Source organism: Anopheles cruzii, chromosome 3 (genome assembly GCF_943734635.1).
Source record: "Anopheles cruzii chromosome 3, idAnoCruzAS_RS32_06, whole genome shotgun sequence".
In the NCBI taxonomy this organism is placed as follows: Eukaryota; Metazoa; Arthropoda; class Insecta; order Diptera; family Culicidae; genus Anopheles; species Anopheles cruzii.
The window spans coordinates 57511774-57767578 of NC_069145.1; the positions used below are offsets into that span (position 1 = coordinate 57511774).

At 46.2% G+C, this 255805-nt stretch overlaps 26 protein-coding genes across 32 annotated transcripts in view; 14 read left to right on the forward strand and 12 right to left on the reverse strand.

Moving 5' to 3' along the window:
- LOC128273271 (histone demethylase UTY) overlaps positions 1-6186 on the reverse strand; it is an 11762-nt gene extending 5576 nt beyond the window's left edge. The window contains exons 1-4 of the mRNA XM_053011206.1: positions 6078-6186; positions 2297-2651; positions 1800-2230; positions 1507-1715 (exon numbers count right to left, since the gene is read on the reverse strand). Of these exons, the coding sequence (XP_052867166.1) occupies positions 1507-1715; positions 1800-2230; positions 2297-2651; positions 6078-6171 (1089 nt within the window). The 5' untranslated portion in view covers positions 6172-6186. The remainder of the gene's footprint in view (positions 1-1506; positions 1716-1799; positions 2231-2296; positions 2652-6077) is intronic.
- Positions 6187-81140: 74954 nt separating this feature from the next.
- Positions 81141-83819, forward strand: LOC128274871 (FUN14 domain-containing protein 1). 3 transcript variants are annotated; one of them, XM_053013202.1, is made up of 4 exons: positions 81141-81341; positions 82236-82383; positions 82466-82661; positions 83379-83819. In XM_053013202.1, the coding sequence occupies exons 2-4, from the start codon at positions 82238-82240 to the stop codon at positions 83559-83561; spliced, it is 525 nt and encodes a 174-aa protein (XP_052869162.1). In that variant the 5' UTR covers positions 81141-81341; positions 82236-82237; the 3' UTR covers positions 83562-83819. The 3 variants fall into 3 exon arrangements, with proteins under 3 accessions (XP_052869162.1, XP_052869163.1, XP_052869164.1); XM_053013203.1 differs by having other exon boundaries at positions 81152-81293; XM_053013204.1 differs by lacking the exon at positions 81141-81341 and having other exon boundaries at positions 82215-82383.
- A 230-nt stretch (positions 83820-84049) lies between these two features.
- LOC128274870 (L-xylulose reductase) lies at positions 84050-85451 on the reverse strand. Its single transcript, XM_053013201.1, has 3 exons — positions 85225-85451; positions 84898-85150; positions 84050-84829 (listed from the first exon to the last, which is right to left on the reverse strand). Exons 1-3 carry the CDS (start codon positions 85274-85276, stop codon positions 84406-84408), a joined length of 729 nt encoding a protein of 242 aa, XP_052869161.1. The 5' UTR covers positions 85277-85451; the 3' UTR covers positions 84050-84405.
- Positions 85452-85969: 518 nt separating this feature from the next.
- On the forward strand, positions 85970-87842 carry LOC128272822 (glutaryl-CoA dehydrogenase, mitochondrial). Its single transcript, XM_053010703.1, has 5 exons — positions 85970-86098; positions 86187-86204; positions 86493-87447; positions 87516-87676; positions 87743-87842. The coding sequence occupies exons 1-5, from the start codon at positions 86014-86016 to the stop codon at positions 87805-87807; spliced, it is 1284 nt and encodes a 427-aa protein (XP_052866663.1). The 5' UTR covers positions 85970-86013; the 3' UTR covers positions 87808-87842.
- A 228-nt stretch (positions 87843-88070) lies between these two features.
- Positions 88071-89128, forward strand: LOC128275621 (uncharacterized). The gene is made up of 2 exons (XM_053014183.1): positions 88071-88389; positions 88459-89128. The coding sequence occupies exons 1-2, from the start codon at positions 88215-88217 to the stop codon at positions 89124-89126; spliced, it is 843 nt and encodes a 280-aa protein (XP_052870143.1). The 5' UTR covers positions 88071-88214; the 3' UTR covers positions 89127-89128.
- A 100-nt stretch (positions 89129-89228) lies between these two features.
- On the reverse strand, positions 89229-91068 carry LOC128275622 (transcription factor A, mitochondrial). Of its 3 annotated transcripts, none has more exons than XR_008269327.1 (3): positions 90915-91068; positions 89846-90801; positions 89229-89374 (listed from the first exon to the last, which is right to left on the reverse strand). XR_008269327.1 is itself a non-coding variant. In XM_053014184.1 (2 exons), the coding sequence occupies exons 1-2, from the start codon at positions 90971-90973 to the stop codon at positions 90081-90083; spliced, it is 780 nt and encodes a 259-aa protein (XP_052870144.1). In that variant the 5' UTR covers positions 90974-91068; the 3' UTR covers positions 89429-90080. The 3 variants fall into 3 exon arrangements, 1 of the variants encoding a protein (XP_052870144.1); XR_008269328.1 differs by having other exon boundaries at positions 89240-89374; positions 89841-90801; XM_053014184.1 differs by lacking the exon at positions 89229-89374 and having other exon boundaries at positions 89429-90801.
- Positions 91069-93323: 2255 nt separating this feature from the next.
- On the forward strand, positions 93324-100468 carry LOC128274770 (zinc finger-containing ubiquitin peptidase 1-like). Its single transcript, XM_053013074.1, has 5 exons — positions 93324-93670; positions 93757-95371; positions 95450-95798; positions 95869-96080; positions 96273-100468. Exons 1-5 carry the CDS (start codon positions 93324-93326, stop codon positions 96315-96317), a joined length of 2568 nt encoding a protein of 855 aa, XP_052869034.1. The 3' UTR covers positions 96318-100468.
- On the reverse strand, positions 100095-103333 carry LOC128274772 (homogentisate 1,2-dioxygenase). The gene is made up of 4 exons (XM_053013075.1): positions 103102-103333; positions 102098-102557; positions 101454-101987; positions 100095-101390 (listed from the first exon to the last, which is right to left on the reverse strand). The coding sequence occupies exons 1-4, from the start codon at positions 103114-103116 to the stop codon at positions 101086-101088; spliced, it is 1314 nt and encodes a 437-aa protein (XP_052869035.1). The 5' UTR covers positions 103117-103333; the 3' UTR covers positions 100095-101085.
- Positions 103334-104205: 872 nt separating this feature from the next.
- LOC128271718 (glyoxylate reductase/hydroxypyruvate reductase-like) lies at positions 104206-106417 on the forward strand. 2 transcript variants are annotated; one of them, XM_053009338.1, is made up of 4 exons: positions 104206-104330; positions 105014-105118; positions 105181-105953; positions 106044-106417. In XM_053009338.1, exons 1-4 carry the CDS (start codon positions 104263-104265, stop codon positions 106163-106165), a joined length of 1068 nt encoding a protein of 355 aa, XP_052865298.1. In that variant the 5' UTR covers positions 104206-104262; the 3' UTR covers positions 106166-106417. The 2 variants fall into 2 exon arrangements, with proteins under 2 accessions (XP_052865298.1, XP_052865300.1); XM_053009340.1 differs by lacking the exon at positions 104206-104330 and having other exon boundaries at positions 104956-105118.
- Positions 106418-106484: 67 nt separating this feature from the next.
- Positions 106485-107576, reverse strand: LOC128270664 (glyoxylate reductase/hydroxypyruvate reductase-like). The gene is made up of 3 exons (XM_053008075.1): positions 107503-107576; positions 106693-107435; positions 106485-106618 (listed from the first exon to the last, which is right to left on the reverse strand). Exons 1-3 carry the CDS (start codon positions 107574-107576, stop codon positions 106485-106487), a joined length of 951 nt encoding a protein of 316 aa, XP_052864035.1.
- A 316-nt stretch (positions 107577-107892) lies between these two features.
- LOC128273731 (glyoxylate reductase/hydroxypyruvate reductase-like) lies at positions 107893-109083 on the forward strand. The gene is made up of 3 exons (XM_053011760.1): positions 107893-108042; positions 108117-108883; positions 108944-109083. The coding sequence occupies exons 1-3, from the start codon at positions 107894-107896 to the stop codon at positions 109063-109065; spliced, it is 1038 nt and encodes a 345-aa protein (XP_052867720.1). The 5' UTR covers position 107893; the 3' UTR covers positions 109066-109083.
- Positions 109084-109129: 46 nt separating this feature from the next.
- Positions 109130-109977, reverse strand: LOC128273137 (28S ribosomal protein S7, mitochondrial). Its single transcript, XM_053011057.1, has 2 exons — positions 109862-109977; positions 109130-109807 (listed from the first exon to the last, which is right to left on the reverse strand). The coding sequence occupies exons 1-2, from the start codon at positions 109894-109896 to the stop codon at positions 109162-109164; spliced, it is 681 nt and encodes a 226-aa protein (XP_052867017.1). The 5' UTR covers positions 109897-109977; the 3' UTR covers positions 109130-109161.
- Positions 109978-110250: 273 nt separating this feature from the next.
- On the reverse strand, positions 110251-111042 carry LOC128273820 (transmembrane protein 186). Its single transcript, XM_053011875.1, has 2 exons — positions 110628-111042; positions 110251-110564 (listed from the first exon to the last, which is right to left on the reverse strand). The coding sequence occupies exons 1-2, from the start codon at positions 111001-111003 to the stop codon at positions 110251-110253; spliced, it is 690 nt and encodes a 229-aa protein (XP_052867835.1). The 5' UTR covers positions 111004-111042.
- Positions 111043-111262: 220 nt separating this feature from the next.
- LOC128273249 (transducin beta-like protein 3) lies at positions 111263-113722 on the forward strand. Its single transcript, XM_053011183.1, has 2 exons — positions 111263-111291; positions 111355-113722. Exons 1-2 carry the CDS (start codon positions 111263-111265, stop codon positions 113720-113722), a joined length of 2397 nt encoding a protein of 798 aa, XP_052867143.1.
- A 6484-nt stretch (positions 113723-120206) lies between these two features.
- On the forward strand, positions 120207-128810 carry LOC128270665 (pH-sensitive chloride channel 2). Its single transcript, XM_053008076.1, has 8 exons — positions 120207-120700; positions 126560-126669; positions 126762-126847; positions 126950-127265; positions 127337-127495; positions 127609-127733; positions 127818-128189; positions 128266-128810. The coding sequence occupies exons 1-8, from the start codon at positions 120207-120209 to the stop codon at positions 128527-128529; spliced, it is 1926 nt and encodes a 641-aa protein (XP_052864036.1). The 3' UTR covers positions 128530-128810.
- A 758-nt stretch (positions 128811-129568) lies between these two features.
- LOC128272715 (fatty-acid amide hydrolase 2-A) lies at positions 129569-131740 on the forward strand. The gene is made up of 4 exons (XM_053010581.1): positions 129569-129592; positions 129750-130304; positions 130390-130514; positions 130574-131740. Exons 2-4 carry the CDS (start codon positions 129769-129771, stop codon positions 131479-131481), a joined length of 1569 nt encoding a protein of 522 aa, XP_052866541.1. The 5' UTR covers positions 129569-129592; positions 129750-129768; the 3' UTR covers positions 131482-131740.
- Positions 131741-131928: 188 nt separating this feature from the next.
- Positions 131929-133081, reverse strand: LOC128273319 (BLOC-1-related complex subunit 6). The gene is made up of 3 exons (XM_053011260.1): positions 132695-133081; positions 132115-132634; positions 131929-132056 (listed from the first exon to the last, which is right to left on the reverse strand). The coding sequence occupies exons 1-3, from the start codon at positions 132996-132998 to the stop codon at positions 132011-132013; spliced, it is 870 nt and encodes a 289-aa protein (XP_052867220.1). The 5' UTR covers positions 132999-133081; the 3' UTR covers positions 131929-132010.
- A 1722-nt stretch (positions 133082-134803) lies between these two features.
- LOC128272249 (S-adenosylmethionine decarboxylase proenzyme) lies at positions 134804-142065 on the forward strand. Of its 2 annotated transcripts, XM_053010023.1 has the most exons (7): positions 134804-135006; positions 138565-138651; positions 140426-140984; positions 141069-141161; positions 141285-141305; positions 141524-141679; positions 141760-142065. In XM_053010023.1, the coding sequence occupies exons 1-7, from the start codon at positions 134849-134851 to the stop codon at positions 141895-141897; spliced, it is 1212 nt and encodes a 403-aa protein (XP_052865983.1). In that variant the 5' UTR covers positions 134804-134848; the 3' UTR covers positions 141898-142065. The 2 variants fall into 2 exon arrangements, with proteins under 2 accessions (XP_052865983.1, XP_052865984.1); XM_053010024.1 differs by lacking the exon at positions 141285-141305.
- Positions 142066-145133: 3068 nt separating this feature from the next.
- On the reverse strand, positions 145134-146136 carry LOC128273574 (uncharacterized). Its single transcript, XM_053011569.1, has 2 exons — positions 145780-146136; positions 145134-145704 (listed from the first exon to the last, which is right to left on the reverse strand). Exons 1-2 carry the CDS (start codon positions 146134-146136, stop codon positions 145405-145407), a joined length of 657 nt encoding a protein of 218 aa, XP_052867529.1. The 3' UTR covers positions 145134-145404.
- Positions 146137-147377: 1241 nt separating this feature from the next.
- On the reverse strand, positions 147378-147908 carry LOC128270666 (uncharacterized). The gene is made up of 2 exons (XM_053008077.1): positions 147552-147908; positions 147378-147476 (listed from the first exon to the last, which is right to left on the reverse strand). The coding sequence occupies exons 1-2, from the start codon at positions 147906-147908 to the stop codon at positions 147378-147380; spliced, it is 456 nt and encodes a 151-aa protein (XP_052864037.1).
- Positions 147909-150501: 2593 nt separating this feature from the next.
- LOC128274805 (6-phosphofructo-2-kinase/fructose-2,6-bisphosphatase-like) lies at positions 150502-215292 on the forward strand. The gene is made up of 9 exons (XM_053013117.1): positions 150502-150654; positions 167671-167691; positions 212602-212790; positions 213423-213502; positions 213566-213949; positions 214011-214151; positions 214216-214543; positions 214613-214740; positions 214809-215292. The coding sequence occupies exons 1-9, from the start codon at positions 150546-150548 to the stop codon at positions 214902-214904; spliced, it is 1476 nt and encodes a 491-aa protein (XP_052869077.1). The 5' UTR covers positions 150502-150545; the 3' UTR covers positions 214905-215292.
- LOC128274806 (alpha-N-acetylgalactosaminidase) lies at positions 155765-165619 on the reverse strand. The gene is made up of 6 exons (XM_053013118.1): positions 165367-165619; positions 157689-158133; positions 157433-157594; positions 157140-157337; positions 156902-157066; positions 155765-156832 (listed from the first exon to the last, which is right to left on the reverse strand). Exons 1-6 carry the CDS (start codon positions 165600-165602, stop codon positions 156674-156676), a joined length of 1365 nt encoding a protein of 454 aa, XP_052869078.1. The 5' UTR covers positions 165603-165619; the 3' UTR covers positions 155765-156673.
- Positions 215293-217569: 2277 nt separating the features above from the next.
- LOC128272231 (glyceraldehyde-3-phosphate dehydrogenase 2) lies at positions 217570-220393 on the forward strand. The gene is made up of 2 exons (XM_053010000.1): positions 217570-217699; positions 218890-220393. The coding sequence occupies exon 2, from the start codon at positions 218932-218934 to the stop codon at positions 219928-219930; it is 999 nt and encodes a 332-aa protein (XP_052865960.1). The 5' UTR covers positions 217570-217699; positions 218890-218931; the 3' UTR covers positions 219931-220393.
- A 2045-nt stretch (positions 220394-222438) lies between these two features.
- LOC128270667 (probable RNA helicase armi) lies at positions 222439-225205 on the forward strand. Its single transcript, XM_053008078.1, has 2 exons — positions 222439-222480; positions 222572-225205. The coding sequence occupies exons 1-2, from the start codon at positions 222439-222441 to the stop codon at positions 225203-225205; spliced, it is 2676 nt and encodes an 891-aa protein (XP_052864038.1).
- Positions 225206-229121: 3916 nt separating this feature from the next.
- On the reverse strand, positions 229122-238242 carry LOC128271529 (CTP synthase). Its single transcript, XM_053009102.1, has 6 exons — positions 237994-238242; positions 237565-237735; positions 236743-237499; positions 236524-236680; positions 230719-230857; positions 229122-230655 (listed from the first exon to the last, which is right to left on the reverse strand). The coding sequence occupies exons 1-6, from the start codon at positions 238157-238159 to the stop codon at positions 230156-230158; spliced, it is 1890 nt and encodes a 629-aa protein (XP_052865062.1). The 5' UTR covers positions 238160-238242; the 3' UTR covers positions 229122-230155.
- A 1798-nt stretch (positions 238243-240040) lies between these two features.
- On the forward strand, positions 240041-242385 carry LOC128271481 (outer mitochondrial transmembrane helix translocase). The gene is made up of 3 exons (XM_053009038.1): positions 240041-240342; positions 240697-240935; positions 241020-242385. The coding sequence occupies exons 1-3, from the start codon at positions 240176-240178 to the stop codon at positions 241775-241777; spliced, it is 1164 nt and encodes a 387-aa protein (XP_052864998.1). The 5' UTR covers positions 240041-240175; the 3' UTR covers positions 241778-242385.
- Positions 242386-255805: the final 13420 nt, after the last annotated feature.

Here is a 255805-nt window from a genome sequence, read left to right on the forward strand (position 1 = left end):
ATTGTGCGCTGGCCAAAAATTTGTGCCCCCGGTTTCAAGGTCAATGGAGAGAAACTCGCGACGGCAAGTTCGTTGAACTTTGCTCCACCACCACCCCCTCGTGATTTCCCACTGTCACAAAGGGACGAAGACACACTGCGGGAGGAACTGCGCATAACCTCACTATTCGACACACACCACGCGGAAACCGCATGGCCGGCGCCGCGCGGCACTACCACGTTTCTTCAAACTCCTACCTTGGGGCTTTGCAGCACGGGTCCTGTGCGGGTGGTGTGGTGGTGCAAACGGCAGAAAGCGCTAGATTAAGCGAAAAACTAAAATCCGAAACTAAAGTAACATAATTACACTACTGAAAGTCACTCCAACAGAGAGCCGCACGGCGAACCGTCGACCGGCACGCCGTGTCTAAGTTTTGAAATTCTGAATTGATGAAAATGGTTGAGTGCGTCGCCCTTTTATATCTTTTCTGACTGGCACCGAATTTCTGAGTTTCTGTCCCTGAATCTGACTGACTTTCGAACCTGACTTTGCGCTCAGCACGCGTTTGCGATAGCTGGCTCACTTACTCTTATGCGTTTCCGATAAAGAGTGAGAGAGCCACAAAGATTGAATTACCAAGAAAGTTACTGGCACTGCAGTTTTGTCAAGCAAGTTAGAAACGGCTGCGTACTGTTGCACCGATGAACCGATAAGAACGCAGACATATTTCTTAAAATAAACCCCCTTATTATGAAACTCGAACGTTCACTCGATCGTTCATTTTGAGTTCATTTTGCTATAGCTGTCACTTTCTGTCTTCTCTCTTGCTGTATTTTGCTTTCTCCCTTACTGTGTTCACTCTAACGTTCGAGTACTCAATTAGAGAATGATAATCGGGCCTAAAAGCCTACATCCGGGCCTCTGTGCCGGAAATGCCACAGCAATAAGCCGCTGTGAGTGTGAGTTCTGAGTTCGTTTTCCAATTTCATCGAACACAAACTTCCGAAAAATTATTCATAATTATTCAACGTAATTATTTGCTCTCTTTGCGCCAAGTTCCGATGAACATGTTCACTTTTTAACTGCAAATAACATCGCCACGATTGAAGTGGCGATGAATTGGGACAGCTTCCGAACAATTCATCGAATCGTTTTTGCGTCAATGTGGACAATCTCAATTTGTTTTTGTTATTATGCAAAAACGCGATTGTGCACCATGAAGATGTGTGTTAATCGTGAAACTAAATCCGAATAAACACGCTGCCGATGCCGTCCTAAATCAAATGTTTTTGAATTCAGCCACACAATTCAAGCCAGTTCATTTGGTACAACGGAACGCAGCCAGCTGTGTCCATCGGCGCAGCCATAATGCTGTCAGTAAGCATAGAGCCGGCATAGAAAAACTGACAGCACAAGTTTTGTACGAGTATTTCTCTCACCACCCCGCTAAACGGAATAAAGTTTCCGAGAATGGTTCCTGTAACGCATTTTTCCGCATTCTACACATATTAAATGCTGTCCATTTACCTGTCCGTAGCCTTTTTGGAACTGCCGTTGCTGGGCCTGGGCCGTCTGCTGCTGTCGCGAGCTCATCTCATTGGAAATGGGCAGATTCCAGGCCTCCTCGATTGAAGGTAGCTGCCGCCGCTTGGACGTTATGCTCGGCATAGGTGCGTTACCCAGATGCTGCTGGAGAAATTTGATCCGCTGTCCGAGGCTTTGCGTTCTGCTGGCCGCTTGAAGCGACGATTCAGCGATGGAAGATGCGATCGGTGTCGGAACAGTGCCGCTGGGTGCCGCCGATGAAGTTACGCCGCCGCCGCCGCTATTGCTTTCCGATGATGTTGCCCCGGCAACCGATGAGTGGTTTGTGGTGGACGATATCGTGGAGCCCGAAGGTGTCGTCGCTCCTGAAGCCGGTGTTTGCTGGCCTGTGGCGCCTGCAGGCGTTGCTCCAGCCGTTGAAGAACTACCGCCACCTCCGGTGGTTGCTGCCGTTCCCTGGCCGGAACCAGTTTTCGTGCCGGACACGGTCGTAACCTTTTCGCACGCGGTCACGGTGCGATCCTGCTGCTGGTCCTGATTGATGGTCGCGTTGCGAAAGCAGGCGTACGCGTCGCGCGGCTGGTTGCAGCTTTCGTAGAGTATGCCCAGATTGGTCCAGGCGGCCGAGTGTGACTTATCTAACTGCACGGCACATATGTAGGCCTGCAGTGCGTCCATAGGCTGGTTCTGTTGCTGGTAGAGTACTCTGCAAAAGGAAGTGGAACCACATTAGTTCGTAGTTTGGCGCACTGGCCACTGTCACTGATCGTACCCGATGGAGCACCAGGTGTCCGCGTTGCCCTCGCTCTTCTCGACCGAGTTGCGGTAGGCAATGAAAGCGTCGTGCACCTTGTTGATGCCGGCGAAGCAGCGGCCGAGCAGGTACAGGGTTTGGCCCGAGCGCGGTTCCGCCTCGATCGACTTCTGCAGGCAGTGGATCGCGAGCCGTTCCCGCTGCACTTTGTCGCCGAGAACGTCAACGGTGTGGTACATCCATCCCAGCTGCCGGTAGATGTCGGCCTTCAGTGAAGCCGTCAGCTGCTTGTTGGCCAATAGCCGCTCGTATGCCTCCTTCGCTGGCTTGTACTTGTTCTGCACCTCATACAGATGGGCAATATGGAAGCGAACTGGACAAAGAAGAGAGTGAGAAAAAGATCGTTAGTTGTTGAACTCTCGTTACGGAACTGACTCAGAATGTGACGAGAGGGGCGAAGACGGAACACACAGCGAGTGACACAAATCGGGCCATTGGCCGTAAATTTGTTGTGCACTCGTTTTGTCCGACTGGTCATCGGCACCAGGTGAGGGATTAAGTTTCACGTGCAGACGGACGGACGGCAGACACAAGCTCAGGTCGCGCCTTCCGAATGCGACTCTGCGACGCAAATGCAGCGCTCCCAAATCCGACGAGAGGCAAAGGACAATCACCCGAAGAGAACCGGCAGATACAGAGGCGCGAGTGAAACATTAAACCTGCCGGCGTGCCCCGCGAAGGCGATGCATTTTTGTTTGATGACCAAACCGAGCAATAATTCACACTTTTACGATCCGACCGCGTATCCGCTTCTTCCTCGCAAAAGGGTGCTTTTAGCAAAAATAAAATGTATTTTTGTGCGGTCATCGAATGGCGTGTAGAGAGGAGCGTTCCTCGCCCGATGCATCGTCGTTTATTCTTCAGGCAGCGAGACTCCACAGACCGTGAAGATCAACCACCGTGAGGTCCTTCACATTGAACCATTGATGTCACTGGACTGCTTGCGCCGGGTGTGAAATCCCAAAGCGAAATCACAACTTAATGTAACTCCTTTTCCCCACATTTACCACAAAGTTAATTGTGGCACTTTATCGCCCATCGTGGCGTTCCCTTCTTGATGGCATGGGATCCTTTTTTAAGTTCTTTACGACGGACATCAGAGTGTTTATGCAAAACAAATTGTGCCCCACTATTAATAAGCATTTTCCCGTGTTTTGCCACCGAAAAAGGAGGGTGCCACCGCCACGCTGCTGCTGCTATCCGCGGCCATTTCCATCAACACAAACCATTACGCTTCACCTGAGCAGACATTTTCTCCTCAACACTGCTGCTCACCCAAAAGGACACCTAGGACAGGAGGAGTTCCGCGTTCAATCAAACATTAAATGCGAACAAAACTGTGTAAAAGGGGCCAGATCCATGAAATGCTCCTTTAATAAACTGCCGCAGTCAAGGAGCCGCACACGGGTGCGCCGCCTTCGAGAGGTGTTAGTTTGCCGCCGGCACGCATAAATGCATAATTCCAATTGTTTAAACGCACGACACCCGGGCGGTTATCGGGCGGTAAACTACATAAAATGGTGTAAAATACTGCGCCATGTTCGAAGGGTTTTCGTTATGATGGGCGCTGCTGCTAATTTGCACTCACTCAACGGCCTTAAGAACTTAGAGGGTGCTCCCCCTTTTCTTGCATTTAAGTGCATTTTAAGCACGTTGCATGTTTGCTGTGAATTAGAGTCTAACGACACCTACCCGCCCGCCGCACGAATGTCGTGTTTGTCGTGTGCTGTGTGTGATCACTTCATTAAGACTGGGGCCACGGCGGCACTAACAACCCGTGCACTGGAATGTCGATCGATCGGAACACCGTCCGGCGACGAAGGTGATCCTGCCGATGCACCGCACGAGATGAAACTGAGAGAAGCTTCGGGCAGGCAGGCAGGTAGGCACAGCAAGGATCTACAGGCCCCGTAAGCCGTGTCCCTTACGCTCGATGCACCAATCAAAGGCCCTAACAGCAGCAGGAGCAGCTGACAGGATCCAGGATCGCATCGTAGAGACCTTCCTACTGCAACCAAAAGCCGAAGGAAAGACCACAGCGCGAAGGATAGTCGCCTCGAGGATGGAATTTTCATCTTTTGTGCGGCCAAAGGTGAAGGGAGCAACAAATAATATTTAAGGTTCAGCATCGCATTCGAGAACATTCGATTTCGTGTTACGAGTTTGTGTTTGTAACGTTTTTTTTTTCGGTGTATTTGTATGATGGATGGTTGATGCAGGATTTCAATCTTTTTCAGAAGGTCCAATTCCTATAGGAGGTCCTAATAAAGTGCAGCGCGTTGGCGAGAGGGACAAAAGGCCGGCGGTCCATATTATACGGGTCAACGGAGAAGGAAGACGCGGATCAGTTCTGTGCGGGGCTATTGATGCTGGCCGGCTAAGCACTAATCTTGCCCGAGGAAAGAAACATGTCGGCTGTCAATTCCAAATTGACGGCCGTGTACCGAAGAAAGTGCACTACCCGTGTGCGGGATGCAGCGAGGTACAGGTACCGAGTTCCGCATGGGAGAGCATGATGAGAATGTGTGTCTAATTGAAAGGCAAGCAAGAAAAGCAAGTTACACGTACGGTTTTATGATTATTACCGTGGCACGAAAAACTGGCCGACGAAATATAGCTAAGAGCCGGAAAGGTAAATTGCTGCCCTACGGGGATAAGGACCCCACGGAAAGTAATGTTTTCGATGGGTTACCCCAAAGAAAGGTCGTACGGAAAAGTTTAGACAACAAAATCGACCGTGCGGTGCACCGAAGATCTCGCCCGGTAGGTTTCCTATCCCGCCCGCAGTGCAATGTTGCACCAACCGCAAGTAAGTTGTTACAGAACACCAACCCGGCGTAACGTCTGCAGCCAGGGCCTGGGACTAATATATCGGACAGCGGTGTCGTCGGCAGACCCCGCGGCGTTCATTGCGCCCTTTTGAGAGGTCAATCGCACCTGTCGTCGGAACGCCGGGCCTTTCTCTGCTGCTCAGGATCTCCGGAAGAATTCGGGGTCCAAAAAAAGGGCATCGAACATCAACAGGCCAGAGAGAGATAACGGACAGAAAGGATAATTTGTCATCGCAACACATGTTCGCGATTTACCCCGGGCACCGCGTGAAAGTGAACGTAACCCCCCTGGTCCCGACCCCGGCGGATTCCCCTGGTCGGTGGTTTCCATTTTCACCTCATTTTCGCTGCCGATTGGTGGCCAGCAACAGCAGCAGCACCAGCAGCGGTGTCCTTCTTCACGTCCGCTTTGATCGCGCTCGCCGGCGGGCTCGGCCCGAACAGCTGACGGCAGCTGACGCTGACGAAGAGACAAAATGGCGTTTTCGAGCCACAGGAATGAAGGAACAGGGCAACAGGGTCCAAAACCGAAGACGCGCACCTGGACGACGGCGACAAGGGGGACCAGGTTCTCTGTTTTCGTTTGGAGGCAGGTCATCAAAGTTACATCACCTCCCAAGTTCCACTGCCGCACTGGGTCTAATGTCGGCACATTAGAGCGAGGTTTGCGGTGTGTGTTTTCGGTAAGTGAAGTCATTACACTCGCGCGACTCAGTTCGCGGGTGGACAACAACAGGTGTGGTGAACGACGGGGTGTGCGACAGGAAGCCAAGGCGCGTGTGCTTCGCGCAGAGTATTGGAAACGCGAGGTCGCTGCCTGAAGGATACGCGCGCGAAACAGGAACGGAAGGAAACGGGGACAGACTTCCGATGGGCGGACCCAATACAATGCAGATGCAGCTACTTACTGTCCGGTTTGGCGAGGGTGCACGGCGACGAGTCGTTGAGGGCCAGCTGCAGGTGCTTTAGCGATTGCTCGTAATCCGCATTCACCTTTAGCATAAGCCCCAGGCGCAGGTGAACCTCGTTGGCACGCGTAAAGTCCGGGCAGACGTACAGCAGCTTTTGGAATGTTTTTATCGCCCTGAAAGAGAAGCATAACGGAGAAATCGATTAATAATAGGAACGCACATCGATTAACGGAATCGGCAGGGGCCCCATATGTGACAGATGCGTCGGAAAAGGGTGGATCCAGAATCGACGAAAAGATGCGCAAAGATTGGCAGACAGATTGAAGAAGCATTTATTTTGCCCACACGTGAGCTTCGTTTTATGAACAACCCAAATCGCGACAAGCGATGGAAAAGTATTAACATAACACATGGGATGGAAAGTCCCTGGCCTAAGAATTCCTTTTTTTTAATTCAAAATTGGCGCTATTCATCAACATATGGAGATCATCAAGAGGCACACAGTCATTCTAGCGCTGCTCTAATGATTTACATTCTGTCAAATACGTACCGGGATTTTGTGTTTTTAAAGAAAATGCCTTATTCGATTTTTAATTATTTTTTTGTGGCGTTATGTTGCTACAAATGTCACTCACTTATGCTGAAAATTTAGGCCATTTTAGGCCAGGAAAACAGTCACAGGGGTCCAAATCTGGGGAATACGGTATCTTTGGCATCATTAGTTTGTAGGTTTTGGCCAAAAATTCGCGCACAAGCAACGATGTTAAATTTCGTATACACGTGGTCTGTTCAAAACATTTCGCAACTTTCGGGTTTCATTTTTTGTTTTGCGTTTGTGGCGGATTGCTTCGCGCATAACTTGCAGGTAGTATTCGTTATTGACCGTTCTATCCGTTGGCATCATCTCATGATGCACCACGACCTTGCAATCGAAAAAAAATGTAAGCAAAACTGTTCACAATCGATCAAAGTAGGCTTTTCGACGTTCACATCTTCTCGGCCCACTGAGAAAAATTTGAAACACCGATAAGCAATGCTTTTGGTCTTAAAAGCTTCACCATAAGCCACAGTTAACATTTCAATGGCGTCTGAGTTCTTAATTTCGTTTTTAACATAAAATTTGATAAAGATTCTATGTCATCCATTTTTTGGAAGAGAAAAAAATCCCCAATGAGCCAAGACAAACGCACAGTAAAACAGCTGCCAAAAATTGACCGATTACTCAAAATAGCCGAAATTTTCAACATAAGTGAGTGACATGAGTAGCAACATAGCACCATAAATAAATCGAAAATCGTATAAAGCATTTTCTTTAAAATCACAAAATCCCGTTACTTATTTGACAGAATGTATTGTTGTTTCCAACGGAACGGAGTCTTTATAAAAATTGTCCATCTTTTGCTTGGCTTGAACTGTATTTGTTCGCCATCAAGAAGCAGTGTAAAATTAAAATTTGAAGAAAACTACAGCTTTGAAAATAACAAAAGAACCACTGCAATAATTCGCAAACTTATGAGAAGAGTATCATGCAATTTTAACAGCTTTCTTTTGAAGGTGCAATGCAATTCATGTGTTAGATCCGAGACTTTTCAGCCCATGTGTTGACTATATTGGACCAAAAGTGGAATAAACTTTTACGACCAAAACCCTGACGGCTCCCGACGACCATCTACTCTTATCGGTTCGGATTCTCTCGAACGGTTTATTGCACCCTGGAACACCCCCCGTGGGGAGCTTCTTGGTTTGATAACTGCTCCTAAACAACTCTTCGAAGACATGGGCGGGGATTAAAAACGATCATAATTGCTATCATCACACACCCGATGTTGGCCCGATCGTTTTATTGGCAAAGATCATTGGCCCTGCAGGGTGCCACATCGCGAGGAACGGCGGCGGCTACTGCATCAGGTGTTTCGCGGATCGCGTTTTGGACGTAATCGAAAACGGAAGTCGCGTGTCAACAGAAAAAAACGCCTCCAGGCAAACTCCTGGCGTTCGTTCCACTTCACTCAGAGGCTACTCTGAGGCCCGGGTGGTGGTGTGTCAGCTTTGTCTACGAGGATTGATTAAACTACGGAGCAGGTGTGTGCAGACAGATGCCATCTTCTGCTCTGGCGGCTGCTTCCAAGGATCTCGCGACCATCTGTCGCCAGGCGCTTCTCCCCGATGGTGGTAATAGGAGCCAGCTATCTGCAGCGAACACAGCGGGAAGCCATCAGAAGCAGCAGCAGCAGCAGGAAGGACGGGTTTCGGCTTGGGTTCTTTTTTTAAACTTAGTGTTTCGTCTCATCTTCGCCTATCAATTTAGGTGCCCTCGCCCCGCCGCGTGTTCGGTGGTTCGACAAGGATCGGAAGTTGCCCGTCGAAAGGGCACCGGGGCCAAGGGAAGCGCACGCAGAAGCACCTGCTGCACGCGCTCGGTGAGGCCAAAAAGATGCAACAATTCAGCGGAAAATTAGGGAAGAGTGCGCGCGCCTGTTTGACGCTCAACTGCAAGAAACCACGGCCTGATTCGCCTGAAAAAGTGATTAAATTTGCTGGACAACCTTTGTGTACCTCTCTCTCTTAGTGTTGTTGGTTGTGTCCGAAGGATAATTCAACAAAACAAAAGGAGTAATTAAAAACACCGGTCAACCGGTGGGAGATGCCATCCGAAGATGTGAAGAATGTGTTCTGTGTCTGCGCGGACACATTTGTGTCACAAAAAGGTGCGCCGGCTGAAACTAAATGCCTACTGGCCATTATTTATACAATAAAAAATAAAATAAATGGCGTTCGACAATCCATTACCATTGAGAAAAGAAAACACGGCCAGAAATCGGAAGCCAAAGTGCACATTAAAAGCATTCACTTTTAGGCGATTTTCTAGGAGATTCTTTTTGCCCACGAGTGTCATATTTCATTTGCCATTTTTATGTTCTTTACACAATTCGGACAGCACGCCGGGCGCAGACAATTGTCATCTGCAACGTTCAATTACACCCCGAAAGGGCTAATGGAATTAGGCGAGCGGGAAAATTCTTTTCCTGATCAATACATTTTCTTTTCTGAGGGGCTGTTGTGCTTGGGAAAATTATTCACGCAGCGTGCGCTCCCGGCCCGTTAAAGGGCGATAAAAAACAGAACGACACGACGACGGGAGCGGCTAACAAATATATTATCTACACTGTTGCCTTTTATTGACATCCGTTGCAGGCAAATCGCTAGCAATAAAGTAACTTCAAAGGATCGTCCAGAGGACGACCCACAATTGCATCGGGGGATTTAAATTTCGCAAAACATCGAATTAGTTTAGTGAAAGCGAGAAGAAAAAAAATCTGTATCGCTTTAAATGAAGGGTAAAAATGCAAAACAAACCTAATTTGATTGAATGTGTGCTTCGAGAGATAGATCGAACCCAGCCAGCCACAGTCGCAGTCGCACTGTGTGACGAAATAAATAATCGGAAGGATATCCGTCAGCCCATTGTCGTCACGTTTCGTCGTCGGCCGTGTGGACAAAGAGGCAAAGCCAAAAAAACGTCATCAACCCGAGCGTAGTGTGTACGCTCGCCGTGTCCCCGGGCAGGACGATGACCGACCGCCGGACCGAGGGCCAGGAACCGGACGGACTGCGGAAGTGATTTTATCCCGCTTCCGCCAACAAACCCCGCCGGACCCCGCACAAACGACATCCAGGAGCTCACCGAAGAAGGAAGGACTAGAAGCGCAAAAGGATGTGCCGCCACAAACACACACACAGAGAGCCAGTAATCGACGAGCCTTATCTTCCACAAACACACACGCATCCGGCGGTACCAATACCAGCGTAAATGGCGCACCCTTCGCCACCTTCAAAGGCGCATCCTTTTGGTCCCTACTGTTAGTGTGTGTGTGTTGGCGCCGTGAATGGTCCGCGTTCGCGGAAACTCCCGTTCTTGTTCCCTACCAAAACATTGGCGCTGCTCCCGGGTTCTCCGCCTGGCACACACACACAACCCGGGAAAGGACATTCACAAGTTACTCACCAACACACCCCTGACCACGGTGCGCCGGAGAGTAACTCAAACACAAACGCGCCAGCCAGTGAAGGGCTCCCATTCACATCCGGCAGGAGCAGGAAAAACAATCCCCGGCATTCCCAATCCCCCCGCCTGCGAGGCAGCATCCTTTGGCCGGTTCAGCCGAGACCACCCCACGAGGGCGGAAAATCAATAAACCAAGAAGTGGCAAACGAGCGGCCGGATCCTGGCGGCCGAGGACACAACGGCGGCCATTATTTATTACCCTTGGCGGGCGGGGAGGAACCGAAGAAGGACCATTTTATGCCAACCATGGGAACGTGGGAAAAGCACGGCCACAGGCTCTCCCGGGGTTGCGCTGCGCTGTGGTGCTTTGGGCAGGACCTCTCCCACGACCTCTCGGTGCGGTGCGCGCGTTGAATCCTTCGCCGCGCTCTCTCCGTGGTGGCGTTCCCCGGGAAAATACTGCGGCACCTCCTTCGGGAAATCGAACCGGTCGGAGGGCTACGCTTTTCACAGAAAGGCGCGCGCGACCAGAACCGGGCGCGAGCGAGAAACTCGGGATGAATTTTTCATCACCAATTCCGGAACCGCAAACGTGTGCGCGCGCGGCGCCCGTGTGTGTGGGTGTCCTCCCTTGGGGGGGGCGGGCGAAAATAAGGTGGAAAAAAGCCACAAAACTTGTTCGTTTTGTTTTTTATTTTTGTGTTGGTTGGCACGTTCATGGGGCTTATGGCACGAAAAAGCGCGACGAAGGCCACTTCCGGGGGGAGCGCACACTCTCTCTCACTTCGCGGTTCTCTTCTACTCCGAGATAAACCGACGAAAAAAATGCATACCCCGGGCCGTAAAAGCAGCGGGAGCAACGTCCTCCAATGGTGAGAAAAACAGAGTCAGAACCAAGCCCGGGGGCAAGTTTCGAAAGGATTCTCGCCCCCGGCAGCAGCCCGGCAGCAGCGGCCGCAGGAAATGTTTTCACTTTCCATGGCGCACCCAACCGGAAATGGCAAAACTCGTGACGAATGTTGCAGGGCGCCAAAAAGGGAAGAGAATGAGGCTCCACCGTAGCTCCAGCAAAAGGCGCGACCGAAAGAGGCGCGTTTACTAAATGAAAGTGAGCGTATCATTTTTATTTTCTTTCATCATAAACCATTGTTATCGCAATAGGAAAATGGTTCGCGGCAATTGACGGGGCGCGGTCACGAGAGTCACGTTACAACAAATGCAACAGGGCAACAAACATATTTGTTCTGCGCTACATACCAAGCCAATTAAAAAACTTTAGCAATGCGCACAAGTTGGCGGCAACATAAATTAAGGCACCTTTTCGTGTATCGAGTTCTGGCGCCGGAGAGGGACGTGGGTTTGTGTTATTAAAATGCACAGAATGTTGTTCGTTTGCAAATTAATTTCATACAGCTAATAGAAAAATTCATATTTGAACATTGTGTAGCGCATTTCGCATTTCTCGTTTTTCGTTCACATTTTCACACGTGAGTTGTGAAAAAGTACAGAACATACAGCGTGCCTAGCGAAACAAAGTTTAGCATCTGGACATTCGACTAATATGTTTTTGGAAGCGCTCTTTAAGGATGCTGAATTCCAAGGGTTGTAAGAGAAAAATTATGCCAATTTTATTATATTTTGATTTTATGTCATGTACACAGCCATTTGTGGTGAATTTGGTGAATTTACTCGATCCGAGTACGGAACAAATTTTATTTGAAGTTAGAAGCTCGAAGTGTTAGGGTTTTCGCCTTCTTTTGGTTCGGTATTAAAGCCACTAGAGCAGATTTAGATATTTATGGGAAACATTTAACTAGCATTTTGATCATCAAAATGGAGAATAATTGACGAGAAACGCGCGATGAAGAATTCACAACACATGAGTAATTTGTTTCTCAGCTTGTAATGAAGTGACTAAAATCTTGAAATGTTGTAAACGCCAAACGGTCATAAATATGAGTTTTAAAAACAACAGGGATCTTGCAAAAATATTCGACTAAAGCGGGCCAGTGGTCGGCTAAATGATCAAGGTATATGAAAATGAAGGTCTTGGTCATCGTGCTAAAGCTGGTAGGCGTAGGAAATCAAAACGAACACGAAGCTTTTTGGTGCAGGCAAATGTTCTGTACCTAATAATTGGAACAAAGAACAAAGAATGGTATTTTACCATTACCACTTTTCCATGCTGCAACCTCTCCCTTATGCTGGGAAAAGGTGTGCTCTGGAGTGATGAATTGTTGGTAAGACTCAAAGTTCAACTCCTCATAACTGTGATTATGAGGAATTGAACGTTTCCTTATGTAAGCGAACCAAATCAACATTAGTGACCTTTCTTGGTCGTAATTTACCAAAACTTGATGAAAGAAAAGTCAATCAAGAATTTCGAGCAGTACTGATGATGTTTAATCTATTCATCCGCAGACCGGTCAATGTTCGGGAACATGTGGATATGAGTGAACCTTAGAGTATCTGAGAAGACCTCACGTAATTTAACAGCATTAGACAAATTAATCAAACCAATATTGCCGAGCGAGGTGTTCTAAATAAGCATAGCTACGATTTTTTATCTGTATCATGATTTCTGAAAAAGCAAAAATATAATTTACATGCTTTAATCGATGTTTTTGACTGAAATTTGATTGACTCAATTATTCATCCTTGTATCTCATACAATCTTGTTGGTTTGTTCTACAATCTTTGTTTTGCTAGCCATTGTATAACGAATTTGTAGATTCAACGTTCCACGTAACGTTTGTTCTGCGACTTTTTGAACCATCCCACAAAATGTAGAATGTTCACAAACAATTTTTTTTATTCACAGCCACAGGCCAAGAAGTTGATGAAAAGGCGTCAACAATATTGACTCTCATCGAAACGTAGTATCGATCGTAATACAAAAATTATGTTAATGGAGGAATGTTGATATGTGTGTTGTAGCAAAGTCGTACTAAATAACATGGTTGACGTGGTTTCTTCGCTAAGCAGTATCGGTCAACAAATGTTGAAACGAAACACTTCACCAAAAAATTGGACAATTTAACGGAATCGAAAAGAGCATACTTAGAGGGAATAAAAGATGAACCGAGTAAAGTTGTTGCCTCCTTCGAGAGTTTTCCGAAGCCAGCCACAAACCAATTTCCAAAGGAGCCACAACCAAGCCAATCCATCGGCAGCGCGCAGCGCAGAATAATGACGTGACCCAAAAAGCGGCGGAATTAACGGGGAAAAAGGTTCTTCTTGGCCCACGGCGACTCGCTGCTGCTACTTGGGCGAGGGTTGAAGGAAAACCCTGAACGGACCACACAGCGTAGTGTAGCGGGCGGCCGGCCATAGCACGACGCCGACGAAGAATGAATTATGCTTTTCAATGCACCTACTAAGAGCCTCCAGCAGCTCACAGCTGCATCGCGGGGGCACGCGTTTGATGCACATTTCGAAAGCCGGCACTGCAGCCCCTTCGTCGAAGGCTTTGCGAACAACACCAAGACCAGCGGTGGCCACGATATTGCGGTTTTCAGGGCTTTCGATGGATGGCGATAGAGCGGGCCCAAGCCGACTTAAATGTGTGTCAAGGTGTTTGTCTATCGTCATCGAACGCCGGCCTGCCTGCCTGCCTGTCGTGTAGACCCCGCCGGACCACCATGGGCAATGCACATGCAACTACCATCGTCTCCGCGCGCTGTTGGTGCGAGGCTTTAGAGTGGCAAGGATTTATGGCACTCTGATAGCTCGCTGTTTTGATTGCCTCTTTTCAGGTGTGCTTTTTGGAGGCCAACCTTTAATTGCTTCTCAAAACTCCGAACTGCAATAATCAAGAATTCGTTTGGTTTCACTCAATATGAGCAATAGAAAATTACGAGAACGTTTCGTTTAGTCCAAAAGTCCGACATCCAGATTGTTGACGCACTTCCGACGAGGGATTTCCAACACTCACCTGTAAGAAAAAGAAATAAAAAACACATTAGCAATGTGCGACTAAAGCGAGAGAAATGTTCAATTGATAGTGTAATACTAACACAATTGATAGTTTTTATGAGGGTACCCCGTTCCGGATCTTCCCGCGGGTCTGGCTAACCGGATTTGGCAGTCCTTCGACCCGCTAATAAGGCGTTACTCCTTACCACTCGTGGCGTGCCATCTTGTCAACCCATGTTCGGCCGTTGAGGAACGAAAAATTGGAAATATGAAACCAACTTGAAACATAAATCGTCAACGGGAAAAAGAAGCCCATCGCCCCACTTCGCTGGCGGCCGGCGTAATCGCGTTTGATTCTCTATCACAAACGGGGGAAACAAAAAACCGGGCCCATCCTGAAACCCGAGCGCGCTTCCTGCGGTGCGGTGGCAACAATCCTACCGTGAGGGATCCTATCCGATAACGTCCGCTCCGATTGGCGTACGTGACGCGAAACGTGACTTGTTTTCTGTACAGCGGCATAAGAAAAAATAAATAACTAAAAACAATTTTCGTCGCATTTTTTTCATCGATCTAATTGAAAACCCCACCAAACCATCAAATAATGGCTCCTGGAGGGACTACCGATTGACGTGAAGGAGTAGTGCGCACTCGGAATGGTTTACGAAAACGGCTTTTTCGTGTTTTTCCTGCAACCGACGCGCGCGCGTGCACGTGCAGCAATGGAAACGAGCGTAAACCTCCGTTCAAACAGAAAACGCATGACATTCACGTGCGTACGACAAACATAAATAACGTGAATCAACAGCTGGCCGAACCCCGCCCGTGGTAAGTGGCACACGCGAGATCCTGTTCGCCACTCATTCGGCCGCCGTTCGGAAAACACGGCCTAAGACGATTATGTTGACGGACTAAAAGAACGAAGCCGACCGTTTTGGCCGACAAGGGTGAAGAATAAGGAAGCAAACAATAAACTAAACTGTTTTCAACTGCCCCCCCCCCGGTTAACTGTGGCCCCGTCGAAGCGGCGAATATTTTCGGACTTGACAACAAATATGTTTGCACCACTTACGCCACGACGCTGTGTGCAAGTAAATAATATGAGTTAGCTTCTTGTGTTTGATTGGCGGAAATTAAGATGCAATTATAGGGCCATCGAAGGGTTCGGCCTTAATGCATTTGCAGACTTTAATCTAATGTCGGCGAAGCACCGTCTAGAGAGCCCTTACTCCGAAGTGCTCCGAAAACTCCAAAATTTGCAATTAAAATCAAATTAACTGTTTGAACAGAACTCTTGTTCGGGTTTTTCGAGCCTCTCAGCTCAGCAGTTGAACCGCAAAAATTGGTTCTTATTTTTTAAATGATGTAGACACAACAAAACAAAGTGTTGATTGCAGTTGAGAAGTGATAAAACATTGCAACAACATATAATAAATTTTCATATTTTAAATCAGAGAGTTTTCACTTCAAGTTAATTGAATTTACTGCTTCCCACCACGGCTTCGCAAGGTTCACACTCCTTGAAATTAATTATCCTTCTCGCAATCCGCACATCGTTGGTGGCAGTTTTTGGGCGAACCATCTGAAACCGAGACGAAAGGCTGCAACAAAAAAATAATCGCGGCAAGATTCTGTCCGCACGTGCAGCATAAATTAAGCTCGGGACGGAGGCTCACCACGTCACCGACGTTCGGTTTAGTTGTCGTTTTTTTTTGCGGTTCCCTTCCAACTATCAAGCCCCCTCTCTCTTTGAGGATTATTGACGATGACGAGGAGCATAACGATGATGGTTGGTGGCATAACGCACACACACACGCGAGATGCAATGGACAGGATACGCTGTCGGATAAACAATCGTAGCCAAATAATGCGGGAGCAAAAAAAGCCATTCTTTTGCGTCCGACCGTCAGCCGATCACGTGTGGGCCAAGATTTGACTGACGATTGACGATGATGGAACGAGAAGGGCAAATACAGTGACGAACCGGGTTTGCTCTGCACGGACAGCAGGACCCGTTAGTTGGCAACAGAAAAATTGATCATAAAATTATAGACCAGCGGGGTCAGATAGCGATAGCGATCGGAAGTAACCAACATCAAAAATCAGTCTAATCGCAAGGGCTAAGAAAAATCCCTTCTTCACTGTCGATCCGGTCGTATAACATCTAAACGCGAAGTTTCCACATTTTGTTCCCTACCTTCGTTCGACGATTTGCATCATCAACCCACACAGAAATAGAATTGAATATTGACGTTTCTGCCGTCCGCGGCACACGAGACTCGAGACACGTTTACACGATCCAAATGGATGGGAAACACAGAATCGCCGCCCGCGCGGGGAACGAACCAGCATAAACCACGGCGAACACGGGGGGAAGCATAAATAATGCTCCGTTGATGGGCCGTAGAATTGACAGACAGACGGACGGACACACACACACACGAGCAGACAGTCTCCCCCGTGGCTGGACACGGGCGGCGTTTTATGGCCTCCTCCTTCCTGGTGGCAGGCAGGCAGCAGGAGCAGTAGACCCGTTACACCCCTCTCGGTACAGCGGCGCGAGAAGCTATGATTATGCAATCAATATATTATGCGGGACACATCCCGTCCCGTTCCACCACAGCCACAACAACCAGCGGACGGTGGTTCCGCCGCGGGAAGACCCATAAAAGTAAGCGAGCGAGGTGGCAGCATGATGGTGGTGGCCGGCTATAATTGCAATTGCATTTTGACCACCGGTCTTTATGCCGGGGCAAACGCTAGTTGCCGATGCACTTTCGTTGTGTCTATTATATTCTTTGTTGCACTGTATTCTTTGTTACACGGAAGCTCTTTGTTTGATCCAAGAGGGAAAGAAGTTAAATAGTGTAACATTTACGTAGCATAGACATTGAAAAACTGGAAACATTTGCATACCATTGACCAAAACTATGTTTTTTTCACAGCAAGATGCTGCAGGTTTATGGGTTTTGCAATATTCTTCAATATCGTCCAGTGACATTTAAGCAAAAATAGTTATTTTTACGACCAATCTGTTGAAGTCTTATTAATAAAATTGCGCAGCGTAAATTCCTCGGATGTTTTGAAACCACGAATTTGAAATATCAATTCCTGAAGACATGGAAACTTTCAAAACATTCATTTTAATCATCAAAACTATGGAACGGAATGGAAGCACCTTCTGATTGGGATGTGTTCCAAAGCTCGACACATCGTTGTTGACCCCAACCGGCACACAAGCGACCACCACAACGCCGTCTGTTACAAATCGACTCTGAAAGGGCGCAATTTTAATAATTTAAAATGCACCCTTTTTTCTCCGGCATCAAAACACCGACGACGACGACGACGAGGGCGATGTAAGCTGCGTGCCGGACACAATCGTCCAGAAACCACGCCGCCATGAGTGACACACGCAGGCAGAGCCAGACCATTAACCGATTCCACCATTTTTGTACGTCGCCGTGTTGCGGTTCCGTTCTGTCCATTGGGCCAAGCAAATATGAGGCAGGAATTATTAGCAAACGTAACCATTTTTCCGTCATTCTGGATAACTTTCTTTGCCCATCGTGTCAAAGTATAGAACACTGAAGAAGGACGTGCACGATTTGGCGCAATCCCTATATCGTATCCTAATTACCTTCTCTATCTAAATGACTCTTTAATTAAATAAAACAAGAATTAAGACCAATTAAACACGTCCCCATGCATAATGTAACATGGCGCGTTCTCCCCGCCGGGTTCTTATCGCAGGGGCTGTAACAGAGCTCGTAAATAATGCACTATTTCCAGCAAACCACACTCACGCGCGTGCAATTGGCAATTATGCAGCGTTTATGGAACTCTCTCCTGCCTGACCAGGGGTCTGGTCCCCACCCCGTATATGCCATCCCCGACCGACCCCATTTTCTTCCGACCGGAAAATGGCGGATTGTCAAACGTCAAACGAAATCATAATTATTTCTTCAAACTCGAAAGCGCCCGCAAGACACGATACGGCAGCCGGGGAACGCGAGGCCTTGAGGAACTGCGAGAGGCAGCAAACATTGCCGGCAACAAGATTCCAAACACCTGATAACCTTCGCTGCTGCTGCTGCAGGCCCACTTCCTCATAAGGGGTCGCGCGCCCGTCCAAGAAACCCTCCACTTGTTTGTAAGTCATTTTTGCTCAGCCCACACGAAGGACACCCGGCGGGTGTTCCATCATCCCGACGGTTTGCTCACCAGCAATCGGTCGTGGCTCGATCTGATAAGAAAGTGCAACCAGCTATTTGCCAGCGAGGTCCCCAAGCAACGTGAGGTGTAATCACCCACGGCAAACACGCATTTCTATTTGCCGGTGATGACCGGCGCCTATGTAGGTCAGTAAGTCACATCCAACGGAATGGCACGGTGGTTGAAGGCACAAAATCCCATACGCAATGGACACTTGAGGGGTCAGAGAGTATCAGAGTTAATGACCTGTTTTGTCGGTACTCCTTTTTGGCCAAGAGTTCGTTAGAGATTTTGAAGCCATTCACTGTGCCATCGCAACCCCCGCGAAGGAGCACTAAGATCTACTCCACTACTAGGTTGTTCATTAAATTCGGAGCTTCGATAACAGAGCTACGCGCCTAATTTTATTTTGTTATATTGATACACTCTTCTCATGAACGTATATGAAGTTTCATTTCAATCGGCCATTTTTGTTTACAAGCCATTTAGTATCGACTTGTCAAAGTATTTTGTACAATGGAAAAGACCAATTATCGTGCAGTGATTTAATTTTTTTTTTTGAAAGGTTTAAAAGCAAAGGAAAATTATGAACGAACAAACGAACGGAAGTGTATAAGGACTCTTCGCCTTCAATTAGTAGATTAAAAGGGAGGTTTCTGATTCAGGTTTCTGAAAAACAGACACAACACCTGAAATCTTTGAAAAAATACACGCCATCACTGAAGAGGATAGTACAAGGGAGATTTAGTACAAGGCCTACTCATCTCATTGAGCAGCCTAACCAATATTTTAACTGAAGTATTGGGTTCCTGAAAGCGATGTGTAAAATGGGTGCCGCATTCGGTAACCTTGGAGCAAAAACGCATTCGAGTGCAACTTTCTCAGTAACATTTAGAGGGTTTTCGATAGGATAAAGTGAATTTTGTGCATTGAATCATCACTGTGGATGAGATTGGGGTCTATCACTACGATCCTGAATCAAAACAAGTGGCTAAAGAGTGGTGTTAACCTGGTTCTTCGGCTCTGAAACGAGTTCGTGTCCAGAAATCGCCCAAGAAGGTGTTAGCATCAGTTTTCTGGGATGTGAATGGAATTTTGTTAGCGGATTACTTGCAAACTGATAAAACAATAAATTTCTATTGTTGTTGTAACCTTTTAGACCAACTGAAAGAGAAAATTCGTGAAAAACACAAGAGCATTTTGAAAATGGCAAAAATCCATTAATTAAAGTTCGAATTGATGGAGTATTCACCGTATTCATCAGAATTGGCCCCTAGCGACTTCCATCTGTTTACAAACCTAAACAATCTTGCGTCGAAAGCGTTTTTTATCAAATGATGACGTCATAAAGATTATATAAAGATGACGTCATAAATAGTGTATTTTGAAACCCTTCCAGTTTCTTACTTCAGGGATGAAATTTATAAATTGGAGTCTCGTTGCAACAAGTGTATTGATGTTCAGGGAGACCATACTGAATAATAAAGTGTGTTTCAAACCATAAAAATGTGTTTTCTTATCGACCCGCAAAACTTAATAAACACTCCAGTAGTACATAGGTTATTCCAAGATCCTTTTGACTTGGACCAAGCCTCGTTAGCGAAATTCCAGGAACTTTTTTCGTCCACGAAGCAGATCGATGATGATTGGTTAATGCTTCTTTAACGAACCTGCGAACGAAAGAAGAACGAAACCCAATCCGGGTCTTGGAATAACCTCCTTAATCGAGTGATCCTAGAACAGACCCGTGCGTTATCACCCGAGAGTCACGATTGGTAGTGTGCGCCGTCTTCCGGCACGAAGCCAACATCTTGTCGTTGAAGAGCCGAGGTTTGGGATGGAATCTCGCCGCGGCGGAGAAGACGACCGCCGGCAAATGTAGGTCATTCACTGAAGGGGGCCGTTGAGAAGGGTGTTTCCTTTTTTGACGTGGCTGTCAGAACTCGCAATTGTGCAACAATTGATATGACACAGCGCAGTGGCGAATGATTTGCCATGATGCCATTGCAAAAGCCCTCGTCAATTATAAGCTCTTGCTGGAATGTGAACAAAATCTTGTGGTATTTCTTTGGCCACGAGACACACTAAATTGAACGTCATCTCGTGCCTCGCACATACCGCGACACACACCGGAAGCTACAATCGGAAGCGGACCAGGAAGCAGAAGAACGCGAAGGAAGGGCTCAAACATAGTGGCGGTGTGGCGTGGCTCATCTTTCCCTTGCGCTACGCACACCAAAAAGGGTGGTGGTAGTGTCGATGGTGGTAGTGTCATCATCATCGCACGAAATCAACGGAACTACGATGATGCCTCGGAGAGCTCGTTGTGCGCGGCGGCGCAGTGGTCAGCGGCCGGTGGTGGCGGCATCATATGCTCGGCAACCGTGGGCCCTTACAACCTGCCAGTGTGCGTACATCTCACGCACACCGACGACGACGGGCCGCTGGATTGATAGGTACCTCGAACGAACTAAGGGCGCTACATTTTCCCAGCGTTGGCCTGCTTTGATCGAATGGCAAACATTTTCACACGATTTCACAGGCACCCCACCCCTTGGGCGATGTGCTAATGTGGCGAACGCCGTACCCGAGAGCTCGCCCTTCCATCTCGCCAGAGAGGTCCCGTGACACGGGACACGTGCAAAATGCGAAAGAGGGAGAACCGCGAAGAACCGTAGCACATGGCAGGCTAGAAACGGAGCATCAGCAGGCCTTGGATCCCCCCTTCTGTTAGATTAGATGAAACGTCGAGGTTCTCGCCGCGAGGCCGCGACCACGCTCACTCACACGAACACACCACAGGTGGTGGTGTGTGGGAAGGTGGTGGTAGCGGCGCAAAGTTCTAAGCAGTGAGAGCTCTCTCTCACTTTCTCACCCTCTTGCTCCTTCGCTCTGCTATCCCTCTCTCTCCTATCCGTAGCACTAACACACACAAACATGCATTGCAAACCACCCATACACACTCTCGCACCCGGGGATCCCAGCCCTTCCGCGGACCATCGTGTAGGGCCGTGGGCACGGCGGCCATTAGGAGAGCGACGAGCGCTTAGAAAACTCGCTGCTGCTGCTGCCATTGACGATTTCACCGAACGCACGTACACCATCCGTTCCGTTCCGAGGTGGTGATGGCCGCGATCGTAGTAAGCGCGGTGAGAAAGAGCAAAGGAGAGAGAGAGAGAGCGAGCGCGCGATTCACGCCCTCCACAGACGCTGAATAAGGCGGCGATGGAGGCAGAGCGAGAAAGTAGAAAGAGGAAGCGCGGGCCACACACGTGAAAGGTGAGGGGACGGAAGGTTTGTAATTCTGTTTCGTCATCGTTTTATCGAATCCCGCACCGCAGCACCATTCTCACCTTTCTAGGGACTTTTCCTCCTTTTGTCTGTGTGCATTCGCCTAGGAACCGAATATTCTTTCGCGGAGGTTTCTCAGAGATTCTTCTCGGCCTAAATACATGACTGAAAAAAGTTATTGTTTGTTTAAGGAACTTAGGAAGGATATTGTTTAAGGAACGGAAGGCGGATTAGAGATCCCGGGGCCATCAGCTCTTTCATCGGGTCTTCTCCCGGGTCCCGGTTCCTTCCTTTTTTGTGTATTTTTATACCGAAAGGCCGCAAAAACAAACATTTCCCTCGAAACTTTCCAACCACACGGACGGGCGGGACAATCCGACCTAGTGGGCAAGTGTACAAGAAGCAGCGTCCCCGTCTCCCCAACATCATCGCTCTTTGGTTGGAATGGTCACGGCGATTCGTGGACCGTGGGTCTTGAGATCGCAAAGTGAAGTGAAGTGCAACATACAAACAAACAAAGCCAACAATGCACGGCCACGCGGACCGCAGCGTCTTAGCATCCCCGAGAGGACCCCGACCCGTCAGGGTTTCTGAGATAAAACATCGCAGACACACACACACACACGCGGGCGGTCACTTCTTGACCCGCCGCCACACAGCTGAGAGATCTCTCTCCTCGCTCGCCTTCTCGTCGTCTCACATATCGAATGTCCCGCGAACTCGCTCTCGGGGCAGGGAAATGAAACGTGAGAAGAGAAAACATGACGCCCGCGTACAGTAAAATCAAATAAATTATGAGCACGCGGTTTTACGGTCTTCCTTTCGCGTTTATCTTTCGTCGGCCACCGCCACCACCAGCCAGCTACCAGCTGGTCCGACCGTCCGGGGTTCGGGTAGACGAAGGAACAAGACGAGCGTGAGGAAGAAAGTGAAGACGTTATGTGATGTTGTTGCCGTTAACTAAACACAGCAATAGGATTATGATTTTTACTAGAACTCCTCTCGGAGATGGGAGTAACAAAATAATCTACTATTCGTTCTAGTTCTCGTGCACATGGGATGAAAATTCGCAGGCCTAACGCAAAGATTGCGCTAGTCTTATTGCATTCAACGCTTTTTCAGTTACTACTAACCTTCAAAAGAAAGCTGTCAAAATTTTATGATATTAGGTTGGCTAAAAAAAACCCATTATTTTTGGGTGAAATTCAAAACTATATTTAACAGGTTTCCAATTGTCCGATTTGCGTCAAATATGCACCATTTTGTTGGAAAATTTATGATCTTTTTGAAAATATCTTTATAATGGCTCTCTTGTAGAAGGTTTAGTCGTCATTGGCGAAAAAACTCTGGCAATCTATTTTCACAATCCGTTTTTGATCTCAAGTTTTCATCACTCAGGAAATTTTGTAATGCACGAAAAAGATGTCAATCGCTTAGTGCAAGGTCCGGACTATACGTTGGATGCATTAAAACTTCCCAACCAAGCTCCAGAACTTTCGGGCAAATCACCAAAGACGCGTGTGACATTTCGTTGTCCTGATGGAACACAATTTTTCTTCAATTGGCCGATTCTGGTGGTTTCTGGTAAATTGCTATCTTCGAACAGTGCAGTAATTGAAAGTATAGATCTGAATTTAGTCTTTGGCTACACGAAAGCAACTCATAATAAACAATTCCTTTCAAGTTCCACCATATACCTAGTACAACCTTCATAGCCGTGAGTCCTGGTTCGACCACCGGTTAAGCTGCGTCACCACGGTTAGACCACGGTCATTTTCACACAGAAATTCGATCCATCATGTTTTTAGGTGTAAATAGGGTGGCGCCCAAATATCGAACTTCTTTGGGAATCCAGCTTTGCACAAATGGCTTTAAGCTGTTCGAAGATTAATCTTTAGCTCCTGGCCGATGCTCTGATTACTAACATGCCGATCAACTTTGATTATTTCTGTGATTTTATCGACATTTTCGATGACGTGTTTGCCTAGACTTCAACATTAAAAATAACTGAAACGGTTCAACGAAACCAAAATTGCACATTACTAGCGGTTAGAGTATCGGCACCACAAACACCATGCACAATTTTAGCCCTAGCTTGAAGTTTCGCCTTTTTCGGAAGTGAAGTGTCAGCTTTAAAATGAACCTAATACTTTTGATATTGTCAAAACAATGGATCAACATTTTCGTGTTTTAATTTTACAATGCTTCTTGATGGCGAAAAAATACCGTTTAAACGGTACTTGCTACTTGAACGGTAGCAATGATTTGAAAAGTGTTAGAAGGACTACGCTCCATCAAAAACAACAACAAAAACGAGGTCCGATAGAGACACCGATGATGCAGAACGCAGCAAGCGGAACGTCCAAATGAGGCGGAAACACCAGAAAACATTTTTAAAAATCCACAAAATCATTTTGAATGATTGAAAAGTGAAGTTGCAGTAGGCTGACAAAAAGGACATTATAAAAATGAACAAGAACGTGTTGATAATTCTAGGCAGGGTTTGACCAGGTTTAAACCCCGGAACCGGAACTGGAAAGCAACTGGTGGACCTTGTCCAAAGGATGAAATTGAGGCCTATTTTGAGGGAAATGATAAATCGTTCTACAAAAGTGACATTGAAATGTTACAGCGACGCTGGAATGATTGTGTGGCTCTTGATGGAGATTACGTTGATGAATAAAGCCAATTTTGTACAACAAAAAATTCTCCTTTTTAGGCCCGGAACTTTCCATGCAATGTGTTCCGTGTACTACAACCACCGAACGGTGATGCTGGCCTCTGGCCGGTACAGAGACGCTCTCCATTGTAGCTCACCGAATTAGTAACGATTGACTTGTTTTGCATACACAATTGATTCAATGTCAGCGAGCGTGGCGAGCCTTTTCCTACACCCCAAATGTTACAATTTTTGTAATCTATGGAGGTAAGATGAGGATGATTGGAAAGGGTCTGGCTCTGGCCGGGTAGGAGCGGGCGGGCGTGCGGCGCCACGCAGAGACGGGCGGTTCCGTTAATTAAATTTTCCCCTGTTAATGTGCACCGCCCCGCGCGATCCCTGCACCGAGAGTTGTAAAACACAATGCACCGGGGCCTGAGTTCCTCCTCCTGCAGGGAGACGGGGCCACCGAAATCTAATTACTCGCACGAAATCACAGACAATTGCGCACGGGTTGGGAGAATATTGTCCCGCGGGGAGTATTCGAAAGTCGATGCCAAAAATGCTGAGATGCTGAGTATTGCCTTTTACAACCAGGTTTCGAACGCCGGAACGGATCAAGACGCATCAAAGGAAAAGGAGGTAACAACAAAGAGATCCGCAGCGAGGTGCCTCCTTGCTGCGGTTCTGGAACCGGACCACCAGACGAACCAACCCGATGGCAGCCCCAAAAGAATGACGCTACAAAAACACTTCTGAGATAACGAGGCGAGAGCTGTCCCCAGATCCGATCCAGATCCCATGTTCATCTATCTCGGGCCCCGTAAGTGCATAACGCGTGTTAGAGGCAGGACGCTATGCTCTTCTTCCCGGAGGAACTTAAAATAGACGTACGACCCGAGTCCGCTAGAAGGTATATCCCCTTCTTGGTGCTATCGAACGCACATGGAGACATCATACTCCACACACCACACAGTAATTCCTATTTGAATTCCGGTCTTCGAACTGCGGCCGGATTCGTGTGTGAAGGAAGAAGTAAAAACAGAAAAAAAGGAAGGCAAAGAGAAAGGGCACACCAGGAACCGAACCAGGGTTGGAAAGAGAAAGGTTCAACGGGATACACACGTCAGACCCTAAGCACCTAACCCTGGTGCTGCGCCCGGGAACATCCGGGGCCACACCATCAATGTGAGCGCGGGGCCAATGGCCTCGGCAAGCCGCCCCGGAGTTCCCCCCCAAGGCAAGAGTTCCCTAATTTTATACACAAACACACGTACACACGGCCGCCCCCCGAAATCGTTTGGACAATTGTTCAGGTCGGGTTCCTAGAGAGGTCGTCGGGAATGCTTCGGGAGGCAAGGCGCGCATTGAGCGAAAGGAAGAAGGCCAAAACGAGACGAACCAGGTGAAGCCTTGCCACCGCCCCGTGATGGAGTGAGTGGCGTTTTTCTACCAGCTACCGAACGCACCGAGACTTATCTCCACTTCAGTCCGGGTTTCACGACGGCACTGATCGATAGCAGAAGCAGAAGAGTATCATCCAGCTCTTAACACATCTGACGCCTGGAGACTACCGTGAAAAATCAGACAGACGACGTTCCAGTGCCAATCCACGACGCGACTCTAGACACCGGAAAATGTAGTAGACTGACGGCCGACGAACCTTGTGTGGACGTACTTCCACGAAGCGAATCCCGAGTGCAGCGCAGTAATAGGAAAAAATCGATAAAACCTCGCTCCGGACACCGTAGGGACGGATGCACTTTATATCGGGGGAGCTCGGGCCACCCTACAGTCAAAGTCCGAACATCGAACGACGATAGCCGAGGACACGCGCCGGGAGTGGCAGAGAGCAAAGAGCAGCGAGGCGGCGCATTACTGTGGTTATTGCCGTTGGAGGCCACAGGGCATTCGAGGCACTCCCGGTCGACTGGACCAGACCAGGCTTAAAGTCTACACACCACAGTCGACGACCATGGTCGGCCGGGTCCACACCTATCCTCATCTCGAGGAAGACCGGCCGGTTCAACAATAACACATCGTCTCCCCCATCGAGAGAGAGAGAGATTGTCACCGAAGCCAGACATTTCATTAGCACCGTCACATCGTATCGTGCTCCACAGCCGAGGCCGGTGGGTGGCCACCCCCCGTGCGTCATGCGTATGCTTGTTACTGCCCAAGGAAGGAGGAATAACGGTGGACGAGCGCAAATGTCCGGCACACGTCGTCTGCTGCATATTAAATGTTCATCAGTTCGGTCGCCTCTACGCGCGGCTCATGGCCGCCAGTCACAGGCACGCTGCTGCTGCTAACGATGTTAAGCGATCGAACGTTTTTGGTATGCCAATTTTCCGTTGCAGAGAACCATTTTGGGACCTCAAACTGTTGCAGCCCCGCCATGGTAGGGAATGCAGCAAGTAGACTGGTGGCGCAGAAATGGGTTCGTTCGATAAAATCAAAGTCCAGCTATATGCTAAAGGAAGTGCATCGTTTATGCAAAATGCTCGACTCGATTGATAAACACGGGCCCTATTGAATATTCACTTTAATAATTAAATTCCTTTGCCGACCCGTTGGATTGATGGCTCAAAAATGGCAAACATTTTGCGGGCAGCTTATGTTTGCGGTGCCGTAACTCGAACTAGTCTAGAACTAAGTATTTGGGGGGTGTCATTGATCGAGTCTTTGAGGTGCGTGCTATCTAACTGATTTTAGATTGCAAAACCTTTAATCAATCAATCAATTTTTCGAGTGAAATGCGTTTATTTGATAAAATCCCAGAGATTTTGCAAAAAGCTCCGAAAGATGATGTGGATACTTTAATGATGGCCCAACAAGTCACATAACAGAGAATTGAACACAACAATTGAATTACTGTTCGCAAAAAAAATCTTCGTAGACATGTCCAGTCTCTTACGCCGTTCACAACAGTGTTATAATGACCCGTTAGTAGCTTTTTGTCGTACGTTTGCCATTTTTTCGTCACGCCTAGACTTTAATATAAGGCTGGCTAAAAAGTAATTCGTTATTTTTGCGTGTACTTCAATACATTATTTAAGATGTTTTCTTTAAGATTGTCCGATTTGCATCAAATGCGAACCGTTTTATTCGTAAATTTGGTGCCTTTTTAAAAATAGCTTCAGACGTCTCTTTCATAGAAGTCTTGGTCGATGTTGGCGAAAAACTCTAGCAATCTTTTTTCACAATCCTTTCTTAATCTCCGTTTTTCATCATTCAAGAAAATTTTGTAATGCACGAAAAGAGTGTCAATCGCTTGGTGTAAGGTCCGGACTATACGGAGCATGCATTAAAACTTTCCAAACAAGCTCCCGGACTTTCTGGCGAGTCACTTAAGACGTGTGTGACATTTCGTTGTCCTGATGGAACACAACACATTTTCTTTTGGCCGATTCTGGTCGTTTCTGGTCAATTGCTAGCTTCGAACGGTGCAATTATTGATAGTAGAGATCTGAATTTTGTGTTTGGCCACACGAAAGCAACTCATAATACACGATTCCTCTCAAGTCCCATCATAGTAGAACAGTAGAAACTTCCTGGCCGTTAGTTTGGCCACCGGTTGAATTGCTTCACCATGCTTAGACCACGATCGTTGTCGCACAGCATTGTCGTATGTATCTCATTTCTAATCCCCAGTACCCATCAGTTTAAGAAATGCCCGCGGAAATTCGAATGCTTCAAAAAAAATTTGAACGCACCTCATATATCCCTTAATCTGCTTAATAATTAACTGTTCAATTCAAGTACCGGTTACCAGCCTCTGTGTTTAGTGGAGGAATTTTTTTTCTAATTGATTCCTGTGAGATATCTACCAAGCAACACTGCCCAATGAATATGTTTTAACTCGACCATTTTTTAGCAACATTTATCAACGGCGCGCCATATGGTAAAAGCGCAACCAGTAGCCGTACCATCGGTAATGTTGGGCCCAGCGACCTCCGACGAGTTGCCGACGAGTTGGTCAACGGCACCAAACAAAAAAAAAGGCCGCCAAAAATCCTCAACCAACTGTGAGGCGTTTTTCGCCGTTCGAGACGGGCCTAACCCGCCATGGAAAGGGTACGTCAACACGCGAGGAGACCATAAATAGCACACAGCGGAGGAGCAATAAAAAATGGATGCGGAACACACACATCGCTGCGGCCAGGATCCTGCTACCGAGGGGCAGAAGGATATGGGGTGATTGTAAGTTTTGTTATTTAAAAATTTAAAGAACCCAAACCGCACAAGCCGCGCACAGCTTCGATGATCTCTCGGACCGGTGTACGACGGACGGACCCCTATTTCACGTCGTTATCCGTGTCCCTAGGGTGTACGGGGTTTGCGACAAATTTACGTGTGTGTGCGTTTGATGGTAACACGCGGTTTAGATCGGAACGGATTTAGCCTTCGGAGAGGGTTGTGGTTGGAACAGGTAAGGACCTCTCTCTCGTTGGGGTGCGCAGCAACAATATGCAAAAACCCGGGGCAAGAGTTGCCAGTTTCGTCGTTGCGTTGCCCTCGCAGCCTTTTTTTTGTCGCCATTTGGTGTACAATACAAAAACTACGGTTCAGGGTTTGGGTTCAAAGCGAGTGACGGTAAATTTGAGACGCTTCAAAAAGGAACCAATTCGACGGAGAGAGAAAAGATTCCTACGAACTGCTACGACTACGGCGGCATGGTGTGCCAAAAATTATTCATAACCGTTTGAATAGCGCCCCGCCATGCTCTGCGCGCCCCGCGGTCGAATCAAACGGCTGTTTGGCCCTTCTTTTGGCGGAACATTTAAACTTCGCACAGGTGGCCACCAGAAATCCGTTACGGTTTTTGTTTATCCATTGAATGTGGATCAGAGAATACAGTCTGCTTCCTAGTTGGTCGCAAAAGCGGAAATATCTACACACAAATTACGACTCCGTAAGAGGTTATTGGTGCAAGGCACCAAGAAATGGGGAAGTTTTCGTATTCCCAAAGGTAGTTCTTTCAATTCGATGAAAGTAACGGTTTTCGATAAGAATTATGATGTGCTTTCGATTGAAACGATATGTTCAATTTGCAGCCAGAGTTTGATCCAAAAAATTTGGAGTGTGATAAAGAATTTTCTAAGCCAAGGTGCAATAGCTTTCTTCTGGTAATTGATTACAAACTGTTGAAACTACAAAACATAGTTATCGCTGCCGATTTAACAATAGATTAGATAGAACAATAGAGAGAAAGTATCAATCCTAAAAAGACCACTCTTCGTTCAAGGCTTTTTAGACTTCCGTAAGCCAGGAATGATAAAGTAGAAGACCCATAGCTTTATGTTTTGAATTAGGGCATAAAATTGAGGAAGTAAATATAGAAAACATATTTAGATACTATCATGTTGGCAATGTGACTCGTCCGTAAATCATCGGTTTCTAAGCGGAAGACGTCAGTTCGAACCCTGACAGTGCATCGACTGAAGTGTGCTTAATACGACCGGGGGTCTGTGTTGTTTAAAAACCAGATTTGTGAAGAGACAATTCTTGCTTCAACTTCCTCGTGATGTTTTTCCATCACGTTTTTGCGACCATTTCGACACAAACTCCACCCAGATCCTTCCGCAAACACCGTATTCGCCTGTCTCAGCACCATGGCCATAACCATGACAGCTGGCTATTGGGTTGAGCTAAAAAGATCGCTCCAAGGACACCCTTCTACAGTTGAGATAGAAATCGAAATGAAGAACTTGATGAGGACTATTCCTATGAGAAATAGATTTAGAAGAATAAAGAAAGATTTGTTGAGAATTAGCGCAAATAAGCGAATTCTCGACATTTGGTGGCAAAAAAGAAAACACTTGATTTGGCTGCTACGCTTGTTCCAACTAGAATTGAGAACGTAAAATTGAAGAGATTGTGGTTCCTTTCAAACCGTGCCACGTCCGTTGAGACATGGCGAAAGGTTTGCCAGTCTACTCCAGAACAGCCCCCCGAAGCAATAATAGGCATTATAGAACACAACGCGGCACGCTGCTCCACCACAGGACCGGGCCGCCGAGTACTCTCTATCTAGGACACCGAACGAACCGGGACGTGATTGTGCGATGCGCTGCAATCCGCGAAATCGCTCCAGCAAAGCTACGCTCCGCCTCTCTCGCAGCACTCGCAGCCGCCGTTCACGTGAGGTGTGTGTTTTAGATGTCTCTAACACACGTCGTGCCAAGGCCCCAAGGCAAGACAGTGAAATGTATTCCATCGCCGCACTCAAGGCTCAGGGACGAGCAGGCCAGCGCATAGGGAAAGAGAAACTCCGCTTGGTGGGGCGCTCGGGGCGGTTAAAACTTGGCTACAGCATCTCAACTCAACTCTAACGGTTTCTGCCAAGTTCTAAGCACCGACGGGCCGAGGCAAGCAACCGCCAAGAACCGAGGGCCCCGCGTACTCGTCGGGCCCCGGAGGCGCGCACTCACGGTGATGTCGGTCGACACCGGAGAGCGAGAATACTGGTTCCCGGGCGAATCAGGTTTTTTTTACTGCTGCTCTCCGACTAACGAGTGTTGCAAAATACTTCGTAGGCATTCCACCCCGTCCGGCCCGGCCTAGACCGGGGACCGCGGAGGTCTAGGAGTTGCCGGGTGTTATCGTTTCAGAGGCAGGAGAAAGAGGAACCCCCACTGGGACGCCCTGTTTGCTGGAGAACTTTTCCGCTTCCTTTTCTTACTGTGTACGATGGGGACACACCCGAACCCGCTGCTCGGTGCAGATTAAGGAGATGATGTTTCCGGCGCTTACCTGCGAGTGAAAGAGAGAAAGAAAAAAGGAACAGATCTTTAGTACGCCATCAAATGCTAGAGCATATAGCTACTGGTCGCATACAGTTGGAGACCGCGCAAAGCTTACTCTAGCTAAGAAGATCATCCCTACCAGACCCGTACCAGCTCCTCTTAAAGGAGCGGAATGACCTCGAAACCAAACGGCGCGATCCGATTTATCTCAGCCCGGTCTGCCCGACCATTGAACCTGGCTGGAGTCCCGGGCCACTGGAATCCCTTGCCGTTCGGTTGGCACCTGAACCTGCTCTTCTGCAACCCAGGGGCGAAGCCAGACCACAACACGGTTCCGGCGAGCGCACAACGGTGCATCGTGCCGCCGGAACATTGAGCTTCGGGAGAGGCATGAGAGCGCTTCTTGCACCGAATCGAATTGGGCTCCGCGGACTTCCCGTGATTCCCCCCTCTGAAGTCCGAAAAAAAGAAAGGAAAAACCGGACCGCGAACCACCTCGTGGATCCGGTTTGTTCGCTTATTTTTTATTTTGATTCCGCTTCGCGCGGTTACGGTGCGCAACCCGCCGTATCACCCGCCGTGTGGCTGTCGTCGGACATAAGATTTTATGCGCTCTCCCCCAAGGTGGCTGGATCTTCTGCCAACAAACAAGGAGGAAGCGCTACAGGGCTTCTCGGAGGGACTTGGTTCCTAATCGAAGGCATCGCCCCCGAGATGCAGTGTGCTCCGTCTTGAGGACGCTGTTTTGGGCTTCATTGTGGTGTACACACTTTTGCTTTCCTTCTCCGGCCCGAAAAGGTTCCAGTAAAATGTGGCAAGTATTGGTCATAAATCTCCCTCCCAGAGTACTGAGGTTTTGAATAAAGTTGTAAATTAAAACATGAAAATCATAATAATGTTAAGCCGCAATTGGTCAGCCATCGCCATTAGTTAATGAGATTGTAAACTTTACTGTTTCGTAATCGTAAATGTGACGAATTGATTGAGGGCACATTAAAAGGCTATATTTGAGGCACAAAAAACCCACTTCGGAGCAACCTCTCGGCTCGAAGAATGCAGGACACTCTAATCGAACCCGACCGACCGCGATACTCGCGCTGTCTGCAGCGCATTCTGCGCTACAAAGTAGCTCAAAACAACAAGTTTAACATTCTATCTCGTTCCGTTTTTTCTTCTCACTTTTGGCTTCAGGAAAAACACACGGCGATGAAGCGAACGAAAAAGGAACTGCGGTTGGCAGCAGGCAAAAGTCTGCTCTGGCTCTGGCTTTGGCTGCTGCTGGCCAGAGAGGAGCTTTGAAAGCCGACGATTTATGCGCATCGTTTGCGAACTGCAGCGAACTGCATCGGGGGAGCGCGCGAGACGAACGAAGAAGCACGCAAACGATGCCGGGGCCAACACAAAAAAAACACAGCTTTGCCGACGAATTTCTGTGTGTGTGTCCCGGGGCACAGCAGTTGAGTCGAGAGCACGTAAAATCGGCTTCTTTGGCTGAATTCGCAGTCGTCGGTTGGCGAAAAAACCCGACAGCGCGCGCCACGACGACGGACGGCCCGTTTTGGTTCCCGTCTATTTTCGTCGTACGTTTGATGCACTCGGAGTTGCAAGATGTGCATCCGAGACGGGGGGCGACTGACGGAGGAAGAGGAAATGGATGCACACGCACAATCATCGGGAGGGCGAGATCGCGGGTGCAAATATTCGGCGAGCGAGTTTTATTCTGGGAAATGGCAACCAGATATATATGCGCAGCAGAGCGGCGCGCGACTTGAGAAACGACAAAAAACAAAAATAATGAAGCAAAACAACAACCGAAATGTTGTCGCTACCAAACCGCGCAGCGCAGCGCAGCGCAGCGCAGTAGCTCTCGGCGCGTACGATGATCTTTGTGTTCTGATTTGGGTGCATTTTTTTTCTGTGGTTGCACTGCACTGCAACCCCGCCGCACGTGCTGCGCATTAACCTCAATTGAGGTGTGATGGCTGCGCCGAGGAGGAGCTAGAGCTCATTTTGAGTTGTTCAAGTGGATGATGTTTTAGGGACAAAAAAAGATGATTGATTGCATGGACTTGTGAGGAAATTTAGCACATCTCACCAAGCACAGCAGGGAATCGCTCTACAGGGGTGAACAAATGTAAAGTCATGTAAAAAGTTGTTGCCTTTTTACCGACATGCTTGAGAGGAGTTTGATTGTTAACAAAGAAATATGGTCAAGTTGATGTTTTCTAATTACTAATTAAATTCAATAGAAACCCCTTCAAAACTCTCCTTTAAGATCGCATCATATGTTTCACATTAGTACTTGTTGTTGACCATCAGTCGACGCATTCGAATCATTCATGTTCGACGCTTATGTTCTCTTATTACAGGGTGGGGCATCTAGTGTTTGGAATTTAAACTAACAATTACTTGACTTTTAAAACGTCAAATTTCATTGTGCAAGTTGTAAATATTTAGTAAAAACTTTGACATTTACTTAATGGGAGGCTATACGGTTGCACAAAATTGGAAATATTTCAAACTTATTTTCAAAGTGATAGGTCTTCAACTCAAACGGTACGATATTTGAAAAGCTTATTACATTTAAGCTCATTTCCAACTCGCTAGTTATGTTAAGAAGCAGAATTGTCGTATTTGGAACTCGGAAAACCCACACGACGTGCAAGAGAAGCCAATGCACCATAAAACGAGTTACTGTTTGGTGCGGATTTTAGTCTGACGACATCATCGGCCCAATTAAGAAGGAGCCACCGTAACCTTCGACAGGGTACGCTACCAAGACCGAATTGAAGCTGAAAACTTGAACAACATTTGATGTCAACAGGACTCCAAGAAGCTGTGATGGACATTTGACCGAAATTATTTTTCATAAATAAATAACATGAATGTCAATGCACTACCCTGTGTGGATACATAGCCCTTTTTCATAACCCAGCATAAGTCACTTGGAAATATGTTGCGCTGTTCATGTTCCTGCCACGCCACCAGGACCACAGGACTTTTTTGCAAGACTGTGTCTTAGTGGTTGGTAACCTGTTTATTTTGCAAAATTTATCGTTTTTTTAAAAACTCACAAAAACGATTGTGGAAAACTATTAATTCATATTTTTTTAATTAATATAAAAGATTCATCTCATAGTCAGACATTAAAACCCTCCTTTAGCAGTAAAAAGCAGTCGTTTGTCTTATATTTATATGAAATGAATGACGTCGGGTGTTTTTTTTTCATTTTTCCGTACACAAAAAACATATGTGTACCTAAAACGTGCAAAGAAGCCTCACAAAGTGCAGTGATAAACCCCACGAGATGCCGACCAAACTTTATTGAAGCTACAAAAGGCATGTCGCTTCTGGCAAGTGCATCCTTTCCTCCTCTCCGATCACCGAGAATCAGCTGATTTCAGACGGAAAACAAAACGGAAAAATTACCACCGGGTGTGCCGGGTGGAAGGAAAGGAAGCCTCTGCAGCCCGAAAACATTCAACGCCACTGCCGCCCCGCGGGAGCCCTTGAAAGCGCAGTTCGCCCTCGCGGTTCGAGAAAAAAGGGTCTGAAAATACAAAAAAACGGTCTCGCATACGCACATGGTGTAGAGAGGTTGCTCCCGGTCGCCGGTCCTGCTGCGGTGGGAAGGGAGCGAAAACCGGTCCCCAATTCTCGATCGACAGTGCGCGTTGCAATTATTGGCCGACGACGACGACGACGCCGTGTCGCCATGCACCGCCGACGGCGCGCGGATTCAAAACAAAATGCACCGACGAATGCACTTGTGCAACGGGATACTCGCGCGTAAAACCACGTGTGCCGGTCGGCTCTCTCTATCGCTCGTTTTGCCTCTCGCTCTTTCGCACTACCCTATTTTTTTGTCGTCCCCGAGAGCTGCAACCACCGGAGGACCCAGGATTTATCCTGGTGTGTTGTATAATGATGGTCTGGCAGGCGATCGTTACATAGTGCGTCCTGTTGCACACGACACACATCCTCTTAATTGTGGCCGTGTCCGGGTTTTATTCCGCCACCCGGAAACCCGGACACAGAGACTGAAAGCTTTGGGTGTGTGTGTATGTGAGGATCAAATATTGGAAAACGAGATGCCTCCCGGACACATACCGCGTTCAATAACTTTCTTCGCTTACAGTCATCCATCCGTACTCCGTTTACTCGAAGTACATCGAGGTCACGACTGGTTTAAAGTAGGCAAACCGACATCCGCTGGTTTCCGAACGTTACAATTTATTAGCCATAAATTGATCATTATTTCGAATGATGAGCTACAGCTCGTATAGAAAGTGATGATCTCAAGAATACGAAAAAGTCCGCAGCCCAGTGTGTGATAGTTCCATCAGATGTTTTACAACCATTCAAATGAAGACACATAAAACCACACACAAAACTAATCCATTTCGAGCCCCCCAAAGCTCATAAACGTAAATCTGACACACTAAAGGTGCACACCCGGGACACAACATGAACCCACCGCCGAAAGGATGAACGACCGGTCGGGATCGGAACAGGCGAACGGAGTCGGAGAGGAGGCCGCGTGTCCCAGCCGACGTGAAAGGCGGCCGCGCAAGCTGAATTGCGTCTTGGGGTTTCTGTTTTGTCCGACGATCGTTTGCTTGTGTTGGTAGTGGCGGTGGTGTGTTGTGCTAGACGGGGCAAAAAACCGGCGGTGCCGGTGCGAATCGTCGATGATGACCAGCTCCCAGGGGCGCGGGCGCAGCGCGAAAGGTTCAATAAACTTTTCCGTCTCCATTTCAGATCCCACGTTCTTGAGACGCGGTTCGCAAGGCATCGCAGTGTCCCTCTCTTGGAACACAATCCCATCGTTCGTTTCGTTCGGTCGGGGTTCTTGCTTTGTCTTTGTCCACCCCAACCAACAACATGAGGGTCCGCGCGCCGGGCGCGCTTGATCGGAGAGCATCCCCGAAACGGGGGGCGGGATATGCAACGAAGCACGGTGGAGAGCCCGGCGATCGCCCGACGATCGCCCGGTGATCGCGCATCAGCTAAACAACTATAAACCGAATACAATGCAGCTTTATGGTTTGACCGTAAAAACCAGGGAGAAAGATCTTCTGCCCAGAAATGAAAATTATTAGCAAAAAAACAACAACAATCTGTTCACTACTTATCGAGCAAAAACTGTCGTTTAGGTGAACCAGCATAAGATTTATGTCCCGCGCTGTCCCGCAGAGAGGGCTTCATTCTGTTTTATTGCGTGACACATCAACACACATCAATATTCCGTTTTATGGCATACAGAAGCTAACAGCTGGGATAAACGGATATAAGATCTTCATTTTCGCCGCGTTTATATTTCGATGGATGGAAAAACGATGGATAAAAAACTAATCGCATAAAATGTTTGTTCGGCGGCTCAATAATGCTCGTCTGGCTCTAGCCATAAAGTCATTGTCACTATATTTATTACCTATATTACCACGTAATGCGGCCCAGCAAGTGCTCTGTGTGTCAAAAAGGACACTTTTTGTGGAGTTTGTGGACAAACAATTCTTGTTTCAACTTCCTCGTGATGCTTTTGCATCATATTTTCCTGATTACTTCTCGTGATAATTTCTGCATAAAACCGGACCCAGATCGTTCCGCAATCAGTGTATCAAGAGACGCTGCTCCGAGGACACCTTCTGCAGTCAATAGTTGAAATGGGAGTCAATACGAACAAAGGGTTGAAGATTATTCCAAAGGATTTTAAGGACGTTTCAAAAATTGAAACAAATCTCCGGCATCCAAAACAAGTACGGCCGGCAGCTCGACCTGATCTTCACGGATTCCATGGACTTCGTTCTCTGTTCGACTTCCACCTCCCCGTCTCCACCAGTCGCGCCTCTGCTGCCCCTAGTAGTTGAGGCCTTAGTACTTAAGCATCAATTGTAAAGCCGCCGGAAAACAATTTGAATTATATGAAATGTAGAGGTAGGTGTATTGCATAGAGTAGGGATTAGTTAAAAGGTAATGATATTGGGTCAAGTAAAAAGTTTCCGCCGATTTTCCGCTAAATGGCGTTGGCGTACACTTAATTCGGTAACCACTCGTCGCATCAGGTAAAAATTATGTGCGTTTGACAGGTGACACTCAGAGCTACATTTTTGTCAACAAGATTTTTGCTATCAAAAACGTAGTTTAAAAGTTACAGCGTCTACAAAATGAATGAAAATAAGGAAGAAATTCGCTATATTTACAAATATTATTTAAAAAAAGGGAAGAATGCGTCGCAAGCTGCTAAAAAAATTTATGCAGTTTATGGTGAGGATGCTGTTTAAGAAAGATCAGGTCGTGAATGGTTTGCTCGTTTCCGTAATGGAAATTTCGATGTCAAAAATGCATCTCGCTCCGGTCGACCGAATACCGAAAAAGCCGAGGAAATTATGGAAAGGATTGAGCAAGACCGGCATGTTAGCAGCTATACCATTGTTGACGAGTTAGGCATCGCTCAGAAAACAGTTTAGAACCATTTGAAAAAGGCTGGATACAAAAAGAGGCTCGATGTTTGGGTGCCACATGAATTGACGGTGAAAAATTTAATGGACCGAATTTACATCTGCGAGTCTCTGGTGAAACGTAACGAAATCGACCCATTTCTGAAACGACTGATTACTGCTGATGAAAAATGGATCACGTACGACAATAATGTGCGAAAATCATCGTGGTCGAAGAAGGGTTGACCCTTCTCAAACTTTGGCAAAGCCTGGATTGCCGCGGAGGAAGGTGATGCTGTGTGTGTGGTGGAATTATGAGGACGTGGTCCATTTTGTGGTGCTGAAATGATGGCCAGACGATTGATTCGGCTCTCTACTGTCAACAATTAACGAGATTGAGCCAAGCAATTGCAAAAAAGTATCCAGCATTGATCAACAGAAAAGGCGTTGTGTTCCAACATGACAATGCCAGGCCACACACATCTTTGATGACCAGGCAACAATTGAGATCGCTTGGCTGCGAAGTTTTAATGCATCCACCATATAGCCCTGACCTTGCACCATCAGATTACCATCTGTTCAGATCTCTGCAAAATCATCTTAATAGCCGTACGTTAGGATCAAAAGAAGACTGTCTAAAAGAGGTGTCTCAATTTTTTCATTCTAAACCAGCGAAGTTCTACGCTGATGGAATTATGGTGCTACCAGAAAAATGGCAAAAGGTTATCGATCAAAATGGCACATACTTGCTTTAATAAAGTTTCTTATAAATAAAAAAAAAATGTGTTTGAAATTTGGTTAAAAATCGGCGGAAACTTTTTATTTGACCCAATATAAATTTAAAAGAATAAAGAGAGATTTGACGAACTGTAGGCGAGTTCCCGATATTCCCACAGTAGTGAATCTGTTGATCATATTCCAACTTCCAGGTCCACTTTAACATAGTCCTTCTTTCCAGGAACCCGTCCTCATAGTTAATGCCAGATAATCTGGGGCCATTTTTTTTTTGCTCTAATCCGCTCGCTTATCGCCTACTTATAGAAAAAAAACGCAGCAAATACGTTTACCAACAAAAATCGCGCGTCACGAAGCCACATGCGGCGGTTCCCCATTTGAAATTCTCCAATTTAGCACGTGAGTCAACAAACATGACATTCACCACATTCCTGGTGCGAACGAGAAACGCGCGTTTAGTGCAGAAGCATGACAGAGAGGCGAAGAGGGGGGAAAAAACTATTCCGCGAACCGGTTCCATATGCTAGACACATTCGCGGCGAGTGACGCGAATTTCGGTAACGGTTTTGCGGAACATTTGCGCGGAGAGAGTAACGCACAAACACACGCAGGTGTTTCGCGTTCGAACAGAGAACATGGAACTACGGAACAGAACAGATTGTTGCAAGTGGCAACAGAGTGGCGTAACAACAGGACAGGGCTTTGTTTCGCATCCATTAATCGCGGCCCATCCCGTCATGACGTCACGGACATGGCGTGGCGTGGCGAGGCGGCGATGACCGAGAACTGGCACACTCACAGCACAGTCCCAGTTAAAGAGCAACCAATAAAAAGTCACATGCGCCTACTACAATGTGTGCGTGATCGTGATGCGAACCACCCCACCCGGGAGTAGCACACGTCAAACGTTCATTGAACTCGCTAACTTTTTTGGCCCTCGCCAAAAGGATTAATCACGACGTCGCTCTCTCTCACGCGCGCGCGCGAAAAATGTTCGCAAAACGCGAGGTTTCGCGAGCTGTGTAGTCGTGTGGGCCACAGCAACGTAGCGCATTAGAATGATCGCCGTCGTCGTCGTCGACGATCGGGAACACTTGTTTTTCTGGTCTAAACAAACGTTCCACCCCGTTCTCGAGCGCGCTCGTTGTTGAGTAGGTCAAGCACTGGGTGGTGGGTGAAACAAATACGACCGCACATCAACGGTAATAATACGCTGAAGCCAACGGATTCGCTTAACACCTACTAAAACTATGAAGTCGGAATGTCAGGTTTAAGACTATGAAGTCGGAATGTGTTAAAGATGGATCTGTCAATTTGATCTTCCTAATTATGCTTTTGGTTTGCATCTAATCTTTGAAGCGGACAAGACAATGTCGACTTTTGTGCCTGAAAATGACGTTTTGCAGGGATTATCAAAATCGCAGTTCTTTGAGCGCTTTCAAAAATATAAATATGGCGATTGTTACTTTGACACACAAAGAGCGTCGAAGGACTTAAAAAAACGTTCAAGGACGCTGACCTACAAGAACTTTTGGACGAGAATGATCCGCAACGGCAGCAACAATTCGCGGATCAGCTAAATGTATTCCATATTCCTAAATTTGAAGGCATTGGATTGGAAAATCAGTTGAAACAAAAAACCAAATGTAAAAATTCTACTCGCAAGATTCAAAAGGATTGCATTTTTTCATCAGATCGTGATTGGGGATGGAAAGTGGATTCATTTTGATAATGCCAAAAAGAAAAAAAAATTACGGGTCAGTCCGGGAAAACCATCAACTTTGACCACAAAACCTGATCCATTAAGCAAAAAACAATGCTGTGTGTCTGGTGGGATCAGAAAGGGGTGATGTACCACAAGCTACTAGCTACTTGGCGCCTTCCGATTATCATTCATGTTCATCGATGGAACACGCATTGGCTGAGCGGAACCTCGATTCATTTGCTTCAAAAGACGAAGAATCCACGATTTAGCCGAGAGAAGGGAGAAATGTAGAAATGTAATCTGTAAGAAATGAAAAATGTAATCTAGGGATGGCACATACTTTGAATAAAATAGAATTTTTCATTTCCATGGAATAAACATTTCATTTCTTTGGATAAATTTTGATTTCATAGTTTTAGACCTGTAGGTATATTAAAAATAATTAACACGTGATGCAAATGATGATGCATTCGGGATCAAAAACCTTGTGAAGCACGTTGCAACATGTCGTTTAGATGACGACCATCTGGCCACCGTTTATTAAACAAAACTTCGACAGCTGTGTGAAAGGCCGCTTTTGGGTGAAAGCCAAAGCCCGCAATCTGCGCCATTACACACTCCACCCCAGACGACGCTGCAGCAGCGTGCAGGATGCCAAGTACCAACCGACCGACAGGCCTCCAGTGGCCCGCGAGGCAATGGAAGAAACACAGACGGCACACATAACATATGGGTCCGGTTACGCGGTGGGCGTTTTGCTGGGTCGAAGGGATCAGCAAGGACGCATCTCAAGACGGTCACGGAGCACAGGGAGCCGTAGCTAAGGGAGTCGAGGATGCACATAAAAGTGAACCGAGCCGAGTCGTTTAATGTTTCCGCGGTTGATTGTTAATGTTTGCCCAATTTTTGACATTTGTCACGCCGGTTTCGGGTTACGACGGGTTGTTAGAGTCTCAATTAGCTGCGGACTAATAGTCGTTAAGCGTCTCCACGCACGGTTCCGATTGACCGTGAACGTAATGACAGCAACATACACACGCCTTCCAATCAGGGTTACGGGATACGGGGCGGAAATGGCCTCATCGTAAAAAGCTGTTCAGTTGTTGATTCATTAACGAATCACTGAACGCGCGAGTGTGTGACGTCGACGAGACACAGTGCTGTGAATGAACCTCTTCCGTTTACTCATCTCCTGGCATTAGAATGAACATCGTTCACCACGCGGCGACGTGGCGTGCCACAGCACGTGAAACCCCCCACCGGCCCAACGACCTGATTCTGGTTAAAAATTTATGATTCGTCATCTGCATACTCAATGAAACAGCTGATACCGCCACGAAACTAGCCACCGAGCGTGACGTACGTTGCGAGGTGGTGTCGGTGGCTTTCCAACAACCGGCCGGTTATTCCACTTAACTCTCCGTAGGAAACCGGAAATCCGGCATCATTCGGAACGCTCGAGTGAATCACGCGACGAGAGCACGTGGAATTTGGCGTGAGAATTCCGGAACGAATGTTTGTTGATGATTAAGAGCTTCCGAAACGGAGACCACGGTACGGCCTTCTTATGTGCCGCGCTTCTCCTTTGAGCTCGCTCATTACACGCGGTCGGTCGTCCCCCGACGTCGTATCTTGTCGCTTTGCCACACACCACATGTGCTCACGACGCTCGATAAGGATTTCCGTCACATTTGCTAACCAAAAACGAAAAAAAATATATAGCGACAAATCTGAAGTGCTTCCTTCGCAGATGTTCTCTCCGGAGCCGACCGTCCCCGCGGATGTTGTAAGCGCACAACGAAATGTTTATGAGCAACAGGCGAGCGAGTGCAGCAGCAGCAGCACGGCCCGCCGTTTGGCCATGCACTTCGAGAAGTGCATCAACACAGATCGGCAGGCAGGAGCGGCCCAGATGCCGCGTTCGGCGGCGGTTTGGCATCACGCCGAGCCGAGCCGCGCGTGACGAACACGTTTCCGGTGGTGACATTTGAGAGTGGCGCACTTAAGGTGCGGTGAATGTCACGGGACGCGCTTTCGAGTTGATTTAGTACGTTACGGTCCCGGAAACGGAACCGCAGAAACGCAGGAAAAAATGTGAAGTACATTAAAAATATGTTTATTTGTAACACACAATAAAAGGATAGCATCAGCAGTTAAGTAAACCGTTAAAAAATATAAGACAGAAATTACTAATCAAACAAATTGCTTAATACAAGTGATCATCAAATAAACAGAATAGTTGAACCATTCTCTCGTGCGGTGCAATAACTCCGTCTCCTCGTCATCTCCTCGAATTCCTTGTCTTTAGAGAATTCCTCCTCTTTAGAGGCGAACCAATCAGAGACTCATTTTTCAATAGTTTCATAATAAGTAAACCACTGTGCTGCTAAATCGTTACTCATGCAGCGGAACAAATACTAATCCGAAAGAGCCATTCTGGTCCTTTTTTTTGGCCAAGGTTTGCTTCAAACGAATGAATTGTTGTCGATGGGATTGTCCATCAATAATTTCATTAGGTTCGGAAAACTCATAGTGAACCACACCTTTCGTATCCTACCATATGTAGAGCCTAACCTTTGCGCAGTGAATATTTCGCTTTGGTCGCGATGAACCTGGTTCGTTAGGCTGTAACTAACCCAGGCCTTTTTGCGCTTAGGATTCTTGTAATAATTCCCCTTTTCATCACCAGTGACGATTCGGTACAAGAACTCCTTTCTTATCTGCGGTGGAAGCAGAAATTCACAAATGGTTTTCCTTCGTTCAATGTCTCTTTTTTCTATTTATGAGGAACTCAATAAGCCCTTTTCGTAATCATTCCTATGGCACTTAGGCGTTTGGACACTGTAGTGCAGTGAACTCCTAACATTTCTGCAAGTTCTTCTTGCGTCTGACATGGATCCTGATCGAGCCATGTTGCCAATTCTTCATCTTCAAACTGTTTTGGCTGTCCAGGTCGCTCTTGGTTTTGCAAGCCAAAATCTGACACATTCTCTCACCAAGAGCACATGTTCATCATACACTTCCAATAAAATTTGATGACTTTCGGTAGCAGTTTTCTTCATATTGAAGTAATGAAGTAGTACTCCCCATAAAAACACTTTACCAGGAATAAAACTCGACATTTTCAGATGCTTAAAAAAGGTGTTGTTTATACTTCAACCAAGAAACCTATTCTGCGCTAGATGCGTAATGACAGTAGCTGTTAAACACATAATTCTTTAAAAAAAAATTGTGACATTTAGTGAGTAACACCATCTACTATAAAACAGACTCATTTGCACTCCTAATAAAAATCAATAACAGTTGGTCGTTGAGTTCGTTTTTTCTCCACAAGAACAAACGCTGACAAATAGAAATCCTTCCTCGTTCATAGTTCTTCTTAACGCCCTCTGGATGATCAAATTGATTGAAAGCCTCCTAAATCAATCAGACCCCACAAACCTACGGGTCCCAATTAATCTCTCATACGCCTTCGAACAAGTTTTGGACGTATTAGAGAAGGGGGCCCAGAAACGCATCCTCAAGACGCGCAGAGCTAAGCCGTGGCCAATTAAATTCACTCGCCCGATGATGCCCCCCAAAACAGTTGACGCAGACGCGACTCGCGCGCGATTAAAGCATGGCAATTGCATCACAATCTTCAGGGTCCAGCAGCCAGCTTCTTTCAGCAGAAACAAAACCTACACAGCTCTCGGCTGACTTCGCCGCCGCTTGTTGTTTGTTAATGATGCACCCGGCAGGAAGGACTACTGAGCCCCCCCCCCCCCTTAATGCATGCGGTGCGTGGTGTTACTGCATCGCCGCAGCCCGCCAACACCAAATGCGCCAGTCACGACGGGCACGATCGCTTGCCTGACGACATCGCGCGACATCGTTCGCATCGCGCTCTGCCTAGAAATGCAGTCACACAGAGTGCATTTAAAAAAAACGTCCGGCCTACGGACGTGCCACTTAAAATAAAAGGAATCGAAACAAAGGAGGAGGTTGCCATCACCGGGCGGGCGGGCGGGGCGGGTGATGCACACAATTGCAATTGCACACTGCACAAAATAGTCACTGACTAACACACAGACCCACACGATGATGGTGGGATTTTAATGATGGCACCCAGCCGCCACCGCAACCGCCACCCCGAGCATCACGTTCTTTGTTTGCGGCGGGACGAGCGGAAAAACTATTTCTGCCCCGCGCGGACTGCATTTGATTTCGAGTTTCTTCCAACGCAAACTGCACCGTATGCAGTGCAGTGCGAAGGCTGCACATCGTTTTACGCAACTCACTGTTTTTGTGACGCAACACATAAAATGAGTGATCCCTAAAAGAACGGGCGTAAGAACTGCTCGAACTCCCCACAGTCTGCGGAGTTGCACGGCGGTGCATCGGAACCGTTAGGCCTCGCAAAACCTCCCGTTAGACATCCCGCGCGGCCAAGTTAAGTGTGCCGAAACTAACGGTGTATGCCGTTTGAAGACGGCGTGGTGGTTCTGCTCAATTCCGTCTTTTTTACTCACGATTTTAATCGAGTGCATGTGTGTGCATGATGCATGATGATGATGATGATGATAGTGCGATTCACAACGATTCTTCCCACGGACCATCCCATATACCGTTTTGAAGTAACGCTCAGACACGAACAACTTCACCAACAAAGGTTGAATATTTTTCGGTGCTTAAACATTTATTATTGGAAGGGTTGACTCTTAAAATTGTTTTAATGAAAAACAATTTTGGTCAAATGTCCACCATGGCTGGCTTGGCAGAGGCTCATTTCGTCGAAAATTTTTTAATTTTAACTTGTCTTATCTCGGCAATAGCGATTTGAATTTCGGTCTTGAGGTCATCAATAGTTAATACCGTAGATTACGGGTACATCTACATCTACAGCTACATCTATTAAGACCCCCCCTCATTTTTAGATCAAAAATTTAAGAAAAAACCTAAATTACTTTTATTTTTATTTTTTAACGACTTCATTTATAACTCATTCGTCATAGAAGTTATGAAATTCTTCAGTCTCAAAGATATCTTCTGTTTCCAAACAATGATTAACCAGTTTTCTAGCTAATTCTTCCATGTCATCATCATCTGTGTCTGAGGAATCACTTTGGGCAAAAAAAGCATCATCTTCAGAGCCATCTAATGCATTACTAATATCTGCTTTTTTAAATGATTTGATGATAACATCTTTCTTGATGGCATCCTATGAAGTTTTCACCCACTGGCAGACTTGTGAGATTGTTGGCCTCTTCAACAGGCCTGATGGAGTTAAGTTTGTATCAGATTCACTCATCCATTTGGTCCACTCCTCCTTCATATTTGCCTTAAAACGTTTATTGATACTGATATCAAGAGGTTCCAATTGACCTGTGAGACCACCTGGAATGACTGCTAACTGGGTTCTCAGTTCTTTAGCCTTTTGCTTTACTTTTTCCGTCAAATGCCCTCTAAACTGATCAAAAACCAAATAAGAATTATTCTTCAACAGGACGCCAGGTCGCCTAGACCATTGTCTATCTGCCGAATCGCTGACTACACCTATTAAGAGCCCCCTGGATTTTAGACTGAATTTTTTTTGCAAAAAAGGTGGGTCTTAATACCCGTAATCTACGGTAGTTTGTTCACGTAACATTTATCTTCCACCGCTCCCCAAAACTAATAGTCCAATGGTATCAAATCGCAGCTTATTGGATTTTAAGAATTAAGCTTTCAAATAAATGTTTAGAAATGAAAAAAGGACCCTTAATTGGACACCCTGTATCCCTGTATGTTGGCTCAACAAAAAACTATTCAAAACTACCGCAAAGTGTTTAGTTCAATTTTTTCCCCTTTTTTCGCGATCGTAAATTATACTGCAAGTCGACAAAAAATCCTCTCCAAATGATAGCATTAACCAAACCAAAATTCCATCACCATCAAGTCAGAGAGCTACGAACTGTTGTTGACTTCCTTGCAGCGACTTTCTAACATTTCTTGTTTATATCATTTCCTTTCTGTTGGCTTTATCCGAACGCCATTTCTTGCCTCGGCCCCGCTCAACTGTGCAAACCTTGAAGTAGAGGGTGCCCCTCTGGTGCATAAGACGAAGGGCGATTTTATTGCATTAGCCCGCGGCCGCAATGGCGTGCGGCGCGGCATTGCATAACAAAGTTGCGGTGCACTGTTTTTGCACTGCATTTGAGGCTGCATTATATTGTGAAAACAACAACAACGAAACAAAAACAGAACGAATATCAATAAAAAGTAAAGCGGCCGCTCTCCATTATGAAAACACCGTACGACAATCGCAGCCTGGGTCTGGGCTTGGGCTTGACGGTAGTGGCGCGGGCACCACTCAGCGGACTCGGTCGGTCTATTACAGTTTTACGACACAAACATACGAGACACACGAGGTTACGACCACGCAGATTTTTAATGCACGATGCTGTGAGTTCGCGCGCCACCATTAAGCCGAAATAGGCCAACAGCACAGCCCTCTGATGGCTTTGGTGTTGGGTTGTCTCCTTGTCTTGTTGGTTGTCCTCTGCTGCTGCTGCCTGGTGCTTTGGTAAGCCCCGGCGGAATGCATTTCGCTTCTCTAAGCCTTCAGCAGGCAAAGAAGTAACAAGGAAAGCATTAATACCATAACGTTCAAGAACAATAATACAATAAACACATAAGGAACCACACAAAGTAGCGTTGTAGCACTTTCCATCTTCCATTAAATCGGGATCAACGACGAAGACGAAGACCTTCGAGACCCGACCCGACCCGACGAGAGGCAAACATTAGAAAGCACTTCTCGCGTGCTGCTGCGGTGTCCTCCTTTTTGCGTCTTTCGATGCGATCGGCGATCGCTTGTGAGCCGTGCAATTCTCTCCAGCATCAGCAACACACACACGCAGGCATCTCGAGACAAACATTAAAACATTGCACTCGCGCCCGCGCCCGCGATTGGAGGTCAAACGCCGAAGAGACGCCGAACGATGGCTCGGTCTTCGTAGGGTCTCTGGTCCGGGGTTTTTGCGGCAGAGTGTGGTTAGTTTTTGTGGCTGTGCAGCCACAGCCAGGACCGGGACCGGGGTTCGGATAATTTTCCAGGGAAAGAAGTGGAGTTGCAAAAAGAAGCAACGAGGAGACGAATGCCAAGAGGTACCAACAAGAAGGTGGTGTTGCGGCGACGGGGTCCAAGTTTTGCTTGGCAGGCATTTCTCGACAAACCTCCCCTCTCATTGGAGCCGTCCCGATGGCTTAGGGCGTTCAGCAGAAGGAGTAGTTTAGAGACCGGTTGCGTCCCGGCAACCCGAAGATGTTCGTGTTCGTCGTTACGATCACGAAGGAGTGTATTTGGTTTCAGTTGACCTTAATGTGTTGATGGGGGGGCCGCACCAGGATTGAAGCGCTCCGAGCCTTGAAAGGGGGGTTTTAAACTGTTATACTTTAATAATAATAGATGAAGCTATCTAATTTCAAATGAACCACTCTCGTGTTGGTATGATTGGTCCATTGCAATACATGACACGGAAAATGCCAAGTGCCAATTCTATCTGATGGCCTACAAATCTTCCCTGACCTACACCAAACTGTGCTTGTCGGGACGGAGTTTGGCTGTCACGACGACGTACCACTTCGAAGTGCACAATGTTTGTCCTTCGTGGAACCGTTCTGGAGGACGTCAAACAACACAACACTTGGCGCGGCTTAACAAAGTCCGCTAAACTCGCTATACTACTGTGACTAAAAAGTGACGGGAACCAGAAGAACCAGAAAAAAAAGTAATTAAGTTGCATTTTTTGATCATTTTTGAAAACCTACTGCATTCACAGGTATTACAATGATAGCACAAGATATTAGTACTAAAAATAAGATAAAAATAATCTATAAGAGGTGAAAAATTCTAGGAAGCCGCTTATTACAATAGAAAGCAGAGAAAAGTACCTAGCCAATAAAATAGATAAATCTGTGACTAAGGCCAGTTTTTAATGAATTTACAAGGTTTACACTTTTGCGAATATCATATTTCATCATAGAATAAGTCAATATTTTATTTCAAAATTAGGCAGAATCCCGTGTATCCGCCCTTGTTTTGGAGCACTTTATGCACTCTTCTTGGCAACGAATCGACCAAATCCTGACAAGTTATTACTGGAATGGAATACCATTTCTGCTGCACTTTTTGCCACAATTCATCTTTGTTTGAAAAATATTGTCCAGCTAACTTTTGCTTCAAGGTATTCCACAAGTTTTCAATAGGGTTTAGCTCAGGAGACTGACTTGGTCAAGGCAAAAATAACACGACGGATCCGTTTAGATCGTCCAGAACGATTTGCTCGATATTAAATAACATTATTAGCCCAAGAACTGACCGGTCAGCCAGCAGTGTAGATGTATTACATTGAGTAGGGATTAGTTTAGTGCCGATATTTTTTGGCCACAGTAGTATAAACGGATCCCCGCGTTCTGTTTGATGTGTCATTGAAAATTGCAACTCCCTCCCCGTTGAAAGCCCTGACACGCCAACAAGTCATATCCGCGATGCGCCGTGCGTGCGTGCGTGGCTCATCCTCGACCTAGATTCGACTGCCAGGTGCCAGACCCCGGTCGGGGAGGGTGGTTTGATGCAATTGCATTCGACTGAACGATGCACATTATTGCAAAATTGCAAACCCACACCCAAAACGAGGCTACACAACTGACAATTGATCGACGACTATAGACTGTGTGTCTCTCTCTCTCTTTCTCACCAGTTGCCAGCTCAGCAATGCAACGCAACGTTCTGCTGGTGCAGGAGCAATGCAAAGGAATTTAAGGCGAAATTTGCTTTCTTATTTCTGTGCTCTGCTGCTGAGGTAATCAACCTAATTTTAGCGAAAGTAATACGCACGTCGATGCACCAAACATCGGCAAAAGTTTCAACAAAATGCATTTCATTTCCACACCAACAAACATCAGCAGCGAAGTGGTCTCTGTGTGTGTGGAGTGAAAGATGATCGGCTCATGAGGGAGGCCACGGTGGAAACGCATCGCACACACAATCAAATCACAATTGCGCACGCCACAAAGAGTCTCAAAGGCAGGAAATGCACAAACACACTGCTGGTGCTGGTGGGCTGGCGGATTGGGCGTTGGGCGACGGGGGTTTATAAAAGCCTCACCATTAGCCTGCCCGCGCCTCAACCGGGTCATCAAGCGCAGCAGCACAGCTCAGCGAAATGAGGACGGTAGCAGCAAGAGGCAGACCCCATGAATGGCACCTCTCTCTAATGCACCGCCGTCCCGATGGCTGCACACTGCAGGAGAATGTGCATCAAGGGGTGGAAAGGAGGCCCTCCGATCGAAGGGGGAGAGAGACGCCTTCAAGGCCTTCACCGTGGCCGACGTGTGAGGGGATTTGCACACTGTTTTATCGGGTCCCACACATCATTTGGGGCACCCAAAGCAATGATAATATGCCAATGATTATTTCAATTTCAACCCCTTCGGGTTGTTGTCGGGCGGACGTGATGAATGGATTGTTTTTGAAGTTTGAAAAATAAGTAACAGTTTCTTGTGCCGCGCAGTGCGGTCTGGGACACTATTGATCCGCAACGGTGTGTACTTCTTAATGGACAAAGCGAACGAAAAATGTTTGCTGGCGACGGAAGCGATGCGAAAAAAAAAACAATCAACACAACAAACAACTCAACATGGTACCGGCAATCGTGTGCTGATGTGTGCGGCCACATCCGACCATGTGTTGGTGTCCGCCGTTGCCGAGTGTGTAATAAATATTTGACCTACATTTGGGACCGCCTTCCTCTCGGTGCACCGACGACCGCCACACCCGACCGACCGACCAACATATTCTGTGTTCCTTGGAGCTGTCTTCGCTCCGCTGGGCCGCCGCTCGCTAATTCTTTCTCTTTTTCCTTTCCCTTTCCATCTCTCTCTCTCGTCATTAAACATTGTCATCCGGTCGCTGGGTCGGTCGTTTGAAGAAAGCACATAACTCTGGGGCGAGCAAAACGCAACCAGATCAAAGGGTTCGCGCGCGTCTTGTGTGGCTCGGTGTCAAACATCATTCACATGTACCCTTCATTAACGACGCCCCCCTTTTGACCGCCTTTCCAAGTTTGTAAACAGTTCCGAAACCAGCGAAACTAAAGCAGATTACACAGCGAGCACCCACCGCGCCCACCGTGTTGTGAAAACCACCAAAACCGGAAATACAACTTGGAGGTAAATAGGGCCGACGATGTCTTGGGGGAAGCCACATTCTTTGCATTCTGTAGTCATTCAGTTTTAGTCACTTTAAACCAACAAGTCACTCTTTTAATGAATGAAGATACTAATGAACGAAACAAAAACGAATAGCTGTTCGTGCGATAGTCCTCGATATTTAAATTTACATATTTATTTGATTTTCGCGAAGAGTTTTTGTGACCCTTTCACATTGAGAACGGAAAATCGGATGGCGTGATTTAGGGAGGAATATGTTTATTAATTCTCCCAAAGTCACAGGCAGCGCAAAGCAACAAATTAACGATATAGCGCACCCGGCCAAACCCCGATTTATTTGCACCCTACAACAACAAAATCAAAGCAAAGGGTTGCGAGGGTAAGATACGCCGGGCGGATGTTTATTGCGTGGAAACCGGCAACCTGCATCCGAAGGACATACACGAAGGACAGAGGGCGTACTTGGTTTTTCCACTATTTTCCTTGCTGCTGAAAAATAACAACAGCTGCGTAAGTGGCTAAGCCCTTGACAGTGCAAGTCTACGCGCTAAAGTTGGAGTGGTAAATCATTTTCTTAAAGCCCTCATCTTCGCAAAATCGCGACCCACGGCAAACACGGCATTTGTACGAAAAATTTCAACAGGAAAAAATCATCAAACAAACAAGGGGGAACAGTTTAGTACAGAAGAGTCTTTTAAACAAACGAGATTTTATTTTGAAAAATTATATAAAATGCAGCAACACTCACTTATTAGGACCATAGTTTAGAAGGTAAGAGCGTCCCTCCTCTTTCAAACGCATTTAAGCTCCGGGAATAAGAAATAGTCACATGGTGCCGAATTAATGATACAAATTAATTATTTGTTTAAAAATTCCTTAACTGCGACGTGCGTCTTGAAACAAAAATGTCTGGTTATCCATCGTGTTCTCAGACCATACTCGTCAATTTTTTTAGCCATAATCGATTCAGTATTTCTAAATAATATTCCGCTTTCAGCGTCTCATCTTCAGAAACAAATCCCTTGTGGATTAAACCCTTCAAAGCATAAAAAATGATCAGGATTGTCTTTATTCATAACTTTGTTGAGCATGACCTTGATGTAAAAAAAACAATAGGTCTCAGTACAAACTAAATACAAATAACTCCGCCATTTTTAAATCGATTTTGACAAGTCAGCCAGATTCTGAAACGTCAATCTATTAAATTTTAGTTACTGGGTGAAAACTGTGCGTGCTTATGCTGCTGCCGAATTTCTTCTGACTTCTTTCTGTGGGACTATTTGAAGAGTAAGGTGTATGCCTGCCAACCGAAGACCATTGAGGAACTGAAAGCTAACAACACAGCGGAAGTTGCTGCTATTACGCCCGAAATGTTGTCAAAAACAATGAAAAATGCCCAAGAAAGGAACGTTTTTTGTGTGTCTAATGGATGCGGTCATTTGATCGAAATTGTATTCTGACTAAATTGTCAATAAACGACATTCTATACCCTTAATAAATCTTGTCAAAATTGGCTGGCAAAAATGGCGGAGTTATTTAACATTTAAATAGGACCTGCCATGATGGCGCACACTGTAGATGTTTCACCAAATTTAAAACAAAATCTAATATTGGCTCTTTATTCCTTTGTTTATTTTTTTACAAACTATTTGCATTTGATTCGATGGGTTTGATCGAGGAAGAACGTACCTTTCACACTATGTTACAAACCAATGGATGGCGTTGCATTTTATATTAAAAGTAATAAAATCTCCTTTTTTAAAAGACATACTGCTCTTTCCATTCTTTCTTGCCGTCATTGTACGGCAGTCCAACCGCAGCAGCGCAAATGGAACGAAAGAGAACCAAATGGTCCATCACGAAACACAACAAACACAGCCAACAGACCAGACCAGACCGGACCAGAATTGCACCAGACACACCGCGTTCGTGTGTCCATGTGGTGGTGGTTGATGGTGGCAAACAAAGGGACAGCAGACAGTGCACGCCGTCTCATCGATCGATGCAGCGCACAGAATGCATTTTCCACGGTTGCAGCGCGATGGGGAAGAAATTCAATCAGGTGGCCCTCTGGCAGACTGGCCGGCCGGCCTGGTCAGGGTCGACACAGTGGGGTGGGGGAGTAGGTGGGGGCATAGAAAACAGAGCAGAAAGTGCGGCAGAAAATGCATTCAACGTGCAGCAACGTGTTGTTGTTGTTGTTGCTCGTAGTACTTACCTCAGCTATAAAAGTTATTTATTTTCTGTTCACTGCTTCACAAACGTTTTGTCTGGAAACTTTTCTTCCTTCCTTCTCGCTTCGATTATCTCTCTCTTTCCCTTTCGCTCTCCTTATAACATATAATTGGGCAGTGGCAGTCTACGGGTTTTGCCGGGTGTGCGCCCGGGAGTTTGAACACTTTTTGAACACCTTTCGTAGGCTACAACCTAAATGGCAGTGGTGTGCAACAGATTTTGAGATATATTCGACGATTCGACGGGGCAGTGATAGCGCAGACTATGGGCAGTGACGCTGGCAGTGAAACTTTTCCCGTTTTAGTGATTTATATCATTGCATTCTCTACTACCGCTGGGCATTTGGCTTTGGTGCACTGAGCTGAATATGGTGGATTTCTTTTTTCCTCTCACATCACAAGACCACCACCACCACACACACACCGTGGACCCGGTGGGATCCGATTTTTCACAGAGCGCGCGTCGATATTGATTCACTTGACGGGAATCGCGGAACACACACGGATTAGAGAGGGAGCGGGAAGTAGAATCTCGTTTCCCGTGCCTGGGACCACCTTAACTCACTCGTAACTCGTAACTCGTTATCTTCACACGTCACTTTTTCCTACCGGAATCGGAACCAGCGCTGGGAAACTATTTAAAGAAAGCATCGCAAGGACGAAAAAAGGAATACGGCACCATTAATACGGGACGCACGGGATGATAAAGGACCGATTTGGCACCTATCTAGAGACAGGGGGGAAAAGTGTTCATGTAAACCGGTCCACCGGGCGGCCATTGCCGGCGATAAGAAGAATGATTAAATTGTCCCGCTTGTCCGGGAACTGGCCATTTCTCGCCCCTCGTGCCCCTGATATCGATCCGTTCAACCCTCCCAAACCCGAATCGCCGTCCCTAATCGTGTGCTTCCGCGAAAGGGGGAACAACCAACCCAAGAGGAGAGTCCACGATTTCGGGTGACACATTTTCCGGGGAAAACGGGAAGGAACAAATGGCATGGCCAGGGCACACCAGTTGCAACAGGCAACCCTCCTCGTCCTTCACCGGGCGTGTGTGTGTGTCGTTTTATTTTAAAAATAATTTAATCACTTCACTTTCGGTGCTGCTGGCCTCGCGCACGTCTCGTCAAGCGGCTTTACTACGGCTTCCGTGTGGCGACGTCGGTGACAAAACAACAAAAAACAATGCGCAAAGCATAGGCACATTATTTATAAACAAACGCATACACTGCGCGCGCTGGTGTATTAATATAAATATTACTCTCACGCAACACTCTCGAGTGGGAAGAGGATTTTGCACCTACGACTCGCTTTCCTCGTGACAGTCACGTAATATCAACAAGAAGACGTTTTAGGATGGCCATTTAATTAAGATCTAACGGTTTCTAAGTAAATAAATAAACTGCTGCCGGTATGAGAATTAGGATATGCTTTGTAGCGCGAATGTTGTGCAGCATTATTTATGTATCGCTCTGTTGCGAATTTTCCCCAACACTAATGGAGACGCCTCATGAGACACAAATGGAAAACCGAACACTATTTATAGTCGCCTCGCGCTGTAAACCCAAAACAAACGCTCTCGGCTCACTCGGATGATTTGGTTTCCGTTCCCCGCATTGTTTCTGCAGCTCCCCCCTCATTCGAGCTCACCACACAGGGCCACTCACACATGCGAACACGCACATAAATGTAGGTTACGGCTGATACACACAACATCATGCAGTGTGAGGACAGGAGTAAGAAAGACAAAACGGAGCAAGCCTTGCGCGCACACTAAAGAATGCTGTTTGTTAGTGATTATATTTCTTCCATTTTTCTCTCTTTCACTATTTCCAATTTTTCCTTTCTCCCTGCACACACAGCTCCCGCTGAATTTCTCTTCTTTTTGTTCCCCAAACCAAACACACTGTTCACACTTCTGCTTGCTGGCCCTCTCTCTCTCTCTCTCTCGCTCGTGTGTGCCACTTTCAAAACACTATCGTTTGTGGAGCGTGAAAAGCGCGCAGTGAAAATGAGTGATACAGAGTCACGACGTCACGTCGGTAGCAACAAACAATACTAATGCAAAGGCGTACACACACACACACACGCACTCGATTAACGGGGACTGAGGAAAGAAAAGTTGAAGACATTTCCACCCATTTCGACGTCCGTTTGACAGCAAACACAAGAAATATTGTCCTCGAACTGTGTCGACCATTTTTCGCGTACTCTTTCATGCTCACAGCGCACGTAGGCCATCATCAGCGTGATGATGTTCGGTGGTGGGGTGCGCTGAAGGCGCGTACGTGTCGCTCTTCTCGTACCCTGCACACCGCACACCAGGTAGAGCCCTTCGAAATCTTTCGTTCCCCCCCCCAATCAAAACTACTCATCTCCCCGTGACACTCACACACGCGTGACAAACACTCTGACAGTTGGTGCGGCACGCACGCACGCACGCACGAACGACGGCTCGGAACACACCCTATCACACCCTACTCTCACACCAGGTTGCTTCGATGCGCGGAGATGTGTAAAAGCTGCTTCACCGCGTGTGAATCGATTGAAATCACTCGCCTTCTCTCTCACTTGCTCCTTCGCTTCGCCGTTCTCGTCCTCGTTCTTTTACACACGCTCCGAGAGAAGCACAACCTGAACACAACACGTCCGAGCACGTGTCGCACACGTCCGTCGCCTTCAAAAGTTGGGTATTTTTAATTTGTCCAGGCGGCTGTTTCTATTTGCTTGAATCCATCCGATTTTGAAACCTAACTTTGACACTTCAAACCTGACTCTGTTTCTGGCGTTCCTGACTTTTGAACCTTACCTTTCTTAACCGAAACTGACCATAGCGAGATTTCTCTTTTCTCTCTGGTTTTCGTTCAGAAGGGGTTCATTCGCTCCGAGTTGCATTCCACACACACACACCCTTGAACCCATCAAACACTCGGACGCTTTCTGACACCACCACTATTGCGAACCACCGTACATTGTTTCGACCCTTCGACACAGCGCAAGCGACAAGCCCACCAGCCGCGAGATGGTGTGCGTGAACGGGTGTGCGACGACGCTCCCATCCTTTATCGAAAACGGCAAGGAAACGAACCAAGCGGAAAGCATTCCGGCCTTCGGTGCGAACGAAAGAGATGCAAGAGGGTTAGACTGGTCACGTAGGCCACCACGCGAAAAAGGGGGCCGAAAAGCCGAACCCATACCACGGAGCGCTGCGCTTTTTCGTTACGGCATCGATGCACCGTGCGGACAGCTGCCCCGCGGCGCACTGCATGAACCCCCCGGAAGGTGTTCATTCTCGTTCGCCGTTCATCCGTCGACAGCTAATTCGATAATTAGGCGATTAGAATGCGTGTTCTAGGATTTTCGGGCCACTTTTCGAAGTAAACCCTAGTTCGAAGTGTGACCGAAGTGTGACCGAAGTTCGTCGATGCTAACTCAAGCAAAGGGTGGGGACTTAAGCACCCCGCGGGAATGCTTAGAAATTCTAATACGAAAACGTGCAGGATATGAGTTCTCCGGAAGAGTCACCAACACCAGCACACGCACCAGGTTCCTGCGGGATAACACACGTCGGTCGAACGGCGGATCTATGTGAAAGTTTCCGTCGGTATTGGTGGCTCCCGAAAGCTCGTCTTTTCCTGGTGGTCGCCCGTAGAAATTTGCTGCTTCTTGTTTGTTTAGGCGAAAATGGTTTCGAAAAATGCTTTTACATTAAAGTGATAATGCCTAGAAGATAATCGTTATATGCACACTCGTATTGGCAAAACATATTTCATAATAACACACGGTACAACCAGTACATGGCCAGCAGATAAATTATTTATGCAAAAGAGCTTCACATGTAATTCGTTTACGCAGTTTCGCTTACAGCCTTTTTCAATTAGACTCACTCGCTGTTCGACATTTCCAGACACCAAAAGCATCAAATCGAACGAAAGTGAAGTGAACAACCTTCAGCCTGCGTTCGATATCCTTCTCTTCGGCGCCTTCACCGCCTGGCGGAAAGTGGAAAATACCAACACAACACAGCTTTTCCCGCACGTGTCGACAATCCCCAACGGAAGAGAAGACATTTCGTGGGAGGCACGGTACAGGACAGCGGGCAAGGTAACTAGTACATAAGTTCTGTACACTTGTGTGAGGTATGACTGAGGAGCGAAGAAGCACGAACCAACGGGGCATATTTAAAGTTGAACAACAACAACGAAAACAATCGAGAATGAGCCTCTTCAGTGGGGCGAAATTGACAGAAATTCGAAATATTGACAGCAAATTGAAAGTGACAGAAATACGTTGAAATAATTATAAAATTTAGCAAATAATAGCGAAGAAAAGTAAAACCTAAGAAACACGATTTAAACGAATTTTGAATGAAATAATGACGCTGATGACGAAAATTAAGACAATAACATACTGAAGCATACAACAAGTTAAGAAACAGTTTGATACAACTGACAATCAAATGGTTGACGTACCTAAGTGTACCTCGTCTTCTTCAGAACGCAAATCTTCTTTTATTATTCCTATTTAGTGAGCCCAAAAATGCCTAATCTTTCACCCCCCCCCCAAACGCACGTCACGGAAATTCGTTATACGAGTCAAACGTAAACACGGATGCCCTTTTCCATCCATTTCCATCCGCGGTCTGCTTTCCCAAAAAGATTAATCTACATCAAAATGCCACAAATGCATCTGTCACGATTAGAACGCTGCTTAACCTTCCGTTCTCTTATCAGTGTCTACATCCCCCGGATTTCCATTCGGCCGGCTTTCGTTGACAGCCGATTGACATCAGAGCATAGCTTCTGTTATCATAGCTACGTCGAGGGCAACCAACTCTGGCGTAGCACATCAACAAACTGCCACGGGAAACACATATGCAGTGTAGGTCGGCATATGGAGGCTTTGGCGATTAGGATTTCGATGTCGAAACATCAGCGGCGTGCACACACAAACGCGTCGCGCACCAGATGGCTCGGTAAATACATGCGTCAAATAAAAAAATATATACCACAACCGTCCGTTCAATGCTCCCCACACTTATGCTGGGGTGCAACGGTTATGCATCGTACGGTGGTAGTGGAAATCAATCATCTGTTCATCATCGCCGTCAGCCGTGTGCAACGTTGCGATTGTTAATGATTGTTGGTGATCGTCACGTCTGGGATCAAGAAAGCATAACTTAGCGAAACACTCTGTGGAAGATATGCAAAGCGAAACAAATGAATTTGTACTCCAAAAGAGCACCATCCCAAAGCATTGTTGACTAACTCATTAAACATGTTCGAAAGTTGCTCGGAAGAGTAGTGACAAAGTATCTGCCACAATTCAACCATTGTTCACTGCCTGGACCATATGTTCTGCTATCCCGACCAACAAATTGAATACACGATTCGGTAGCTTACTTGGTAATCCTTACTCATTATTGTTGCTACAGCTCTCGAACGGCATACACATGTTTTTCGCGTTCGTAGAACTTGGGCCTCACAACAAAGGATAACGCACAAACCACATTGGAAACCTTTTTGCAAGAATAATAATCCCAAACACTGGTGATACACATTTTTCCAATAATAATTATTTCAATTTGCTCCAAACCACAAAAAACCCACATCACAACACCACCATTTCCTTGCTGTGGTCTCATTTGAGCAAGGAGAAACCTACAATTACGCCAGACGGCCGCGACGACCGCGCTCGGGTTCAGTTTGACCTCCAAAGGGTTGGCGAAAAGTGCGGTCTGCAAACTCCGGCAAAGAATGGAATGAATGAAAAGCATAAGAAATCGGCGTGTTTCTTAAGATTATCCCACAAACACAATGAACCCCAACCTGGCGCTGCATGTGCGTGTGTGTGTCTGTTATGTTTTTAGGCTAATTGTCTAAAAAACAGCAAATGTGGTTCACCGCCTTACGCCCGAAAAAAACAAAAAACAATATCAAAACCACCACACGCTGCATATAATCTCGAAAAAGGACTATAATCACTTGTACCGCGACGCGGTTGGCGATCGCTAAGCTAAGCACACACAAAAAAACGACACTAAGCGCATCGCGGCAAGGATGTTCTCGGCACACGCAAAAAAAACACGGAGCGAACGACAAAAAGAAGTCTGCCAAATCGAAAGACAAGGCAAGATTTATCGTTCCGATGGTGTGCCGGCCGAACTGCAGAAAACCTCCCGTCAACACCGAACAAGGTCAATGTAATTCGGCAAGGCCAAGAAAGTGGCCGAAAGGCAGCCTGCTGCTGCTGCTGCCGGCCCGCGTTCGCATCCGTCTGGGGCTGCTCCTGGTGGTGATCGTCGTCGCATATGTTTTATGCACCGCACCGCACCGAATTCCCTTCGCCGCATCCGGCGATCGCCTCGAATCTTAATGATGAATCCGCGGCCAATCGCTTTTGTTTAGATTTGGGAAGGATCTTTTTTACTGGCTTTACTTCGTTCCATTCTTCGTTTCAGTTTCTTGTTGCCTTGCAGAACCAGCCAAACTATTAAGCTTAATAACTCGGGATGTAAATGGAAACGGTGAGAGTGAGTGAGAAAGAGTGCAATACAATACACACATGGAACACTCATTAAAGTTGCATTAATGCACGTGCAATACAAGTATATGTTTGATTGTTAAGTTAAACAACTCGTCCGCGTAAATGGTAGTAGTTTAGCCCAACTTACATGGCTTTGCGCCTCAACTGGAGAACAATCTGCCATCATGAAAACGGAAACAGTACACCGATACTCACCTGGAAAGAAAACGAAAAGAACAATTTTAAATGTCAGTATGAAAGTACTCCAAAGTGAGCGGCGTTTTACACGACGTAGTAACCATTGACATTAGCAACTGAAACGTTACGATTCATATCATTTTCGGCAACACACTCGACAGCATCCAAATTCGAAAGTTCTAAGCATCCAAACTCCATATTTGTATTAAAATTGTTCGTTGAAAATAGTAATGTCTTTGAATATTTCGAACCAATCTATCCAACAAAAAATTTCAATGTTTCAAAATCCGATGGAAAAAACTGAATTAGATGACACGAAGGAAGAAGTCGGTACGTATTGAGTTCACGATTTCGTGGACTCGCCATTTGTCATAAAATAGCTTTCGCTCTCGCTACAGGAAAGAAACACAATGTTTTCGGGAAAATGTTTAAATCAAAGCCTAAGAATGAAGAGAAAGAAAGAGAAAACTCTATCCGAAAAGCGAAAGCTTCAAAGAATAAGGTAACTGAGAAGAGCGACTTCCAAATTTCCCCAAAGAGCAGCGAAGCTAGTTTAAATATTGCAACAGAAATAGAGTACGAAAAATCAGAAAAATTGATTGAAAACGTGGCGGTCATTGAAGAAAACCCCCCGAAGATGACCGATGTAAATATCCTGGAGGAAACAGAGGAAACCGACACGAAGAAACCACTTGGATTGCTGAGATCTGACCAAGATTTGAAAGAAGGCAAAATTGAAAATGTTACGGGTAAAACCCTGCAGTAAAGGGACATTTTCCAAAAACGACGGAGACCAGTAAAAACTAATAATTTTTCAGATTCTAGCGATGCAAGTCACCAACAAAACTCGGAGCCAACTTTAGAAACGGAGCAGCGTTCCGAAATGTCGGTCGCTGAATCTAAAGCTCAACCAGAAACGGATGTTAAGACCGAAATAGAGAATAAACTAAATCCTGAAATCTCACCCATGCCCTCGAAATGTGACATGAGAGACGATTTGCAAAGCGACGTTATTAAGGATGCTTCCATTGCATTCAATTGCATTGTATTGGAAGCTGCAACATTTAATGTACCAAAACGTTCGAGTAAAATCCTGTCTGAACCTCAAAGGGAAGTAAGAACCACACCGGTAGCAAACCGAAGGGCGCCACCGTCTTCGAATTCGAGTTGTAGCTCCCTGCTAAAAAGTCCATCATTGTGCCATTTGACCGAACTGGCACAACCGAGGCAAACCGTGCTGCAAAGCACTTTAACCCAACTGAAACAGCTCCCCAATAGCGATGCGCAGACAAAGCAACGCGTTCAGGAACATTTGCGCGATCTTCGAAATAGGTAACCGGAAATGCGATTCGGGAAATACGTTTTGCTAAACATTTCGCACCACTTTCAACAATTTTACAGACCGAAGCTCCCCAGCGTAAAAACATCGACCACGGTGGTAACCATTTCCAAACGCTCCGCATCCTCGAAAAAGCTAATCACTTCACGCCCATCGAAACAAACCGAAAACCTGTCGTTTAATCCGCAGCCGTTGGCAGACAAAATTTTCCGCAAGTTAGAGTCCAGCCTGGAGCCAGACGACATCACTCGCATGACAGTACCAATCCAAAATCGGTTCTATCAAGCTGCGTATGACGGTCTGGTCCGCATCTGGGGCAAACCGTACACGAAAAGTGCACTGGAACTACACCAATACCTGGCAGGCGAGCTGGGGCAGATAGCGGAACAGCACGTCGTAGATACGGCCAGAGAACTGCATAGCAATGAATTCGAGCTGGCTTGAAAGCAAAACATGGTCCGTTTTGTAAATTTTAACAAATTTTGAATGAATTAACATGTTAAATTTAAAATATAGCAAATTGTTTCTAATTTAAAATTAAAGCAATCCTAATTTTATGTTTCGCAATGTTTCAGTAGCTTTGCTCTGCAGTAACCATAAAAAAATTATACAACTATCAGGTTCCTATTTTGCAACTATTTGTTTTTTGTTAAAATTAGTTCCTATGGTTCTCAAATCTTTTGCCCATTTTAACAATTCATTTATTCTTTTATATTTTTTTATTTATATTATTTTATTAATAAATAAAACTACCTTGTATAGTAAGATTCTAAGTCAAAACGAAGAAACATCGGAACCGGTGTTTGAAAAAAATCGTCCCAAGACATGATAAGATACAACCCAAATCAATTAACCTTCGCATATCAGCTGGCCCTGCATACTGCATTGCTGGCAGTGCCCACGAGGCAGACACACATAAATTTCCGTAATTGTTTTCTCTCGGGACTTTTCCCAGGGGAAAAGGAGCCTTTCCGCCCTTTTCTGAAGCAAAATTTATCGAAGAGAAAATGTACATCTAATAATATTTATCTTCATGCTTTGCTACCATCTCTCCACCTTACACCGACAGTAGTCACACTATGGCGCACTTCTTCTATTTCGCCATTTCTGTCCAGCTCCACCCAAACCACCCAGCCACAGGCGGACCGAAAGGTGCAAGGGAGTTGCTATAAATTTCCATTCTGCCCTCAGTCAGCACAAGTAGGGCGGGTGCTACGTGACATTACCTGCACCATAAAGTCATCAGAAACCGGGGCAGAGACACCGGAAGACTGTGGATTCACCAGTAAGAGCAAAGGAAATCGTGCGATCCAAGGACTTCCCGCGCGGTAGTCAAATCTCCTTGCGTGTGTGTGTGTATCTTCCTGCGTTTCCTAAGCTGAGAGCAACGATCTCGTCGCAGTGCATCGCCGTCCATATCTTCGGCCAACGACGGATTCCCTGAAGGGATAAATTCGTGACAAAAAGCTTTCGCTGCCACTCTCGACCCTTTATGTAGTTCTTACACGCCAGCAGTGTTTAGTGTTTCTTTCGTCACATAAATAATGGGATGAAGTAAAAACGGGATCTTTTCCGGTTAAGCCAGAAAAGCGGGTTTTCCCTGGATTCCCGACGGCTATCCCGGCAGGTCGAGATAGATACATAAAGGTAACACACGACGAGGCAACTCAAGGCAAGCACACGCTTCAGAAGCGAAGTGAAAAAAGTCTCCGACCAACGACCACATAACCACCACCGCCGAAACCACGGCCACTGCGCGGGAACGGCGGATACATAGGAAAAGCGTTGGCCCTCTGAGGAAACTTCGTTTCGGGAAACTCGGCGAAAAGTCACCCCGAGTGCTTGTGAGTGTCCCAACCGGGGAAGCGCGAAGACTTGCGAGCTGCGCCAGCGCCAATAAAGTCAACGATGAAACGTCGGTGTTTATGTTGCTCCTTACGTTGTTGCTTGTCCGCCGGGCGGGGTTCTCGTCAGATTTTCGAGCAACTTTTCGCCTCACATTCCACAACCCGAGGCGGAAAACCGTGCCCGTGTAGATCGATCCCAGTTGCCGCCGTTGCCGTTCATTGCCACAGGGAAAGGACCAAACGGTGGAGTAATTTATGCATTCACTGTTTGGACAGAGCTTGCTGCTGGCGTCTTGGCCGTGGACAGACGGCGGAGCGCGGTGCGGTGCGTCAAGAGTTTCGTCAAGTTGTTAAGTCGATTCCAGATACCCGAAACGCCTTGAACGTTATGACAGCCCACGGGGAGTCCACCTGCCGGACGACGGTAGTGCTAACGGGTGAATCTAGATGTTGGAAGGAAAGGACCCTGTCGGTTTTGCATCCCTTTCACTCGCACGAACCCGTCATCCCGGAAAAAAAGAAAGTGCAACGGGTTTTTTATAAGGAGTTCATCAAATGGTAGCGTTTCATGTTTTGACATTGGAATGTAGGATGTAACCTTAAGTTCTATCTAAACTTTGGAAAGAACTTGCCTGCTTCCTATCTCTCTATCTTTCTATCCGTTGCAGTTCGGGGTACAACGACCAAACTGCAAAATATACCAATAGTAAAACCAAATAGTAAAACCATAGAAAAGACACAAAGGATTTATTGGAGGGCTAGTGTCTCCCAAAAATCATAATATTTCTCCATAATAGCAGCGGGTGCCATTTACACCCCAGGACGCAGACACCGGCAGCGGTCGCGCCATCCGCCCGCCGGCCGGGAAGATAAGTTTTCCCGGTCGTAAAATGGAGCCCACCGTCCTCAGACCGAAAAGTGGAAAGAACGAAGACCTCCAGACAACAAGGAACCGCGCGCGAACCCCCGCCGCGGGGAGGGCCGCAAGGACGTCATTTACAATGTAACGACGAACCGAGAAGCGTGTGTGTACCACCGAAGGTTGTTGACACTCACCGGGGGAGGAGGGCCGCGGCCCCACTACCGGTAGACAGACACTGCGCACAGACACCGACAGCAAAACCACGAACACATAAACATCGTCCCGTCGACGACCGGCAAGGATGCACTCGAATCCGCAGGACCACGTGGCGGGCCGGCGCTCAACCCCGGCTCCCCAGATGCGACGAAAATCTGGCTTCCGATTAGATCTCACGTCCATCGGCACCGGCATCGACGGGGGTGGGGCGGAGTGTGGAAGAAAGTTTTTACGAGGTCCTTGCACGGTGCGCCACAGACGACGATGGCGGTGGAAAGATCCTTTTGGCGTGCACCGTTCGAAACACCGGCCACCGCTCATTTGCCAGTCCCAATCGGGGACCACGCTGGCAAAGGAATTAACCACTCCCCTGGGCCACACTTCCGGAGCGAACAAGGACCACCGCCGAAAGGGGCCAATTTCCAATCATCCTTTCAACTCGCACAACGTTTCGGAGCGGAGCGAAACTATTTTGGAATAAATTTGTTTATTTTTGGTTCCTAACTTCTATACACTGATTTTGTTTTTGAATATTAGCGAAATGCTTAGCAAATATTTTAACATTTAAGGACACTTCTTAAGATAGGAATAATTCAATCAGACACATGCATGATTAGTGCACTGCATTATTCAACAATATAAAGTGCACTTTTCACCAAATCAATAGACGCACCACCTCGGAAAATCAATATTACTGAGTTTTCCCATTGGAAGGCCACGTCATTCAAGGGTTCCGTTGCTGTAGCCTCGGAAAGGACTCCAATTTCACTTTCAATCCAATTCACACTAAATCAGATTACCAGACATAGCGCTTATCTTTGTGCCTTCAGTCCCGGCCGCGGCAGACACAACAAAGAGCCTCGTCCGGGCGCATCCTTCCGGATGTGTCCGCCAATCGCTGCCGGCGGCTGCAGGTGACAGGCGCGATGGTTTGCATTCGTAATTCCACGCTCTGGCACGATAACTTCGTTTCGATTGCGACGCTATTACGGTTCCGGCAAATGGTCCGCCACACTTGAAATCCATTCCCACCATCATGTCACCGAATGCCGGTGACGTGGTCAGCGAAGAGAGCAGAATGTTGGAGATATAATTATAGCTGACCGTGGACCTCCGCCGTCGACGGGTTCCGGGGATTAAATCAGCGTTGCATTGTGGTGCATTCCGAATCATCGAATCAGATATGCCTATCGTAAGTGCCGTCGGTCATCACTAACGGGAATGGGATTGAAGCTTGGCATAATGGCCAGGAGAACCATTTGGTGGTCAAAATGTAAGTAAGGTAAATATTCGCTTTATTTCACTCACCTTGACCAAGATTTAAACCCTTTCAATACGGGGGCAAAATGGTTGCTCCGGTTCCGTTTTACAACAAATTGTAATCGTGCGAGATTCAACGGGGGTTAGGTTTTCCGGATCGATGATCCCCGGTTTAGGAAACTCACCCCCCCGCGCGTGGGCGGCCACAGGTCAACGGCCTTAAGTAAATTGTGCGACGCCTACATAAAATCCAATCAACCAAAGCGGAGGTCCTTCACAGGACCCGTCGCCGCCGCCGCCGCCGGATACGTGTATCGGTGAGTGAAAGGATTGTGGGCACAGGACCACAACTGCCGGCTGGCGTGACGTGCCTCGCATATCGGAACACGGCAGACGGAGGTGCGATAAATCCTTGCCCCCCAAAAAGGGGGCGAAACCCCGCGAATCGTCGCTCAGCAGCTGAAAACTAGCAACGCACACCGCATTTTGATTGCGACGCGACCATTTGCCGAATTTTCCACGCTACTTGGAAAGTAGTTTGTCCCGGCCCGGCCCGGCGGGGCCGCAAAAGCTATGCTGTGGGAGACATCCGTATTACACTTTCACGCAAATCGCAGAGTTAGAAAGTGGAATGTTACAATGCTCGAGCCATGGACCTCGATTATTATCGATTATTCATTAGACTTGAGCAAATATAAAAATAAGCTCTGTCCACAAGGACTTTCAAACGAAAGTTCATCAATTCACGACATCTTGGACATTAAACAATCGATCAAAAGATCCAAATATATAAGGTTGGCTAAAAAGAAATCGACGTTTTTTGGGTGAACTTTAAAACTATATTTAACAGGTTTCCAATGGTCCGATTTGCGTCAAATATGCACCATTTTGTTGGAAAATTTGTTGTCTTTTCAAAGGTAGGCTTATAATGTCTATTTTGTAAAAGGATTAGTCGTTATTGACAAAAAAACTCGAGAAATCCATTTTTATAATCCTTTTTTAATCTCAGTTTTTCATCACTCAGAAAATTTTGTAATGCGCGAAAAAGGTGTCAATCGCCTAGTGAAAGGTCCGGACTATACGGTGGATGCATTAAAACATCCCAAACAAACTCCCGGACTTTCTGGTGAGTCACTAAAGACGTGCGTGACATTTAGTTTTCCTGATGGAACACAGCACCTCTTCTGTTGGCCGATTCTGGTCGTTTCTGGTCAATTGTTATATTCAAACCGTGCAGTTGTTGGTAGTAGAGATCTGAATTTATTGTTCAGCTACAGGGAAGTGACTCATAATAAACGATTCCTTTCAAGTCCCACCATATACCCAGTAGAACCTTCCTAGTCGTTATTTCTGGTTTGGTCACAGGTTAAGCTGCTTCAACACGCTTAGACCACGACCGATTTCACACAATATTGTCGTAAGTGACCCATTTCTCATCTCCAGTACCCATCCGGTTAAGAAATGGTTCGATTTCATTCCGTTGGGCCAAAACTGTGCAGATTGCCATCATGTTTTTTGGTGTAAATACGGTGGCGCCCAAACATCGAGCTTATTTGTGAATCCAGCTTTGCGCAAATGGCTTTAAGCTGATTGATGATTGATCTTTAGCTCCTGGCCGATGCTCTGATTACTAAAATGCCGATCTACTTTGATTATTTCTGTGACTTTATCGACATTTTCGATGACGTGCCTGCCAAGGCTTTAACATAAAAAATAACGGAAACGTGTCAACGAAACCAAAATTTGACCCAGCTAGCTCTTAGAGTATCGGCACCATGAACACCATGCGAAATTTCACCGGCCTAGCTTGAATTTTCACCTTTATCGGACAAAAAGTGTAAAATATACCGAATTTTCTCTGCGTTGACCTCCATTGTTAACACCCTGTAACTCACAAACGAATGGAACAAACAAAAAACAATGAAAGCATTTTTTGAAGTGTAAAGAATCAGCTTTAAAACGAGCCTAAACTTGAAACTGTACGATCGATACTTCACGAGATATCGATCACTAAAGGCATCTATCGTGAAAAACGTCGATTTCTTTTTAGCCAACCTGATATTATGTTTGGAAATTAAACTAATCATCGTTGGAATGGAATATTCATAAAGTACTATTACGTTAATTAATGAAACCAGCATTTGGTTGTTAGTTCAAGTGACTAATCAATCCGATCCCTTGGTTAGCCACCGGCTCTAATCGATAGTGGCAGGTGGCAGGATATGAAACGTTTCACTAGCGCCATACGCCCATGTGGATCCTGTTCCGCGAATCCTGTTGCTACTTTCATGTGGTTCCCCAGTTTCGGGGCGTCCTCGAACCATTCGCAGACCTAGGCGCGCAGAGCAAACAAGCGAGAGCTTTAGGACCGAACCTGTGGATCGGGTTCCCCGAGGTCCCGAGAGGCCAGAAGAGCGTTCGGGGAAGCGGGGTTCGGAGTTTTCCGCCGGGATTTAGATCGTGGTTGATTTACTGCACCGATAATTAGTGAACAAATTGCGCCAGGCAAACGCCACATTTCGTTCACTTCATCCCCGGATAAGGCCACGGCCAGGACATTAGGACTGGAACCACATTAAACGGTAAAGCGCGATGGTGCTGCAGGTGGCGCGCGATGCACTTCATGCCATTTCTTCCCATTGCCGCCGTCACTCGACCGGAAAGGGGGCTCCTGCCTGGTTCTGCCTCCCGACAGCAAATTGGTTTTAGACGAGGTTTTAACATGATTTACCGCGGTCCCGGGGAACCACTCATCGTACCCCGGAGCGGGGTGTTTTGGGATGGTACCGCCGATTTCCGTGCCAGCTACGGATCTCGAGCAGGGATTGTGAAGTCGCGAATGGCGTGATTTATTTCGTAATTTCCATTGCGTGATCGAACGATGTTTTTCTGGGGGGGTCTAGCAAAATTGTTGGCCACAAGCTAATTTGACAGGATACTTACTGGTAAAACTCAATTAACACGTTCGGGACGTCGGGCGGGCGTCCATTTACGAAAGTGGATTTATCGGTGGGCACGAAAATTTAAATGACGTTGAAAGGATTGATGATAAGACGTTTCGAAAATGTCTGATCGTCTCTATTTCGGGTATAAATGGTGTCCTGTGTGTTGAACAGTTAATATTTGAATAAGCGAAAATAGTTCTTTCCAGGCTCTCGCTAGCCAATCAAACGGCCGGCACACGGTTTGCCAGGAAACTCCGCGGGTGGCCACACGGTGGTTCCACACGCACCGGGGTAAAGCGATCCCCGTTGGGCCACTCGGTTGGGCCCGATCGGTCGTTATTTAGCAGTCCCGAGACAGTTACAAGCCAGACTTCCGCTCGCTCCCCGGACATGTTTCGCCGGGCATTCCTGTATCGCAGCATGAAGGGAGCATGGCAACACACATAATTTATGGTCAATTCGCACACGCCAATTCGAACGGTGAGAGTTGAAACAATTCCAGCGCCCAAACGGTTGGCGCACGGGCACAGGACACCGACGACAGGCCAAGACGTCTCGGTCGAAAGGTAAACCCACCGGGAAAATTGTAACCACCGGTACACACGTGGTGGTTAACCACGCTCCGTTTGGCCCTGGCCCGACAATAGTAGGCTGCGGGCGGTTGGTACGATTTGCAATTAGAGATTGCAGAATAGCTTCGATCGGGACCAAAGGACCCGGACCGAGTGTGGAGCGAAAATTTACGTTCACCCGGGGTTGGGGCTTTAGGAAACACAATAGGCAAAACACTCCCAGCGCGGTACACTGTGAACATTTCAGTAACCACGTAATGTTATTGGGGGAACCATCGCGGGCTGCATAAAATTTGTTTCTCTAATGTTTGTGAACACGTTTGTGTTGCTATATCTAAGTAGTCTATGACGCCGCACGAGATTCGAAATGTCTGTTCGTAATGCAATGTTTTCCTTCAAGTAGAGACTTGGCTTCACTTGGCATTTGATATTGAAAACTTTAAAACAAAACAAAAAGGAAGTTGTGCAAACTAGAGGCATTTACTTTGGATCAAATATAGATCCCGTAACCACGGAAAATCATTCGACTTTTCAAACCATATACGATATCCCTTAAGGCCCGTTTACTCGTAACGATATATCTGAACGATGCCTTGTATCAGATTAATCGTAACGATATATCGTTACGTGTAGACAGCAAAAAAGTACCAATTTGCTTGTATACGACCATAGTTTCAGATCAAAAAAATTGAATGCGCCGAGCATCCATTTCGGTCCAATGGATCCAATCTCCATACATGTGTATACAAGAGTTGACGCGCGGTCTTCCCTCACTGGGCACAATGATCCATTGCTTTCTCTGTGTCGTACTTACAACAACTACTCGTCTTTTCTTGACTTTAATATGTCCCTCGATCAGTGTCGTGATGTTTTTGCTTTCATGTCTTCTTCTTGGTAAATGTTTCGTCCGTGTCATTATCGTCAATGTCTCCCACAAACCACTGGTTACCAGCTTGGTCGTTGCGTTGTGTCAGATTGATTAGCTTTAGTTCTAGTTTATGGTTAAGTTCTATTGTCAATTAGGCTAAATCGCCCGTTGACTTATACAAACAAATAAATGTGTGCGTGTGCTGACGGTGGATATACATGTGTGCCTGTGTTGATGGTGGTTTGGCATGTTGTTTTGAATGTTTTTAAAGCAAAAGTTTAACGTGAGAATAATGGCTTCGCTTTAAAAGCCATTTCCTCGACCACTGGGACTGATAAGTACTCTTGGCACGTTCTATTTTTTATTTTTAACCGAAACGCACAATGGCAAGACAGACCAATACAGTGTTACTTCCATGGCTGTCATTGCAAATCGAAACGATACATCGTGGCGTGTAGACGCTCCATCTTGGCTACGATATATCGTTACGATTAATCTGATACAAGGCATTGTTCAGATATATCGTAGCGTGTAAACGGGCCTTTAGATGGACAAATAATTGTTGAATCCATAGGATTTTTAATGAAAGAGATTATCTTTCAAAACCTAACGGCAATAGTCCCAGTTTAACGTAGACTGATGTTTAACTAGCAAAAGCAAACTAAACAGAGTTCGATCAAATACCTGACCTCCGCACGCCATCGCAGACCCAGACAGAACAGATCAACGAAGCCCCCGTTTGGAGTGGATAGATGTCGCTGTCAAGTTACAAAACCCTATCAAATTCGGTAATACGAAACATTTGGCTGCCTCGAGTCAGCATATCCACTTACCGCGGAGGTACCCTTACGCGCTGGCAACGTCCTAGACTTCGTCCTTGCGGCCACTACGCGGGTTTCAATTAGAAATTGAATTTGTCATTTGATGTGTGGGCCTAAGGCTTTCATTCGTATATTCGGATTTAAACCTCCTTTGAATCATTTCTGGAACCGTCGGCGGCTCCGTCGCGAGTGTAATGTGTGTAAAATCTACGTCTGGCTGATTTTGGTACTGTTTCCGAAAAAAGGCAACGCGACAAAAAATCGAAAACGATTCGCAGTAGGCTGCCAATCAGACTCTGTACCAGACGTGCTGCTGCGATAGCACGGCTGCCACGGTACACTTCAATGCCGCCGCACAGCCAAGTGGATTCGGCTTCCGGAATTTGCGTGCTCAGAGGGTTGAATTCCGGGCGGCCACCGGAAACCGGAACCGAACCCTATGGTCCAGAACATGGTCGCCGGCTGACGGACCGACGGGCCGACGCCGTTCGAGGTAAATGGCAAACGCTGTTTATCCATCAGTGTTGCTTGTGTACGTGAGTCTCTCGTTTGACCGATGGTGCTTTGAAAGGACAGTTTTGGAGCGCCGCGTTCTCTTTGTGACGAAAGTGAAAACATCGACCGGAATGGACCCGACGGGGATGCCCGCTATATGGCCGCCAAGAACGCACGTTCGGGAGAGATAAATGGATTTTGTAGCCATGGAGTGCAGGGGGAAGATTTACGGACATACGGCCATTTTCGGGTTGAACTGCTTACCGAGGACCAGACACAAAATGTACTTAAATAAATAACAATACTTGACAAAAAAGCAAACGCTCGGAAGTTGGAGTATTCCGTCTGTTAATCACCCAAATTGAGGCATTTGATGTTTCTTAAAAGAGCTCAATTTTAACATCAACAATTTAGCAAGAAGAATTATATTTTTTGAGTGTCCGTATTTGCCACCCGAATATTATTTACGCTACGTTTTCGCATCTGTTGCAAATTTATAAAAAACAACCACTGTAAATAGGTACTTCATTAGCAATCCCACATCTGCTACCAAGAGATACACTCCGAAAGGGTCAGATAAATAAAATTAAACGAAAACAGACATCCTGGGTTCGACGTGTGGGATAAAAATTGATGATCAAGGAACTGTAAACGATAGCGTCTGGCGCTTTAACGTACAAACATCACACGCCGACGACGGCGACGACCGAATCATGAAACCAACCATTACCGGAAAAGTCGTTGCCAAGGATTGCAAATTGACCGCTCGTTTGACGGGAAGAAATAACAAAATGTAAATTGTAATAATACATTACGGAACACTGTAACGTCAAAGTCTGGCCATTTTTACCACACACACACACACCACCCGTAACTTCGAGCTAATTGAGATCCATTCGTTCGTAGTAAACACACGTGGTGGTGCAAATAGGAGTCCTGTTTTGAAATTTATTCAAATGACTCCCCACCGGACCCGCTCGTGATCGAAAATCGAGGCTGTACAGGACCTTCTACGACCGCCCGCACGGTGATTCGCAATCTCCCGGGTTCCCGGCGAAAGGGTCCCTTAGTGAGATGCTTTGCAGAAGGTACACCGAAATTTATCTAATTCTCGATCGGTTAACCCCCGATGGTTGTCGTTGGTTTCATCTGTTACCACGGCCACTGAGACCAGACCTTCCCCAGATCAACACGGAACAGTAACGGATGAGAAGGACAAATTTCGGGTTGGAAAAGCATCAACCAAAACAAACCCACGAATTTGTAGCTTTTGAAACATTAATTTAACTAAAACTAAATTTAACAGATTTCCATTATGTTATGTATTATTAAAGATTAATTATTGAACAATTTAATTTATTTCTTTTTGAATTTTTTCGGACATTCCTTTTTAATTAACTGCCTGCACCGGCCATTGCAGCGTAACATTCTTTCAATTAGTAACGGTACGCACCAGAAAACGAGTCCATTTACTGCACATCATTCTAACGACGCTACGCTCCGGTAGCGACTATAAATCAGGATCAGGACGATTGGATTGTGCGATCACAAGCACAAAATTTATCTTTCCTTCTTCCTGCAGCCCGACTGCGGATGGAAATGCATCCACCATTAACCAGTTTAGTCACACCGTCGACGGATTCCATTTATTCCGACGCCACCATCGCCACTCGGACATGAAAAGCCATCCTCATCGCTACGATGCACGTCGAAATTTCCAGTGATTTGTTGCTTTTACAACCAACGAATACTTGCCAAAATAGCATGAAGAAACATATTTATCTGGACAGTTGTTTGCACTAGGACAATAAATTTTAAGCTATAAGCTTAGCGTATATTTGTGTCATTTGAATAAATTTGGCCAATATGACAATAGGGAAAGGAATCTCCGACAGTGTTTCTAATGATTATTTTTCTACTTTAACAAATCAATAACTGGTTTCTATATTGCTTTTTTCCACCATAATAGTATAATGCAAACGCAAATAATAATACTTTGCATTATGTTTTATAATAATTACATTTTACCGTTGGAAATAAAATTCCCTGTTGTGGGAATGTGTGGAATTTCCCTGTTGTGAGAAATAATGTAAACAAATTATCAAAAGAACGATAAGTTACAAAAAAATGAATCTCACTAACATACTGTGATCGGACCATTAAACGGTTGCAATACTGATGACCATTCGCAGCCGGTGGTATCCTCCAAACCACGGCCGTCAATTTCCAAAAAAATCGACAAATCAATTGCATCGCGAACATGCGGCGCGTTCGATGCATTCGTGGCGAGCGAAATGCATACGCATCCGGTGGGGAGGAAAATTGTGGACAAAAGCCCCGTTTGCCAGAAACCCACGAAGGCCGCTTACCGGACTGACCCCCAAACCACTATATACCCCGGAGCAGCCCGGTGACGCTGTGGTTGCAGTGATAAACGATTTGGAAAATGAAAGTAGTTTTAACAAAACGTGCCAGTGGAGGCAGTGGAAAAAGGGCGGAAAACGCCGAAACGGAAGTGATGGCGAAAGCTGGGACTGGGTAGCAAATAAAACCACCCCGTCGTCGGCTGTTGGTGCGTGACATTCACTGAGAGTGACAGCTACCTGACAGCGAGCAGAGCATGGAGCATGAAGCCAGTACCGAAGATCAATAATTACTCGACCGTTGATTGATACGTTACGTTATCCGACGAATGGCCGGCATTTGAAAAAAAGGTTTCTTTTACACAAATTTCAATTAAAATACATCAAAACAGAATACAAAGTCGAAAAATAGTACAAAGAAAGCAACAAAAAATGCGAAAAGAATGAAGAGTGTAATTTTATTTTAATTAACTCTTAACAAGCTATAATTTAAATTTAATCACAAAATAGTTTCCAGGTCGCAAAATTAACAACAAACGTAAAACTGGCAACACTAATGAGAGTAGCGTTCCGTGGGTAACTTCCCCGCCACTGAACCGAGTAACGCGCGGAATATTTGCATAATACCGAAAAACTCGGCAAAACCTTGGGCCGCTGCCGCACACCCCCCGTTTATGAAATAATGCAAAACTCTTCCGGGTTGCGTGCGATAGGCGCAACAAAACGGTTGCACGTGTTTCGTGTTAGCAAAGATAACAAGCAGCAATGAAACCCGACCCAAACCTACCCTTCCCCCCGTGGGGGGTGAAGGTTTGTTTGTTTTTTCTCCTGTTTTAACAATCATAAATTCTTCCAAATGACGCGTATAATTTTCGCCAAGCACAGGTACGAGACAGGAACGCTTTAAACACGAGGGGGGTCTGGTGATAGCATCTTTCCACAAAACAAACAAACACTTACCGCCGCATCAACAAATCATAACTTTCTGTTTACGAAAACTGCATTCTTTTGTGTTACTTTCTCCCGCGTGCGGGGTGCAGTGCATGCGTTTCTGTGGCCCTTTCGTGATTGGGCGAAATTAACAGAAGCACATGGGCAGACGTTTAATTTGCTCGTGGTGCACACGCAATGCACCGAGTGTGTCATAACATAAGCAATTGAAAAACACAATAAATTAAGAGTGGCAAAAAGGAGAAGAGTCAAAGGAATGGAACGATCGAACCAAAACCGTTGCATGCCCTATGGAAACGCATCCCTTAATCAGTCCCCGATAACATAAAACTCACGCATCTCAAGTTACTTCCCAACCTTAGTGTTCGCCTGTGGTCACGTCTACCACGAGACGGACGGGTTCGTGAACCCGTTCGTTCTTCCGATATCGTCGCGCGGCCACGCGAAACGGAGGTTAAAGGGATCAGCCGACGGAGGGCAGACGGTGTCGTGTCTGACTTCTGTGACTGCGGCGGAACACCGAACCGATTTGGTCTACGATTTCAGCGTCTGCAGCGAGTGAACTTTCAAATGAACCAGACAGTAACCCGGGAGTAACGCCATTTATCGGCGAATGAACCGAGTGAGGTTGTTGTGTGTTTTTTTTTTTTTGGGGGGGGCGAAAAAGTTCCCAAAGCATTGCGTCTGCAAGATTGCAAGCCCCAAACTTCGGTCTTCGCTGTTCACTGCCGGCCGGTGTTTCCTGCGCTACAAATACACCAGGAGCCTTCCGGCAGGCAGACAGCAGACGAACACACAGTGGCCAGTCCATTGTAAATGCGTCAGCGTTCTTTGTGGCGGCGACGACCCGAACCCAAAATCGGGAACCAGACGGCGGCCCAGACACACGACCCCATCGGAAAGCTCAACCAGCGCCCGGCGGCACGTGAGTAGCGGATCGTTAAAGGTCGTCCGGGCCGGCCGGCCGGTTGGAGCTCCCAAGTCAAAGTTACGCGGGCGCGGTCGACAGACGCCGCGCGTTGTTAGATCCAGTAAAACACGCTTGCCCCGAGGCGGCAAAGACCGGCATAGAGAAAACCGAGCTACACCCCAAACCGATGCCGGCAAACAAAACACAACCGACCCAGGCAGACGCCTGTAAAGGACGATGAAAACCAAAATTAGGACCACGTTCTGAAACTAAAACAACCCCCCAATAGGTTCGTTGTTATTTGCTGAAACTTTTATTAGTCTGTTTTGTTTATGGGACAGTGGCAGGAAGCCTTTCGATATAGTCTTGTATTTGTTCTGGAACTCTCTGGAACTATTTCACTAGTAACAAAAAATCAAAAAGCCCGATCTCTAAAAGTAACGATTTGGGTGTTGGCCGTCATTTTAAATCAGGAAACCTTGTAATCAATTATCAAAAACGGATCAACGGATGAAAAATAGGCGGTTCCAAATCAATTGGTCACCTCATTAGTCTTATTAAGAATGTTTTATGGGGTGTCATTTTTAAATTAACTCAATATTGACCCAAACTTCAACCGAGCAAGCCCGGGATAAGGCATTTGCGCGTTGGAGGAAATGCCACGGCACCCGCATCTTACATGATGCTTAGCCCTAAGTTATATTATGTCGATAGATTTAAGTTTAGATTTAATAAATACGGCTCTGCCCGTTCTTTAAGAGTAAAAAAAAAAAAAAAAAAATTGACCCAAACTTCGAGAACTAACATCTACAAACTCCCTGCCGCTCGATTGCATTCGATGGGCTAGGTTAAGCAGTAAAACAGCTTTTTTACGCTCCATCTACATGATTTATCTTATCCACCGTCGCTAATGGCTAGAGACGCAGGCGGTACAACATTCTAAACCATGCGCATTGCTCCTCATCCTTTATAGCGTCCAAATGCCGACCTTACATGAATAGCTTACCCACGCGTAGCATCAATCAAACGGCCATACGATGTTTAGCGAAGAAAGAAGCGCCCGGAAATAAAGTGTCCAAAAATAAAAACGTAATAAAAATTTCTACCTTTAACGGAATGCACATCACTCTGGTCGAAAGGGGGCAAAACAGCTCAACCTCAACCTTTTGGCCGTACACACACGTAATGCGCGACCGCAGGCCCCAGCGCTTCCGTACATCGGAAATGCATGCTTATGCTGGTAACCGCAGGGGAACATAAAACATCCAGCGGACGCGGGCGGACGAGAAGCCGCGAAGGCGATGAGCATGACTCACGACAGCACAAGACGTGCACAGGTGAGGAGGCAGAATTTATGTTGTGTAGAAAGCGAAGATGCGACGAGTATATTTTGACCACCCACCCATGTACGTGTGCGTGTGTTTGTGTGCATTGAACAAGTCATTGAACTCATTACCGAACAAGTTCATCCGCGGTTCCGGGATGATCACGGGTTTCGGGTTCCGACCGACCGTCACTGCTGGACGGAGCTGCACGATGATTCTCACGTACGCATCTCACCAAACCCCACATCGGCGCGTTCGTGACCACAACCAGGGACGTCGGACCGCGCAACGGGCAGAAGAAAAGAGAAAGATAAACCACCAGCACTACCACCGCTTTACGAAAGACCTGCTTCTCACACTGGCCGGCCGGGCAGCGGGGCTAAACGTCTTCCAACACAGGAAATAGCTCACGTGATGAGCATTCCAGCGCACCACCATCCGCCGTGACGAAGACCGGGCAAGGTGAAGATGGAAGATAGAACCGAAGTTGGAAAGGAAAGCGAACGAGCAAAACGAAAAAAACGCAAAGATATGCTATGACGAAGGCATAGAACATGTTTCGTAGCACCACGCAACCTACATACAGCCAAAGCATAGAAGGGTAACAACGCATAGGTGAAGGCAATCAACCGGTCGTTGGTTCTAGTCGTTGACTCCCCCGTGGCGGGTGAACTCGTTTCTTTTCACCGAAACCACGCGGGATACACAAAACCAACATTCTATGCAACGCACTCTCGTTCCTATGTTTGCCTACGATCGTGGTAGTCTCGTTTTCTTTTCAAAGATCACGCACCTCGTAGGCGTAAGATCGTGGTTATCAAATCGACCTTTCATTCGAACGAAAACGAAGATCATACGAGATCATTGCTTGGACAGGTTTTTATTACCTCAAACGGGGCAAATCGTGGTTGGTTCGAAAGGACCAATCTACTGATATGTTGCGATCGCTAAGAACTCGAGAAGCGTCGGAAGATCGCTGACGGAGACAGAAAGACGGAGAGACAGAGCAATTCTCTCTTCTACAACAGGAAGCAATTGGGAATTGGCTTTCCCCCAGAAGATGGTGCTTTAAACCTTTATGGTACACTAAATGAAACCTTTCGCTGCAAAAAGCCACAAGGCAAAACGGAAACCGTTCTGAACCAAGTGTTGGTCTCGAATCTTCACACATACTGAGAAATAATTTGAGTATATTTTGTATTAATTGAAGATGTGATTCTGTAAAAAGGTGAAAGAACTAAGACTTGAAATGTGTAACGCAATAAACATAACCACAGCCGTAATGGCAAAGTATTGTCCACTTAGAATCGGGAAAAGTTGTATATATTCTAGCAGCGTCTCTGGTGGTCGGATCTCAAATGTTTGATGTTTTCAGCAAACATTCGACTTTCAGTGCTGAAAGTTTCATCTTGGTACGCGGAGTTTCTAGAAAGTTATGCTAAATGGAACTCGAAAGAAGATCGTGCCAGAAAGAAAGAAAGAAGAAAAAAAATGTGGTGCCAGCAGAAGTACTGTCCAGAGGATCTGTCTATGAAAAAGGTTCTGACGAGGTAAAAAGGTAACTTGCTTATGGACGACGAAACATATATGAAAATGGATTTTGGACAGCTTCCTGGACCTAAATGTTATCTTGCCATGGCACAGAGATGACCTATCCAAGTTCAAATATGTATTCGCCAATAAATTTGCACGGAAACTAATGATCCGGCGCCTCAAAAAGCGTGTACTACCATTTATTAGGTCACACAAAGGTCCGGTTAAGTTTTGGCCTGATTTGACAAGCTGCCACTACAGCAGGGATGTAGTTCAGTAGTATCTTGACAATAAGGTGGATTTCATCGCAAAGGCTATCAACCCACCAAATTGCCATGAACACCGCCCAATCGAAAATTGTTGGGCAATAATCAAAAGGAAGTTGAAGAAGACTGGAAAGGTGATGCAGGATGCTGTAGAGATGGCGAGAAATTGGGACAAATTAGCAGCTGAGGTGGACCAGAAGATTGTGAAGAAAATGATCGCGCGCATTCCACAGAAAGTTCGCGATTTCATCCGACAACCAACAAAATAAATTTATGAAATTTGCCTGTTAAAGTACAATAAAATATCTTCATTTTGACACCTTGACATGTTTCCTAAGTCCAACCAACCTCGAGATAGAGCTAATTCAATTGTTCCCGATTCTAAAGGGACATTAGTTTAGTATCAACTTTTCATTGCAAAAAAATATTGCTCGCCAATTATTGTTCGCAAAACATATTCTCAGTGTTGTGTTGTAGTTGCTGGTATTAGAACCATATTCAAGGCTATCTTTCAACAGAATTCTATCAGTTATCTATCACACTAATGTTCGTTTTATTCATTCAACTCGTTCTCCAATCACTTCGAAAGTGTATACTTTACGAAAATGCACAGCGTCGATCGTTTTCAAATACATCGATGAACGAAAATTAAACATTAGGGAACGCATTAATAAAGAATGGTTAACACTCAATCATAATGGTATTAATGAAATATCTCTATTTAATTTAGATCTGTAGATTATTAGTCTCACTGGTGCTCCTTTGCTTCAGAAAGACCAGCCAATCCCAAGTTCGTTAAAAATCCATTGGAAACATGAAAAACAACACAACGCAATCTCATCCGGGTTGGTGTACAGGCCGTGTCATTTTGCAGAGCTTTTTGTTTTATAAACAGTTAATACAGACAGGTGGCAGTTGATACTGCATGGCAAGCTCTCTAGTCCCTTCGCTACGACTAAGGGATTGCGCCAAAGGGGGCGCCTGGTTTGTCTCCTTTTGAACATCGCGCTGGATCGCGGATCATCCGTTACTCTTAGTAGATACCTCAACGACTATCTACTTTAAGTTCAGCCAGACTGTGGCCTATGCTGGTGACACAGATGTTATAGACCGAAGGCTCTCCGATGTGGCTCAGTTCTAGTTTAAGATAGAGCAAGTTGCGGGCAATCTTGGCCTGCAGATAAACGAGAGCTCTTTCATGGTGCCACCACCATCCCCTACAAATGACACCGGAAAGCATATGTGGAGCTAATAGGTGACCGATCTAGGGTCAAAGATTGATACTAACAAAGACATAACTGATGAAATACGCGCTAGGATGCTAGCAGCCAACAGGTCTACAGTTTGAGGAAAATGTTTTGCTCACATCTCGTGTCGCGACCGTCAAAGCTGGAGTTATACAGAACCTTCATTGTCCCAGTACTCACATACGCATCTGAGACATGGACCCTTTCCAGAACTGACCAAAAACTCTCCTGTCGGACACGGAAAATGCTCAGATTGACATTTGGCCCCAAGGTAAAGTGTGGAGGGACAATGGAGAATGGCGGATGACGAACCAGCCCGCAAGGTCTTCTTAAGACATCAGAATTGACAAACGGGACGTGGTAGGCCCCCAGGGGGCATGCGAAAGCGGCCGGGATAACAGACTGGTGGACGAAGAGGCTCGATCGCGAGCGGTGAAGAGATGCCCTACTGTAGGCTAGGACCGCCCAGCGATTGTAATGAGAGATAAAGTAAATATACTGAAGGCCATCACCATGCAATTCTGTTCGTGACGGCAAACGCAGACTTTAGTTAAATTTTCTTTTCATGAAAACACTATCAGAGTGGCCCCAACTGTACTGTACTGTGTCCAACATCTGCTTAAAATAATTTCAAATAAATTACAAAAGTAAAAGCGTTTTCAATCAATTTAGAGCGGTTCTCTAAAAATCCACCGGTTGCTGCCGTAGAGTTTAACCCAGGGTTCGTTTATCCTTCCTCAAATGTTAGAACAAATGCCGGTACGTACCATCTAAATGCGTTGTAGTGAAAGTACACCAAACCCAGTCCATAGAGAAACGGCGCATCCCTCCAGTGGTCCACTTTTAAGGCAAAATATTTCTGATATGCCGATAAAGCTGCAAGGCCAATAACAAACACGATTAGCATTCATATCCCGCTGATGCTCCTGATCGTTCTCACCTTTCTCGTAATCCTCCAGCAGCAGATGGAAATGGCCTAGTTTGCAGTAGGTTTTTGGGTCAATATTTATATCCTTCTCCAGCAAACTATCTTCATTCGCCTTGCTATGATCCTCCGCACTATCCTCCACGGCGGCGCTCGGTTTACCATCATCCGTACCTTCCTTGGACCCGCCATCCGTTGCCGGTCGACTCTCGGCATCGGACATAATTTCCACCGGAAGATTCTCGTCAACCTTGACATCGACATCGCACAGCGGATTCTGTTCCTGCTTAATCTTCACCTGGCCACACTCGTCCGCAGCGACGGCCACCGAATCTTTCGCCTTTCGCCGGTCGTTCTCATCGTGGGCTTTCTGTTGGTTGTAGGCTTGGATGAGCATCCGTTCGAGGTACTTTACGGCCTGCAAACGAAAATAAAAATAGTATCATTTTCCATCCTAAACATTGCCCCTCCCGTGGGAGCGGGTGTGCGGTGACCACAGATGACAGAAGATTTCAAGGTTAAGGACGCACCTTCAGCACAAGAGCTTTCTTTTTCAGATTGTCGGGCGCCGAAAGCTTGAGAAACCCATACTGGCGGCTGAAACGAGGTGGAACAAGAACGAGTGCATTGATCAGTGGCTGGCCGATCGCATCGGATGGATCGGTATACGGTGTGGGGCCGGAGTCGAGCCGGTCCCACGCACATACCTGTCGAGAGAAGCCAGCGCCTGCAGCTCCTGGGTGGAAATACTAAACTCCCCACACTCGAGGATCATCCTGTTTACGATGCGAACGATCCGACGACGGGCGAGGAGTAAAGGCGCGCTTCACACACAAACACACGTACACACACACACACGCAAAGGAAAAACAAGATCACACAACAAAACACAGAAACGCACCGAAACAGAAACGGCCAACGAAGGCTGCCGGAACCGGATTACCACCGCGCCATTGTTCTATCCAAAACTGACGCCCGTATCTGGTGCAGACCTTACGGAGCCAAATTTTCGACGGACCGACGCGAAAAACGCGATTGTTTTACGACGATCGTACCACTAGCCCGAAATTCGTGATAACGCGTAGCGCCGAGCCTACCATGAAAATACACACACTCGCTGCTCGCGTGACAGCGGCTGCCAGACGATTTCGCCGCGTTACTCGTAACTGGCATACTGCTTCTCTCACTCGGTGCTGAGCCCTAACATATTGCAGCGACAACAATGCCTAGAACTGCAACGTACACTACTCACTATCACTGAAATGCTATCACTAATATAGTACGATCACTCGTAGAAATCACTAGAAAGCAAGTAGTAAGCAAGTAGAAATAAATATTGTTAAATGGGTATACAAACTGTTATACGGCACCCAGTCGCATTTCGCCTGCTGTCAGGCGAAAAGAAGGGTGTCAAGAATCGAGAACAGAAAAACAAATGCGAAGAAAACAGAATCTCGATCCATCAAAGCAGCGGGCGACGGAATTCGCATTGGAGCAGTTGTTCTACAGAGTTTCCCGTTCTAAATTCTGCATTACGTTTTCGAAATTACTTCACACAATCGCAAGTAAAGCGGCATCATAAAGCGTAAATCGGCAGCATCGGTGAGTTTCTCACACGGACGAAATCAAAGCTTAGGAAAGTGCTGGGAGGTAAGAGCAAAAATGCAAATAATTTACACTAACGCAAGAACGAATGCGTAAATTAGAGGAAGAATAGGAGACAGAGGCACATTTTACCGAACAAGGGGTCCAAATCTTAGCGATATCGTCCCAGAGAAGTGAGCTTTTCAGCCGTTCGTTTCCTTTCACGTTCTTGTGGTGCAAGTTCATGCCGTAAGTTTGGCCTTCGATGAGGTCATGATGGCGTCGCGATGTTCGGCTTATTCCTCCGCCATTTACTGCCACTGAATCATCAATAGAGGCTATGGACCAACAAAAACTATCCTCCGGCAAAACGAGACCGTCTGACTGTGCCTTGAACATTATGTAATGGTTTGTCAAACAGCATCCACACACACATACGCAGACACACGGTTATCCAAAAAGGAGCAAAAGTAACAATGTAAACGGTTGCATCCTACGAACCGGACCAGGACCACACAGCGTGTACGGAGGATCTGCCTATTTTTCCCTTCTTGTGCGCAGTGATGCATGATTAAAAATAGAAATCGTCTTGCCGTAAGAGAAACAAGGGGGGCAGGGAGAATTGTTTCTTTTGCACGATCCCTAAACTTTTCGCTCACTCAAGGTTGGCGCCTCGCAACGTGATGAAACAGTTTCCTATGATTGCTGAACAGCGTGATCAGCTGATCTTTCTCCACGGCGCCAAATAATTAGTGCTTGATGTTAATGGAAAAACAAACAATGATAAGCCCCGTAGTGTATCGTGAAGGTGCATTTAAACTGATAAGAAATGCGCATAGCTGTACGAGAGAAAACGAAAAACAAAATTACGCCGATTACGCCATTCACTGGAAAAGGCACTAATTTCTCAACACAAACTATAATATTATTGAAAAGGACGTTTACATCCTTTATCCGCAGGAATGAGCGACGGTAAAACGAAAAAAGAAGCAACGAATAAAGAAATTATCAACATGAGTGACGCAGCCGGTTACCTCGATCGCTTCGTTGGCGATGTGAGCAAAAAGTCAGCTACCAAACAAATCCTGATCGGTGCCGGCAGTGGATGGTAAGCAATAGAGGCGTGAGAAAAGATGTATCTGCTCTCGCGGGACAGGTTTAGTGACGGTTTGCTCTGTTTGCGTTTCCAGGGCAACTGGTTACATCACGATGAAGGTGGGCAAAATGGCAGCGATCGCAGTCGGCGGTGGTATCATCCTGCTTCAGATCGCCAACCAGCAGGGCATAATCGCGATCGACTGGAACAAGGTGCAGAAGAAGGTGGACAAAGTGAGCGACAAGGTCGAAGAAGCTGTCACCGGACAGGGACCGAGCTGGGCCGATAAGGTAAAGCAATTGGTGTCACGTACCTACTCTAACCACTGCATGGTTGGAAGCTCAATTTGTGTTCCTTCTCCTGGCGGGTGGACGAAATTCTTACAAAAAATGCCTCCACGCTCACGCTGTTTCGCACCATTTCTGGATGTTGTTTTCATTTTCACGTTTACCCTCATCTGCTTGCAGGTGCTTAAGATTGCTAAGGAAAACTCCTACATGGCCAGCGGGTTCCTAGGAGGTTTTCTGATTGGGCTCGCTTCGTAGGCAGACGATGAGTGGGGAAACGGTTCCTTGCTAAGCAGTGAACGGAGCTCGGTGACCAAAAAGCGGGGTGTCGAAGAAAACTGCTTCCTTGGTGAAGCGAAAAGAAAAATGAACCACAATCAAGGAACAATAAGTGGGGCTAATCGTAGCGAGTTTCGCCATTGGAATCGGAATTCTTAAAATATCAAACTTACGAAATATATAGTTTATAGCTGAAGCAAGTTTCCACATAATGCTTCCATTCATAATTATATTCTCTAATTTTTCTGTGCATTTCGCGGCAGTCGCTTATGTTAAGCCATAAATAAACGAGTCACCTATCGACCGGAAGGCCGATAGAAAGAATTATCAGCTTTTTGCTTTTACTTTTGTTTGATGATTCCACCCACTGGGAGACTGGACAAATTAAAAACCATTTTTCATCCATACACTAATTCGGTCTTCTCTTTCATATCTCCGCAGGCCGAACGATTCGTCGATCGGAAGTTAAATCAAGCCGAAGATGTGCTCAACAAGCGCACGAAAAAGGCCAAAAAGTGGTACACCAATTTGATCGGTGACGAAACTGGCTGCAAAGTAAACGATCTTCACATCTTCCTCTGTGCCTTTGTTGCCGGTGTGGCTATCGGCGTCGGTACCGCTTAAACCGATGTAACAACAACCAAGCTCACTGTGCTTCGATCGGCTGAAAGCTACAGGAGAGCGTAATGAATCCGAAAACATACTTCTTGCCCATCAACGGTATGGTGAGACATGAACAGCAACGGTGCCCTAAAACTAGTTTTCGTGCAAATGGCGAAAAAAGGGTGATGAGGCAAATCCTAATAGAGAGACAGCGAGAATGAAGAAATTCCATTAAGCAAATCAAACCCAATCGTCAGTTTCAAAACACGTTTCTGAGACACGTTTCTGAGACACGTTTTTCATTGGACTGAAGAAATGTAGGGCGTGATATGGTTTACTTGTGATTATTCTAATGATTCTAATGAGACCTAGGCAAATGCAAAATACCAGCTTTCTGTAGGTCACCCACTCACTTTCGTTTCAACTAATGTTCGTTTGTACTTCGTTATAGAATTTAAGAACCCATTTCCTCTCAGTAAATGTACGACAGAAGCGATTTGTAATCATTTAAGATATTATATCAGCACGCAAGCAAATGCCAAATAACGAACAACTTACAGCCAGAGAACACGCCAGTACACGAAAAAACCGCACAAACTGTAAGAAAACCTAAACAGTTTCAGTATCCAGAAACAACTACCATAAACAAACAAAAAATCCTTGCCAGTGATCCCGAATCCCGACAGACAAACGCCAAGAAAGACAAAGTTAGTTGATTCATCCTTCAGCATTATTCTCATTTAATCTTCGTGTCGCATTTGCGGTGAATTATTTATGCTTTAATGTCCATCACTCAACGCTCGAAATATAAAACCAATGTATTTAAAGAATTGAATGGAATGTCGCTGTCTTTCTTGATGGGGCTCTAGTTACCGGCCAAATATCCACCTTCCAGCGGCAGGCAGTGGCCGTTCAAGAAACTCGATCGATCGCTCAGCAGGTAAACGATCGATTCAACGACTTCGTGCACTTCCCCGAAACGTCCCAGTGGTATCTTCGCCAGCAGCGGGTCAGCCTTTGCCGGATCAGACCAATTATCGCGTCCCATGCGTGTCAGGATAACGGTTGGATTCACGCTGTTCACGCGAATCTTACGCGGCCCCAGCTCAAGCGCCAAGCTCTTCGTTAGTCCATCGATGGCCGCTTTCGACATTGTGTAGGCACAGTGCCCGTGGAACGCCTTGGAACTGGCCAGCGACGAAACGTTGACGATGCTGGCTCCAGAGTCCATTTTGGTGGCCAGCATTTGTGCCACATTGAAGGCTGCCTTTACGTTCACATTGAACGTGCTGTAAGAATTGGAAATGGTCTACACATTAGACGTGGCGGTTGATCGGAATGGTTTCGCATCACTGACCTGTCGAAATCCTGTTCCGTTAACTCGAAGAACGGTTTTATTATGGCAACACCCGCATTGTTAACCAGCCCATCGACCTTCCCGAGTCCACCAAGGACAGTGCGCGTTGCTGACCAATCGGAAAGATCCACTTGCTTGGTCTCGATCGCGGGGCAGTCCTTTTTCAGTTGCTCCAGTGGTGCCGGGGACCGGGAAACCGCAATCACCTTCGCCCCAATCTGATCCAGCGTACGGCAGAGTTCATTTCCGATGCCTGCCAATCCGATCGCAGTACGAAAAAGTGATTGGTCGGTTATTCAAATCCAAAAGCAAGACTTAAGCTCGTACCCTGTCCAGCTCCGGTCACTACAATCGTTTTGCCCTTCAAACAACACTCCATCGATCCGTCCGTAAGTGCGCCACTCGAGCAGAAACCTTAATCCTCCAACAATCTCCTTCTCCAGAGACCGGCTACGATGCACTAATCTTATCAAGCTCTCTTCAAGCAAGTCGTTCCCAAGAGATTCGTCTCCTGCGCGGCCGTATTGTTAATAACCGAATGTGTTCTGGCCATCGAAGATGAGCGATACGAACCTGTTTTAATACAATTGGTTTCAACTTATTGAGTTCAGTTTTGTTCATTCTCCCTTTTACAAAATAAAAGAAATATGAAAAAGAGAACTTAAATACATTAACAAACGGCAAATCAGGAGTGCTTATTACCACCAACAAATGGTTTATCAGCTGTTTATTTATGGTTCTACTGCTACTTGTTGGCTGGCTACGAGACACCACACATACAACTGCCGCGCATCGAATGTCAACGGGTGGCGCTCGAACAAGATAATTGGCCACCACCAGCAAAACGGTTCGTTACATGCGTTCCCCGCAATCTCCTCATGAACTATCCGGCGTAGTGGTCGCGATTCCAGCACATTTTACAGCAGCGCGAAGTGTGATGTTGCGGCGCGGTCAGTGTTTCGCGAGCCCCCAACGAAAACGAAAGCAATCGGAACGCACAGTGGGCGTAAAAATAGCAGTCCAAGGCACAACATTCTAGTTGTTCGTACGTGGAGCAGTGAAGATCTGTGTATCGTCGTGTTGCGTATTTAAATTAATAATTAAAAAAATATCACAATGGCGCTACGAATGTTTGGGTCGAGAATTGCACAACTGATCGTACCGCAAACAGGACGAGGAACCTCTGTGTCACTGTCACGAGGTACGCACGTTAGAGATGGCGAACGGGTAAAGGAAGTTTGATCTTAGGGAGCTAATTTGGCGTATTTTCTTTTTCATCATCTTTGCAGCCGCTTCCACTGATAAAGGTAAGCTATTTTGGATCCCGAACATGCTTCCAAGTTCCTGCCATATTTTCTGTCCTTGCAACGAAAGAGTGTCATTGTGACTTATTGACACGAGAGGCGGTCAAAGACGGGATTGCCGCACCCCCAACTAGAAAATGGCTCGCCATTCCACAGTGATAAGATAACGCACCGCGGCAACGGCGGCTGCGTTGCTGTGTCGTCTGTCGCGATCTTCTCACCATGGAGGTGTGTTGCTATGACGATCAATCACGAAACCGTTTCGTTTTTTAATCCATCCGTTCCGATCAGGGCCCTCGTTCAACTGGCAAGATCCACTGAATCTCGAGTCACAGCTACACGAGGATGAGATCGCGATCCGTGACTCGTTCCGGGCTTACTGCGAGGACAAGCTGGCGGCCCGCGTAATCGAAGCGAACCGACAGGAGCTGTTCCACCGTGAAATCATGACCGAACTAGGTGCGTTCGGTGTGCTCGGATGTACGATCCGTGGCTACGGTTGCGCCGGCGTTAGCAACGTTGCGTACGGTCTGCTGGCGCGCGAAGTCGAACGCATCGATTCCGGATACCGGTCGGCTTTCAGTGTCCAGAGCTCACTCTGTATGGGCGCAATCTATGATTACGGTAGTGAGGCGCAGAAGGAAAAGTATCTCCCAAGGCTGGCTCGTGGCGAGTTGATCGGGTGCTTCGGGCTGACAGAACCGAACCACGGCTCTGATATTTCATCGATGGAAACGCGCGCCGTGCACGATTCAAAAACGAAGACATACGTACTGAATGGAAGCAAAACTTGGATCACCAACTCACCGATCGCGGACGTTTGTATCGTGTGGGCCAAGACGGAAGATGGCAAGGTGCGAGGCTTTATCGTCGATCGCTCCGAAAGCAGCGCCGGACTGGCGACACCGAAAATTGAAGGCAAGTTTTCTTTACGTGCCTCCGCAACGGGAATGATTCTGATGGATGAGGTACGAGTGCCGGAAGAAAATATGCTGCCAAACGTCTCGGGTATGAGGGGACCGTTCGGATGTTTGAACAATGCGCGTTACGGTATCGCGTGGGGCGCAATGGGAGCAGCTGAGTCGTGTCTGAAAGTGGCCCGTGACTACACGCTTGAGCGGAAGCAATTCAAAAAACCATTAGCCGCAAACCAGCTGATGCAGAAGAAAATGGCCGACATGCTGACGGAAATCAACCTCGGTTTGGCCGCCTGTTTGCACGTGGGACGATTGAAGGATAAGAAAATGTATTGCTTCACAGGATGGTGAGTTCGCACCGGGTAATAAATGTTTAATGATGTTTTTTTGCCCACAGGCACACACCGGAAATGATATCGATGCTCAAGCGGAATAACGCCGGTAAGGCACTGGAAATCGCACGGGTAGCACGCGATATGCTCGGAGGAAACGGTATTGCGGATGAGTATCACATCATCCGACACGTAATGAATCTGGAAGCGGTCAACACTTACGAAGGTGCGCAAAGTCGACGAACGTAAAAATGCATCAAATACTTATCCGTCTCATTCCCAAATATTTCAGGAACGCACGATATCCACGCTCTTATCCTTGGACGTGCCATTACGGGTCTGCAATCATTTTCCTAAGGAAATCAATGTTATCAAGAGTGGTTTGGTGGTGCATTTTTATATAAATAAATTACACATTAAGTGTTTTGTTAAAAGCAAACTTACTTTGATGATCATTAATTTTGCACTTTGAATCGAAGCGCCGTTTCCAAAGGGAAAAATTTATGCTGCTTCTTCCGGAACTGTCAAATTGATCATTTTGCGCAAGTTGTCAAAAACCATCGGATGAAAGAGATGCACGATGAGAAATCAAAATATTTTCTTCTTCCTTGTCACCTCGATTGGCGGAACGTGGGGATTCATTGCAAAAGAAAGTAATTCGGTCCCGTTGATAAATGCGGTATTGCAATAAAATCATAACAGAAACTGCCAGAGAATTCCATCGAAACTTCTGGCTTTCGGACCATCAACGGGGTTAGGTAACGATGGACGCCGATCCCACCGTGGAACAGTCGCCTTCGCCTGCAGAACTACTCGCTGCCCGCCGCCGTGAAGCGCGGCGGAAGAAAATTTTGGAAAACTCCAACAATCGCTTGTCCAAAATCGTCGGACAAAACTCGTCACTAACAACGCCATCACCAGACGCAGCAAACGAGGATGGTATGGAATAAATTGGGGTCTCATCGACCGTTTCATGTGCTTCATTCGTTCACCTTTTTCGCTCCAAAGAGCCCACTTTTTTACAGCCAGAAAGCATCATTTACCCCGACCCGGAAGACGAACGTGTGGTGTACGAAGGCATTGAGCATGACCCCTTCCAAGCTGCTACCGAGCAGCCGGATTTTTCCACCATGAATGGCTTAATGAATGGCCAAAATGGTGATATTTTTCAGCTGCTTAACCGCCTCAACCAAATGCAAGCGAACGAAGGGCAGAGCATGGGTAACGCCGCGGCGGCTCCCGTGCAGCACGTTCGTTTGCGACGAATTCTCCACACCAAAGTACACCTCATGGTAGCGGCAATGATCGTCTACTTACTCTTTGCCACGGGTAGCGAACGGTTTATTGGAGGTAGCGTATTTTTGCCCCTGCTCGCCTGGGAAGTGATTGAGCTTCTGACGCTCGGCAGCTCGGATAGCAATGTCGGTGGTCCCCTACTTAGTTTAGTGCTAATGTTCGGGGGCATTCCTATGCGTACGTCACAGATGCTACAAACGGTAGCCGGTACGATCAATAAGGTGCTGAAAGACGTAACGTTTTTTGTGTTTTTCTTCGTCCTTACGCATCTGCTGTGGAGCCGGTTCGGACTGGGGCTTGAGCTGAGGTATGTGCTGGGATACGACCAGCTGGAACCAACCATGGACGACACGCTGATGCCCGGCGGTGTGCTTTCGTAGTGCCCCCCCCCCCCTAGACAACAGGGGAAAACAAATTACACAAAATTACCAATAATATTTCTAACCCTATTACGTGACTGCTACCACTGCAGACCACTCGCTTAGTTCCGTTCATTCTAAATTGGTTCTTGGTTGTATTTCAAATGAGTTGTTCTTAGTAGTTGGCGGTTTTAGTTATTACCATTTTAAGTCTTCTAAAAACTGCTCCCAATCCGGCTGCAGTAAACCACGCACGAAAAGCCAGCAAACTGTGGAAGACATATTGAACCGGGAAGTGTGGTTAACGGTAAATAATAAAAAAGAAAGTAATCAATCATGATGATAGCGATGTTTAGTATTATTAAATGATTTCGGAAATGTAGCACACACAATAAAACACGACACGTAAGTTGATTCTTAAGACACTAATACTTCGTACTTTATAGCACGATGCGGTTCTACAGCGTTTCATTAGGATGGCGCTTCGGTTTCGTGTCGATGGTAAAGTTTGTAAGAAAAACAAAGTCACAAAATGCAGCATGATCAGGATTACAAACTCCGTAAAACTACAAAACTAATTTGAAGAAAGTATGAGATGATATGAGCGAATCGTGACAGATCGAAGGGTTAGGATGAATGCATGCGAAACCAAACGGATACGGCCATCAACAGGGCCGCATCCTGCATGCGCTGCAGCCACTGTCAGAATTTAAAGATTGACTTCAGCTTGCTCACTATACCCTCCTTATGCTGGCGGTTTTGCTCTGGTTCTATTGTTGTCTTTTCGAATGGCACAGCTTTCGCTGGAACAGTTTGTGCATCCAGCGACACTGGTTCACGCGTGTCCCTATCCGGGGTGGGAAGGTATTTCGGTCGTTGTAGCTTTGGTTCACGCTCCCTGATACCGTTGGTAGAAGGTTGTTCTGCAGGCACCGTTTTATCATCTTCCTTCACCAGATGGGGACACCCGAGTTCCTATGGGCGAGCACCGGGACCGGTCGGTTGTTTCTTCGCTTTCGATGGTGCTATCAGTATATTCTTCCTGCGCACCGCATCGGTGTTGTTTGTCGAGAGCATCTTATCCTCCCAAAGTTTCATCTCCTTCTCGTAACGTACCAAATCTTCTTTGGCTTCCCGGTTGTAGCGCTCCTTTTCGGACGCCGGCAGGTTGCGCCACTTTTGACCGAGATCCTTCATGAGCTGCATTCTTTCTTCCCTCGGTAAGCCCGCTTTGGATTTGTTTTGGGCGGAAAAGCGCAAAAATCCGTTCACCGGACGCTTCGGACGACCAAGTTGCTTCACCATGCGCCTGTGAACACGTTTGGCCTTGTCCTCCGCCTTCTGTTGCCTCTCGTGTTTCAACTGCTCCTTATCCGCGTCCGTCAGCTGGCTGAGGTACTTGGCGTTTTTCTGCAGCCACACGGCAAGCTCGCGTTTGTACACTTCCTCGTGTTTTGCCTTCTCCGACACATCAAGGGCTTGCCACTTGAGGGCAGCTAGCTTGGATATGTCGGCAGGAGAGGTACCAGGGTTGGCGCTGGACAGGGCAGACCGAATACTCTGCATGTATCTTATGTAAGCATTGGCCGGACGCTTGGGTCTTTCCGGAGTCCCTTTGGATGCGGCATCACTCAGCGACGCTGTCCTGTGCAAGCCACGCGATTGCGTTGAGACTACAGCAAATGGACTCGTTTGCCTGAACGTGCAAAAGATAAAGCGAAAATCAGTACCAAGCGAACGAACGGATGTCCTCACACATAACCTTGCTTATGGGTATGCCAGTAGCAGGCGCCACTTGACTCAACTTACCCGGTAGACACCAACCAACGAGTACTGTTGAACAATTTAATCAACGAGTTGAGTTGCATTTTTACCGATCGTGTGCGTCCGTCACAAAAATACGGCGTTTGTTAGGGAATTGTTTCTGCCCGCTGAATACAAAGTGATGTTGGCTTGGCTCAGTGCGAAGCTCTGAAGTGACAGATGCGAGTTGTTTACTTCTTAACCCCGCGTTTTGCTTTCTCGCTTTACTGCGCCGTGGGTTGGCTGAAAAGTAGTTAACGGATATACCAAACGTTGGGTAGCAGAAGACAGTCTTTGAAGATAATCTCGTTTCGCCTATGCAGAATCTCGTCTATAAATGTTGATCAACTTTCTCCTAAACTATTTTCATGAAGCGAATGACCTTTAAACGTTTATCGCGCGCGCGTGTGTGTGTAGATGAGCTTTTTGACAATAGCGCGAAGGTCTTTTGTTAGTCTCTTACATAATTTGTTGACATTGCACACCATCAGCAGGACGATGAGCGCAGCAGCTGGATAGTTCCGGTGGACGGAGGGAGAACGTATTGAGGTCGCGCCGAGGCTCCATTCATGAACGTGCGAGAGAGTGCTCCACGGTTCGTCCTTGTTGTCCTGTGAGCGCGCCAAGCTACGCAACGAAGGCAAGAGAACGCTCCTGAGAACGGATGTGACCGCGCGCTCCTCGTTCGGAGCCAACAATTCCAGGTGTGTGGTTGTAAAGGCGTATGTGTCCATCCTTCTTTTTCCCTCTGTTTTAGTTCCAAAGCCCCGGTAGAAACAGGACAAAAACAAAAAGGAAAAGTTCATCAAAGGCCGGCAAGAAAGAGACACACAACTCCAAGGAGTGCGCCTCAACGAACAAAAAAAGGCCAAACTTCAAACGGATCGAAAAAGCAGGCAAATCGAAGCAAAGCTTTGCAGTAGTCTTCGTTCCGCAAGCGGCTCAGAACGTGTCTGTTCTGTTGATCGTCGCACCGACCTTCTGCCTATCGGTGTCCGTCCTGGGGGTGCCTGGCTCCAGGAGGCCTCGGCAACTAAGCCTCTAGCCTATCACATTGACGCCGTGCTCTGTCCGGTAACAACCGTGGTGCGTATCATTAATCTTCTCTGAGTCCAATGTGCACCGGAAAGATGGAACCGAAATCTGGTGCACAGAGGAAACGCTGCACCACAGTGCTCCATTCCGATCCTGAGATCCGTCTGTTTGCACAGCAAAAAGATGCAAAATCTACCCATCATTGGAATGCGGTCTGTGCAAAATTGTGACCAACAAAAGCCCACGCTCGGTGCTCGGTGAATGTGAAAACGTAACAACATCGCTGCCACGAGAGGCGGAATGCAGCGAAAGTGGCCTCTGTACGCATATCAGTTCTATAACGTGTCTATAGGTCAGCCACACCGCGCTCAAGGATAGCCGTCGCAGTATTGATCCTCGGTGTGCGGTTTACATTGATTGACAATCGTCCTTTTGTGGTTGAGAAAAGGCGGCTGTGCGGCCCCTTTCCAAAGTAGCCCCACTCAAAGGACACCATGAAGTCGTTAGTTATTCGTGCTTATGAAAATTATGAAATGCTACACGTGAGATTCGAAGGACGTTCTTGTAATCCGCATTGTAGAAAGCCGCGGAATGTGGAGCGCTGCCAAAAAGATATGTTTGAGAAAACATCTGTGTCTCCCGGTGCGCTATTGAATCACAATTAATTTTTAGACAATTAATCTTGGACCTTTGAATCGCTTGAAAATTAGCTCGGTGTGCACATGGCCAACCGTAGCATACCAGCAGCAAGTCAGAGACTGCACCAACAACCACATACATACGTTCACCGCATGCTCTCAGTTATTCGGTTCATAAATCAATAACTGTTCGCTATCGTTTCGTGGTGGCCGATGCCATTGCTCGGCCACTTTCCTGCACGATTCCTTATATTTATTAATGTTTTTTTTGTGTTTAGCTTCCTTGTCAGCTCATACAATGGTGAAGCCTTAAGGCCGCCAACTTTATCACATTTTCAGTGTTGGCTTTCGCTGCCAAGTTTGTTGTTGAAAACTGTTGGAAAGTGTTGTTCGGTTTGGAAAATGTGCATACCATTTGTTTCACGAATGAAAAATAACTTAGTGAAGAATGCATTTATATAATCAACCGGAACACGAGTGAAAGTGGTCACCGTGCACGTGGCGCATCATCACTGTCATCATCATCATGTTAGGCAACATGCGAATGGGCATGGAGAAACTCTACGTTCGTGAAATTGGAATTTATTTTTAACTGAAGGGCTCTTGAGGCACGCATCTGGCCTCTTCTGAAGGAACCTCTGGTGGAAGTTCTCAACAATCTGATTTGCTATCGAACCGCTCATTAGACCACTTTCTGTTGCCATTGGCTTTTGCTTTTTAGCTTTTCAGCGATTTGCTAACGATGGCAACGCACAATGGACGGGACGGCAAAGAAGGGCCCAATGGCAGCTCTCAAGGGCCACAGGAACGAATTCTGCCCACGGCAAACACGAACGGACACGCAACCCAGCAGCAGCAGCAGCAGCAGCAGGAGCATTCGTGTGAAATTTGCGGCATGTCTGGCTTGTCGGATGAAGCGATGCGCGAACACACACGCCAGTACCATGTGGAGGGTAGCGCCCAATGCCCGTTCTGTGGGCTGACTGGTGTACCGGCGGCCGAGTTACTGCTCCATGTCAATCAGGCGCACCTTGACTATCTGACGCCTGAGAACGAGCTGATGTCATTTATCGACGATCAGACGCCCAGGTACGCCATGATCACTAGGTCCTTCATTTGATAGGAGGCCCGCTCGGTTCTTGGCAGGATGGCGAAAATGCATTAATGGGTTAAAGCTTTTGCAGTGTCGATGGTGATTCCGATTCTATCTCCGACTGTCGCGGTCTGTCTCCGTCGATCACATCCGAACTGCTTACACCGATTTCTGGACCAGCGGGAAAAGTTTCCGGACCGGGCGGTAGTACCGTTATCAGCAACAGCAGTAGCAGTATCGTCAACGGTACCGGGACAACTGGCGATGGCGTGAGCTGCACCAACCACATCCATCAACCGGTGGCGGAGTCACTACTCCACAACGGAAACACGTCGGCATCGGCCAGCGGAAGTAAGATGCAAATGTCTTCTGCGAGCTATAGTTCGACCGCGGCCGGTAGCAGCATGAGCAGCAGCAGATCCAGTTTAATCGGTAGCAGCAGTAATCTGAATGGTAGCCACCAGATAACGAACGGTAAGGTGGCCGTAGGTAGTGGACACCAGCTGCAACACTTGCCAGAAGCACTACCTTCCGGAAGTGCTAGCGACCAGACAAATGGAGCCCTCAGCAAGGATAGTGGGGCGCTGCTGAATGGTGGAGGCGCTGGATGCACGACCCCGGCCGGTGCCGGTGCCGGCGGGCAAGGATCACCATTAAGATCGCAGCTAGGGTTGAAGCTGAAAACTCACAAACCAAACCCCGGAGGTGCCGGTGGACCGGCAACTATAATGACGGTGGCAACAACAACTAGCACCACAACCATCACCACCAAACCGGCCAGTCCACTGCAATGTTTGCTGTGTCCGTACACATCCGATAACCCAACGGTACTGGAGGAACACATCAATCGATCACACTTCGATCCACTCAGTCCCGGTGTTAATGGTGTGGGAGCGAATGGATCGGGCGGAAGTGGTGGTCCCGGTAGCCATCATGTAGACACGCTTAGCGTACTGCAGTGTCCGATCTGTAACCGGACGTTCGAGTCCGGTTCGGACTTGGAACTGCACGTTAACATCGAACATCGGGATATTCTGAGTCCGGCAAAGGCGGATGGTCGGGCGAATGGCGGTGGAGCACAAGCCGGTAGTGCCGCGACCGTGAACGGTAGCTATGGTGGTAGCACTGGCAGCCTCTGTCCCGTCTGTGGTATTTCATTCGATAACATGAAGACACAGGAGATGGAGTACCACATCGAGCGACACTTTTCAAAAAGTCCCCAGCATCCGTATCTTACCGGAGGCGAACCGATGGCAAGCTCGGGAGGAACGGGGGCGGGGGCAGCGGCGGCCGCCGCAACTGCCATTGTTGTGGATCTCGAGAAACAGGCACAGAAGCTACGCGAACAGCGCGAATTCGAAATGCTCCGAGCACAGTACGGCATGGACGATCAGGGTAACTTCCGGGAGCAGTCGGCGGCCGCCATGCAGCGGGCCGTTTACGCCGGTGAAATGAGTGTGGCCGATTACTACGAACGCCAAGTTGGATTGCGGGCGGCCGAATCGCACGGCGTTGACGACGGTTCATCCTGCACGAAGTCCGTTTCGCCGCGGGTCCTGTCGCTGTCCTCCTCGTCGCCGAACGTGATCAAAACGTACGTCTGCTCGAGCGTCGATCACTATGCCTCCAGTTACGGTGACAAGGGTTGGGGCTGTGGCTATCGAAACCTGCAGATGATGCTCTCCTCACTGTTGCAGGTATGTGACACCTTCCTCGCTGTCCAATGCTCTTGTGGGGATGGTTCTGTGTTAATTTTTGGTTTTTTTTCCACGCAGAACACCTCCTACAACGAAGCACTCTACTCGGCGTGGGGATCGCATGGGCCTGCTCGTACTGCTATGCCCAGCATTTCACGCCTACAGCGCATGGTTGAAGCAGCGTGGGCCCAAGGTTTCGACATTCAGGGCTCGGAGCAACTTGGCTGCAAGCTCTACAACACCCGCAAATGGATCGGTGCGACCGAGATCGTGACCGTGCTGTCGTGGTTGCGTATTCGCTGCGAGCTGGTCGATTTCCATCGTCCCACTTCGGTCGATGGTCGCCATCCGGAGCTGTTCAATTGGGTGTTGCGATACTTTGAGGAACCGCGCATCCACACACCACCTCTGTACCTGCAACATCAAGGTAAATACGCTACGAAAGAAATTTCGCCTTTTTGTACAATCGTTGCGGGTTTGCGGTTTTCTTGCTACAGGACACTCTCGCACCATCATCGGCATCGAGCAGCGCACTTCCGGCCTTTCACTGCTCGTGCTCGACCCAAGCCACGGACCGCGCCAGGTGGCAGCACTCGGATCGTCACAAGACACATTGCGCTTGATACGCAAGAACTCGGCCGCGATGCGTGCTCCCCAGTACCAGGTGGTCGCCGTCAAGGGCCTCATTGACACTGAGGAACAGTATCAGGTGGGTTTAGTTTGAGGTTTTGCGTTGCGTTTCGAATCACATGACAACTTGGTCACAGCTTCTCGAGATGCTGTCCACATTTTGCCCTACGGCGCTATCAATAATTAACGCGAAATGCGTGTATTACGAAATAAACTATGATTGAGTTGCTTGATTTAATTAAATTAATTTTACCAAACATATCTTCCACAGGCCAGCAAGGTGTTGAAGTCCTTACACATACCACCGGACCGTTGACGTGACAGTGATCGGTTCCTGATCGATCCAAGCTATGCTATAAACGTTTGTAAACCACAATCGCGCGGACAGCACTGGCAACAATCGATATCGATCACAACAGGAAGACGGTTAGTTTAATTTGACAAGTATGCCTATTCTCTTCTAGTCTTTGTAAAATACTACGCGAACAGGAATATGAGAGAAGCAAGTGCGCGAGAATAGATAAAGATGGAAGAATGGCTGGTTAAAATTAAGTTTAAAATTCTTCTTAACCAAAGTAAAGTGAACGTGTGAATCAAGCGAAATGCATAGCAACATCGATAAGGCTTTTGCGAAATTCCGTAACGTTAAGAATGTTAAAGTGATTTGAAAATAGTGACTAAAGAATTTCCTTCGTTTTGCGACTGTTTGTAAAGTCTTTTCTTTTTCTAGCGAATGCTGCGTGTGAATCGAACGGTGTTTTAACGAAAAATAAACAAACAAAATCGTCGTCAAGATGGATGTGGATTCCTTTCCTCGAAAGTAACGGAAACCGTTGGTTCCGTTTAATAGTTTCCAGTAAGCTTGCAAAGTGCAAAGCAAACCCCACATTCGGAAGAGCTGTGTTAATTGCCGCGTTTGCTCATGCATGCTCATTTTAACGGTGGAAAGCGAATCATGTTTAAAAGCAAAAAAAAGTGTAGTGACAACTTTCGTCTTCTCTCGTTGAAGCATTGGCCAGTTTTTATGTGTTCAAAGTAGTACTCTGCTCAAGAGTTAAGCGTAAACGTAAACACCTTTCGATACGAAATCTTACGATTAGACAAAACGATCACACGCTAGTACGTTACTTTATTATCATTCAGAAGCGTCGGGTACTTCGAATGAAATTATAAATAGTTCACCAACTTTTGGGTTCTGATCGCAAAGAGGAATGAACAATCGGAACGAATTCACGTAAAAAACACATTTCGGTAGTTAGGAAGCGCACCGAGAAACAAAAAGAAAGCAAAAACCAAGCAAGCCGACGAGTTGCACAAGAGACAATCCATTTCCTCCAAAGAGAAGAGCACAATTCTACAGAAACTAAATGGCAAACAAGCAGCATTAAAAAGCACAAATCGAAACGAGTTATAAACGAAAAAAGTTAGTACTTACTTATCCGGCAATTACAACCGCCGAGCGGTCGTGGCCTGCAGAAAGGAAAGATTGAATTTATCTTAAAACCCAAACCATACGCTCCCCCTGAAAAACAAAGACAAGTGATCCTGAAAACATTCAATTAAAGGATTGTGATATAGCAAAAAACAATGACTAAAAGAGTGCACCCGCAAGCAAAGCAAATGTGCAACATTTTACTTTCGTTTTCGCTCCCGTCGAAGATGCGTGCGACGATCGCTTAGCGGTCAGTCGTCGGAAACGACCGAAGTTGAACAGTACGATTCTAAGGGGTAAAAAAGGTACAAAGTAAACTAATTGTAGTAGAAAAATAAGCTGACGATGTACGGCTTACAGTTGCATTCATTTTGTGCACAGCTTATCGCTGTAACATTTGAAGAAACTAATTGGAAGACATTGAAGACGACAGCCCTGTCAACCTCGATACTACCTGATGAACTGACGAGTGAAACACGTTTAAAAATTGTATTTGCAAGCTTGCATCGTGCGTGAAAATGGAATGCTTGCTTGTGACCGAAACATAATCCGTAACATGCTAGTGACACGTGAATACTAGCAGAACCAGAGTTTGACTCATGTTTTAGAAAGTACTAAGTTTACCGATCGCATAGTCATTTATTGTACAAAGCATTGCTTTTCTGCGCTCGAAAATCATCGTTAAATGTTATTTTATAAACACGATTTGGTGACGAGTAGACGGACAGGTATAAATTTCCACTCTCAATTGATGCATGCTTTCTCTACCGCTCTCTCTGAAATTCTACTCTGAAAGCAATAACTTATTAAGACACTTCCCAGTGTCTTCACAGCTGATATACGCAGCTGTTACAGCTTTAAGCACAATTTGATAATACGTTATTGGATGTTTAGAGTGGAAAAGTATCATTGATATTGTACTAGTGCGTTGTTAACTTAACTTTCCGTTTTAATTGTTATCCACTATTCTACTTGTTGATTCCATTACTATTTTGGATTTTGAAACATCTGTGCGATCGATTACCGATTTCGCACTTAAGCTTTCACTATCAATCGTTCGTTATGCTCCTTGTTTAATACTTACTTACGATTCGTTTCATCGGTTTATCAACCGTTCAAGGTTATTTCCAAAACTATTCATAAGCTTACCATATTCTTATAGCTCTAAAGTACTGCATTGTACTTAGTACATAACTTACCTGATCATGATCATGTCAACGGAAACGAATTTGCACGGTGCAGTGTAATATTCCAACTAATCCGTCGGTTGTATAATCTTAACTTTTAAAATCAACTGTGCTACGATAATTTATTCTGACAAACGGGCGGCTTGTAACGTGCAGCTTGTAACAAATCGGGCACAATTACATGTCAAAAGTTAATTTCCCGCGTGTGAAGTAGAAAAAAGAGAGAGAAAAAATAAGTTAACAACTGAACAAATCGCTTTTTCCAAAAAGAGGACCAATATTTGATTTTGACTCATTGTCCTTGCAGATAAGCAGATAATTTGCCGGTGCCCCTAACCAAGGGCTGTACTATCCTGCCGCTCAGAATTATAGCTTTTCACCGTCCATAAACGTACTCCGCGTTGCGAAAAAACAACACAAAAACCCGCGTCTCGTTTTACGATTTGTTTATAAAATGCACGAGGAATTGATCAGTCGTAAGGAACGACGAACTGGGAGGTAAAAACCAGAAAGCTGCCCACAGTTGTGGATGTTGTGTGTAGTTGGAGAACGCGAAGTTATTTTTTGAAAATTGTTTCCCTGTTTTTACGAGAGAACAGCTAATTGCTTTTATCGTTCCTAAGGTGAAAGATGAGGGACATGCTCTCCGGCAGATAGTGAAGCTATCCAAACTAACACCAACCATGCTAACCCTAGAACCACCCATCTATCCCGGACCGACCTGGAGAGCACAATCGAAATGAAACGTAAATTAGAAGCTAAAATAGTAAACGACGTAACAAATCACTGAAAGTACCTCCTGTACCGTCTATCGGAATGCATACTTACAATACGTATGTGTAGAAGGTGGAGAAGCGCGCATTCGCAACCCAAGGTTCAGTGGAGTATCACATAATTAGGACACACGGCAACAGATTTTGTTTTGCTACCTAAACTTCCCAAAAAACCGAAGCGCATAAACTCAGTTTTGAATGCTCCATTTCCTAACGCCCACTCTTTAGCAGCCAATGATCAATATATATTCCATCCATCCGTCGTTGGTGAAAGTAAATTAAAATGACCATTACTATTAAAAAGCTTTAAATGCCTTCCACTCAGACTAACGCATTCATTTTTCACAGTTTGAAAACTCCATTAGTATCTAACTATAAAACAGAGGACACAATAAATCTCCTGAGTACGAAACAAAGATATTTCCACCATACATACATTTCCATTCAGATGAGATGATAAAAAAACAAATCAAATCATCCAAAAATGGACGGACAGTTTATCATTAAAATAAAATCACAGCACAGGACAAGCGAAAAATTGGCTATGCTAATTGCACAAAACATGGACAGTGAGATTTATCAAAGGTGGCTAGAAAATTCTGTTTTCGGGCATGGATAAATGTAGACTAATTTCGAACATGGAAAATGTGTTGTAAGGCTAAAAATTTGTGTCTAAGAATTGCCCCACAAAACAGGACCGAAAACATAGCGTTATCTTTAGTTTATTGCGATTTTTTCATCTCCACAATAAACAATGCCACATAAAGTCCTTTTCCATACAGACATTCTAGCATGGCGCCTACACTGTGAACGTCGTTTGACGAGCCACATACCTTCCTTGCACTCTGCTTTCACATCGCATTGCTCCGCTTTGTTTCTCTGACGGTGTAAATATGGAAATTTGTCTGTGCCTATCGCCTATGCTGGCCGAGGGTGTCGGTACAACAAACGGTGAACGCAAATGCCTAGTGGCATTAATAGTCATGAACCTTAAACCAAATCAAATATTTTTGTGCATAAAACTCTGTACGAACGGAAGGAAATGTGAGAGAGAACTACGCAATAATAACTAGCATTTTTAAAACGAAAGAAAAACAAAACCGGATGTTGGTGACTGGTCAATATCTATAACAACAACAAAAAAAGTGAAAAACACATCCCACAAGATACGAAACACCATAAAAGCAAATTGTCCAAAGTATGCGAAGGAACTAAGTTTAACGGTAAACAGCGCTGAGATACATAGCAAGAGAGGGATGTCACACTTGAAAGACAAAGAATAAAAATAAAATAATATTAAATCACTTACAAAACCTGTTTCATAAGTCAAAGAATAGACGTGTTTCTATGGGAAGGTGTTTGGCTGACCGTGCACGGTTTATTGTATCGAACAGCACAACGCAAAAAGCAAAGAATCACTTTATCATAATTATTTCATGACAAGGACCGCGAAGAGGTGGTCGCGATAGGCAAACATGTATGATTTTGAAAAAATACTTTGCTTGTGAAAGAATTTTATTCGTAAATATTGAGCAAAAGAAAACAGAAATAGATCACGAATATCTAACTGACTCAACGGAAACCCGAAACACTAAGTTCGATGTGAAAATACAGGATAATAAAACAAACTCGGAAATTAAACAACCAAAGCCTAGGCGCAAAATGCGACTAATCCGAAAGCACGTCCCGGCGTTACAGATGGAAGTGTTTCTCCAGCGCCTGCCAGCACTCGTAATAGCGAGCGTCTAGTTTCTGGCACGTCTGTTCTCCCCACCGGGTGACGGCCATGCTCAGGGACGATTCGAACATAAACGCCTGGGTGCCGTCGGCTATGCGTTCCGGTTTGAGCTCCGCGTTGGACGCACCCTCGAAGCACCGATGATCCGGACCGTGTGGTGTCATCATGGAATGCAGGGAAGCTCCGCCCGGCAGGAAGCCTCCTTCTTTAGCTTCGTAGCGCCCGAAGATTAGTCCCATGAACTCACTCATGCAATTACCTAGCGATGGTGTGGAAGTGGTTTAAAGCGGTTCGATCCACTAGATACACTCCAGATACTCACGATGGTAGTATGGTGGCCGGAAGGTACCCTCCTGGACAGACCATCTCGGAGGGAAGATAACAAAGTCGGCGATCGCTGTGCCTGGTCGATTGCTTGGGCAGGTCAACACGGTGAAAATGCTCGGATCACAGTGATCGAAGCTGACCGAGTTGATCACCATGAACCGAGCCAGATCGTACTTGTACGGCACATAGTTCCCGTGCCAGGCAACTACATCGAAGGGGGAGTGGGACTGTTTGGCCAAGAACAAGGCTCCCTGGTATTTGGACACAATACGATACCCGTCCACGGTGCGATCCTCAAAAGATGCGGTAGGTGCGAGAAAATCACGTGGATTCGCCAAGCCGTTCGCTCCGATCGGACCCAAATCGGGCAACCGGAAGTGACCGTCGTACACCTCTAGGATGTAACCACGGGACGGACCTTCCAGTGCCACGGTGAATCGTACACCCTGCGGAATGACGCAGATTTCGTTCGGTTCCACATACAAGCGACCAAACTCGGTGGTAATGTCCAGAGCGCCTTGCTGGGGAACTATGCAGAATGTGAAGAAGAACAAATTCGAAAATGACAATAGTATTTTTCTTAAATTTGAGTTGCGTTTCTACACTCGACTGTAGCAAAAAAGCCTCTTATCTGCTTACCTATGAGGAAGTCTCCATCGCTATTGTAAAATGCCGTGTCCTTCATCGAGCTGTTAGCCAGGTAGACGTGCACTGCAAGCCCATTCCGAGCGCGAACATCGCCTGCTCCACAGACCGTATGTAAACCGGATAGAAAGTCTACTTCAAGTCCCGCGGCAGGCAAATCGAACGGGTTCCAACGCATCTGGTTCGGGTTCGGGTGCTGCTCTTCCCAGGCGGTTCCGCGCAAGTACGGAGCCACACCTTCGTACCGGACGAATGGTTGATGGACCACCGATGGTCGGATACGGTACAGCCAGGAGCGCGTATTTTCTGTACGGGGCGCCGTAAAAGCACTGCCCGACAGCTGTTCGGCGTATAGTCCATAGGCGCACTTTTGCGGTGAGTTTTGACCCTCTGGCAGGGCATTTGGACATCGGGGATCTTCTGACGAGAAGTGAGACCCAAAACCGGACAAATACTGCCGAATGAAAGAAATTTAGTTGAAAATGTGCCATACGCCATCGGGCCAGAGTGCTACTTCAACCCTTCAAAACATGAATCGTTAGTTTGATCACATATTTTTCCTTCTCTCCTCCTAAATTTTGCATCACGCAGAAGCATAAACAGGAATTCGCCATTTCGTCCCATCCGTTAGTTAAACTGTCCACAACTTAAACAGGTTCTTTGCAGATTGTGTTGGCTTTAAAACTAAGTATCTGATTCCTTAAATGATTAAAAGAACTCAGCGATTAGTGGCCCTAGTTTCAGGCTTTTGGATCGCAAAATGCATCTAATCAAAAACCTTGACGACCTTTTTCGGTGTTGTCTAAAAATACTGTACACAATTCTTTCTTTTCTTCGCGTTTCCATGCCATGAGGTTCATGAATTTTTGGTGTCATTAGAACGGAACGTATTTCATGAGTTTCTTTTCATAAACTGCACAAACGACGTCTTATCTAGCACCTATTCCTCATAAACGTGATAAGGAATGTCCACTGAATCGGCCAACCCACCATAATACCTTATATTCTGGCATGTTCACACTGCTTGAAGCACAAGATGCTGACACTTTTTGGGTTAATCTACTTCAAACACAGATAACGTTCACTTTGCTGCATCCGTTTCGTTCACTTCCGGGAGACTCTTCAGACACTTGTTGCACTCGGTTTGGGCGGCGACAACCGACTGAAAGTCTGTGGGTGCGTTTCAGAACTTATTAAGTATTCAAAAATGTCTTGGCGATCTCTCGGTGTCCGCGGTATGTGATAGCCTTTAGCGTGGTCCAGCGTTAGACACAATATAAGCGGTGATCTGCGTAGTTCCAACGTGCTGCTATCCAGAAACCGATCAAACCGGATTTCTTGCGTTTCGGGTTCTCGTTCTACTGTGTTGCAATGGCGAGACATCAGGCGATCCTGGAAAGTGGTCTGCTTCATCTCGTTAGGCCGCTGTGACGTTGTTGTTGCTGCTCGGTTGCTTTGCTGTTACTAGGATCTTGTTGATGCCTTCAAGCAAGGTTCTCGTTGGCATGCCGGCCGAAACAAAATACTTGTCCCACGTTTACGGGCTGTTGCTGGCTCTTGCTTAGCACGATCAACCGATCGAGCAAACACATTCGTCGTCGCACATATCCAAACTCATTCAATACTGTGATTGATGTGGGGTTGTAAAAAAATCATGCAAGATGATACTCATGGTTGTTTTGACTTTTTTCTTTAATGTTGATGCTAATAAAATTCAACGTGATACTCGGATAAACATTCGCAGCAAAAAGTAAAAATGAAAGGTGAATTAAGTTTAGTCTGATTAGTTTAATGTATGTGTATTTGGTATTAGTTATGCTCCAAACCATCAGAAGCATGTTACAAATATGTTTACGATATTTTAGTCTTTCTTCGTTGCACAAGAACACGAGAAGAGATAAGGACCTACCCTTGACCCTTGTGTACAGAAGCAATCGTCGATCAAATGTTGTCAATCCAGTTTTTTGGCTGCTTCGGAATAAACGTTGCGAGAACCGATGAGCGTTCAGTCGGTGTTCGTAATTGCAGCTAAGCTGTTCCAAAGAGATCAGGTCATGTTAGAAAATTGTTCAGTAACTTTGTTTATTGTCTGTCTAAAATAACGTACCCAGAAGGAAACAGTCAAGTCAAAGCCACTTCTTAGTCAAAATCTAGCAACTATGTGGTGTTCGTTGATTTACACAGCTCTTTTATCTTTCTCATGGTGTGGAGTGCCTTCTTTAGCCAGGTAAGGATGTTAGAAATATTTATAAATATGGTGAAACAACAAAACTTAATAGTGGGCAGATCAACTATGATCAAATGTACAGTGATTTTTTCTAAAAACCACCCATCACAAAATAGCCATTGGGGCCGGATGCCGACGAAAAAAAAAGATGCCGTTAACCAATAGCGACAGCTGCTTTGCATTCCATTCCAGACTATCAAAATATTTGCATCTCAGTTAACCAAAAAAAGTATCTAAAATAGAGGTCAAACGTCTATTAGGTTTGAGCTGATTTTGAGTGCGTTATACTTAGCTGAAAAATCGTCACAAACTATTGTTCGTGAGTTCATCAATGTGTATTGTGCTGTAACTATTTAAAGAAAGCAATCGGCACATACTGAAAACTGAACTTAATGTCAAGCACCCGGTTTGGTAGCACCCGGTTATGATCAAATAGTTTCGCAACGAACAGTATTCGCAATTTACCTTATTCATGTTTAAGCGCTCTCGATTTGTGATGTTTCATTGTTTGAAAATGAATACAAACACTCCACTGATAACGCTTACGGCTTACGTTCATTGATGTGTGCGTACGACTCATGATTAGACTGCTCAGCTGAAACTGCCGCTCTATAGTTCCACATCGCCTCGGAAGACTAAAACGCGCAGACGCATCTTCTAAAGTCGCTTTTGCTTCATTCCAGCGCACCACATACTCCTGCTACGATGCCAAACAAAGATCCTCGTCCCGTAGTGCTGGTTACGAACAAGGAAACGCCGGAAAAGGGCGTCGACAAGTTGCGGCAAAAGTAAGCGAATCATCCGTCGCAGGCCCGCAATTGACAGATTGATAAAGTCATGTGCCTTCCAGATGTGAGGTGATCTTTCCCAGCAGTCATCCGGCGACAAGGGAAGAAATTCTCAAGCTAGCGGGCCAGGTTGACGGTATCATGTGGGTTGGCCATATGGCACTGAACGGAGAAGTGCTAGACCGTGGTGGTTCTCGCCTGAAAGCCATCTCCACCATGTCGGCCGGCATGGACTACGTGGACCTGGAGGAATTTAAAAAGCGTAAGTTCCCGCTCGGCTATACACCGATCGTGCTGAACGATGCAGTGGCCGACACGGCAATCGGACTGATGATCGCTGCCGGACGGCGCTTCCACGAAGGTCGGCTCGCTATCGAGGGATCTCAGTGGAACGGTGGTCCCCAGTGGATGTTGGGTCGAGATATTAAACGCAGTACGGTCGGAATCATCGGATTTGGTGGCATCGGTCAAGCGATTGCAAGGCGTTTACAAGGATTTGATGTCGGCCAGTTGCTGTACTCGGGACGACGGACAAAACCCGAAGCAGAAGCACTAGGGGCGAAGCTGGTTCCACAGGACGAGTTGCTGCAGGAGAGTGACTACGTCGTGCTGGCTGTTCCGTTAACGAACGCAACGTACCACATGATCAACGAAACTACCCTTAGCAAAATGAAACCCACAGCGGTACTGGTAAACGTTGCTCGTGGCGATCTAGTCGATCAGAAGGCATTGGTGAGCGCACTCAAGAAGGGTACAATATTCGCAGCCGGCCTGGACGTGATGTCTCCTGAGCCGCTTCCGGCTGACGACGAGCTGATGACACTTCCCAATGCCGGTAAGTTTATCTGTTTTGCAACAAAACAATGCACCTGACAAACCGAAAACCTATCGATCATTGCTCTATTGATTATCTTATCATTTGCAGTCATCATTCCGCATCTCGGTTCCGCGACGGTGCGAACGCGAGACGACATGGCCGAGATAGCAGCCCTGAACGTTCTGTCGGGAATTGCCGGTGCTCCGATGTTGTCACCCTATCCGTACTAAACTGAAGCGCATTAGGGAAACGAAATTCGTTACAAACAAATCAACAAATGATGACAGAGTGGGATGATGATTAAATTTTGATTATTGCGTTCGTTTTAAAGTCGTTTAAGGTACTGAAAGACAAATCGTTATACCGTGCTTTAGATTCAATGTTAAAATTTTGTTAGGAATTTTCTAAAATGTATGTGATGTTTCAGGAACAACCCTTGCATTTTGCTTATACAATGCTAAAATAAAAAACAACGAAACAAATCAGAACTTTCAAAGATCAATATTGACCGCATAACTTGTATTTAAAAGTACAGTTGCAAAAGGATCATTAAACCACAGGAGGTGACAGAAATGGCGACGGCATGAGATTGCCACGCAAACCTGCCAACACATTTTCAACCGCTCGTAAGGCCATTTCGTCTCGAGTTCTATTTGTAGCTGTTCCTAAGTGGGGCACCATTACTGTGAACAAAAAATGAAAAACAAGAAACAATTCACTCTCTTAACAACTCAGCCAAATGCAAGAACATTCTTACCACAATTCGGAAGACGGAACAATTCACTCTCCGGAGGGGCTGGTTCCGTAGTAACGGTATCTAATCCAGCAGCACGGATGGTTCCATTTTTCAGGGCGTCGATCAGCGCCATCTCGTCAACGATTGCTCCCCGTGCAATGTTGATAAACACCGCACTGGACTTCATTTTGCCAAACGCAGCACGATCGAACATCCCGACTGTTTCACAAGTTAACGGACAGCAGACGAACAAATAGTCGGAGCCCCGCAGCAGTTCATCTTTCGTAACGAACTGTGCCTTGAGTTCTTTCGCTTGTTCGCTTACGGAACGACTATGGTACAGTATCTCACCTACATCGAATCCCTTAAGTCGTTTAGCTACCAACTGACCTATTCCGCCGAATCCTACAATACCCACTGTAGCTCCTTGAATAGGAAAAGCATGAGTGCAATCGGTAGGAGGATGCCAAAATCCTGAGCTAGCCGCGATCATCAACCCAATTGCAACATCCGCTACTGCTCCGTTAGGTATGGTTGGCGTGTGACCCAGCGGAATTTTCCGTTTATTTAACTCTAGCACATCAACACAGTCTACACCATTCATCGTAAGAGAAATTGCCCGCAACTGTGTTCCACATGCATCCAGAACTTCCCGGTCTAGTTTCATCTTGTAGCTAGTCCACAGTAAGCCATCGACACCGGGACAAAGGGACAGTATCTGCGTTCTCGTTGGGAAGTCGGATTCAGGAATGATCACATCACAGCTTAGGAGACATAAATCTTAATAAATCTCTACCAGAAGGTCGATTGTTCCCGAGTTGTTGTACTCACTGTTGGCGTAATAGATCAAGTGCTATAGGTTGAACCTGGTGGTGCGTTACCAGAACCAGCGGTCTCGATCGCATGATGATTTGCTCTTATGCACTGCAAAGGACATGCTAAACAAATAAATAATCAGAACACGAAAGCGCGTGGCAAGGTACATTTTTGGCAATCTCTAGCCATGTATGATAACGACGCATAATACGCTTAACAAAAGCCACGAACACACCAATATTTGCAAAACATTAATAAATATTAATATGCAAATTAACGTTCGGAAACAAAAGTATTTATAACTAACCTCATGAATTACACGAGGTTTCCGGCGAACCATTCACAATTAAGCAGTGAACCACTCAAAAAATACGAGACGAAAACATCAAAACAAGGTACGCATATTATGCGCTCCGGGATCGTTCGATTAGTGCGAGATTTTCCAAGTATGCTGAAACCGCAGATAGATCGATACGCGTTTGGTAGCAGGCGACCAAAGCTGCTCGTCACCTGCTCCGACATCCCCGCTAAATACATCGAGCTGCTCCGTGAGAGGTATGCGTGACCTTTGCTTGACCCTAGGCACCGGGAACCTCCGAAATTGTTCTAATATCAATTTTTCTCTGCAGATGCGATGTCACGGTGTGCGACGGCACGGAGCGATCAGATATCGTTCAGTCCCTGCCGGGTGCCGAAGGAATTTTGTGGCTCACGGCGGATCGGCTAGATGCTGAAGCACTGAATGCTGCTGGTTCCCAGCTACGCGTAGTGTCGACGATGACATCCGGTATGGATTATGTGGATGCGCAGGAGTTCACCCTCCGAGGTGTTGCACTCGGACACACGCCAAAAGTAGTGAACGGACCAGTGGCGGACATCGCCGTAGGTCTAATGCTGGCCGCTGCCAGACGGTTCCATGAAGGCAGGCTAAAGATAGCGGCCGGTGAGTGGGAAATGCGACCGCAGTGGATGCTCGGGCAGGACGTGCCCGGTTCGACGATCGGTATCATCGGGTTCGGTGGAATCGGACAAACGATTCTAAAGCGCTTACAAGGATTCGATATAGCGCGGTGCTTGTACACGGGTCGAACACGAAAGGAGGAAGGTGACCGAGTCGGAGCCGAATACGTTGACCTTCCTACGTTGCTGCGGGAAAGCGATTTCGTGTTTATTACCTGTCCGCTAACGGAAGACACGACAAACATGATCAATCGTGATGCACTGGCCATGATGAAGAACTCCTGTGTGCTGATTAATGTGGCCCGTGGAGGAATCGTTGATCAATCGGCTTTGGTAGAAGCGTTACAAAGCGGCACGATATTTGCGGCTGGCTTGGACGTAATGACCCCGGAACCGTTAGATCCGAGAGATCCACTGCTCGCGCTACCTAATTGCAGTAAGAATCGACGTTTAATGCCTTGAAAACTGAGTTTAACATTCCTTTTTCTGATTTCAGTTGTTGTCCCTCATCTTGGAACTGCCACACAAAGAAGTTTGTTAGATATGTTCGCGATCAGCGCCTGCAATGTACTGTCGGTACTTGCCGGAGGAGATCTTGTTGCTGCTTTTAAGAAATAAAGCATTTTAAACGCGATTAGCAATAATTTTACGCTCTACCTCGATTTTTATTTAATCTCCTCGCGGTTAGGATCTTCATCGTACGCGATGCCCAATTTAGCTCCACCGGTAGTGGGCGTAGGCTCGATTCGCCTCACACTGTCGATGCAGCTCATGCTTCCGTTTCACCACTTTACCCTGGTTGGCGGCGGCGTCTAGCACCTCCCAGGCCATTTTCTCCGGAAAGTGTACTGTCCGTTCCTTCTCACGAACTGCCTCCAGTAGCCATTTCATAGCGAGAAAGTAGGAACGTTTCTCCGTTACTGGCACCGGCACTTGGTACCGAACACCGCCACGCTTGATCGGCGTTAGTTGTAGCAAAGGGCGGCAATTCTCCACTGCCTGATGTAGCAGCTTTCTCGGGTTTAGTTCAATTTTGGCTCGCTCCTCTTCGCTCTCGGCCAGGTGGTAACGTTCCAGCTGCAATCGCTTAATATTTTCGAATCCCTTTTCGACCAGTCCACGGGATAGCTCTTTGTTGCCCTGCTTCATTACATAATTCGTGAACTGGCTGACGAGCGGATCGTAGAATACGGACGTGTTTTGGCTACTCAGTGCCGCCTTGATCGGGACGTGGGCCAATTTCGCCAGATCGCCGGACTCCTTCAAGGCATCTATTTGTTTCTTATCAACGACGGGTTCGATGAAGTGAGGGCCATACTGCGACATGTGAGCTGCCGGCACGATTAACCGTCTCGTGTGGCTGCCGGGATAGAAACATGTGAGATAAATGCAATAAAGTGAAAACTATGCTTACCTCTGCACAAAGCTGCAAGCAAGTCTTCGTAACATTTTGGATAATATTATTAACACTTTTTATTAAAACAACATTTCAAGCGTTTTTCATTGATTCCCGACGCAAGAAACTTTCTCGTTGTTTAGTAACTAAACATGAAAACAATCAGCTGTCAAATTCTAGGTGTCACAGAAAGCATGGGAATCCCTTTGGAAATGTATCCGGAATCAGCAGCTGATTCAGGTTCCTTTTTTAAATTAATCCGATTTTACATTAAATAACTGAAACTGTTCTATATATTGTCATCCATAATTTATATTCCAATATAAGGTGATTAAATAGTACGCTAGTGTCTTAAATATCTTAAGTTGTTTGCTGTATTATACCTCGTTTAATCAATTTTCAGAAGATTATTTCGGCAGAACTTCATTACCAAACACTTTGTTAAACGTCTGTACATCGTAAATTTCTCCATATCGGTGCACCAGCTTGTAGACGTCATTGTTTTCATGATTCTTTACTGGAAAGTAAAGCTTAACAAACGATCGGGGTAGCTCGGACCGTGCAACAAGATCGTCGACCGAATAAATGCGATTCTGTCGTTTACCCTTTTGGTCCAGAAACGAGATCTTCACTTGGGTGAGCTGATCGTTGCAATACACAAATCCAACGAGATTATTAGTCAATAAGCCAAACAGTGAAAGAGTCATCGTTGTGGTGAGTCCTAAAACACAGTAAAATATCTTTCTGAATTAACGTGGACCTGAAGAAATCTATGATTCCTTACCGACAGCTCCAACGATTTCAGCCGTCGTCATCGACCAGATGTTCATGTATGCCATGCCCAGGGACAGTGGTACAGTCACGGCGGTCAGTATCATAGGGTAGAATTTCAGCCTCTTAACCGAAGCCGTGATCATTATCGACGGAAAGTGGTAGATTGTGTTCCAGTTGGTAATAGAGTTATCGTCATTCTTCGAAGCCGTAGGTTGGTCTACGTTAGCCGGTACAGATTTTGTGGAGCAATATTTCACCAGGCAACCGGCAGCAGATGGATGTTGGATGTTTCGAAGGAACGGAAAGTGTCGCTGGCGTGGGAGCGATGATATAACAGCGCCACCGGTCTTGCCGATCGACGAGAGAATCGAAAACGTTCTAAACATTTCGGCCAGCTACAACAAATAGCGGTTCACAATAAATAATAGTGTCACTAATCAATCAGGTTGTAAAATAAAGTAAAGTGCAACTAAATCTAAATCACTCTCTGAAATCTTCTGTATTTTCGATGGTATTTTTGACATTAGTCTAGAATCACTTTGTAAACAAATGAACGTCAACCGGCTTCAAATGTCAAAACAATTGAGCCGCATTACAAAACACGTGCTATTTCACGAGGCACACAGAAATCAAAGGACGTGCACCATGAATTCGAAAGTGAAACTAAAGGAAGTGTAAGTACTGTGGGTAAACAAATATCCTCCGATATGTCTAATGATTGCTTTCGCTTCGAAAAGGTATGAAGTAAAAACGCAGTACAAAGCATTCTACACTGGCGGTACAGTTGCGTGGACAACCGACGGACGGGAGTTTCTGTGCCAAAACAATGGCGCGATCAGTATTGTTTCGGTGGACAACCAGCATGAACTAGCTACTCTCGGTGAGGAGCAATCGGACAGTGACATTAACGAAGATGTGATCTTCACTTTTGCGGTTTCGGCCTCCGGAACGAACATTGTCTCTGCCCACCGTTCCGGACTGCTCAAACTATGGAATCGTGAAACACGGCAACAGCTCAAAATGTGGAAAGCCATTCATCAAGGACCGATAGCAACGCTCGTTTACAGCCCAGACGATCGATTGATTGCTAGCGGAGGTAGCGACACGACGGTTCGGGTCTGGGATCCGGCGCGCCAGCTTTGCCTCGGAACGTTGCGTGGTTGCAGTGGCGTCGTCAATTTGATCGTCTTCCATCCGGATGTGGATAGTAAAACGGTTATCGCGGCAGGGGACGACGTTAAGATACACGCATGGAACTACGAAACACGCGAAATGACGAAAACATTTACCGGACACTTTTCACGTGTTACTGGTGTATCGTTTTCGGAAGATCGGAAGTTCTTAGTGTCGTCCGGCAGAGATAAAATCTTGATCCTGTGGAACTACGAAACGGAGGAAGCCCTCAAAACGATCCCAGTATATGAGGCACTTGAAGCGGTCGTTGTATTGCCATCGGGCGTGACGTTGCCCGGTTGTAAATTGAAAGCGAACCGGGTATATGCCGCGTGTGGCGGTGAAGAAGGAGTTGTGAAGGTGTGGGAAATGACGGAAGCAAAGATTGTTTACAAGCAATCGAACAGTCTCGTGACTAAAGCTACTGAAGAGGGAGGTCTCGCGATTACGCGCCTCTTTTACAGTCAGCCTTTAGGACAGATGGCCATCGTTTCGGCGGACCACAATCTGCTCGTGCACGATTGCACTAGCTTCGACTGCGTCCGGCAGCTGTCGGGATTCAGTGACGAAATCTTGGACATCGTACTTCTGGGACAAGGTAAACGTTACCTGGCGATGGCGACCAACAGCAACGACTTTAAGCTCTACGACACTGCCACTATGAACTGCCAGCTGGTGAAGGGACACACCGATATTGTGCTATCGCTTTCGGCCAATCAAAGTCACCTTTTGTCCTCCTCGAAAGACAACTCGATCCGCTTGTGGCATTTCGACGAAGAACGCTTCACGGTCCAATGTCTTGCCGTTGGTTTGAAGCACACTAGTGCGGTTGGCTGTGCAGCAATCAGTCGCGTTTCCGGACAGTTTTGTGTAAGCATCAGCCAGGATAAATGCTTGAAGACGTGGAAAATTCCAAAGAGTTTCGAGCGCGCAGAGGGCGATGAACTTCCCCGTCTTCAGTGCACGCTGACGCAATTGGCCCACGACAAGGATATCAACAGTGTTTGCATCTCACCGAACGACCGACTTTTGGCGACCGGCTCGCAGGACAAAACAGCGAAACTGTGGGACGTCAGTGATTTGAGTGTGGTCGGTGTGCTGCGCGGTCATCGTCGTGGCATCTGGTCGGTTCGCTTTTCTCCTGTCGATCAGATACTACTGACGAACGCGGCAGATTGTACCATCAAGCTGTGGTCGTTGACCGATATGACCTGCCTGAAGACCCTCGAAGGTCATGATGGGTCTGTGTTGCGAGTTGAATTTCTCTCCGCCGGAATGCAACTCCTATCGGCTGGGGCCGATGGACTGCTCAAACTTTGGTCGATCAAATCATCTGAATGTTTGCAAACCATGGACAAACACGAGAGTCGCATCTGGGCGCTGTGCGTGACGCTGGACGAGAGTACGTTCTTTAGCGGCGGATCGGACTCACAGCTTATCAAGTGGCACGACGTGACGGAGACCAAACGGGAACAGGAAATGAACGCTCGGAAGGATGTGCTGTTGCAGGAGCAGGAATTGAACAATCTTCTGTCGGAACGGAAACTTCTGAAGGCTTTGCGACTTTCGCTCAATCTTGACCGACCGTTCGCTACGCTAAAGATTGTCAACGAAGTGATCAAATCACAGGAGACAGGCTTCGAGGGCACGGTTCGCAAGCTATCGAATGATCACAAGGAAACACTACTTCGGCATGCTGTCGAGTGGAACACGAACAGTAAAAATGTACGACCCGCTCAGTTCGCGATGCACATCCTGCTCCAGGAGGTGCTGGCCGGGCGGTTTCAAGCGGGTGAGCTGGGCAAACATCTGGAAGCGTCACTGCCGTACACGGAGCGGCACTTTAAGCGGCTGACCGAATACATGAAGGACCTCAAGTTTATTGAGTACACGTTGCGCTGCATGCAGCCTCACGCTTCTCGGACCGACTAGCTGACGATGATAATTTGATGATAAATAAAAGAGTGACAAATCTGTGCCCAAACTAATATTTTGCATTGAGTTTCTGAGTGTTCTCTGTTTGCCATTAGTGCAGTTACTACAAATATGACGATTGATTAAGCTGACATCATGCTGAGCTTAAGTAATGGGTGATGCAAGTACATGTCAAGGATTTTACATGGATTTATACTATTCAAGCATAGAATTTTTTTTTCGGTGCTTTTTCTGATTACAGCAACACGATGTCCAAGCTTTAATCTGATTCTGAATATATTTTTAAAAACATCGTTGATGAAGCATTTAAATAATAATATCCACTACCATCCAGTATCGCCAAACGCTGCGCATTCACAATTACCTGCCATGAACTGTTTTCGCAACATATTAAAGTAATTGAAATAAGTTTTATTTGCTGATCTTCGAAACCTATTAAGGGGTTCTAACGAGGGCAAACAAACTCTATTGATCGTAAAGTTACTAATTCAGTTAATTCTAGCGGAAGTGCCAACATAATTTATGTCACGATTATTAACAACTTTTCGCTTCGATAGAATCATTCAACTCAATCCAGCCAAGACAAATTGCATTGCGCAAGATCCAATGAATAATTCCATACTTTGCCGTCCACTGTTAGCTTCCGCACCAAATGTGTATTAGCATGTTTCCCATTAATCAATGGATCGGAACCATTTAATTATTACGAGAAATTATTGACCCACGGCTACCGACAACTTCGTTCAAGGACAATCATCAGGCACTGTTCGCTGTGCATTGCCTCTCGCAAGGATCCTCGAAAGCGTTCAACGCTACAACGGCAAACCCCAATGCCCTTTCGTCGTTTATCAGCCAAGCATTTATTGTCATGCAGAGTGGAAGATTGCCTTACCGTAGCATTATCGCCATCTTCAAAGCCGCTCTTAATTAGTATTCACACCCTCGTAGGCGCAGGTGGCAATTTGCCTTGCGCATCACCTCTTGGGATGCCTTAATTAAACGGCAGGCAGGAGGCGATTACAAGTGAGTCAGTTGCTGCTGTCCTGCTAACCCAGACCCTAACCTCGAATCAAACTGGCCCACGCATCTGGCCGGATTCTCTGGCTCAAGTGATAAGGAACATAGAACTGCGAAAGAAAGGAAAATATTTAAACCCTGCAGCTCCCTGCCAAACTGTTTACCGGTTCGTTTGCAGTGTTCCAATATTGGCGCCAAATAGAGGTTGACGCAATTCCGCCAATCCGCGGCGCTCTTGAGCGGTTCTTTGCGACGGCGTCGGCGGCATCCGCCCCTTACTGTGGTCTCGGTCTAGGGTAAACTAATTATCGGCAACGATGGTAAACATTTATTCATGGCAGTCTAAACCACAATATTCGGTATCACACATGCGCCCGTGACAACTCTTTTGCGACCGGCCATACTGTGCTTACTTAACGCAAGATTTAAAGACCAAATAATTTGATACAAATCCCTGTGCGGTGCGCTTATCATCGCGCGCATGCGCACGTAGAGCACGTGTTTCAGTGCGAATGTTGCTAACAACAATCACACGTCGAATTTTCGGGTCGGAAGTCTACAGACTTTCACGTCCTTCATGAGCACAGATAAAGTTGTCAACAGCAGACGTTGGTTCCTGGTTTCGGGGGGGTGGAGGTGGTCCGCTAAATAACATGTTGTGTCCATTACATTGAACGAAGTGTAATAGTAAAAAATAGGCGCGAACAATCCAGATTTTTGCAGTATTTTCCCGACGTCGTGCGTTGCACGAGCAACGGGAAAACACATTCGTGAACAACCGGAACGTTTGATGAGCAAGTCTTGCTATCTTAAAAACATAAATGCGTAAATGATGTTAACTCTGTGTTGTTGCTGTCTTTGTCGTCCGTCAACATAAAGGTGTGCGTTGAAATTGAAAACATTGAAGATACGCCTTTTACAATTGACCAAATAAAATTATATCCAAAGTTTAACAATCCTTTGGTGCGGGTATGAGACGGATACCGGACAATTTATGACACGTTCGCGGGTTGATGGTCGGATTGTTCTATAGAGCGAGCTACGAAACAATTAAATAATGGGAGATTTCTTTATATAGTAAACAATGAAAACAATGTAATTTCTCGCATATTTCACAATAAAATTTTGCAAATTTGCCTATAAAACACTATACGTATTTAATTTCAATATCTTTCATGACTTCCAGTAATTATATGCTAGCATGGAAAATATTAAAACGCCCAGTCGCCTCTAGCAGTTTTATTCTGAATTTTTTAAACGCAATAAGTTCGTTGGTTTAAATAAGGGTAGAAGAAATAAGTAGTTCTAAAAAGGTAAAAATTATCTATAATTAAAATAATGCATACGCAACAATGTGGGAATTTAGATAACGTAATTTCCAAAATCTATGCAGGAACTTTCTGCACCCAGCCCAAAAGAGAGTTGTTAATTGAATTTGATCATCACAGCCAGTCACTCGCAAAAAGGCGAATCCAGACATATTCCACCTCAATGTTACTCTCTCCGAAATTTCACATCAGCCGTTCGCGACTAACACCTATTGGTTTTAGCTCCGGAGGATGGTTGATATAACAGTGGGCAACAGTCATATCCGTATTGCAACATTTGGTCTTCAGGTTTTCAGGATCTTAAACATTCTAAAGATGTTACTCAATCAAGCACTTGTTCCCAGGAATAGTGCACGTCAATGTTCCAAACAAACAAATGTTACGTTACGTTGTTTAGTCATTCTATCAACAGATTCCATATAAAACTCCTTTTTCTTGCAATTTCCGGTAATAGGATTGCACACACTTAAAATTTACAACTGTGCGCCACGCGAAACATCCTGCTCTTGAGTTATTAAATAAATTAATGAGTCGTGTTCTGAGATGTGCTTCATTATTCGTAGACAAACATCGGAAAAAAGCCATTCTTTTGATTTGAGACCGAGTTTTGAGCGACATTTCCATTATCGTGCAGGTCGATCAGTGCTGTTTTTCACAGGAAACATGTTTGGCGAACCGTTTTCATTATCAGTCCAATTCAAATCAAAACCAATCCACTTGAAGTACTCTCTTCGTATTTATTTTACCAGTGTGTCTCCTCACATGCCACCACTATTTCTTACTACACAGGATAATATGCATTAGAGTGGCTGATTTCTTGTATTTTTTTTATTTTTTTTTGTCGTTAATCCTTTCTTGCACATTCTCATCCTCTTTCAATTGGCAGCGGTTCGCGATGATCCACCTTCGATTGATGAAGATATCTATAATACGTAATGAAGATATCTATATCGAGTACAATCGATTTTGATTACCAACTTCTTGCGATTTGTGGCGGTGGAGCGTTTTGTATCGTTTATTTGCATTAGCTTTTATCTACCATATCACGAAGTTATTACCTTCATCCTCGTGTGTGTGAATCACGCTTCTTCATGAGAATTATTTACGATATACGCAAACATACCGTAAATTATGTCGTTAGACGTTTTTTTTTTCATTTCTATTGCAAAGTGGCAGGGTCACTATTATAGTAATAAAGTTGTCAGTTGTATCTTTTTAATCTGTTAGGTTTACAGTCTTAATCTGAAAAATGTACTACAAATATTCTACCTGAGGTGTCTATTACTCTTTGAAAACCAGAAACTCAATTTTTTACTTTTGCTGTGATCCGTGTTCTCGTATTTATGAACGATGTACTTTACAAATTTAATGGCAAGGTCTACTGAAGATATTTGTTTCAATCTTAACTTACTATTAAAGGTACAAGTTCAATTGGAAAACTGTGATTGGAATTATTTGTCTGTTCAATATTATGTCAGTCGGTTTACATGGCTCTATTGTGCCATTGCTGTGACGATGCTCAGGGGTATGTGTCACGATTTAACACATGCTCCACATCATGACCCCACTGGTTATCGTTTGCCCTATTTGTACTCGATGTGAATTACACCATCATGAACTGACAATTGCTTTTGGCAATTTTGTCTACGATGTAGCGCCCCATGTCCTTCGCAGCAAACTGGATGTGCTGTTACGTTTTTTGCGATGCGCAAGGTTTTTTCATAAAACAAATGTAAAGAAACGCACCGGGAATCGTGACCGACCCGAAATCCGTCACTGTCGCTGGGAGACGGTGATAATTTGATGCAGAACAAATAAGCCATCTAGGATCACAAGAATTTGTTTTTATTTAGGAAGCCACGACATGTTTTTTCAATAAACCTTTGCTTGTTAGTAACATTTTTCTTTTTTGCCCTTCTGTGTGGTCGTCAGTTTAGTAATTCGTGATAAATAGGTTTCTGAACTCGAGCCGCCTAACGAGACATCCTTGGAAGCGGTTAGTTGGCAGTCGGCGGCATTGCAAAGCGAATATGTTAAAGCAACGACAATGGGCTGTGTGTTGTGTATAGAATAATTCATACTCAATCGTTAGACACCGTTTGAAAAATAGAGGAATTTAAAAGACTAGCGTTTAGATTGATATGAAAACTATAACAATAATTAGCTAAAGAATAATCAATATCTTTGAATGCATGTTAACATTAGCTACCTAGTTTTTGGTTCATATTAATACTTTTTCTCTCTATATTTTACTACAGCATCAGCAGCTCATGATCTCTATCTCAGTTTTTTCATTCATAAAATACGTTAAGCCAATGGGCATCTAGGTGTCTAGGAGTGTATTGTTCAATGTCACAAAAGATGACTGATTCACGTCTTTCCCCACTAGTGCCGGTCAATTAAAACATGTTATCTCCTCAGGTGCAACTGGGGCAGACCTACGAAAGGAAGTAACCGCCATGATAAGGATGCTCCAATGATGAGCTTTTCGTCCACTTCCCACTGGATACACACAAAGTGACTGATACTTGCTCCGGTCATTGCAACATGCTTCGTCAATTAGGCAATGACGAGAAACCTGCGCAGTGTAAGAGGGGGAACGAAGACTCAAAACTCAAAACAACATTTTCCAACGAGTTACAAGATATTCATTCACGCTCACAACTTAAACTGCTAGACCCTTGATTCCACCTACGGTACTACTAGCCATTGGAGGTGGTTATTGTAAATGTTTAAAAAGCAAGAGTCTTCAAAGCGTTGATAGTAATAAAAATGTAAAGTCTTCGGCTTTGATTCATATTGACTTTAGTTATTAATTGTTATGTAAAATTAAGAGAAAGAAACTCAAATAACAAACTGTTATGATAGCTAAATTCCTTCGTTAACACGTTACAAGATGTTTGTTCCATAAATTCTCTCTTCTTGAGAACTACTGTATTTGAAAATTTGAATTTCACTGAAACCTTCCCTTGAAGAACTCTAAGGAATCTTGGGTTATTTTTAATTAGTCGTTAGGTTTAAGCATTTGTGTTTTCCATGTTCAATGGCGAATTGTTGATTCGAAACTTAATAGAAAATCGCCAGTTCTTTTTTGGCCAGAAGGTGTGAACAACGAGAAATTTCTAGAACTCTGGGCTGTGCTCACAATAATGCAAATACATTGTCTTAAATGTTCGTCTAACGAAGAAGTGCAACGCGATCACGCAGTAAAGGGGCACAATTGCGACGATCGCGTCCTGTTCTTGATAGCGTTGGAGGATGGAAAAACAGACTGTTTCGATGACGGAGCAATGGCCACTAACACACACACACATTGCACAAACGACCGACGCGACCGCATCTCGGATATAATCGGTTGGGCTCGGTGCTCCGCGGTTCAATAAGGAATCGGCGCTCGGGACCGACGGATCACGTGCGCGCGTACTCAAGTGCTCTGCAGTCGAAATCTTGCATCTTGGGCTCTAGGTTTTTCTATTAATTTGTGAAGTGGAAGAAATTGTTGCGAGCAACGATTGTCTATATTAGATCGAACGAAGAACAAGTGGTTCTCTTCGGGTGAAATGTGAGTGTGCTTAGTTCGTTGTGTTTTCTTGTGATTCGTTTACAAACGTTTTGGAGTGCCTATTCTCGCTCGGTGTCTGGTGCTCAAAGAAGTTTTCTTAGACGAAAATCTACGCCATACTGTGAGGGACCTTCAAAAGTGATCGTGCCGCACCGGTGAACTGGGCGGGCTTCGAAGAAACGAAACCTTTGCCGAGCAAAGGCGAACGAGGGTATACACAGCATCCAGTGAGTGAAGAAACGGTGTAGTTCGAACACTATGTGATTGATCCTTCCCAACGTCCGCGAAGTTTTACTTCCGGTCTCGTTTCGCCGTTATCGGGGGGAGGTCTCTCGTGTGGTGCGTAATGTGTGTGGTTCGTCACTGTAGCTAGTCGCCAGTTTAACCACCGCCAGGTATCTGGACCTCTAGTCCAGCAGGCAAACGGTAGGCAAATCAACTAGCCGAGGCAGCGAATCGTTCGACAGCGCCTCAGAAGGCAGCCGGAGAACGTAGAATAAAGTACACCAAATTAGTAGCAACGCTGCAAAACAGCGATCGCAAGGAGAAAAAACCCCACACACAGAGAGTAAAGATGAATTCTCAGGCAGCGGCAGCGTACGTGCTTCTGATATGCCTGCATGCTTTCGCGACGGCCGTGACAGCACAGGGTACAGTTGCCACTGCGCTGATGACGACGATAACGACGCCAATATCACCGCTTCCTTCGAGCACGTTGCCAGTGACGGCAGCATCCACATCCTCCGGATCGTCTGATGCTTTCCCCACGATACCGCCGGCCGCCCCAGTAACATCCAGTCTGCTCAATGAAACGGAAATAGTCGACCTCATCCAACTCGCGGGCACTCAGGTACCGTCGACGGATGCCGTAGTCGTTGTGCAGACGACGACGACGACGACGACCACAACGAAGCCGCGAACGACTCCTGATGGGGTTTCGCGCGACAACAACACCATGACGCCGGAGGAAATCCAGAAGCTGCTGTTACCACCGGCCAGAATCGAAGCCAGCATCCTGCATGTCAACACTACCGACGACGATCCTCTACACGCCAAGTCAAGCGGGACGTAAGTACTCCTTGGGGCAGTGAACAGAACTCAGGGGAGCCACAATTTTTCCTGATCATGATCATGAGTCGAAGCCGCACCAACTAGAAAAGCTTCGAACTTCCTTGACCCAGTAATACGACCAGTAATTCGTGTGTGATGCATTGGTGCCCCAGGAGCGGATAAAACAGTCACACCTGTTGTGCAATGCCGCCATCGGTGATTCACTACAGGCAAACAGGGAATCTCACGATGAAAGTCACACATGTGCGCAACCGGTCTCTCTGATCACCTTACGGCATCGTGGACGGCGGGGAGGTTTTATCTTGCGCGTAGAAAGCAAATAGAAGCGAATTTCTTGGTGCGCTTCCTCCCGGTGGATAGCGGCAGTAAACTGGAGACCGTCTGCCACCGTTTGGTCGCTGATAACAACCTGCTGGCGATGGTAATCATGATGTAGGTGGCGGCACGTTTCTCGAGGCTTTCGAACGAAACGGAAAACGTCTAACTTATCAGTTTGTTTGGCTAGGTAAAAGAATAACCAATTGTTTGGCGCGCTGTTGACCCAAACGCTCTCTTAATTGCGGCCCGGTAGTGATCGTGTCAACAAACGCTAGTGATGCCTCCGAGCTACCGAAGTGTTGACCGTGGAACTATCACGCGTAGAGGTTAAACTTGGTTGTGACGCTTTCATGAACCGCCAATCCTAAGCCCTGAACATGTTCCAGAGCAAGATTTCCATTAACACCTAAGCATCAGTTCACTGTAACACCGTACGTATCGATTTGTGGCCATGTTTCGCGACGCGATGAATGATAAAAGGGAGCACCCTCACATGATCCTTTTCAGGCACCCATTAGTGACAGAAACGCGAGGTGTTGCATCCTAACCGGGAACGTTCCCCAAGAAACAGTAAGCGGAACATCGGAGAGCACGCCAGATATGGGAATCAGTTTCGTGGTGCTAGGTCGGGCAAATAGTGTTCAGAACAAACCATTCTACATTGTCGGGTTGTGGGTATTTTGTTTCAACAAAACCAAACGAATATGAGATGCCGTGATAAAGGTAGTTCATTGAAGTACATTCGTACATTCGTATTCGTAGTACACGTACATTCATCTCACTATTTTCGGAAACTTGGTTCTCCTCTGGCTAAAAATTCTAGCCAAATCACGAACTCAGTGTGAGTCGATTGGCATAACAGAACAGCTACGGTTGGCAAAAACGATGAGAGCATCTTTTGAGTGTTTTTTTAATGGTGAGTTTGGCAACAACCTGGAAACAGGCCCGATCGGACCGGTGATCAAGATACCGCGACGTGCTCCACCGAGTCTCGGCAATCCATAATGGAGTGTTTGTGTTTGACTTGTCCGGGCGATACGTGCGATAAAATCGAAACCAATAATGCACACGCGTTCAATGGCGTCTTGCGCGGTTTTGAACTGGGAGGCATCTTGCGGGGTGGCAACGGAGGCATCTTGCGAGGAGAATATGTCGCAAACCGCCACTATGAAGAGAGAACGGAATCTAATGAACCTAGCAGCGAAACACCTGAGCAAAACCTGCGGCTCCGTTAGACGCTAAACACACCGCCGTGCGTGTGCATCACCTGCCCCGAAGGCGTTGTGACATTGAGCTTGATCCGAGCCACGGTGCGTTCTACGATAAACACAAGACGTTGGGTGCGAACGCACCCAAGACGTGCAGTGTGGCCCGCAAAATGCACTTTGCTCTCGGCGGAAGTGGCGGATGCTTAGGGCTTGGGCTTGTTTGATTTACGGCGGCGTTTGTGGAGCAATATTGAAGCAAAATGTCTTCGTTACGTACCAGCTTCGGGAGCGGGTATCGAACCGGTTTTTGGCCTTTTTTCCTTCCGGCGTAGTTCGACACGAGCACGGTGAGGATGTGGAGTCCCGCGAGGAGATCAGGAGGTCAGCGAAAGCTGTTACTAACAAATTGGGTATAAATTAAAAGAAGCTATTTTCGCACGGCGGTTGAAGAAACTCATAGCCTTGGTTTGTCATTTTTACGTAAAATATTCTTTTGTTTGAAGATAAGAGTTATGAAGCTCACGTGTTTGGGTCGTAAAATAGACTCTGCCTCTTGAATAATCTGCCAAACGTCCATTGACTTCTTTCTTCTATCTTTCGATGCGTGTATGATCCTGTTTATTATATGATTTCTTCTTTTAACCAGGTTTTTACAAAGTTCTGGGAAAAGGTAGATAAGTAAAATTACTCTTTTAGTTTAATTGGAAGGATATTTAAAAGATTGAACTGGAATGGGGTCACATGAACAGAAGACAGAAGAGACAATCATCTCACGTCATTATTTACGAGTTGATGAAATTAAGACACAAACGATCGGTAATTCAATCTTGGTCAATTTCGAAGAAGTGTCACATTTGTTAAGAAGAAAACAGAAAATCCTGTGTTTCTTCTCGTGGCAGTGGCAAATTACATCCCATGTTGGCCCAATCGGGCAACTCGTGTCACACTTTGGGAACCTCCAGTGATTATTTCAACGACATGATTTCTCGCTCGGCGAGTCGGAAACCCAATTGAAAAATCGTGCCGAAGGTGAGAGGATAAGTAAATGCGATAATTTTCAAACCGTTTTTCAAAGAACGAAACAAAACAGAAAACAAATCGTTAATGCATGACCGATAAACACATCGCTCCTAGTCCCGCTTGCGTTGAGTTTCCGAACGTGATCATCGCGAGGAGATCGTTCCCGTACCGTTTTGCTCCAGCTTTCAGCAATTGGCAGAGCACAAGATGCAGGCTATGGAAATGCAGCAACGGACTACACGTGGTACCAGTGCGCAAAACGGTGCACGCGAGAAACGATTTAAATTACAATAGTTTGAGCACGTGAGGATCTCTATTGCTCATTCCACGACAAATATGATTGAATAGGATTTGTTGGTTTAGGCAAATCTCTTGGAGGAGAACAACAAGTTACAACACTGCGAACGCCTGTAGCCAATTTATGTTGAAGGAAATGGCGTTATGTTTTGATTCCTCTTGGACTATCCGCGATCTTGAAAACTGGTTCTACCGGAAGTATTTTTACAATGCTACCCTTGTGCTGCGAACGGGATTCCTAATGAGTCGATCGACTCTTATGATGGGCTCTCCTCTTGAGACGCTTTCATTTTGTTTTTATTCACTCTTTAAACGGCCTTGATTGTTCGGTGAGCACATGGTTCCCAAAGGCATACCGCCAACAACAAGGTAGGTGCGTATGTGACCCGCTACGGAACCAGTAAATCACGAGCCACGGCTGCAGACCACTTGCGGGCCAAGTACGTCGAGGTGCTTGTGAAAAGTAAATAACCTCACGGCGGATGGTAATTGGTTAAGCGTTTTAATACCTCCCGATCACCGGGTGCCCGCTCGATTATTGGCCAAGTTAAGCGGCCACTTACTACTTACATCGAACAGGAGCTCAAATGCGGATGTCATACGAGGCATTAGAGGGACCGTCCTTGCAGACCAGCGTGGTTTCCAAAAGCAACTGGAACTTATAATGGATGTTTTACTTTGTCCAAAAACAAGTTGGAAACATTCTTGAGAACGAGTAAAACATTTGCTTTCGTTAGAGTGTTCATTCTATCGCTCACTAGATCTTGTATCTAATTAGTACATTTTATGTTAAGAGAGTGTAAATCCGTCTCGATCCCCGTCACAATTTTCAGTTATGCTTATTACCAGGTTACGTGATCGTCAATGCAATAGTTTCGACAAATGAGTACATGCAGTAGCAACAATCCGGGAGCAACAATTTATCACTCACTTTAAAATGAGCGAAAAATTCGATGACTTTATTAAATCTGCGAACGTGTGATAATTGCATCAGGGACATAAAGTGAACACCCGGTGCAGCACTGATACCGCATGTAAATGGGTCCCAAAACGTGTTGCGCACGTTTTTCGCTGCCGTGAACCGTGTGGGTGGACGACGACGACGACGACGCTTGGCCGATTCAATTACGAACGATGGCCGACCGATCGGGTTACTGACTAGTACCTCCTCTTAACCTCTCTCTCTATCTCCCTGTATTGAGGACCTTGCAGTCGACGGGGCTCACTTCGACCGGTGCATACTAAGTGCACTCATTTGCCTCACGCGCCTTATGCACGCACTTCAGGCCAGACCATACGACCTTGCACTTGGCCTCACGGGAGTGTCGCAGAAGAAGGCGAAGGGCGCGATTTTGTGTTTGACTTATGTTATTTTTATGACCATCTCAATATTATAGTTCTCGTCGCTTGCCCACCGTTTTTTGTTGGAGAATTGAATAATCGATTAATTTTTATGTCATCGCCGGGTGAACCGATTGCATATTGCCCACTCGCCTGATCGTAAATAAATTCACACGCCGGTGTCAATTAGATGATCGACGCACGCACGATTTAATCGTAAATCTCGTCGTCAACGTCGTGGTCGTTTTTAATTCGCGTAAGACGGTGGCGAATCAGCCAAAAGGGAGCCCACGTAACAGCTACGAAAGGAATAAATCAACAGCTGATTGAGGCCATGCATGAAAAACTCTAGCCGGAACCGGTAACGTGTTCGCCGTGTAATTAGTGAAAACGGAAATGGTAGGGTTTTTTTATTATAACGAGAGTGTCCCATACTTCACCCTTTTTATATCATATGTTTTTGGAATAATGCGTTTAAATGTTTATATTTATCTTTTGGGATATTAAAGGCTGTACCGTGTGTGGTCGTGCCAAACTTCGGTTCTAGAATCTAGTCAAATTATTTGGACGAATGAATCAATCAACGAATCACTTTCGATTGTGTATACTCTAAGGCAGTTGTTGGCCAAAGAACGGAAGACTTCAACCAGACAGTAAACAGCGAACCCGTTGTCAAATATTTATTCCGTCATTTGAGATGATTTTTAAACACATTAAGATGCGTTCCAAATCAGAGTGGCGGAGCGATCTTTGTTCGGTTTTTATGACGACTTACAGGCAACGTAAAAACGTCTTATTTGTAGAGTTCCTACACGTGGTTTACCTTCGTTGAAAGAGACCAGAGAGTTCGACCAAATAAAACCTGCCATTCTTACGATTCAAGAGAGCGAATGATGATGATGATGATGATGGTCACTACGATGGTTGTTGTTGTTGCTGTTGTTCTTCCTCAATGGCGCACCCATTTCGCTGTCTGGTGATGCTGCCGTTTCGCCTTCGAAACAAAATAATCTTCGTTTGATGTTGCCCCGAACCGTTTCAGGGACCCGAAAAGTTCAACATCTTTCGTTTACGCGTTTCTCGAATTTCCTAGTTCAGCCTTCCGCTCGTTACAATCCGATTGCCGCCAAGATGGAGCTACACAGAACCACAGATAGACAGTGGAGGACATTACGTTTGGCCGGATGAAGGAGTTTCTGCGCGCATAATAAAGCCATGAGCTGTGTAAGAGGTGGAAGGTATGGGAGTCAGGAAACTTTATTAACCTATTAGCGGCAAAATAAACAAGGTCATCGGAACTGGTAAGCATTGAACTTTTTCCGTCGCAATGCCACGGCAAATCCGGCCAACCCAGTTTAACGAATGCCAGCGACGACGGTGAAGACGAACGTCGACGACGATGGTAATGATACATTCCGGGGCCGATGGGCTCGTTGAGAATGTTGGCCTCGCAATGTTCCGATTGTCTTGAGGAAGATACAAATAATGTTGTAATTGCATATTTCTACCTTCACCATTTTAGTGGCCCATTTTATGTTTATTGTTTTTGTGTAGCCATTCTCATACAAATTGCACCAACATCTACATCTATTTGTGCCTATTTGCGACTCCCATCTTTAATTGGAGCAATTAAAGTTACAGAATTTTTATACAATATTCTCTGGTTCTCTAGGGAGTCCGAATGCCCAACGTTGGAAGGCGCTGATCAGCTATCGCAAACGCAACTACTCACACGATTAACGCACGTTTGTCGCTACGATCGCCTGGAACGACCGAAAAGAGGTTAGCTTTTGAGTGCGGAAAAAAATAGCTTGTAGACTGCCCTTCGTGCGCGCCCTTCAAACACTCATAAAACCTCTTTATTATTATCCTAGAATCACTAAACGGTACCAACCAACCGGTGAAGGTCTACGCACGCGCGTACATTTATTTTATGCAAAATTTGGAAGCTCACGATCTGGTAAGACGCCATTCTCAAGGAACTTCTGGTTTTCGGCCGGTGTGACCTTACGGCTAGCTAATTTCCTAATCCGTCCTTATCCGGTTTCGTGGCGACATTTAGCAATTCAAAATCCACGCCCTGCTGCAGTTCCGGTACGTCGACTCGCGATTGGTATTCAAAGAGGTGGCACCGAATCGGACGAAGCCGATCATGGGCGAGCAGTCGCTGCGCGATTTGCTCTGGGTGCCGCACGTCTTCCTGGCGAACGAGCGCAGCTCCGACATACTCGGCACAGCCGAGAAGGACATCCTCACATCGATCTCACCCGATGGGACGGTGATCGTTTCGACTCGAATCAGCGCCACGCTGTACTGCTGGATGAACCTTCAAAAGTTCCCCTTCGACGAGCAACACTGTTCGACCGTGCTGGAAAGCTGTAGGTTAATGATCGCCCCTTTCTTTTAATGTCTTCTCTTTTCAATAATGGGTTGTTTCGTTGTGCCACAGGGATGTACAATAAAGACGATCTGGAGCTACTGTGGGAACACAAGTCGCCCGTGACCCTGGCACCAGAACTGCACCTGACGGAGTATGTGCTCCTGGATATGTTCACGAACGAAACAGTGATCAATGCGGACCTGAGTGATCTGCGACATGGCGCATTCGGTAGGTGAAGATGCATCTAGAGCTTGATGTCATACAAATCATATGAATATAAATATGGTACACAGTATGTGTTTTGAGGAACAACATTTTGAATTACTTACTTTTGCTTTCAGCTGGTAATTACAGTTCGCTCAGCTTCACAGTTCACTTGGCGAGAGAGATGGGTTTCTACATGATGGATTACTTTATTCCCTCGATAATGTTGGTCGCAATCTCTTGGGTCACGTTCTGGCTTCAGGTTGGTGAAATGTTTTAAAGCATACTACTTACTACTACTTAAATATAATAATAATAATTTAATAAAATATTAAAACTCTTTCAGGCTGACCAGTCGGCGCCCCGAATCACACTTGGCACAAGCACTATGTTGACGTTTATTACTCTGGCCTCGGCTCAGGGCAAGACACTGCCAAAGGTGAGCTATATCAAGGCGTCGGAAATCTGGTTCCTCGGCTGCACCGGCTTCATCTTCGGCAGTCTGGTCGAGTTTGCGTTCGTCAACACGATCTGGCGTCGGAAGCGCAACGTCGAGGTGAAGAAGGTGAACAGTAAACACGTGCTGAAGCAGGCCCTTACTCCCCGCCCGGCCCGGAAGGAAATGAGCGGCTTGCATAAGTCGCACTCCTGCACCAGTTTGGCTGATTCAAACACCAGTGCTTCGAACAACTCCTTCAACAATTACCTTACTGTGCATGTATGTGTCTATGTTTGTGTTTTCCATGACCTGTAGAATGTTAAAAAAACGTTAAAAAACTCCATTCCTCTCGTAGGCTATTCCGCAGAACAACACCAACAGTAACGTCCCGATAATTATGACGACAGATGCCGACAAGGTAGTCGGAAAATCGAACGGAAATATTTCGATTCAGGTTGACGAGCAGACCGGAAACGATGGCACCGCGAACGGCAACGGCTGGACGACGATGACCCCACAGCAGGTCGCAATTTGGATCGATAAACGTTCACGGTTCGCCTTCCCGGTCGCGTTCGTGATCTTTAACATTTTCTACTGGACGTTCGTTTATTACGTTTAAAAAATTGCAAACAATGCTCGACGATGCTAACGAAACGAAAGATCACAGCATGCAGAAGATGCGGAAGATTTCAATTAATTCAAAAACGATCGCTTCGTAAGAGTTGCCAGATAGTATTCTGAGCATGGCAATCCGTGGTACCGCACTCCTGGTTGCCTTGCTCGCCGCTTCACAACAATCCACGGTGCCGAAGATTAAACCTCTTAGCAAAGTATTATTTATTGATTGATATCTCCAAGATACACTGTGCATATTATGTAAAACAAATAAACGTTTAATGATAAGACCCTACCGGCATCACAATCGTATGGTTTATTTTCGTCAATCTTTTTAAACTAAACCTTTTTTAACTAAACAAACAATGATAGCAAAGCTCAAAGAATAACACACTCACATCATTTACAAGTTTTGGTCTCTTGATTCGATAAGAATGAAAATGATTATCAATATAGTTTTACAATATCATTTATACGTGACCCATTTCTTAGAATCATATACTTCTGTTATTCTACTCACAAATATCTTAAGTTAACGTTATTATTTGTAAAAAACACTCTAAATGGGCCTAGAACAATGAATTGATAAATGTTTGTCAGTTCTATAAACTAAATTATTTTTCTGCCAAATGGGAAAAACGTGGAAATGTGTCCCTAGAACGGAAACTTGTTTCCTGTCGGGTGTTGGTCTCCTCTAGAATTTCTGTTTCCACACGTCACTTTTCGATCAACCCAATGATTTGTGGTTTTGTTTACCATTTCGCCTGGCCGAGCTTTTATTCGACTTTGCGCGATTATATCCGGCCGAAACGCACACATGCTCATCGAATAACCCAAACACCTGTCAAACTGCTACCGGCCTACTTTGCCGTTTGTCGAGTCATTGCTTTGTGGTTGTGGCCATCGTTTCTCTAAACATATGCGCAACTCGAATTTGCCACTTGGCTTCGGTCCACGGAACACGGGTGAAAGCGTCGAAACAGCAAACTTTTCTTACTACAGTTATTCAAAAAAGTCGGCCCTCGTCGAACAGTAAACCGTAACCCTGCAACGATTAGGATATCAAGGTAATCAAACACGAAAACATCCTCTTGGTGACGTCAAACTCCTCGCCAGTTTCAGAACCCAGCATTAGTGCGCAGAAACTAGACTTTCACCAATCCATCAGCAGCGACTTTATGGATCAAGTTTTCTAATCAAGTTTCGGTCCCTCCGCTTTTTTAGGAAATCAACAGCCGACAACATGGCACGGTCCCGAGTGATGGTGCGCCTGTTTGCCATTTTTCACTTGCTGATCGACAAGATTCTTACCGTGATCCTCAAGCGGTTCTGGGGACCCAGCAAACAGCGATGTCCAGCGTTGCAACGCAAGCGCATGATCGTCACGTACAGTGCGGTCGAACTGGCCAGAATGATTCGCCAGCGCGAAGTTTCTTGCTACGAAGTGGTCAGTGCTTTTATCGACCGGCTGAACGAGGTGAACCCGCTGATTAACGCCGTTCTAGACGGTCCGTTCGTGGACGCTCTCGACGAAGCCCGGCGCATCGACGAACAGTTACAACAAGGTTTGATCGGCGAAACGGAACTGGCGGCCAAACCGTTCCTCGGAGTACCGTTCACGACCAAGGACAGTACGGCGGTCAAGGATCGGTTGCACACGCTCGGGATCCTAGCCCGGCGCACCGTTAGGTCCAACAACGATGCCGAATGCGTACGATTGATGAAGGAAGCGGGCGGCATTATCATCGCGACCACGAGCATTCCAGAAATTAACCGCTGGTAGGTTTATGACCCTTTTGGGAGAACTTAACACAGGTCAGAGAACTTAACAGGCATAACCGAGGGATGCTTTTTCGCTTTGTAGGCAAGAAACACGGAACAACATCATTGGGCAGACGAACAATCCTTACGACAATCGGCGCACCGTGGGGGGATCGAGTGGCGGCGAAGGAGCCCTTTTGGCCGCCTGTGCCACTGCGATTGGCTTAGGTAAGGAGTGCTGCAGTGGCAAAAAAAGAGCTGTCTTTAAGTTTCATCTCAACCCCTAGGAACCGATATTGGAGGTTCGATACGGATGCCGGCATTCTACTGTGGCATTTACGGTCACAAACCAACAACGGGAGTGGTCAACACTCGTGGTTGCTCGCTTCGTACAGGCCGGGAGCCCTCCACCATGGTCGTTGCTGGGCCGATGACACGCTACGCGACCGATCTACTGCCCGCCATGAAGGTCCTTGTCGGTCCGCAAACAGCAGCCGCCCTCAGACTGAACGAACCGACGGATATACGCAAACTGCGGTACTTCTTTATCGACGAATCCGGGGACATCAAGTGTAGTGCCGTGCAGCCGCAGCTGAAACAGGCGATGAGTCGCGTCGTGCAGCACTTTGCAACCAACGTCGTGCCAGAAACCGGAGTCCGGCGTGTGAAGTTGATCGGAACCGACCATACGACCAACATGTGGCGGTACTGGATGACACAGGAACCGGCCAACTTTGCTACACTGCTCGGCAACGGGAAACCGGTCAAACCGTTGGTGGAGCTGCTCAAAAAGCTCACTGGCCGCAGTGATTTTACGATGGCATCAGTCTACTCGCTAATGGACACGCTGCTACCGCAAGAACGTGAGGATGTGATGAGAGAGCTGACGCGTCGCTGCGATCAGGAGCTGACCGAGCTGCTGGGGGATGATGGAGTACTGTTCTATCACAGCACCACGCACACCGCCCCTTACCACTATGCCGCGTTTATAAACGTTTACAACTTTAGCTACTGGTGTCTGTTCAATGTGTTGCACGTTCCGGCAACGCAGGTGCCGCTGGGTCTGGATGCAGATGGCTTACCGCTCGGAATACAGGTGGTGGCGTCGCGAAACCGCGATCGCCACTGTCTGGCGGTGGCCGAAGAGATTGAGCGAGTTTTCAATGGGCACATTCCACCGTTTCTTGTTGAATAAGTGCCAGTAAGTGATCAGTAATCAGAGCCACATGGTCAGTAGGGAGAGGATTAATTTATTAACAATCAGGACACTTTACGGAAATCTCTGTCGTGAGAGGCGCTGGCTCGGCTAAGTCCAGTGGAGCAACCACAATTGCTCTCTAAGCATCGGATGCACAACTGGCGTTTTCGCTGTCCTCTCCCGATCCTCTCTTTGGTATGGTTATTATATATTTATTTCATATCGTTAGTCGGTGTTTCTCTTTTTTGTCGTTAAATATAAAACAGTAATGATAAACTAAACGCCGTGCGTTTCTTGTTAACCGCTATGTTCATGGCGCAATCGTCAGTAAACGAACCAAAAGGTGGGAGTCCGGAGCTAAAATAGTTACCCTAAAGCACACTAAAAGAAAATACTTTTTTCACAGAGAATCGCTTGAATTGCCGAGGCCGAACGTGCCGTTGCCGTGTTGGCAGACGATCCTCTGGTAATCGTCAACGCGACTGTAACAAGGAATGTGTAACGTTTTTGCCCACACGTCGCCTTGCTAGAGGTTGCTTTCAAGCATGTCGACTAGTCGTTTGATTTCGCGGCTAAAAACAAAAACGGTAAATAACAAGTATGCCGAATGCCCTCGTTGTCGATACCTACATGCGCACTGCTAACGCTTCCGCCGGTTTAATCGTTTTAGAGATCTCCTCCGCCTTTGCCATGATCGTGTACATGCACTTTATGTTGGCGTCCATGCAGTCCGTCAGCTTCGTTACGGCGTTCTTGTAGATCTCCACGTTGTCCGCAGTGATCGCCGAGATCGAGTGCAGCACGCTGCACAAACTTTCCGACAGATTGTCCACCAAAGCGGCCAACGCTTGGGCCTCCCTTTCGATTTCGTTCAGCACGTTCGGATCGACGGAGGAGCCACGTTCGGATCGACCCCCGGAATGCCCCCGAAAGGCGCCGCTTCCGGGAAGCGCAAGATGCGCGATGCCACTGGGGCCCGCCGTTGCCGCCGACGGGGTGCTCTGGCGGGAGCTGGACAGGTTGCAGGAATCTTTCCGCGTAACCGTCACCGGACTGGCAAGCTTTATTTTGTACTCCAAGTTTTCTGCTACAAAGTGTGTCATGTTACCGTCGACGCGAACCGTTCCTTCCAGATTGTACGGGAAGGAAGCTGCGGACGGAACGGAAAGGGTCAATACATCGTGCGAGGATTGCTCAGACGTAAGCTTACCTTTCCGACTATCGCAAACAAGCGAATCGGGTCGCTTTTTCGTCTGCGATGAGGACGACGAAGAAGACGATCCGTCCGGTTGGTTTCCGTTGCTGGCTCCCCCGTCCGTTTCGTCTGGCCCGGGACCAGCGAAAAGGTTGTGCGTATAGGCGATTTCGCTGTACGATTCGGTCATCGCTGTGAGTGGTCCGTCGCAGGGATTCTCTGGATCCTGGCATTCGTGATCGTCCATCGGTTCGTCGCTCCGGAGTACGGTCTGATCCGCATCGAACGGGTTTCTTCGCCGATTACGGTGGTCCGTCATTGTTGCGTTCGTTAAATCACCTTTCTCCTAATGATACTTTTGCAGTGCAATTTGACTAGATAGTTTCCCCCATGATGGTGGCTTTCATGGTGTTGGCGAGACAAGTATACTTTTATTACATGCTGCACACAGTCTTTTCGTTATTTTGCACTACAAAATAATCACTTATGTACAAGGATTTGTTTTGATTTCATACAATCCGTCAAAGGGGAAGAAATGTCAAACGGAGGAGGACTGGAGTGCGTTTAGTTGTTTTGTGGTCCAAGCGGTTTTTGAACTATATTCCGTCGAAGAATAAAAATTGAACAAAGGAACGAGTTAGCAAAAACAATTTGCTGTTGGATTGAAATAATTGAGGGGGGGTTTTACGGACTCAATTGAGCAGATAACAGAGCAGATAACAGAGCAGATAACAGCTGAAGTATTCACGATATTGACTATGACTCACGACAAAGTTAGCTGGTTCCAAGAACGATTATCAATTAAAAACGATTCAAGTAAAATGTAACGTTCAAGCTAAGTAACGCAAACATATTGCACAATGAGTAAGGCACAATTTTCGTATATTCGTATAGTAAGATTCCAGATTAGCTGGCAATGAAAAGCCCGTCGTGCTAAATTGCTAGAACAAACTTAATATGGTTTATTTTCATTCTCCATATCGTTCTTATTCACTTAAATGTTTTAAAACATTTCGTTCTTAAATCGGTATTGTTAATTTGTGTTGTTTGCAATTACCTTGCGATCAACGTGAAAAAACGTGAAATTTCCATTTTTTAAACGTGACGCATACATACACACACACACACACACACACACATACGAACACATTTTTGCTCAGCATCCTCAAGCTGGGGCCAGACGAAGCGTAAAAGAGAGCATAAAACTAATTTATAATGTCAAATCGTTTGCGCTTATGTCAAACCCTTTATGCCTTTTGACATAAGCGCATACTGGAGGGCCACACGAAGTGAAAATAACGATTTGACATTAATCTTTAACGTCAAATTGTTTATGAGTCTGCGGATTCATATACGATTTGACATTTTTACGCTCGCCCTGGCCCTCCAGATAGAAAAATGTCGAATGTAATTGTGCAATGTGTCGAATCGTAATTTCAATTTACACGGATTACTTCTGTTAAGGAATTTGCACGGAATATTTAATATTTAATTTGGAATATTTTCTTAGCAGCCAAATCGTTACGTGTGGACCGGCGCAGAGAAACGAGAAAAAAGAGAGAATAGAAAAAACATCGACTATCTCGCTCTAGCATGCTGTCCCCTTTCCCGTTCGGCACTTGGTCATTTTCTGTTAAGAAAGGTATGGTTCAAAAGTCAGATTTTCATGTTTTCTTATTTTACTTTTTTTTTTTTTTGGGAAGAGCCCGGGAACGCTTTGAATCGCGTTTTGTCGCGTTTTGTCGCGTTTGGTCGTCTTTTGTCGCGTTTTGTCGCGTTTTGTCGTCTTTCGTCGCTCGTTGCGTTCGGACTAAAATTTGTCTCCCTCTCTCGCGGCTGATCGATTTTCCCAGCATTGGAAGGAAAAGAATCCTTCCCGACCGATAACCGATAGATTTATCTGTTGTAGCCCTTTTCTTCACCATCATTTCGTGGTGAAAAAGGGTGTTTACGTTGCAAAACCTTCCTGTTTTGTTGCTGCGAATTTTGCGGTTCCGGAGTCCCAGTGTTGAGCCAGTGCAGTGTGTTTAAACCGTTTCCCCTACCGTTGCCGGTACTATTTTCCGGATAGAGTGCCGAATCGTAGTGTGCTTTGCGGGAGCTACTTTGGTCGTTGCAAAAATCAAAAGTGAACTCTTACTGGCAGGATAGCCACTAGCGCGTAGAAGAATGGCTGAATCGGAGGACATGAGTAGTAGTAGTAATAGTAGCAGTAATGGCGGCAGCAGGGAGGACATACACTTTTTCGAAGGCGTCGAAAAGCTGCTGGAGATCTGGTTCGAGCCGAACCCAGCGAACAAGGGTGCCGATTTGCGGAAAATTCCCAGGTAAGTTTTCCCGTCGTCCTTGCCGTGCGCGCGTGTGTTGGTGGCAGTCGTGTCGTTGTTTGTCGCAGCAAAAGTTCTCTCATTTCTGCGCCGGCGAATCACCAATTTCCCTTTCTTTTCCATGTGTGTGCGCCGCATGTGACTGTGTGTGTGTGCAACTATTTCCCAAATCAGCTGAACTCGCTGATTTTTTTTGCGGACAGCCGATCCCCTATGTGTGTGTGACGGAGCTAATGTTAGATTTATGCGGGATCCGTTTTATGCACGCTTTCTTTGAGAAATATATATGAAGCAAGTATGTGTGTGTTTTTGGGTCCGCCTGCTGTTCAAGATTCGTGTTTATTGGTCCCGGAGATAAACAAGATCCTGTTCGTCCGATCAGCCGGTGATTTTTGCCGGCTATTTTTCTAATGAACACGAGTTTAGATAATTGAGATAATTACTGAAATACCGGCTACGGTTGGTGGGGAGAGTGCCCGCTCGAACGTTCTATACATCTTCCCATTACGAGGATTGACAGCTCTCAGCTGTTGAGAGAAAATCCGCGAGAGAACATTATGTAACGGCGATCGTCTTTATCAAGCGGGAGGCGGCGATTTAATCGCGATAATTGCCTTCATTTTATCATCATGATAAGAATGTGTTGATGCGTTAGAGATTGGCGTCAAATGCAACAAAGATACAATGAGCTGAATTGTTTTATTTGTAATGCTGTGAATGCTTTATTAAACTCCAAAATTTAAATAAGTAAACATTTTGGAAAGAAACTATGGAAACACAGCTACAAAGTTAAGTGCTTTGCTACACTTATTCTTGTTCGGTCGGTCTCCGCCTAGATGTCAAGTGGTAAGGGCAAGGCCAAGGTAATGAGTCTAGTTACTGGGTGCCGCCACGTCGCATATTTAGACAGGCGGTTCACCGTGACGGCACTGAAAGGTAAATGTTGCCTTATTTATTTTTTCCCGGAAAAGCGGGGGTTGGTTTTGGGGATGTTTTCCAAAATTGCTGTTCAAATAAATGTCGTCTGTCACAACGCTACAAGTCCTCCGGAACGCCACTTGTGTCCACTGGGGTGTCGCTTGATAGTATGTGAACACGTGCGCGAATTGGTTAGGTGGTGCAAACACTGTAAGAGTCTGGCGGATTCAATTCCAAGGTTTTTCTCCTAGCGATTGATGCCAAAATCTTATTTGCGCAGGTTGAATGGTTCTCATTTTTTTACGTTCGGCATGCACTTCTTGACGTATGTGACTTGTTTCGCTGTACGTAAATCTTTGAGTTACGGGAGGCATTATTGGGCGTAATTGGAAGATTTAAAACATTACACGAGCGACGACAGCTTTCTCCTTCGTCGTGGCACACCTTAATACCGGCATCTGAGTCTCCAAGTATTTGCCTGTTTAAATCGTTTTTACTCAACATGAAACACTAACATTTAATGTCTTTTTCGCCTTAGATATGTTAAATTGCCGTTTCTAGTACATTAGTTTAAGTAAACTACTTTCTAAAGTTGAATAAGAGACTAAAATTGTATGAAAAACGTCTACGGAACGTTCCAGAACGTTTTCGGATCCGCCGCCTCACGCACACATCTGCACCGACCGCGTGGAGCTATTTCGTTCCCGCGTGTCTGCGGACATCGCATACGCACACGCGGACGAATCCTTCCGTCCGCACACTTCTATAGCCTCGATCCTGAAGCCAACATTTGCATTCTGCCAATCAAATTGCTACATGCTGATACTTCAATTCGATTGCATACGGGACCATGAGATATTCGACAGATTATGTACAGTGTATTTCAATGTAAAAATCAATATTGTTGATATTGCTTACGTTTCCGTCAAACACATGGGTCGTTATTGTTTGCAACAATGTGGCCCAAAAGAGGGTATGAATAATCACCACGAAACCTAAACACGCGTCACATAAATGCCTTACGATACAACTCTGACTCACTTAACATAAGGGCGATATCGTTGAACAGCGGCTTATGGCACCGGCACTCCGTTGTGGCCCTGTATTATGTGGCGGAAAACAATCAGATAAGCATATTTACAATGTGCAATCAACGATGGTTGGAAAAGGGAAACGTTGGTCTACGCCAAACTGCAAGTGGACCAAACTTATCGTCGTTGCTTTGTCCCGGATCCCGGAAGACAGTTTCATGCACAGAAGCAAAATTGTAGCCCTGTTCTATGCTCCAACGCCAATCGGCTACCATGTGCGCTGCCATCCTGCGCGGGGTCTTAAGGGTATCAAACCGAGGCGGACTAATAAGCCGGCAAAGCGGCTCATGATTATCAGCACACACCACGTGGCGACACACAATTGTCAGCTGAACGTGTGTGCGTGACGCACTTGTCGCCGCAAAGACACGATGCACGCGATGATGATCGCTCGGTTGATTGATCGCGTCAGAGATAACGCGCGGAGAGTGATACGGATCACACGCCGCTTGATATTTTATATTTTACTGCATGATACCGATCCGATAACACCGAATGCAATAATCACCCGAAACCGGTTCAAACGTGTTAGAAACGTGATAAACTGATGAAACATGAACTCCATTGTTGAAGATCGTGCCAGAATATTTTGTTGTACTTTAAAGTAAGCCTTACTTACTATCTTTATTTTGTGAGGTTTAGTTGACATTCATGCTATTTTTTGCAGAGCTGGCAGTAAGACGTCCCTAGAAAGCTGACGGGTTTCTTCGTGTTTTCCATAAAATGTGCACGTATAACCATAAATGAATGCAATAAGGCAAACCAGTTTTACGGCCATCACAAGGCTCCGTCTGGATGGCATCAGAAGCGCTTCCGTCCATGTTAGCATAGTCTGCAATCTCTGCAGGGACAAAGCCGCCGGTTATCTTGCAATTCGGTTATTACATTTGCTGATTAGTCATTGAATCACATGGAAGAGTTTCCATTTTATTACTGTTAGTTCCCATGGGAAGCTAAACAGTGTCGAGCGGCTAATCCATATTGTTTTAAAAATATTATGGTTCTGAAATGCTGCCGCCAGGCTGACGAGCACGTTCCTCCGCGTGCCCGTTAGCAATTATGGGGACATTGGCCGAGCTCCGATATCGTTTCGTTTGGGGCAGGCCACGGTTAAAATACACGACAGCCGCCGCGTTAACCATTTTTCATTCCATTCTGTCGAACGTGAAGCCGTGGATAGAAAAAAACATGAGAAGGGTTTGCAAAACTCGAACCCGCTGCTCCAAAAAGCGTGTTTGGGTGTGTCATATTATTAATTCATATGGTGCCTAAAATGGTCGACAATAATTTGCTGAGCGAATCCATTTTGACCTTGGGCGTGAAATTAGACGTAATTTTTACTCTACCGGTTCGTGGATTCCGGGGTCTGGCATCATTCTTCGCTTACATAATCGATTTTTCAGCTACTCGACGAAAATTGCACACGAACCTTCCCCCTTCACGTCCGTGGCGTGCCCCGTGTGCGGTGACTGGCAGTTGAAGGATAATCGTCACTTTCATAATATTATATCGCATTATTGAGCCCTTTTTTTCTCTCTTCTCGTTACAGACCGATGTGGGATGCGCTGCTGAAAACGGTGCGCTGTGAAATCATTAGCTTCACCAGAAACGACCAGATCGATGCTTATGTGCTAAGGTACGAATACAAAAAAAGTCTTATAGGCTGGCCAATAGTGTGTACCTTCTATAGAACATCGCGGTAAAGTGTTCCCGCTGCTGTAATGGGGCAGCCATTAACAGAGCCATTTTATCCTTTCTACCTTCTGAGCAAATGGTCCACTCTTCGGGCTTAGTTTTCGGGGTAAATACTTGCACGTAGCAGTTCTGCAACAAAGGGAAAAATATTCGCACCAATTTTGCAAATTGCATCCGCTTATTCGGGGCACAGTTTTCGTTGCCTTTTGTGCAACATTTCTACTATGCATAGCATACCGTTGAAAATAACGGCTACCAGCTGGCTACCAACAACAAATTTCTGTCTTCGAACGAATATAAATAAAAAAATCATTTCCCCAGAGCTGGGTTTCCCGGCTTTTCTTTGGCCGTACAGCCGTGTGCCTTTTTGGCATCCGCGCCATGTCGGACCATCTTGTTGTGTTCGTTTTGGGATTTTTGGGCCATTGGACCAACAATCAGCGGATTGAATTATTTATAAACTTTGTGACTATTTCACTTTGGGGGAAACAAAAGAAATACATACGAAAACGCTCCGTTGACGGCAAGTTTGTGTACCAAACGAAATTTGCGTCACAATCATCGAACATCGTACGTGTGTTGGGGTCGTTTTAACCTACACCATGGTGGCAAAGGTTTGCTGTAAACCGGACTAAGTCTTTTCTCAACACAGCGATTGTTTACGAAGGTCTTGCATTTCTACTGACAATCGAAGTGCTACTTAGTGTCCTGGTTAAAAAGTGTTTTAAGTATTTGGTCGTCCTCGATGTGGTGGTGTTTCTTTTTTAGTCGATAGCGTCGTTCTTTGGCCAGTGACAAAAGTATTTCTCGGTCGGTCGCTGTCAATCAACAAATCTGCCGGTCGCGGTTCTCTTTCTTCTAGCTGCGAGTGTGTATTGGGTTGTTCGACGATCAAACGCTCGCGATCAGTACGTGTCACGATCTTGACCTTTCCTCGAACGAAAGCGAATTTTAAACTGACACCACCACGACTTTCGGTGCCGTTCAATGAACTCACCACGATCGTAGCAAATACGGCAAGAAAACGGCCATATCCGAGTTTGACCTTATAAGATCAATTTACCAAATCTATGTTGTGTCTATCATCTTGACGTTTCAACCATTTTTATTTTTAGCGATGAATTTATATTTGAAATGGTGAATAGGAAACGATGCGCTTGAGGCAGAAATGCTTCACCTTATCGGTGAAGCGACACTACCAAGGTTATTTTCGCTGCGATAACCTCCCATTCGTACCGCGTTTTCAAGCTGTTCTGGGACTCTGGGAGCATTCGCTGATTGATGCTGCGTCTGCAGATTGCTCATATGTGCTCGTCGAACGCTATAACGCGGCGATAGTAACTACTGGCGATGTCCGCCGAAATGATAAGAACCCCTTCGTTAGAGCCTTGCGTCGTCGGGGTTCATTTGTTGCTGATAGCGGGTTGCGAACCAAGAGATAGAAATTTACATGTCACGGACTGTAGTCGACCCGCCATTGAATGGCGGGATTCGCGTAGCCGCGTTATGTAATTCTACCGAAGCTGATCGACAGAACACTTGTAAACACATAATATTATATTTGAAAGCTGGGGGAATCTTCGCGGGGATTACTTAATCACGATGACCTACTTCACAAGTGTTACGTTACGAAAAACGGCATGGGCCGTTGTATCCTACCATTGTTTTATTCCGAATGCCGCACTGACGACCCCACTGATGTTTACCATTAACAGCGAGAGCAGCATGTTTGTCTCGAAGCGGCGTTGGATTCTGAAGACGTGCGGAACTACGACGCCTCTGCAGTGCTTCGAGCCGCTGCTTCGTCTCGCGTCCGAGATCGGCGGCTACGCCGAGATCGAGGATCTGTTCTACTCGCGCAAGAACTACAAGCGCCCGGAGCTGCAGGTTTCGCCGCACCGCGGCTTCGAGGAGGAGGTCGCCTTCCTTGACTCATATTTCGACGATGGGCGCGCCTACAGTCTCGGGGCGATCAACCGCGACTGCTGGCATCTGTACACGCTGAGCCGCGGGGGAGGGGGCTCCAATGTTAAGAAACGCAACGGCCACATTCATCAGCTGCACCGCGAGCAGCAGCAGCAGCAGCAGCAGCATCTTCATCATCTTTCGGCTGACCAACAGCAACATGAGCTGCAGACGATTGAGGCAGCCATGATGATGCAGGAGCTGCCGGACCCAGACCAGACGATCGAAATCCTGATGACCGATCTCGATCCGAAGGTGATGGCCATTTTCACCAAAGATGAGTGCAGCACGGCCAACGAGGCTACGCAGGTACGCGCGAGTCGGGCGAGCCTCTGGTTGCTGGTTGGTGGCCTCAATTTAATGCTTTCCGTTTTTTGTTCGACTGTTTTGTAGAAATCGGGAATTCATAGACTCATTCCCGGCATGGTCATCGATGATTATCTCTTCGATCCGTGCGGCTATTCCATGAATGGCATTTCGAAGAATGTAAGTATCGAGAGTGTGCTCGCTCGAAGCGCGAAAAACATGAGTCAAACGATTCATACTTATGTTGTTCCTTTTTTATTTAACGTGTACTTTTTGTGTATTTTCCTCCGTGCTCTTCGGCAGTGTGGAAAAAAATACAAAGAGGTAAGCCCGCGGGCAAAAGAGGGTCACTAGAGGAAGAGAGGTGTGTGGTTTCGTGGTGTTGCTTATCACACATTGCGGATCCTATCATTCCTATTCCAGTGCTTTGCATTCCGCCACATGTCGTCTCGTTTCCATTTTATCAAATCGTTTCCCGTTTAAGCGAGCGATCAGTGAGTTAGTTTCAATGCGAATCTTTGCTTTGCTTACACTTTTTCTAGGGATGCTACATGACCATCCACATCACTCCGGAGCCGGAATTTTCGTACGTCAGCTTCGAGAGCAACCTTGCGTCGACGGCGTACGCCGAGCTTATTTCGCGCGTAATTCGCACTTTCCAGCCGGGAAAGTTCATTGTGACGGTGTTTGCGAATAAGGTAAGCGCTCGCGGGAACAATTATAGTTTAACGATCGCTTTGTTTCATTGTGTTCGCACTTGGTCCCGGTCCCGTTGCAGACATCACCAGCCGCGAACGCGAACCGCGAGATTGAACATCTGGGAACCATCGACCAGTGGAAGCGCCGCGATATCCAATATTCGCGCTTTTCGGGCTACGACCTTACGTACGCCCAATACTGCAAATACCCTAGCTGAGACTTACCGTGCCCGGCTCCTGCCTTAGGGGCTACCTCCTCCCTCCCTTCCCTTGCTCCTTCTTCCATCCCGTCCCTCTGTTCGGCTTCCCGCACGGCGCCTGATGCGTTCTCTGGCGACTGTGTATCGCACCCGATTACTACTCCTTATCCTCCTCCGAAGCAATATCCGACGGCCACTTCAGCTTCCACTTCTTCGTCCGCCGCATTGCCACTGTTTATGGCAGTTGTGCAGCTGTTTTTCAACATTTTTCCAATGCTGACGGTCCATGCTACCGCCACTGGGGCCACTGGCACTGGTGGAGGTAGCGAGCGAACTGGCAAAAAGGCATACCTTAAACGCCGCCAGTTAAACGTGGCACAACCGGACCGCCGTGACAACAACTATCTCGGAGTTTGCATCGACGAAATGCAGCCCTGGATCGGTGAAGAAAAATCGTCGCACCCGGCTTTCGGTAATAAGACGCAACTGCACCATACTTTTGCGAATTGTTTTCTACATACTCCCCCCTTTCGTCTCCAGAAACCGGCGATTGGACGCAGCAGCAGCAGCACCCGGGCGATGTTCCGGCAACCGTCGTTCCCGACTACGAGGAGCAGCTGCAGTTTTACGGCAAATTGCGCCAGCTGCTCGACCTGCCGATCCTGTTTGCGATCTGCCTCGTGCAGCTCATATCGTTCGTGCTCGTGCTCAACATTGAAGAGTGCTCCCCGCTCGTTCTGTTTTCCTGGTGGCGCAACAAGATATCCTGAAACTGACCGGCCGTCGCTGTTGCCACCAACGTTGCACGACGTTGCCTTCAGTTTTGATTACCACCGTCACCAACGTCGCCAGCCACATCATCATCATTCTGCTTACGATTCGTTCGTTTTGATTACGTTTTTTGTTATTATTCCGATAATAATAATACGGCAACGCTATCGAGCAGCGAAGAGTACATTTCGATGCTGACACAGCAGCAGCAGCTGGGGCGAGAAAGTGGTTGTGATCATCAAGCACCACACCATCAAACCGATCACCACCAACGACTTGCGCAGCACAAGTGTTTCGAGCATCAGCGGTATTTACCGCTGACGGTGTGTGATTATCGCTCCCAGTTGAGTCGCGGAAGAATGTATAAACAACCGAGTGTTGCGGTCGTTGCTGGGGATGATGGTGGCCGATGCTGGCGGTGACAAAGTTTGCTCTACGACATCGGTCCGCGATACTGCGCGAATGTGTTGGCGCTACTACTATCATTCTTTGTCGATGTATCTCGCAATTTAACAACATTTGCAGGAGTTAGTGGATTTACCATATTCGATCATCCTTTATGGCAGCTACTATTGTTGTTGGTGATCGATCTTTTGCAGGCACGAAGAGGTGGTACAAATTTAAAAAAGCCTACCGAAGGATCCATCCAAGAAGGTACAAATGACAACAGTAGTTCAACACGATGACGAAGCGAAAAAAAGCGGCCATCGCGGTGTGTTCACTTGCGCTGCGTTAAATTTTGCTACCGAAACCGTAAACCATCGACAGCGGGGCAACGAGAAGCATCTGCACCGTTTTTATCGCCGGAAGAGATCACAGTCAATGAAAAACAGCATTCCAACAGCAACCAGCAGCAAAACTTGAGGATTTGTTTTGAGGCGAGTTGCCACAAACTACTAGCACAACTTATGCGCTTGTTGCCGTTCCCAGATCTTGTCATTTTTGCCTTTCCTCCCATCCCGGTGCATATTTCTTCGTAGCATCGAGCGCTCGTGGCACTACTGATTACTGTTTACTGATTTCCCACAAGGTAGACCCGGGAGTAGGTGCGAGATTTGTCTGCAAAGCATTTATCGCATTCGAATTCATTCGGCCATTTGATCGATCAGATGATCCAGCATCCGCCGCCGTGCAGCTTTCCCATTCCTTTTATCAATTGATTACGAAAAATTACGCAAGACTCCCGGATAGCAACGCGTTGCGTTGTTCATTCCTTTCCCGTACATGCCAAAAGAAAACTTTCCTAAGGTATCTGGTATGTGTGTGACGTATGCGCTTCGAGTACGTGCATTTTTCTTATCCTATTTGTTTCTTCTTTCACTGATGGTTCTTATCATAAAATAACAAGAATTTAATTTGTGCCCACAGATAAGGTAAAATTATTCTAATAATCGATAATGTGCTCTAGGTCTCTAGGAAAAACAGCAGTTTGCAAAAAATGCATTAAGCAATTACACGATTTCAACAACAAACAAACGAGATACTATATATGAAACAAACAAAAGAAACGGTATCAACAATCAATTCTATTTCATAACTGTTTCTTGCAAGATTAAATAAAATGAAGAATATGTGTGAAGCACAAGAAAAAAAGACATAAAACAGGAAATGAATGGATGAAAGCCATGTTTAGGTTAGCCCTAGGACGATGTCTTAAGAGTAAAAATCTAATAGTGTGTCTAATGGCGCGTTCGGTAAACTATGCTTTTACGCGGGCACGAGTAAGGAATGGAATAGTTTAGATAACACATAACTTTTGTTCGTATAATTTTTAACGTTTTAGTTTATGTCTACAATAATTTGGGAATGCTAATGGACGCTATTGTTAATGTGCATTTGGTTCACCTTTGGCCGCTTGTCGCGCGGGTAGGTAAACTACGATCGCAGAACAATAGTATAGTTCTATTTTGGTACCTATTTTTATTTCCAATAGACACTTTCTGTTGCATTATATTTTTATATGTTTATCTCTTCAATAAAGTTAGACCACCGTTTGATTTCGCAATGTGATTGTTCGTTATTCGTTTTTATTATTGTTATTTTAAATTTACTCTCCACGCGAAAATCGATCCGATGATTATTAGTGTGAGATCGGAATTAAATTTTAACCATTTTACTAAAGACTAAAGGACAAAAGTGCTAAATTGAATAATTCAACAAACGTATAGGCCACAGAAATGGGGGAACCGGGCAAACGATAATGTGATGATATTCAAATGTTAGAATACTGGATAACTAAGGAAAAAGGGACAGCGGCGTGTGGGATCTACTCTACTTCGGAACACGGCGGAAACGTCGTTGGTTTTGTCGGAATCCCCTCGAATGAATGTTAACAAAACTGAAGAGAATCTTCCTCGCCATTTGCGGTATCTGAGTTTTAAATGCAATCGCGTCGGTGCAAGTACGATAATCCGAAAAATCTGGGATCGCTGTGATGATAATAGAGTGTAAAATGAACAGCACACAAGAAGAGGAAATGATAAGCAAATCGTGGAACAAAATTTATATTTGAATAACATTAAAACAAAAACACGGAATTCAGCATTTAATGGTAGTGCACTTGAGGAAAAATAGATGTCACCTTGAAAACATTGTACTAGATGAATCTTTTCCCTTTACAGAAATGCATAAACAGGCATACAAACCATGAAATTCAATAAATGCTCAGTATGCGTTACATTCGTTCTACACTTTGCTGGACTTTTCATTCTCGACGACTCGAGGTTCATTTTATTCGCACAACACGCCGTGCAGTTAGTCAATGGGATCAATCCGTTTGAAAACTCGCATAATGTTATCGAAATTGTTCCATCCGCTGATGGCTATATTACGAGGCGCTATTTGCGGTGGTACATAGGGTTGCATTTCGTAGAGTGGCGGGATCGGGTTCAAGTAATCGCTCAGCAACGGTTCGGGATCCTTTTTTCCCTGGAACTTAAATCGCGCCTTCGCCGCTGAACGGGGAGCCGGTTGCAGTACCGAATCGTTCACATTAACCGATTCCAGTTCCTTGAACGCAGCGTGATCGAACTGGTAGTTCAGCTTTTTAGTGATCTAAAAACCCAATTGAAACAAATTTGTACATTTGGTCTATGCTCAGAAGAACGCAAACACCACCACCGTGCATACCTGAGATTTTATTAACTTTTGGGATCGCGGAGTGAGCTCCCCGATGCTGGTGATGGCGTGCTGCTGAGCTTTGTGTGCTTGCTGCTTCACCATCTCTATTTGTTTCCGCACGGCCAACGTCGAGTGAAGTTCCGGTTGTTTGTACTTATTGTCGGTTTTGGTTCCCGTTCCAGTTGCCGCGGACAATTGCTGAGGAGCTGGCGTTGGTTTCAGGATCGATTTTACGACGGTTGGCGGTTGCGGATGAACATTTTCATTTGTGGCTTTCAGCACTTTAGCTCCCGTTTTGGATAGTGGTAGATCTACATTGTTGAGGTATTGTTTCTGTTTAATCGGTTTGTTCTTTTTCGGCGGCATTGCAAGATTTGTCGTTCCTCGCAGGACGTAAAGGAATCTAAACAAAATAGTAAACAAGCCTCAGTGACAGATGTTTGTCGCCCTTAAGAAACGTCAGTATTTACGCAATTGTGTTTGCTGTCAAACGACCAAGGTTCATACGTTTGTTGCAGTTTGATTCGAGAACTTGTAAATAAAAATTCAAAAATATGACCAATGAAAGCGAAAGTGATTTGTTGAAACATTCAAATAGGATAAAACAGATGTTGCTAGAGCGATTTTTTTTATCGCTACTCTTTCATCGCATATAATCGCTACGTCACAAACAATGAATATCTGCTTTCTCCGAAGATACAATAGTTCAATATGAATAGAATAGAAAAAGTTATTTACTGGTCAATTGAGCATACCAATAATAACTGTTCTAGTTGATTATTATTATTTTTGCCCGACGCATTGTAGAATAAAGTAAAAGATCAACCATACTTGAGATGCTGTTGAGTGCGTCTTCCGGAGATTATTAACGCTAACTTTATCAAGTGTTTCACTATATTCTATGTTACGCAGTTCCGCGAAGGATGATTGCATTTCGCCTTTGAACCGGCGCCACCGTCCGTCACAAGTTGGCAAATGATAACAAAAGCAATCCGGTTTACACGCATCATTTCGCTGACCATCTCGAGACAACCGACGTTCGTTAATGTTCAGGACGACAGCATCATATGCTTGAGGTTTGAGTGCGCACGCGTGGCCACCACAATCGGCACAATCAGCTTAAGTGGTGGCATGGTACAAATTCAATACGACCACGCTTGCCAATGCTATTCGATTCTGTCCGCGTCCTCCGCTTGTTACGACTGCTGGTCAAGAATTATTTTTAACCATTCGCCATTCGTCCGTCACGCCGTTAATTTGTCGCAAACCAGAGCCGAGTTACCATTCGTGATCACTCTTGCAGCTACCAGAGCACCGTTTGTAAAAAAAATAAGTTTGGAATCTTTTCGCACATAGAGCGTGAAGTGAAAATTAGTCGTCCCTCAGTCAGATCGCCTTTTGAGCACGTGGCTCGGTAGTGATTGTTGATACGCGTGCGTGATTTATCCCCAAACAAACTAAAAGCCGGCCGGGAAGACACCATTCTATTAAGCTGGCTTTAACGCACCGGAAAACTGGCCTCGTGCTGCCATCCTGTCACCGTCGTGTCGGAGGTTATGAGCGATTCGGGTTGCGAAAACTGATCGAACACACCTCGTCCGACCACTTCAGTGAAGAACCAGCTGCAGTACCGAATCGTTCACATTAACCGATTCCAGTTCCTTGAACGCAGCGTGATCGAACTGGTAGTTCAGCTTTTTAGTGATCTAAAAACCCAATTGAAACAAATTTGTACATTTGGTCTATGCTCAGAAGAACGCAAACACCACCACCGTGCATACCTGAGATTTTATTAACTTTTGGGATCGCGGAGTGAGCTCCCCGATGCTGGTGATGGCGTGCTGCTGAGCTTTGTGTGCTTGCTGCTTCACCATCTCTATTTGTTTCCGCACGGCCAACGTCGAGTGAAGTTCCGGTTGTTTGTACTTATTGTCGGTTTTGGTTCCCGTTCCAGTTGCCGCGGACAATTGCTGAGGAGCTGGCGTTGGTTTCAGGATCGATTTTACGACGGTTGGCGGTTGCGGATGAACATTTTCATTTGTGGCTTTCAGCACTTTAGCTCCCGTTTTGGATAGTGGTAGATCTACATTGTTGAGGTATTGTTTCTGTTTAATCGGTTTGTTCTTTTTCGGCGGCATTGCAAGATTTGTCGTTCCTCGCAGGACGTAAAGGAATCTAAACAAAATAGTAAACAAGCCTCAGTGACAGATGTTTGTCGCCCTTAAGAAACGTCAGTATTTACGCAATTGTGTTTGCTGTCAAACGACCAAGGTTCATACGTTTGTTGCAGTTTGATTCGAGAACTTGTAAATAAAAATTCAAAAATATGACCAATGAAAGCGAAAGTGATTTGTTGAAACATTCAAATAGGATAAAACAGATGTTGCTAGAACGATTTTTTTATCGCTACTCTTTCATCGCCTATAATCGCTACATCACAAACAATGAACATCTACTTTCTCCGAAGATACAATAGTTCAATATGAATAGAATAGAAAAAGTTATTCACTGGAAACATATGGTCAATTGAGCATACCAATAATAACTGTTCCAGTTGATTGTTAATTTTTTTGCCCGACGCATTGGAGAATAAAGTAAAAGATTAGCTCGAAGGATGATTGCATTTCGCACTTTGAACCGGCGCCACCGTCCGTCACAAGTTGGCAAATGATAACAAAAGCAATCCGGTTTACACGCATCATTTCGCTGACCATCTCGAGACAACCGACGTTCGTTAATGTTCAGGACGACAGCATCATATGCTTGAGGTTTGAGTGCGCACGCGTGGCCACCACAATCGGCACAATCAGCTTAAGTGGTGGCATGGTACAAATTCAATACGACCACGCTTGCCAATGCTATTCGATTCTGTCCGCGTCCTCCGCTTGTTACGACTGCTGGTCAAGAATTATTTTTAACCATTCGCCATTCGTCCGTCACGCCGTTAATTTGTCGCAAACCAGAGCCGAGTTACCATTCGTGATCACTCTTGCAGCTACCAGAGCACCGTTTGTAAAAAAAATAAGTTTGGAATCTTTTCGCACATAGAGCGTGAAGTGAAAATTAGTCGTCCCTCAGTCAGATCGCCTTTTGAGCACGTGGCTCGGTAGTGATTGTTGATACGCGTGCGTGATTTATCCCCAAACAAACTAAAAGCCGGCCGGGAAGACACCATTCTATTAAGCTGGCTTTAACGCACCGGAAAACTGGCCTCGTGCTGCCATCCTGTCACCGTCGTGTCGGAGGTTATGAGCGATTCGGGTTGCGAAAACTGATCGAACACACCTCGTCCGACCACTTCAGTGAAGAACCAGCGGCAACCGATCGGATCGGGAATAGAACAAGGTTAAGGTCACACTTTATATAACTCCGGCTCAAGCGAAGTAAACAAGGCCACCGGTGAAGCAATAGATTTGAAGTCGCACGGTTCTTATCGCTGTTCCGCGTGGGCCATAAAAAGTGCCAGGGAAGAAGAAGCGCGTTGCTGTGCTGTGCGGTTCCGAAGATTGACCGCCGATTGTTCCACCGCTTCGTTTCCGATCATACTGTTTTGACGTGTACTTGGAGCCTCGAAGACTTTCGTCCTATCTGCGGTGCGGTGCCGATTGCAACGTGAGCATCGTTGTGCGCTGTTATTGTTTGCATCTACCTTTTACGACCAATACGGGCGCAGATCCGGCAAAGGCTCACTGTGAGAACAGAAAATTCTTAGTGGGGTCGATTGGTGCTCCTTGCTGCATTGTGTGTTTGATCGCACACGCACACACACCAACGCGGCGCAAGAACAAGGAAGGTTTAACAACCTTTCTGATGGTCAACGCTCGGTGAGTTATTGCTTCACGGAGGCTGTATGATCGGTTCCGGCCATTCAAGAACGTGTTTTTGTTTTCGCTGCCTCCGTCAAGGCGCGACCGATAGGCGACTTCGCGCGCGCGATTGCCTTACACCATTACGCCCGCAACCGTGGAGTGTGGAGTAGTACCGCGAGACCAGCCCACCCGGCCAGTGTTTAGTGCATTCGTTGCAATCGAGAGAGTAGTGCGCGTGCCTGGCCGCCGTATAAGCGAGCAGAGAGCGAGCGTTAGCGAAAACCGTATGTTGAGTGCAGAAACAAGTGCATCAGCCTTGCAATTTTCGTGTCAGACCGAGAGAGCGAATAGTGCAAGAGAAAGAGGAAAGCTTTCGACCTACATTCGTTGGGTGCATCTTGGCGCACAGAACGCTCTGAAATTTACGTAAAAAACGATAGCAGCTTGCAGTTGCACCAGCAACGCTCGAGTGAATAGGTTTTTGTTTTGGTTACGATATTTGGTTGCTGGCCTATCCGGTTCACGTGGTTCCTTGGTGCTGTGAATCCTGGTGTGTTTGTCAACAAAAAAACATTAACCTTAGCCAGTGTTTATGTTGTACTTCCGCAATTCTTTTGTCCACACGAGAACAAACCCTTGACCTCTGTATCGGCAGTGGAAGAAAAACAAGGGACACCAGCAAGAGATTGTGCAAAAACTGTCGCCCTTGAGTGCTTGTCGGGGCACATGAAATACAACAAACGCGCCACGAAACAACGAGTAGGACATTATTAGAGCCCGCAAAACCGGAAGCAGAACACCGGAACACCTTGCTCCTTAAGTGGCCCACCTCAAGTAGACGCATTACAAGCCGGATCGGTGTTTAATTGGCCGTTGCGAGATAAAATCGGAATAGTGATTATCAACAAACGGACCATCGACAGTCTTTCGGCGCCGTTAGGCGGAGATTTGAAAGCTGACCAGAGAATGGCCCCGATCGCTACAACGAACGGACCGAAGGAGGCGGTGCATGGCGGTGGCGAAGAAACGCTAACGCGCCATACCGATGCAAAGCAACATTACTACATCAGCAACCGTAAGTGTCCGCTCTTGCTCTCTTATGCTACGCTCTATTTTTTGCTTTGTAGACCAACGCCAGATGCGGGCCTTAAAACGTTGTCCCGAAAACAGTTGATCAATGGTCAAGGACTAAGGAACCGGTTAGAAGCAATGCGATCGAGATTTTCGATCGACCGTCTGATCCGGACCGTTAGCGACTCGCTGAAGATGATTTTGTTTGATGATAGATGTCTGCGGACAGCACATGAAAAGGCACACATTTAATGGGCATTGATTTATCGACAATTTCGGTCAATATGTAAATAGTTTGAAATGGCGAAATGGTTGAATTAGAATCCGACAATATGTAGAATATAACTTCAGAGATTTTAATTACTATTGTAGTAAGTGTGAAGCACTACGTCAGCTACTAGTAATGGCGATAAGAACAAACTTTCAACCCTTATCAAAACCCCTTGTCTGAACTCTGAAAAGCGTTAAACTAACTAGTGATGAACCAAAAATTGATTATCATTTTACAAGATTTCAGTTGCTAGAACCAAAACACTGCATATAACATTAATAACGTCCAGACTAGCGGTTGACGTTTTCGGAAATTCCCGCCCGTCATGAGGTTCAGAGTACAACGTATTTTCCTTGATCTCGACCCCTAGCGTGATCCTCGATTTAACCACGCACAAATAGCAAGTACTATCAGCTGTTGGCTTGTTAATGGCGATCGATAAAAATGCTTTGTTGGGCCGGAATATGCAATCACGTTGCCGTAGGTCAATTACCATATTAAAACGCTGAAAACGGTTGGTAATGCGTAAGCAGCTTGAAGTTCAGCAATGTTATTGTATTTAGTTTTGGGGGACTTATTATACATGTTCGTAAGTGTTTTCTCTCATTTCAGAATAATTATCTTATTAATTATATTAGGTCTAGGTGTTAATTCGTGCGGTTTACAATACATGGCACTGCTCACTAAGTATAACGAATATTTTTGAAATGAAATATGTGTTTGACAGCTACTGTCATTACGCATCTAACGCAGTATAGTTTTTTTGCAAAGTGTAAACAACACCTTTTATAAGCATTTGAACATGTCAAGTTTTGTTCCTTGTAGAGTTTTTGCGGGGAGTACTTTTTCATTACTGCTTGCACGGCAGCAAAAGGGGTTCTTGTACCGAATCGTCACTGGTGATGAAAAGGGGAGTTATTACAAGAATCCTAAACGCAAAAACCCTGATACAGCTGGTGAACCAGGGCCACCGCAACCAAAGCAAAATATTCCTTGCGCAAAGGTTATGCTGTGCATATGGTGGGATATGAAAGGTGTGGTATACTTTGAGCTTTTAAAACCTATTAAATTGAAGGACAATCCCATAAACACAATTAATGCATTTGAAGTAAAGCTTTGGCCATAAAACGACGGAAATGGGATAAAAGACATGATAAGCTGATTTTTCAAAAGGACAAAACTCGACCCCACATCGCAAAACCGGTCAAAACCTATCTCGAAAATGTCGGATGGGAACTATTAACCCCCCCGCGCTATTCACCAGATGTTGCTCTTTCGGACTAGTATTTGTTCCGTTGCATGAGTAACGATTTGGCAGCACAGCGGTTCACTTCTTTATGAAGGTATAGAAAAATGGGTCTCTGACTGGATCGCTGATAAGGATAAGAATTTCTATCGACACGGAATCGAGGAATTACCCGAAAGATGGGAGAAAGTCGTCGCTAACGACGGGCAATACTTTCAATAAGTTAGTTATACGTTATGTTGTTGTAATTAGGTTATAAATATTGAATAAAAACCGCACGAATTAACACCTAGACCTAATAATTAGATGACCATAGTTGTTACAAGAAAATTAGATAATTATGACAATTATCTAATCGATCACTTTCTCTGGCGCTCTTCAGTCACTGTAGTGTCATTTTATCAGTCTGATCCTTATTAGTTTCGAAACACTATCTGCTTCTATCCTCAACAATTGAATGGATGTGTATGTAGTATTTAGAGAAAGGATCCTGAAAATATTTTCGGAGGAACACAAACTCGTCCACGCATATTGATTTGGGTCATATGGGAAAGGCAAGACCCAAATGTGTTAATCAGCAAACATTGAAAGTCATCCCCGTTGGCCATTTTAATCAAACGCAGTGTACTACGAGGCAGCCATTTCTCACCAATCGGACTCTAATCTGTAAATTCTATTTAAAATGGTTGGCATAATTGTTGATGGTATTGGGAAATTTCTATGAAATGTATTGTGTTTTTAGTAATCGATTTCGCCCTCGGATTTTCAGATTTTTTTGGGTTTTACTATTTACAAATTCACTTTCCCAATTTGCGTCATCGGTGGACACTCCTTCCTTTTGGTCAAGTTTATTTTGAGCACCATTTTCGCCCACTTTTTCTTACCAGAACCGATCACCAGACGCCCGGTGAAACCGTCAACAAACGAAACCGAAACCGTTTGTGTTTCTTTTTTATCATTTTAATGCGTGTGTGCACGCATACTACTTGAGTGGTTTTGATTTGCTAAATTTAGCGTAATTTGTAAAATGGTTATGCACCCCGAGCGCATAGTATGATCTCTTCCGACCATATTGTGGTTTTATTTTCGTCCCTCAATGATGGCGCATAACGATCCCATCGGGTGGTAAACAAGCTCATTTCCTGCGGTTATTGCCATTTTTGGTGATAATTTAATACGTTTTGTTTTGTGTCACAATTAATTTAGTGTTTATGCTTCGGCCGGTGAGTGAACGGGAAACAGTGATCGATTATGGAAATAGCCGCTAACGAGTTTACCACCGATTAGAGTAGTAAATCAGGTCATTTAGCTTGGAAGTTACCCAACTGGGAGATGGGAGACTTCCCAACGGCAAGGGGTCCGTTAACTCGATTCCGGCCCAGTTCGTGCAAGTGGTAGGTTGTTCCACAAGTGTCTTCAACGAATTCAGCAACTTTCGGTCTGACTATACACGTATTTTGAAATTTTATAATGTGCGTGGAGAGTAGTTGATGAATCGAAATATACTTCTTTTAAGATAATATTTAACTTTAAAGTAATTTGTGTTTTACAATCATAATGTCCAAAATTGTATGAATTGGACAGTTTCCTTGAAGTTACTTCTTGAACTTGGCTTTTTATGGTTGTGTTTGAATTCGGTTAGGAACTCTTGCTACAACCTAACCTACTGTATCTAACTGCGACCTGCGACACCCGGCCCTGGTAACAATGTTGTCGTTTCGCTTCGTTTGTCAACAAACTGCCATCCACAACAAGCGGGTCGCGTTTAGTAGTGGAATAAATTTTAAGCCCACCACCTAATGACCCAAGTCGCTTGACAATAACCGCTTTATGAGGCAGCAAATGGAGTTACAGAAGGCGGCAACTACTGGGCCGGAAAAGCAAAACATCTGTTTCCATCATTCGTCTCTAACCTGGCAAACGGATTCGTGATCTCGTGAACTACCGTTTTGCATAATCGATCAAGTTGTTTGCTTGATGATTAGAGCGATGCTATTCTTATCCTTGCTGTTCTGACTGGCGTGGCAGAGCCGGGCGTGCTGACTTCGTACGAAGAGGTGTCTGGAACTATTGTTCGTGTAGATTTCGTCAGTTGTTTAACTTCCTGATCAACAATCGTACTCTAAGTAGTGTTAATGGCATCGTCATGCGTATATTTTTTTGGGGGATCATCACATGATCAATTTCATTTTTCTGGAGACGACGCGACATTTAGTATTGGTCGCGTAATGAAAAAGGGGCCCAGCGCCCAACTCCTGAGGCCAACCCGGAAAGTAATGCATCGACATCGATGTATGCTATCAGCAAAATGTGAAGCGAAGGACAAACAAACGTTGCTCGCCCTGGCCCTCAAGGGAGCACCTACAGGGAAAGGTGATTTCCAGCTCTAGGTTATTTCTGAAGTGAATGTAATCAAGGGGCGCTCGTAGAAGCACGTGTCCCACACATACGGCGCTGGTCGACTGGAAGGTTTAACAGCGATAAGGTTGCTGGAGGTAGTAGATCGTTGTCATCATTAGATTTCGTTTACTGAAGGCGATAAGTCCAGGGATTTACAGTATCATCCCTCGGAAACCGGATCTTCTCAACCTATCAACCAGAGGATCTAATGAGAGTCACAGATCGGGAAGACCACAGGGTGAACTCGCTGACCATTTCACTATACGGTTTTAGGCGCGGGTGTGCTAATTACTTTCTAGAATTTTCCATCTTAATTAGTGTCGGTTGGCGCATGTTTGACACACGAATGTCGGAAGGCGCCACGAACCGCGGACGGCCACGAGACACGCCTTTCACGAGTCGAAGGCGCACTAGTAGATGCAGATGCGATTGCCCTTTGGAACACACAACGTGCGGCGCGGGTTTGGTTTGATTAAAAATAGTCGACAAACGTTGCGCTGGCGTTGGCGAGGGTGTGCGCTACGTTTGGCGTGAGTTATGAGTTCAATAGATGGACTTTGACCACCTTCGGAAGACTTCAGATTCACATTCTCCCGATGGGTTCTAGTGGCCCCGGCAATATAGCCGACAAAAACGTCGTACGAATTGACGCCTGCAGTAACGGTTTGGAATAACACGGCCGTAACGGCCGCTAACAACAAAAATATTCCCAAACAAGCTTCTTCAGAGAAACTCGACCTAGTACCAGCGTAAACATGTAAAATATATTATAAAATTTGGTTATATTTTGTTACATAAACGAAAAAGTTATTTATAGCGGTTTGAAAGTTCCTAATTAAAGAATGCTTTGTTATCAAGTTTTCAATTAGTACGGTGAACTACTACATGAAACCAATACACTATGTAAAATAATGCACTACTGTTACCGAATAGCTCAGTAAGTAAGGGAACGCTGCGCAGCACCGTTCTGAACATTGACTAGTTTTAGGTGCAATCTTCTTTCTAATCAAAATCCCCTGCAGGTATGCAACAAAACCTATAGCGTTGTGCTTTCATGCTCTGCTTTAATAGTATTTTCGTTGGATTAAAACAATATTACAAGCATGCTAACATTCTAAAATTTTACGGAGCAAACCATATAAACAAATAATATCGTGACTTTGGATTGAGTTGATGGTTTCAGTGTAAACTTTATTTATTTCTTCGAATTTATTCACTCCACGCGAGCATTAAAATAATAATAAAAGAAAAACAACGCACACACATTCGGACTCGGGACGTCTGTTCGTGCCAATTCTCACATTTATATTATAAATTATACAATGTACAATGTACAAGAACCTAGCCTTAATCACGTATCAAGAATTCGGATGCAAGAGCACACCCGGAAAGATTGGGGCGTCGCTTCGAGTAGAGGATAAATGGGCCACCAATTTTAGCGCTAGCTAGCAGCGAGTTGAGAAAACATTTCTAATCGTTCCTCTTGTTTATAGAAATACGCCTATGAAAAGGAGAAAAGGAGTGACACATTTTCTACCCTCGAAACGGTGCAACATTTGATGAGCACCGTTCGAGAAAGTGTTACCCTTTCTGGTTGAAACAGGTCGTTCTCCGTTTCGTGTAATCGTCCTATTGCTTAACGGTGTCCCGTTAGTTAGATTTTGCTATGCGTGGAGCAGAGTTTCAAGCTTCCCCTTGTTTTTGTTTCCATGCCAACAATCCTCTTGGCTTTGAACTATCAGAAGCTGGTGGCATTCGTTGGTTTTCTTGTAATTTCCATCACGACTGGCACATGATTTGATTGAGTTTAGCCTTTAATCCTTTGAGGACGATCGTCCATTAGTGGCCCATTTTGTCCACTTTGCTTCACACTGTCCGAAGAATTCTATTCCTTTAAAAAACAAGTTAAAATGTCCTGGTTGAAAGCATTGCTTTGATATGGTTTATGTTCATTCTTCGATTTGTCTAAAAGGCGTCGGTATTCAGTTTGACGATGACTGATAAACTGAGAAAGCGTCAATTTGCTCTTGGACTAAGAAAACTCTAAGGCAGAGGCAGAGTAAGGAAACGGCCGACCTGAAGGGCGCCAATACCGGAGTCAATAGCTCAGTTGGGATAGCGATAGAAAATCGGGTTGTACGGTCTCTTCGAGAACCGCTCTGGCTGTACATCGGCTCGCAAAATAACCACTCCGGACGGGTTCACCTTCACCTTAATCTTGGTCTGAGGGCTCAGTATGCCGTAGTCGACTTCCTCGTAGAGATCCTAAAACGATGGAAATTTACGGAATTAGCTCAAACTCGTTAAAGACAACTGTTAGCCTTATCTGATTACCTCAACTCTGTAGCCGCTGGGCGAAATGAGGCCTAGTTCGCGCAGAGTCACGGCCACATCCGACGGTGTGCCGTCCGTTCGTCGGTTGACGAACGCGATCGCGTACGAATAGTACGTCTGGTAGATCGGAACGATTGGTCGGGACCAGATTTCTATTCCTTTGTGCTGTAAAAAAGTAGACCAACAAATTAGAGATTCACACAAATAAATAAATCACACCGCAATCGTGAAAATGTACCTTGTAGATTCTGCGTCCCTGTATACCGAGCGGGTCCTGATCGACGGCTATGATTTTCCGATTCTGCAAGATGGCCTTAAACTCCGGTCGAATCGTGCGAAGATCAACTGACATCATCAGTGGGGCAGCCATAATAGCCCAGAGCGCCATCTGTGTCTTTGATTGCTCGTAGCTCAAACCGAAGTTTCCGATGATCAGCTAGAGAAAGGAGGAAAGAAATTAATTTACTTAAACTTTGACAACTAGATCTTCTGCTAAAAGAATTGAGGAGAAATTTGACCAATCTAGGTTACCATGTCGGGGTCGTTCCAATGACCCGGTCCAGCATTCGGGATGATCGCGTCCTGATTGTTGCCGTAATAGTCGATGATGCTCTCTAGCGATGCCCACGAGTCTTGGATGTCGTCGTAGTTACGCCACAGGTTGCAATGCTGAATGATCGACGAGTAGTTGGGCTAAAATAGAGACAGACGGCGTAAAATGGGGTTTATAGTGACATGTTGTTCGAACGAATTGGGGTCTCCAAAAGCCTTCCGGCTTTCGCCCTACGTTCATGCCGGCATAAATCTGGTAGACGGGCCAGCTGCAGGAGTAGACCATCGGGCGCCCGGTAGAGTTGAGGTTTCGCCCGAACTCCGGATAGCCGTGGTCCATGTCGATCGGCAGCGAGTAGCACCCGTCCAGCTTGACGTAGTCCACGTCCCAGGAGGCGAACTGGGCGGCATCGTTGGCCGAGAAGCCCAGAATGCCCGGGTAGCCGGCGCACGTGTAGTTACCGTAGTCCTCGTAGATACCGAACTTGAGGCCCTTGGCGTGCACATAGTTGGCCAGTGCCTTCATGCCACTCGGGAAACGGCGCCGGTCCGCCACCAGCTCTCCGCGCGGGCCACGCGACTTCTCCAGCCAGCAGTCGTCAACGTTGATGTACTCGTAGCCCACGGCTGCGTAGCCTTCGCTCACCACCAAGTCGGACATCGTGCGGAATAGGTGTTCGCTGGAAAAGAAGTAGACAGTCGTGTTTGTTAGTGAGTTTCGACTCCGTTAATCTTTTGTGCATGTCACAAATTGTGTACGAAGATTGCAGTTACCTATTGGTTTCGGAAAGGAAAGTTTATTTTAATTTACTTCACCCTCAAAATAGTACATCTAAACTAGTTTCTTCAATACAATATGTGTAATTCCGCAGAAGGCTAATTATTAGTTTTGATATTTTAGCGTTAGTTTCTTCTAAATGCATAGCCTAACACGCTCTGTTTAACTTATTACTGCTGGTTTATTTGAAGTCATACTAATCGTAATGTGCCTAATGCTTCATAAACGATCCTTAGAGTTGCGATATGTTCCTTTTCGCACCAAGATCTTGAATGCCTTGGTAGAATAATTTACTTTTGTTTCATCAAAACCAAAACCTTACGTTAAAAAGAACGATTAGAAAAATGCATTTGCATGTACTAAAAAAATATTTTTCTAATGCTGACTAACGCATGCTGTAAGTATTTTTCTATTATCCATTAATTTATATGGCATTTCAACGATATTTAAAATGTGAGCTAATCATTCAAGAGAAACCTTTCAAAAAGTGCCACAGAATTGTCGTAGCTCGTTTCTCATGCTAATAGTCCGTTTCGCCCACGGGCGATCTTGGTCCTCTTCTTGCGAGCGACCCACAGATGTTTCGGTCGCACGCCACCGACATGTTCCGCGTTCAGCAGATGATCTTTATGCAGGCGTAAACTTTGTAACGCCAAACATGCACCGCCAATGCCCTCCGGTCACGCCATGCAAATGTGCTACAAATGAACCTGAAGGTAGCGAACGGGCGTCGAACTGCTGTAGGAAGCGGTAAACGCAAGGCAGCCTCCGCTAAAACGGCAAGCGCCCAAGAACGCATCGTGTGATCGTGATTTCCTGGATTCACGAGCCCTCTCGAGCGCGGTATCGATGTATGGGCGAAGAATAGGTTGCGCTATAGGTCAGCCCGCGATGTTCCGCGATCGTCAGCAGTGACCCCACGCTGTTAGCCAAACCGAAGCCCATTAGCTTCGAAGGGAACGTCTCAGTGTCTGTCGTCAGCCGTGGCGCTAGCTGACCTAGATCAGCGGCGGGTCACATCGCGCCCGTCCAACGTCTCCCTGGCGGAAGGCTGTCTAATTTTGTCCACTTCGCGTGCCAGCGTCGTCCTGTATGACTGGTGAGATCGTCAAAAAACCAGACAGGCGACATGCCCCATTGGCCCGAGCCTCTTGATTGTTTTTTCCCAGCGGGATCTGGCTGGCCCAGCGATCAAAAGAAGCGCGATCGTGCGATCGATCTTCGCGATTACACTTCAACTTTTTGTGACGTCTCAGAAGAGTCTCGGTGCGAGTTGAGTGTTGGTTATCTAAATCGAACTCATGATCGACGACAGCTCCGGACCTGCCTGAGGCCCGAGGAGCTGGCTTATTGTTTTTATTCAATTTACTCAACACCTCTCCGGGCGAGTCCTCCACGCCACCCGAGTGTTGTTTAACGTCGTTATCGTTTGGCCTTTCCGTTTGCTCATTTTATCTTCAAAAAGCACTTGTGGAGTTTTTTTATTAGGGGCGCACAGTATGGCGACTCCACACCAGTTGGAAACGAGGCAGCGGGATTTTGTAGCCCGTCGTTGGTCACAAAGGAGGAGGATGTTGTTTTAGAACTGAGACGACAACGAAAGGGTGATTATAAAACCCGTGTTTTAGTGGGTTTTGTGTCCCGTCAAGGTAATAGGCCACCCTCTGGGAGGCCTGTCAATGCTAGGGGTCGATTTATAGTCCCGAAAAGGGTTTCTAACACAAAATCCCTCTCAGGACGCATTAATTATCATGTTTAATGCTGTCAGTTTGGGACAATGCTGTGAGTGACACGTGAATAATTTACTTAATCCAATTCGAGTAGTTTTCAGTTGTCCAAAAAGAACATGTTCATCAGTGCACTTCTTTTCTCTGTACTTTACTTCTTAAACTCCACTTAATTCCAAAGCAATTGGCTGCCTACTCACGCCGAGGGCAGTTAGTGTCAAATGCACATTGGCGATCGGCGATTGTTACGAGCTCCTCTCGTGATCTTGATCTAATTTAAATGAGGTTCCCCTCATAGCGTCTGCTTCGGTCGTCGTCTTCTGGGGCCCTGTTTACCTTCGCTGAAGTGTGACAACTTGGCCGATCCTTGGCCGCTTAGTGCTTCTGTCAGGCGATCTTCAGCAGCTCATGGATGGCTCTTGAGTTGTTGAAGCACGAACTTCTTCAGCTTTCAACACGAAACACGCATCATCGCGTGAGGAACGCGGTCGTTTCCTGTGTCTATCCTGCGACCTAAACCTGCGCGCAGTAGGTGGTAGCGCCCTCCCGATGTGTCCCGAGGTGGTGATCGAAAATTGTAAAATTTAATTGACACGAGCCAGCGTGCACACCGCGCGGCCATACACCTTTCGGACAGATGAGAAGATGATGGTGAAGCAAAAACAGCACAGATGTGTCTACACGATCAGCATACGTCGGCAGGTTTGGTGTCGCTCTCACCACCGCAGCAGGCTGTGAAAGTGCTAGACGAACATCCTAGCCAAAGGGAGACGCTGCTGACGGTTGCTTCGATAATTGTCCTCATTATGCAAATGAGCACCCATTTCCACAGTCTGTTAATTCCATCGATGCCTCGAGCAGCGAACCCATCGGCTGGTCAGTGACTAGCGTCATCTGGAAACTGTTGGTGACTCATCATCATCAACGTCGCGGTGTCGTCTTAGGGTGCGACTTATTGGAAACTGGCAGACCAAGTGCCACCAAGACCTCCTCCGGTCGACCGGGCCGAACGTTGGAAGGAAGCAATTATCCAGAGAGTGTGCCAGGACTACTCAAGACGAGAATCTGCCACCGCACCTTGGAAACCGCCGATCGGAACGCGACGGTCAGAGGAAGCTAGCCATCGGATTGCCGGCGCATCGGATCGAATCCAATTACGGAATTTATTTCGTAAGTCCGCATCCCTAACGAACCGCTCCGGCCAGTGGCGGGACTTGTGTGAGGGATGGAGGACGAAAAAACCAAATTAGAAGCATGCCCGGGCCATGCGAAGGGAAGGTTGGTCATAAGGTTATGCTACGAAAGGGCCCTTCACAATTTAAGCAATCTTCTTCGGGTCGGTTCGATCGTGTGCGCCCCGATGCCCTGTGATCGATGATCGCACATGATGCGACCCCTTTCGCAGTGGCGATCGCAAATTCTTTCCAACGCAACTCGTGCGACACTGTCCATTCCATGCCAGTAAGCACCAACAATCGGGGACAACTGAACGAACTGAGCACAGTATGCTAACGACTAATGCTCTCGCTGTGCTCATCGAACCCCGAGCCGTTTCTTTGCCAGGCGCGGATGAGTGACGTCGATCGTTGCGAAACTGTAATTCCATTCTGACCGTTTAGGCTTTTTTGGCAAGCGGTCGAGCTTTTATGCAAACAGTAGAGTGGTTATTAAATTTTACGTAAACTCTGGGGGAAAATGAAGCAAAGCATACGTTCGGTTACGGGCACTGTTGGCCTGATTAGCCCAAACAATGTTCCACAGCCGTCAGTGCTCCATTTTGCTTGTGCTTTTTGGATCTTTCTTTCCTTGTGCCGCTTTCTTTGCATCTTTTATTGTTTTTCTGTTGTAATAAGTTAAGTAAAGTGATCTTTTTTCCGTGGGTCAATTTGGCAAAATAACGCTTACCAATGTAGGATAAAGGTTCTGCACTGACCAGTCATGTTTTTTATAGATTTTGTTGTTTTTCACTTTCAATTATTTTGGAAATGGTCGGGATTGTGGGATTTTATGTCTCTCGTCTTTAAGTTTAACAAAATTCAATGCATTTCAGTTAATGTAGAAAATCAAAGAGTAGAATATCAAAAGTGTTTCTAAATACATTCGATTATTTTTTTTTTCGGAGCAACTATAATAAAATGATCTGCTCTGTTTGTTTGTTGGTGACCAATTTTTCAGGCCAAACTTTTGAACAAAAACGTGACACTTGTGGTCATCATACATTTTTTTTATCATATCGGAACATTTGTTGAACCAATAATTTCTTTCGCATAGCCTTCCGGATGGATTGGCCTCAAAAAAGGTCCCCAAACAGGGCGCGCCCCTTGTCTCGTGGTGGTCATTAGTTCGAATATCGCGTTGTGTCTTTTTCGTCAAGTACAGCTGCGGTGGTGATTTTTATGTTGCGCCATTACCTTTGCACGTCTATAATCAGTCCTGTTACGCCATGCCATTGCCAATGCCCGACATGCCAAAGGAACAAAAACTACATCTCTGAAGCTGAAGTCGTTCGAATCGAAAAAATCTCTTTCGAAAACTAAACTGCTCATAAAAAGCTCATACCTGTAGGTAATAGAAATTGGCCAGAATAATTGGCGAAAGCTTTCTCGGGTCATTGTTTTTTATCCTTCTTCTTCCTACCATTTTCGATCGGTCAGTTTGATTTATGGCGGTGGCGCACCACAAAGTGTCCTGATTTTTTTCAAATATTCCGCTGCACGTGGCACGATTCGTGCCGTTACGTTTTCGATTCGGCTCCGTACGCAGAACGGCACGAGTGCGTGATTCGAACGGCGAACGGTGCACGAGAACCCACGACCTGGAGTCGGTTACATAATTATGCTGGGCGCTCTCGTTGCGTGCACGTTTTTAAGGTTGATCGAGTGCGGCCAGAGTCTGGCAATAAATTTTATGCAGCCCGCAGCTATGGAGGGATAGCTCCCAAAACGCATCTCACCGAAAAACCCTCCCATCTTCGGTGGTGATGCTCGTCTTTCGCAATTAGCATTTTCTCGACTCGAATTTCGGCGCTTCTCAAATAGTGTTACAAAATAAATCAAACTTCGAATGCTTCAATTTTGCATCCCCCCGGGGACGAATCGGGCGGGGATCATAGAAACATTGCCCGCCTCCTGGTGGTGGTCATAAAAAGCGCGGCAAAATATGATCCTCGGCGTGTCGTGACACTAGTTACAGACCGTGGCACGGTGCGAGGTTGTTTTCCACCCCCCCGAATAACCCCCGAAGGCTTGACCTTTCGCCATTCACGGATCGCACGTGACTTGCCGCGGAGGTTTCTTTATTGTGATGAAGGAAAAAAAGTAGGAAGAAGTTGGATCGTTCGATCGGGAAGGCGCTCGGGAACCGGGCGAAGTGAGTGATTTGTTTCCAAGCCTTGCGTTTCCTTGCTGATTCATAAATAATGCACCTCCCCCTGGTAGCAGCCTCTAATAGCAGTGCCCTCAAGGTACAATGCACTGGCCACGGAGAGGCAGTCAAAGACCGGGCAATAAGCTTCCACCGTTTTGCGCCAAAGTTTGTTTTAAAACGTGCTTTTTCTTAGCCATTTTCACAGAAGCCCTTGGCAAAGTGCAATTCATGCCACATTGAAGGAGTCTCGAAGTACACCAGTGGTACCCGAGGTTTATGAATATGCGGAACTTTGGCACCGGTAGGATTTAATGAGAATCTTAATGAACCTCAAACGGACGTTGGGTTGCATATGGGAAATGATTGATGGTTGGCGCACGAGCCGGAGATCATAAATTGTTGCATCTAAACGCACGATAGGTTTTTGATGTATGGCCCATAGTTTCTCCACGTGCTGCTGGCTATCCTGACAAACCAGAGACATTAATAAGCTCTAGTTTATTGATTTGTATCTAAACCAATGACTGCTTTTTTTTATTATGTTTTAAAACATTTCAACCTGTTTTGGACAACCTTGCATATTTTGTTTCACAAATCCGAAACTATACCACCATGACGGCGTCCACACTGCTCCATTATGCTTGTCTCGTCGCTCGTTGTATCTGAGATCAAACTCATGCAATATTAATCGCAACCCATCGTTAAAGGTACTTTCTCCAAACTATCATTAACTGCTGGCGGACGCGTTAAATTCACGGGAAATGCTGTTGGTGAGCGATCGTAAACCATCAGCGATGATCCTCGTGGCTGAGCCGAAAACTGAGCTCCAAATTCAGGGCCATGGTCGTCCGTTGCATAACAGCTATCCATTCCTCGGCGGAAAACTAAAACCCTCGCGCAACGCACGTTAATTGGCCGAAACTTCACCCTGTGCCATGTCATCGGAAAACGGAAAAGGGAGGAAGAAAGCTGCAACATGTGCACAACCACAAAAAATGCAACATAAACAATCCGACCGACCGACTGTGAAGTCTGCATTTCAACGTACATTTTTCTTCGTTGTTTTTCCGCGGACGTTATTGGCCATTTTCCTTTTTCGTCCGCAACCTTTCCATCGACCGACCGATCGGCCAGTGGAAAGGGGCGGAGGAGGAAAAAGAGAGCATAAACAGCAAGTGTGGCATCTTTCTTCACCTCTTTTTGCTGGCTGTCTGTCGCATAGCTCTCGCTTGGGGTAACAGCCGTCGGACCGACCCCTTTAGGGGGGTCACCCCTTGTTCGGGTGGTCAGGAAAAGTGCACCGTAACTGCACGCAACACATCGTTAGTGCAAATGGGGATTATGCTTTCCCGAGGCGGTTATGTCGCTGTGTTCAGGAATGTACACCAAATCGTGGCGACGCAGAACGGCGACGGCGAGTGCAGCTAATTATCGCAAATGTGATAAATTGTGGTAAATGTGGAAAAAGGTCCGTGTCGGGGTCGATTACGAAAATGCTTTAATATGTTTTAATTTTTCGGTCACAATCGTAGACTGTTTCGTGATGGTTTAAGGACGAAAAAATTCCGATTATGTGTCCACCATTGATGTTACTGTAATTTATATTACATTTGTATAATTGAATTTATGCTGGATTAAAACATTGTTGTTGTTTTTTTGTGTACGTTTCTGTAAAGTTTGTTTTTTTTTCTAGTTTTCTGACCTTTTCTTTGATATTTTTCATAATATACATCATTTTTAACGAACGTTTTTAAGTGTTTTGCCTCCATGTTTTAATTTGATCGTCCGACTGACCGTTTAATTATCAAAAGTTCGCCAGAAGACTTTCCAACTAGTCGATCCACAATCAGTGTAAAGCATCGATCCACCATCAATGAGTAAAAAAATCAGCTATAAAAGATTTAATTAATCTTTCACACCAAAAAATAAATTACAGTTTCATTACACAGAAAAATGTTACAATTTGTAGAATCTCAACAGCAGCATCGAACTCAAATTGTGCAATAAAGAAAAAAGACCGTTTTCTTTGTTGTCAACCTTACCTGATGCAGTTTTCCGGGTCCCCCTCGCAGTCCGTGTTGCAGCGAAACCGTTCCCAGGACAGCCAGCCCATCGGCGGTGTCCGGGCGAGTCCATTTTCAAGGCTGTGGATGTGCGATGGCAACAGGGCGACACAGAGCAGGGCCAGCAGGAGTACGGGACGAACGGTGGTGAAGCAGGAGCGTAGCATTCTTATGGTGCTCCCCGACGTTCCTCCTTTACTTTTACGAAACGTCATTATTGTAGACTGTGGCAGCTCGGCGAGACTCTGTAACGGAAATAAGAATAGATTGGTTGATGAGAATCTTTTACTAAATATTTATTACCAGGTGTTAGGCAATAGGCAATGTTTTCCTTACAATTTGACGTTAGTTAGTTAGTTTTGTTAGTTTTTAGTTGAGTCGAAAATTTATTTATACGACGGTTAAAACCAGAAAGTTTCTGTGATTTTTTGCGGCGCTCATGAGATTACTTTTATTTGATCACACTAATTATTAACGTAACAGATTTTAATGTTACAAAACCAACATTGTTATTAAAATGTTGTTGAAATGTTCACCTTTTTACACAGGTTCCAAAATAATATTCTTGATAGTTCCTCTTCAAAACTGCAACACAAAAATGGATCCAGTCGCATCTTTGGCGCTTTTTCTCCACGCTCCTCCCAGGCTTATTCCCGAGTCCAGTTACGCAAGCCGTGCTGCACACGGTTCACTATAATTTCATCAACTACCCTTACAGAGTAGCTGGCAGTAGATTGGTACATTAGATATATTATAATTTAATTTATTATCCTCCATCAAACCCTAATTCAATATACCCTTCGACGAACGTTAAAAGCAATTTGGCTCTAAAACCATCGCCACGAAACAATCTCGTCCGGGAGACCGGCCACATAGGCACAGCGCCCGGCACTCCGTAAAAGGGCTGTAGCAATTTTAATGAGCACCGTGTGATATGATAAACCATTTGCCGGACACTTTGGCCCAGGCACGCCACAGTGGGGGTGATCCTCCCACCGACTGGGAGGCCCCCGCTCACAGTAGGTGTCGAATATTAACGCCCTGGCACATGGCCGGCCGAACTTTACATAACCATGTAATCCTGGGCCCTGTGGAAGGGCGGCCCTGACTGACTGACTGATCGTACGGCTTCGACAAAGTGACGGCTTACACTAATGGCGGGCGCGGGAGATATCGCGTCACGTCCCAGGCGGTCAAGACTCGAGGGGACTTGGACTACCGAGAGTTCCGCCTGCCAGCCAGAGATACCGGATACATCAAAGCGCAATTGACTCAATTGACACCCTCACCCTGTCAGGAGGGTGTGCACGGTGGTGGTGCACCCTTCAAACAGCAGCTTTAAGCTCCTCTAAACGGGACCTCGTACTCGGCATAATGATAGTGTCATAAAGCATCGCCGTCGACATTCCGTCATAAATCGTCATAAATCCAATCAGAAAGCCAATCGATCTCGGTGGCTGAATCTGAGCGGGTTCACCGGGTTCAGCGCTACCCACCGCCGTATGATTGAATCCCGTCTCCTGCGCCGATCTTGTCGATGGTAGCTGCAATTTGAATACAATGCAGAAATAAAGTAGTTTCTTGGGCGTTCGTCAGTTCGCAGTTCGCTAAATGACGCCCACCCGCCGGCGGGGCACGGGTCGTACATCAATCACCAGCGCCAGGAGCATAGCGCCGGCCCTCCACTTTTTGGCAAATGCGGCCCCTCCGGCCGCCGATGGCTGTCACGAAAGTGCACACAAAGCCGTTCGTAATTTGATCTACGAGCCCATAATTGGCGCATATCAGCCAGGCTTCAAAATGCGGAGTGGCGCTGAGGTGATTGATTCTCTTGGGCGGATGGCAACCCGTGACGTTATGGTCGGCCCTTTACCGGAACATTTTATGACATGTTCTGGCCATATATAGCTCAGGATTCAAATCTGATTTGGTTCTGCTAATTTAAATTTTATTTAAATTCTTTGATACCTCAAATCTTCAACCTCAAACATCAGGTCTTCAACAAAGCTAACCTTGAGTTAAGATTTCGAGTGTACTTGGGGATTAAATTCGAATCAAGGCATGAGATCCCATCGTTACAGATGTTACTGATCCAAGTAGTCTGGCACTACGCGCCTGCTTGCTGAACATGTATTGAATTGTGAAGTGCACATTGTAACTTGATTTTGACTGGCATTACGAATTAAGTTCAAAATTGAAGTACCTGCTTATGTCAGATGTCTGTAGTCATAAGACTCCCAGCCCTAACTCTAATCCTATCTCTTGTAATCTGTTTCCTTTCAGGCACAAATGGCATCATTGAAGGTGAGTCACACGCAGAGCTGCGAACCATTGGCACTAAGATGCTGGGAACCCTCGCCCACCACGCTAATTCTTGACCACCACGCTGTGATCGATTGTTCAAGATCATTTTGCGTTCGGGTAAAGCGCGTGCCCGCGCCTTTTTGGCTGCCCTCGAGCGAAATTGGTCAGCGCCATGGACTTTAGATTGCCGCAAATCGGAGCACTTCGTCGAGCACAGCTGGAGGAGTCCAAGGTCTTCGGCGCTCAAGCCGGATGGAGGGTGAAATTAAGGTTCACAGCCTAATGCCCCCTATTTCTAGCCTCTTCGACACCACGAAGGTCTCCGGCTCCGGCGCGGCGCTCTCTGCGCGGCGGCACCCAGCTCCGATAGCTTGCCGAGGACCCTTACGGGCCCTCCTCGCGCGCATTACCGGCTTAAGCGGCGAGATTGGGCACACCTTGAACTTTCCGGGGCGTTGTGCGCGAGCGCGATCGGCCCCGGACAAATCGGAGCGTCCTCGGCGGCGGTGGGCGCCACCATTTCGGACATCCCGCGGTGTCGTGGGAAATTGCGACACACCGCCAAGGCGCGGTGTAACTCTGTGTGTGCCGCCGATCAGCTCTTTATGAGCCTTCTAAATAACCTGAAATTATAACACTCTCACGACCACGGCGCAATCAGAAAGGAAGGCCTGTTGATTGCGGCTGGCCAACCCGCGAGACTCGTCGCGATCCGCTATCTTGGAGACGGTCGGTCCTACGGAGCCGCTACATGGCGTCTTCTGGTGTGTGGTGGTCGAAGGGTCGGTATCCATCGGCACGCCTCGTTTTGTGGGGCTGCCATCTCGCGCGCAATCCATTCGGTTATGACATTTGGAGCAATTTGGGGCGCGCGCGGAACAAGTACAGCGCTCCACGATCGACAGCACCGCTAAGGGGCAGGCCATGAATCTCTCGCTAGGAACCGCCGTTCTGACATTTAGCACATTACGACGCCTTAGACGCCGCCAGGGTAGAGCATAGATCTCACATAAATCATCGTCGTCGGTCGGTCTCGTAAAAGGAAGTGGCCCGGCAAAACCGGGTAAACGTGAGCTACGCATCCGGACTCCGAAGCCACGCACTGCAACTGCTGTGTGACGTCAGCTGAGTTGCGCTGATTTCTTACTTCACTTTTAGGCTCAACGAACGGCACAGCGGTTTGGTTCTTTTGCAACAAAGTGTATCGAGACATCAGGCGGGAAGGGAAAAATCTCAGATTCGATCGAATCTTGACGGTGACTGCTTCGCGCGTGAATTGCGTGAGAACTTCACATGCGCCACACACGGTGAAACAGGAAACGGAGACCCTAGAGTATGCTGTTGACCAACCGGCCCTTTTTGGGCCGTGATAATTGTCTCGAGAACTACATTTTGTCCATTCATACCCGCCCAGGGTAATGCTCAACTTCTGTCCCCGTCGGTCTTGGCGCAATCTAACAGATCATAAGAGGATATCTTAGTTCTCAGACAGCCCAAGTTCTTGAAGGTGTGACGCCCCTTATGTCGCAAATCGCGTACGCACCGCATGTTGGCCGGCGTGAGTAGGTCACAACGCTGATCTGGCGGACATTTGTTCACGGTCAACAATGCGCACGATTCCCTAGCGACTGATTCTTGGGCAATCTTCGGTCTGGGAAATGTGCCCACAAATGTGGGTCCGCCCTAGCTGGCCTCCGGTCCGGATTTGAAGTGCAATCCGTGCGTGCGGCATGCGTAAGAGCTCTGCTGGCGATAACCAGGGTTCCATATCGAGCCACGATAATTGTGCGAAGGTGAAGTGGTGGCCACACTCGTTGCAGGAAGGAACCAACGAGAGTCGGCGCCTTACTTCCCAAGCTTTTCAGCAAATGTCCGCCCATTAGCAAGAGCATTATGCACTGCACATGTGTGTGTTTGTGTGCACTTAACCCACCACACACCAGTATTGTGATCAGAGCAAGCGGCGTGGTGCCGAACAAGTCTCGTGCGATCGGAGGCTCCTGCGCCGGGAGAGTTCAGAGTGCACCGTTTTTTTTTCGGTGGAAGCTTTCAGCTTAACGAGTCTTCATCGGCCAAAGTGGGGCCCGTTACGGTCGTTGGATAAGGCGGTTTCTGGTGGCCCCTTGCGAACCCATCAAGCCCGATGATGTACTTGCACCAATTTGCTGAATTTGCCTTGCGTTGATGGCATTCGCGTTGGAAATGATGGGGTTGATACATTTGCAACTCAATGCGAAACGGGGGACCACCGAGCCCAGAGAGAGAGAGCCCTCGAAGGGCCACCAGCTTCCGGCGGATTTTTCTTTCTCGCCGTCGCCTCTTAGTCACCGAACGAGGCTCTGTTTGAGTTGGCGGCCGCCGCCGGGGTGGTCCCGAAAGGTGGGCAATATTTTAACACGATTACCGCACAGCATAATAATGTTCGGTGCTAAATTAAACGGCGAACAGTAATTACCTTAATAAATGGCCGTTCACCCGGCTCCGGTGGGGTGACGCTCGGCCCGACGTGGCACTGGCCAGCAACCCGCAATTAGTATTGTTCCGTGGCCGTCCGTGAGTTCCAATGCCGCGAGTGGGGCTGCCTTTTGGGGGGCGGAGAACTGGACGGTATGCGAAGCTCCAACTGCCCAACAAAATAATCCTGGGTTCTGGGTGGAGCTTGATGCCCCCCAACTCGATCGTATCTCCGATCGATCGATCGACTCAACTACATGAACCCACAAACCAGACCAGGTCCCACAAAAAGCCCTAACCTTTTGCGTGTTGTGATGTGTTGATCTGTTGGTGGCCGCGTTTTCATACCCGACAACACCGACACCTCCGGCCCCAAACAATGGGAAAGCAATGGTTGTTCGCTTTCTTCGGGCTTTCCTCGTCGAGCACACAGCGCCACCCGCTAATGGGCCCCCAGACGGCTTCACACGTGAACCGTGTTGTGATTGCGCAATCGTGCGCAAACACACACAATCCGAGCTGAGCTCTGATCTATTGCTTGTTCCGTGATGTGTCGTGCTGACGTCACACACAGTTGCTGCTCGACTGTGTTGCCGATTTGGAGTTCGCTCCCGAAGGACCGGGACATGACACCAGACGCAAATGGTGGCGCAATCGAATGTGCTTCGTTTGTTTACGGTTTGCAATGATTTGGCCTACGATTGTGGCGCCGGGTTTATGGATCACTACTTTATGGTCGTTTGTTTTGGAACAAAGGACCAAGAATTGGGGCACCGTAGGGGGAAACGTGTCTTCATATCGGCCGCCGGAACCGGTAATCTTGAATGTTGATCAACCCGTAACCTTTTTGTAGCAACTTGTGACTTTTGTTTTGGGTGGATGCGGACCTTTTTTGGTCAATTTAAATGAGTTATCATATTTTTGCTACATTTTATTGTTACCAAAAACCAACGGGAACCAGTGGTCATCGATTATCGTGGTGCTGTGCGTCAAAAAGGCCGGATTGGTGAAGAGACTTGGTTCAACATCCTCGTGATGTTTTTGCATCACATTTTCGTGATCATTTCATGATCATTACGATACAAAGCCGACTTCTGGCTATTCGTTAAACTCAAAAGAACGATCCGAGGACACCTTTTACAGTCCAAAGTTGAGACAGAAGTAGGAATGACGAATGAGTTGTTCCTAAGACCCGGGTCCTTTCGGGCCGTTTCGAAAATTGTAACAAATGTAGACATGGATGCATAGAGTAGGGTAATGACATAGATTTAGAAGAATAAAGAAAGATGTTTCGACTCATGCGTGAATCTCCGATATTTTTTGGCCACTCGATGGATATTTCTGGCCTTTCGATGGATGATTTGGATATTTCTCGCTTCTCGGTAAAGCCATTTTGCAAAACTATTCAATATTTATTGTACAATCATATATACTTTAAGAAAACCAGAATTTTTACAAAAATATTGTGGGTCAGTCAAGAAAGTGAAAGTGACATTAACATAATGTTTGAAAAATTAAACACCAAATAACCATTCTGCCTTCTGATTTGTTTGTTTTAACTTAACCGATAGGTAAATTCATAGTTTCCACCAGTTTTGTAGGCGAATGTTACTTGCTTTGTAAGACATTTTTTCCATCTTCGAACACAGCCTTTCCGTTTTCGAGCATTTACGAGCATGTCTTATTCCCGACACCTTTCGAACGTATGCTAATTTAAAATGTCTCATGCACTCTCCTCGATCACCTCGTACTGTTAGATCGTCCTCTGGTGGTGGCAGCATTAGATGCAGCAAGTTGTTTTAATGTGCCGCGACATTCCCGGTAACGACTCATCACGAGCAGCCGGATGGACACACTTTTGACACGATGGCCATGGAGTTAAACGAAAGACAACTGGGGCAGCAAACTGGAGAACTCTTTGGCGTCGAGGGACAGCAGCCAGCATTCGGGGCTGGCGAGAGATGAACGTGCACCGTACCCCATTGCATTATGCATCTGGCCGTGTCCCTGCAGCGCCGCACTTTGGTGTCGCATTCAATTAGCCCTAGCGAAAAATTTAAATGTCAAACTCGTTGCGTTCAGTGCTTCTGTTCAGTGGCAATACCTGCTAGTCGGACATTGCAGCGACATAAACAACGGTTTGTTCGCGTGCCAGGGACGAAACACCTTCTCGCGTGAGAATTCGCCGTGTTTAAGGTGCTAAAAGTCCTTCGACATACAGCTCACCGTGGGGCCTTTAAAAGCTGGAGCTAGTTTTCGTTTGGCTCTCCCAAAAGCGCTGTTTCCAATCTTCAAGCGCATCCTCTCGTGCCGAATAGCGGCGGCGCATATCTTTGATTATCGTACTAATTTATCACGTAATAATTTCACCGCCAGCCAGTTTCATCCACCGCCACGCGCACCACACCATAAGTCCGGAAGCCGGAAACATTCGGTGGCGGCGGCCAACATAGAAAAGGCGTTGCCAGGCGAAACCGCCAGCGAAGCCTACCTCCGACTGCCCCGGCTTAACAACGATCGATCGATCGCGGATTGATATTTTGCCCTCATCATCATCCAATCCATGGTGGCGATTGAGTGTGTTGTTTCGCCCGCCGGTATGCTAAATTTCCACATTAACGCATAACGACGTAATCCATCCAGAGGCCCCTGGGGGGCCGATAAGATAATATGCTGCCCCGTGAGCCCGTGATCCTTTTGCTATGGGGTGCAAACTTTGCCGGCCAATTTTTATTGGGTGGCGAAGCCCTGCAGATCGTGTGGTGGGCTGACTTACACACCACCATGTTCGGTTCTTGTTGTTAACGACAATCGCGCGACGAAAGTGCGACAATTTGTAACCGGGCCGACGAATGGATTGAGTGAATGGCGTCCTTCGTGACGGCGCGCTTGACACGCCTCGTCACCCGGCGTCGGCCCATGACGAGAAAGCACCGTGACACACACACACATACGTGCACGTTGTTAGTGTGATAATTTATGCATCACATTGTTGTCACGTCGTTGTTCGCCACCGGGCCGGCGATTGTGGCCGATTGCAATTCTTCATCGTCGTCGATCGCTTTCTTTTCGGGCTGACGAGCTGCTTCTGGGGTTGTGCCTTTTGCCTGTTACCTTCCCGGTTTTGGCTCCGGCAACATTAATGATCTCATTGAGAGGTGAGACCCTCGAACCCAGCGACACGGGCACGGGTCAAAAGCCCAGCAGCGCAACATGGCCGTGCGGAAACGGTTTCATTGCGCTGTGTAGTGCCCGTTAAGTAATCGAGATAAATCGCGAGACGGTGATAGGGCAGATAACAGAAAGACAAGAAAGCAAAACAACTACAACCCGTGGACCCATCCATCTCTTCGGTGGTCAAGACAGTAGTTGGCCTCCAAGCGATGATGATGCCCATGATTACGTTCTGCACCTCGAAGCGATTCTAGTACACATTTCACCGCAAGATGCATCGCTCTTCAGTCCGTGACTTCGGAGGTTCCATTTCGGATTCCGAGCGCGTCCGTCGGTTACAAAAAAAACCAAACCCGCGGAGGAAGTCGTGTGCGATGCGCGAAAGTGAGGGTTATGAAATTGAAAGTGGCGGCCGCTGGTCCGCGGCGCATCGCAATGCAGGGTTGGGAGTGGGTGGCTGGGTGGAAACGGAAATGTGCGATGCGCCGTGGAACGCATGCTTCGCGCTTCGCGGCCGCGATAATAACCGCGCGTGCCGCCAACGTGTTTGTGGTGTTACGCCGCCGCCGCCGCCGGAACGTTGGTATCACTCAAAAAGGAAGCAACGCCACCGTGCATAGCATGAGCCAGCTTCCGGTGTGGGTTTTTGAACGGTCCCCAGCCGGCATCAGTACTGTCGGACACTTACATATGTCCTAAGGATTGTTTTCTTCTATTTTTTAAATATTTTAAAGGGTTGTTCCTTTATGATCTGTTTTTTCATTTTGTTATAAAACAAACGGGTGAATATTTTTCGATGCTTGAACATTTATTTGAATGTTTGATTTATCACATTTTTTTATGAGAAACAATGTTGGTCAAATGTCCACCACGGCTGGCTTAGCAATAGCCCATTCCGTCGACCTTTTTTGAGCACATTTTCAATTGTATCTGTCGTACCGTTTGAGTTGAGGACCTACCACTTTGGAAATAGGTTTTTCATATTTCCCAATTTTCTGCAACCAAAATAGTATTTTGTACATAAATGTCATGAATCAACCTTTCAAATAAATGTTTAACCATCGAAAAATATTAAGTCGTTTGTTTTTTACAACCAAATGAATAAAAGAATCTTAAATGGCCCACCCTTAGCTGAAAAAAGGATTTTTGTGCGTAGTGTTTAGATACTACAATAATCGATTAAATTGATATCACTGAATCCATTGCAAGTAATAGTTTCTATGTGTATGAGAAAAAGAATAGAATATCTTCGAAATACGGGGCGCATCATTAGGAATGTGTTACTGATTTTAGCACTGTGCTTTTTTGCCGAGCGTTCATATCCTCATCGCCGTTATCTCATAATTTTCTGAAACATTATTTTCCCTCCAACGTCTTAGATAGTTAATATATTTAATTTAAGACGCTAACGGCTCCAAAGACATTTAACAATGGCGTGCTTCTGCTCCAGTGAGTTACAAAAAAACGTACAAAACTAAGAACCAATACGAACAAATGCACTCCGAGAGTGGCTTTCGATAGGCACAAAACGATCTTTCGGAAAAACGAAAAGAATCCGGTGATAATTGCACAAGAATACTTAACCTAACTTCCATCGTTTTTTGTTCCCGCATTTCCATTTGTGTAACAAACATTTGTTAGGTCCTTTTTTCCCCATTTCCCCATCATAACCGCATTTCGAGCCGCGCTGTTGCAACGTTCGCGAGTTGCCGGTTGCACACTGAGCACCGTTCCCATTCACTTTCCGTCTGTCGCGGCCACTGCGGGCCGTTTTTCCGACCGATTCATATCGTGATTTCCTTTTTCCGTGCTGCACCCAAGCAGTTCCATCACTGGCACTCGAAGGGGTAAGTTTATTAAGCGATCGTTTCTGTTGCACTTTTACATCATCAACTGACGGTCGATTCTTCCTAGCGCAGCGATCGCAGCGACGGGGACTACTGACGGCACTAAGGTCAGAACGTTTTATTTACGTCATTTACGAACCGAAGTGGCGATTCTCGATCGGCAGCCTTTGATCGCTAGAAATGTGCCATTTTCCCATTCGATCTGCTCCATCGCAGCGCAGCACCACCGCGTTTAGCTTATCACGCGGATCGCGGAGATTGCCCACGTCGATCACTCCTGCCGCGGCGGGAGTTGCGCAATCCCAATCGAGCAAAACAAAGATACGATGCTCGTTATGCTCCTTTTTATTTTCGCTATGTTTTTGCCACTGCACTGCCCACGGGGGATGGAAGCAAAATGGATAAAGATCTCGCTTTCATCTCGGACCTAGGTCTAGACATTGTGCTGCTCACCTCTCTGGAGATTGATTTTCGTCCTCATTCTTCAGCCTATAGCCTCAGAACTCTGGTGGGTCTGAACCCTTTTTTTAGCTTTCTCTTCCCGCCCTAAAGGGGCGCGCCAGCACACCCTCCACAGCTTCGCGCGGCCCAAGCTAACGAGCGTCGCCGCGGACTTCAGGCGATCTCCGGTGTACTGATTCTGAAATCGAAAGTTTCAGCCCCGGCGGCAGCTATCTGCAGGCCAATCACCGCCAGAGACCGGTGGTCAATTATTTATGCGCCACTTAACCACCCTCACCGGCCGGCCGGCCGGATGGGCCGCGGAGCAGATCGAAAGTGAAAAGCACCAAATTATGCTACGCGTTGGTTTAAGCACGATCGGTTTCGCGATACCCGGCCACGTCATCGGACCCTATTATTTATAGATAACCAAAAAACAGTTAAACCCCAAGATTACTACGATAGCCTCGGAACGATAGCGAGGTGTTCGATCTCGTTGCCCCCTGTCGAGCTCGCCATAATTCAATTCTCGGGTCCAGGTTAAGCGATCTGGAACCGTATCTGGCCACCTTTTGGCACACGCCGGCCATGGACGGACCGAGGCGGCCTCAGCTAATGGAGGCTATCATGTTAATCGCCAGCCTTTTTTTTTTAATCTTTCCATTGACGATCACCAAAGAAAGCAACGGAAATGGTTCGGTCTGCGGTTTTGCTGAGACGATGTTTCGCCGGAGCTTTGCTTGTTGTTTCGTCGCACAGCTCAAGTTCAGCGCCGTGCATTTTTTTATGGTTCATTTACGGTTTACCAAGGTACCAGAATGGTCCGTTGGCTAGTATCGTTCTGAGGTTGAATTAATTTGCGATCCAAAAAAGTGGCCTCTCTTTGGGAACGCGTTTTTGCCAAAAGGCGCTGTTCATGTTTTATGCATTCGCTGAACGTCTTCTAACCAATGCGAAAACCGTTGCCCGTTGTTTGTTCCTTATTTAATGTCTTGTTGTGTTTCGCCTCTGCTGTGAACTATTTACTCTAATCGGCTAGATCTAATCACCTCCACTGTGGTGCTACTGTTCGGTCAATTTATGGGTCAATTGTGTCGAAACACAGTTTTTCACCTTTTCAGTGGCGAAGGAGGTTCAAAGCGAGACAGTAAAAAAGCTTCTTTAAGAAAGATCGAACATCACAAGTTAAAAATTTAAAAAAAAAACTCGCCAAAGACAGCAGTAAAACTATCGGCCGAGTGTGCCTCAAATGGGACATTGATTTATTTTATTAATCCCAAATCTCAACTCCTAAATTAATCGCCGAAGCGAAGGAACAAACAAAAGCTAGATTATAGATCTTGAACCTCGCATCTCGTTATGAAAACCACAACTTTATATTGTTTCACGTGGCCTTCAAAACGAGGATACGATTGTCGAAACAATCGAATCGATTCGAGGTTCGAGCATCATATCAGGGACCATTCGATAAATCACGACGCCAATGCTCCGTGAGACAACGGATTATGCTCCCGATGCCCACTCAACCACGGGGCACTGGAGTGTGACCGCGGAGAGGTGCCAATAAATAATTTATGACCACCCTTGACCATGAGTGGCAGACGTGTGGTGGTTGCATTGTCTGCAGCCCGGTCCGTTTAGCTGTATTAATTGCATCTGATACGCCGGAGCCGGATCTGCGTCTAGGGTCTGGGTCTAGGACTGAAAGAAGCCCAGCGGCCGTCCTCGTGGTGAACGGCTTATGGTAATGCACATCCGCGAAGGAAACGCGAAACAAAAGACCGACGACGCGCTTCGGAAAGTCTATCCCAAAACGGACCCTAAAATCGGTCACGAAATTAGTAAAAATATGCAAATTAAGACAAATGGCAGAAAGTAAGGCCATTTTAAAAGGTTTTTTTGCACCCGAAAGAGGTTCTGGCAATCCATCAATCTAGCATGCTGTGCTAATCCGCCTAAGAGCCGATCCTTTCGTTTATTTAAATTTTTAATATTTATTATACTACTGTGGTCAACAAATATCGGGAGGTCGCTTATAGTCCAAAAAAAACTTTTTATATTCTTTTAAGTTTATGTCCCTAGGTTGTCTGAAAAGGAAGTGTATCGGGGGACTGAACTGGACACACCTAGTTCGTCAATAAAGAACACTATCCATTAAAAAAAATTTAAGTTTATAAGTTTATAAGTCAGGCGAATGATCACGAAAATGTGATATAAAAACTTAATGGTGGTGCTAGAATCAAGAATTGTTTCTCCACAAATCTGGTTTTTTTTAACACAAAGCCAACTGTTTCCCGTGTGTTGCTGGTCACAGTAGCATAAAGATAAAATCATCTTAATCCGGCAATCGAATCGAATTTCGCATCGAATGGAAAGTGCATTCAGAAAGTGTCGCAGGATATTCCTTTCGCCGAGGCTGCAGCTAAGGAAACCGTAAATCAGACCCCAAACCATTTTTTCTCCTATCGGCAGCGCACCGATCGACCATAGGGCGCACGATGTTGGTGGTACTGACCATTGGGTTGGTGGATGAAACGATTCGCCCTCTGCACAAACAACACTCGCCCTCTCTCGGTTCACTCAGGTTTAGTTTGAGAAAGACGACAAAAAATAAACATTAGATCGGCCGGCCAATTGGAGCAATCAACCGCGATCCACGCCGGCGATCGTCTTACGTAACCCCGTTTCTGCTCAGCCACGTGCTCCGCTATGCTCTTTCACTGGTGGAGCATAAATTGTACCGGCAGCCGGGCAACAATCGCCGCAATGTCCGGGTGACCATCGAAGGCTCATAATTTCACGTGGTAGCCGAGCGCAGGGACAAAGTAGCAGAAATTGGCGCACCGTTGTAATGTTATGCCTTCAGTTCTTCCTCCCGCCGGCTGCACTGTTTTCTCCTTCTCCTTCTCGCCCCATTGTTTTTCCTTCCTTCCCTAGACACCCAGTGGGCCCATTTTCCGAGCCACTTGTGTGTGGCGCTTACGGTGGGGGGAGGTTGCTTGTTAAAAGGCTCGACACATTTCGCCCATGTTATTAGCCGGCCCGCTGATGCATCCTTTCGCTACCGATGCATCCGATAAACCGATGCCTCACGATCGCTGGCCGCTTCTTGTTAACGAGCATAAAACAATGTCGCTGGCCATGTTGTGATGTGGCCAACGCCACTCGTGACGTCGTTTATTAACAAATTATATTATTAAATTACTCCACCACGATCGTGGCCACCGTAGCGTGTGATGCACTCATTATTGTTGGGTGCATCAGTTTCCCAAAAAAAGAGGTGCACCCAAATTGATGTGTTAGAGGACTTCATCGGCCGACAGTGAAGCGTTTGTGTTCCATCGATTCCTTTTCGTTTCCCATTTTTTGTGAACTGTTTGCGAGTTTGCGACCAGGGTGTTCAATAAGTTCTTTACCTTGATAACAAAGGGCGCTGCTACGAGCCTAATTTTTTTTTGTTAGCCTTCGCCTTCAGTTAAGGGGTTGAAAAGGGGGTTTTTGAGTTTAAACGCGGTTCGTAGTAGCGTGTCAAAAACGTCAAAAAACAGACACAACACCTCAAATCGTAAAAAAAATATAGGATATCGTATTGGAAAATCGTCGAATCACTGAAAGAGATTTAGTATAAGGCCTAGCCATCTCATTGAGCAGTATAACCAATATTTTGACTCAAGTTTTGGGTTCTTGAAAGATGTTTGCAAAATGGGTGCCGCTTTCGCTAAAAAGGGAAATTGAAAATGGCAAAAATCCATGAATTAAAGGTCGAATTGTTGGAGTATCCACCGTATTCACCAGATGTGGCCCCTAGCGACTTCCATCTGTTTTCAGACCAAAAAAAAAATCATGCGTGAAAAGCGTTTTTCATCAAATGATGACGTCTTAACAACTGCGGAGCGTATTTTGAAGCTCTCACAGTTTTTCACTTCAGGAATGGAATTTTTCAATTAGAGTCTCCTTGGAACAAGTGTATTGATGTTCAGGAAGGCCATGCTGAATAATTAAGTGTATTTCAAACCATAAAAATATGTTTTCCTTATCGAGGCAAAGAACTTAGTGAACAGCCTAGTACCCGCCTCGGTTAGCTTGTCGACTCGTTTGGTGCATTTCCGTCGGCGTGACCGGAACACGGCACTCAATGGGTCCCACATTCCAGTACCTTGAGTTTCTGTTGAAACAGTTGTTTTGGGTGCGAAAAAAGGAGTTGTTTCAACGCCTTTACTTACGCTTTGTTTAGTGCGGCTTTGTCTACGGCCAATGAATCACATTTACAACGCGTTTTGTACGAGCGGAACCCATTTGTTTGGTTTTTCTTTATCGGAAACCCTACCCTGCTTCTTTTGATCATTGTGAGTTTCTTGTGTGCCGGAGTGTGCCGGAGGCTCTAGACGACCTAGAAAGCGTCGTTTCGGTTGATTCGCTGGCCCGATACAGAATAATGATCTTGACTCAGTCTTTATTTACACAAATGTTAGTGGTGAGTCAAAAACACGCCTTGCTTTTAGTGAGCGCGTTGCATAAAGCTTATCTTTTAGCGTTTCCCATAAAGTACAAAAGACGTTATTGCTTTCCTGTGAAAATGGTGCCAGGCCATTGATGAGTCACAATGCACTCCAAAGTGCACTCAGTAAAACGCCAATAAACATTGGTGTATAGCTGTACTTCTGATCGTTCTGATGAGTTTGAAAGATGATCATTTTCTAAGAATGGGCAACCCACAATGGAACCAATTCAACCGAAACCCAACCACTTATTGATTCATAAAGAAAACTAATCGAACTTTTTCTATTCGAACGAGATGAAAAATTTGAATTTGATGAAGAAAATCCCAAAACTCCAACGTGTTTATGTAACAAGAAGATTCCATGCATTAGTAGATTAAACATTATGCCACATTAGCCACGCGGGCCGCAGCGCGCACAGTAATTACCGGACCGGATTGCCGGTGGGTTGAGCCTATTAAAATGTCATTTTTCTTTTATTTCTCAACCACAACCCGACCGAGCGAGTAAATGCTGCTGCCGCCGCAAATGTTGCTGCTTGCAAATGGATCAATCTTACGTGGGCTCCACTCATTGGCCGCGGTAATTACAGCGCCCCAAAGTGCCGCCCGGTGCGGGGCCGGCATTTTCCGAAGAACGTTTCCATATTAGCCCCACGAGGTTCGAAGGAAACACACAGCACGGCGCGATCGCAAAAGGTGAAATTGATTTGAAAAATGCTGCCCGTGAGCGACGGCCAAGACCACGACGGCCACGAGTCAGAATCGTCGTGGGGCGGTTGCTGTGGAGGTGTGTAGGAGCATCACGAAGGCGCCGTGTCCAGCCTTGCAGCGCCGCGTCTTTGTTTTGCATGCATCTTCAACCTTTTAAAAATGCATCTTCCAGCCAGCCGGTTGCAGTGGCGGGCGAAGGTGATCATCGCCACCAAACTAGTTTGCTGAGAACGCGTCTTGGGCCGATCTTTGGAGTCCCTGAGAGGCTGTGTAAGATTGTACCGGTTTGGGGTGTGGGTGGCCGCAGATGGCGATACGGGGCGTTTAGAAACGCGGCTCGGGAAGGCGATGATGATCATTAGATTTGTTGCTATTTATTGAGACCTAGCTCGGTTCCGGTGGCCATCGCGTGTTTGGCGCGATCGGTTGCCAATCGCCAACGCAACCGTTCTGTGTGACTTTTTTTCAGAAGGGGCCATTAAAACACAGACTTTTTGGGCACAGAGGACAATGTATCGTAAAGCTTGGAACGGTATGCTCTGCCGGTCGCAACTCCGTCCCTCAAAGCTTCTGGTGAGCCTACCCTTTTTCAGTGACTCCCAAAGAACCACTGAGAGGCCCCCTCAGCTGTGAGTTATTGTTATGACAGAGATGTTTTTTTCAACCAGTTTATAGCAAAGCTCATCGTTGTGGCCATAAAAGAAGGCGCCAATTATAATGGTGGAACTTTTGAAGAAGCCATCACGCCGCATTTGTCTATTGGGCCAAAATTATGATATCGTAGGCGTTTATCGCGTTTTGCGTAAGCTTCATCATGCTTCATGGATCTGCCGTTTTTTATATAAAATTTCAAAAACAAACAAATTTTTTATACACCTAAAGGGAGCCACAACACCAGGCTAGTCCTAGAACGATGCGATGCTGAAGCTGATGAACTTTAAGCTCAGCGGACATTCCGATGAGGACGAGCGGCCAGCCAGAAGAAACAGCATTGGTAAATGAATAATAAATAACCTGGAGTTGCCGTTTTTTCCCACCCGCCCATTGAACCACTCGTGGTGGCTTGGTGGTGCTTGTAAAACATCCAACACAAACATCATGCTACACGAGAGAAGCTTGAATAAATAATCATCACTTAGAATTTTTTCAATCCTCTCCGACGAGACGTTGGTGCAAATGCGGCCAACGTTATTTAACACTTCAAGAAACCTCTCATCTCTAGCCCATTCAGTCCCATCACTGCCAATCGCTGCGTCCGACACGCGTATCGGGCCAATTGGCCATTTTGTTTGCTTCTTTTTTGTTTTCGTTTCTGCATAATGATCCCCGCAGCAGCATAAATCGCCCCGGGCAGAGGGAAGCACGAAAACTCTGTCACGGTCGCCAGACCATATCTTTGCATGCTGCCCGCACCTTTGGAGGCTTCGGTGGCTGAGAACGGCCCTGGTGACGGTGAGCCACGCGTCACGCAATGCTTTTTTTTCGAAAACTTTTCGCACAATTTTCCCTCACTCACTGCGGCCGAGCGGCACCTTTAACCGGCCCCGGTGAAACCCGAAACCGGCCCTTTTATTTTCACACCCCAATCTGGCCGTCTGCATCTGCATGGCGCGCGAAGTGGCCGCACGCAAATGGCAAGCCCGCGGTGTTGCGTTTATCATTGAAGTCATTAAAGACTCCCCCCTCAGGCCGCCGAGGTGTGGGCAAAGCCCTGCTTCGGGCTACTGTGTTTAGGAGCGGCCTTCGACGCCGAGCTGATCGAATCCGGTGATCGCCGAATTTTTGGGAAATAATTTCACACGGGAAATTTGTGCGCATCATCATCGATCGCGCGTCCGCCGGAATCCGAAAGCAGTCGAAAACGCGCGCGACCTGATGAAATCCGATCGTCACGTGTGCGACGCATCGGCGCGGTCTGAACGTGATTGGTGATCGCATTTCGGTGCCGTGCGCCGTGAAATCGTGAACACGATCGTTGTTGCTTTTTTGTTTCGACCCCCGCCGGATCAACAATGAGCTGCGTGCCGATCGTGTGCCTTTTAAATTGAAAGTGATTGTTTTTTGGGAAAGGACCCTGCTTGGGAGGATTAAGAACGTTTAAATTAGGAGGCTTTACATTTATTGCTTTGCATGCTGGCGATTTGACATCTCTATATTTATCTTTATGATTCAACCAACGATCTTTACGAAACAATTTTGCAAGGTTAGTGTTAAAAAAAACCATATTTGAACAGGGTAAGAATTTAATTTCCCAGAAACATTTCGATTATTGTTGTTTGTTATTAACATTTTCAAAAAGAACTAAAACATCGCCGGCCCCGCCAAAAGGTTTTTTTCTCTAGCTAATTAAATTATTCTTCGATCGATCTACTCCGGATAGCGAAACAAAGTTTAGTTCAACAAAACAAAAGGTTTTATGAAATACGAAAATAAAAAATCAATTCTAGCAAATCAGAAATTAGTCCAAAATTTCGATCAAGTCAAATAAATAATAGATAATAGAATAATAGAAAATTCTTAGCCATGCACATTCAACACACCAACATTTTCTCTGGCGTGAAATTATGTATTTTTGCATTGTGAATATCAAAACATAGAAAACATCACTTTATTACACTTAATCAATTTTTAAATCATCTCTATTAGCACCAATACCAAGCATAACGAAAGAATTAGATGTGAAAAATGGAAAACATCAAGATTCAAGCATCAAATAAATTAATAAAAATTTAATTTGGTGAAATGCACGTATGGCTATGGCTGCAAGTCGCTTTATCAGCACATAAGATTAACCCAAGTGTCATTAAATCATCATAATTTTACTCTTCGAACCTTAAACTAACATTCGACATCCTAAAAGAGTGATTCCAAAGGAACATACTGTATATTCAAATTTTTTAATTTTCTTTCGGGTTTTGTGCAATTCTCTTTAGTTGACCAAGTTGCGCTACTTCTGCTTCGGACCTCAAATGAAGTCCCAAAAATTGGGAATTGGGAACCCCGTTTTGCTTTCGAACTATTGCTTCCGTTTCCTGGAACGCGAACACTCCCTTCGAAATGTCTTCCGTTTCGCTATCCGCCATCGTCAGGGTTATGTTTCGCGCGCGTTTCGATCAAGATTTTCCCCACTCCCCCAGCGGGCGCTTCGGAAGTTTCGGAGTTTTTCGATCGATAATTTGTCCACCGCCACCAATTACCCAGACGCCATCTTCCCACCGGGCCCTTCCTGTGCAACGATGGCTTAATTAGCGTTTCTGCTGCTTGTTGCCGCAAATCTGACATTTCCTTCCGCCGGTTTCGGGTTGGGGTTTATTCGGAAACTATTCCAATGAAAAATATCTCCCCATAAATTTATCGCTCAATTTATGCCACTCGATGGTTCGGTGAGCGCAATTATGCACCGTCCCCGGACCGCCAATATTCCGACGTTCTTCCTGCGTTGGCCCGGTGCAACGGAGCGTATAACCTCACAACGCGAGGTGATTGATTTTCGGTTGTGAATTGATTGGCGCGTCCCTAGTGTTTCTTGCCTTTCGCTTTTGCGTACCATCGCACCATTTCATCGCGCCGGGCCGGTGCGGCCGGGGTCTCCTCCACGAAAAGGCACGAACTGTCTGTGTTGTGCAATCGGTGTGTAGTGTCGTCGTTGGGGGCAACCGCCGCGTTCGTTGTGAACCGTGTGAGCTAATAGAATGCAACGTCACAATGCACCACGGCAAACGGCGCGCACCGTAGGTGGAGAAGGAAGAACCTGGCCTGGCACGGCGCTGAAAAAGGTTAGCCGTTGGTGTGCTACTTTTTATTGCCATTAGATGGGCTGTTTTTTTTTCGTTACTCTGCATCGAGTGGGTCTCGTTAATCGATTTATTTTAACGAAGGCACAACAAGTGCCCCTGTGCAGCCCGCCAATGGATGCACCGCGACTGCCGATGCATCAGCCCCCTCGTGTTGCATCTGCTGCGGGGCGCATCTGCCATGTGGTACCGGTTTTGGACGGCCCAAAAGGCCATTCGGTCAAATCAAGTGCAGAATGCAGAGCACTCCGGTCTGCACCGTTTGGATTGGGTGTCGGGAGCTTCCCTCGCCGCGATCTAGTCTAGTTACAGCGACGACGCAGCGTTCGTAGGTGAGATGCTCTACAATATGTGGGATTGGGTGCGAACGGTAGGGCTCCCTCATCTGGTTAAAGGTTGATGTAAAGGTTAGTGTCAGCTAGCCGTATTGTTGACGTTGATCGGGATTTGACCCACTAAACATATGGCCCAGCATGCATGAGGTGGCCTCTCGTTAGCATAGAAACATGTACAGCGGGATCAAAATGAAACTTTAATTGAATAAAGGGCACCTCAAAAGAAAATGAATTTATTCTCCATCCTCGAGAAACGATACATTTTTGGTAAAATTATCTAAAAATTAATTGTTTATCTAAAAATAAGAACATTCCACAACCGTATTGAAAAGGAATTAATTTCATATTAGGTTTTTACATCTGTTATTACTTTTAGTCTTTATGATATTTTAACTGAAAGGAAAGAAACGAATTCTTTCTGTTGTTGATTACACGAACCTTTTAATGATTTTGCTTTTTATTTTGGAAACATTTTTAAAACTTCTATTGGGTGTAGCAATTAATTCGTACTGTTTTTATTCAACATTTGTGACCTAACTACAACAACAAAACGTATGACTACCTTAATGAAAGTATTATTCGTCGTTAGCTACTACTTTCTCCCATCTTTTAGGTAGTTCCTCGATTCCTCGTCTTTAGCGGCGATTAAATCAGAGACCCTTTTTTCAATACTTTAAAAAAAGTGAACCGCTGTGCTGCCAAATCGTTACTCACGTAACGGAACAAATACTAATCCTAAAGAGCAACATCTGGTGAATACAGCGGAGGAGTTAAGAGTTCCCATCCGACATTTTCGAAATAGGTTTCAACCGGTTTTGGGATGAGTGGTCGAGCGTTGTCATGTTGAAAAATCAGCTTATAATGTATTTTATCCCATTCTTGTCGCTTTATGGCCAAAGCTTTGCTTCAAATGCATTAATTGCTGTTGATGGGATTGTCCTTCAATAATGTCATTAGGTTTTAAAAGCTTAAAATACACCACACCTTTCGTATCCCACCATATGTACAGCATAACCATTGCAAAGTGAATATTTTGCTTTGGCTGCGATGGACCTGGTTCACCAGGCTGTATCCAGGCCTTTTTGGGTCTAGGATTCTTGTAATAACTCTCCTTTTCATCACCAGTGACGATTCGGTACAAAAATCCCTTTTTTCTGCCGTGTAAGCAGTAATGAAAAATTACTCCCCTCAAAAACACTTTATCAGGAACAAAACTTGACATGTTCAAATGCTTAAAACAGGTGTTGTTTACACTTTGACCAAACAATCTATCCTGCGTTACATGCGTAATGACAGTAGCTATCAGTAGACAGTTTTACAATGCTTGACTTATTTTCTTCCTTCTCATTGTGAATTTAAGAACCCAGAATTGGCCGTCATTGAACGAACTTTTTAACTGAACTTTTAATTAAAATTTTCAATTTCAAATAATTAATTTGAGTCAATGCTGGGCTTCGTGCAGGCCAAAAGGATCCTAAACAATGAGCTGTTATCCTCATTTGTCCCAGTGTAATAATAAACCAATAGTAAAACAAAACGGATCTGACAATAGCAGCAGCTTCAAGTGTTGGCCAAAAAGCCAAGCTCCTTATGGAACTGTAAATATGTAAATTTTCCACGACTTATGGGCCGTCAACTTTCGTAAGCTCTCGCTTGCTCGCTCAGTATGAGAGACGCGTGACCTCTGTGCTCCAAGAATTGGAACACAGCCCCTGCCTGCTGCAACGCGGTGGCCAAAACGTGTCGAAATAATGGTCAATTGTGCGCCATTGCACGGTTTGCCATTCCCAATTTGCATGGCGCTGCAATCGGCCACCTCGTCGTCGTCGTCTTCGTCTTGGCCAGAAAAGCGAACCCCTCATCAAACGAACGCGTTCAGGTCCGGCTTCGCGGCTGGCACTTTTCGGCACACGCGGAGAACGCATCTCCTTCGGGGCGACTTCTGTATCCGTGAGGCGCGGGAGATGCCTGTCAGGGTGCTGCGACATACCTCCCATTGGCGTTACAACAACTTTATTTGTCAAGCCGCTAATAGTGGCCGGTTCGAAAACGGCCACCGTTGTAGCAACCGGCCGCGGGTTTTCCAGCTGTCACTGCCAACCCGTGTTTCTCAGGCCCTCCAAGTCCACCTACAGCCACCTACGGGGTTTACGGGGGTGCTTTGCATACCACCCGGCATTAGGCGGCGGCGGATGGATGAACCAATCCGACGCCGCTGGAAGTGTTGCTGCTGCGGCAAATTACTGTGAGAAAGTGTCGGCACCGTTGATCGTTGGGGAGCCCGCAGGTCAGAGGCCCCCGGGAGTGCGGAGGTTGTACGATTGCCTCGGCACGGCCCGTCTAGTGGGCCGACAACATACACAATAAAATTATTGTATCGTGTTTGGAGATTTCGGGAAAAATCCACCCAACCAGCCAACATCACCTGCCGCAGGCCACGGTGAGGTCGCCCGGGCGAATGACGAAAGCTTCCAGACTTCGGTGGGTGAAGAGTTCCATGGGTGGCCATTAAGGTTATTACTATTTTTTGCCACATTTTGCGTAAACACCTTTCGGCAATTAATCATCGCTAATTGTAAGTGATGCCGGTGTGTGCTTTCCAGCACTTCCCAGCCTTAAGGCGCCGTGTAGTTGCTGTATACTCTACAGATGCTGTTCCCATCTTGGCCAAACTTCCTGTTCCCTCGAATCGCGCTTTACTTTTCTGCGCTTCGCGCGTTCATTCTTGTGTCGAACAAATTTTATCGTGTCTTGTGCTAAGAATATCCAATAATTTATGCAAATCCGCCCAATCTCACAGTGGGACCGATCGGCTGCATACATTTGAAAGTTTATTTTCATCCGATCCAAAGAGCCCCCGGGGGCTGTTCTGGAATGCATGGTCACATGAGGTTTATTTTGGGTGTCGCCATTTGGTGCGGACTGTGGACCGCCGACCCCTTCTGAACCTGATAAGAGCCGACCTTGCACCCACCGGCCACGGTCGTTGTACTTTAAATGTCTCGCCGAATCCACCGAAAAAGCCTGTTTTGCGTCCGCGGTGATTTTTCCGCGAATAAAGCGCATTTTTTTGCGCGGAATCACCTTGGTCAAAAGCCCCATTAGCATACCTGGCGTTCTAGAAGTCGCTCCAATCGTTGCGGTTTAACAGCTTCGTCAAAATTCGTGTTCGTGCGGAATTAGGATTGAACTGGTGGAAACTACCGGAGCTGGAACGTACCTGTAAGGACGAAGAAGTGGAAAGACCGACGATTAATTCGTGTTATTTTTCAATTCTTTCCCCATTTCCCAATATGTGCGACCCCGAAAACATCAGAACCCCCTTCTCGCGAGATGCAGATGCGCGCTTGCAAACCCGGACACGGGTCGGTCGGACAGGATTGTAAATTGTTCTACCGTGGTCTCCCTTGGGCCTAAGTTATGGGCCATTAGAGCCACGCGGGGGCACACCTTACTCGATGCATCGACTGCGCTCGGCGCGAGTGCATCCTTTGCCGCGCGAGATCACTATCCGGCGCGTGTGATCGAAGACGAGTCGGAAAAGGTTAAGGTTCAGGTGCGATATGCATCTGGACATGGCGGGTTTTTGCGATGGGTTTCTATTCTTGCCTTGCAAGTCGGTTTCGATGGTCGTCGTTGGGGTGGATCGGTTTCAAATTAAAGCTCCACGATGGGCACAGCTCGTGCGGACAGGTTGTACGGTGGAAAATGAAAGATAAAACTGTTTCCCGGTACGAAGCTAAGCTGTCTCCTGACGACAGCGTCCGACTGACGACAGAAGTTAATTTATCTTCTTTGTTGACACTGGTTGTGGTTTTGCGCCCCTTGGTCTGGGCCGAGTTGGAAGATAAAACTCTGGGAAACCCTGTGGGCTGTGAGTATGTTCTTTTAGGCTTGTTGATTGCATAACAAGGAAGAGGAATTGTACAGCAGCAGCGCTTGGGTTAGTTGTGAACAATATAAAAAGAAGCATTAAGTCCAAAAGGTACGATTAGAAGATTGATAGGTAATAAAAAAAATTACAAGGATAATCAAAATGTAATTAAAAATTGATTGAATACAGCGATTTAAAGAGAACTCTTTTCTGTTTAACTACGAAAAGAAGCGTATGTAACTAAAAATTAGTATGTAACAAAATTTTAATATAAGAAAACCAAAACAATTGAAAGTAGCAATACGACGCTATCCAAAAGAAAAGAGAAAACAACAGAGAACATTATTTTAGTACAAAAATTTCGTAGTCTAAAAGTACGAAAGATAAATTAAATACTGTCTGTTCGCTTAAAGGATTACGTAAAGAAATTTGCTTTGTTTGTTCAGCGTGGGCATTGAGGCCAACTCCTTCTAAATCCTCCCCGTGAGCTCATCCACGGATGTAATGTTTCCTGCTGGTCACCAATATTTGACCCTAATCACCACAATGTTGCCGTTCTGTTTGACCAGATGAAAGTGTAAATTTGAGCCCCGTTTGTGCACTACTTTCTCCCAACAACCCGTTTTTCCATTCGATTCTTGCCAACTCCGACTCCAATCCCGCGTGTCCCAGTGCGGTGTGTGTTAGGAAATGTTTGCCCCAAAACAAATGGACTGCATCTGTATCTCGGAAACCCATCCACCCGGTCCAAGGGCGTGGACGAGTTAGGCCAACTGGGTGTCCAAACATTACGCACCCACCCAATGTGCCACAAAATACCGCGGAAGTACACACAGTACCGGCCTGGCTTGTCCGGAAGATCCGATCCAATTTACTGGCCCCCGGCCCGGCCCGTCGCTACTACAATCATAGGGGGGGGCGGACCTCTCTGTCTGGTGTTGGTCAACATACACGCGGCGCCCCCCGGAACCCGGAATGGTTTCAGCCGACTTTCAAAAACCCAAGGCGCGCACTGTTTGCGTTTTTGAGGTTGCGTCGAAAATCATGCGTGAAAGCGAAAGTTTTCACGACTTGCCGCACCGGCCGCCACCGGACGTGGAACAATCAATCGCGAAACAATCAACGCCGATCACGACAACGCCACCGAACCACCGCTCCAAATGGACCCAGCGGCGGACAGAAGAAGGTTCCGTTTTCTTTATGAGTTGCTTATTGCTTACCGCACCACGAATCACGAACTTTGGTCGGGTCGGGCGCGCCTTTTCGTGGGTCCTTGGGAGGCATCGTGCACACTGTGGCCAAAAAGCAACGGGGAAATTTGGGGGCTGAACTTGAGGCACCTGTGGCACCGTTGTATGTCAAAATGTTTCGTGTTTCCCGTATCCTGATATTTTTTGGCCACACTCTAGTATGTTGAAAGGCGGGAACACCGGCTTTTAGTGTATTGAACCGATTCCGATTCCGGTGGGTAACGCGGAACAGTGAGTGTTGAGTGAAGAAAATAAAGTTTCTCCCGCTCAACAATAGGAACAGGCCGTGGGCTCATCATAAATTCCATGTCCATAACATCTCTCTCGTCTAAGTCATGTCTATTCCGGGTTCGTATGCGACTTGTTTTGTGTATTGACCATCGCAACGTGTCGCAAAATATCGTCTCCCATTCCTTCACGCGGGCTCATTGTTGTCGAATTTCTTCCTCGATTATTTCCATCCTGCTAATGCTCCCGATGGATGAGGCTGAGTGGCTTGGAAGCTAAATTGAATCGTTTTACATGTGTCATCCTTTTACTGCGCTGAGAAACAATAACAAGCAAGCCCTGACGAAGACAAACCACCCGTTACCCTGGTTACGGTCATCCTAAAAAAGAGAAGATTGAATTAAGATCTTCAGGTGCCGCCGTCTGTTGGACTTAAATTTCATTTTATCTCCGTCATGATAATCTTAGCTCCCTCACCGCCGTGGGTCATCGTAATCTTTCGCGGCAGCATAACTCTTAACTGCGCACCGTTAATCATCCTCCCAAAAACGCGCCCCGGCGAGTTACGTTTATGTCAGTGTCGGTCGGCCAAACAATTGACGGTGACCAACGCCAGATTGTGAAATTGCATTCCGGGCCAGGGGCCCGGTAACTGCCAACCCCACCCCGGGGGCGCGGGTGAAGAACGGTAAACTCATATTTGTTAAGGTTACAAAACTGACACGTAGTCTCAGGGTGCTCCGGGGGTGGCCCTCGCGCGCGTGCCAGGACCCAACCGCACGTCCGAACAAGTGCTGTATTTTGTGTTCTTTGTTTTGCCGAAAGCAATGTCGCCGCCGACCGAAACAAAACAAAACAAATGGCGCGCGTCACGGCGAGTGTCACGTTCGCTGGGAAGGTGATACGTTTATACTGGGCGATTGAGAGTTCAGCCGAATCGATCTTGGACCATTCGGGCCACCACGATTAATGGAGTGGCTTGGTGGCAAAAAGTGATCGCCTCTCGCTCGCGTGGTGTAAATCGGTGTTTCATAATGTCAAGGATGGATCCGTGATCCCGCGATCGGTTGCTGCTGTCGATTCCCATCGCATAGTTGCGCCTCGGGCGCACGTGGCCCAGTCTTTGATGATACGCGACGCCCAGCTGCGAAAGATCGTTCGGAGACGGAAGGGTTCCAGCCGATCGATCGTTCGATGGGCTTTCAGATTTCAGTCCACCCGTGTTCGTGTTCTCGTCCACATCCGGGACGATCGATCGAGCTGTAGCTGTGGCTCTCTTTGGGAGCTTACTTTGAAACAAGGCCACCAGCAGGGCAGAGGATGCCGGCCCGCGGATGATCGCACTCAGGATGCGCGCCACAATGATGGATCACTGTCCACGTTTCCCGGTGATGAATTGACATTTTTAGAATCCGCCGGAAGAGCCGGTCACAACCTACCTTCGCAACACAAATGGCAAACATTTTTGCCAAGCGAGAAGATAACCATCGCGTGACACGGATCCGGCTTAACGGGGTTTTTGCCCGGGGCGGGGGGACGCCACAAATTTTGTTCACTTCAAGGTATCTTTTTCTTGGTATCGTAAACCTTGTAACGGTTGTCTTTACCTCGGGAACTTCGTCTACCAAAAAGTCACCCGAACGGTGTATGTTCCGGAGAAAGGTAAGCAAAAAACCGTCACCAAGCGATGCGTTTTTATTATCGTGCAAGAGTCGTCTGTCCCCGTTGTAACAATGGTGGTGGTGAAATGGGGACATCTTTTGAGGAGACCGGGCCAAAAAGGGCCACCATGCAAAAGAGCGTGACAGGTGACACTTCACGCCACGGCAATTAATTGCTTTTCCGTACGTTAATGGCTTCATCGTGAACCAATCATCATAAACCGACGCATAACGGGCCGCGGCAACAACGGAACGTTATGCTCGGTAATCGATTAAACCGCACACTCTGAACACACCGTTACCAATTTTTAACTGACCCGCTCAGCCAAACAATTTATTTTCCACCGGTTTTTGTTTGATGAGCTGCAAAAAATCAACACCAAACTTGGGTGTGTTGAACTTGAAACGGACACCTTGAGAACGGATTGGTATAAATTTTAATTAAATTGGTCACAAATTAGGTGCTGTGTTTCGGAGGTCTCGCACTGGCGCAGCAGCGCCAGGAGTCGAAGGCGGATCTCGCCAGCCAATTATCCTGCCATCGGCGCCATTTAACGATCGGTGCGATCGGTTAACCAATTGGGGCCTTGGCTGGGAAAACGGCTTGGAAAATTGATTCCAACTAGCGCGCCCAAGGCCCGAGGAGTGGCCTTTTCTTCTCACAAACATACACATAATACGTGGCGTGCTATTTATCGGAGAAAAATCAGCCTCTTGTTGGGACGACGTCTTTTACGACCACATCACGGCGACCTTGGCTTGGTCGAACTGATTCACTTCGAAGCTCTCCTTTCGAAACAGCCCCGAAAAAAAGCTTGATTAGCACCCAACCAGCAGCACGTCCAGCCGATTGCCCTTATTGCGACCCCAAAAACCGTCTCATGCGTGCGTGCGTGCGTGTGTGTGTCTCTAAATGTCACGGGAATTGTGCAGAACGGCAATGGTCGGCTTCTGGCTTCTAGCCGTCAGTCGCTAATCGAAAATCGGATCAGCTCCGTTTTCGGTGGCCAGTCGTTAACCGGTCCGGGGAAGGCGAGCGGTGGTGGCCTGTAAAGAAGCGCCAGCTAAGGATCGCCATGGCACAAAGCCACGGGTAAGAGATCCACCGTTTCTGGGGCACGCCGCCGACCACCGCAGTGTCTTAAATCGATTGTGAATGATCGCACTCCGCAAGAGTCGAATGTCTTTTTCAACGTCTGTCTGCTGACGGTCACGGTGAATGGACCCGGATTACTGTGAAAGGGATACGCGCGATGTACACAGTTATTGGGTTAATCCGAAAGTAAGTTCATATTTTAGCATCCGTTTATTGGCCCCCAAACTTTCGGCAGATAATTCGTGCAGGCTTTTAGGGCAATATCGGGAACATGATCCGTATTTTTAGCCTTTAAATGTATTTTTAACCTCAAAAGCAATACTGGTCTGTCGATTTCAGAAAAGGCCTCAACAAAACATAGCTTAAGAAAAGCTCGTTGTTACTCATTCGATCGAAATTATTTCCAAACCCGGAGTAATTCAGTAAAAAGGAGCAAATTGACATCATATTCGCTTCATGTAGTTTTTATTTAACCGCCTTACTCCAAACTATTTGACACAATGTTTCCTGTCAGCTTCCGTTCACATTTTGGGGTATCATCTTTCACATTTTTATCTGTGAGTTTCTACGCTTATGACCTTGAAGTTATAAATTGTCGCTTTTTTTGTTTACCGAATAATCGGTGTCTTTGTGAAAGACGTCAGTTCTTTCGCAGTTCAGTTCAGTTCAGTAAAGTTGGTGCTTAATACTGCTCTGCCCGTTCTAACAATAAACAAAAATAATTAAATCGACTGCTTTACGCTTTTAAAATTATCGGTGACCTCGCCACGATGTAATACTGTTTACAGTTAAATACAAGAAAGAAGCTTTAAGGATTTTTCATCATTCATTTTCATACAGTGCGCATGTTTTTTGTACTGTTCCAGAAGGAATCGCCTGCCTTTTTTAAACCTAAGAGTGGGATTTTAAAGCACTTTTTGGCGACATCTTAAATGGAAATCTTCGTGTTTCTCTCAATCGGCTTGCTTCTGGTTGTCGCCGGATTCTGGCTTGGGATTTAAAGACTACAAATCCCTTATGTCTTGTATGGAGTGACCTTTTTGAAGAATGTGAAAACTTCCAAACAATAGCTTTGCAAAACTGAAAAAAACATTCATTGATAATTATTAATTTTACTAATAATATTTTTCTGATATATTTAAAAAAAAGAGTTTCTCTTTGTTGAATAATTCAAAGTAATCTTATCCTAAATGTAACCCTAGAATCGCCTTGAACTTTGCGACAAACCAATAAACGTTCATCGGTAGCTGCCTCGAGAGAAAAGCCCATTACTTGCGCGTTAACCCATTACTTGTAGTTTTAGCGTCTTCCCCTAACAATGCACCTCACGGGCCCGATCAACTGCCCATTCGGAACTACTACGCAAGTCTGTGTTCTACTTTCGGTCAGTCGACCTTCACGCGACAGTCGTCGTCGCGATCGCGTAAAGGGTAATCGATGTGCTTGAAAAGCACGACGAAACAAAGCAAACTACAAATGGGCATCTTCGAATGGGCTCCCGCGGGGGGGCTGAGATTAGCCCGGGAGGCGGATACACCTCTTGTTTGCGGTCACCCTAATGTATCGACCGCCCGCCGGTCACGCTAATGAGCTGTTGCGGGCTGTCAACAAAAGAACTTCGAACGATCGGTGAAGCGCGAAGAAGAAAAATGAACACCACCTAGAGGGAGCCTAGAGAGCTAAAACATTAACCAAAAACTTTGGTGACGATCCGGCGCGCCAAACAAGGACAGTTTTGATTACATAAATGTGCGGTTGAAATTCGCCAAAAACGAACCTAACGCCGGCCGGGTCGGCTGAGTAGGGTTCTTTTGATAGCGAGAAGAGCCCAGCAAATATGGCACACTGTTAATTACCTTCGGGGTCCTCCCTCGACTTCGGGGTGACTTTGCACTATTTTTGGGGATGAGATTTTCGGCCCCCTCAAGAGATGTCGTTAGACGCCCGCTGGGGTCCCCGTAGATGGCAAATGCTTTATGACATTTTTTTCCACGCCCGTCACAACACGCCTGTTTGGGCTGCCGGATAGCCCAACTTCTCATTGTTGGCCATGGCGAAACATTATCTTCCCTTTTACAAAATGATTAAATCACGATCTTTTTGGGGACCTTCGACTAGCTGCGTCCCCCATGTGCGAGTCGGTGCAATAGGGTCGCGAATGGGGCGGCTGGTCACGTTATTTATTAGTGGCCCGAAAAAAGAGACATCTTCCACCGAGCGGGAGCGAGGGAAGGAAGATGAAGATGCCAGCGGGAAATTTGTAGGTGCCATCACGACGGTGCCTCACCTGCAGCTGCCTGCCATCATACTTTGGGCGGAATCTTACTGATTTCCGCTCGTTTACGATGTGAACCGGTAATTGCCCGTTACGTCCACGCTCTCGGTGTTGTGGGACCACCCTTCGCCGCCGCAAGGAAGTTAAGGAAGCCTTTAGGGCCCTCAAACCGGAATGTGGGGCCTAAATTAAGACATAAAGTCGTTTCTGCAATTTCACTCCACCAATATCCATTCGGCTGCGATCCTGAGCTGTGAGCGTGGCGTAATCGGCGTGGATATTAGAAGCGTGCCGTATGGTAATCCAAGGTACATTAGGTCACCAGTTCTACCCCGAGCCACGGGAGACTCATTTTCTGTCGGTCTTTGTATGGCACAATACGGGCCCTAGAGCTAATTGTTTTGGTTCTTAACCAGAGTCACAGTCATCCAATTAACCTTTCTAGCCTCGGGCGAACATCATGTCTTTGTTTGGCCCGGAAAATGCTCTCCAGTTTTCCACTCCGTTCTCGATCAAGGGAAAACTACTGGCTCCTTAGCAAATGGTCTCCAGTCTAATTACGATCCAATGCCTCCGAGACTCCGAGGCTCCGAGGCTGTGCTCGGCGAAAGGCACAGAAACGCGAAGCATAAGGGGGATGTGACCGATTTAAATGGAGGTCTCCGTTGCAGCGGCAATCATAATTCGGAGTAATTCGTGAGCCAACGATGCCGGTTAAAACAAGGTTAAACCCGAAGCCTCCCGTTACAGCTCGCCGATGCCGCCAAAGCAGAGCTGAGCTGCAGCAGCTGCGCATCGAAAATCAATTCACCGATTAGAGTGGCAGGGACGCGCAGATGGTCTACGGGGATCACACCTTCTCCAGACCTCGGGACCCTCGTGACGGAAGACACGCCCGTCGAAAGCGTCTCGAACGCAGGCAGGCGGCTGAGAAGTTTCTCCGCCGATGCGCGCCGGATTGGCGGGCCACGCTTTATGTACCGATGTCTAAAATTAAAAGAAAATCCAGTAATTAAGCCACTGAGCCCCAACGGTGAAGAAGCCTACACAGCCCACCAACCAGGGGCTCATAAATCGGTTACCGCCGTGCGGTTCAACTGCCGTAAGCCGTAAGCGCATTCGAATCCGTATTATGCAAACAGAATCCGTTTGCTTTGCGCATTAGCTGGAAGCACGGCCACGGCGCACCACGGGTTCCCACACCGCCGCCGTGCCACTACTGGCTCAGCAAACAACGGAGAGGCAGCATAATCAAAGCATAAAGCGCGCGGCTGCGTCGCGAATGGCGGCTGCCCCGTTCGATGTTTGTGCGGACGCGATCTGCGCTGGTTAGCGTCGTGAAGCGCAAAATTAACAAAAAAAAATCAGCATTAGCACCGAAACAAAGAGGGACCCGACATCAATCCCGTCAACCGCGGGAACTCCGGTCACGACGGGTCCTGGTGCGGGGGCCACCGACGCGGCCGGTAGCATATTCTTCTGGTTCGATTATATTTTAGTGTCGTTATTGTTTTTACGCGATTTGGATGCTCGACCGTCCGGCTCTCGGCTCCCGGCTCGGTTTGCATCCCGCCGCCGTCAGAGTTAATGATTTAATTTATTTCCAGTCTCGCGGGTGACACGCTCCTCGGGCATCGCTTTGTTCGGTCGCGCTGAACAGCTGAAGAGGTGATTTGTTTCTTGGGCCGGCAGCACAACCGATCTTCGCCGATCGATTGATGTAGAGCCGAGCGCAGGGCCGTCCACGATGCTCCACTTTCGTCGCTTTGTTCGGTGATGCTAAATCTGGGCTAAGTCGGCCCATTTTATGCTTTTCCTATTGATCGGTCATCGATCTGTTTGGTTTGTTGTGCGCCCGGGACCTTCAAAGACGATCGTGTAAACCCCCTGCTGGGCATCAGGGTTTCAGGGCAAGATATGGGTCAGCAAAGAATTCCCGCCTTGTGGAGCCTCCCAAAATTACGTAACCAAAAGGCCATCGTCTGGGCGCGTTGCTGCAAACATTTCAAGGTGCGATCTGCGAGGTACGATTTTTTTAGCACCGATGACGCCAGGCGATAAACCAGCACTTCATTTCATGCACAACACTTCATAAAAATACAGAAAACAACACGCCGTCGGCCAGGCAGAGGGTGTAAAATTATGTATTATTCATTTGGAAGTTATGCGTTCAACCGACCATCATTTGTTTAAAATATTCTAAACAATTCCACCGCCGCCGCCACACGCGGGTGGAAAACGAAACAAGATCGCCTCGCCCCGGTGGACGGTGGTTTTTGGAGAGTTATGATATTTTTCCGATTCATAAGGCACCCATGGGGTGAAGAGTACCGGGCCTAAGAAAGAAAACAAAATCATTCCAGCGACACTCTAACATTTCAATCTCTTTTGCAAGTCGATTTATCTTTTGCCTCAAAATAGGCCTCAGTTTCAGCGATAACCTATTCCATCCATTGTTTCATTGTAACCTTGTTTCATCCATTGTCGCATATCGACGCCGAAATTCCCGTTTGTTACGTTTAAACATGGCCAAACATTGCTCAGAATCATAAACGCGTTCTTGTTTTTGATCAACAATCTTTCTCAATTTGGCAATAGTAAAATGGTCGTTCAAGCCGATATGTTTTTTTTTCGATTTTGTGGATATTTTTAATGTTCTTTGGTGTTACCTCCTCATTAGGATATCCAGTGAGTTCTGCATCATCGGTGCCTCTATCGGACCACATTTGAAGTCATTAAACCAACGTTTTATTGTTGTTTCTGATGGAGCGAAGTCCTTATAACACATTTTAAGCTGAATGGTATTGAATGGCCTCACTTAAATGGTATATTTTCGCCATCAAGAAACAGTGTAAAATAAAAACCTGAAATTGGTTTTGATCCATTGGTTTGAAAATAACAAAAATAAGGTCACTCTTAGCCAATAACTCACAAACTTATGCGTGGAATATCTTGAAATTTTAACAGCCTTCTTTGGAAGGCTAGTTCTAACTGAAAAAGCGGTGAACCCAATATAACTGGTGCTCTCTATCTGTTAGGCTCGAGACTTTTCAGCCCATGTGTTGCGCCATAAGGCGCCATGCTCTACGCAGCCGAAGACATCTTCCATTTGGCGGTGAAAAGAAGCTCAAGAAGCATGCGCTTCGGAGCTATTCGTTTGGATAATCGATTAAAGCAGGCCAGCGAGGCGCATCAGTAATAAATATCACCACGTTGAGGTCTGTTTTCGGGGGAAATGCAGAAGTGCCACCACCAACGTTGCAGTCGCCGCTTTTTGCACTATCGCAAAGTTTGGGATTATTTTTTGCGTCACTACCCAAAACAAAACAGGATCGCACGTCCGTCCGGTTCGGCTGGTGCAGTTTTCTCGGGACCGAGCCCTGACGTGAATTGAAACCGCCGAGTTTCGCTCGCTACCGGAATGAGTCCGCGAATGGTTGTCGGCGATTCGATTTGCTTGATTTTGCGAGTAAAATGTCCGCAGTCACAGCGACCGGACGACCCGCGGGCTTCACTTTCATTCGGAACTGTTTCATGTTTTATGTTGGCTCCATCCCCCCTGTCCCTTATCGAGAAACGGAGCGCCTTATAGGAAAAGAGAGAGAGAGAGAGGGAGACAGGGCAAGGAACCGGTCCGATAGCGCTGCTGATGGTTCGGCCGCGGCTGGCGGGTGAATGCAAAGCGAAGCCCGAGTTGCTCCGGCAGGGAAATATTGGTAAAAGGTTGACTCGCGGACACTGAGGGAAAATGCGTCACCTTTCGCGTACCCTCGAGAGGGGGTCCAGTGGCCCCCCAAACTCACTGAACTGTCCGCCACCCAGATCACAAGCTTTCTTCCGAGCGATCGACAGTGCCTCTCGGGGATCGAAAATCAATCGGTTTGTCGGACTGGATCGGTGAGTGAGTTTCTATTTTGCTGCTGCTGAAACTGTTTCCGTCCATCATCCGTTGCTTGATTGACACCCGATTCCGGTTGTCCGGTGCTGGCAAAGTGTTTGGCAGGCTTTAAACCACATTCCGCAACGGGCAGTTGGCAAACTGACACCTATAAATTTGGGCGCTCCGGTGCATGAGGTCCTGCAGCGGCTAGTGGGCATGCAAAGAGAACCCAATCGCGCTTGAACAGGAGTCATGGTGGGCCTGGCGAATTCCGATTATTGCGTCAAAAAGCGTCCACCGTCGCAACCGGTAGCGATGATGGCTAATGTTGGCTCGTTCATGTAATATGTTACCTCATCTCGCCGGCCTAGCGAGGTGGCTTCATGCTGCGAAGGTTTGTCAGCGGCCCTTCCGGATGCCGGCGATCTTATCCGGTGATTAGCCAAACGTCCAATGGACCGCTGGTTCGAGCAACGGGTTCGATCTTAACGAGCTCAATTGAGAGAGTTCCCAACGGCAGGGGGTTCCCTTCGAGCGTATAAACTGTCGCGCAGACTGACGGCTCCTGTCCTCCTGGGTATGTGGCCGCCGATCGATGGTCCCGAACCCGGTCAAGGGACGGAAGAATGATCATAAAAACGTGAAACGAGTCCGCGGTGTCTCTCGCTGAAACTGGCGCGCCAGAGACCGAAGTGGACCGAATAGTGGTCAGCGAAGATCCGTGATAAAAAGCCCTTGTAGCTTAGTTTTAGTTTCATTTCTTTTTTATCTATCTTTGATTTCAAACATGCCTTTTATGCTTTTCTGTGGCCAATCGTTCATTTGATTCGGTCAACGGCGTCCCTAAAAACCCAAAGAAGCGAACTAACGGCAAGAAGTGCCAAAAAGTATCACAGAGAAGGTTAGCAACATACTAGGTTGTTCATTAAGTTTTGACGTTCGATACCATAGGGCGCTGCTAGGAGTCTAATTTTTTTTTGTCATATTGTTACACTATTCAAATGAACGTATGGAAAGTTTAATTTCAATCGCTCACTTAATTTTTTTTTACAAGCTTTTTAGTATCGACAGTATATTTGTCACGTCACAGTATGCTTTACAGCTGCTATGACGTCACCATTTGATGAAAAACGCTTTTTGCGCAGGTTTGAAAACAGTTAGAAGTCACTAGAGGCCAAGTCTGGTGAATAGGGTGGATACTTCAACAATTCGAACTTTAATTCATGGATTTTTGCCATTTTCGAAATGCTCTTGTGACAAGGTGCATTGTCCTGATGAAAGGCGATGTTTTTCTTCTGCAAACCGGGTCTTTTTTCACGAATTTTCGCATTCACTTGCTCTAAAATGTTACAAAAATAATCAAAATTTATTGTTTTATCAATTTGCAAGTAATTCGCTAGTAAAATTCCATTCGCATCCCACAAAACTGATCCTAACATCTTGTTTGGCAATTTCTGGACGAACTCATTTCGGAACCGAAGAAAAAGGTTTAACCCACTCCTTAGACTCTTGTTTTGATGCAGGATCATTGTGATAGACCCAAGTCTTATCCATAGTGATGATTCGATGCACAAAATCCACTTTATCCTATCGAAAACGCTTTAAATGTTGTCAAGAAAGATGCATTCGAATGGCTTTTTAGCGAATGCGGCACCCATTTTACAAACAGCTATCAGGAACCCAAAACTTCAGTCAAAATATTGGTTATACTGCTCAATGAGTTGGCTTGGTCTTGTACTTAATTTCTATCAGTGATTGGACGATTTTCAAAAACGATATCCTGTATTGTTTTACGATTTCCGATGTTGTGTCTGTTTTTTGACGTTTTTGACATGGATCGTCTTGAAGGCTACTACGACCACGTCTAAACTCATAACTGCCCCTTTTAACCACCTAATTAAAGGTAAAGAGTCCTTATACACTTTCAGTATTGGTTCATTATTTTCCTTTGCTTTTAAACATTTTAAAAATAAAAATGAAATCACTGCACGATACTTGATTTTTTCCATTGTAAAAAATACTGTGACACGTCGATACTGAATGGCTTGTAAAAAAACAATTAGGTGACCGATTTAAATGAAACTTCACATACGTTCATATGAAGAGTGTACCAATATAACAAAAAAAAGTTAGGCTCGTAGCAGTGCCCTATGGTATCGAACGTCAAAACTTAATGAACAGCCTAGTATTTTGAAGACACTTTTCACAATAAATTCCACAAAGGTTTATTGGAATGGTTAAAATCAGAATTTGGCGAATACTAATGTGGCCAAAAATCTGTTGCTTTATTCTTCTAACTGTATGTCAACACTTTTGTCCACATTTGTTACATCTATGTCCACATTTGTTATAATTTTTGAAACGTTCCGAAAAGCCCTTCGTTGGAATAGTTCCTTTGGAACATTCCTCGTTTTCGGCTCCTATCTCGACTATTAACTGTTCTCGTTCTTAATTTCAACTGGCTCCCGTTCATATTTTCTTTTCCACAGTAGTGTAACATAAAATATTGACATGCAAATCGAAATTGCATTACAACTGAAAACTGTCACAATTCCGAGAAAGTATTTTGTTTAATGCATATAAAATTGGATTGGATTGCAGCTCGAAAGGCTGTTCAATTTAACTCTGTCCACAAACCATATGTTATTTACAGAAACTTTTGGGTTCCTTCATTTTTGCTTGATCCGCTTGTCAAAGGACTGATCTCTTGTTAAAAATGTGAGCTGATGTGAAACGAGTCCAACATTATTTAATTTTTTTTAGCGTTGTGGCAAATCTTTAGCAAATTCATCAAACGAAAATGAAATGGCTTTGCCTTGCTTCAGGCCAACATCTTTCATGAATTCTTCAGCAGTGGATAATGTTTATGCTTTGATCGTTTAAAGTTTCGATTGTTCATGTAGTGAGATTAATACGCTAGACGGCTAGCTACTGAACATATTTCCAGAACCAAAATATTATACATTAAATCAATGATCAACATCAACACATTCTCGCTATACCCCAAAAACCGCGGAAAATCACAGTCAGGAGCCAGTGGAAAATCACAACTAAAAAAAGAACACAATTAGAATGCTAATTATGAGCCGCTTGTCCCCACGGCGCGACATCCCCACAGTCAGTCAGTCAGTCAGGTGCTGGGTGCTGATGGATTGCATGACCCATAAGCATAACCACCTGACGGGGGTGATTATGCACATAAAGCACACTCACGGAGAACATACGATAGCGAGAAAAGGTAAAAATGATCGTGCGACCGCGGCCAGACAGGCAGCCAGCCAGCCAGAGTTTGTACGGGGTTTTTGGGGGTTTGTTTTTCATCTGCCAAACATTGAATGGAAAGCCCAGACAGCCACACACACACACACGCGCACTAAATGCTCGTAGCATAAGCCCACCGCCTTTGCGCATTTCGTCATGGGAAAACGCACCGCCTCCGCCCACAGCTTGTGGCCGCCGACCCCACCACCACCACTGGGGGCTGTTTTCAATGAGCAATTTTAATTTTCACGAAGGCCGGCCCAATGTTGTTGCTGCTGGTTGTTGTGGTTGTTTTGTTTTGGGCAGTTATGTAATTTCGGAAGCACCTCTATAAATTATGCACCCGGCCACACGGGGCACCTGGATCTGAAGCATTCTCAGCACATATTTCTGGTGGAACCGCACACCGGACGGCTCTGTTCTACTTTTTGTTTCAATTGTTTCGCGGGTGCTAAATTCGGGGTGATGTAATCCAATTTCCATCGATTTTGGAAATGTTGTACTTTGTGCGGCTTTGTGCATGGCAGCACTTTTATTGCACAAACACGGACACCAAATTTCCGTTCCCGTTCCCGGTGGATTGTGCAAACTTGTTGCTCGGGGCTCGAAAAGTGTTGGGCGTTCCAAGTCAAGCCCTTCCTACATGGTAATTTTAGCACTTAAGTACATGCAATGTGCAGTTTTTGTTTTGGTTTGAATTAACAAAAAAAATACTGGAAAAGGATACATTATGTCGATGTGTCGGTTTGTATGGGAACTGACCAGACGATAGAGTGATAAAATGTAAATGAATACTAATTCCATTTTGTTAGCCTGGCCCATTTTTGACAAATTTATGACGTTCGCAAAAGGATCCAGTATGCCATGCCTTTTCGCGTTGTTTTCGCCTAACCGCCCGACATTGACTCCACCACCGATTGGCGGCGGCGGCGGCGCTACACCAATGGTTCACCTTTACCCGTATCTGCGATAGGCGATCACCAGAAAAAAAACTCGTTCACCGTTCTCTCAAAACATGTTTCGTATTCTGGTCGCGGTGCGCGGTGGCGTGTGTGTTATGTCCAGTCCGCTCCGTTGCCCAATGTGATAGGCACCGCCACCGGTCAGCGGTGCTCAGGGTCAGCAGAAATGCATCGAAATGGCCCCACAACAACTTGTGCTTTCCAATTATGGGCCGCAGAACCGAAGGCTCTAGAGGCTAGAACCGGCCCGAGCGAAATGAAGGTCAGGTGCGCCCGTGATGATGAAAGTCCGCCCCGGAACGGACGGAGGGCAGTAGGATGAGGGTTTAATTGCTCCCGAGGGAACCCCTTAGCGGTCTTTGAAGGCTCGTCTCGGTACTAGAGCACGCTTCACGCTTGAGTTCCTAAACGGAAGAAATATGCCATTTCATTCTGGCGACTTCCTCCTCCGATGGAACGGCTTTAACCTGAAGCGGAGTCGGTAGAAGTAACGAAATAAATATTGATCGCCCCCGGAGCAGGCGGAGAGTTTTAAGGGCACAGGAGAAGAAGTGGCTCAGGAAGATCATTCGCCAGAAATCGTCCAAAGAAGAGACTTCATGTGCGCACCACCACCCCGCGCACCAGTGATCGTAATAATAAAAGAAATGAAATTGTGAAAAACAGGTTTTCATCGACGGTGCGCCCGCTGCCCGTTGACGTAACGTCGTCTCGATCGTCGATTTGGACCCGTTATGCAGACCACCGTCTGGTACAAGAACCCACAAAGTCACCATACCCTGTGCCAGCTGCTGCTGAGGCGCGCATCGCATCGCCAAGAAGTGATCTTTCCTCGTGTGCGCGGCACGCGGACCACTTGATCACGTGGAGGTGTTCCGAGAACCACCCAGGGCCCGAGAGCGAAGAACTCGTGAGCTCGATTTGTGGGTCGTCGAAGGCAAAACAGACAGCCAGCCGGCCAGTCTTCCATATCTGCCAAGTGGCAGTGGAAACATTTCCAGCATTCCAGCAGACTCCGCCAAGAAGTGGTGTTAAGTTAAGAGCCGGAGCGGGGTGCGATCACAAATTTTCTCCAGGTTCAGCTGAAGTGACAGACGAACGAAGGAGAAAGAACTGAGCGACAATATCGGGAGTTCACAAGTTGATTGAACTTTATGGAGAAGTCCTTTTAGTTATGGAGAAGTCTCTAGTATCTCTCCGATGAATTACTGACGATCACTACTGTCAACGGCTACGACGAAAGGCGTAATGCAAAACACTACAATGTCCGATGTCCGCTTACAAAAAAACTACAAACCTTTTTTGACCCAGGAACACAGGAACTGGTGGCGGCTGGTGTTGGCAGGTACTTGCGTCCTGCACACGGTGTGCGTGGCCTCCGGTGCTTTCCGGGATGGTTGGCCAGAAAGTCGGAACTTTGGCGGAAATGAAACGGGTTTTTTCGCCGCTAGTTTATTGCAAGCACACGCGCGTCGCCTACGGTTTCGGACCCGTTTTGCTCCCCGATCTCGATCGGCTTCCACTGGACCCTTTTTCGCTTTCCGCCCCGACTGTTCCTACCTATCTGTTCCCGGAGAGGGGCGTTCACTTTATTAGTGAAGTACGCAATTTACCAATATCTGCTGACCGGCTCCGCCGGAAGCTGCTGCGCCACAGTGATAAGAGGGCCGCTCTTGGGCACTGCGTGTACGGACCGGGCACACACACGCGAACTCACGAACACACGATAAGGAGGGAGACACACTCTCACTACGATAATCCGCGCCCTGAACCACGCGAACGAAAGATAGGTCACGACGGCGGTCACCAGCGATCGTCAGAATAACGGCGGTTCTCCTGGCTGATATGTTTATTTTCTTTCTCTCGTTCCTTCTTTCGTTTCGCTTCGGCGTACCTCTTTCCGCTGCCAAACGCACCGCACCGTTTCTATTTATCTCTTCGTATGCTAATTTGGAGCCCAGGACATCGAACCGATCGCGTGGCGTTTGTTTTTACAGCCCGGCAGCGGCACAAGCGAGCAACATAAAACCGTCTTGGTCGTTTCTCCTGGTGAACTTGAAGACACACGGTTTTACGTGCGGCACAATTCGGTTCGTCTAACTCGCCACCAAATACACTTCGAGCTAACTGGAAACTGGAAACCCGTCCGTCGCGATCGAATGCCAAAGTCGAACTCGCAACTCGTCGAGCTCGCGATCGCGATCACGCCCCACTCTGGCCCCGCGCACGCCCCAACGTTGCGACCGGTGTGCACTATGGGGAAAAAGGTGGTCATAAATAAATATAAAAGATTTAGGTATTTAGTTATATTTGCCCAAAATAGACAAGTTATTTATGACCAATTTGAATTTTCAGCCTTCCATGTTGCGTATATTCTGAGAATTCATCTGTCAAAGTCGAAAGAGAGATAAAAACTACTCATTGAAACCAACTTTTATCAGTTACTGTAACGCGGCAGAGTTCTGCAACGGCAATCTACGTTTATTATACATCGTTAAAAGGAATCGGATCCTTCTTTGATATGATAAAACTAAATATTCACGATTGGCATTGCCTGTACATTTTTATCGAGAATTACAAAAAAATAGAGTTTATCAAATTTGATAATACAGCAATTTTATGGCATTACAATTAAAGTTTAGGTAATTTTAAACTATTTCCAGCAAGCTTCGTACCCGTCCCGATCCGGGACGTGCCCGCTAAACTTATTTTAAGAAAACACTTCATGATGCATAAGGAGCCTGCCTGCTCTCTATGTAGCCTATGAAATGGCCTAACAAAACATATTGCCTTGGATTGATTTTGCGTTAAACACTTTTATTACTGTACTGCTTAAACGCGGAAACATAAAACTGTTCCAATGACAAAACGTTTGCTCTCAATTTATTATAATTCATTTTTTTTTTTTTTTTTAGTAGAACGGACCGGGCCGTATTTATAATTCATTTTTGAAGTCATACAAACTTCCTGACTCAAATGACTTCAATTCATTTTTGAAGTCATACAAACTTTTGATACTATACTTAGAAAATTAAAATATACTTAAAATCCTCCCTTTTTTAAGTGTATGACCGCATTTTTCCCACAGTGCATTGCGTCGGAAAACGTAGCAAAACAATCACAATGCGCGACATGCCGTGTTGCGCTACACTCGGCTTGTGTCCCGAGTGGTAGAGTGTAACAAATCCCATTTCGGCGGAACCTTTCGTGCTGATGATCGCCGGAATGGCAACTGGCCAAGCCAGTCTGACCATTTTTCGTTTTCCCAATGCCCATTCAAATTGGCCGTGTGCCCTCAACAACGCAGAAAATAGCCACATTAAGATGCTCGCATTATTGGCTCCTTACTTCCATCCATCCATCGGCGCGCGGTGTCATCATCGTGTCGACAGTAAGCGGCGGCCGTATTTCACACCACCCACCGTTGGGGCGTCCAGCAATTTGGATTGTTCTGGCCTCCTTAGGGGCAAGGTCACGCCAAATTATCGCCAGCACGCATCTTATGACGGAGGAGGAGTGCGTCACTGTGGGTGCCGCCGACTTTCATTAAAACAATTAAATCACTACTGCACCAATAACAACGAGCCGAAGAGTGTGCGCCACGATGGAATGGCTGCCGTTGGGCAATCGGTTGGCTGGTTTCGCGAAGAAGGAGATCGGCAGAAATTGGTACGAAAATGGCGGGTTTATTGCAATCGTCGCGGGTTGTTTTGCCCAAAACTTCCACTTCGAAGCCACTTTGATCCTTTTAGCACCTGGTCGGAGAACGCAGACTTCCGTTGCCCGTAAACCCCGTTTTTCAGCAAAATGTAGAAATTTAGCGCATGAGATGTGGTAGCACCATGATGGGAACATCGTTGACCTCGTTCTCCAAGAAAGTCACCTTTGCTTTGAATAATATTTATAATAATTCCTGGTCGTTTTATTGATCAAATCACCGTTCGCATGTCCTTGGGATCAAAAATTCGAAGCAAGCATTTGCAGAAATAAGCGTCCTTTGAGATTATCTTCACGAGTTCTTTTTATGGGTCATCTTAGCATTACGATCACCTCGCGCACGGCGATCGTCCTCGAGCAGAGTTAAATGCATGTCTAACCATCACGCTGTTCGAAGATCATTGGCGATCGTTCGCGAGTATAAAAGCCGAGCAAATGACGTGCTATTATCAGGTCGTCTTCGTCCCGTCAGCTCACTTTCAATGGCTGCTGCTGTGAAAGTGAGCGCAAACTACGCACAGTAAACTGATAACTGGCCCATAATATATTCTTATCTTAACCTACAAACCGGGTCTCCCCGGGTTTTTACTCTTCCTCGCAGCAAATTATGACCGCCGTCCATTTGTTGCCCGGACAGTCTCGCAAAAGTGATAACTAACGTGTTGAATCGAGTTCAGGATCTTGCAAAGTTCATCGGCGAAGAAAGCACAAACCAGTCCTCGCCTATTTTCTTCGTAGACGCGATGAAAGCTATTTTTATTTCTTTTCCAGCATCGGATACGAAGAACTAACGGTTGTTTCCTTTTCGCTTTTTTGTATGTTCGAAACTACGGTTTGACAATGCACAGACATTAAGATATTCAAATCCTTGTCGAAAAAAATTAGTGAAATTTTGAACCTCTCAGTGTTCAACCCAATGTATTGAGCAATTACGAAGTATCATAATCGATTTCCTGAATAATTTAAAATCATGCGTCTTGCAGCTTCGTGGTTAGATTTATCCAAACTTTTTTTTATTTATTATATCTTTTGGTAAATTTCTTAAGTAAATTAAAATATCGTTTCAGTGCTTTTGAAAAACAAAAAGTAATTTCAAAAAGGCGAACTACAATTTTTATTTTCCGAAGAATTTCAAATAATTAAAACCATTTCTCGGGAGCTACATTATCGCTTATCAATGAGACGAGAAACTAACCTCGTTTAAACGCTTTTAGCAGCCCATTGCATAAGCCACCCATCTGAGTACGGGCTTGGCACATGCGTTGGCAGTTATAGCTGCAACCAAACAAGCTCAGTATGTAGACCCAAACGCCTTTCTCCGTGTCTACACCCTATCAGTAGGAAACGATGCTTGCAGACGAAACAAATTATCGAACGTTTTTCTCGTGCAGCAGCAGTTTGTGTGACTGTGTGTGTAGTTCACGGAGCGCCAATGGATTTTCAATTTATTGGAGAAAAGTCGCTCAACTGTCACACAGGTTTTTTCCGACACCCATGCACATTGCACGCAGGGATCGGAACCTGCTCTACAGAGCCTTCATGTGTCTAAGTTTTATTCATCTACAATAAAGGATAGAAGGATCATGTGAATTTTGTAAAATTGTTTCGTCATTGTTTCGAAACGTAAATACTTAGCATAGAAATACTAATACGAGTGAATGTTGTACGCATGATTTAATTTATTTTTAAATAAAATCAAACGATTAGCCCTCGTATCTGTAACCTGGTCAACTGTGACAGAAAATCGAAAGCTGCCTCCTCTCGGGCACCCAGGCGGACATTGGCAGGAAACCGGGCGGAATATATGGAACTGTGCGTGCATCCCAGTGCTTTTTAACCGGCATTGGCACTGTATCACGTCAGCTCAGACAACTGCCGCTTCCGACCCGCGCGACAAGTTTTCCATTAATAATTTAATTTTCTTTCCGTTCGCCAATCAAACGAGTTCACGAGACATCGCGATCGCGATCGGTGTTCCTTTCGATCTCGTTTTGGGCGCCAGACGGGGCGCGATCGTGTACACGGGGAATTTACTTGCGCCTCCTGAGCAACGAGAAAGTCTCAGGGAGCTGCTAGGTGCAAAGTGAACCAGTGATACTTAGTCCATCACTGTCCAGGAGCAACCATCAGTGAATGTTTATCGTGAATCGTGTTCTGGAGGTTTGGCTACAGACAAACGATCTCGATTACGAATTTACGGTACCTCTCCACGGCGTCGTCTAGTCTGAAGCATAACCAAAAAGGTGGTTATTCGCTACAACAATTTCACCCACTTGATGAGCGAGGAAAATTCGCTACTTTGCATCTATTCTTAGCACGGCGTCGCAATGAGGGGGTCAAAGTCCGGGTCCGGGTGTGCAGATGGAAACGAAGCGGTGCCCCATAAATAGAGATGCGTTGTAAACACCGTGAACCGTGAACAATGTCTGGTGAGCTCATCGCAAAACATCCCCTTTCCTGGGGGGGACTTCAACATATCGGCATGCGACATGCGCGCTGACCTCTTGTTGTTCTCCATCGAGTTTAGCGACAGTCTGTCTGGCCGGTGTCCAGTGGCACGCGAAACCAATCCAATCCTGGCACGCACACACAGCAACCCGGACCGGGTACGACCGATTAGCAACCCGAGCTAACGGGGGGAACAAATCTTGTACCATACAAAACAAGGAGTCGATGCGTTGCCCCGGCATGCTGGAATGGAAAAAATCCAACCCGTAGGGAAAATGGTCCTGTGACTGAATATTTTACAGAATATTGACCGCTTTTGGTGGCTATGTCCTTTTTTTTAGCAAGTTGTTTGAACGATCGTCATCTGCGGTGGTTATGTTTATCTTTTAACAGACTGAGCGGACTGGCAACGAAGAAGAGATGTTGAACGAAACGAAATCAACGGAAAGACAACAATGATTGTGTCGTGTTCCGTTTTCTACATCTTATTTCGAGTCGGAAGGTGGATAAGCCACGCGTGTAACAATTGTTGATAAGATACAGTGGATGGCGAAAAGCAGTGGATAGCTCCTGAAAATTTGAATAATATGTGAAAATATGAGTACATCTTCTATTTGAATGGCTCTTTTGAGACGTTGAATGTTAGATTGAGGTTCTAAGTGCAAAATTTGGGCGATAAAATAACATTTAGATGTAATCTAGTAGACTGGTGGGGCCATTTGTGGCCATAGGTCAATTTGAGTTAGACGAAAACAAGTTTAGTTTAAGTAGGAAGCTTGAAGTTTTCAATTTTTCACACCAAGTTTCTTTGTTTTGCTTGGTAATAAAGCAACTAGAGTACATTTTTTAAATTTATGAGCAATAATAACGTGATTTTTCACATGTTTTCATATTCAAAATGCAGAATTAAAGCTGAGAAACGCATGCTGAAGAATTCACAAGACATTATGCTGCTTCTCATCTTGAAATATGGTAGAACCCTCTAAATATCGCAAGTTAACCAATTAATAACGTAAATAAGTTATTAGATTGAGTATTAGTGGTAAAAATAATATGGATTTTGCACGAATTATCCTCCATAAACCTTTTACATTCCGCCTAAAATATTGTCCATAAAGTAAAAATCCCCCTCAATTTAACAGAATTAGCAAAATTTATCAAACCAATCTGGACTGTATTTATCCAAATTTATCAAACCTGTATTGGACTTATCCTGTATTATTCCAAATTTATCAAACCATAATACATGAGGACTGTAGAAAAGGCCACATAATAAAACCAGAATGTTTGGTTAAAATTTTTCTCTTGTATCAATCATCCCTAAATACACCAAAACTCTCATTTACACATCTCATTTAATGTTTTTGATTGATTTTTGATTGACTAAAGCAAATTTTTCGTCCTCGTTTTGCCTAAAATATTTTGTGTTCGGAAACTAAACTTCTTTCCGCCATTCACTGTACTTCGTTGTGTACTTCGTTCGAATTTTGCCAATTTTTAATCAATCTAAAAATCTTGATAGTATTACAAATAGTACTTGTTACTCCCTACTCGAAGACAACACAACGCTTCAGCTGTTTGTACGCGTTTTCCTCGCGGCGCCACACCATTGCGTCATGCCGTCGTTTCCTTGGCCCGCCGGAGGTCAAAGGTACGATTTTCCAATTTCCTAACAATCGGCCTCGAGGCTAACACACACGTCTGGCCAAGTGCTAATACCTATTCCAAGTCGGGTCGCTGGTGCCTTATTGGTTCGTTCCCGGACCCGGTTTCGGAAAGAATCAACACACCTTCGGATCGAGGGGGGTAGCCTCCTGCCGCGCCCCCCTAGTTCTCTCGTTCGTAGTGGTGATAAGGGGGGCTCTCGCTCTCGAGTCTGTTCTTTTTTGGGGAGCCGGCCGATGACCGCGGCGCCGAACGTATAGTAGAACACCATATCGAGAGAGTCTGAGTCTGTGGCCACGCACGTTTGCTCTGAGAGAGTCACGCAACCAAACGCACGCATCGGACGGACGGACACATGCGCCGCGAGCGCTCTCCTCGAAACGCACACCCCTTTCTTGCTGGCGCCCCGGAGCCGCGCTATCGGCCTCTCGCTCTCGCTTCGCCCCAAAAAGGGTACCGGCTGCCACTGCCTCTGTGGTGATGGTGGTGAGCCAACCAACGAAACGTCGTCAAGAAAAACGAAAGGGAAACACACGCTGGCGAGGTCCGAAAAAAAGCACGCAACACACGCGCCCGCCGACGCCGTGAGGCGGTGGAAATTTCACTTTTGTTTTCAGTTTTGTGCATCGCCCCTCTGATGAACACATGAACTGTCCACCGGACGACTCGAACTCGACGACGACGTTGCTGGCTGCTGCTGCTCCGGCCCCTTCGCGGAACGATGACAGCGGCGGCGGCGGTAGCGACAACAACGGAGGCGGCCACAATGCTGGCAAGTCTGCAAGTAAATAGAAGAGTGCATTCCTTGTGGACCGGTTTCTCGCAGTTGTTGTGCTCCCGATTTTGCGTTGTTTCGCACCACGGAGGTTACGTGCCCCCCCGTGTGACCAGGATTGCAATTCCGTTCCGGTGCAAATGACTGTGCGGGTCGTGTGTGTGTGTACGTGTGTTTGTTGTTTTTGGTCACTTCCTTCACATTATCCGTTCTGTGACCCTTTCGCCGCCACCAGACGGTGACAACGCGAAGCGTGTGTATGGGTGAATGATAAGAACAGTGTGTGGTTATGTTTGCTTTTTTGTGGCAGCTCCTTTTCGGTATGCACCGGGTGCGTTTTGACCGGCGCCAGTGCCGATTGCGGTCTCTTGTTTTGGTTTCTTGGTGACTGGTTCCGATGAGACAAAAAAATTACGTCTGCGCTGCACGACACTTGTGTAGTGTCCCCCCGTTATCACACTTCCGGTCGAACAAAATCTAAACTTAATCATTTCCATCCAAACTTACGAGATACCGAATCGTAGCGGAGTAATAACTTCCTTCATCCCTCTTTTCTCACAGGAGCACGCGATGGAGCGGCGTCGATGATGGCCGGCAGCGGCAGCAGCACAACAACAACGGCGGCCCAGCAACCCTGTCCGCTGCGGGCCCCGCTCGTGGTAACCGTCGTTGGGTTACCGTGCCGCGGGAAGTCGCTGGCCGCACATAAAGTGGCCCGACATCTAAGCTGGCGAGGCGAGGGAGCCAAAGGTAAGACGCATACGGTTGCTTTAATCAGTTGGTCAGCTAAGGGATGGCCAACTCGATGAAATCATCACCGCTAAATACAACGCACCAAACTTCATTTCATATCGTACGGCTACGTGACATTTTGTCCGATGCGGTTTGGGCTGGATGTGGCCATTCAACATTCGTTTGCCGGTTGAGTGAATTCACCGGAAAATAGTCTTGCCGGTTGGAAAGCGAGAGCGATGCTCAATGTCACGCCCCAAGGTCAGGCGGCAAGAAATGTTTGTTTACTTGTTTGTGCGTGAAGTGAGCACGGATCACCGACGGGGCGGCCGCGTTATCTGTTTCCCTCTCTTATTAGTAGCAATTCAATTATCTAAGAACGGCTCCCTAATTTACTGTCTTGATATGATATTTGTGTGCAATTGTGTCGTTTTGGCTGTGCCACAAACAGTTGTTACGAAAGCTTTTCCTCGATAAAAAGAGAGGTTTCCTTTCCGGCCAGTAAGAGGCACGTGATTCCAAATCATTTGATAAATTGATTAATAACAGTAAAATTGGAAACAAGTAATTGATGAAGAGATTTATTGAATAATACATTGTTTAGCATTAAAGCAACGGTTTTAACATTCAATGTGGTCTCCTCTTTGCAGTGTTTACGGTTGACACGAATGCCACAACCGACACGCTGTGCGAAATCAGTCTTTTCTTCAAGGAAGGAAATAATGTCGCTGTAAGTTCTTACCTTAGAATGCAACTCACCCAAATACGGCTAATGTTTCGCCAAATATTACAGATCATCGATGGAATGCATTTAACCCGGGCCACCCGCCAAACGGTGGCCTCGTTCTGCTGTGATGCCGTGTTTCACCATCTGCTGATCGAGTTCACGTGCAATGACAAGTGTCTGGAGGAGAACATTGCCGATACGGTTCAGTTTTATCGCCAGCACGATCAGACCCACGACTGGGAGCAACGTCTTCGCGATAGCAACACCGCGCACACGGCACAGTTCGAACCGTGCAGCGCATCCGAGGGCCCCCTGATTACGGTGAATAACTCCGAGGATCCGCTGTGCCACTCCGTCGCGGCTCGCGGTGTCCGTGGCGCTATTCAGACGGCGATCCTAGGCGTTCTAGCCAGTCCGGTTATTCGCCAGCAGACGTTCTACTTTAGTCGGGTAATGCAATAGAACACACTGAACGCGGAACAAGCCGAATTAACGTTATCCATCTCCACAGCACGGTGAATCCGAATATAACGTTTTGGGACGAATCGGAGGTGATGCGGATCTGTCACCACGCGGAATGAAGTACGGCGAACGGTTGGCGCGCCAGCTGGGAGGTCCTGGTTCGAATCCGGATTGTCCGCGGCCGAAAGTGGTAGGGCAAACGATCTTTCGGTCAAGTCGATTAAAAGTATTAACATGTTTTGCATCGTTTGCAGATCTGGACGTCCGAGCTCCGCCGTACGGTACACACCGTCCAGAGTATTCCGGGACCGCGGGCGGCCATTAAAGATCTGAACGAGATCAATGCTGGAATCTGCGAGGGCTTGACGTACGAAGAGATCCAAGAACGCTTCCCACAGGAGTTTGCCTGGCGCGATCAGGACAAGTTCAAGTATCGCTACCCGCACGGGGAATCGTATTTGGATTTGCTGCAACGGGTCGACAGCGTGGTGCAGGCGCTGCTCAGCAAGACCGACGTCCTCGTTGTCTCCCATCAGGCCGTGCTGCGCTGCATTATGGCGTACTTTAAGGGTGTCAAGCCGGGTTGGTAACGAAATGGAATCGGAGAGCCTGGCAGGATGTTTAATCATTATCCCGTTTCCGACGTTGTAGATGATGTGCCGTACATTAATGTGCCGCTCCATACGCTGCTCGTGGTGCGATCGTATGGTTACGATTTTGTTGTCGAAACAGTTCCACTGAAAGTCGAATGTGTCGATACCTATCGCATTCAGCCAAAGGTAGGCTTAGCAAACTTTGCTCCAGCAAAAAAGAAAGAAAGCTAGCTAATGTTTCCTCCTTTTCCTAGAACTGCTCCACATCGCGCACAGCTGCCGATGCCCTGACGACCGTTCCTGCGCACTTCGACGCTCCACTTACGCAACAAATGTCTACGATTAGCTAAAAGCTGCTTCCGGTTCGGAATGGCACCCAACCACAACCACACACCGTAAACGGTTTGATCTTTTCGACATAAGAAACAGCTAGGCCAGGCCGATTTGCGAGAGTATCGCAATCAATTCGTGCAAAATCGCACCATACCTTCAGTAAGGTACATAAACTAGGTTAAGCTGCGAACTCTCTTCCCTTGAAAAAGCCTAAGCACCTCACGCCGGCAGGTTCTACAGTTCTTCCATGGTGGTGTACATATATTGCTAGAGATGAAGTCGCAGAGAAAGGCGAGTAAATGCAAAAATGATGTGGAAGTAGGTTTTCCTTTGCCATTGACCAGGTGAGATCGGTGTGTCGTTATAGGACGGGTGAACGACAGCAAAGTTCGAGTGGTTTGTGGGGTGCATAGAGTAAATGATTGTATGCATTTTGAGCGCAACTGTTTCGTGTCACTTTCCAGGGTGACTTTTGAGCTTTCGATTGGCTTCAAGCACAACTTCATTGGACTAGTACAAGGTTAGAAATGCAAAGTTTTCGCTAGATGTCCAAACAATTTACGAAACGTTCAAATTTTAAACTATACACAACACGTGCGGTTGTCCCCATAACGAGCAACAGAAAAGAAAAGAGCCTTGTGAGACAAGGTTACAAACCGATATCTAATTTATCCTGCGAACCTTGTTCTGCGGTTGTACCGGTACCGGGTCACGAATGCAACAATATTACCAACGTGAAATCACAACCAGTAATGAAGGGTCGATGAAATGCAACAAAAACCATCATGAAACTGCAAAATCAAGTGTTAATAGAGTATAGTTATGTAGTGAAAATTTATTTTTTACACAAGAAACTCTTGTTTTAAATGTATAACAAAATACAAAAACAGACACTCTTCTGAGATGCAATTTTAGTGTCTATTCCTTTTTGTACCCTGTTTCTGTTAATCTTTAAATAACCCACGGGAAGCGTGTGAGGACCATTGAACTCGAATCTTGCGGCACTTCCAATGATCGAGAGCGCGTTCAGCGGTGCATTTAAATTAAGAACAAAGTTCCTTTTTTGGATTGAAAATAAAGAAAAACTTTACATCAGTTCGTTCTAACTTGGTGTCCATGAAACATTGTTTCTAGTGGCAATGCTAAAGAATCAGGAAGTCAGATGAAATGGTTGTCCTTCGTGCAGAATAGTGGGAGCACATCTCGCGGCACGGTATGCTCTGGCATCGCGATGTGACGTCATATGGTCAGCACGTGTAGTCTATTATTGCGTTATGACCCTTTGACCATTTTTCGTAGGGGGTACTGGGTGCGGCATATAGACCATAGGCGAAAAAACATCGATCCAAGCCGACGAAAACTTGCACATCGTGTTTATGTACTCCTCCCGCCGTGGGTTACAGGAAGGTCATTCCTTGCGGACACCTAATCAACGTAGAAAGTGAATGAGCGAAAGAAATAGAGAGCGCGTGTGCGTGTGTGAGCAAGTTACATAGAGTTCTGGCTGAAGGTCACATCCAGAGGAGAGTCATCTTCGGTTCCCGGTTGACGACATGCAACGAAAACGAAAGTCATCTGGCCATACGCCACGCCACGACGACGGTGAGAGTGTTCGATTATCGGAACTGCTGATCCCGGGACCGGCCGTGCCCCCTTTGGAGGGTGCTGGAAGGGGATCCAGTGGCACTGACGTGTACGATTAGCTGCTTATCGCGCTCCTGCTCCGGGAAACAGAACGTTGATAGGCTGATTGTCAGCAAATATGTTAATGCTGATTGTAGCCGAAAGAATTTTCCGTTCTAAGTTTCGTTCGGTTGTTGACGAAATTCGAAATTCGTTTTCATTTCAAACGCACGACTAGAATACCCTTGGTCAATGTCAAACGCATGAGACGGGAGTGAAGAAACAACCCACCACAACCACCACCACGACGGGAATGCAATAGATTATTCGTCATCGAAAGCAAGAACAGCTTTCCGCCGTGGCTCGGTTGAAAGTGAATTTGCTTCGCCAATTTTCCTTTCCGGAGATTACTCCCTGCCATTTGCCATGAACGCCTGAATGTAGGCAATCGCGACGGAAAAGTCACCACTACCAACGTACTGCAGGGGAGAAAACGTACCCCACTGATTGCGTGAATCCAATTGTTTTCCCCTTCTGGGTGTGCCAGCTAGTGTTTGTTGCTAGGGGAAGCAAGGTTCTATTGCCAACGCATTGTTTTATTTCTTTGATTGCGAAACGTATTTGCAATCCGCTAATAAATTATGTCATCTTTCGCATGAAACTTTACCATCCATTTCACCGTTAACCCTACCGAAGGTCGCGGGGTGCGCTTGTTTCAAGGACAAATCGGAACAAAAACACAAAGCCCAAGAACAAAAAACCTAATCACCACCCCGTTGCAGGTGGACTTTGATGACCCCAAACAACGACCGCTTGCCAACTCGTAGCAGTTGCCAGAAAATACCCGTGCCTTCGATGCTTCTTCTCGGATCATGATCATGAATCTTTGGATCCTGCGATCGGGGAAAACGATGGAAAACTAAGTTCCGCCGTGTTGGTGACAGATTTCGCCGGTCGTGTTGATAGTGATGCGTAAAGTGCCTTGTCCGCGGCAATTTTACGGTGGCCGATTGCTGCGAGTGAGTGTGTGTACGTGCCGGCATGCGCAATAACCGGCTTCACACTACACCAATCGCACCGGGTGGCCGCTGCGAAGCACAAAACCGTTTTCAGGTTTCAGTTTTCAGACACTCAGTTTTGTACAGCCGTACAGCCAAAACCTTCCCGGGAACCAGCAGCAGCCTCTACGGTGAGTAGCAGTTTGTGGGCGGGGGGGGCTTCACCCTCTCGTAGTCCAATAAGTGGCATCTTTGATCGATTTTTGTAAACCCAGCAGTGGTGAAAAAAAGGAGCTGGGATGTGAGTGATGGAACGGTCTCCATTTCGACGGAGATAGCGAAGGTCCCCCGGTTCCGTTCTTATCCGGTCTCGTACCCGGCATGTTTTCGCATTCTTCCTTCTCGGAAGAATGACAAGATTTGCGAAACTTGTTTTTTGGTCGTTTGGTCCAAAATTCGTACAGCATCGAGTAGACATCGGTGACGCTTTTTTATGTTGTTAGAAGAGTTCGTTGTACTTCGAACAAAATTGAGAGTTGGATGTTTGGTACAATTGGCCTAATCAAATTTTCACAATCACCTAATGTTCGTTGCGGTGCAGTTGCATCACACAACTACAAATTGACGGGGGGTCTTGCCGGGGCGGTTGCCGCTTTTGGGTCGTGTTGCTATCGCCAACTTATCTTTAGTTAACGATTTATGCACCACAACCGAACCGGGGACAGCTGCATGCAGGGAAGCAGATTAGGTGAAAAGAAAGAAAAAGTGATTTGTAGTCTGCCCGCCCGCCACCAACCGGCCTCTGCATGTTTGCGAGAACATTTTTTCCATTTGACCGCTATTCGCCCTTGCGAACACGGGGACGGTCGTACCGCACGATGCGATGAGTATCTCTATGTTGCGTCGTCGCGTCATGGTAGTGGTACGCGAAAACATCGCGGGTGCGCGAGAGTGTGCGAGCGCGGCCAAACGCGTGTTTGCCGGTTTGCGCGTGTGTGTGTGTGTGCCACAGACTGGAAGATTGACATCTCGACCAAGAACAGAATTTGGCTTCGGGAGCTTCAATGCGATGTTCTGACTGAGGTTATTCAATGGAAAGGATTTGAGTCCCTCCGAAATGCGAGAGCCGTGAATCTACCGGCGCACGGCAAATCACACACTCGCGCCTATTTTTAAATCACATCTCCTGGCGCGATCAATGGTCGCTGATACAACTAGCCGCTCGGTATTAGGTAACAGTGATTCTCCTAAAAGAATGACCTTTCACTCGGGTCATAGGTCCCCCCCTTACTAATGTGATAAGAGCGATCAAATTCCAGCCGATGGTGCCTGGAATTGCGTGGCGTGATTCGTTCTTACTAATTCATTCTTCCGTTTGCAGTTTCGTGTCGTTCGCTTGTGAAGCAGCAACTTACCAGCAATAATGTCGAAGATTGGAATTAACGGATTCGGCCGCATCGGTCGCCTGGTCCTGCGTGCCGCCATCGCCAAGGGCGCTCAGGTGGTGGCCGTGAACGATCCGTTCATCGGTGTCGACTACATGGTGTATCTGTTCAAGTACGATTCGACTCACGGTCGCTTCAAGGGCGAAGTGAAGTCCGAGAACGGTATGCTGGTGGTGAACGGTCAGAAGATCGCCGTCTTCCAGGAGCGCGACCCGAAGACCATCCCGTGGGGCAAGGCCGGTGCGGAGTACGTCGTTGAGTCGACCGGTGTCTTCACCACGATCGAGAAGGCATCCGCCCATCTGGAGGGTGGCGCCAAGAAGGTCATCATCTCGGCCCCATCGGCCGACGCCCCAATGTTCGTCGTTGGCGTCAACCTCGACGCTTACCAACCGTCGATGAAGGTCGTGTCGAATGCATCCTGCACCACCAACTGTCTGGCGCCGCTGGCTAAGGTTATCAACGATAACTTCGGCATCCTGGAGGGTCTGATGACCACGGTGCACGCAACCACCGCCACCCAGAAGACCGTCGATGGACCGTCCGGAAAGCTGTGGCGTGATGGTCGCGGTGCGGCTCAGAACATCATCCCAGCGGCCACCGGTGCGGCCAAGGCCGTCGGCAAAGTCATCCCGGCCCTGAATGGCAAGCTTACCGGCATGGCGTTCCGCGTGCCAACGCCCAACGTTTCCGTCGTGGATCTTACCGTGCGTCTGGCCAAACCGGCCTCGTACGATGTCATCAAGGAGAAGGTGAAGGAGGCCGCCAACGGACCGATGAAGGGCATCCTGGACTACACCGACGAGGAGGTGGTTTCCACTGATTTCGTCGGCGACACCCACTCGTCGATCTTTGACGCCAAGGCTGGCATCCAGCTGAGCGACACCTTCGTCAAGCTGATCTCCTGGTACGACAACGAGTTCGGGTACTCCAACCGCGTCGTCGATCTGATCAAGTACATGCAGACGAAGGATTAAATCTCTACGCCCCCTGCCTCCAATATCACCCACGCCCACCCTTTACCTCCTACTACAAGACGTGCATGTGCATGGGTGCGAGCGGTGCGGCCATCGGCAGCCATGCATAAATTATTATTCTCGGTGCTCGCTAGGAAGAGCCACATCGTTAAACGTATTTGTCGCATGTAACCGAAAACAATACACACCTACAAACACCACACACACACAAAGGTCGTAAAGTTTACGTACACCACGCGCCGGACAACCGATCGCCGATCCTCATGCCCTCCCCGGGTGGGTGGGAGAGAGATATGGTCGGATCGTTGCCCAACGCGCTAACGTCGTACAGTACACAGTGACGCACACACACACAAACATACACGGACTCATGCAGAAATCCAAACGTTCTGTTTAGTTGGTAAGGTTTAATGATGTATGAAACAATAAATTTAACTGCTAAAATGTTACTAGAACAAACCAATACGAGTGTCGATCGGCTGAACTCCATGATGTTTTGCGTTTTGGTGGGTTTCGTGCCCTATTGAAACTTCCGCCTCCAACCTGTGGCATATAGCATTGATAGTCTATGAAGAGAAACGAAAAACATTTCTGATAATGAATTACACTTCAAGTGTATTGAGGGAAGTTTCCTAAAACAGCTACACAGCTACACAAACCACTTTATGGAAAAATGAGTTTTATTGTTTTGCGTACAAAGTTGATCGAGATTACGAAACATAGAAATGGACAATAAGTTTTGCTGGTCGCCGTTTCTAAATGTCTAATTGTTATATAATTTATAGCATCTCTCAGAGTCCGTTCAAGACTAGCCGGTTGAGGGTGCTTGGTCGACTTCAAATTTTGAGTTTCAGTTCAGTTATATGTTTCAGTTATTTCAGCTATGTTATATGGTATTTCGTTACTATGACCAGTCCCATGATTTAGCCTTCGTGGTTGCGTAGATTCCGAGAAAGGATCTGATAAAGTAAAAAGACTGATAAATATTGCTCTTTTGAGCCAATTTTTGTTAACAACTTTAAAACGATCGTTTGCATGGTCTTCAAAGGATAATGTACCGTTATTTAGAAAAAAAACAGTTATCGATTAAAGCAGTCCGTGGTCCGCACCTGGGTTGCTGGCAAAGCTTTGCGAGAGAGAAAACCCAAGATTACTGTGAAGTTAGAAACTTTGCCGCTTCTTTGTTTCTAACGGAAATGTTCGTTATGTTTTGAAATTTCAAAATCGAAAGAGTTGTGCGAATTTCAGATTTGCGGGCGATCCAAGTCGCTCTTCGCCATTTTTCATTTTCTGTGTGACAATCGTACCGAACGGATGTGCGTCAGTGAGTGCGCATAGAAAAGTTCAGTTCCAGCGGCATTTACCATCAAAATCAGAATAATCACATATTGGCCGTGCTTGTCCAGCATCAATTATCTTTTTTTGGATATTAACATTTAGTAGGTGAGTTACTGTGTGAAGGTGGGAAGACAATTTCATTCCCTCCGAATGAGTAAGTCAGTCAGTCAGTGCAACGAAGAGTGTAAAGTGAACTTCTAAGAAGTTCTTTCCGCGTCGCTTTCAGGATCGCTAAGCACCATAATCTTCGATTTGTTGATTGCATCGCATTGATTGCTGATTCACTTGGTAAGTGTTCTAATCGAGAAGAGGCTAATTAGCACGACAGGCAGTTCGGGTTGTTGGGGAGGTTAAGGAGACGTCGGACCGGCTTGTGTTAAGGGACCTGCATGTGACTTTTTCGGAGGACTCCTACACGAACCCTTGCCTGTGGGTTTCGCGGCAATAGGATCGTATATCTGTTTTTCGGGTCGGCGTTCTTGTTGTAAAACCTCAAACTGGTTGCTGCCGTAACCTCGGGCTTTGGGGCGTCTCCGAATGAGCTGGAGGCTCGCTGCTCAACCGCCATCTTGTTTTCAGCGCTTACTTCTTTGCCGTTATATAGGGCTCTTGGTGATTGCGTTCATTGTTGCCGGCAATCGGTACATCCAAACGACGCTGTGAGTATTTGTAATTTATCTGTTCAAGAAAATGCGTTTATTGCTTCTACAATCAATTTACTTTGCCAAGGTTTAAACAAGTATGTTAAGTCACTTTGAATTTATGCAAAAGCGCAAACGTCTAAATTACAACAACCTCGTTAGTTGGGCCATTTGTGTGTTGTTCCGTATGTGCTTCCGAAACTTATCGTTCCTGCGTTCCTTGTAAGTTGCTGCGCAAAGGATTGAGCTAGTACGATTCGATCCACAAGTTCCTGGCACCCCATTAGTTCTATCCCTGCATCCGCAGTGTTTTAAACAGCTTTCTATGCGACCAGCTTACTATTCTTTTTTTAAAGTAATGTTGGAATGACCTCCTAAAAGAAAGTTTTTTAAATTTTACAGCGAGTTTGCTGCAATCTACAGTTGCCGAAGAGTTGCCCTATTGGCGGGCTGGATGGCGGGATAACACGCGGCTTGATCTTCTATTTTATCAAAAAATCATACAAGTGGCTCGACGAAGGTAATAAAAATGGTGATAGGCGAGAAGAACGAAAAAACCACCGTCCCAAAGGTCAGTACAACATTGTTCTAAACAGTATCTATTTTCAACAACACACCACTGATCTGGCTTTCTTTTCCGATTCTTTTCTGGCCTTCGATAGAGCGAAACATGCGATGCAGGCCGAAATGGAAAACTCGAGTGCCACGGATCAGGCCAAGTTATCAGCAAGGACCCCCTAACAATCACGGTGAAAACCAAGGGAAAGGATGTAATTGTTCTTGAACGCGACAAAACACAGATTACGTTCGCCCCGGAACTCGGTGACTACGTAACCCTCTGCGATTTGAAAGAGGACGTGTTCAGAACAGTTAAACCCTTGCGCATGATGTCTGGCACCGGTAAAGTGGTGGTAGGTGAAGGGAATATTGGTAAAATATGTAACAAAGACGAATTCTACTACAATGCTTCGTTGGTCGCAAACCACAGCCCGAAAGATGGCGACACTGTGCAGTATCAGGCCGTCGAAAACGAATATGTTTCACGCCGTTGCATTAGCATGAAACTTGTTGTGCCATCCGTTGAATGTAAAAACGATGTAACGGCAATTGTTCAAAAGAAGATTCCAAGCAAACTCGTCAAGAGCAACCAGGCCGCTTTGAATAGTCCGAGTGAGAAGTCCGTCAAAATTCGCAGAATAGAGGTGCTGAAAGTTATCGACAACGTAACCATTGCCCAGTTTGAGGTGCCTACTGAACTGTTTAAGCTGGTTAGCGGTACGAAAGATGTGTTAGCTATCCAGAATTGTCTCTATGCACCACCGTATAGCTTGAAAGATCAACTGACGCCGGCAAACTATAGTGGACAGTTTCACACTTTCCTCTATCTTGAAGAGATTCAGGAACAAATCAATTTTTCCGGAAGCAAATATGACCTGGAGCAGGCTAAGTTTGCACGCCACGACGAGTTTCTGACTCTGTATCTGCCAGGTGTTCACAAGTCAGGGAACTCGTTGTCCGTTGGCACCACAGTGTGCGCGAAGCTATCCGGGCAAGACAATCGAACCGGTTACAAACACAATGGTTTTCAAGGTTCTATACAAAAAATAGTGCACGATAAGGTGTACCTTTTATTTAATAGAAAATTTCATGAGAGCTATAAAGGGGAAACTTATCAGGTTCGATTTGTTCTGGAGCGTGGGGGGTTCCGTAGGCAGCATTATGCACTGGAAAAGATAGTAGAGGTGATGGGTCCCGGTTACTTGTTCCCACAGTGTATCAATTTCAGCGAACCAAAGCTGGATGTGCGTCTGAACGAGCGAGAAGAGTTGGTGTTAAAGGGCAGCAATGGTGAGAGGATACTTCCATGGTGTAACGATAAATTGAACGTGTACCAGAAGGCGGCAATCGCGAACGTGCTGCGTGCCGAAGCTCGTCCCTTTCCGTACATTATCGTTGGACCACCCGGAACGGGTAAGACTGTAATGATAGTTGAGCTGATCAGTCAGCTAGTGGGCAACATACCGGACTGCAGGCTAATCGTCGCCACGCCTTCAAATAGTGCTGCGTATTTAATTACGGATCGTCTTGTCCAAACTGCTGTGCTCAAGCCAGGAGACCTTATTCGCCTCGTCAGCAAGAGTCAGGTAACCCTGAAACGAATTCCTCCCAACCTCACCGACTACTGCGCTGCGGTTAACTTAGACGAGGAAAAAAATGTAGACGAGTTAGATGACGAAGACGACGAAACCACGCGTCGATTGCGCGAGATGATGGTACAGGAGAAGTCCATTGGTTATCATCGGGTAACGATCAGCACCTGCAACGGCATCGGTATGCTGCTAAAGCAAAGCTTTCCCTCAAACCACTTCACGCACATTATCATCGACGAGGCGGGAATGTGCCTAGAGCCGGAATCGCTGATCCCGATCTGTTTGAGCCATCGCACCAACGGCACAGTGGTACTGGTTGGCGATCCCCAGCAGCTCGGGGCCGTCACCACGAATCGCTATGCGACGCCGATACACTTGAAAACATCGCTTCTCGAACGCTTACTCGAGACCATGCCGATGTACGCTGAAGATAAAGAACGCTTTCCCGAGACGGGTGGTTATGATTCCCGGTTGGTCAGCATGTTGCGCATCAACTATCGCTCAATTCCTTCAGTGCTGTCCGTCTACAATGAGCTATTCTACGGTGGCAAGCTCATTCCCTTCCTCTCGGAGAACGATGAATCCCACATGAAGCTTCTAAGCATCCTGCACCTCCACCTGGACGTGAAGCGTGGAACGCCCGACTGCGGGGTCTTTTTCCACGGTGTCGACGGACTCAACCGTCAGTCACGCGGCAGCACCTCGTGGTACAATCTCGAAGAAGCGAAAGCCGTGTGCTGGCTGGTAGAGACACTGCTCGGAAAGGGCTATGAACCGCATGATATCGGCGTCATTACGCCGTACAGGATGCAGATACATCACATCCAGTGCATGTTTCAGCAAGTGCAGTTGAACGACGCACCTCAAGTCGGCACTGTGGAACTATTTCAGGGTCAAGAGTGTAACGTTATCATTTTGTCAACAGTTCGCTCACCTTCGTCCTGGAGTGTGAAGAACAAGCAGCAGGCACTAGGCTTCGTGGCGGACGAAAAGCGAATCAACGTGGCTATTTCACGTGCCAAGGTCGCCTTGATTATTGTCGGCAATCCGAAGCTGCTGTCCCTTGACCCGATTTGGAAACAGATCATTGACCGTGCCATAAACAACGACACCTACACCGGAAGTGCGTTCGGTGCAACGCTCTAATAGGAAAGATGAGCCAAGTGAAGATCGGTAAGAACGGTAACAAAAATTTGAAACATTCCTGGCCATGTTGTGAAGACTTGTGTTTGAATAATTTTTCCACTGAAATGTGAAATAAAATGTCATGTTTTGTCGCAAACGCGTACCAGGTTTAATTGGTCTTTTACTCTATTGCATTATGTGATTTGAAGTTGGGGCGTATTCAGGTAAACAATGGCTATATAATGGCCTGTATTCAGTACTACATTCTTGGATTGTTAGACTTCAGAAGAGATGGTTTTTCACAGTTTTTTTATTTTTTTTTATCTTAGAAGAACGGACTGAGCCGTATTTATTAAATTTAATTAATAATTATCTTAATCTAACTTAACAAGATTATCTTAATCAATATGTCGCATTTCCTCCACTTCAGCATGGCCTTATTTTAAGATGTAAATTTTATTGCATAATCATTAGCTGTCCATTATTAATATTTTCCCCAATTATGTATTATCCCCTATCCCCTAGTTCGCATGCTCGCGCAACGTGTTTCGTGTTCATATCGGCCATTATTTGTAGGAACGGATGAAGCCAGTTCTTGTTCATATTGAAATTGGTTAATGAGAATCACTTAATTTCTTTTAGGCTTTTGAAATAATAACGATACGTATTGTGGATGTATGGTTCGTTCGTTCTTTCTTTGTATACCTGGCCCGGCTATGTCGCGGGCCATGAAATAATTGGACACTTTTTTACTGTTGAACGTCTATTCTGCAATTGTGTTTACTTATTATTTTCCGTGCGTATTTATATGTTCATACGTTCCTGGCGTGCTGCACGGGAAGGACACCCCGATACCTCGCAGGACTATAAAGAGGGCCTTTGACTATAAGAGGGCTAGAATGACTATAAAGAGGGCTAGACAACTAACAGACACTTTAAACTAACAAATGAAATGATAAACGGATCTCCTCCCAAGGCCCAACAGTGGTTACTGTTTTCCCCTAATTTTTATTCTTTTTTTGGCGCTACAACCGCTGAGCAGTCTTGGCCTGCACCAGAGACAATGTTAATCTCTGATGCTCTTTTTCTGTAACATTTAATTTTTACGGGCGGGATTGTTAGCCCCGCGCCAACCCCCTGTCACGCCGGTATCGGGAATCGAAACCATGGCCGGTTGAGTGACAACCGATCCCGGGACTCAACCGGCCTATTATTTATTACACCCTTTAAACTTTCGTTTTAATTCATTATTACTTTCTTTATGAATTTTTAATTTTCGACATGAACGGTGTGTTGGTGGAGTTTTTTGCTTTTAGTCATTTCCGGTACGAGGCATCAAAATTCTATCCCATTAAGTCACAAACTCTTTCAGAGCAATCACTTACTTCTACATCAATGCTAGCCTCCATTCTCGGACCAACGGTTTCCTGTAGCGGCGGTGGTGCGGGCAGCCGCGACGCTGTGAACGGTCGACTTCGAGTCGGGAGGCCTTCTCCGGAGGGGAATAAGACTCTTTTAGAGCCTTTATCCCAAAAGAGTAAAAGAGTCTTTCAGAGTCACCCTTCACTTTTCGAACCCTTGCCAACGACCCATAGTTGCCGACTCCTTCAGAGTCGAGGCTCTTTATACTTCCAACCTCCCTGCCAGTGGAAGTCTGTTGGAAAGGCCAGTTTTTGAAGTGACCCAGGTACCCTGACAAATCTGGTACTAGGTTTAAGCTTTAAAGTAGTATTAAACCACAATGAGTTAGTATGTAAAAAGAGACGAATGTTAGGCTATTGCAACTCAAAGTGTCTATAATACAAAAGCATAAGCATATGCGCTTAGTCTAATCACTGCTGTCGACCGAACATGGTCGAAAAGAACAACTGATGCCTGCTACAGTATATTTGACTTCCACATAGCTCTGGAGGATTAAATCTATTTCGCAACGTTCGATATTCACTCTGAAACAGAAAGATAATTCGGTATACAACACAAAAAGCCGTCCTTCATCATCCGCTGCTTCTGTGGAACTTCGCGTTTGTCTTTTTAAAGCGGATTTTTTTTAATTGAGTCAAAATTCAGCCTTTTATATTAATTTAAAGATTGTAACAGTCCAACGATCTCCGAATCGAGTTCATTTTGATGAAGAAGCACATTAAATGTCCATCCACATTAAGCTCCAATTTGCCTGTCTACAACATGCTTGCTAACACCTACACTCTTTTAATATTGTTTGGCTTTGGCTTGGCTTTACACACTTTCGATCATTTTGTTTGTTTTCACCATTTCAATTCAAAATTTTCATATTTATTGTATTTTTAGAGTTTGACTATAGATGGCATTACTCACTAAATATAACAAATATTTTTTTTTATGAAATGTGTGTTTGATAGCTACTGTTATTACGCATCCAACGCAGTATAGGTTTTTTTGTTAAAGTGTAAACAACACCTTTTTTAAACATTTGAACATGCCAAGTTTTGTTCCTTGTAGAGTGTTTTTGCGGGGAGTACTTTTTCATTACTGATTGCACGGCAAGAAACAGGGGTTCTTGTACCGAATCGTCACTGGTGATGAAAAGGGGAGTTATTACAAGAAACCTAAACGCAAAAAAAAACCTGGATACAGCTTGGTGAACCAGGGCCACCGCAACTAAAGCAAAATATTCCTTGCGCAAAGGTTATGCTGTGCATATGGTGGGATTTGAAAGGTGTGGTGTACTTTGAGCTTTTAAAACCTTATTAAATTGTTAAAGGACTATAGGTATATATAGGTTAATTTTATATATATATATATATATTATAATTATTATATAATTATTATATATATATATTATTAATTGTATATCATAGGTTATGGCCCCAGAGCAAGTTACGATAAAGTAAAGTTCTTTTGCAAGTAAAACCGAACGGATTATTGTGAGTGAAGCGATGGCGTTGGAACGCGGATCGAACGAAACAGTGGGTGTTCTAGGGCGAGCTACCACGCAAGGGCTACCAGCGATCGAGAGGCTGATAGGCAGAGCGAACTGGCACACATGGAAATTCGCCGTTCACACTTACCTTGACGTGGAAGACCTCTGGGAGGCGATCCCGAAAGAGGATGGGACACCAACTGAAGTTAACCCGCGGAAGGATCGAATCGCCAAAGGGTAAAATAATTTTACTACTCGATCCTGTCAATTATGTCCACGTAGAGCAAGTCAAAACGGCAGCAGAGGTGTGTAACATAACACCTTCGAAGACACCGGCTCAACGCGACAGTGGTCGCTGCTGCACAAATTAATAACAACCAATTGGGTTAATTGTGGATCTATGGAATCCTAAGAGGAATAGGATAATCAATACCACGCACCAACTAATTAGCATCGGTTTCCCGCTAAGCGAGAAATGGATAGGGATGTTATTGTTGGCAGGTCTGCCTGAGGAGTACCGATATGATAGTTTGAGAACCACTGACTCGCAACGCACCCGAACGCGTCCCGAACGCACCCGAGTGCGTTCGATCAAACAACGCCAGTTGTCTCTCCTTTTTGCTCATTATTATAGAAAAGGATAGAAATAGATAATAGATAAGGATAGATAAGATAATCGATTAATTTAACGGATATAAGAACCGAATAAACGCAGAGCAAGGGGGGACTCTTTTGACAAGCAATCGAAATAGCGTTACGAGTACGTGCTGTTAAGATAAATCACGAGAAAGAAATAAAGAACCACACATGGCTATTACACCGACCCATGGTGATGGGATTAGAAAATTCTGGTCTTGAAATCACAGGCGACTTGATAAAGACAAAACTGCTCCAAGAAACGGAGAAACGGTCATAATAACGCGAACATGCAGACAGGCAAAGGATCGAAATGTCACCGATGTGGAAAATTAGGCCACATAGCGAAATACTGCTGATCACAAGACAAACGACAAAGATTGGTTCTTCGATTCAGGATGTGTAAAACACCTCACCAATAACAAAACGATGCTCAGCAAGTTCAGAGAAGCAAAAGGCATACAATATATGCAGCTAATAAAGAACGCATGAATATAGTCGCGGAAGGATCTGCAGTGCTAAGACCAACCTGTATTAGAAATACAATCGAAGTTAAAAACGTCGATTTCGTACCAGGTTTGGCTGTTAACTTGCTATCAGTGAGCAAGATTACCGATCAAGGCCACACAGTAGTATTTAAACAAAAAGGATGCACAGTCATCAACTCCGACGGCAAGGTAATCGTCACCGGAGGCCGCGAGAATGATTTATACAAACTAAAACAGAAACATACATCTGTGTTGACGTGCGCCGGAAATCACCACAATGTAGATCGTGAACACGTCTAGCAGAGACGGCGGGGACATTGCGATAAGAAGGCGACCCGTCAACTAGGATGTGAGTCAAAGTTTTCCGGAGGAGAAAACTATTCAGGTGGAAACGCCGAGCTGAGTGAGAAGCTTCGAGCGTCAACAGCGCTGTTAGCGTGGAGCTGCAGGACAAGGTCACGAAGCTGCAGCAGGATACGGAAAACGTCACGCAGCATTTGGCCGATGCCGAACTGAGGGTTTCGGCGGCCATCAAGCGTCCTAGCAATCTAGAGAGCCAACTGACTGAATTGCAGTGGCTGCTGGAGAAGGAAACGCTCCAGAGGCTGGCCTCGAAACTCGAAGCTGCGTCAGATCGAGTCCGAGAAGCAGGCGCTCATGGAGCAGCCGGATAAGGACCAGAAGATCCAGTCGGAGCTGAAGGACGAAAACAGCGTCAACCTGAATGAGGCGAGTCGTGCGCTCGAGACGGAGCAGGTGAACGACTCTGGCCAGAGGGACGAGGAAGTGTCCCCAGCTTCTTCGGTAATCGCAAGCGGGAAACAGACGTCGGTGGATGTGTTAGACGCGTTCCGCATTCCAACGAAGAAGTGCAATTAAGAGATACTTTTGAGTGATTACTGTGCAAAACCACGCTCTCTTAATGTAATCAAAGCTCAAGTAATGTTTCTAACATACCCCGTTTACGTGCGCCGTCGTCGTCAAGACAGACCCTTTCGGAGAACCACTTTTCTTGCCCTTCTCCGGACTGTTGTTCGAACCACGCTGCGATGCACTTTTGCTATTAACCCGCACCCGGCCTTGCGGTTGTAGATCATCATCGCTGGAGCTCTCGCATGCCAATAGCTGGTGGTGGTTTTGACTGTGAAGCTGCTGAATCTTGTGCTGACCCGTCGCTAGATAGTTGTCCAGTTTGCCAACCGCTGCCAAAATTAGCCCGAGGAATGCCGGTGCTGGTTTTAGGGGGCGCGAAAGATACTCCGGGTGAAACTGGGTGGCCACGTAGTACGGGTGGCCCTCAAGCTCGATGATCTCCATGCGTTGCTTCTCCGAGTCGTGGCCCACGAATCGCATACCGTTATCTTCGAGAACGGTAACATATTCAGGATTCACCTCGTACCGGTGCCGATGCCGTTCGTCGATCTGGTCCAAGTTATTGTACAGTTTACCTGCGTACAAAGATCCACAGCGTGACACGTACGCGAAAAATAATCAAAACTCGGATGACTTACGAATTTTACTGTTGCCTTTGAAGATGGTGGTCCGCGTTCCAAGACGCATAGTGCCACCCAACACCCCGGTGTGATGTTCAGGCATGTCGATCACCAGAGGGTGGGTCGTATCTGGATCGTTTTCAGTGGAGTCGGCATCCTGTGTAAAGCGAATAAAATTCGTATGAAAAAAGGCTAATTTTGTGAAAGTTACTTAAATCATCCTCTAAACTTCCACACAATATAAGCAGCGAAAAAGTGAACAAAATCATTGGTTCATCATCATCATCATCATCAAACGGAAAAAAAGATATGTGGAAAAAGATTAAACGTACGCTCAATGTCGAAATCCCGAGCTCAATTTCGGATTCAGAATCAATAAAGTCAAAGTTACGGTCGTAAGCAGTTTCTAAGCAACGATTGCGACGTCACAGGAACCGGCCGGTAGAGCGACAGCAGACATAAACATTCCGACATTCCAACAGTGTCGGATGTCAACGGCGAAGCGGTGGACAAGTTCCCACGCTCCCAGACCAGAGCCAAGGGCCAGTGGCCAGAAAAGTAACTCCCACTAAGACCTGTTTTGAATGTAATAAAATCAGTCTTGTCCGAACCACCAAACCGTGCGGATTGCCTACTGCGTTTCTCGTCATAGAAAGAAACATAACTTCAATCCTAATCAAGTGCACGGTACTATTGAGGGACACGATGTATCAATGATTCGATGATGACATTTTGCTTATGTTTACATATTTGCTGCTTGTCAGCAAGGTTTCCTAGTCCCACGATAGGTTTCCTTGTCCTACAGTGAACCGAAAATGACACAATAAACAACATTCCGCATTCCGGAATCGCTCACACTATTGCTGAATCAGTCCGGCCCTAATGACTTTTTTCTGCTTATGGGTGACTTCAACCAGCCAGCTATAAGCTGGACGCGATCAGGACTGATGGTTGCTCGGGATCAGGACTGATGGACTAAGTTACGTGTTACGTGTTACAGTTATGCACCGTGTGGCACCGCAGTTACGCAGTGTTATAGGGTCTGCTGAGCCACAACGCTTTTGACACCTGCTCGCTGTACTGTTAAAATTGTTATATGAGGCTGTTACATCTGCTGTTATGCACCGTGTGGCAGCGCAGTGAAGCCTTTGCGTCGAAGTTTTCGTGTAACATTGACAGTTCCACCGTTTCCAAATGTTCGAAGCCCTGTCATTTCTGCCTGCCGATTTTATTGACGTTCCCTTGCCACCTATATCGAAGTCTGTTATACTCAAAGCTGTTGATCAGTTAAAACTCTCTTATATCCCAGGCCCGGATCCCACTTATGATCCTGTTCTCAGGGTCCTTGTCCTCCGCAAGATTTCCATCTTTGTGGAAGGAATCCTGTATGCTTCCCATCCATAAGAAGGGCTGCAAGGAATGTGTGGAAAACTACCATGGCATTTCGATTCTTTGTGCTTGTAGTTAACTCTTCGAAATAGTTGTGACACGGCACCTGCAGTTCTGCTCTAAACCTTACATCTCTGACCAGCAGCATGGCTTTGTCCCGCTCAGATCTACATCGATAAGCCTTCTTACTTTCTTGAATGGTAGCTACTCTAACTTCGACAAAGGGCTTCAGGTTGATACAATTTATATTGACTTCAAGGCAGCATTTGACAGAGTTTCTCATCAGTTGTTGTCCGCCAAACTGGCTAAACTTGGTGTCTGCCCTTTGCTCGTGAGTTGGATTGTGTCTTACCTGTCTAATCGTGTCATTCGTGTTAGGGTTAATCAGACCCTGTCCTCTGTATTCACTAATGCCTCTGGCGTTCCCAGAGGATGCAATTTAGCAATTGCGCTTTTGTTTGTGCCTTTCATCAATGACCTTACTCTTTGGCTTCCTTCTGAGTGTCAGTTACTGTACGCTGATGACTTAAAATTGTTCTTACCTGTCTGTAACTCGTCTGATTGTGTCTGTTTGCAAGAATTACTCGAACGCTTTGTTCATTGGTGTTGTTGAGCACGATCGCGACTAAATGCTTTGAGCACGGTAGGATAATTTTCTAATACTTTTTTTCCGCACCGATTGCTAAAACATTGCTGGTTTGTCCGCTTCTCGATCGCAACTGCCCTGATTTCGTCCCGTTTCGTGCCTGTGCGCGTCGCTTGGTGCCTCGGTCGTCAACCCGCTCTCCAGGTCAACGGTCGATCTTCGGCGTTCGATCCTCGACGTTCGAACTGTTTACGGGACCTGGGTTGAGACTCCAGCCAAATGTTTATCGAACCTGGGTTGAGTTGACAGCGGTGGATGGGACCCAAACTGTTATACGCAAAGGTGTGTTTGCAATAACATGTCACTGAACTTCTGTAAGTGCAATGTCCTAACTTTTTCAATGAAAAAGGACCCTGTCATGTTTTCGTATCGCATTGGCTCGTCTGTTGTTCCGCGTGTAGATTTTTACCTTGACTTAGGTGTAACACTGGACGCGAGGCTGAAGCTTAACTTGCACCTCGAGGATATAATCAAGAGAGCGTATAGAATGCTGGGTTTTGTTATTCGTATGAGTTCTAAGTTCCGCGACGTTATGTGTCTTAACGCTTTGTACTGTTCGTCCGATCCTCGAGTTTGCTTGTGTTGCTTGGTATCCGCACTATCAGTGCTGGGTTGATCGTATTGAGGCCATACAGCGCAAGTTTACAAGGATCGCTGTCCGTAGACTTGGTTGGTATGCTGCTGATCTACTTCCACCTTATAAAACGCGCTGCCTTCTACTTGGGCTACGTTCACTCGAGCACCGGAGACGGTCAGCTCAAGCCGTTTTCGCTTTTAAGATCCTGACCTCACGTATTGACACGCCGACACTCCTTGCTCGTCTTAACTTTTTTGCTCCTGCCCGTTGTTTGAAACGACGACCCATCCTGGAAACTAAAATTGATGCGCGGTCGTCCCTCACCGGACATAAGGCCTGATTATCATTCTCTAATTGACTACTCAAGCGGTCATCTGAGTTCACTTTGGTATTGGCGCACCGTTTGAGTTCTCAAACGCTCAAACGCAAACTGGATGAACGCTCTCTGTGGAAAGCTTTCGGCTGGATGAACTTGTTCACTCGATCAATCGAGTTGTCACGGTATTATGGTTTTCAAACGGAGTCTCGAATTTGACAATCGAGTTTCCGTCAACTTTTCGTAACGGAGAGTGCCGTTCTGTTAGGATGTCTTTGATTTTATCAATTATTTTGTATTGTTTATGCTGCGCCGTGCAAAGATAGTGATACTTTCAAAGATAGTTTGTATTTTGATGATGAAAACTTCAATTTGTCAAATTTATGTCGCAATATTTTGCGATGAATTTTCAGTTCCTTTACTGCCAGTGTCGCTAGTCCAAAGTAGGTCTGCCTAACCAAGAGCCTGCTTTACAGCAAATAGGATAGGGAACTCAGGGTCCTAACCCAGTCCCAAGAAAACAAAATTAATGCCTTTGAGAGAAAGATCCTCAGAAGGATACTAGGCCCAGTGAAGGATGGAGAGCACTGGAGGATCAGGCATAATAGTGAAATCTATGCAGTGTTCGATGACCCAGAGGTCTCCACCATGATAAAGAAACAAAAATTGCAATGGGCGGGCCACATTATACGGATGAACGAAACAAGGCTACCAAAGAAAACGTTATTGGGAACGGTACACGGCAGGAGACCAGTCGGTAGGCCAAGAGCCCGATGGGAGGACAGCGTCCGTAAGGCCAGCGAGGACCTGCTCGGTGTAGCAGACTGGAGAGGCAGGGCAGTAGGTCGAGACAGCTGGAGGGTCTCGATACAAGCGGCCATAGCCCGAATCGGGCGTTCGCGCCACCAATAGATAGATAGATAGGGAACTCAGTAGCTCACACATTGGTGTACAACAAGAACAAATAATCATGTACACCGAGAACGCGTTATTGTAAACGCGTAAACGTTGAACCAACAAGTGTCTCGTTATTATGGCCGGCGACAGAGCCGCACCGAATCCGAACGTTGCTTCCCGATCACCGATCACTTTCATCGCGTTGGAGAACGGGACCACTAGCAGCCGAACTCGCTGTGCGACCCGGAACTAACCACACAGGCCGTCGCGCATTTCGTTCGCTATTTCGTGCGCAAACTTGTAGTCGTGATCTCGGTGATCCGCCAGCTTACAATATTTCGAGTTACAACCTTTTACACATCTAAAAATTTCAGAAATGTAATAGCAAAAATTGCATGCACAGCTGAACTGCTACCTGTGTATGTGTATCTGTGTGTGCAATGTTTACAAAAATGCACCAGAAATGACAGTTCGTACTCAAAGAGCTTGACAAGCTTTCACATTTAAGCTTTTTAGCACATTTTAGCACATTTAGCACTCGGAGCTTCTCTAATTGAAAACCGTAATGCCGACACTTGAGTTTGCCATTTGAGATTGACAACTCAAGTAATTGAAAACCGTAATCGGGGGGATAATGACCCTTTACTTGCTCTCTGTCGTACGTACAACACTCACTCGTCGCTTCTCGACTTTAACATGTCCCTCGATCAGTGTCGTGATGTGTTTGATTTCATGTCTTCTTGGTGAATGTTTCGTCCTCGTTATTATCGCCTGTGTCTTGCATAAATATCGGTTACCAGCTTCGTCGTTGCGTTTCGTCACTTTTGATTAGTGCTAGTTTAAATGATAGGTTAAGTCTTTTTTGTCAATTAGGCTAAGCTGCCCGTTGACTGTTTTCCAAATCAATAAATAAATTCCAGGCATTCTATATCATTAACCAATTTGTGCTGAATTCCGTCTTTAACAGAATAAAGAAGAAATTAATGTAGGAATCTGTAGACATTTATTACTTACTGCGCTACGCTGCGCCTTATTTCATCCTTTTTTCTCGTGTTCTCGGTGTTTCTTGGGACTTCTTGGTAACGTATCCGATCAGCTTCCCTTTTCGCTTCCCGTTACTCCTACTTTTCAAACGATCAGGCTTTCCGGTGACGTATTCGTTCAATTTCCCTTCCCGCCTCCCATTACTCCTCCGTTTCCCGGTGACGTATCCGATCGGCTTCCCTTTTCGCTTCCCGTTGGATACATGACAAAACTCGCACCACCTGAGTTTGGCTCAAATTGCTTGAAAATTATCCGAGCTTTGCTGACATTAACCCAGATTTTGTATGGGAGCGGCCTTTGTAAAGAGAGGAGGGGTTTCAAACATTCATCAGAACATTTCCCCTTTCCCAAAACTCCCACCTGCCGAATTTGATTCGATTTGCTCGAAAACGTTTGTATCTGGAGGACTACACGGAGCGAAACAAAATTTGACACTTAATCGGTAAGCATGTGTCAAAAGCTGTGTGGCTCAGCGGACCCTCTAAAACATAACATAACACGTAACACCGAGCCTTTGTTTACAAACAGAGGTTAATGTAAGTTTTTACTTGTGATGTTTTTAAAAATTTAAACTATAAATTATTCAGAAATCAACCTCCCTCTTCGATTTCTATTTTCTCAGGCCAAAAACATGAATGTAAACACGTTGACACGGATTTGACACAAAGTTACGATTTACAGTTATGAGTTATGCACCGTGTGGCTCCCAGTATGGGACGTTACGTTACGTTACGTTACGTTTGTATGGGAGACCGTTACGTTACGGGGTTTGTAGGGTCAAACTTTACCGCTGTGCAAAATGCACACTACGCTGTGCCACGGTCTACTGCGCTGTGCAATATTGTTGCAGACGTGTATCGAGAAGATCGTTATGGTGGGTTTAAGAGAAAATGCGGTACAGACATACAAACAACCGTTTTTATATATTTAGATTTGTAGAGTTTCATGGCATACCTCAATTTTCAGCACGTTTCGTGCGAACTCTATCACGGCCGCCTGCAGTCCTAGGCAGATTCCCAGAAATGGCTTTTTGTTTTCGCGGCTCCACTGACACGCCCGTATCTTGCCCTCCACACCACGCGTACCGAACCCACCCGGAACGACAACGCCGCTAAAAAAACAAATAAAATTAACAACAAAATCGACATTGGTTGTCGATCGAAGGATACTTACTGGCTGTTGGTTAACGAATGCCACGCTTCGTAGTAAAGGTGTGGATTTTCGCGTTTCGCGTCACGCTCTAAATGACACGCCTCGATAAACTTCAACTCCAGCTTATAGCCGACGGCAATGGACGAGTGAATCAACGCCTTCGAAACCGACGCGTAGGCATCCTCTAGTCGCGTGTACTTGCCCACCAGCGCGATGTTCACCTTTTTGTACACATTCTCAACCCGCTCGGCCAGATCGCGCCACGACAGCATGAACCCGGCCGGCCGCGGAATCTGCAGGTTAAGCTGCAACCGTTCGTTAAGGATATCGACCACACCCGCCTGCTCCATCAGCAACGGCACGTGATAGATCGACGACAGGTCCGGTATGGTGATCACCTGCTCCGGTGCAACGTGACAAAAGTTACTAATCTTCTCCTTCACCTCATCGCCGATCGGGTTCTCTGAGCGGCACACGATCAAGTCCGGACTCAGGCCCAGCCCGCGCAACTCTCGCACGCTCGCTTGCGTCGGTTTCGTCTTCGGTTCCCCGGTAGACCGCGGCGAGGGTACAAGTGAGACATGGGCGACGCAAAAGTTTTCTTTACGCACGCGGAATTGAAACTGACGGAATGCTTCGACGAAGGGCATTCCCTCGATGTCTCCGATCGTACCGCCCAGCTCGACGATGCACACCTCTGGCTGGACATTCGCCTTGACGGGTGTTTTCGCCACCCTTTCGACCCACTCCTGGATCGCATCCGTAATGTGTGGCACGACTGCAAGGCAGGGTAGGTGTGATTAGCGCACAGTGTAACGGTCATATATTCCCACATTGTCTTACCTTGAACGGTTTTTCCCAAATAGTCACCGATCCGCTCCCGATCGATCACCATTTTGTACACCTTGCCGGTGGTTATGTTATTGTCCCGGTGAAGAACCACGTCCAGGAACCGCTCATAGTTGCCCAGATCCAGATCGACCTCACCGCCATCGTCGAGCACGAACACTTCGCCTGCGGAACAACAGTTCGTAAACAAGTAACGGCCAGAGAGCCCGTCAAACAGTGTGAGTGGTCACGAGGCTGCGCGCAATGACGTGTGATTTAAAAATATATTATCTCTGTCGCTGCAAGCACGACGCGCCTGTTTTTTTTCTGTTCGAGTCTGTTTTTACGATGTTCTTATGTGTTTGTATGTGATGTTCTATCAACTTTTGTTTTCCTTCGTCAGCTAGACCTGTTCCTTGCTTCCCAGAAGGAACCTTTGCTTACCGTGTTCGTAGGGTGAAAACGTCCCTGCATCGATGTTGATGTAAGGATCGATTTTGATGCACGTTATCGGTATGCCGCAGGCACTCAACAGTGTCCCGAAGGAGCTGGCTATCACACCTTTACCGACGCCACTAATAACGCCACCAGTGACCAGTATGTACTTCATCTCCGTTATTCTTCCTCTTCGATTATTTGAGATCAAACTTGGTTCAAGTCCCGATACAGTAGTTTAAGCTACAAATATCAATTACCGGTACACTGGAAATGGCCAACAAATAAATCGTAACTAGAACAATGTTTGAATAGAGGCGCACTCAAAGTAGGCCAGCCAGGTACCTTTTCGTGTGGCGTCGTTCGTCCTTCGCTTTGCGATTTCTCGTGTTGTAGACGTTTATTTTGTAAACCACACGGCACCAAACTGTGCCTCGTTCCCTGCGTTCAGTTGAAACACTTTTAATTGAGGACAGCCTGTGGCTGATAAATTGCAGGGATGCTTCTTAGCTGCTACTGCGTAGAGCCTAGGGCGAGAAATGTGCTCGCAAGAAGAGTGACTCGTACAACCACCAATCACACCTGTTCGGACAGCAAAATCACGCTTACGAAACAAGTACACCGTTGCGAAAGGCCGGATCGTAAAATGCACGCGAATAGATCGGTGTTTCGGTGAATAACAATTAGAAAGATTGCGCTAGTGCACGACACGCGGTTTGCCAGCGGAACAGGATGTTTGGCGATACGCGGAGACGCGGAGCGCTTGACGGCCCGCCGAGGAACTGTCACTTGTGTATAAGTGCAATCTTTTTCACCGGACTTACTACGCAGCGAGAGGAGCTACCAGCCGTGCAAGAGAGGATGAGCTAATGGCCAATTGCCAACAGCCTTAGCGCCCCCGAATGGCCCCTGGCCCAGACGGCATACCTAACGGAGCCACGACCGTTGCCTTACCATTATGTTCAGCACTCTTTTCGGAATACTCTTTGAAACAGCCTCCTTCCCAGAGAAGTGGAAGCAGCAAAAGCTGGTGCAATGCCGGCGACAGAATAATCTGCCGGTCGAAGCTGACAATCCGTGGCTAATAAAACTGCCGCAAGCCGGGTGACGCGAGTCCTACGACGCAGGACGTGGCAAGCACGTTTCGCAGTGCTTCCTATAGTCTTATAGTCCTTCCTATGCCGCCCATCGTACTGTTGCTGCAAGAGGATGAATGCTGCATCGGACGACGATGGTCAACGATTTGTTCAGCCAACGGAGGACACGCATCCCCCTCCGGACGCGACGACCTTGCCCAAGGAGAGCGCTTGCGCACCATCAACCACTGGGAGGAGCTGTGGACGGCCGAGGGTCCAGACGCTAGCCGGTACCAGCGGTGGGCCCGCCGAGCCCTCCCGGGCTGAGTCAGCAGGAAACATGGACTTCCACCGGTTCCAGGTGCTCTCAGGACACGGCTGCTGATGCAACTGCAAGAGGATAAGTTGGTCACGTTTGCACGATCTTATTTGGTGATCTCTTTGTTAACCTTTTGGTTTGTTGGTAACTTACTGTCGAGCAATAGCGGAGTCACGACTGACTGACAGCTCCTTGACGGAGCCGAGTTGTTTACACGCTTACATCCGCGGTATGTGTATGTGCGTAGCACAAGATAGATCTATGTAAATACAAAATAAAAGGCGATGATACATCGCGGTCCTGCCCCCCCTAGGCCTATTTTATAAAAAAAAAGCTAGCCGTGCAAGAAACTTGATTCAACCGAGCTTGCTTGCAGTGTAGATGTTTCACAATATTTCATATGCTTACTTGGAACCCTATTTGGAACTGCTATAATGTTCAAGCTCAACCACGCATATCACGCTCACAAATTTGTTTATTCAAATGTTCAATTTTGGTTTGCCACCGAAATTGCATACAATGTCCTTGATCAGGTTGCTCAAGCCTAGCAATCCTAACTTTTGAACACGGCGTAATAAACAGAGCCCAATCGCGTGCTCGCTAATGATGACAGCTCGTTTCATGTTCAGTTTGGTTTTCTTCTCGCAGTGTTCAGGTTGAGGAACAAAGTTTCCTGCTATAGTTCATTTATTGGGATTGCAGCGGGGTTCAACACAAATTTATCTCCCATTCGGTACGCAGCCTGGTGGAAAGATTCACGACCAACGATTCCCGGCGAACCGAGCAAAAAACAGCAATGTCCGGAATCAACGTGACACGCAACGAAGTGGTGCAGCTCGTGGTCCGCATCTCCCTCGTTTCCATCGTGACATATTACTCGGCGAAATGGTTGATGAAAAATCTGGATCCCACGAACAAGAACAAAAAGAAAGCCATCGAACATGCGGAGGATATATTGAGGAAGTAAGTGGAAGTAGCCGAGCGCAAATGCGAGTCAAACCGACGGCCTTGCTATAGTTGCGTCCTGTATTGCTGTTTTTAACTGCTGGTGAATCGTAGCGCCATTCTAAATCTTGTTGTACCTATGATTTACAGTAGTCACGATTGCTATTTTCTGCGACATCGTCTTTAGACCGTGTCTCGGCGTTGAGTTATATAACGTGTCGCTGCACGCTGCCGATGGCTTGACCCTTTGGCGCCATTCCTTTAGGAGAACCGAATCGCAACAACCCCTGAACCCTTGTTTGACAGCCGGTTCTTGCATGTAATTGGTACGATTGTTGATACACTGATCGATGACTTGCTTAATGTCCGCAGGTTGGGCCCAAATATAAAGAAATCGGCGGTCCAGAGTCTAAATGACTACGAAATGGTGATCGCGTCGCATTTAGTCGTTCCGGATAACATCACGGTCAGTTGGGACAGCGTCGCCGGGTTGGATCACGTATGCCAAGAGCTCAAGGAGAGTCTCGTGTTTCCCGTGTGCCACCGGGATATGTTCGCCGGATCGACCCTTTACCAAGCGCCCAAGGGTGTGCTGCTGTATGGCCCTCCGGGTAAGTGGCGATTGCACCGATTCGCTTTACTCGATCGCGAACTCGACTTTGAATGCTATTTCCACCGTTTAAATTTCGTTGCAGGTTGCGGTAAAACATTGATCGCCAAGGCAACAGCCAAGGAGGCGGGAATGCGCTTCATCAATCTGGACGTTGCCATGTTGACCGACAAGTGGTACGGTGAGTCCCAGAAGCTGGCTTCGGCCGTGTTTTCGCTCGCGGTCAAGATACAGCCGTGTATCATCTTCATCGATGAAATCGATTCATTCCTGCGCGCCCGCAACTCCTCCGATCACGAAGCTACGGCCATGATGAAGACGCAATTCATGATGCTGTGGGACGGACTGAACACCGAGTCCGACTCGACTGTGATTGTCATGGGAGCCACTAACAGGCCGCAAGATCTCGACAAAGCTATCCTGCGCCGTATGCCCGCTCAGTTTCATATCGGGATGCCTAGTGAAGAGCAGCGGCACAAGATTCTCGAACTTATCCTTAAGCGGGAAAAGTTGGCACCCGGCGTTGACCTGGTACGGTTGGCTGGGATGACGAATGGGTACTCGGGTTCCGATTTGCGAGAAATCTGCCGTACGGCTTCGGTGCACCGCGTACGGAAGGTGCTGCGAGAGAAAAACAAGGAAGTGGCAGCCGCGGTGCAGGCCGCGAAGGCCAATGGGTCAGCGATGGTAGCCAATGGAGGGAATGGGCTGGTACCAGGAGCAACTCTGCTTGACGAACCACCCGCAATTACGATGGACGATTTGACTGAATCGCTGCGCAGCATGAAGCATTCGAAGTACACCACGGGTATTTTGAACGATGCGCGGATCGATTTAGACTAAACGGGCGGCGACAAGCTGAGAGTTTTGTTTGCTAAAGTCAAATCTTACATCTTGCTTGTATGTGTGAACGGTAGGTTGCCCGTACTTCGGTCAATGGTCAGGATGTGCTTGTTCCTGTTCGTTGGTTGTGATTCTAAATTGGAGCAAAACCGACACACAACGAGAAAGAAAACGATGTTTTGTTATCGTTATTTTCTATCGTTTGTTAGCCCTTCGGGGAACCCGTTGACCGACATGGCGTAGCTTAAGTTCGCACAGCTAACAGCAAACACGTATAGAATAAGAGGTGAGTTGAGGGACGGGAGTCGTTAAGACATAATAAGAAAACACGAATAGTAGAACCTTCAAACCATAAGCACTAGCACTGATCAGGACAAAACAATAGTCATTAGAAACAAACGATACGTTTAAGAGTTCGCAAATCCAGCACCACCATTAGAGTCGCATTTGAAGTGCTTAGCTGTTAATGCTACTGAACGATATTTATAGGATTGTTGGTGAAATTTAATTTACCGGAATACTTGTAGAATCGTGCGTAAAATCTGTAAATTTGTCGTTCGAGATAGTTGTAGATATGATAGCGTTGATGCTCAGTGGGAAAATGTGTATCCTCAAAATAAAGAGAAATATTTAAAACAGAAACATCGTTTGAGCTTCACAATGAGAGACATTGCTTTGGTTAGAGGTTGATCCCGGCAGTTGCGGTTTTCATATTCACTCCGTCTGCGTAAAGGTAAATCCTATCAAAAGTACTTTCACGCTTCAAAAATAATTATCGTTGACGGTCCATACACTTTTAAAATAAAAAGTTTCTTCACTGTTACATAATTTGATACATGATATCTAAGAATTTACCGTGTCAATCACTGTGATCAGGAAACCAATGGTGATCGTCACCCTCTTATCTTTTCCTAGGTTGTTCGAAAATACTAGCTTACTCCAAAATACGAAAATACTTTGATGACTGCTAAGATACGAAGACAATTTTGTTTCGTTGAGCTACAAAAAGAGGGTATTCTCGGGAACCTAACCTATTCGTTGAACTAGTTTGAACAGACGTCTATCGTATATAAGATTGGTGCAGAAAGATTATGTTTCAACAGAACAGTTTTTGGTTTTCCACCACCAAGTTGTTGGTAACATTTACTTAAGTAATTAATTATGTTTTGAAATCCGCAACCCCCTGGCGATGGTACACGAAAACTCCGATAAATGCATGATTCACTGCTTATTATTGTTTATTGAGAAATTTCTCAAATTGAAACTCAATTGAACAATACAATTAAACATAGTGAAAAGTTTATGCTGATTGGACTAAAGACTTCATAGTTCATACTATCTTCGTGAACCACCGTGCGCCTCCATCAAAGAGGAATGAATATATTCTGGACATGGGTAACGCACTGTGCAGTTCAGTCAACACATAGGATTCCAAATTAATTCCCTATATTTCGTATGCAGCGCCCTTTATTTCGAAAGGAAAAACAATTTTGCTTCGAGCTGTTTCCGTTATCCGACCCCCCAGAAAACTTACCGCTAGAAGTTCCGGTAAGTGACATTCAGTAACATTTTGATTTGTAAAAACACGATGCACTAACGTGCGCGTACACAGGAATACCTAGATGCCTCAGAGGTCAAAGAATGTTTCCCGGTGACACCTCGAACGGGATTACGATGACTTAAAAAAATATAACCAGGAGGACAGTTAATGGAACGTAGAAAACAAAATGAAAACACGCAAACTTACACACGGTTGCTACTGAGCTGCCGAGTGAAAGCTTTCGGAGATCGGCTCTCTCTCGAACCCGAGCCTGAAGCATCCCTTCGGTAGCTTCGGTAGCGTTCGCCACCGAGAACCGAAATCAGGGAACAGCCGGACCAAAAGTCCTTGCCGAGCAGTACACGAACACCAGAACGCGTTCGGTATCGCTAGCGTGTGGTTGTTCGGTTCAGCCTTTTTCAGAGGCCCATCGAAGCTTCAACGGTTCGTCAGTGCTCCTTTTTGTTGGGTCATCATCGTGCTAGACTTCCAAGTGTTCCACAACTGGGGAATAAGGCTCGCGGGTTAAAAACCGGGATCAGCTTTTCGGTTGCCTTTTCGCCCTACTTCATCCGTTTCCATTGCATAGCGAGTGGCTCAATAAATTGTTTCATTTACGGAGACCCACTGGTGATGACCTCTTCCTTCCATCGTCCTTGGCCGCATCTGTAGATTGGCGATTATGCGCGCCATTTTCCCGAGTTCATCACATCTTCAATCCTGTCAGAGACTGCTGCTCTCGTGGCGGCTGCTTCTGTCAGGACGAAGAGAGAAGACAAGCACCAGCCAATGCCAGGCGACATTCCTCCGATTCCTCCGAGGCTCTTCGGCTGTGTGTAACTGTGTTTGTGTGCCTGTGAATAGCCGTTTCGGCTTTGTACATGTATTAAAAAAACTAGTGCATGTTTCTGTGAGTGTGTGCGAGTGTTTAATACAAGAATTTGCAAACAGCAGGACGAAGCCGATGGGTTACGTGTGTGTGTGTGTGTGTGCGTGCCGTCGTCCTAGTCACCGTTTTGCTTTTGGCGCCTCGAAGAGTGTTTTATGGTGGCAGCCTCGCACATGTAGGTGTGTGTGTGTGCGAGCGTGTTTGTAATTTTGCCCGGACTCCTTGCTGCCGCCGTTCACCTTCACAAAGTGTTTCCGTCCGAAAGGGCACAGAGCACGCATATCTCGGGCGACACTTTACGCGGACACTGTTCCGTAGATTTTGTCCGTCGGTTTTTGCAGAAGCTTGGCAACGCACAAGGCCTTTTGCAGCATCATTTACTGGCGGCACAACGACGCAGATGTGGTCGCAGCCGTAGCACGGCACGAGAGGTTTGGCGTGTCGCATTTCATGGGCGCCAAGTCGTTTGTCTTTTTGTCCCCCACCCGACACGTTCGGGGTTGAATTTCTGACCGGGGTGTGAAATGTTCCAAATTTTCCGTCGGTTGTTAAGGCAGTTAATTAAACTAACTACGCCAAATAGCGAACGTTCGGCACGCGGCGACAGAAATTAATTTAAATCCATCCACGACGATGGAAGTGATTTAGATAGATTGATGGATTTATGGATGGATGGATGGCGTTGAATATTTAGTTTTGCTGTTTAATTTGAACGAAGAGAAGCTCATTTTCAATAATTTTCCATTAAACGCTGTTTTGTCAAAGATTGAACAAATAGCACAAATATTGAAAGCTATGCAGCCTTTGAGTAAGAATGTTAGCCGTATGCACTTACAGGCACTAGGCAATGACCTTTGTCGATGGATACCCAGGATCGATGTATGGCGTAGTAGGTGAATGTCACTTTTGCCGCATTTTGATGCAGAAACCCGATTGTAGTAAGCGGAGTACTGCGCCATGCTGCGTTCTGTTACGTGCACTAGCTATGGCCAGGTATTTGTGGAATGTGACGATATGGACTGCACGTTGTTCCGTTCCATATACCAGAGAATGTTCCGATTGTGACACAAAACATTGAATTATAATCTTTCAGTAGAGCAACCAAGTAGTGAGCCTTTGGTCGAAATATAAAAAGACACAACCACGAGTCCCGGACTCGCTTGTTCACGCCAACATACGTAGCAAAGCTCACGACGAAGCCCTCACTTTGGAGCCATTCACTGACTGGCTGAAAAACGTAATCATCATCTAGCCCAACTTCTGCCGGGTCGAATGTCGGTTTGTTTTGGGGTTGTTTTCGTATCATGTTTTGCGAAGGCCGATGTTTTGAGGGCCGACGTCTCCATTATTCGATTTGAACCGCAGCCGTGACGAATGATGTGGGTTGTCGGATTTTTCTCAGTTAGTCCACTAGACTGAAAGAGTAGACATTTCCACGTATCAGTAGGCATCTACTGATGCCAGATAACAGGAGAGGTACCACAAGACTTATAACTCTCCGTAGGAGGCTTCCAACTTTTTGTGGAGTGTGAAACGGGAGCGAAACCCAATTAAAAGTGGTCCATAAAACTAGGACCCAAACTTGCAGTAGCGAGTCTAACTAAATTTCGGTCTATTTCATCACGTAGCGCCCGTGTGCAGGTGTTTGACAGTGTTCTGGAGATTATTGGTGAACTAATTTGATGGCCTGGGCCGTCGTCCAGTGAAACGAGTCATATTGTTGGACCGTTTGGTGCTGTGCAGCCGTGATTTTGGTTCCGGTTTGGACCGAGGGAGAAGAAAAACTGGCCAAACACGTGTGTATCTAAAAGAGCAACGTAAACGGCGGGCGTAAAAAAACACCTGGTAAGTAGTGTGGCCGATGGAAAAACTTTCCAGCCACCGCTGTTTAAAGAAAGAAGGAGAATGAACCGAAGTAAATTGGTTGGTCTTATCCGCGTACCAGCTGCAGAGGCTGCAAATTGACCGCTTTTCCTTCTCCAGGAGCGACGACATAATGCACAAGGAGCGTTTTATGTTGCCCTGGGCGCTGATTTGACCCTCGCCAACGAGCCAGCTCTCCGTTCGCCCGTTGGTCACAGGTTGTATTGGTGGGTAGAGGTGCATCTTGGTGGAGGTGATCGTTTAAGTTTACGCTCACGATGGTGCCACTTCCCGTAAGGTACTGTGTCTGAGGACTGTGAGCTAAACGAAGCCTGCCGGTCGACCCCGCGCACAGTAACTAACGTTGATTGCAGATTGCAACTGCAGTTACGGACAAATTATGTGCCTCGGAGGGGGAGCGGACATAAGAAAAGATTCCGGACCGAGAACTTTTTTGTCAACGTCCCCAAACACCCGCGACCATTCCCATATACTTGAGGCCTTTCGGACAATGTTTCTGTTCGTCAATCACCCTGTTAGGGGTCGTAACGATTTACTTAAGTTTGTGTGTTTCAGGGCACCAGTTTTTATGTGCAAAACAAAAAGCATGGTCCCGTTTTATTGACACCCGTGAAGGTACTGCTCAGTCGGTAATAGTAGTTTCGTGATGGAAAAACTTTGAAATGAGTATGAGTTCTTCCGTCTTAATGTTCGTCTGCTAAGGACACTTACATTGTAGTGTTTTAAAATTCAAGGAACCAACATTTAGTTATAAAAGCATAGTAATTTTCAAAGCTTCTCAGAAAATTTACCATAACTTCTTTAGTTTATTGGACTGTTCAACAAATGTTTTGTTTCTTTTGATTTGATCATCAATTTAATCAACAAAAGGATTGCATAAGAAAGTGATTGAAAGTTTGAAAAACTCAAACTAAGCGGTCCTACCGCGTCAATTTAAAGCATTTTACCCCTCGGAAGAACGGGTCGGTACGGAGGGGCGCGCCGAGTGACATTGATTAAATTTTGAATATGCTGACAACATGCAGCTCCGGATGCAGTGAGTTGCATCACCCTCATCATCAGCATCATGGAGAACCCACGCTTCATTTAGCGAGTGAAACGATGACACGTTGATATCATCAGCACATTTATCGTCTTTACCCAGCGTTTGCTCACGTTCCGACGGTATCTCCTGAACCGCGTGCCTCGTCCCGCGATGCGTCGCACGGTTACGGCAACGTTATTTAACCTTTGACTGCATTTCTGCTTCGCCTCACATCGGTAACGGATTATCGATGGCAGTTCAGGGCAACTGCCAGGTGCGATAAATGGGCAGGCATCATCCTTCTTTAGTTCGTAAAGATCTTATCGTGCCATTATTTGGTACACTTACATTACTAAAGACTGTGATGGAATGTTCTACATGTTTTCATTCACAACTCTGCTCTCGATTGCGCCTCCTTTAGACAGTACAAGCGTTGTGGCAGTTATTTGAATGCGTTCGTATCGATTGGTTCCAATGTTGCGTTGATCAAATTATCTGATAAGAGCTTCATTAACAAAAGATGCGAAATCGAGACAAACAGCTTGAGCTCCGATACATCGTGATAATTCCAAGGCTCTACATTGAAGGGTTAATGGCACATGGCACATCGGCACCACTGCTGCTAACCACGCTTGGCCGCAGGGGGGCACATTGGACATTCTGTAGCCCACACTTCCTGATCACCATAAAAGCACGTCTATAAAATCGTTCGCTGATCAGGCTGCTCGGCGTCGCGATGCCTGTCACCGGTGGTTTCATCCGTGGCCAAAGATAAAATGCAACGTGGTTTAGTGGTGCATAATTTATCGTCCCTTGGGACCGGCAATAATGGAAACGGGCAATAAAATACTACTCGCAGCTCGTTGCGAGAAATATGCAGCTGCAGAAAATGGCACAAAAAGATAGACGAGGCGTGAGTTCGTTCTGGGATCGGTCGTGCCCCTAAAACGTGCTTTAAAGCAGTCCAATGTCCTTTGTAGGATGAGCGAGAGAATGAAGTAACCGCACCACATAACTAACTTAGTTGATGAACGTTCAAAAGTTATCTTATTATGCGGCGAGAGGTAACGCTTAAAAAAACCCACTCAACGTAGTGGTTTATTATAAAAACTCAGCCACAGCCAGTCGTCGGTGGAGCGCACAATTGGCCCTCGAGGCATTACAAACCAGTTGATTTGATGTCGGAAACTGGAAGCGAGAACAGTGTGGAGCGCCCAAACGACAGCGCCACTTTCGAAAACCCACCCTAATAGCTGTCGTTAAAATTTAATTATGATTCGAACCGCACGGTGTTGCACTTGCATCGTGCTAGTTTTATTGAATTACCCTTGGCCGGTGAATTACTCGGTACCGGTTCGGTACTGCGTTCCAACGGGCCCTGGTACCCTTTCCGCTCGGTTTGATTTAACATGCTTTGAGGTTATACATTTATGGAGGCTGTTCAAGTGATTTGTGTGCTCAGAATGGTCACTTGTTCCAGATTGCAATACTTTCCGTTGCTTCGCTGCCAAAAAAGGGGTAAAGTGTCTGAAATCGAATTTCGAAATTTAATTCTGTTTTGTGCTTTAATATAGGACTTTAAATTACGAAAACCTATGCTTATTAAATTAAATTATCAATTTTGAATCCTTCAATAGCTTTATTTAGTAGATAGTTAGTTAGTTTTTAAGTTAATTAGTTTTAATAGTTGGTGTTGTCTGATCCCTGAAGGTAAACTAAGCCAGAGGCCACGGCTAGGTCAAAGACACTTATAAGCGATTAGTGTAGCCTACTTAACTCATAGAGTGTTGTACTCATAATAACACTCCTCCTTTGAGAGTGATTTCTTCTAGAGTTCATTTTTTACCGACAATACAGTACCAATTTCTGTTGACTGTTCTGATGGACTGAAAGCTATGGGAAATAACTAATTAGGTAACTATCGTGCCTTCCGCTGCAGCTTACAGACTTTTAGTACCATCACTTACTCTTACGAGTTTCGTAGACGATGTTTCCCTGGTCTAAATTTGGAGCAAAGTCATATTTACAGCATTTTCAATTACAATATCACAGCATAACGAACTCAGTTGTTGTGACAAGAACCCATTAGCATGCAAACGATCAAACTATCGGTCCTTATGGAATATTACAGATGAGTTACTAAAATCAATCTTGAACCAATGATTGACAACGTCACTTGATCTGGCTTTTGATGTATCACTTTACAGGCAGCAGTCGGTGGTTCGATAAACTGGCCCATAATTAACCAGTAATCGAGGACGACTGATTGTAACGATGGCTCTCCACGGCTCCAATAATTGAAGGGCGGGTTTTCTTCCTGAAACACCTTGCATGACCTGATGTCAGCGATAAAAGGTGTTAATCGATGTGTCAAAAGAGTGAAAATGTTTGTCTCACTCATCAATAGAGCAGCTTTTTCGCCCTTCGGCTTTCATTGGTAATGGCGCCGTGCTGAAGGGCCGGTTGAAAATTCCACTGGGAAATAGCTCACGTTAGCGGTCAGTCTTCGTGATTGAACAACCTATGATTCCAGGCTCCAGGATCCGCTATGCTTCGAAAGTACCATATGCCCGCACACGGGTTCAACACGTGTCATGTGAGTGGGCAATCGTGCTGGAATGGATCAACTTTGCTTGCAGTGATTTGGATGGCGTGCATCACGCCATCCCGCAGGTTCACGAACACCGTACACTTGGCTGTACCAGAAATCTTCCTCAAGTACACCGATGTACTGTGTTTCAACGGAAGGCATAACGGATGTTAAACATTTACACCTTTCGTACCGGACAGGTCCCAAGCTCAAACATCCGCTTCGCCGGTGGAGGCGCCTGGTGGTGTCTGTAACAAGCTGCCATGCTGGGGATTTGGGAGTTACGCTAGTGAAACGAGTGAGCTTTTCTTTATCTAGGATTTGTCCCGTGGCGCCTCAATCAACGAAAGCACAAGCTGCATTACTCTAATGAGGTATTAGTGAGACCAAAGCTTGAGCTGAGGATAATGGAATAGTTATCGAAATTTCGAGCTTTTAATCCGCTTAAATTTGGTACAGTCTTGATATAAACTTCTATATAAATTCTTATGCAAATATATTCAATCGAAGTGTAACAAAAATGTTGTTGATATACATATACATAATGCATTTTATTATTTCGTTGACCAATTTTGGTTATTCAGATTTATCTACCTTTCTATTTCTAGAAAAAGGTTTCAATATAAGCCACACTCTATCAAATTAAGCTTGTGTTCACACCAGTTGAAGCGCCTTTGGTGGAAACTGTTTGTTTTATGTTTGAGCACCACATTGAGCCTTGATTGTGCAACGCCAAAAGCAAATAATAAGACCGCCAGCCTATTAGCCACGGAAATCAAGAACACCTTAGCAAACGGAAAGAAGCAGGTCCCGGCTCCATCAATGACGAAAGGAACACAAACAATAAAAATGCTCGACAAACTCGAGTACACTCTGTGGCCTACGGAATCCGCCATCATCGTCGTTCTTTTTGTTGAGCATTCCTTTGGTGTTCCTCGATACTTCGAACTTTGTTGGCATGCAAAAAAGGAACGTATTCCCAAAAGTGGCGCCTCGACCGCATGATGGCGCCCCCTGATGGTGGTGCGCCGGTGTATCGTGTTACGTTATTGATTGGGAGTTCCATCGGATGAGGCGCTACAAAGCACATTGTTGGGTGTATAGAGAATTGCTAAAGAAGAAAACCCGCTAATGAAAATAATGGACTATTCGAAATGAACAGCGCGGTTGCCTAATGCACTGCTGCTGATTCAAGGAAAATGGAGCAAAATGGAAAAATGATTTCATAGGGAAGCCCGTTTATAACATCGATTTACCGTTTTATGCTAACAGAGGATTCGTAAAAAGCAAACGATCACAGTTCAAAGTGACCTTTTCCCCTGGGTTATGTAGGGTCAATGATCACTAAAGAACATTACGAAGTAGTGCTGTTCTGGAAAAGAATTAAAATTAGTTTACTTTTAAATGTTTTCTTTGGTGAAACGAATGAAATACGATGGTTTTATTGTATTCGAATATGTTTTTACGAGCTTTTCATAACTACTTAGCTACTACTACTTCATAAGCAGTTCTGCTCTGTAAAAGACTTGAATAATTTTAAGAACATTTTCTCAGCAGTTCACAGAATACAATCGGTAGCAATTGATAGCTTTCCTTAGTTATCTTTTGCTGCTATATCTAAAACATTTTCACCAGAACCTGATAAACATGCTTTCTCAGGACTTTTGCTCAAGGCAACGTAAAAGGTTGGTGTTTTATTTTAAGCATTGTACAGATATTTGACCATCATTACGTACCTCATTAAACAGTTTGCAACATATTATCTATTAATCAATTGGATTTAAGTAAAAAGTTGCTAAGAAAATTTGGTTTAGTAGAAAAGAACGCAGATTGCCCATTCAAAATCTGTGCATTTTTATTTCTAAACACATTAGATTTTGAATCATTCCCTGCTCTCTGTTCCTTCCTTGAAGAAGGGTTCTGTCTCCGAAGAAATCGCTCAACAGATGTAAGCGTTTTATATACGCGTGTGATGCTGCAAAAAGGACACGGACATAATCTATTCCGGTAGCAATCGTGTAGTAAGTGAAGCGATAGATTGTTGGCCCATTCTCCAAGCCACCCGGCACTTAAGTGTATGATAAATGGCATTGGCACGAGCCCGGGACCTTTGTTACCTTCCCGGGAGTCGCACTTCTATTGCGTAAGTCGGGTGTCAACCCACGCTTTGCCGGTGTGAGTGTGTGTGTGTGCGGGGGTCGGTTTGCATATCAATCATAATAAAGCTGGTTCTCTTTTTTGTCCTTCATTCATTTTGTCGGAACTTTGGTTTCATCCTTTTCTTGTTTGATTTTTCTTCTTCTTATGTTCTGACGCCATTACGTGGTGATTTATTTTCAGCTTCCGGTTCCGGTCTTCAAAGTCAGGGCATACTCTCAAATGAGTGTCACTTTCAGCTGCACGTGCCAAACGTGAAGCGTGATACACATTTTGCAAGTCACCGTAGGGTAAAGGATGATGAAATTTATTTTTTTTTAACTGAAAATAATCGATGCTCGACGATATCGATGTTGTCATCGTCTTTTTTGTTTATATCGGGAGTGCCGGCAGGGTTCAAGTTTCCGAACTTTCTCTCAATCAAATTACAAACGAAAGAAACTTTACAAAGTATCAGTCACTTCTTTTGAGTGCCACTCAAAAGAAATAAAACAGCAGAAATTAAACTTTAATATGCTATACCAATCTTTCAATCGTATACCGGATCTCCAGAAGCCTACGGAAGTAGAAAAAATATTCACGGAATGTTTCTTTTTCCAGTGGCTTCAACAATTCCCGCCAAAAATGATAAATGGTTACGGTCCACTTACATCTGTACAAACAACGGGAGGCTTAGCGTTTCCGTGGTTACTCCATGTGCATTTCAATCTAACATGGACGCTTTTTGCTGTGCGGTTTTCAACGGCAATCAAGCTGCAGCCACTGAGCAACCCCGTGTGGGAACTGGAGGACAGTTCCCCGGAGAATGCCTAGAGGAGGCGTTCTCCTACTCTACGTGCGTTCGCTTATTTGAGGCACGTTCTGGTCGTGAAATTTGCTTCCCGAAACGCAAGCTGCATTGCAATGTCGGCAGCGGCAGCTACCACGTATGTTTACTTATTGTACGGCCGTAAGCGCACTGTTGGGTAGAAATTTTGACAAAAAAATAAAAACTGGAGCTCCTTGAATAGGCTGTTCCGTAAGTTAGTAGCATAAGAAAAATGATTGTTTCTTCTTTCAGTAATTTTTAACGCTCTGATAGAACCACAATCGCATCTTTCCGTCACAATTAAAATTGAAAGGACAAATTTTAATTTGATAGGCAATCAATTTCAATATCAGTTGTCCCAGAACTTACCATGTTGAATTTAACTTTATTTCAAGTAATTTTTCAAAGCTGTATAGAAGTTGTTTGTTATCGAAATGAATTATGTTGAGAAATAACAAAGAAAAATATGTTTTCTTTAATGTTTCATTTAAATTTAGAGACTCATGCATTTTTACCTGATGCATTAGTGTTGTCCAAATAATACAAAAATACTCAACATTGTTGCCGCTTAAACAACAGTGTGTGGAAAGAGGTCTGGCACTGTCCCTTGGTACTGCTTGAAAGTGCATTTCTAGAGGCCAAATATTGCAACCACTTGCAGCATTGCTAAAGTGGTATTCATGCTCTCATGTCAAGCCATGCAGGAATGGCAGGAATTTAACGGAACTTATTTTCCGGGCCAGGTTTTTCGTAGCATACATGCGCCTCCGGTTCGGCCCAACGGCGCAACGACGTGAACCCACTTATGCAACTAGCGACTGCTGCCGTCGAGAACGGCAAGAGAATGTAAAGCAATGGCCCGCTACACGTTATGCCTGCATATTCCGTGCTGCTGGCCAAGAGCCACTGCTTGAGACACACTCTCCTGCACTCGGCGGGCAATTTTACGTTCTTGAAGAAGCGATGGGATCGTTCCGCGCTGCCTAGGCCAAATAAGCTGAGCCACGGAACGACGTTGTCACTGCCGCAGAGGTTTTACGACGACGACGACGTTGCAGTTGCCGGAACGGGGAATTGGTTGTAGCAAATTGAGCTGTTCGATTTTGATGGCAAAATAGTGCCATTTCCCATCGAAACACGCGAGCGTCGTCTAAAGGGCCGCAGGTCACGCGGCCGAACGGAGCTATTCATATTTTTCGTAGCCCATAAAGTCGCGGAAACATTTTACTCCGCACGGTTCAGGCCGCCTCCGCCGAAGAGTTTTGCCGTTTGATGGCTGTGCCCCGGTGGCCGTGGAGGACACCGTTTCGCGAAATAACGATTCATGCGGTATCATAGACACAGTAAGTTCTCCACCATCCCTTACCAACGGGGTCCGCCGAGTGGCACAAGTTTAACTGTTTCCGTTCCGTTTGCTTGATATTGGGTCGCACCGTTCGTCTGATCCGATGCCGCAAAGTTTCGCAAAAGTACTCTAACACCTAGATCTTTATGGCCGTCGTTATCTTCGGCGGCCACGCGGACGTTGCATTAAAACGTGAAAATTTGCTAAGGAAAGGGAAGTAGTTGGGCCAACTATTCCGCCCAAGAAGGTGTGCCCCACATTCCGGTGCGCGTAGTAAAAGTTTTGCTTTCATCACATGTTGACCTGTTGAAAGGTGCTAATAGATTTCTTGGCGGATAGCGCCATTACATCAGTTTGTGAGAGTTTGGCAAAGAAAAGCATGCCCACATTCTGTCCCACATTTTTTGTGGACCGGGCACAACGAACGAAACGGAGCTAACAAAGGAGTTACGGTAATTTGGGCAATTCACTTAGCACCGGTTTGTTGCGGTTCTGAATGGCAACCCGGTCGCTGGTCGGCGAAACCCGTGCACCAAATAAATTAAAGTTTAATATCATTATCCTGCATAAATTATTGCCCATTAATTTGCGTTAGCTGGCTACTTTAGCTTCCAATCAGGGCGGGGTGGTTATGTGTATGTGCATTCGAGCATATTTTCCAAACCATTAATCTCGACATCAATTCATAATCCCGGCATGCTCGGCCAGCCGGGACCAGCCAAATGGTGCCAAAAAGCTAAAACGATTTGGCTCGTGCTGAGTGGAGCTGAGATTTCCAACATTTAGAGCCACTTTTCTAAACCATAGTTTGTGATGTTTGTGCTTGCGGTAACTATTTGAGAGAAATAAATCAAACACATTATACAAATAAATAACGGAATGTCCGTTTTATCCGACGTGATCGAAATTGATAAGCCCCCGAAAAGGCTTACTGTCCGCTGGGGCGTCAATATTGGGCCGAAGCTGGAGCCAGAGGGCTGACCTTCAGTTTGCTCGACGCTCGGATCCTTTTATTGCGTTTTATGTTCGTTCGTTTTTTGGTGAGGCCGAAATGAAAAAAAAGATAGGCGACAAATCCAGTTAAAGCACCGAAACCACTAAACCGATTTTAGATCAAAACTTTCACCCCGGTAGCGGTCGTAGCTGGAAGAACGTTCAGCAAATGGGACCGTTCGGACGGACGAATTGGCTAGGATTTGGTCCACCCGGATGGGGTGTTCGTTTTTGGGGAAAGTATCCCCCGAAAACCCGTAAAAAGCTGTACTTACCTTAGCAAGGCCTAGCGCTTCCGGAGCGCACCAAAAGCCATTCGGAGTACGGGATTGGGACAGCAACGGCTTAGCTGTTCCGTGCCAGAAAATGAATTAACTAGAGCTCTTCCCTGCGCACGACCATAACTCATGTGCGAAAAGTGCAACCGAACATAATCTCGATCAGGCGAGACCAGTATCTGGTGCCTGGTGAGTACTTACCGTTGAGAGGTTGAATCGTTTTCGGGTCCTGCCGTCGGAGTTCTTTAGCAGCATAGCGCTCTTCGCACGGCCTTTTTATTTTAGGTTCCCAAAAGTTGTGCAAAGTGTCCCGACCTGAGTCGGAGATTCTTAAGCACAGCAGTTACACCGGATAGTGCCCGGGTAGGGTTTTCAGTGCTCTGCTTACTGTCAGGAAATTTAAATCATTACCACCGTCCTCGCGATGCTGGTGCCGTAATTATTTAATCCGCTCTATATTTTCCGCACCACGGTTCAGCGGGCACGAGCAAGCGTATAAATTATTAAAGGTTCCCCGAGA

Coding starts and splice junctions, on each gene's coding strand:
- LOC128274871 (XM_053013202.1), top strand. CDS start 82,238: ATGAGCGACGGTAAAACGAAAAAAGAAGCAACGAATAAAGAAATTATC. Junction 82,384..82,465: donor ATCGGTGCCGGCAGTGGATG/GTAAGCAATAGA, acceptor TTGCGTTTCCAG/GGCAACTGGTTACATCACGA. Junction 82,662..83,378: donor GACCGAGCTGGGCCGATAAG/GTAAAGCAATTG, acceptor ATATCTCCGCAG/GCCGAACGATTCGTCGATCG.
- LOC128274870 (XM_053013201.1), bottom strand. CDS start 85,276: ATGGAGTGTTGTTTGAAGGGCAAAACGATTGTAGTGACCGGAGCTGGA. Junction 85,151..85,224: donor AGTGACCGGAGCTGGACAGG/GTACGAGCTTAA, acceptor TCGGATTGGCAG/GCATCGGAAATGAACTCTGC. Junction 84,830..84,897: donor ACGGAACAGGATTTCGACAG/GTCAGTGATGCG, acceptor CAATTCTTACAG/CACGTTCAATGTGAACGTAA.
- LOC128272822 (XM_053010703.1), top strand. CDS start 86,014: ATGGCGCTACGAATGTTTGGGTCGAGAATTGCACAACTGATCGTACCG. Junction 87,448..87,515: donor CGATTGAAGGATAAGAAAAT/GTATTGCTTCAC, acceptor TTTTGCCCACAG/GCACACACCGGAAATGATAT. Junction 87,677..87,742: donor AGCGGTCAACACTTACGAAG/GTGCGCAAAGTC, acceptor CAAATATTTCAG/GAACGCACGATATCCACGCT.
- LOC128275621 (XM_053014183.1), top strand. CDS start 88,215: ATGGACGCCGATCCCACCGTGGAACAGTCGCCTTCGCCTGCAGAACTA. Junction 88,390..88,458: donor AGACGCAGCAAACGAGGATG/GTATGGAATAAA, acceptor TTCGCTCCAAAG/AGCCCACTTTTTTACAGCCA.
- LOC128275622 (XM_053014184.1), bottom strand. CDS start 90,973: ATGCAACTCAACTCGTTGATTAAATTGTTCAACAGTACTCGTTGGTTG. Junction 90,802..90,914: donor CGTTGGTTGGTGTCTACCGG/GTAAGTTGAGTC, acceptor TTGCACGTTCAG/GCAAACGAGTCCATTTGCTG.
- LOC128274770 (XM_053013074.1), top strand. CDS start 93,324: ATGGCAACGCACAATGGACGGGACGGCAAAGAAGGGCCCAATGGCAGC. Junction 93,671..93,756: donor ATCGACGATCAGACGCCCAG/GTACGCCATGAT, acceptor AATGGGTTAAAG/CTTTTGCAGTGTCGATGGTG. Junction 95,799..95,868: donor TCTGTACCTGCAACATCAAG/GTAAATACGCTA, acceptor TTCTTGCTACAG/GACACTCTCGCACCATCATC.
- LOC128274772 (XM_053013075.1), bottom strand. Junction 101,988..102,097: donor CGATGGAGACTTCCTCATAG/GTAAGCAGATAA, acceptor CATTCTGCATAG/TTCCCCAGCAAGGCGCTCTG. Junction 101,391..101,453: donor CCGGCCACCATACTACCATC/GTGAGTATCTGG, acceptor CACCATCGCTAG/GTAATTGCATGAGTGAGTTC.
- LOC128271718 (XM_053009338.1), top strand. CDS start 104,263: ATGTGGTGTTCGTTGATTTACACAGCTCTTTTATCTTTCTCATGGTGT. Junction 104,331..105,013: donor GGAGTGCCTTCTTTAGCCAG/GTAAGGATGTTA, acceptor GCTTCATTCCAG/CGCACCACATACTCCTGCTA. Junction 105,954..106,043: donor GATGACACTTCCCAATGCCG/GTAAGTTTATCT, acceptor TATCATTTGCAG/TCATCATTCCGCATCTCGGT.
- LOC128270664 (XM_053008075.1), bottom strand. CDS start 107,576: ATGCGATCGAGACCGCTGGTTCTGGTAACGCACCACCAGGTTCAACCT. Junction 107,436..107,502: donor CTTGATCTATTACGCCAACA/GTGAGTACAACA, acceptor ATGTCTCCTAAG/CTGTGATGTGATCATTCCTG. Junction 106,619..106,692: donor GTTCCGTCTTCCGAATTGTG/GTAAGAATGTTC, acceptor TTTTGTTCACAG/TAATGGTGCCCCACTTAGGA.
- LOC128273731 (XM_053011760.1), top strand. CDS start 107,894: ATGCGCTCCGGGATCGTTCGATTAGTGCGAGATTTTCCAAGTATGCTG. Junction 108,043..108,116: donor ATCGAGCTGCTCCGTGAGAG/GTATGCGTGACC, acceptor TTTTCTCTGCAG/ATGCGATGTCACGGTGTGCG. Junction 108,884..108,943: donor GCTCGCGCTACCTAATTGCA/GTAAGAATCGAC, acceptor TTCTGATTTCAG/TTGTTGTCCCTCATCTTGGA.
- LOC128273137 (XM_053011057.1), bottom strand. CDS start 109,896: ATGTTACGAAGACTTGCTTGCAGCTTTGTGCAGAG. Junction 109,808..109,861: donor GCTTGCAGCTTTGTGCAGAG/GTAAGCATAGTT, acceptor CTATCCCGGCAG/CCACACGAGACGGTTAATCG.
- LOC128273820 (XM_053011875.1), bottom strand. CDS start 111,003: ATGTTTAGAACGTTTTCGATTCTCTCGTCGATCGGCAAGACCGGTGGC. Junction 110,565..110,627: donor TGAAATCGTTGGAGCTGTCG/GTAAGGAATCAT, acceptor ACTGTGTTTTAG/GACTCACCACAACGATGACT.
- LOC128273249 (XM_053011183.1), top strand. CDS start 111,263: ATGAATTCGAAAGTGAAACTAAAGGAAGT. Junction 111,292..111,354: donor AAAGTGAAACTAAAGGAAGT/GTAAGTACTGTG, acceptor CGCTTCGAAAAG/GTATGAAGTAAAAACGCAGT.
- LOC128270665 (XM_053008076.1), top strand. CDS start 120,207: ATGAATTCTCAGGCAGCGGCAGCGTACGTGCTTCTGATATGCCTGCAT. Junction 127,266..127,336: donor TTCGACCGTGCTGGAAAGCT/GTAGGTTAATGA, acceptor GTTGTGCCACAG/GGATGTACAATAAAGACGAT. Junction 127,734..127,817: donor GGGTCACGTTCTGGCTTCAG/GTTGGTGAAATG, acceptor AAACTCTTTCAG/GCTGACCAGTCGGCGCCCCG.
- LOC128272715 (XM_053010581.1), top strand. CDS start 129,769: ATGGCACGGTCCCGAGTGATGGTGCGCCTGTTTGCCATTTTTCACTTG. Junction 130,305..130,389: donor ATTCCAGAAATTAACCGCTG/GTAGGTTTATGA, acceptor TTCGCTTTGTAG/GCAAGAAACACGGAACAACA. Junction 130,515..130,573: donor TGCCACTGCGATTGGCTTAG/GTAAGGAGTGCT, acceptor CTCAACCCCTAG/GAACCGATATTGGAGGTTCG.
- LOC128273319 (XM_053011260.1), bottom strand. CDS start 132,998: ATGACGGACCACCGTAATCGGCGAAGAAACCCGTTCGATGCGGATCAG. Junction 132,635..132,694: donor TGTTTGCGATAGTCGGAAAG/GTAAGCTTACGT, acceptor TTCCGTCCGCAG/CTTCCTTCCCGTACAATCTG. Junction 132,057..132,114: donor GAAGCGTTAGCAGTGCGCAT/GTAGGTATCGAC, acceptor TTTTGTTTTTAG/CCGCGAAATCAAACGACTAG.
- LOC128272249 (XM_053010023.1), top strand. CDS start 134,849: ATGGCTGAATCGGAGGACATGAGTAGTAGTAGTAATAGTAGCAGTAAT. Junction 140,985..141,068: donor CGGCCAACGAGGCTACGCAG/GTACGCGCGAGT, acceptor ACTGTTTTGTAG/AAATCGGGAATTCATAGACT. Junction 141,306..141,523: donor GTGGAAAAAAATACAAAGAG/GTAAGCCCGCGG, acceptor CACTTTTTCTAG/GGATGCTACATGACCATCCA.
- LOC128273574 (XM_053011569.1), bottom strand. CDS start 146,136: ATGCCGCCGAAAAAGAACAAACCGATTAAACAGAAACAATACCTCAAC. Junction 145,705..145,779: donor AAAAGTTAATAAAATCTCAG/GTATGCACGGTG, acceptor TTGGGTTTTTAG/ATCACTAAAAAGCTGAACTA.
- LOC128270666 (XM_053008077.1), bottom strand. CDS start 147,908: ATGCCGCCGAAAAAGAACAAACCGATTAAACAGAAACAATACCTCAAC. Junction 147,477..147,551: donor AAAAGTTAATAAAATCTCAG/GTATGCACGGTG, acceptor TTGGGTTTTTAG/ATCACTAAAAAGCTGAACTA.
- LOC128274805 (XM_053013117.1), top strand. CDS start 150,546: ATGGCCCCGATCGCTACAACGAACGGACCGAAGGAGGCGGTGCATGGC. Junction 150,655..167,670: donor ACATTACTACATCAGCAACC/GTAAGTGTCCGC, acceptor GTTTCCTTTCAG/GCACAAATGGCATCATTGAA. Junction 214,741..214,808: donor CCTATCGCATTCAGCCAAAG/GTAGGCTTAGCA, acceptor TCCTTTTCCTAG/AACTGCTCCACATCGCGCAC.
- LOC128274806 (XM_053013118.1), bottom strand. CDS start 165,602: ATGACGTTTCGTAAAAGTAAAGGAGGAACGTCGGGGAGCACCATAAGA. Junction 158,134..165,366: donor GACCCGGAAAACTGCATCAG/GTAAGGTTGACA, acceptor CTTCTTTTCCAG/CGAACACCTATTCCGCACGA. Junction 157,338..157,432: donor ATTGGAACGACCCCGACATG/GTAACCTAGATT, acceptor TCCTTTCTCTAG/CTGATCATCGGAAACTTCGG.
- LOC128272231 (XM_053010000.1), top strand. CDS start 218,932: ATGTCGAAGATTGGAATTAACGGATTCGGCCGCATCGGTCGCCTGGTC.
- LOC128270667 (XM_053008078.1), top strand. CDS start 222,439: ATGGTGATAGGCGAGAAGAACGAAAAAACCACCGTCCCAAAG. Junction 222,481..222,571: donor AAAAAACCACCGTCCCAAAG/GTCAGTACAACA, acceptor GGCCTTCGATAG/AGCGAAACATGCGATGCAGG.
- LOC128271529 (XM_053009102.1), bottom strand. CDS start 238,159: ATGAAGTACATACTGGTCACTGGTGGCGTTATTAGTGGCGTCGGTAAA. Junction 237,500..237,564: donor TTTGGGAAAAACCGTTCAAG/GTAAGACAATGT, acceptor CCTGCCTTGCAG/TCGTGCCACACATTACGGAT. Junction 236,681..236,742: donor CATTCGTTAACCAACAGCCA/GTAAGTATCCTT, acceptor TTGTTTTTTTAG/CGGCGTTGTCGTTCCGGGTG.
- LOC128271481 (XM_053009038.1), top strand. CDS start 240,176: ATGTCCGGAATCAACGTGACACGCAACGAAGTGGTGCAGCTCGTGGTC. Junction 240,343..240,696: donor GCGGAGGATATATTGAGGAA/GTAAGTGGAAGT, acceptor TAATGTCCGCAG/GTTGGGCCCAAATATAAAGA. Junction 240,936..241,019: donor GCTGCTGTATGGCCCTCCGG/GTAAGTGGCGAT, acceptor ATTTCGTTGCAG/GTTGCGGTAAAACATTGATC.